Source organism: Panthera tigris, chromosome B4 (assembly GCF_018350195.1).
Source record: "Panthera tigris isolate Pti1 chromosome B4, P.tigris_Pti1_mat1.1, whole genome shotgun sequence".
Classification (NCBI taxonomy): Eukaryota; Metazoa; Chordata; class Mammalia; order Carnivora; family Felidae; genus Panthera; species Panthera tigris.
The window spans coordinates 42008100-42296457 of record NC_056666.1 but is presented as its reverse complement, the minus strand read 5'-3'; the positions used below and the strand labels follow the sequence as shown (position 1 = coordinate 42296457).

Sequence of the window (288358 nt, the reverse complement as noted above, 5' to 3'; positions counted from 1 at the left end):
AACTGCAACAAACGCTTTCGGTTATACATACATACATACATAAATTCATTCATTCATTCATTCATTCATTCATTCAACTTGAATTTCATCGAAGCACAGGTAGGCTTTGGGAGGTGTGGAAATGGTAGATTCAGCCAAGGATCGCTTCGGACGGCCAGCCATCTAACAGTTGTGCCGCTTACCGATTTATTGCTCCACAGCTCCAAATTCATCCTTCAGTACCTGTTGGTAAGGGATAGAATTCCTTGAAATCATTTCTTCTTGAGAGCGTTAAGCACAGTGAAGTTTTCTCAGTAGATGGTGCTGCGGATTCCGGTGGCCGCACCACAGGTGACAGGACATTTGGTGGCACCCTGCCCCAGCCATACACCCAGAATGCAGGCTTCTTCAGTCACCTCACAGCCTCCGCCTCTGTCTGGCAATCACTTTCCACAAGGCCCAAAGCGCCGCCTTTCCCCGCCCTGCCCCGCCCCCCCAACCATGTTGGTGTCCCGACTGACTCCCTGGGTACCCTCGATTGTCCCGCCACTAGCTGTGGCTCACCTGCAGTTGTTCCCTGCTTCCCTGGCCACACTGGCTCTGGCCTGTGCAACCCAGCACATTTCTCTGCTATCCAGTAGACTGCAACCGTGCCTTTTCCAGTAAGATCTGAACCTCAGCTTTGGGGAGATGCCCTCTCTTCCAAGTCTCTCTTTGGATACTCTCCCTCAGCTCTAGGATATCATATTGACCCGTCCTATCTATTATCTTTTACTTACTCTTATTATACCTTGGTATCTTTTTCCCCCCCAGCCTCATGATCAAGAGTCGCATGCTGTACTGACTGAAACAGCCAGGCCTCCCTTGATATTCTTTATATTACATTTTCCCTGCTTAAATACTTGTGCGGTTTCTTCGGTGTATTTGTTTAAAAAAATTAAAAATTATTTGTCCTCCCCCCACCCCAATCAATCAACCAATCACTGTGTGGTTTCTGTTTTCTGATTCGAACCAGACTGATAACACTTAAACATGTTAGCTGTTCAACAGTGTGCACGTATGAGTGAGACAGACCAGGTCCTTGCTTTTATGGGGCTTATATTCTAGAGGTTGTTTACTAAGACCTAACTCACAAGGTAGATTGAGCCGCACAAAATGTCGAGGCCGAGGGGCGCCTGGGTGGCTCAGTCGGTTAAACGGCCGACTTCAGCTCAGGTCATGATCTCGCGGTCCGTGAGTTCGAGCCCCGCGTCAGGCTCTGGGCTGATGGCTCAGAGCCTGGAGCCTGCGTCAGATTCTGCGTCTTCCTCTCTCTCTGACCCTCCCCTGTTCATGCTCTGTCTCTCTCGGTCTCAAAAATAAATGAAGGTTAAAAAAAAAAAAAAAAAAAAAATGTCTAGGCCGAATATTCTAAGTACAAGGGGCCAAGTGTAAAGAACCCACTGATAATGAACTTGATGTCTTTGAAAACTAGAAGGCCCAGTGTGGCTAGCCTGTGAGCAGAGTGTCAAGAGATGAAGTTGAAGAAGCAGACCTTTTCCCCGAACACATTTTGAGGGCAGTTTTGAAAATGAATGAAAGCAGTATGCTGGAAGTTACACCAGGGCGATCGCAGTAAACTGGGATGTGTGGTCCCTGAATTAACAGGCCACAGGAAAGGAGCCTGCAAGCTAGTTTGTGACAAGATGTAATTGGAAGTCTTTAAGATCAGTCTGGTTGCTGGAGAATGAATTACAAGGAAGCAAAAATAGAAAAAGGGAGCTGCGATCCCCACAATCGTGGAGAATATGGTGCTCTCCCAGGGCTCTTTCAGGTCAGGGTTTCACCCTCATTACCTCTCACAGAGTACCTACCAGTGGAGGGATTATGTTGCCAGTAAGGAAGGCTTTATGGAGCTCACGCCTGGACTAAATAGAGATAAGTAGCTGTTCACGTGTCTTTAGGAAGTGATTGGAAATGTAGGGGAGTGTTAAAGTAATAAATGAAGGCATGAAAGGGTTAATGAGAGGGGTGCCTGAGTGGCTCAGTCTGCAGCTCAGGTCATGATCTGGCGGTCCATGCGTGTGAGCCCCAGGTCGGGCTCTGTGCTGACAGCTCAGAGCCTGGAGCCTGCTTCAGATTCTGTGTCTCTCCCTCAAAAATAATAAACATTAAAAAAAAAAAAAAAGTGTTAATGAGTGATGAAGTGGGTGTGGGTGTTTTCCTGTATAAATAGGAGCTACAATATGGTAAATCAAACCTTGCCCTGGGTGGGTGGGGGAGTGATCCGTAGGGGGCTTAAGTTTTGTTTTTTGTTTTTTCTGTAGTTGACTGGAAGCTACTGAAGGATTTTGAGTAGGATGGCGATATAAATACAGTATGGACGTCTTAATCAGTGTAGGATGAATTTCAGAGAGCAAAGACTAGAGGGGAAAGGAAGGAAGAAAGCACAAGAGAGAAAAGCAGAATTCTCATTCAGGAAAGGAAGCAACGGTAATTTATTGAGTGTGCAAAGCAACGCTCTAAGGCTTTTCACTTCATCTGTGTGATAAACATGTATCGCTATTTTTATGTGTACTAGACTCTCATAAAGAAACTTACTCAAGACAGCGACAGGCACTGTGTGGCCAAACCAGGACTTAAAGCTGATTTTGTGTTCCAGGAAGGACAAAAACACAGCAAAGCATAAATGAAAAAAGACAAGCCTGTGATGTCATATGTACATTCAGAATTTTTATTTCAAAACAAAGAACCACAGTAACATTAGTAATAGAAAATCCATTTGGAAATATTCACAATCCGGTCGCTGCGAAATGGGAAGACTTCCACCTGCTAACTGCCAACCCACTGTTTTTGAGGAGCCAGAAGTAGAAGGGCGGTTAGAGGAAGTCACCTGTTCAAAGCCCCATTCCAAAAGCTCTGTGAGTTTTGTTTTGTTTTTCTTTCCAGCGGCTCAACGACCAGAGGGGACAGTGAGAACTGGGAAGTAAAATACTGTCATAGGCAAGGGTTTGGCTAAAGGGCCTGAACTGTGTAAGCACCAAGGAGAGAGAGGGTGATCAAGCAACATATGAAAGAGGGAAGACAGAGTAAATGTCATGGGGTCCAATCTCCATTTATTCAAATACTGGGAAACTAGAGATTTGTGGAGGTGTCTGTGAGCTGGGGCGAACAGAAACCCCTCCATCTCATCTAATTCTCCGAAATGCTCCAGAGTTAGAAGTCTTCAGTTTGTTTCTTTGTCCTCTTAAAAGAAAGGCCTCCCACTACCCCATGACTCCCCTCCAACGACCTCCAGAGGCCACATGTCCTGATCTCACACTTCTTTCCTACTCCCACTGTCTGGGTCTAGGGTGAGATGGAATCTACCACCAGCAGTCTCCTTAAGGAATTCTCCCCCATCTCTCCAACAGGGAAAGGTAGCCAGATGAGACTGAACTGTATAAAGTCTGGAAGAAAACCATAGATGCAAATTCCACCCAGAAGAGGCAGTGTTCTCTGTATATAGAGAGATGAGTTTTAACACATTCTGTTTGAAAGGGGGGGCTGTAGAACACCAAGGAAACAAGTTACCAATAAACTACCTTACCCAGAGCAAAGTGTCAGTGCACATACATTCATACTCTCTCAAGTGTGGGTTACACTGCACACTTACTCATAACTGTCTCAAATGTACGGCCCCGAAGGGCACTTGACGTAACACTATGGAAATATGGCAACAGATGAACACACATGCAATGACCTTAAAGCGACAACATATAGTTCAACTGGATAATAATCGTTCAGGAAAAGACCCACCCCCAGAGCTGAGGTTACAAATTCAAGGTAGTTACCAACATTCTCCTCTGAATTCTTTTAAAGCTATGGCTTAAAACAAAATAAAAATCAACAACTAAAATCTCCTAAAGAATAGCATTTAGAAATACTGAACCTCTACCAAGAACCAATATTTTGGGATGCTCATTGGGAAGGCTCTCCCACCAGGCAGGTGGTAGGAGCTCATTAAAAAAACAAAATACAAAAAAGTGAGTCCACTACAAGGGGAGGGAGTTGTTTGGTCCAGCGAGGGGAGACAGGATTGCTAGAAACCGCCTTCCCTTCTTCGGACTCCAACCAAAATTAGAACCCGTTAACCACCATTAACTACAATGCCCATCTCAATAATAACCCGAGATTTCAAGTAACACTACATAAAATCTTAAACAAAGAAAAAAGTTCCAAAGGTAACCAGTAGCTTAATACAGGCACATGACTTCTCTGAGAAATTTAACTTGAGAGTTTCCACCTGAAGGACAGAAATCGCTGAGAGGCAACGCGCAACATTCACGCACCCCATCGTACCCCCTCCGATAACACATTACTTTTCTCTGCAAATCTTCCCTTATTGCACCTTGACCTCGCCAGTATCGAATCTTCTACCCTATAAACCTCTCTTTAAGCGCCTCCCTCTAACCTCAATTTCCTTACGTTTCCATTATTTGGTAAAATTACTTCACACTTAAAAAAATAAATATTTATGCAATAAAACCAGAAGGTAAAAATAAATAAAACTCAAGTTAATCTGCTCTGCAGAGAGCTGTATGGAAGCGAGGAAGGTGCTCGTATTTAATCCCTCTCTGCCCTCCACACTCCTGTAGATCTGCTTCCTGGTAAGTCTGGGGTCAGGGAAACTGTACCTCACTCTTACTCCCCTGTAGGCCCTTGTGGGGCCACAGTAGAAGCCAAGGGAGGAAGAGCTGGCAATGTTGTCATAAGCCAAGTGGCCAGTCCCTCCGGAGATGAAGCTAGGTTCACTTGGTCTCTTCTACACGGAAGAGAAACGTCCAAGAACTGAAATGTTTCGAAAGCCATTGAAGATACGACTAAGTCCAGCATTGGGCTCCTCTGAGTGCTCATGGTGTGTGAGGGAAGAGAAAGGAATCAAGTAGCAGCATTCGGAAACAGTCCTGGGTTACAACCTGATGAGGTCTCTCCCTCCTCTGGGGAGAGGTTGCTTTTCCGTGTTGGGAGGGAGGCGGGGAGGAGGCACGGCTTAGACGCTGGTGGCGGTCTCCTTCTCGGGCTGGATGCTGTTCATCTCCACGATGGGGCCTTTCTCACCTCTGACAGCCTCCCTCGCCTGCCCTTCGAAGGCTCGTGTGATTTCCTCAAAAGTCCTGCCACGGGTCTCAGGGACTTTGAAGAAGGTGAAGATCAGGAAGATGACAAGGAAGCCGGTAAAGATGATAAAAACATAGGCTCCTAAATAGAACTAGTGAAAAGATATTAAAAAAAAAAAAAAAAGGAGCATCAGGGTCAAATCTGGTCGTGGCCAAACTCGTTTCCGTGCCGTCCATTTCTAGTAGGCTCCAAGACATAACCTCTCCACATTTAACAAGAACATCAAGGCTTCCTCAGAGATTTCCGATGCCCTTGCTAACTTACTAGATTTCTCTGCAATTTTGAGCCGTTCTTTTTCCTCTTCACTAAAGTTCCCTGCTTCTAAATACCTACGGAGTAGTTTAGGACTGTTGAAGATGATTTTTAAAATCCGGGTTTCTGGGGCGCCTGCACGGCTCAGGTGGTTCGACGTCCGACTTTTGATTTTGGTTCAGGTCCTGGTCCCAGAGTCATGGGACTGAGCCCCACATCAGGCTCTGTACTTAGGAGAGAGTCTGCTCAAGATTCTTGCTCTTTCCCTCTGTCCCTCCCCTGTGTGTGCTCTCTCTCTGTCACTCTCTGTTAAGTACAATTTAAATAAAACAAAATCAGATCAAATCTGGGTTTCTGAAAGACTCACAGAAATAGGAACTGCTTTCCAGAAGTCCACTGCAAGTTCCTTTATTTAAGGAACCAACTCCAGGTCATTTTATTTATTTATTTTTTTTATTTTTTTAATTTTTATTTATTTTTTTAATTTTTTAACGTTTATTTATTTTTGAGACAGAGAGAGACAGAGCATGAATGGGGAAGAGTGAGAAAGAGGGAGACACAGAATCTGAAACAGGCTCCAGGCTCTGAGCTGTCAGCACACAGCCCGATGCGGGGCTCAAACTCACGGACCGCGAGATCATGACCTGAGCCGAAGTCGGCCGCTCAACCGACTAAGCCACCCAGGCGCCCCTCCAGGTCATTTTAGAATAGGAGCTGTCTCATCCATTCATTGACATCCCTTTGTGTAGTGAGCCTTTAAGGTCACGAAGTCATGAATGCGAATTCAAATTATGGATTTAAGTGTTGGTTTGGAATCCTTGGAGGCTTAAAACTATCATTGTTTCTAGGCAGAACTATGCCTGTAATCACCTCGGACTAGTGGTCTTTTAATAAAAGTTCCCAGTTTTAGGGTGCCTGGGTGGCTCAGTTGGTTAAGTGTCTGATTCTTGATCTCAGCTCAGGTCATGATCTCATCATTTGTGGACTTGAGCCCCGCATCGGGCTCTGTGCTGACAGCACGAAGCCTGCTTGGGATTCTCTCTCTCTCAGCACCCCCTCACCCATGCACGTGTTCTCTCTCTGGGGGGCGGGGAGGGGTGGGTTCCCAGTCTTACCCTCCTGCTTCAATCCTTTTTTGCCATCATTCCTTCTTTTTCTATATGCCATTGAAAATGAGAAAGAAAATCTGTTTTAAAACACTTGATATCTAATCCTCTGTGGTGTCAGGAAACAGATTTTAAACCTGTTGGCTTAAGTGAGCTGGTTTTGAGACTGGCTAGGTGAATTTCGTTTTCTTTCTTTCTTTTTTGAGAGAGAGGGAGAGGGAGAGGGCACAAGTGAGTGAGGGGCAGACAGCGAACCCCTACAAGGGGCAGAGAAAGAGGGAGAGAGAAGCGGGGCTCACCCAAAGTGGGGCTCGAGCTGAGCTCACCTGAGCTCAGAATGGAACTCATGAACCATGAGATCATGACCCGATGCTTAAACGACGGAGCCACCCAGGCGCCGCTAGGGGAGTTTCGTTGTAATTTACTTACTGCAGCGGAAGGGAAGAGTAGCCCCACCAGAAAGTTGGAGGTCCAGTTCGAACAACCAGCCACTGCCATGGCAGCTGGGCGGGGTCCCTGGCTGAAGAGTTCGGCCACAATAAACCAGGGAATGGGGCCTGGGCCAATTTCAAAGAAGGCCACGAAGACCAAGATAGCAGCAATACAGACAAAACTCATCCAATTATAGTTATCCTATATGAGAAAGGAACAAAGGCAAGTGAGTACTAAAAGACAGCACAACCTGGCTAGGATCTAGCCTCCCAGAGATGAGGACCTACTGAGCACGAAAAGCTCCCTGTGCTGGGGTCCAATGGGGTTACTGGACTATCTAGCCAAAAGCCCTGGGTTTTTGAATCCTAACCTTGTGCTCACCTCACACACAGGTCATTTTCACATTGAGATCATTTCACTGTCCATAAAATGGGAGTCATTATTACTTCAAGATTACTTTAAGAATTAAATTACATAGGGTATTTTACAAGCCACATGTTATCCGGATACAAGAATTGTAACAGTTTAACTACCTATCGCTGATGATCCACTTTTCTTAAAACTCTGGGCATGTGACCTTACGGATCTTCCCACCTGTGTCACCTGTAACCTCTTCTACCCGCCTCCCCCCGCCCCCCTTCTTTTCCTCCAAGAACACTCACCTTTAGTAACAAGGAGATGGTCATGAGGATGGAACAAAAAGCCATCCCTCCAAGGCCAATCATATGCAGGGTCCTCCTCCCTGCCCTTTCCACCAGAAACAGCTATAAGGAGAATAACAGAACATGAAATTTCTGCTTTCCCTTTCGTGAAAACGCTGCATGAGTTACCCGAATCTGCCTTCCCAATGGCGGGATACTTGTTATGGTCACCCTGCCCATTTTAGTTCCAAGCTGAAAGCATACTCTGTAGTCCCCGCACACCTCCCTCCTTCTCATGCACTTCCTGTTTGCTTGGAGGGAGCGAAGTCTGCTTACACCCATCACTCCATAGCTTTTCTTTCCCCGAAGAACAGGCCAACAAGGTTTAGGTGATGGTGGGGAGGTGGAAGGCCGTGAAACCCATCTTTGAACATGTGTAGTAAGAACTGCCCCCCGCCGGCCCGGCCCTGCAAACTACCAAAGCACCCAACTTACAGAAACGACAGTGAAGATGGTATTAACCACACCCGCGCCAATGGTGGCGTAGATTGGCTCCTCGACGCCCGCATCTTTGAAGATGCCTGTTGAGTAATAGAACACCTAGTGGGAAACAAAAGATGCAGCTCTGAAACCGCAAACAGGGAACCCTCAAAAAGTAGACTCGACCGTCCCAGGAGGTTAAGGGGGTCCTTTCTGGGGTTTTCTTGTTCAATCACGGTATCTTTTCTGCAAATGGATTATCTTCTGAATCTTACCCCTATTCTCTTCTTAGTTCTTGTCAATTCTAGCTGCTTGTCTCCATTTTTTCTTGTACGCTTACTCCTTCTGCTCCATTTAAGTCTCTTCCTTAACATCTTTTTTACCAACTTAGATTTAAAGGTTTAAGTCATATTAATTTTTTCAACTGAGCCTTGTGTGTTTTAAAGTTTTTTTTTTTTTTTTTTGGTAAGATCTACACGCAGTGTGGGCCTTGAACTTGTGACCCCAAGATCAAGAGTCAAATGCCTTTCCAACTGAGCCAACCAGCAGCAAGCCCCTTAAGTAAGCTTCTTCAATAGATAACTACCCTAGCCCTGAAAACAGTGATAGGTACACTGATATTCTAATTTGATGGTGAAGCAATTGAGGAGTAACCTCAAGCCTGTACATGTAATTGGAAGCAGAACTCGGGCTAGAATTCCTAGCTCTGGGTCCATCCTAAGTGTTTCAGGAAGTAATACCTCCTATCATTTTAACTTTATACTATTCAATAAGCTGCTATTTAACGTGTACGGTTATGTATGGCTGCTACAACTACCACGGTTAAAGAGATGTCAAAATATTGGACTCAGACTTCAAGGTAATAAGGGAACAGTGCCTGGCAGTGTCTAGATCATCTAGGCTCAGTCCCTCAGGTTTGAGTCACGAGTTTATGATTTCATCCAGAGTGTTTGTCTCTACAGCAAAATTCGTCAGACTTTTTCATGAATATATGCATCTATACTGGGATTTACCTTTCAAGAAACAACTCTTACCACCTCAGATAGAAACCACGTATATTTGTATTTTCTAAAATAAGACTAAGGCTGTGCTTTTCAAATTTTTTATTTTTTTTAAGTGTATTTATTCTTGAGAGATAGAGATAGAGCGCAAGCAGGGGAGGGGGAGAGAGAGAGGGAGACACAGAATCCGAAGCAGGCTCCAGGCTCTGAGTTGTCAGCACAGAGCCTGACGCGGGGCTCGAACTCGTGACCTGGGAGATCATGACCTGAGCTAAAGCCGGATGCTTAACCGACTGAGCACACCCAAGGCTGTGCTCTTAATAAATTTTTTTTCTTAAAGTTTATTTATTTTGAGAGTGCATGTGGGGGAGGGGCAGAGAGGGAGGGACAAAGAATCCCTACCAGACTCTGTGCTGTCAGCATGGAGACCAGTGTGGGGCTCGAACCCACAAACCATGAGATCATGAGCTAAAATCAAGAGCAAGATGTTCAACCGACTAAGCCAGACAGGTGCCACAAGGCTGTGCTTTTGGAAGCAGATCTGCGGGCTCTTGGTTTAGTCGGTAGAACATGCAACTCTTGATCTCAGGCTTAGAGTTCAAGACCCACGTTGGGTGTAGTTTACTTTAAAAAAAAAAAAAAAGAAACTAGGGCGACTAGCTGGCTCAGTCAGTAGAGAATGCAGATCTTGATCTCGGGGTTCTGAGTTCAAGTCCCATTTTGGGTGTAGAGATTAGTTAAAAATAAAATCTTCAAACAAGGCAGGCAGGCAGGCAGGAAGGAAGGAAGGGAGGGAGGAAGGAAAAAAGATTTGTAGTATCATCCCAATCAAAAATTGCTGCTCTAGAAGAGAAGGGGGAGCTAAGACTGTTAAAAAAAATTCCAATAATACTTAATATTATAAAGCTTGTGAGAAAAGACATTTGAACAATTAAACCTAGCAATGAATAGTTATGGCAATACTCTCTCTTATCTAAAAGCCTATACAACAAAAACCTAATGCATACGTACACATCTCAAGGAAAGTTCTTACACTCAAATTACTTTGCTATTTGCTGCTATCAAGTGGGATTCAAGCTAACTCGTACATCATCTCACCCTCAAGCAGTTTTACTCTGCTAGGTAAACACTACCCAACCTCTGACCCTCTGCCTTTTCTAAGGAAATTAGAAAACACCGTTTACTCAAATGTGGGTTGAAAAAGTGTTTTCACACATCATTTCCTGAAGTGGGAGGAGTCTGTACTGCAGAGTGCTAATTCATCATTCGTAATTTTCCAAGAGTGGGCTTTTTCTGATCCTGCTTCACAGGGCCCGCATTGGAGTCTAAATTATGCATGCTGGGTGCGAGTGAGGTGCACAATTTAAGGAGGCGCTCATGTTTAGGACCACTGGCTTGCACCTCGATGCCTCACTCTAGTCCCAGCCCTGCTGCTCTGGAAAGTCTTCAGAGTGTATTTTACTACAGTGATTTTTTTTTTTAATTAAAAAAAAAAAAAAATATATATATATATGTGTGTACATACATACAAATATACATATATATACACAAATATACATATATATATTTTTTAATTTTTTTTTTATTTACATTTATTTATTTTTGAGACAGAGAGAGACAGAGCATGAACGGGGGAGGGTCAGAGAGAGGGAGACACAGAATCTGAAACAGGCTCCAGGCTCTGAGCCGTCAGCACAGAGCCTGACGTGGGGCTCGAACTCACGGACCGCGAGATCATGACCTGAGCCGAAGTCAGCCGCTTAACCGACTGAGCCACCCAGGCGCCCCTATATATATTTTTTTAAGTAACCTCTATAACCAGCGTGGGGCTTGAACTTACAACCCCAAGATCAAGAGTTGCATGTTAGGGGCGCCTGGGTGGCGCAGTCGGTTAAGCGTCCGACTTCAGCCAGGTCACGATCTCGCGGTCCGTGAGTTCGAGCCCCGCGTCAGGCTCTGGGCTGATGGCTCGGAGCCTGGAGCCTGTTTCCGATTCTGTGTCTCCCTCTCTCTCTGCCCCTCCCCCGTTCATGCTCTGTCTCTCTCTGTCCCAAAAATAAATAAAAAACGTTGAAAAAAAAAAATTTAAAAAAAAAAAAAAAAAAAAAAAAAAAAAAAGAGTTGCATGTTATACAACTGAGCCAGCCAGGTGCCCCTGCAGTGATTTTTAAAGCGACAAAATTTGAGAACGAGATTCATTGAACTATCTTTCCTCCCAATTTCTGATATTACATCCTCCAACCCTGCATGAGAAGCACTGCTATTTCAGATACAAGCAACCTTCTTGGCGTGTTGCGGAGAAAAGGCCAAAGGCCAACTTGCTACAAAATGATCTAATCATATTGATCAGAGAGTGATGAGAGGGGCACCCGGGCGGGGCGGGGGGGGGGGGGCCTCAGTTGATTGAGCGTCTGACTTTGGCTCAGGTCGTGATCATAGTTTGTAAGTTCGAGCCCAGCGCAGGGCCCTCTGCTGTCAGCGTGGAGCCTGCTTCGGCTCTAAGTAACCCCCCCCACCCCCACCGCCCCTCCCTAGCTCTCTCTCTCAAAAATAAATACACATTAAAAAAAAGAAAGAAAGAAAAGACTGGTCAGAAGCTCTCAAGGCATTCATCTGAAATTTAAAGAGGCAGAACAGCAGTATGTCTCAATTACAAATATTTTATCTGCAAATGGATAGAAGGTAGGGGAATACCCTCTCTTACCACATCGAAGACTCAAATGCTGAAAGGTGATTATATGCATAGAATATAAGTTACCTGCCAACTGTCACCTTCCATTTTGTTCCCCACTTTAAACGATCAGTCACTATTCTAGTTGTAAATATACATATAGAATAGTATATGTATACCTCATGAATGGATTGCCTCATTATTCCCCTGGGCTTTACCATACTTTCTAGACTGTAAAGTCCTGGGAAAAAAAGCCACAGCAGTAAATTCTTGGATCTACTTTAGTTGTATGGCTTACATTATCTTTGATGACACGAGATAAGATTGAGCAGAGTTAGGGGCACCTGGGTGGCACAGCTAGTTAAGTGTCTGACTCTTGATTTCAGCTTGGGTCATGATCTCATGGTTTGTGGGTTCGAGCCCTGCATCGGGCTCTGCGCTGACCTCGCAGAGCCTGCTTGGGATTCTGTCTCCTTCTTCTTTGCCCTTCATGCACTCTCTCTCTCTCTCTCTCTCTCTCAAAATAAATAAAAATTTAAAAAAAGATTGACCAAAGTTAAAGACAACCGGCAATAAAAAATGAGTGGGTCAGAAAGAGGATTAATGAAAAGTAGATAAATTTGTAATGTCTTATATATTGAAAAAAATTGGGAAGAGGACAAATGTGAACCACAAGTTCCAAGACTAAAGGTGATGAATTTTTTGTTTTAATTTATCTTATTTTTCCACATGGAAAACATGTGCTGCAGACAGAATCTTAAAGCAATAAAACAGGGGCACCTGGCTGGCTCAGTCAGGGGAGCGTTTGGACTCTTGATCTCAGAGTTGTGAGTTCGAGCCCCACATCGGGTGTAGAGATTACTTAAATCAATGAACTCTAGTAATAAGGAAATAAAAACCAACACTAAGTCAGAGCCTGGATAATCAACATTTTGGAGTGGCCGCCATGTGGCGAGCATCGTGGGGTGACCACGCCAGCACCTGGCACCGCGGTCAGGGGAGTTAAGTGCAACGTGGGCCTGCCCCCTCAGACGTGGAGCAGATACTCACCGCGTTGATTCCAGAGAGCTGCTGGGAGAGCTGGAGCATGATGGAAATGATAATGGGCTGCTGGTAGCTGGGCGATCTGAAGAGCTCCAGCACCGTGGGTTGCTTTTCTTGTGCCATCCTAGCACTCTCATCTTTCATCTCCTGGATGTCCTGAGTCACATCCGGGGTGCCCCACAATCGCTGGAGGACTGGTAAAACAAGCAAACCAAGGATAAGGTTAAGGTGCTGACCCAAGGTCATTTTCCCTGTAACAGCTGGGAAGAGGCCACGCGAGACGAGCCTGGGCTAGCATCTGTGCCTTAATCGGCTTCTCTCTTAATTTTTTTTAAAGTGTTTATTTATTTTTGAGGGGGCGGTGGGGCAGAGAGAGGGGGGACAGAGGCTCTGCACTGACAGGCTGACAGCAGCGAGCCGATGTGGGGCTTGAACTCACAAACCACGAGATCATGACATGAAGTCGGACACTCAGCCCTCCCCCTTTTTAATTCTCACATAATTCTTTAGGGGTCGAATTGAGGGGTGCCTGGGTGGCTCAGCCAGCTGAGCGTCCGACTTAGGCTCAGGCCATACATGAACTCACAGCTCATGAATTTGAGCCCGGCGTCGGGTTCTGTGCTGACAGCCTGCTTCGGATTCTGTGTCTCCCTCTCCCTCTGCCCCTCCCCTGATTGTGCGTGCGCTCTCTCTTAAAAATAAACATTAAAAAGAATTTAAAAAACAAAAAAAGAAAGAAGGAAGAAAGAAAGTTTCTGACATGAGAGCCATCAGGAAACCCTTCACTCGGGTTCTGAGGGGCAAGGGAAAGGAGAGGACAGACCCAACACCCTCGTCTTGAAACAAACCACAGCCCTAAAATTCCTACAGTGAGGGTGTGAGGGATACTCACTGTCCTTGGCGTTCTCCTCTTCCTTTCTGTTAATGAGCAAGAATCGAGGACTCTCCGGGCAGAAGGGAAGGGCTGCGCTTTGTAGGATCGCGGGAATGATGGTGAAGCCCAACAGCAGGGGCCAAAGCTCTTCTGTCCCCAGGATGACTTTCAGGCCAAAGATCTGGAAGCCAGGGAAGGAGGCTACCATAAATCTCATCCTTTCCAAGCCACGGTGGATTAAAAACGAAATTCGGAAAACCCTCCGTGCTTTTACCACAGGAAAAGAAAAACTCTGTTTCTTCCCCTTTCTCCCGAAGCTGTCTGTGAGTTGTAGTAATGATACCTGAAACTTACGTAGTTGAATACATGCCAGAGGTTCAGGACTACTTTATGTTAACTAATTTAGGGAGCCATGAAACTGACGTTCAGGAAGTACCTGAGCCACGAGAATCCCGACGACGATGCCCAGCTGGTTGAGAGTGCCAAAGGCCCCCCGCAGGGCGGTAGGCGAGATCTCGCCAATGTACATGGGCACAAAACCTGTGCAGAGGCCGCAGAAGAGGCCGATAATCAATCGGCCCAGGATCAGCATTTCAACCGACTTGGCTATTTTGCAGAACCCCATAAGGCAGCCACCAGCGACAGCCAACAGGTTGACGATGAGCATCGAATTGCGCCTGAAAGGTTAAATGAAAACACAAGAGAAATTAGCAAAATAGGCCCAGTCTCTCTCCTTCTTTCCTTGTCTTTTCACCCTTCTCCAGCCTTATTATGTACCTTCTCTTTTTGGTCTAACTTTTCCTTTTTCTGTTATCAGAACATTTCTAGCTGGGATAACCAGGATCAGCGCCTCTGTGTGCATAAAATCACCTAGAGAACTTGTTTAAGATTCTCCTAAGCCCCAGCTGTAGCCAGAATCGCAGTAACCACAAAGGCCAGTAGTTCCCAAAGTTGGCCACAGACTAACAGCATCAGCTAGAGATCTGCAACAAATTAAAATTGTCCCATCCACCCAATTTATTGCATCATTAGGGTGGAGCCCAGCAATCTGATCCCCAAAGCAGTCCAGGTGATTTCATTCAAAGAGAAGGTTTGAGAACCACCGCCCTGGGCAATTCTGCTACAGCTGGTCCAACACATTCTAGAGAAATTTTTGGACCAGTACTGATCTCTGTATGCTTCTTACGGAGTCTTGTTATAACGTAACTGCTTAGATGTCACCAACAAGTAACAAAGATAGAGTTCAGACACATGTTTTTCTATTTGTAAAAAGCAGACCGCCTTGCAGCTCGCCTTCTCTAAGGCTAACCTGTGGGGAGGTCGTCGACAATTAGTATTGAGAGCCAGAATAAAATAATAAATGGCCGCATTTGTGTGTTAGATGTGGGAGGCAAAGCCACTGGAACAGCTAAAGGATGACAAGGTAAGAGGTTAACACTGAAAAATTACTGCAGATGTTGGGAAGAACCAAATCTAGATTCTCCCCTTGGAAGGCCCACTGGAATTACCCAGGGGAGCTTTGAAATCCTGGGGAGATCTTAAAGGTACATCCCAAACCATCCCTCATTCTCTCTTTTGCCTTTCTCTGCATTCCTTTCCCTGGGTCCCCACCTCTCTCTAGGAGAGAGGTTCTTTCTCTCAAGAAAAGAACAACTGGAAGAAAGTCACGTGAATTGGGAGGTCCACATTAAAATTTCAGTGACTTTAGTTGACACAAGGTGCCCTCAACAATGCAAGCCAAACAATGATCAAATGAAACAGATTGCTTTAATTTTTTAAAAAGTTGAATTCCATTTGTGTTTCCAGGACATTTCATTAGCAGACAAAATGGTTCCTTCACCAGAATACTGGAAGTATTCTGCTAAGACATTCTAATCAAGTTAGCACAGAATGAGGAGATTCAATTTTCTTTTGGGGGAGGGGGGAATGTCAGTTCAGTTATTTGGCCATTGTCCACACGTGCCACAGACCAAGGATTAGAAAACGTTTCCTCCCGATCCGGCTTTGTAAAATAATGCAAACATCTGCACGAGACCGCAAAGTTTTTAAGAAAAGCAAACAACTTCTGACCTTGTGAATATAAACAGGTTTCTGGGAAATTCCACAGTGTACTTTATTAGGGAATCCTGAATTAGCTTATGCTGGACTGCCAAAGGCTAATCTCTTGACGGGCAACACGGCTTCAAGCAAGGGCAGTCCTATTCAGTGCCTGTTGGACTAAGCTTGCCTTGATCAGATTGGGGAACGCTCTCATTCAAATACATCCTCACCTCCTCCCCCTCCTTTTTTTTTAAGTTTTTATTTACTTATTAGAGAGAGAGAGAGAGAGAGAGAGAGAACGAGAGGGGGAAGGGCAGAGAGAGAAGGACAGAGGGTCCTCCCAAAGCAGGCACTGTGCTGACAGCAGCAGGAAGCCCGGACGTGGGGCTCAAACTCAGGAACCATGAGATCTTAACCTGAGACGGATGCTTAATGGGCCACCCAGGCGCCCCACAGCCTCTCCATCCTGATTCTCAATACCTGTTCTCAATGCAACCAGCATAGCCTCCTTCTTTGCCCAGTTTCTAGTCAATACCTGCCAAAGCGGTTGACAAAGAGTCCAACGGAGAAGGAGCCAATCATACCACCGACGGAGAAGATGGCCACAGCCAAAGACCAGAGGGAAGTGAGTAACACCTCATCGCGAGGGTTGTTGTGTGTGTTATTCAAAGTGTTGTTGAGAAAGTCCTTTATGATCTGCAAATTAAAATGGTTGGTGGGCAGACAGACTGTTACACTTGAATGAGAGAAGGGACAAATATGGGCGATCTTCTCCTCCCTAAGAAAACAGCATTACGATTACTTTATAGGTAGAGAATCCAGTGAGTGAACAGATGGGATTGGAAGAGACCCAGAACATACTGGAGTTAATGGCAGCTCCGAAAAGAACAAGCTTGATTTGTCCTGAAAATCCCAGTAGGTAGTAGCACCGTTATTCAGTGACTACCCCAGTCCTCCCAAGAACCCCCCACCTCCCCATTTTCCTACCATCACGACAGGGTGAGAGGAGAACGGGTCCAGTCACGGGTTTAAGGAGCAACTGAGTTTTCTGCTTTAATGATTCAGCTATAGACTTCCCCACCGTTATTCTGCCTCTTCAGCCTTAGCCGAGCTAGGCACCAAGTTTGACTGAAATTCTTCACTCTTGAAACCCTACTTCAAGGAATAATTTCCCTATTCCAAATTCTAACCCTTAACTCTAGTTTCCGGCACTCACCATCTCGGGAGCATTGATGACTCCCGTGTTGTAGCCAAACTGGAAAGAGCCTATCGTAGCGATGGAGATGGCAAAGATCAGCGGCGCCGTGACCTCGGGTGGGGAGGGAGAGAAGGGAAAAAAAAACAGTCCTTAAAACTCTCGATTGAGTACTAGGAGCACTTGGCTATGAGCAGTATGCAAAGAACAAAACCTTAATGAAATTTAGGTAATGAATGGGGAACACAAAACAACAGGTTGTACTGAAGAACTTATCCAGAGATGTGCAGACCATTACGTAAACCTGGGAGAAGTGGCAAGATACTATGGGAAGAAAGTTAAGGGGACCTGGGTTAATTGGTTTTAGAGTATTAAAAAAAAATTGCCCCAGATAAAAGCAAGCATAGACCTGGGGCTTCCTGGAAGTGGATTATTTTGGAAACAGTGTCTCTCCTGTACCCCAGCTCCCACTGAAGCCCAGAGTTGTGGTGGTGGTGTCCTCATCACTGGGCTGTTCTTATCTCTCGAGATAATGTAATCTACAGCATCTACCCACAGGTATCCAGGTCCGATTTGAAATTTTTCCTGTTTACTTGATAACGTACCGCTGCCCCCACCCAGCAGGGGGCGTGCACTAGCTCCCTTCCATCCTAAACACTGGGGAGACAAGGTGGGGAGGAGGGAGTCGTCTTTCACCTTGCTGGAGTAATTCAAGTGTTATCTGAAATTTCCAGCTCGAGGGAAGCCTAATTGTTAAGCCTGAAGACATCTTCTGCAGCGCTCTCCCAGTCCTTCCTTTCCTTGAACCCCCTCCCTGTCCGATTAGACCAAGTGGCTGGCTAGGAGTTTCCGTTCTCCAAGCTGACCTTGTACCCTAGGCAACTAGGCCTAAGTACCCGAGTGCCCCCGCCCGCCCCGTACACAGCTCTTTCTGCTTAATCCTTTTCCCATCAGTAAGCACCTCTTCTTTTCTGCCTCACCTCATCATTTACTATCCTGAGGGCCTTTTCCTCCCCGCCCCACCCCCCATCTTCATCCCTTCTCTTATTTTCATTTATTTTCAAATAAGTTTACCTTGGTGATGATGCTTTTCTCCTTGCAAATATTGCATACACAACACACGATGACCTATTAATGTATCGTGCACTCACAATCGCAATCACAATAAGGGCCACGGGAATTCTATCTCCTTAGTATCCAGGAACTCCTATAGGTTACAGAGCAGATGGCTGAACACTGACCCAGGCCCCCAAACCAATCCCAGGTCTTTTCAAGGTCTAATGCTTCCAGAGGAATCTTTGCGCTCGCTCAGAGACCCACGCTTGTCATCAACACAGCCAGGCAGCCTTAACACTCAACCATCTCACCCTCGCATCCTCAGTGCATGTGATTATGTAACAAAACAAAAACACACACAAAAAACCCCCTGAGAAACACACACAACTTCTCCCGGTGTCTCTCCCTACGACGGAAAGGTGAGCGGGACGGGGATGAATCCTTGATAGGCTCTAACATCCAGAGTAGTGGCCAAATTGTGGCACTGCAGGCTGGAGAAGCGAAAAGGCCTGAAGATGGCTAGATGACTTAGAATAAAACCCAGCACAGTCATCACCACTGAGTTCGGCCTTTCTGAGTGTGCCCCGCAGGCGCAAAAATAATTGATAATCATATCATCTCTTACCTTATGTGTCCCCATGGCCCTAATTTAATTCTTTTCCAGTCTTCAATAAAGATCTAGGAGTGGGATCCCAGAGCCACCTCTTGCAGTCAGCAAAACCTCCAAAATGTCCTTCTGGGCAGCAAGTTTTTCTCCAGGTCCCCAGGACCGCTCCACATGTCCCCCTCACTCTCACCGTTAGAGCTCGCCGGCTTACTTATTTATAATCTCTGCAAAGGGTGGAGCCTGCAAGGGAGACAAGCCCCCCCGCCCCCCCAGCCCCACCCCACACCCGCCTCTAGTGATCCCGTGACCTCTCGGAATTTTGTGACCTCAAATTCTACCCCCTCCCTAGACGACAACTCCCTCCCTCCCCTTGTTTCAAAACCACATCCTTCACCCTCCCCACTCCGTTTTTTAAGCTCGTCCTCCTTCCCTCTTCTAATAGCCGCTATATAGCCTCTTAGTTTCACAGACAAAATGCTACCAGAAAAGGCTGGAGGGAGGGCAAATACACTTTAATTTTTGCTCTCGCATCTGCTGGGAATTAAATTAATCTATAAAGAGAGAATAAACGCTATTTATATAAGGCAAAGTTGACTGAGTGCTACTATCTGAGAGTTAAGGTTGCTTGAAGGAGTGCAAGCAGAGAGATTCATAATGCTATGAATTTATCATCTGCTTTTTGATTACAGGCTAGGTCTACAATCTTGAAGGGGAAGGAAGGGCAGTTTGAGAGAAGAAACGCAAACAAGGGAAGAATTGGACCAGGTTTTGGCTCTCCTTGTCCTCGGATTAGTACAATCTCTCCCAGGAGGAAGAAAACCTGAGTATCTGGGAGCCAGACCAACTTCCCTGGGGTGCAGGAAGGAAAAAATCAACTGCCTATGGGATAGGATCCAAACTCCTTAATACGGCATTCACCATACCACCCATTCTGAATCCTACCCATTCTACAATGTTTTGCCTCTACAGATGGAACAATTACCAAATTCAGTTAAACACGTATTTGCTGCACACGCACTACACGTCAGATGCTCTCCAAGAAGTTGGGGACTCATCAGTATGTAGGGCAAAAAACTTCCTGGCTTTTAAGGAATTTATAGCATTTCCCTTCTTCCACTTACCATGTTTGTTAAAAAGGGACAAGCCCAACTGATTCTTACACACTGGAGAGAATGACCAATAGCCTATTAATTACGGACTGTGAATTTCTTGAAAGAAAAGACTGAGATAAGTATCCGATTTCTAAGCCATAGGAGACAATTGACCAAGATGAGTAGGAAAAACAGATAAGAAAAATGTGAACAGAGGAAGATGGAAGGATAATAAGAGGAGAGAGAGAGAAGAGGCTCCAGGGTGAGAGTAAACAAAGAAGACAATTTAGTTCTGATTAAAGAGTTGGGTGAGAGATAGTATGGAGGCTTTGTTGGTAGTGTGTGTGTTGGGGGGTGGATAACACTGGTCAAATTCCTAATGCCCATTAATTTGTAGCCTAGCAACCCCTTCACTGTGGGGGAAGAGGGTGCCGCAGTGATAGAGCAGTAAATGGACATAATGTTTCTAGTTGGTAAACCAGGGAAAGTGCATCTCTCTTTGGGGTTTTGGTTGAGGGCCTAGAATTCAAACTGATGCTACTGGACCTGAAACAAACCAGATTATGATGTCTCTCTCTTTTTTACAGCGAGGTTATTTTCTAAATCCGACTGTTAGCTGAGAGAACCGAGTATGAGTGAAACGTGACATCCAAGAAAACCTTCCCTGAGGTCACACCTCCCTTCCCCCGACTCACTCCGGGTCCTTCCAGGAAACACTGAGCCTAGAGGCCCCTTTAGTTACCACAGCAACTGAATCGAGCAGCCAAAGGACAAAGAATATCCTGTATGGCAGCGAGGTCCAATGGAAATAGAGTCCAAGCACTTATGTAATATAAAATTTGCCAGTAGCCACATTAAAAATTTTTAGAGAAACGAGAGGGATTAATTTAAAAATAATTATTTTATTTGACCCACTATAGCCAAAATAATATCATTTCAGTATGACGTCCATCTAACAATTATTACTAAGGTAGTTTACTTTTTTTTCCCCTAAGAAGTCTTTGAAATTCAGTGTATATTTCACATTTAGCATACATCTCCATTTTAGGCTCTAAATGTTCTATAGTTAAAGTAATATGGTGTCTATCAAAACAACAAAGTTGTGTTTGATTGGAAAATATTTTAAATGAATAAAAATGAACAATTCAGCTCTTCAGGTGCATGAGCTACACGTAAATACTCAACAGCTACATGAGGCTCATGGCTGGACCTTGCAACTTAGAGTTAAGAGGACCATGATGCCCTGTTTTCCTCTGGTCTTTTCTGCGTTCTTTCTTCCTTCCTTCCTTCCTTCCTTCCTTCCTTCCTTCCTTCCTTTCCTTTCTTTCTTTCTTTCTTTCTTTCTTTCTTTCTTTCTTTCTTTCTTTCTTTCTTTCTTTCGTTCTTTCTTTCGTTCTTTCTTTCTTTCTTTTGTTCTTTCTTTCTTAAATTTATTCATTTAAATTCAAGTTAGTTAACATACAGTGTAGTATTGGTTTCAGGAGTAGAACCCAGTAATTCATCACTTATGTACAACACCCAGTGCTCATCCAAACAAGTGCCCTCCTCAATGTCCATCACCCATTTTCCCTACCCCCCAACCCCCCCCCCCATGAGCCCTCAGTTTGTTCTCTGCATTTAAGAGTCTCTTATGGTTTTGCCTCCCTCTGCGTTTTTATGTTATTATTATTATTATTATTATTGGTTTTGAAAAATTACGTTGCTGCTTCTTCTTTTTTTAAAATTTATTTATTTTTAAATTTACATCCAAGTTAGTTAGCATATAGTGCAACAACGATTTCAGGATAGATTCCTCAATGCCCCTTACCCATTTACCCCATCCCCCCTCCCACAACCCCTCCAGCAACCCTCTGTTTGTTTTCCATATTTAAGACTCTCTTATGTTTTATCCCCCTCCTTGTTTTTATATTATTTTTGCTTTCCTTCCCTTATGTGCATCTTAACGTCCTCATATGAGTGAAGTCATATGATATTTGTCTTTCTCTGACTAATTTTGCTTAGCGTAATACCCTCTAGTTCCATCCACGTAGTTGCAAACAGCAAGATTTCATTCTTTTTGATGGCTGAGTAATAACTCCATTGTATATATATACCACATCTTTTTTTTTATGTTTTCATTTATTTTTGAGACAGAGAGAGACAGAGCATGAGCAGGGGAGGGGCAGAGAGAGAGAGAGTGAGACACAGAATCCAAAGCAGGCTCCAGGCTCTGAGCTGTCAGCACAGAGCCTGACACGGGGCTAGAACTCAACGGACTGTGAGATCATGACCTGAGCCGAAGTCAGATGCTCAACCGACTGAGCCACCCAGGCGCCCCTAATACCCTCTAGTTCTATCCATGTAGTTGCGAATGGCAAGATTTCATTCTTTTTGATTGCCGAGTAATACTCCATTGTATATATATACCACATCTATCCATTCATCCATCGATGGACACTTGGGCTCTTTCCATACTTTGGCTATTGTTGATAGTGCTGCTATAAACACGGGGGTGCCCGTGCCCCTTCGAAACAGCACACCTTAGATAAATACCTAGTAGTGTAATTGCGGGGTCGTAGGGTAGTTCTATTTTTACTTTTTTGAAGAACCTCTATACTGGTCTCCAGAATGGCTGCAGCAGTTTGCATTCCCATTTATCTTATTTCTTATCTTTGCTTTTATTTATTATTTGTCTCACAGTGTCACTCTTGGCTCTAAATCACTTTATCTTTTCTTTCTCCTTCTCCTTAGGCTTAGCATGATTATTCTTCGATGTTTTGCAAGGGCAAATGGCACAAATAAAAGTAAAAGGTAGGTCCGTATTACCCCCTTCATTTACTCAGAGCAGGCTCCGGCATAATTTCAGAACACAGTTTTTGCCCCAGTAATTATTTGCCCAATGGTTAATGAAATAAATGTAATCGTGAAGGCGCAGGATTTATGTGTCCCAAATAAACGTGTGTAAAACAGCTATGGAGAAAGATAAGACTGCAGGTTAAGTTTTGGAAATAATTTTGTAGAATATTTCCTTCTTGGGGAAAAAGGAGGGCGAACGGGAGAGAGATGTGAAACATATTTTGTCTGGCTAACTCAGTCTGAGAAAATTACCTTAAAAAAAGTTAAGCCACAGGAACAGAGAGCATTCTACTTCTGGCAATATATGTACTTTTTTTTTTTTAAAGGTTACAACTGGAATTCAACTGAATCTCAAGAATGTAAAAGTGTGCTGACATATTGAGACACATGCTTCTTGGGGACGAGGGACCTAATAAACTCCTGACCCGAAACCAGTCAGTGCTGGGCTTGTCCCCCAGAGTAACAGACATCCATTAGGTAATCCACACCCTGGGCAATAGATAACAGTTGCTCAATACATCTCTGCGTTGGTATGTTTTGGGGAGATTGGTTGGTTGATTGGGGTCTTCGATGCACTTTGAGAGTAGGTCCCACTAGATTCCCAACTCTAGTTAGGAGTTACAAGCTCTGGTGATTAATTTGGTGATTAAGCTAGGGAAGGCCACCAAGGTAAATAAAACATGTATCCTGTATCATTCGATTGCTGTGGGACGTTCTTCCACCTTTACTGAAAACAAAAGAGGAAATGTGGTGGATACATGTGAAAATGGAATAGACTGGGGAGAAATGTTACTAAATTCCCACCTCATAGTTTAATGTAGGTCTGCTAAGAAGAAAGTAATGAACGAAATAATGGCCTGAAGTCTCCTAAATCCAAATACAGCTATCTGCAGACCACAAATCTCAGTCTTAGCTTCTTGCTAGTCTGTGGGAGGCTGTTTGCTACTGCGATAACTCAGTGGGAAAACAAACCAAAAAATCCTGAAATCGAGAAATACGGGTTTGAAACACGTAGAGTTAAAGACAGAGAAAAAACTGCTTCTTTCACAGGCCAGTGTAAATGGCATTTCAAGGCTCACCAAATAGCTAAAGGCTAAAGATTGCCAGAGTTAATTCTACTCTTTGCTTTGTATTTGTAATTTTCCTCATAAAGAACAACTTTTGTTGCAACATGTTATTTTCTAATCTTCCTCTACCACTTTAAGTGCAGTCAGAATTCATTTGGAATCCAAAAGCACCAAAGAAAACACAGGGTAAAGAAAGAAAAAATTTGAGAAATGTTGATTTTCTTGTCTAAACTGGGTTGCAACCATTCATCACTCTAGCTGATCCTGAAGCACCTAATCCCAGCTCTCAGACCCTTACCACTCTCCCCTCCTCAGATTTCCTTTAAAAATCACTCCATCCCACACCAGTGCTGAGATGAATTACACTAAATCGAAATCTTAAGCGGATCATTCTCCTACTCAAATATCTTCAATGCTTATTGAATAAAGTCTAGATCACTGCTGTCCAAGAGAAACATGTGAGCCACATATGAAATTTAAAAATTTCCAGTAGTCACGTTTACAAAAAGTGAAAAGAAATGAGTTAATTTCAATACTATATTTTATTTAACCTAATATATACATATGCCAAATACTACCATTGCAACCTGTAATTAATATAAAAGTTATTAATGAGGTACTTTCTCTCTCTTTTTTTGGTACTAGATCTTTGTTTATTTTTTATCTTTTAATGTTTATTTATTTTTGAGAGAGACAGAGCATGAGCTGGGGAGGGCAGAGACAGAGGGAGACACAGAATCGGAAGCAGGTTCCAGGCCCTGAGCTGTCAGCACAGAGCCAGACGCGGGGCTTGAACCCATGAGCCTTCGAGCTGTGAGATCATGACCTGAGCCAAAGTCGGCCGCCTAACTGACTGAGCCACCCAGGCGCCCCTGGTACTAGATCTTTAAAATGCAATCTGTATTTTGCATTTACAGCATATCTTAATTGGGACACTAAATTTTCAACGACTGAGGCGAAATGATGAAGTTGCGTTTAACAAAAACATTTTGTAGTACTTCTAATATTTTTACACTGCTCCACTTTTTTAAAATTGCTTCTTTCTTTCTTTCTTTCTTCCTTTTTTCTTCCTTTTTTCTTTCTTTCTTTCTTTCTTTCTTTCTTTCTTTCTTTCTTTCTTTCTTTCTTTCTTTCTCCCTTCCTTCCTTCCTTCCTTCCTTCCTTCCTTCCTTCCTTCCTTCCTTCCTTTCCTTTCTTTCTTAATGTAATCTCTATGCCCAACATAAGACTTGAAATCAACACCCCAAGATCACAAGTTGCATGCTTTACTGACTGAGCCAGCCAGGTGCCCAACACTTCTTCAGATTTTAAATACAAACTTAAATGAATTAAAATGGGATGAAATTAATAATTAAACTCCTCAGTCACACTAGCCACACGGTAAGTATATCTCCTCCTTGCCCAGGCCAACCTGAGCCAACTGTCAGGGTTTGAACAGGCCCCGTGTACCTTTTCATCGGTATGCTTTATTATATCCTTTATAATAAACTGGTAAATGTGACTAAATGTTTCTTTGAGGTCTGTGAGCTGCTCTAGCAAATTAATCAAATCCAAGGAGGGGGCTGTTGGAACCTCTAATCTACGGCAGTAGACCTGGGCTTGCCACTGTGGAGGGAGAGGGAGGCTGAGCCTTTAATCTGTGACATCTGCTGCTATCTCGGCTGAATTGTATCAGAGCTAAGTTGAATTGGGAAGGGCATTCTGTTATCCTCAGCTGAGAATTGAGGAGTTGCTTGGTGGTGTGAAAATACACACATCAAAGGCTGCCGTAACTATTCACCACAGACTGGATGGCTTGAGCAACAGAAATTTATTTTTACACTTCTGGAGGCTGGGTGTCCAACGTCAAGGGGTTGACAGGTTGCGTTTCTCCTATGGACTCTCTCCTTGACTTGTAGATGGCCCTTTTCTCTGTGTGTATACATTCCTGGTGGCTCCTGAATGCCCACATTTCCTGTTCTTATAAGGACATCAGTAGGATTAGATTAGGCCTGACCCTAAAGGCCTCATTTTAACTTCCTCACTTCTTTCTTTTTTTTTTTTTTTTTTAAATTTTTTTTTTTAACGTTTATTTATTTTTGAGACAGAGAGAGACAGAGCATGAACAGGGGAGGGTCAGAGAGAGAGGGAGACACAGAATCTGAAACGGGCTCCGGGCTCTGAGCTGTCAGCACAGAGCCCGATGCAGGGCTCGAACTCACAGACCGTTCCTCACTTCTTTCAAGGCCCTGTCTCCTAATACGATCGCACTCTGAGGTACTGGGGGTTCGGACTTCCGTATGAATTTTGGGGGAACACAATTCGGCCCATAATACTATGTTATCAGAGACTCATTCTTCTGTACTCTTTCATCTTGAATATCCTTCCCAACTGGCTAACTAGTGGTCATGCATACAATAACCAGTATCTCTTCCCCCTTGTGAAACCTTCACAGACAAACCAAAGAAGATAAGGTTTCCTTCGGGTCACAATCTATCTCAAACATACCTATATTATAGTACTTACTAAAATCCCATAGCAATTAGTTGTTTACGTATTTGCTTACCCTTCTAATTTGTGAGCACTCTGAGGGCAGAGATTTTATTTACCTTTATGTCCACAATGCCTATCAAATAGGTGAACAAAGAATGTTTTTTATTTTTTTAGTATTTTTTTCTGTTTGTTTTTAGTTTTGAGAGAGAGAAAGAGAGAGAGACAGAGCACAAGCGGGGGAGGGGCAGACAGAGAGGGAGACATAGAATCCGAAGCAGGCTCCAGGCTCTGAGCTGTCAGCACAGAGTCCAGTGTGGGGCTTAAACTCACAAACCGTGAGATCATGACCTGAGCTGAAGTCAGATGCTTAGCGGACAAAACCACTCAGGCGCCCTTATTTATTTCTAAGTAATCTCTATGCTCAATGTGGGGCTCAAACTCACAACCCTGAGATCAATAGTTGTATGCTCCACCAGATGCAGCCAGGCAGGTACCGCCTTAATTAGTAAATTCTACAACATGATTATAGAAGCGCTTTGTTAATAAAGGTAGTGATTCATAGATGTCTCAAAAACTATCCCTAGAAAAGAAACTTCTTTTACGGATATACATGGATGTGGCTTGATTAACTTGATTAAGGTAATACAGTTTCCTTTATTTCCCAAGAATCATTCCTTAATGTATTCAAAGTTCACAAGTATACTAGCATTCCTGAAGCTTTATTTTTTATTGGTAAAGCATAAAGCCAATTGAAGAAATATACAATCAATCTTGTGTCTGTTTCACTGGCACCACCCATCTCTGAAGCTCCATCTAATCAGTCAACCAAACCCTCTGACATTAAAACAAAACAAAATAAAACAAAAACACCTGTAGTAATAGCCTAGGCTATTACCACTTAATTTGTAAGCACATACTTTTGAGGACTTGTTATCCATACTCTTTAATGCTATCGGCTATACTCCTAAGTAAGTGTCTTGAAATGTGTGTTTTTGGTAAATATCTGTTAGGACTTCTAATTTTATGTTTAAGTCTGTCGCCAGTTTCAAAGTGGACACTTTCTAAGTGTATTTAGCATAGACAAATCTATCATCATCCCATATTATTGTGTATATTACTTTAAAAACGATTTGCTATTATTGGTTTACAAATTTATCTCCCCAAATACATCGTGAGCTTCCTGAAAACCGTGAGTACACCTTATTTGGCTCAATATTCTGATTATATGATACATTGTAAATGATAAATAAATGTTTGTTGAGAGAACTGCATAAATGAGTGCTGATCAGGCAGTAATTGCTAAGGATTCAAATAGAACTGAACAGTTTCTTGGTTTTGTTTTTGTTTGTTTGTTTTTAAGATTTTATTTTGGGGGCACCTGGGTGGCTCAGTTGGTTAAGCAGTGGGCTCTTGATTTCCCCTCAGGTCGTGATCTCACAGTCATGAAAGTGAGCCCGGCATCAGGCTCTACACTCTGCTTAGGATTCTCTCTCCCTCCCTCTCTCTCTGCCCCTTCCTCGCTAGTGTGTGAGAGTGTTCTCTCTCTCAAATGAACAGATAAACAGAAAGAAAGAAAGAAAGAAAGAAAGAAAGAAAGAAAGAAAGAAAGAAAGAAAAAGTAATCTTTACACCCAATGTGGGGCTTGAATTCACAACCTTGAGATCAAGAGTCATATGCTCCATCAACAGAGCCAGCCAGGTGTCCCTGAACATAGTTTTAATTGTATTTATATCTTGGCTGTCTCTAAAAAGAATGTGTTAACAAACAAAAGAATAGTGGTCTGTATTTCGAAAACAAAAATACTCATTTGATGGTTAAAATTTGATATCATCTACCATTAAGATGACTAATTCCCTTTTAACTCATTCTGTAAGTACAGCATTATACCCTTATACCAAAACCAGACAAAGATATTACAAAAAAGACAACTATAGACCAACATCTCTCATAAATATAGATACAAAAATGCTTAAGGATATATTAGTAAATTTAATACAAACATTAATAAAAAGAATTTTTATCTACCATGACCAATTAGGATTTATTACAGATATGCAAGGAGTGTTAATAATAATTATATTTTTATAATAATAATAATAATTAATTGAAAATCAATTAATTTAATCCATCATACCAACAGGTTAGAAATGAAAACTCCCATGGTCATGTCAATAAATGCAAAAAAATCATTTGACCAAATCCAACAGTTTTTCATGATTTAAAAACTTTCAGTAAACTAGGAATACAGAAGAACTTCCTTAACTTGATAAAAAATGTCTACCAAAAAACCCACGACTAACAACATACTGAAATGTCGAAAAACCCAAAGCTTTCCCACTAAGATCAGAAACAAGGTAGAAATGTTCCCTCTCACTACTCCTTTGCAATATTAGCTAGAAATACTAGCTAATGTAACAAGACAAGAAAAGAAAGGAAAGACCTAAAATTCTGTTTGAACATGACAGGATTGTCTATAAAGAATAAAATACTGGGCTGCCTGGGTGGCTCAGTTGGTTAAGTGTTCGACTTCGGCTCAGGTCATGATCTCGTGGTTCACTAGTTTGAGCCCCGCGTCGGCTCTGTGCTGACAGCTCAGAGCCTGGAGCCTGCTTCAGATTCTGTGTTTCCCTCTCTCTCTGCCTTTCCCCTACTTGTACTCTGTGTCTCTCTCTCAAAAATAAAAAAAAATAAAAAAAAATGAAAAAACATTAAAAAAAAAAGAACTTAATAAAACAAACAAACACAAAGAATAAAATCCTGAGATGCCTGGATAGCTCAGTTGGTTAAGCGTTTGACGCTTGACTTTGGCTCAGGTCATGATTTCACAGGTTCATGAGATGGAGTCACACACTGGGCTCTGAGCTGACAGCTCAGAGTCTGCTTGGGATTTTCTTTCTCCCTCTCTTTCTGCCCCTCTCCCACTCTTTCTCTTTCACTCTCTCAATAAGTAAATAAATAAATAGATAGATAGATAGATAGATAGATAGATAGATAAATAAATGAATAAATGAATAAATAAATAAATAAACTTTAGAATCAGTTTTTTTGATTTCCATCAAATAACTTACTGGGACACTGAATGGGATTGCACTGGATCCATAGTTCAAGTTAGGAAGACCCGACATCTTGAAAATGTTGAGTCAGCTGAGCCACCCAGACACCCCATGATTCTCAATTTTATATGAAGTGGCCTAAGACCCAGAATAGCCAAAACAATATTGAAGGAGAACAAAGTTGTGTAACCGATGTTACCTACTTGACTTCAAGACTTACTATAAAGCCACAGTAATCAAGACATTGTGGTATTGGTGAAAACAATAGACAAACAGATCAATGGAACAAAAATAGGGAGCCCAGAAAGACCCACATGAATACAGCTGACTGATTTTTTACAAAGAAACAAAGGCAACGTAGTGGAGCAGAGATAGTCTCCTTCTCAACACATCACACTGGAACAATGGTACATCGACAGGCAAAAAAAAAAAAACCCACAACAATCTAGTAACAGACAGATCTTACACTTTTCACAAAATTAGCTCAAAATGGATCACAAATCCAAATGTAAAACACAAAGTTAATAAACTCCCAGAAGATAACATGGGGAAAAAAACCTAGATGACCTTGGCTATGGCAATGACTTTTTAGACACAACACTAAAGGCACAATTCACGGAAACAATATTTGGTAAGTTGGACTGTGTTAAAATGGAAACTTCTGCTCTGCAAAAGACACTTTTTCAAAATGGTTATTTATTTACTTTTGAGAGAGTGAGTGTGAGTAGGCCAAGGGCAGAGAGAGAGGGAGACAGAGAATCCCAAGCAGGCTCCATGCTGTCAAGCACAGAGCCTTACATGGGGCTCAAACTCATGAACCAACCATGAGATCATGATCAGAGCCAAAACCAAGAGCTGGACACTTAACTGACTGAGTCACCCAGGGGCCGCAGACACTTTCAAGAGAATAAGAAGACAAACCACACACTGGAAGAAAACATTTGCAAAAGACACATCTGATAAAGGACCAATATCCAAAATATGCAAAGAACAGTTAAAATTCAACAACAACAACAACAAAAACAAGCTGATTAAAAAATAGGCCAAAGACCTCAGCAGAAAGAAGATATACAGATGGCACATAAGCATATGAAAAGATGCTGCACATTATATGTCATAAGAGAAATGCAAAATAAAACAACGAGATACCAGTACCACCTATTAGAAGGGCCAAAATCTGGAACACTGACAATACCAAATGCTGACGAGAATGTGGTGCAATCAGAAATCTCATACATTGCTGCTGCGATTGCAAAATGGTACAGCCACTTGGGAAGACGGGTGCTTTCTTACAAAACTAAACATACATCTACCATACAATCCGGCGATCCTGCTCCTTGGTAAATATTTACTCAGAGGAGTTGAAAATTTATGTCCACACAAAAACATGCATACGCATGTTTACAGAAGGTTTATTCATAATTGCCCAAACTTGGAAGTAACCAAGATATCCTTGAATAGGTGAATGTATAAACAAACTGTGGTACATGCCAAACAATGGAATATTATTCAGTACTAAAAAGAAATGAGCTCTTGAGCTATGAAAAGACATGGAAGTCTCTTAAATGCATATTACCAAGTGAAAGAAATCTACTCCAATTTTAAAAACAGTGGCTATGTCCATTTCATTTCCGTGTCTCTTCCTCCAACATCATTTCCATCACCCTCTCCACACTTGGTATGATACATTATTTAGAGGAGACACTAGATAAGTATTCGGGGGGATTAAATAGTTTCGTTTTGGAGACTGTGCTCTGTGGGAGTGAATGTATTGACTGGACATGAACTCTTCATTCCACTGGTAAACCAGAATGCCACTTAAAATTTTATGATCTGTTTCTTTGCAATTTCACTAGCACAACTTGCCCTTTAAGCCCTGCCTAATCAGTCCACTAGGCTTGTTCCTTGCCACCTCTTTAATGAAATCAAATGATTAATTTCAATTGAACAATCATTTGGTAAGAACGTCTCATGAAAAGAACAGTGAACACCATACCCCTAAATTTCTTTGAATATATACCCTTATTTGGTGCTCATGTTCTTAAAAACTTCATTTCATGCTTTTAAGTCTGCTTGTCAATACCAAGTAGTTATTTTTTTTGATCAAGTATTTTTTTTAATACTTAGCAGAGATTAAAGTGATTTTACCATGCCATAACATCATTTATATTATACTTATTGTTAATAATCAATAATAATATTGTCAGGGGCACCTGGGTGGCTCAGCCGGGTAAGTGTCCAACTCTTGATTTCAGCTCAGGTTTGTGAGATCGAGCCCTGTGTCAGGCTCTGCACTGACAGTGATGGAGCCTGCTTGGGATTCTCTGTCTCTGTCTCTCTGTCCCCCGTTCATACACATTCTCAATCTCTCTCTCAAAATGAAGAAATAAACATAACAAATAATATTGTCAGAATATTCTTGACACAATATCTAGACAGATAAATAGGTCATCATAGTAGACAAAGGAAGATCTGAAGAAAAAGGAAGAACCAGGTTACTGGTTCAGGAAGGAAAGGAAGTGAGTGTCTATGTCACAATTCGAACTAAAAAATACCACTGCCTTATACAATAGCTGCCCACAAGCAGCCCCATACTAACCCCTCCCATATGCCAACCTAATTCTGAAAGATAAGCAGCATGCAAAAAAAATATCGGGGTTTAGATTTATAGAGACTCTCTAGTGTTTTCTTAACTGGTCTTTCGGGGTTAGAGAGCAAGTGACACTCTCTCCTTGCAGAGCATCTCAGTGCTTCCCTGAAATGATCACTTACCACTAAAGCAGAAGTTCCTCCTCTGACACCTCCCTTCACTGATTACAGCTGCCTTGAGTGGGGCATAAATATCCTCCTCACTCATTAAACACCCTTTTTATTTATTTATTTATTTATTTATTTATTTATTTATTATTTAAAAAAAATAATGTTTATTTTTGAGAGAGACAGAGAGAGAATGCAAGTGGGTTAGGGGCAGAGAGAGAGGGAGACACAGAATGTGAAGCAGGCTCCAGGCTCTGGGCTGTCAGCACAGAGCCCGACGCAGGGCTCGAACTCATGAGCTGTGAGATCATGACCTGAGCCGAAGTCGGATGCTCAACCGACTGAGCCACCCAGGCGCCCCTTAAACACCCTTTTTAACACCTAGCAGAGACTTGGCATTATTATGTTATCCACTGTCCTTATTATCAACACTAGGAAGAATAGGTAGGAGAGACAGAATAATCACAGCTTACTATAATTGACCAAGCAGAGGACTGGGGGTCAAAAGAGCAGAATCTGAGTCCCAGCTCTGAAACATGAACTAGAGTTTAGACATTTGAATAGGTCACGTAACTTCTCTGTCTCAACCTCAGTATTTTAGTTGAAGGCCATAATACTCAGCTCATGGGATTATTGAGAGAAATGAGATAATGTGAAAGAAAAGAAAGAAAGAAAGAAAGAAAGAAAGAAAGAAAGAAAGAAAGAAAGAAAGAAAGAAAGAGGGAGGGAGGGGGAGGGAGAGAGAGAGAGAAAGAGAAAGAAAGAAAGAAAGAAAGAAAGAAAGAAAGAAAGAAAGAAAGAAAGAAAAAAGAAAAGAAAAAAGAAAAGAAAAGAAAAAACCCCTCAAACTCTAAAGCTCTGGCAAATGTATACATTCATTCATTCAGTCAATCATTTATGCAGTTTCCCTCAACTGTTCATTGCCTACTACACGCTAGGCACAGTTCTAGGTGCAGGTAATACAAATGTCACTAAGACAAGTCCCTACCCTCAAAGTCCATACCCTAACCTTAAATTTTAATATGGAAGGCATATGTGATGGTTAATTTTTTAAAACGACTTTATTTATATATTTATTTTAGTGTATTTTTGAGACAGAGCATGCACATGTACACGCATCGGTTGGGGAGAAGCAGAGAGAGAGAGGGAGAGAGAGAGAATCCCAAGCGGGCTCCACATTGATGGTGTGCCCCTTTAAGATTTTATTTTTAACTAATCTCTACACCCAACATGGGGCTCGAACTTACAACCCTGAGATCAAGAGCTGCATGCTCGAGGCGCCTGGGTGGCTCAGTTGGTTAAGCATCCAGCTCTTGATCTTGGCTTAGTTCATGATCTCACAGTTCATGAGTTCAAGCCCCATGTGGGGCTCTGCACTGTCAGTGCTCGGGAATCTCTCTCTCCCCCTCTTCCCTCTCTCTCTCTGCCCCTTCTGCAAAAAAAAAAAAAAAAAAAAAAAAAGAGTTGCATGCTCTACTGACTGAACCACCCAGGTACCCCTGTGATGGTTAATTTTATATGTCAACTTGCCTGGGCCACAGTGCCTAGAAATTTGGTCAAATATTATTCTAGATGTTTCTCTGGGGGAGTTTTCAAGTGAGATTTACATTTAAATTGGGGGACTTTGAATGAAGCAGATTGCCCTCCATAATGTTGGTGGACTTCATCCAATCAGTTGAAGGCTTGAAGAGAACAAAGACTAATATCCCCTGCTCCGCCTCCAAGCAAGAAAGAATTCTGCAGGCGATGGCCTTTAGAGAGTCTCCAACCTGCCAGCCCACCCTGCTTGGACTTGCCAGCCTCCATAAGTAAATTCCTTAAAACAAAAATCTTTTTCTATATATACACATCCTATTGGTTCTGTTTCTCTGCAGGGCCCTGACAAATTTTGTTACCAAGAAATCGAATGCTGCTATAGCAGATACCTAAAAACCTAGAAGTGGCTTTGGAGCTGAGTAATGGGTAGAGGCTGGAAGCATTTGGAGGTACATGCTAGTAAAAGCCGAGATAGTCTTGAAGAAATTATTGCTAGGAATACGAATGGGAAAGGTGATTCTGGTGAGGTCTCAGACGAAAATGAGGAACATGTTATCGGAAAACTGGAAGAAAGTTGGTCCTTGTTGTAAAGTGGCAAAGAACTTGGAGGAATTGTGTTCTAGTGTTTTGTGGAAAGGAGAACTTGTTTGTAATGAAATAGGATATCTAGTTGAGGAGATTTCTAAGTACCGTGTAAAAAGTATGACTTGGTTTCTCGTTGCTGCCGATAGTAACACAGCAGAAGAGAGAGATACATTGAAGGAGGAACCGTCAAGCAAAAAGGAACCAGAAGATGAAGATTTGGAAAATTCTTAGCCTATCCATATTACAAAACAAGAATGCTTGCTCTGGAGAGGACACCAAGGGTATGGCTGAAAGTTCACTTGATAGAGAGATCATGAGCACAACGCATGGCTTTAATCTGCCACCTTAGCAGAATCTAGGAATGGAAATGGTGTTATGTCAGTAGACACACAGCCAGCTTGGACTATGGGCACAGAGAGAAGATAAAATGAAGGAAGGTGAAGCCTGCTAGGATTCTACAGGACGGGACAACAGAACTATCGTCATGTGCTGTCTTTCAATAAGAGGTAAGAATGACACTGAAGTTGATTCAGAGATCAGCAGGGTTGCCTCTCCTACCACAGGCCAGAGCACAAGGGCCCTCAAGGAAAGGCTGTCACCTCAGGGGGCCCCGAGGGCAGAGTACTCAGCCAAGGAGGGTTATCTTGAGACTTAAATCTAATGAAACAGATTTCTTGGCTAGGACACCAAAAGCATAGGCAACAAAAGTAAAAAAAAAAAAAAAAAAAGGCAAATGTGTCTCCATCAACCTTAAAAACCTTTGTTCATCAAAGGATACAATGAACAAGGTGAAAAGGCAACCTATGGAACCAAAGAAAATTTTGCAAATCATATATCAGATAAGGGGTTAATATTCAGAATATATGAACAGCTTAACAACAAAATAATTCAAATAACCTGATCAAAAATGGGCAAAGGATTTGAATAGACATTTTCCCAAACATGATAGACCGGTGACCAACAGGCACGTGACAAGATGCTCAACATCGATAATCATCAGAGAAATGCAAATCAAGACAACAATGAGAAATCTCTTCATGCCCATTACAATGGCCATTATCAAAAACGACAAGGACAGAAAATAACAAGTGTTGGTGAGGGTATGAAGAAATTGATACTCCTGGGCACTGTTGGTTGAATTGTAGAGTAGTACCATTGTCATGGAGAACAGCATAGTGGTTCCTCAAAAAAATTAAAAATAGAACTACCCTATGATCCAGCAAGCTCCCTTCTAGGTATATGTCCAAAAGAATGGAAAGCAAAGTCTTAAACAGAAATATCTGCACATTCATGTAGCACACCCAGGACTATTCACTATTGCCAAAGGTGGAAGCAATCCAAGTGTCCATCAAGAGATGAACAGATAAATATCCAAGGAATATATATATATCCAAGGGAATATTACTCATCCTCAAAAAGGAAGGAAATCCTATCACATCTTACAACATGAACTGACCTTGAGGCCATAATGCTAAGTGAAATAAACCAGTCATAAAGAGATAAACACTGTAGGATTCTACTTATAGGAGGTATCTAAAGTAATCACGGTCAGGGGCGCCCGGGTGCCTCAGTTGGTTGAGTGTCCATCTGACTCTTGATTTCGGCTCAGGTCATGATCCCAAGGTTGTGGGATCGGGTCCCGTGTTGGGCTCTGCGCTGACCGTGCTGAGCTTGCTTGGGATTCTCTCTCTCCCTCTCTCTCTGCCCCTCCCCCGACTCTCTCTCTCAAAATAAATAAACGTTAAAAAAAATAAAAACCTTAACAATCTCTTTAAAGGCCCTGTCTCCAACTACAGTTACATTCTAAGGTATTAGAGGCTGAGCATTGAGCCCGACTGAGATTCTCTCTCGCTCTGTGTCTCTGCCCCTTTCCCCCAATCGCACGCGCTCTCTCTAAAACAATAAACAAATAAATAAACAAAGTAGTCACACTCATGGAAACAGACAGTAGAATGGTTACCTGCAGCTGGAGGGAAAGAGAAAAGGGGAGTTGTCCTTTAATGAGTATAAAGTGTTTGCAAGATGAAAAGTTCTGGATATCTGTTTCGTAACAATGTGAATACACTTAACACGTCTGATGTACACTTATGGATGGTTAAGATGGTAAAAAACCTTTTTAATGTTTATTTTTGAGAGAGAGAGCACATGTGCATGTGCAAGCGTGAGCAGGAGAGGGGCAGAGAGAGGGGAAAAGAAGATCTGAAGCAGGCTTCAGAGAGCCGGATGCGGCCTCGAACTCACGAACTGTGAGATCATGACCTGAGCCAAAGTCAAACGCTTAACCAACTGAGCCATCCAGGTGCTCTAAGATGGTAAATTTTATGTTATGTGCTTTTAACCGCAATAAGAAAGAAAGAAAGAAAGAAAGAAAGAAAGAAAGAAAGAAAGAAAGAAAGAAAGGAAGGAAGGAAGGAAGGAAGGGAGGGAAGAAGGAAGGAAGGAAGGAAAGGAAGGAAGGAAGGAAAGGAAGGAAGGAAGGAAGGAAGGAAGGAAGGAAAGAAGAAAGAAGGAAAGAAAGAAAGAAAGAAAGAAAGAAAGAAAGAAAGAAAGAAAGAAACTAATGGAGTTTACCTTGCTAGATTTTAGATTTGTTTGGTAACTCGTCAGCCCTTTTTTCTTTCCAGTTTCTCCCTTTTGGAAACAGAGTGTCTGTCTTACGCCTGTCCCACTACTGTATTTTGGAGGCACGTAACTTGTTTGCTTTCACAGGTTCATAGCTGGAGAGAAATGTTCCCTTAGGATGAATCATACCTCCAGTCTCACCCATATCTGATCCAGATGATACTCAGGTGAGACTCTGGATGTAGACCAGATGCTAGAATGGGATAAGAAAGACTTTTGAGGCTCCTGGGATGGAAATGAATGTATTTTGCATGTGAGAAGGACATAAATCTGGGGGTGGGTGTTATGGATTGAACTGTGCCTTCCTAAAATATGTATGTTGAAGCCCTAACCTATAATACCTTAGAGTGTAAGTATAGCTGGAGACAGTGCCTTTAAAGAGGTTATTAATTATTTTTAATGTTTATTTATTTTGAGAGAGAGAGGGAGAGAGAGAGAGAGAGTGGGGGAGGGGCAGAAAGGGTTAGAGAGGATCCCAAGCAGGCTCAGCACTGTCAGTGCAGAGCCTGATGCGGGGCTCGATCTCCCAAACTACGAGATCATGACCTGAGTGGAGATCAAGAGTCGACGCATAACTGGGTGAGCCATGCAGAAGCCCTGAAGTTATTAAGTTAAAAAAATTTTTCTTTAATGTTTAATTTGGAGAGAGAGAGAGAGAGAGAGGAGCAGCAGAGAGAGAGGGAGGTGCAGAATCCTAAGCAGGCTCCAAGCTCTGAGCTGTCCACACAGAGCCCAACGTGGGGCTCGAACTCACAAGCTGCGAGATCGTGACCTGAGCCAAAGCCGGATGCCCAACCGACTGAGCCACCCAGGCGCCCCAGAAGTTATTAAGTTTAAACAAGGTCATAAAGTTTAAATGAGGTCATAAGAATGGGGCCCTAATCCCAAATGACTGGTGTCCTTGTAGAAAGTGAAAGAGACGCTGGGGATGTACGCACGGAGAAAAGGCTATGTGAGAACACCATGAGACGGCAGTTTACCGCAAGGAAAGAGGTCTTAGGAGAAACCAACCCTGCCGGCACCCTGCCCTTGGACTTGCAGCCCCCAGAACTGTGAGAAAGCAAATTTCTGTTATTTAATACAACCCAGTCTGTGGCATTTTGTTATAGCAGCAGGCTAATGCGGCAGATAACAAGCAAACAAGTAAATATATAATGTCAGGGAATGATAAGGGAGCACTTTGAAGAACAGTGGAGCAAGGTAAGGTAACAAAGAATTGGGGGGTATATACAATGGGGGAGTTAGGATTGATCTTAGCAGAGATGGCATCTGAACAGAAATCGGAGTGTCAGGAGGGAGCAAGTCTAGGGAGCATTTTCGAGAACAGCATTTCAAACAGAAGGCAATTGAAGTACAAAGACGCCAAGAGGAGGGGAAGATGTGTGCTTGGCATGGGGCCAAAAGCCTGCTCTGCAGGAGTGTTGTGAACCAGGAGCAAAGAGGGAGGAGAAATGATGTTGGAGGGTTAAGCAGGATTCTGATCATCTAGGCCATTGTAAGCCGTGGCAAGGGTTCTGGATTCTATTTTATTTTTATTTTATTTATTTATTTATTTATTTATTTATTTATTTAAAAAAATTTTTTTTTCAACGTTTTTTATTTATTTTTGGGACAGAGAGAGACAGAGCATGAACGGGGGAGGGGCAGAGAGAGAGGGAGACACAGAATTGGAAACAGGCTCCAGGCTCCGAGCCATCAGCCCAGAGCCTGACGCGGGGCTCGAACTCACGGACCGCGAGATCGTGACCTGGCTGAAGTCGGACGCTTAACCGACTGCGCCACCCAGGCGCCCCTGGATTCTATTTTAGAGGTGACAGAAAGCCAGGAAGCTACCGGGCCATTTTAGGTTTTAAGGCAAACCAGTGACATTAGTTGATTTATGTTTTCCAAAAGGTCTTTGCTGTCCAGTGGAGAAGATGCTGGAGGAGAGCAAGTGTGGAAACACAGAGACCAATTAGGAAGCTGCTGGTCCAGGTAAGAAATGATGGCGACTTGACCTGAATGAGAGTAGTAGTAGTGGGAGCAGTAAGTGGTTGGATTCGAAAAGATATTTTCAATATAGAACCTATAGGGTTAACCGAGAGTCTAGATGGTGGGTGCGAGCGAAGAAAAGAAGGAGTAGAAAATGATCCTCAGGGTTTTGGTCTGAGCAGCTGCAGGCCTTGGGTTGCTATTTACTTCAATTAGGAAAGCAGAGAGAGGAGCAGGTTTGAGGGGTCAAATCAAGAATTTTGTTGTGGGGGCACCCAGGTGACTCGGCCGGTTAATTGTCAGACTCGGTTTGGGCTCAGGTCATGATCTCACGGTTTCGTGAGTTCGAGCCCCGTGTGGGGCACGTGCTGACAGTGAAGAGCCTGCTTGGGATTCTCGCTCTCTGCCCCTCCCTACCAACACTGTCTCTGTCTCTCTCCAAATAAATAAACTTACAAAATTGAAAAAAAAAAAGAGTTTTGTTTTAGACATGTGAATACTTTAGGATCTGTGCTAACAATAGGACACTCTCCTCCTCTTCCATCCTTAGATTCTGTGATTCTAAAGATGCAAAGGATTTAGTTTCTGTCTTCAAGGTCTCATGGAAGGGGATGAAGAGAAACATATAAACCAGTGTTCGGGGGTTTTATTATTCTTATTATTAGTACTTTATTTTAGGGAGAGCAAATTTAAATTTGCAGATAAACAGAGCAGAAGGTACAGAGAGTTCCCATATACCATCCCGACTTTCCTATTATTAACATCTTACATTAGTGGGGTATATTTGTACAACTGATGAACCTACCTTGACACATCAGAGTCACCCAAAGTCCACACTTTACACGGGGGTTCGCTCTGGGTCTTGTGCGTTTTGTGGGCTTGGACAAACATGTAATGACATGTATCCGTCGTTACAGTATCATAGTGAATAGTTTCGCTGCCCTAAAACACCTGTGTTCTGCCTATTCATCCCTCCTCCCCTCAACACCCCATCCCCTGGCAACCAGGGTTTTGACTGCTTCCATAGTAGTGCCTTTTGTAGAATGTCATACATAGGTATTCCTCGGTGAGGTTGCAGGTTCGGTTCCAGACCACTGCAATAAAGCAAATATCATAATAAATCAAGTCAAATGATTTTTTTTTTTTTTTTTTTTGGTTTCCCAGGGCACAAAAAGTTATATGCACACTATACTACAGTCTATCGAATGTGCAATAACACTGTGTCTGATAAAAAAAAAAAATGTACATACATTAATTTAAAGTATTTTATTGCTTGGGCACCTGGGTGGCTCAGTCAGTTGAGCAATCGACTTTGGCTCATGTCATGGTCTTGCAGTTCATGAGTTCAGGCCCCGCGTCGGGCTCTGTGCTGACAGAGCACATAATAAAAGCATTAAAAAATTATCTTATTGCTTAAAAATGCTGACCATCATGTGAGCTTTCAGCAAGTGGCAATCTTTTTGTTGATGGAGAGTGTTGCCTTGATGTTGACTGATGACTGATCAGGGTGGTGGTTGCTAAGGAATGGAGTGATAGTGGCAACTTCTTCTTCTTCTTCTTCTTCTTCTTCTTCTTCTTCTTCTTCTTCTTCTTCTTCTTCCTTCTCCTCCTTCTTCTTCCTTCTCCTTCTCCTTCCTTCTTCTCCTTCTCCTTCTCCTTCTCCTTCTCCTTCCTTCTCCTTCTCCTTCCTTCTCCTTCTCCTTCTCCTTCTTTCTCCTTCTCCTTCTCCTTCCCCTTCCCCTTCCCCTTCCCCTTCCCCTTCCCCTTCCCCTTCCCCTTCTCCTTCCCCTTCTTCTCTTAAGTAAGTTGTAGGCCCAACGTGGGCCTTGAGCTTGAAAACCCCAGATCAAGAGTTTCATGCTCTAGCAACCGTGCCAGCTGGGCACCCGTGGCAATTTCTTAAATTTTTTTTTTTAAGGTTTATCTATTATTGAGAGACAGAGAGACACAGAGAGTGAGCAGGGGAGGGGTAGAGAGGGGGGGAAACACAGAATCCGAAGCAGGCTCCGGGCTCTGAGCTGTCAGCACAGAGCCCCACGCGGGGCTTGAACTCATAAACTGCGAGATCATCACCTGAGCCGAAGTCGGTTGCTTAATCAACTGAGCCACCCAGGCGCCCCCCATGACCCATGGCAATTTCTTAAAATAAGAAAACAGTGAAGTTGGCCCCATTGATTGATTCCTTTCACAAATGATTGCTCTGTAGCATGCGATGCCATTTGATAACATTTCACCCACAGTACAACTTCTTTCAACGTTTTTTTTTTTTAACGCTTTTTTTTTTTTTTTTAATTTATTTTTGGGACAGAGAGAGACAGAGCATGAACGGGGGAGGGGCAGAGAGAGAGGGAGACACAGAATTGGAAACAGGCTCCAGGCTCCGAGCCATCAGCCCAGAGCCTGACGCGGGGCTCGAACTCACGGACCGCGAGATCGTGACCTGGCTGAAGTCGGACGCTTAACCGACTGAGCCACCCAGGCGCCCCTTACTTCTTTCAAAATTGGAACCAGTCCTCTCACACCCTGCTGCTGCTCTATCAGCTCAGATATATGTAATGTTCGAAATCGGTTGTGGTCATTTCGACAGGCTTCACAGCGTCTTCAACAGGAGTAGATGCCATCTCGAGAAACCACTTTCTTTGCTCATCCGCGAGAGGCAACTCCTCATCTGTTCAAGGTTTATCTTGAGATTCCAGCAACTCGGTCGCAGCTTCAGGCTCCACTTCCGATGTAGTTCTCTTGCTGTTTCTACCACACCTGCAGGTCCTTCTCCACCGAGGACTTGAACTTCTCAAAGTCATCAAAGAGATTTGGAATCACCATCTTCCAAACTCCTGTTCACGTTGATACTTCAACCCTTTCCCACGAATCACAGATGTTCTTTAATGGCATCTAAAATGGTAAATCCCTTCCAGAAGGTTTTCAATTTACTTTGCCAAGATCCATCGGAGGAATCACTGTCTCTGCTAGCTAAAGCCTCACAAAATGTATTTCTTTTTTCTTTTTTTCTTTTACTTTTTTTAATGTTTATTCATTTTTGAAAGACAGAGAGAGACAGAGCACAGGCAGGGGTGGGCGGAGAGAGAGGGGGACACAGAATCTGAAGCAGGCTCCAGGCTCTGAGCTGCCAGCACAGAGCCTGACGCGGGGCTCAAACCCAAAAGCCATGAGATCATGACCTGAGCCAAAGTCGGACGCTTAACCGACTGAGCCACCAGGTGCCCCACAAAATGCATTTCTTAAATAAGACTTGAAGTGGACTTATTCTTTGATATGCACCCTGCAGAATGGCTGTTGTGCTAGCAGGCGTGAAAACAGCAGGAATCTCATCGGACATCTCCATCGGAGCTCCTGGGTGACCAGGTGCGTTGTCAATGAGCAGTCGTGTTTGGAAAGAAGTCTTTTCTTCTGAGGAGTAGGTCTCAGCGGTGGGTAAGATATTCAGTAAACCATGTTGTAAACAGATGTGCTGTCTTCCAGGCTTTGCTCTTCCAGTTACAGAGCACAGGCAGAGTCGAGTTAGCAGAATTCTTGGGGCCCTGGGACTTCCAGAATGTGCACGAGCACTGGCTTCAGCTTAGTCACCAGCCGCATTACCCCTTGCAAGAGAGTCAGCCTGTCCTCTGAAACTTCGAGGCCAGGCACCGACTTCTCCTCTGTAGCTATGAAAGTCCTAGGTGGCATCTTCTCTCCGTAGAAGGCCGTCTGTCTACACTGAAGTTCGGTTGGCTGTTTAGCGTGGCCGCCTTCATTAACTATCCGAGCTAGGTCTTCTGGACAAGTTGCTGCAGCTTCTACGTTAGCACTTGCTGCCTCACCGTGCACTTTTATGTTATAGAGATGACTTCTTCCCTCAAACCCCCTGAACCAACCTCTGTTAGCTTCAGACTTTTCTCCTGAGGCTTCCTCGCCTCTCTCAGCCTTCATCGGATTTTTATTTTATTTTTAAAATAAAGTTTATTTATTTATTTTGAGGGAAAGGGGAAGAGAGAGTGGGAGAGGGGTAGACAGAGGGAGAGAGGGAGAATCCCAAGCAGGCCGGCACAGCCTGACACGGGGCTCAAACCCACAAACCGTGAGATCGTGACCTGAGGCAAAACCAAGAGTCGGAGGCTTAACCAACTGAGCCACCCAGGTGCCCCTCAGCTTCATAGAATTGAAAAGACTTAGAGCCTTGCTCAGGGTTAGACTTTGGCTCAAGGAATGTTGTGGCTGGTTTGATCATCTATCCAGACCACTGAAAAGTTTTCCATATAAGTAATTAGGCTGTTTCATTTTCTTATCATTTCTGTGTTCACTGGCATAGTGCTTTCATTTCCTTCATAAGTTTTCCTTTGCACTCGTAACTTGACTAACTGGTACAAGAGACCCGGCTTTCACGCTCGCTTGGTTTTTGACATGCCTTCCTCACTAACCATAATCATTTCTAGCTTTTTTCTTCGTAATTTTTTTTAATGTACATTTATTTTTGAGACAGAAACAGAGTGTGAGTGGGGAAGGGGCAGAGAGAGAGGGAGACACAGAATCGGAAGCAGGCTCCAGGCTCTGAGCTGTCAGCTCAGAGCCCGATGCAAGGCTTGAACCCACGAACCATGAGATCACACCCTGAGCCGAAGTCAGATGTTTAACCGACTGAGCCACCCAGTCACCCCATGATAGCTCATTTTTATGAGCTATCTCTTTATCTTTATCTCTTTACCTCTTCTTCTATAGGTCATATCTTTTTTACCCTGTATAATATTCCATTGGATGTACCACAGCTTGTTATCTGTTTACCTACTGAAGGGCATCTTGGTTGCTTCCAAGTTTTGGCAATTATAAACAAAGCTGCTATAAATATTCATGCACAAGTTTGTGTGTGGACGTAGATTTTATTTCCAAATTTGAATTTAAATTCTAGTTAGTTAACACAGAGTATAATACTGGTTTCCGTTGCAGAATTTAGTGATTCATCACTTACATACAACACCCAGGGCTCATCACAACAAGTGCCCTCCTTCATGCCCATCCCCACTTAGCCCATCCCCCCCTCTACCTCCCCTCCAACAACCCTCAGTTCTCTATCAAGTGGATGTAGATTTTCAATTCATTTGGGTAAATACCAAGGAGTGTGACTGATGGATCACAAACAAGTATTTTAAATGTCAACTTCTGTACAATCGCTAATAGAAAACATAGACTTCTGCTTGCAAGAAGCACAGAGCTTTGTTTAAGTTCCTTAAGTTTACTCCGGCAATGCTCTAAAACCATAAATGTCTTTTGTTCTCTTTGTGGCTATTAGTGTGACACTATCACCAGGATACCCCTGCCTGGATCATTTACAGGAAGACAGCTACTTAACACTGATAAGTGAAGTGTTCACACTGACTCATATCCACCCTTTCAAAAAACCATAACCAAGGGCCAATCTGTGGATGGCGTAAGGAGCAATGCCACTACAGTTCGATGCAGTGTTTCATAATTAAGTTTCTGCCTTCTTTCAGCAGGACACTTACTTCCCCAACTTTGGTGACCCTCCTGCCCAGCACAGGCCAGGTCCTCAGGAAAAAAAAAAAAAAATCCATCAAGTTCTCTAGGAAGAAAAAGGCTGTTTGAAGCTCTGGGGTGGCATTTATTAATATGGGGTTCTGAGATGGACACAATCCCCCTGAAAGTCAATGCAAAAGTTGCATTTCAGTGTACTTTTCTAACCATAAGCTTTTATGACAGTCTCAAAAAGGGAGTACAAGACCCAGAAAACAGCCGAAGGAGCTGCCAAGCATTGGCTATGGTAGGAAGGGTGAGGGGAGGAATCTGGGGGTTTCTGGGTCATCGGTGGAATTGCAGTGTGGAAACCGCAGGCATTGTCTGCTTTCAAGTTAGTTCCCCTCCCACTCCGAGATGGTCTGAGCTCCAGGTGGGATCACAAAGAACAAGATCTTTTTCAAGCCAGAGGCTCTAATTCCCTCCTAGCAGGGGGTAGGTTAAGAGAAAGCAGTCACAGCGCCATTTATTATTAGGGTACTTGAGCGAGAAGTATGACCAACCCTCCTAACAGGACAGACATAGTGGGAAGAGACTAAAAAACCTCCACCTTCACTCCTCCAAACAGCCACATATTTTAGCTTTGGCCTTCAGCAACTCATCATGGAAGAGATGTGTGAGGCACTGGGGGCTTGAGCTGAACTGAGAACCGTGGATTCTCCTTATCAGAACTGTCCATACTACATGCACTCAACAAATTTCATCCAGTGTTTATGATGTGCCAGGCAGTGTTCTAGCCACTGTACTTATAATAATTTTATGTCTCCCATACGTGCTTCATTTACAAGTGCCATGCAATCTTTCTAGGCAGTGAAAAATCAGCTTCCCTAATTTACACATCTTCTTTTCAAATAGCTGAGGCCACCAGCCTTCTTGTTTTCAGCCCCGAATTGAAGCAGAAGTCACTGGAATATTTGGATGAGGCGGGCCCAGAAACCCAAGAATCTCTTCTCAGCTGTGCTACCCTGTAGGTTTAGCCCCGCCTGCTTGCGTTTTGAGGCTACGTAAGCTGGTGCAGACGTGCTTTGCAGACCGTCTGCCAAATCTCCTAAGCGACCAGTTCCATCACTCAAGGGTGACCAAAGGTTCCTGTCGTTTTTTTTTTACTCTTCTGCTTCTCCCCGCCTCCCACGGAATGTATTTTCGTGCTGATGCTACCAGGGATGTAGGCAATATCTTTATCTCCCTTTTTTGGCTGTTTTTCATCCTTTCTGGTTCTTCCCTATTTGACACGAATCTGTACAATCTCCTGGGTGTGTAAAACCCGAGTTCTTCTTGAATGGTTGGATGTGAACTTATTGCATGATTATGTACCTATTTAAAAAATGTGTGGAAAAAAATGTGACTTTGATAGCCTGTCCCTACGATCCTGTAACCGTATGAATGTTCAAATGTGGGAGAGTTACTCTGATTAAAATCACAATCTCAATTCTTTAAATATTAGGTTCCAGGTGGGCTTTTTAAATCCAGTTTAATTCCGGTTACATATAAATGGGTATTTTCAGATAATTGGAAATAAACAAGTTTACACGTTTTTGCAAAATTAAAGGAAAAAGGTAGTCCATTAAATTCATGGACCCTTGTTCAGTGGTCCTTTAAGGGTTCGGGGCCTTCTATTGATATTCTTTGGCTTTCTCCCTCTTAATACTATTAGAGGGAAGAGGTATCAATTAGTTAACTAATTAATACTATACTAAGAATAAGGAAGAAAGACAAATGGCCTGGAAAATCCATGATGGGATATAGGTCAGGGCTAATTCATCTATTCGTTCATACGGATCTGTAGGTTGCCAGGCCCAGTTTTAGATACTAAGGGTATTGTGGTCAAGGTGGTAGGAGAACTCCATTCTCTGCTTGCATGGAGCTTAAATGTGTATTGGGGTTATGCACACATTTTTACTTTTTTTTTTTTTATTTGGTTGACAAATTAGCTTTAATATGATTTAGTACATTTTTACTTTTTATTTCTGCTTTAAAAATTTCTTTCTTTTCTTTCTTTAGGCTTTTAATGCTTATTTTTTGAGAGACAGAGAGAGCGTGAGTGGGGAGGGCCAGAGAGAGGGACAGAGAGAACCCCAAGCAAGCTCCACACTGTCAGCACAGAGCCCTACGTGGGGCTGGAACCCACGAACCGTGAGATCATGACCTGAGCTGAAGTCAGACACCCAACCGACTGAGCCAGCCAGATGCCCCTAAAAAATTATTTTAAAACAACAGTAGCTAAGACCATGGATTCTGGGGCCAGACATCTTGGGTTTGAACTCTAGCTCTGCTACTTATATGGTGTGATCTTGGGAAAGTCAGTTAGCTCCACTGTGCTTCTATTTCCTCATATGTAAAATGAAGGCAATAATAGTCTACTTCTCAAGATTGGTTATGAGGATTAGATTAAATCAGTCACACACAACAGTGCCCAGTATATACTGTCATGTAAGCATCCACAAAGAAAAGAAAAAAGAAACAGACATATCTACTTAAGAGTCGAACATATATATGCTCAGAGATAAAGAAATTACTGCAAATCACAAACGAAAGTCTCGATCTTCATTACTTTTAAGAACCTAAACAGTTTCAGGGCGCCTTGGGTGACTCAGTCAGTTAAGCATCCGACTTCGGCTCAGGTCATGATCTCGCAGCTCGTGAGTTCGAGCCCCGCGTCAGGCTCTGTGCTTACAGCTCAGAGCCTGGAGCCTGCTTCCGATTCTGGGTCTCCCTCTCTTTCTGCCCCTCCCTTGCTTGCACTCTCTCTCCCTCTCTCTCTCTCTCTCTCTCAGGGATAAATAAACATTAAAAAAAAATACAGGTATGCATATTAAAAAAAAAAAAAGAACCTAAACACTTTCCAAAGATTCTCTAATTACATGTGAGAAGCTCACAAATTTTCTTCTCCGTAGTAATTGAAGCTGTATTTATTGAGTGCCAGGTTCTTACCATGTTACTTCGTTTACAATTCACAACAATAGTTTAAATTTAGTATTACCATCCTGATTTCCCGTGAGAAATCTAGAAGTAATTTGCTTAAGGACCACAGTTCAGGGCAAAGCTAATTGCCTGACTGTACTTCTACACTATATTGCTGTATATTACAAGAAAGATACAGTCCATGTAGGTTTACAGCAAAGTATCTGGGATAGCCAGTGTTTCCCCATCCCCACCCCCATCTCTTTCCTCCTAGAAATAGAGCTTGTTCTTGATCCCTTCTTAAGCCGCTGGTCATAAACAGGAAGCATGGCTGGGGTGCAATAAATCTGGAGGCTGACGATATGTGGTTATTCAAGAGTTGTGGGAAAAGGGAGTCATCCCCCCCTTAGTGGTGCAGTAAGGGTCTTTATTCTCAGGCTATAGCAAGAAGATCCTCATAGATGGAGAGGAGATGAGGAGAGCAGGAAAGGAGGCAACGTGAGGGACAGAAAGCTCCTGTTCCTCATCAGCGTTGGCTCTGACAACAAAAAATACCAAAGGGCAAAAAGGCAGCATCTCCTTCAGGAGTAATGGATTTGGGGAGCCGGTTCTTGTACCACCTATAAAGCAAGAATACTTTTGACATTTTTCCATGGTTGGAAAAAATTAAAAAGAATAATGTTTTGTGACTTGTAAAAATCACATGAAATTCAGGGGCATTTGGCTGGCTCAGTTGGTGGAGCCTGTGACTCTTGATCTCGGGGTCATGAGTCCGCGCCCCATGTTGGCCATAGAGATCACTGTAAAAAATTATATGAAATTCAAATTCCAGCATCCATAAGTAAAGTTTTGCGGGTACACAGTCACCCTCATTCATTTACATATTGTCAGTGGCTGCTTTTGCACTACAATGTCAGAGGTGAATAGTTATGACACGGACCACGGGGCCCCAGCAAGCCTAAAATATTTAGGATCTGACCCTTTAGGTCAAATTTGCCAGCTCCTGAGTTAGACAATGGAGGAATCAAGTGAAATAGTTCCTAAATCGGGAGAACCCAGGGTTACGTAGGTCCAGGTCAGGGGAAGGAGTGCAAAGGACAGTACAGCTGGATTAGAGTAAGGGGAGAATAGAATACACCCGGGTGGGATACAGACAGCTTGAGTAGCAAAAACCCCCTGGGGATTTCTTGTTAGGGAATGCAAACAAAGTGGGCCTACCAAGTTGGAGATGCAAAAGGAAATAGGAATTCATTCTCCACCTTTCTCTCATGCTTTCTAACAGGGCATGGGAGGAACATTACCAGTGTTGAAAGTGCCTTCTCAAACGGGTTCCCTTGCTTCACGGGGGGGCTGATAGGTTCACCTGGTTCTTTTTATTTATTTAGAAACACAGTGTATACCATAATGCCTAAATCCCTAGTGGCCATTTTGGTTTTTTGTTTTTGTTTTTTGCTTTTTTTTTTTTTACATTTAATATTTCTTTTTTTCTTTCTTTTTTTTAATATATGAAATTTATTGTCAAATTGGTTTCCATACAACACCCAGTGCTCATCCCAAAAGATGCCCTCTTCAATGCCTTCACCTCCCCTCCCCTCCCTCCCACCCCTTATCAACCCTCAGTTTATTCTCAGTTTTTAAGAGTCTCTTATGCTTTGGCTCTCTCCCACTCTAACCTCTTTTTTTTTTTTTTTCTTTCCCCTCCCCCATGGGTTTCTGTTAAGTTTCTCAGGATCCACATAAGAGTGAACACATATGGTATCTGTCTTTCTCTGTATGGCTTATTTCACTTAGCATCACACTCTCCAGTTCCATCCACGTTGCTACAAAGGGCCCTATTTCATTCTTTCTCGTTGCCACGTAGTACTCCATTGTGTATATAAACCACAATTTCTTTATCCATTCATCAGTTGATGGACATTTAGGCTCTTTCCACAATTTGGCTATTGTTGAGAGTGCTGCTATAAACACTGGGGTACAAGTGCCCCTGTGCATTAGCACTCCTGTATCCCTTGGGCAAATTCCTAGCAGTGCTACTGCTGGGTCATAGGGTAGGTCTAGTTTTAATTTTTTGAGGAACCTCCACACTGATTTCCAGAGCCTAGTGGCCATTTTGAACATAGCGACCTCCGAATTATTAGGGAGAGGAAAACTAAGGTCTGGATTAGAGAAAGCAGCTAATGAAAGATGGGTTGGTGGCTAATCTTCAAGTCCTGTGTCCCTGTCCTTCTTAGCTGCATGGTCACTTCACACCACCCAAAAAGGGGAGCAGACACATTGAGTTTTACACAACCACTGAAGATGGGGCAGGCGAGAAGGATGGAAGGATGGCTGGAGTGTACAGTAATGTACTGAGCGCTAAACTGTTGCCAGAGGTTTCCCCAGCTTCTAATACCCCTTATTCCAGTGAAGTGCAAGTTGCAAAAGTTGGGGATGGAAACCAGAGCCAAAATGTTACCACCGCCGTTGCCCGTTTATTCAATGAAGTGATGGGTGAGAAATGGGATGTGAATAGCAGAGGAATAAGGACCTTAGGGGAATTAGGTCTCTGAGTAAATCATTATAAAAAGAACACGTTATTAAATACATATCATTAATCTGTCGATCCTATACTTACTGGTTTCTGTCACTGCTAGATGCTGAGTCATATTTTTTTAAACAGTTAAAAAAATTTTTTTTAATGTTTATTTATTTTTGAGAGAGAGACAGAGCGCGAGCAGGGGAGGGGCAGAGAGAGGGAGACACAGAATCTGAAGCAGGCTCCAGGCTCCGAGCTGTCACAACAGAGCCCGACACGGGGCTTGAACTCAAGAGCTGCGAGATCATGACCTGAGCCGAAGTCAGCCGCCCAACCGACTGAGCCGCCCAGGAGACCCCTGAGTCATATTTTTAAATATACTATGGGAGCTTGTTATAAAGAAAAAGTAAAACTCTAATAATTTTTTGAAGCCCTGCATAATTCTGTAATACAAATGACTATTCTAATTCATTTCTATGCAAATTCAGATTTTAATGTGGCACAATCGATGCGTCTCCGGTGGAACGGAATTGGATTTTCTTTTTTCTTTTCAAGTTTATTTATTTTGAGAGACAGAGAGAACACAAGCAGGTGAGGGGGGGAGAGGAGGAGACAGAATGCCAAGCAGGCTCTGTGCCATCAGGGCCATCTGTGCCCGATGTGGGGCTTGAACTCACATACTCCAAGATCATGACCTGAGCCAAGATCAAGAGTCCGATGCTTAACCGACTGAGGCACCCGGCACCCCCAGAACTGAATTTGCTAATGACTGAATTTCTACGATACGATAGATACTGTTTTGTTTTTTCTCTCTTTTTTAAATTTTTTTTTAACGTTTATTCATTTTTGAGACAGAGAGAGACAGAGCATGAGTGGGGGAAGGTCAGAGAGAGAGGGAGACACAGAATCTGAAACAGGCTCCAGGCTCTGAGCTGTCAGCACAGAGCCCGACGCGGGGCTCGAACTCATGGACCGCGAGATCATGACCTGAGCCGAAGTCGGACGCTTAACCGACTGAGCCACCCAGGCGCCCCCGATAGATACTGTTTTGAAGACACATAGAGGCTGTATGTGTCTACCCATAGTCATAAAAAGTTTACATCAAGTGGCATGAAAGGATACTACCAAGTGCATAACTAAAATATAGTTCACAAATAGAATGTCATGATACGTAAATCACTTCGTTTTTATTTATTTATTCTAATTTTTAATTTTTTTTCAGAGCCCAACGTGGGGCTCAGTCCCACGACCATGAGATCATGACCTGACCCGAAATCAAGCGTCTGACACTTAACCAACTGAGCCAATCACCTCGTTTTGAAAACATGGTGCTTGTTTTTCTCCATAGTACATGAAGGGAAAGAAAGATAAACACAGAGGAACTTACACCTCAAGAGTAAGGCAACTGAGGCAGGAAAAGGGGAGACCTTGATTTCGATTTCTTTCCTTTTCCTGGTTTCTACTTGCTCTCCTCTCAGGCAACTTCTAGGTCCAGAGCAAGCAGCATGCAAAACAACTCCTATTTGCCTGTGAAGGGAAGGAAATGCTTCCTTTACCCTTCAAGGTCTTCCAGCTGGACTAAGAGTTAAATTTACAGGAGACAGATTAACCAGAGGGAAAAAAACTCCAAAGTTTTCTTAGGTGCACACAGAGGCCCCATGATGAAACTGAGACCTCAAACAATAACAAAGGTAGGCAGTTTTTACACTGTTTAGACAAAGAGACAAAAAATCTGAGGAATTGACAGGGCAAACTGGGAGCTTCAATTAGTAAGGAATTTTAAACAGAATTGGGGTGGGGGGAGGGGGGTAGTAAATTAGTACAAAGTAACAAAGGTTGTTTATACAGTCTTCTGGGCTCTAAATTTCCTACCTCTGGCGATAAGGATGTCTCCTTACCTCCTGGTACAGGGAAGCTACCTTTGACATGGGAGATTTATTTTCTGCTTTCAGGGAGACAGAGGAATGTCTGAGTGACCTTCTTGCATAGGCTTTCTTAAGTAAGGTTTCGTTTTTTTTTCCCTTAAGTCACTTTTATTTAAAATAATCAATATGTTGAAGTGACACGTTTGGGGGCAACCTGCCCTTGGCCCTTATACCTGCAACTTGCGTTTCCTCCATTTCCTTATAAAAGTTTATTCTCTTCTTTGATGCTCTCCACTCCCAATCATGCCACACCTTCCCAGCATCTACCCCCCCCCCCGCCCTTTTTAAAGTTTATTTATTTATTTGCAAAGAGAGAGAGCATGAGCAGGGGAGAGGCAGAGAGAGAGAATCCCAACCAGGCTGTGCACTGTCAGCCCTGAGCCAGACGCTGGCTGCCCCCTCGAACTCACAAACCCTGAGATCATGACCTGACCTAAGATCCAGTCAGACGCTTAACCGACTGAGCCACCCAGGCGACCCCACGACTCAGCATCTTCATCAGTTCAAAATCATTGCTCTCCTCGGACGGACTCTTCTCATGGCAACTCAGTCCCCCTCCTCCCCTAACTGCTCTTTCTCCCTCCTTCTCACACACATTGGGCTGCCCGGTTTCCAGGTCGCCTCTTGCCCCAGCCTTGCACTCTGCTCAGTCTTTTTTCTCCTGAGCTCTCCCTGCCCCTTTCCACTTTCATTCTTTTCATTGCATTCCCTCCTTGACCAAAACTGGCCCAAGAGCAGACACCGAGGAAAGCCCTGTGTACGGGGGATTCTGGGGCCGGGCCCCTCCGCCGGGATTCCCAGGTCTTGGGCGGGGACAGGATGAGCCGCGCCGAGAGCGCGCCGCGGGCGCCGTGCCACCCCGCACGTCCCCTGCAGTGACGAGAAGGTGACGCTGAGCTCCGAGCCCGCCACCCGCCGCGCCCGCCCTTCCGCTCCGCCGCGCAGCTGCGCGAAGCCCCGAGGGGCACGCAGGCCTGCCCACCCCACTGGCCAAAGTTGCAATTTCCAGGAACTCGAGGCATCTCTAGAGAGATGCAAAAGGTTAGACAAGAGTTCTGCCTCCAGGGCAGGTGTTTCTGTTCTGCACAACTAATCCCCAAACATCCCTTTCAGCATCACTGAGCAGGGTCAGTCTGCAAGCCCCCATTCCTCCGTTTTGCCCCGACAACCATGTCTGTTTAGCCCCATGTCTGGTTTGGTCTTTTCATTTTTTCTGCTCTTTTCTCACCTCTGATCCCCTCTTCTCTATGTAGGTTCCACATTTCACACTTCTCCTGATCTCGCATCTTTACAGATTCTTAATGCCCCTGCAGCATTTTGATTCTATGTTTAAAAGTCAGTTTTACGTATAAAATACATACAATTCATACACTTTAGGTGCACAGATCATGACTTCTGACAGATATACACACCCATGCAAACACTGATCCACAGATTTGTATCTCAGAAAGTTCCCTTAGCATCCTGATTCTGGGTGTGGTTACTGTGTCATTTTTCAGACGCACCTTATATTTCTCCCCATGCATTACATTTATTAAGTAACTTCTATGAAACAGACACTGATGTTACAGAAAAAAAAAGAAAGAAACTAGAGCAACACAGTTTAAAAGGGAAAGGACATATCATACAACTCATGGTTTCTGTTATCTCTCCACTCATATATTTCTGATAATCTCTCCTTTTTAGACCCGCAGACAACTTGGTCACCTGATTAATCCTCTGAGAAATAGATTTCTTTTTTTTGAAAGTTTTCTTTTTACCTAAGCTAGGCTGAGGGTGAATAAAACACAGCAGAATCGTTGCTGAGGAAAGGAGGGCGGGAGAGGACTATGCAAGGGAGATTTCCCCAGAAGTGGGAATGCCACAGGCACATTTCAAAAACAAGTCAAGTCTGGGAATACAGCTGTAAAAGCTACTGGAAGTCTCCTTGGCAAGGGGCACCGGATGTGAGTCCCTGGAATAGACTCTTAAAAGGAAGCGTCAGCATGGACCATTCAGTTTAATGAGACACATGAGAAAAGATGCCAAAGTAGGCTACTGATGGGACAGACACAAAGAAAAAGTGAAGACCACTCCTCCCCTCCCCCTGCAGCACACATGAGGGGTGTGCTGGGGGCCGGGGGGGGGGGGGCGGGTAGGGGAAAAGCCAATCTAAGAAAAGTAGGCCTACCGGCACCAAGATGAAAAATAAGAAAAGGAACAATAAAAACAAAGATTTGTTGCAATGTTGATGTAAACCTGGCCCTCTTCCTGACCAAGTGACAAAGGGTTTCCACTTCCCTTTACTGTCATATATTACTCAAGTCTAGAAAGCAAGATATCTGAACAAGGAGATGACCTCTAAATCCACATATTAGGTGTTCAAGTCACAAAGCCAAGCCTGATAATGTTGGGGCTGTTAGAAAAATTTCAAGAACAAGAATGTGTTTTCTAGTGGGGTCAGAACTGAGGGTGAGTTCTTTCTTTATGCCTTCTTTTTTTCTTTTTTACATATAATAAAGCAGGTAAAAATGCACTAATGTTAAGTACATTACACCCAGTACAGCTGGGTGAATATTTACGTCCATATTCACCTGTATAACCGCTGTCCAGATCGAGATCTAGATTCTAGACCACTTCTAGCTCCCCATGTTTCCTTGCATCTCTTCCAGTCTATAGTCTCCCTTTCCGGAGGTAACCACTATACTTACTTCTACCATCATCAATTCATTTTGTTGTTCTTTTTTTAATTTATTAAAAAAATTTTTTTAATGTTTATTTTTGAAAGAGAAAGAGAGAGAGAGAGTGGAGGAGGGGCAGAGAGAGAGGGAGACACAGAATCCAAAGCAGGCTCCGGGCTCTGAGCTGTCAGCACTGAGCCCAACACAGGGCTCAAACCCACGGACTGTGAGATCATGACCTGAGCTGAAGTCAGACACTTAACCGACTGAGCCACCCAGGCGCCCGGAAATAGGGAAAATTTAAACATCCAATTTAAAGTCATAAAATTAATACATTGTAAATTAGGACTAGAAACCACATTTTCTTAGTCAAATTCATTTTTCTTTTTATAGTCCTCTTATTTCACTAGCCTCGTGTAAACAGAGAGATCACCCCAATGTCCACTCTGCCCTGGACTGTCCCAGTTTTGGCACTGAAAGGCCGTGAGCAAACGGGGATTGTCCGTCACTCTACAGAGCAAAGAAAGCTGTCAAATGGGTATCACAGCTTGCAAATAAATGGGCAGGAAAAAACAAAACCTGAGTTAGCTCATCTGTGCTTTTCCATTCCCCAAGAAAAAGATACTTTTAATCCAAGAGTAAGGCGATATCCACACGTTTATGTACTCTGTATGTCAACTGTATTCTTTGACTTTGGAATCCATCTACACCAGTGCTACTCACAGGTGATCAAGGGATGGGCTACATCGTCTCCAGGGAGCCTGTTAGAAATACAACTTCATACCCCTTCCACCATCCCTCCCTCCAGCCCCAGGACAACACCATCCCAGTCTCTAAGGGTGGGGCTCAAAAATTTGTCACCACAGGTGTCACTTTTATCTTTTAACAAGCTCTCCAGGTTAAGGTCAAGGGAAGCAAGTGGGAAAAAGGAGCTTAAAGTTTGAGATACACCGATCTAGCCAATTTCCTTTACAGATACACAGATAACTACTCGGTTTTAAAGATCACTGGAAAGAAGGACTCCATTACTTCACTTTCCTTATGGAAAACAAATCCTGTGGTTTGTGAAACCTTCTTTCTTACTTAATAAACCTCTTGTCTAACATTCTGGTCCTACACGAGAGTGCACAGTATCATTAAATAGATTTTTCTGTCCTTTTCTAAAGCCACTCCAAGTGTTCTTTATTATCACTTAACGATCACTTAATGTCCAGAAGGAATCCTTGTCAAAAGCTGTAGGACCTCAAAAGAACCACCTTGCAGTTCCAACGTGAATACTCGTGAATCTTTAAGAAAATCACTAGTCAAGTTATAACGTATCAGACACTATAACTGTATAAGAATTATGAAGCCTAGAAACAGAGAAAGAAAGAATAGTTCATCTGGATCACAGGAGAAGGAAAAACAGATGACAGCTTGGCATAAATAGGAGGAATCTGCTGAATGAATATGCTAACAGGGGCTGGGGTCAGGCCCCCCAATTTGTGTTCCCTTAAGGTTTTGTGTGACTTGGCTGCAATCCATCTACATGGTTTGTTTCTATTCTGTTCCAGGACAGAAGGTTGCCCTCAACTCCAATCCAGCTTCTCATTGTCCATTTATTCTAGGCTCTCTCTTACTTCCCTTTCCCCTCATTCTTCCCCAGGGAGAGGTTGCCATGGAGATGAAATCATAGTAAGCCAGTTGGTAAGAAAGGCAGTGACAGAAGCGGAATGGGAGAGAGTGCATAGAGAAAAATAAAAGATTAAGGCAAAAGGAAAAGACATAGGCACAGATAAGACCTGATACCGTCCAAGGAGGAACTGCACAGGTGATAAGATGCCATAAACAACTTACTTATGGAAATGGGTGGAGACATACTGCCCAGTAAAAGGCACACAGTGGAGGTTCTAAGGCAACAGACATAAGCAAACCCAGGGACCTGAAATATACATAGACACACAGGAGGGGAGGAGACACACAGTCAGGGGTTGAACCAGATCATACAGGATTCTGGTGAAAACAGCTTCGCACAGAACTTTGCCGTGAACAGCAACAATTCCAAGAAAACGTTTATTTATCCTTATATGTAACCTCTTTGAGTCATTCCTATTTCCAACGAAGGGACCAGTGGGAGGTTATACAGAGGACACCCTTACTTCTATGTTGTTTTTCACTTCCTTTTCTTGCCTGCACACAGAAAGGACCTCCCAAAGACAACCAAAGGCTGGGCTCTTTCTCTTAGACATAACCCTTTTAGTCTCTTGACTATTCTTCCTCCCATCTTTTCAATATTTGGATCTCAAATATTTGGACCTCAAATTTTCTACAATTCCTTCTCTTTCTTGCTCTCTTTTCTTTTCTTTGCATTTATCCCAGGTTATAAGCCATCTTCTTAATGCTCCTTTTGTCTAGCCCACCCTCTTTTCCAATATCTCCCTTCACCTAAAGTCAGACTTGTCCCCACACCCTAGCCAGAAACTTGGCCTCTTCCAATTTCACTCTACTTTTTCGCCCATTAGCTGCATTCTTACTTGGACCTCTCCATCTTTGGATAAGACAACATCTAATAAAAACAGTAAGAAACAATGGTTTTCTAAATACAGAAAAATTTCAATGAGTTTTTTTTTTAAATGCAATGTTGAGAAAAATGAAGATATACACATAAACATGTATTGAGAGAGCCTACAAAATGCACGGCTGAGTAATGCAGAAGACCCAAAGTGCCCCCCTTCCCCCCACAAGTTGATTACGATCTGGCCACGGAGGGGACAAGATAAAAAAAGTTCTGAAGGAAGCCAAAGGATTCTGTTTGTGCGGGAAGAATCGAGAAAGTCTTCATGGAGTCAGAATTTGGAGTAGATCTTGAAAGACGAGTAAGGTAAGAGACAGGTAGACATGAGAGAAGGGCGTTTTGGGAAAATGGAATGGCCTTGGCAGAGGTATGGTGGTAGGAAGCTGGTGTGGAAGGTTGGGTAATAGTGCTTCGACCAGTTGAGCTGAAGAGCAGGATGCCTATAGGAGTCTAGTGAGAGAGAATGCTGGAAAAGCAAGTTCAGGCTACGCTGCTGGAGTCTTTGAATACCAGACATGCTATTTTGACTGTAAGCCCTTGGGTGTGGAATGAAGGAAAATCTTATTGCATTTTTTCCTTTTTTTTTTTTTTTTTTTTTTTTACAACACTACCTGTACTCCGGAGATACCAGACTTATCACCTTTTTTTTTTATTTATTTAAAAAAAAATTTTTTTTCAATGTTTATTTTTGAGACAGAGAGAGACAGAGCATGAACGGGGGAGGGTTAGAGAAAGGGAGACACAGAATCCGAAGCAGACTCCACGGTCTAAGCTGTCAGCACAAAGCCCGACGCGGGATGAATTCACGGACGGGGAGATCATGACCCGAGCCGAAGTCGGACGCTTCACCGACTGAGCCACCCAGGCGCCCCACTTGTCACTTTTATCTTATATGCTTTGTCCCAACTAAAATATGGTCTCCTCATTCTGTTGCTTTTTCTAATCTCTTCTTTCCATTGCTTCTCTCAACCCCACCCCTGAACTCCAAATTCCGTTGTTTCATTTCACTTTCCTGTCCATTGTTGCAATCAGAAGGCTTTCTGGATAGAAACCAACCTGGGGTGGTTTTGCATTTTCTGTAAACAATCTTCTCTCAGTGCTATTTTCAGAGCAAAGACAAGGTTGAACATTAGAAAATCCAGGTAGTAGTTCAGTCTATGGTAGTGACCTGCTGTGCTCCCACCATCTAGGAATTAATAAAGTCATTCAACCTGTGTCTTGGGCCTCTCATTCTAAAAGATGGTCCAAGCTGTTTTATTCTCTGCAATCTCAAGAGTTCCACAAATAGACACCCTATACAAATATTTAGTGGCTTATTACCATGGAAGAAAGGTGGTAAGTTATAGGACTATTTTGACTATTAATGGGGTATTCACTTATCATTCCTCTTTCAAATATACACTTGAAATTTCCATATTTTTAGAAGCTTCCTTGGTTCATTAAGGTACCTGGTACATATAGACACATTCAATAAATATCTGAATGAATGAATGAATGAATGAACTTCCAGCTCTAAACACAAAGATACTGGGGAAGGATGACTTTTGCCACTAGATTCTGAGTGGTAACACAGGTGTAATTTGAAAATTTAGAAGCATCCAAAAAGAACTACCTGGCTGTTGTCTTAGGGTATGGCTGAGGAAAGAATTTATTTCTTCCCTTTGACTTAAAAAAATTGTTTTTAAATGTTTATTTCTGAGAGAGAGACAGAGAGAGAGAGACAGAGACAGAGTGTGAGCGGGGAAGGGGCAGAGAGAGAGAGACACAGAATCTGAGGCAGGCTCCAGCCTCCGAGCTGTCAGCACAGAGCCCGACATAGAGTTGGAACTCACAGACCGTGAGATCACGACCTGAGCTGAAGTCAGACGCTTAATCGACTGAGCCACCCAGGCATCCCTTCCCTTTGACTTTTTAGTTTCGATTCAGCCCTGCTCCTTTCAGGTACTCAGAGAATGAAGAATTTACTCTTGTCTCATTATTCCCCCTTTGATCTTGACACCTGCAGTCAATACCAAGAAACAAAACAGCCCCAGGAAGACTGGCATGTTCCCACAGCGGAGGACATGCACCCAACTGCATTCTTCTGTCTCCCACACCTCTACCTCTAAGTACAACCAGTGACAGGACACTGACTTCTGCCGCCGTCTGACTCCCTGGTAACAAACTAGTGAGTAGTAAGTAGTAAAGCCACATCCCAAAATAGCTGCATGCCTCACTGGGGCACCCGAAAGATAAGGAGAACAAAGCCTCTAGTTCAAGTTGTATTCTATTTATCTAATATTAAGAGATGACAGAAGAAAAGCAGGGTGATTCCTCTTCTCAAGAAACACGACCTTTCTCCCGGAAAAAATGAACAAAGTATGGACCAGAGAAAGTAAAGGCCAGAAAGGGCAAGGAGAAAAGTGAGAGTGTAATTTTGCCTTAAATAAATGCACATAGAAATGCCCAGATTTGATCACTGACCACCTGTTAATATTCTAACAATTGCGGAGACTGAGAGAGGTGCCAAAAAAAATTGGAGGGGCGCCTGGCTGGCACAGTGGGAAGAGCACGTGACTCTTGATCTCGGGGTCGTGAGTTCGAGCCCCACGTTGGGAGTAGAGATTACTAAAAAAAATGAAAAAGTGAACTTAAAAAACAAAAGAAATTGGAGTTATGAATTTTTTTTCAGTGAAAAAGGGTGGGGCTTCATTATTTTCCCCTTCAATTCTAGAAAGATTACTAACAGATAGTTGCATGCAACAAAAGGAAGGAGTACTAATTAATTGGATGCAGAATTAATTTAAGTTTAAGTACATCGTGTCAGTTTTTTTACCGAAGGTTTTCCTAACCGTTTTTCCAATAAGGTTATTTAAAAAAATTCAGAGAAATACCACAGACCAGCATTTCTAAATCTAGGTACTATTCTGGGCTTTGTCTTTGGGGCAGTTCTGTGCATTGTATGATGTTTACTAGAATCCTTGGTTTCTGCCCACTAGATACCGGTAACATTCTCTTTGCCACAGTAACAGCAACCAAATATGTCTGCAGAAAATACCAAATGTCCCTGGGGAGCAAAGTCGCTGATGAGTGAGAACCATTCCCTTGGAAAATATCTAATGAGATCCTTGGGTGAAAGACCTCACCTATCTGGAACTCAATTATTTGGAATACTAACTTATTTTATTTTATTATTACTTTTTAATGTTTCTTTTTCGAGAGAGAGACAGAGCACAAGCAGGGGTGGGGCAGAAAGAGAAGGAGGCACAGAATCGGAAGCAGGCTCCAGGCTCTGAGCTATCAGCACAGAGCCCAATGCAGGGCTCAAACTCACGAACCATGAGATCATGACCCAAGCTGAAGAAGTCGGATGCTTAACCTTAAGCCTGTGCCACCCAGGCACCCCTCTCTCTTTTTAGATTACTAGAAAACATTGCAAACATACAATGCAAAATGTTAATATCTGATACAGAGCATAAGTTTTTTTACCTGATGTCCAAAGCGGCAACATATTAGAAGAAAATTAGAAGAGATGTCTTATGCCACAGGAGGGGACCCTAACACACTAATGACAGCAAGAAAAGAAAGAGACAAATTATAAAAAGTGACCAAACATATTTAAAAATTTTTTTAATGTTTATTTTTTGAGAGTGTAAGTGGGGAGGGGCAGACAGAAAGGTGGACAGAGGAACCGAAGTGGGTTCTGTGTTAACAGCGGCGAGCTTAGTGTGGGGCTCAAACTCACGAACCGTGAGATCACGACCTGAGCCGAAGTTGGATGATCAACCAATGGAGCCACCCAGGTGCCCCATAAACGTATTTTTAAAAAGATTTTATTTGGGGGGCGCCTGGGTGGCTCAGTCGGTTGAGCGTCCTACTTCAGCTCAGGTCATGATCTCACAGTTTGGGAGTTCGAGCCCCACGTCGGGCTCTGTGCTGGCAGCTCAGAGCCTGGAGCCTGCTTCGGATTCTGTGTCTCCCTCTCTCTCTGCCCATCCCCTGCTCATGCTCTGTCTCTCTCAGTCTCAAAACTAAATAAAAACATTTTTTTTTTAATTAAAAAAAAAAAAAGATTTTATTTTTAAGTAATCTCTCTACCCAACATGGGGCTTGAATTCACAACCCGTAGATCAAGAGTTGAGGGCCCTTCCAACTGAGCTAGCCAGGGGCCCCAAATGTAGTTTTGAAAGAATAACAAGTCAGAAAGCTATTGGTCCTATGTTTGGGATATGTTATCCAGGTCACTTTAAGTCCCTTGGCATCCTACTTCACAAAAGGTGTGACCAGGATGATGAAGTATTTGGAAACAAGGTAATGAAGAGAAGCTGAGGGAAACTAGGGTTATTTAGCTTAGAGATGAAGACGATGGGTAGAACATGAACGTCGTCTCCAAATATTTGGTGTGCTTCCCCAAATATGTACTTTTCAGTATCCCGAGAGAAGTAGGCATCACGTTTATATTACAAATATCATAGAAATAACTTTCTAGTAATTAGAGCTATTGAAAATATAATGAGCTGCTTTGTAACTGTAAGGCAGTAAGTTTCTCATTACTGACTTGCCTCCTGATTTCCAAAGTCATGAATCTATTGCCTGTCTTCTCTCTCTTACCTGAGAGAGCAACTTGAGCTAAGCGTAGCCAAAATAGGAATACTGATTCCTCTTCCAAATCTCCAAATGTTTTCCTTCCTTAGCCTTCTCCATCTTAGTAAACATGATCACCATTGCCCTATGGCAAAAGCCAAATTGCTAGGGGCTATTCAGGATTTCCCTCCTTCTCACACCTTCCACCTTTCATACAATGGCAAGTATTGTCAGCTTTACCTCCCAAATATCCCAGATTTCTTCTACTCTCCCATCTCCACTGCACCACCCTTGTGAAAACCATCATAATTTGTCACTTGCTCTATTGCAATAAGTCCTTCTCCTTTTTTAAAGATTTTATTTAGGGGCGCCTGGGTGGCTTGGTCGGTTAAGCGTCTGACTTCAGCTCAGGTCATGATCTCATGGTCCGTGAGTTCGAGCCCCGCGTCGGGCTCTGTGCTGACAGCTCAGAGCCTGGAGCCTGTTTCAGATTCTGTGTCTCCCTCTCTCTGACCCTCCCCCGTTCATGCTCTGTCTCTCTCTGTCTCAAAAATAAATAAACGTTAAAAAAAATTAAAAAAAAATAAATAAAGATTTTATTTACTTTTTAAAAGTAATCTCTACACCTAATGTGGGGCTCAAACTTATGGTCCATGATCCAGGACACTGTTCCATCCATTATTCCCCTTTCTGCCTTAAATTTCTCACCTTCTGCATGTCCTTTCCTACTACCAATGAAAGTCTAAAAATTCTTTTATTTTAACATTTATTTATTATTGAGAGACAGAGAGAGTCAGAGCATGAGCATGGGAGGAGCAAAGAGAGAGGGAGAGGCAGAATCCGAAGCAGTCTCCAGGCTCCGAGCTGCCAGCACAGAACCCGACGCGGGGTTCGAACTCCCAAACCGCGAGATCATGACCTGAGCTGAAGTCGGACACCCAACCGACTAAGCCACCCAGGTGCCCCATTACCAATGAAATTCTAAAGTACCCGCTCCTGAAATACTCTCATCCTTCCTATACCTCATCTTCTCTAGCGGACTCTGTCAAGGTACTCTCCATTGTCAAATTCCTCCAAAGAGGACTCTATACTTCCTGTTTCTATTTCTTTCTCTCCTATTCAGCATCAACATATATCAGAATAGCTAGTGGTCCGCATAGAAGTTCGGACCTCTGTATGAAATTACACACCTGCTACTTAGCGATATCTTTGGTATGACTGAAACTTATTTATTTTATGGAAATAGGCTATGGCCTGTGCCTATGGCGACATACTTGTGAGAAGGTATGGTTTCCTTCAAAGAAGTAGACGTTCTTTTATCTGGAGAAAAGAGGTTAAGTCCAGAAAAAGGAAGCCAGAGCTCTTACACATATGTACGAGGAAACTGGACCTCGTTCCCTGAGACTTTGAGTTTGATGTGTTTGAGGACCCTCCCAAGAGGTACAAGGGACAGTTGGCCTCTGATAAATGGAACGAGGCCAAGAGCTTCTCAGGAAGATAAGTCTTCAGTGAACCACTTCACTGAAAGAGAAGTATGTATTAAAAAAATTTTTTTAAGGTTTATTTTTTGAGAGAGAGAGAGAGACAGATCGTGAGTGGGGGAGGGGCAGAGAGAGAGGGAGACCCCGAATCGGAAGCAGGCTCCAGGCTCTGAACTGTCAGCACAGAGCCCGATGCAGGGCTCGAACTCACTAGTCAAGAGAACATGACCTGAGCCCAAGTCAGCCGCTTAACTGACTGAGCCACCCAGGCACCCCGAGAGAAATATCTATTAATCGTAAGTTGCAATCTTCTTTTTTTCTTTTTTTTGTTCCTAGTCTTTGGAAAGTCTTGCTTTCCAAGGCTTATCTGAGCTGTTTTAAGTTTTGGAGTATAGGGACAGGATTAGAGCAAAAGAAAAGCACTCTGCCCTCCTTGTGGTAGGTACAGTCTTTAGCAATAATTTCCAAAGGAAAAAACTTTTTTTGCTTGAAGGTTCAAGCACTCTTCCCCACATTCCACTGCAACCTCTCTGTTGAAGCTTCAGGTGCAAAAGACACGAATAACCTAATGTAAAACCAGTGGCCTTCTTAGCTATCGTCCAATGCATACTCTTTTCATCATTAAAAAAAAAAAGATTATTTATTTAATTTTATTTTTAGGTTTATTTATTTAGAGAGAGGACAGGAGGGGCAGAGAGAGAGAGAGAGAAGAGAGAGAGAGAGAGAGAGAGAGAGAGAGAAGAAATCCCAAGCAGGCTCCACACTGTCAGCGCAGAGCCTCATGTGGGGCTTGAACTCACGAATCGTGAGATCATGACCCGAGCAGAAACCAAGAGTCAGACGTTTAACTGACTGAGCCACCCAGGCGCCCCTAATGTCTATTTATTTTTGAGAGAGAGAGAGTGCACAAGCTGGGGAGGGGCAGAGAGAGAGGGAGACAGAGGATATGAAGCAGGCTCTACATTGTCAGTTCAGAGCCCAACACGGGGCTCAAACTCACAAACCGTGAGATCATGACCTGAGCCAAAGTCCGATGCTCCACTGACTGAGCCACCCAGGTGCCTCCTTCTTTTCATCATTTAAACTGTTAATGAGCCCCCCCCTCCCCAACCTCAATCTCTCTCAGCTCCCACACCATTTTCTAGGTAGTCTTCAACTTTTCTAATTTCCACTTTTTTTCTTTCTCCATTGGGCTCTTCTTCAATGACTCTTAAACATCAGGTTCATCTTTGAACCGATTCTCAAGTGGTCTCAACCTCACTCACAGAAGGGACTTCAAAATTTGGCTTTTACTCCAAACATTCTTTTGATTTCCATAGCAAATTTATAATTGCCTGCTGTGAATCTCCACCTGGATACCCTATAAGTACCTCAAGTTCAGTATGCTCAAAACAGATCTTCCAAATCTGCTTCTGCTTTTCCTCCCCTAATTGATTTCTCCACTTTGATTAATGAAGTTACCATTAATGGTTAATGAAGTTAATTTTAGTTCTTAAACTAAAATTTCTGACGTTTCTGTCTCCTTCACTTTCCAACTGTCAAGTACTTTTAAGTCTGCTTTAAAAAAATGTCCCTAGGGGCTCCTGGGTGGCTCAGTTTGTTAAACACCTAATTTCCACTCAAGTCATGATCTTGCGGTTCATGAGTTCGAGCCCCACGTCAGGCTCTGTGCTGACAGCTCAGAGCCTGGAGCCTGCTTCGGATTCTGTGTCCCCCTCTCTCTCTACCCTTCCCCTGCTCATGTTCTGTTTCTCTCTCTCTTGGCAATATTAAAAAAAAAAAAAAAAAGAAAGAAAAAGTTTAAAAAAATGTCCCTCAATACTGGCCTAGTTATTGATAAGAGCAAAGTTTATTTTGAAAATGGTGCCGTTACAACTGGATATCCATGAACATAAAAATGAAGTTGAATCCCTTCCTCACTTAAAAATTAATTCAGAATGGTTCACAAATCTAAATATAAACACTTTTGACTTGGGTTAGACAAAGCTTTTTGTGTTATAATATCAGAAGTACAAGTAAGGAAAGAAAAATTTGATAAAGTGAACTGCATCAACATAAAACTTTTGTGTTTCAAAGAATACCATCAAAAACAAAACACCAAAGAATACCATCAAGAAAGTGAAAGAACAACCTATACAATGAGAAAATATAATTCATATATCTGATAAAGAACATAAACGGAATATACAAGAGATTACAACTCGGGGCACCTGGCAGGCTCAGTCAGTAGACCATGCGACTTGTGATCTCTTGGGGTTGTGACTTCAAGTCCCACATTGGGCACAGAGCTCACCAAAAAGAAAAAAAAGAAAAAGAAAAAAAAGAATTTACAACTCAACAAAAGATAATCCAGTTAAAAATGTGCAAAGGACTTGAACAGACATGCCTTCAAAGAAGATGCACCAATGGCCAATAAGCAAGAAACATCTTTAGTCTTTGAGGGAATGCAAATTAAAATCATATTGAGATGCCAATTTATATGCACTAGAACAGCTATAATAAAAATGACAAAATAACAATTGTTCCAAGGATATGGAGAAATGAGGATCCTTGCATATGGCTGGTGTATATGTAAAATGGTGCAGTGCTTTGGAAAATAATTAAATGCAGAATTACTGTATGACCTAGCAATTTCATTCCAATGTAAATACCCAAGTGAAGTGAAAACTTATATCCACATAAAAACTTGCACAAGAATGTTCATAACGGGCGTCTGAATGGCTCAGTTGGTTAAGTGTTTGGATCTCAGCTCAGCCATGATCTCATGGTTTGTGAGATTGAGACCCGCTGCAGGCTCTGTGCTGACAGCCCAGAGCCTGCTTGGGATTCTCCCTCTCCCCCTCTGCCCCGTTCCCTGCTTGCCATATACTCTCTCTCTCTCTCTCTCAAAATAAAAAAATATATAATAATGTTCATAACAGTATCATTCATAAGAGTCAAAAATGGAAAAAAAAAACCCAAGTGTTCATTAAGCGATCAATGGATAAACACATGCAGGATTATCATCGTATAATTAAATATTATTTGTCCACAGAAAGGAAAGAAGTACATGTTACAACATGGATGAGCCTTGAAATATGCTAAGTCAAAGAGGCCAGTCCCAAAAGGTCTTGTACTTTATGGTTCCATTCATGAAATGTCCAGTATGGGCAAATCTAGAGAGACAGAAAGTACCTTAGTGGTTGCCAAGGGCTGGGAGAGGTTAAGGAGGAATGCAGAAAGACTGCTAATGGTTGTGGGGCCCCTTTGGGGGTGATGAAATGTTCTCAGATTGATTAATGGTTGTGAATCTCTGGGAACATACTAAAAACCCTTGAATTGTAACACTTTTTTTTTAAGTAGGTGAATTATATGCTATGAACTGTATCTCAATCAAGCTGTTATATTTAAAAAAAAAAAAAGTCCCTCAAATCTGTCTTCTATTCCCCATGCTCATAGTCAGTCACTGCTTCAATTTGCAGTGAATACCAACTGGTCCCATTTTCTTCAATTTCCCCAGGTATAATCATATACTTCATTATCACTATAATCGCCTTTTTAAAATACAGATCTGTTCTCAGCAAAACCTGTAACATGCAAGTTATAAAGAGTAAACCTTATAAACATGACCACAGAAAATGAAAACTTTCCATTTTTTTTAAGTTTATTGATTTATTTTGGGAGGGGGTGAAAGCTGGAGAGTAGCAGACAGATAGAAAGAGAGACAATCCCAAGCGGGCTCCGCACTGCCAGCAGGTAGTCCGGTGTGGGGCCTGAGCCCAAGAACCGTGAGATCATAACCTGAGCCAAAATCAAGAGTTGGGTGCTCAACCACCTGAGCCACCCAGGTGCCCCTAAAATTAAAACTCTCTATGTGATAAAACATGATCAAATTAAAAAAAAAAACAAAAAAACAAAACTGGGGCACCTGGGTGGCTCAGTTAGTTAAGCATCCGACTTGTCTCAGATCATGACCTCATGGCTGGCGGCTTTGAGCCTTGCATCAGCCTGCATAGGGTCAGTGCACACCCTGTTTGGGATTCTCTCTCCCCTCTCTCTGCCCCTCCCTGACTTGCTCTTTCTCTCTCTCTCAAAATAAATAAATAAATTAATTAAAATAAATTAAGGGGCCCCTGGATGGCTCAGTCGGTTAAGCGTCCGACTTCGGCTCAGGTCATGATCTCACCGTTCAGGAGTTCGAGCCCCCGTATCGAGCTCTGTGCTGACAGCTCAGAGCCTGGAGCCTGCTTCTGATTCTGTGTCTCCCTCTCTCTCTCTCTCTCTCTCTGCCCCTCCCCTGCTCGCACTCTATCTCTCTCTCTCAAAAATGAATAAACATAAAAAAATTAAAACTAAATAAATAAATAAATAAAATTTTAAAAAATTGGCAAAGAAGTGTGCAACTCATATGACAAAGGCTTAATTTTCATAATATACAAAGAGCTCTTTCATAGCAATAAAAGAAAGTGAACAATGAAAGACAATAACAGGCCAAGCACAGGAACAAGCACGTGTACAGGAAGATTCAGTAATGGCCAAAACAAAAAGACATCCAAACTTAGGAACAAAACAAATGAAAAGAAAAAGGGTTTTGTTTTTGCTTTTGTTCTCCCTACCGAGATTGTTAAAAACTATGATGACTGACAATCCCCAGGCCTGGCTAAGGTTTTGGAGAATAGACACTTGCAGGGTGCCTGTCTGTGCTGACAGCATGAAGCCTGCTTGGGATTCTGTCTCCCTCTCTCTGCCCCTCCCCTACCCGTGCTCTCTCTCTCTCTCAAAAAACAATAAACATTTAAAAAATTAAAAAAAAAAAAAAAGAAAATAGACACTTGCAATACATGTAAAGTTTGTAAACATTCATTTTATTATTTTTTTCTAAGTGTTTATTTATTATTTCGAGAAAGAGAAGGAGAACGTGCGTGGGAGCCGGGGAGGGGAGGAGAGAGAGGGAGACAGAAGATCTGAAGCGGCCTCTGCACTGTTAGTGCAAATCCCGATGGGGGGCTTGAACTCATGAACTGTAAGATCATGACCTGAGCCAAAGTCGGACGCTTTACCAACTAAACCACCGAAGCGCCCCTGTATACGTTATTTATTTTTGAGAGAGAGAGACAGAGTGTGAGTAGGGGAGAGGCAGGGAGAGAGGGAGACACAGAATCTGAAGCAGGCTCCAGGCTCTGAGCTGTCAGCACAGTAGAGCACACAACTCTTAATCTCAGGGTCCTGAGTTCAAGCCCTACATTGGGCGTGGAGCCACCTTAAAAAAAAAAATGTTACCTATAATCTCACCTTGCACTATATATTCTCCCTAACATACCAGTCACAACTACATCGATATTATTTTCAATTCCCCAGGAAACACCAAGCTCTCTTGCACCTTAGGGCTGTCTATATATGTTCCCTCTGCCAAGAATGCTTTTTTCTCCCATGGCTAGCATATTTTTTTTAGGTCCCAGCTTCCATGTCACTACTGAGAAAGGACTTCCCTACTCACTCTTCCTAAAGAAGACTCTTCTCTGTTAATCTGTTTTAAGTGCTTGTTGTTTCCTTCAATGCCCGGCTTGGTATCTGCCGTAGAGTAGGCTCTCAATAACTGCAGAAGGAATAAATAGTATAGGTATCAATAAAATACTATGTCCTTATTAAAAAGAATAAAATATAAGTATATATATGGACTTGAAAACATGTCTAGGTAGGGGCGCCTGGGTGGCTCAGTTGGTTAAGCATCCAGCTTCAGCCCAGGTCATGATCTAGTGGTTCATGAGTTCGAGCCCAGAGTGCAGCTCTGTGCTGACAGCTTGGAGCTGGGAACCTGCTTGGGATTCTGTGTCTTCCTCTCCCTCTGCCCCTCTCCTGCTTGCACTCTGTCTCTCTCTCTCGAAAATAAACATTAAAAAAAAATGGTTTTAAAAAAAGAAAAAAGGAAACATGTCTAGGTATATGCTTCTTCCCTGTATATATATATTTTAATGTTTTATTTATTTATTTTGAGAGAGAGCATGCACATACTCGTGCACCGGAGCACAAGTGGGGGAGGGGCAGAGAGACAGAATCCCAAGCAGGTTCCACGCTGTCAGCATAGAGCCCATCGCAGGACTCCGACCTGCAAACCGTGAGATCATCACGTAAGCCAAAATCAAGAGTCGGACGCTTAACCAACTAAGCCACCCAGGCGCCTCTCTCCACTGTATATTTTACCTTTTTTTCTTTTTTTTCCAGGTAAGCTCTATGCCCAACACAGGGCTCAAATTCACAGCTCTGAGATCAAGATCACATGCTCTACTGACTGAGCCAGCCAGGTGCCCTTCTTCACTGTGTATTTTTAAAATAACGTATGTTCATTTTTGTAAATGTATTTTTTTACTTAAAAATATGAAAAGTAAAAAGTGAAAGACTCACTGCATTCCTGTTCAATTTCAAGATTAACAAGGGTTAAACTTTGGGGGTGTAATACACAGCACATATACATACAGACGTTATAGACATTAACAAGGGTTCAACTTTGGGGGTGTAATACACAACACATGAGCACACATACACATACACACGTTATAGACGAATGCATACCCATGCTTTCTGCTTGTCTAGATGTACGATTTTTAGAACGGTTTCTATAAATACATATACCATCTTACCACTCGGATATTTTTTCTTTTAACAACATATCAAAAACATTCTTTTTGTATCAGTACATTTCGATATGCTACACAGTAGCCCATAATATGGTAGGGGACACCACAATTTATCGTTCCTTTAGGATGCACTTCTATCGCAAATAAGTCTGCAATAAACATCTTTGTGCATTTATACTACGAACGTCTCTCAGAGAATCTTATAGGAAAAGTTTACAGATACGACATTGTTATTTCAAAGGTAGATACAGATTTTTTAAAAAGTTTTGAAGCATATTTATTTTGAGAGAGAGGTAGAGCACGCACATATGCTTGGGAGTGGGAGAGGAGCAGAGAGAAAGGGTGACAGAGAAGATGCCAAGCAGGGATCTGCGCTGTTAGCACAGAGCCCGGTGGAGGGCTTGAGCCCACAAACCGCCAGATCATGACCTGAGCCGGAATCAAGAGTCAGATGCTTAACTGACTGAGCCACCCAGGTGTCCCTCAAAGGTAGATATACTTTAAATTCTGAATAGAATTGCTAGGTTTCCCTTTCCTAAAGTCCTGATTCTTATTCCCACCACATCCATAAAGAGTGTCTTGTTATATCCCTGCCAAAACTAAATATTGATCATTCTTTTAAATTTGTCTCGTCTCATAGGTAAAAATAGGGTATCATTTCTATGTTGAATGTTATTAGTGAAGTAGGATATAGTTACATATGCTCACGTTTTTGTTGCAGTTGATCATGTTTGTGTGATCTGCCTCCTCATAGAAGATACTTATTACCTCCAAAAAGGCAGTGGCCAAAAGCATGGTTGGAATGATCTCCTTTCTGGGGTGCCTGGGTGGCTCAGTCAGTGGAGCATCGGGATTCTTGATCGTGGCTCAGATTATGATCTCAAGGTTTGTGAGACTGAGCCCTGCATCAACCTCTGCGTTGACAGCACAGAGCCTGCTTGGGATTCTCTCACTCCCTCTCTTCTGCCCATACCCTGTTCGTGTGTGCAGGTGCTCTCTCTCTTTCAAAATAAATAAACATAGGGGCGCCTGGGTGGCTCAGTCGGTTAGGTGGCCGACTTCAGCTCAGGTCACAAACTCGAGGTCCTTGAGTTCGAGCCCGGTGTCGGGCTCCGTGCTGACAGCTCAGAGCCTGGAGCCTGTTTCAGATTCTGTGTCTCCCTCTGTCTCTCTGACCCTCCCCCGTTCATGCTCTATCTCTCTCTGTCTCAAAAATAAATAAACGTTCAAAAAATAAATAAATAAATAAATAAACATAAAAGACGAGAATGATCTCATTCTTAGGAATGAATAAGTTATACATAAACACATGCACATGTGCACAGGAAAAACATGGAGCATTATACGAAATGGTTAACTCTAGTGAGTGGGATTATAGAGGCCATTTGCTTTATCTGATGTATATTTTTGTGGAACAAATGAAGAGAGAAAAAAAGAATAGGTGTGCTTTGTTTGGTAGTAAAAAATAATAGTGAAAAATATTTTTAAACAGAACTAATTATATCACTGGTTGTACTCAAACTTCTTCAATGACTGCTGCCTACAATATAAAATTCATATTGATTAATGAAGCACTCAAAACCCTCCACCACTGACTTTATTTCCAGCCTCCTCATTCACTCCTATCTAATCGGGTCACACAGACTACCTTTATACTCTTTGTGTTATATTTTCTCTGTCTGAAACATGGTTATTTACTGTATCTGCCAGTGGCCATCCCTTCAAGGCCCAGCTCAAATGTCCCTCCACTTGTGCTCTTTCCAATGCCCAGAAACAATAATCTCTCTGGAGTACTTACACAGAACTTTTTTTTTTTTTTTTTTTTGACATTTACAGTTCCATTATGGGACTATCCACAACCTTGTTATGTTTTAAAATTGAATATACACATTAATTTCTTTAGTTTCCCTTCGTTTTCTCCCAGCACTCAGTACAGGGCCTAGAATTGTAAAGGAGCCCTCGTGTGGGGCAGAATGGCAATAGGCCGTGTGTACTGAATTATCAGACTTATGAGAGATGGAAACACGGGAGACTTAAAAGACTCATCAACTCCCATGATGACCCCACATGACTGTGCAGATCGTGTCTGCACACCCCATGTCACCATGCACGACAGAGTTATGTGAATAACCCCCCCCCCCCTCAGCAGTGCATGACTTCCGGTCTTGCATGGGGGACTTGGGGAAGAGATACAAAATTCAGGCAGAAGGAAGGGTGTGGTAGTGACCAGGAAGGTTTCCTCTTTGAGAAGATAAGTTGAGAAAGACCTGAAGGCCTGACAATTTAGGAGGGAGAGAGATAGGAAAAAATAGTGTTCTAGGTTGAGGGTACTGTGTGAGAAAGAGCTCGAAGGATAGAGTATGGTATGTTTGTGAACCTGCCAAAATGTCTGCATGGCTGAAGTGTAGAGGGCCAAGGGATGAGAAGAGGCCGGGAAGTTAAGTAGGGATCATATCACAAAAGGCTTAATATGCTAGGTGAAGGAGTTTGGACTTTATTCTGAGTACCAGAGACAGCTAGCAGGTTCAGCACTCTAATAACATGAGCACAAATTTTAGAAAGATTACTAAGATTACTAAGACTAGTTAGGGGCTTTCATACTAACAGAGGGTGATGACTGGAAGGTGGGCTCAGAATATCAGGTAAAGATTGGGGGCCTGGCTGGCTTGGTCAAAGGAGCACACGACTCTTGATCTCGGGGTTGTGGTTCAAGCCCCACACTCGATGTAGAGATTACTTAAATAAATCTTACATGGGCGCCTGGGTGGCTCAGTCAGTCAAGCGTCCAACTTCAGCTCAGGTCATGATCAGGTTAGTGAATTCAAGCCCTGAGTCGGGCTCTGTGCTGACAGCTCAGAGCCTAGAGCCTGCTTCAGATTCTGTGTCTCCCTCTCTCTCTGCTCCTCCCCCACCCATGCTCTGTCTCTCTCTCAGTCTCTCAAAAATGAATAAACATTAAAAAAAAATTTTTTTTAGGGGCACCTGGGTGGCTCAGTCGGTTAAGCATCCGACTTCGGCTCAGGTCATGATCTCACAGTTCGTGAGTTCGAGCCCCGCGTCGGGCTCTGTGCTGACAGCTCAGAGCCTGGAGCCTGCTTCACGTTCTGTGTCTCCCTCTCTCTCTGCCCCTTCCCTGCTCATGCTGTGTCTCTCTCTGTCTCAAAAATAAATAAACATTAAAAAAAATTTTTTTAATATATTTTTTTAAATAAATGAAATCTAAAAAAAAAAAAGAATATCAGGCATGAAAGGACTTAATACGTACATCTGATGTAAACCTCTATTTTCAAGTAAATTTCCCTGAGAGGCAGATGGTATGATTACTTGTTTGATTTTGTTTTTCCTAAACTACAGACAACAAAAATAATCCATAGAAATAGTTGTGACAAAGCAGGAAAAATAATACAGAACCTGACCTGGGGGTGTTTATTCAATAAACATTTACTGATCAACTATTATATATTGAGTCTTTGGCACTAATCTCTGTATACCCATAGAGATGTATTATGGATTAAAGCCACTGTAAGCTTCTAGACATGTCCTATCTGATCATGGAGAAAACCCTTTCTGAGAGCTGGTGACCCTCCTTGTAGAAGAAAGTCTTTTAGAAAATATTTCAGCTAATCTCAGTTCGTTTCTCCACAACAAAGGCAAGGTTACATATTCATTAGAGATCAGGTGCTGACTAACTTGACATTTACTGTCCTTTAGCATTCACGGCCTTGAATCCTATTGGTTTTGGAAGAATAACCTCACGTTTAGCCACTACAAGGAGCCTGTGCAGACTGACCTTCCCCTGTCTCTCTCTCCCTCACTGGGAAGAACTAGACTTCTTCAGGCCTGTCACAGTTTCACCAAGGGGATTGTCTCATGTCTGGGGCATGTTTATTTTCATCTCTGATTGTTCCATATCACTTTCCTCCTCCTTTATCACTGCCACTTTGGAGCCATAGATAACATATTACAACCTAAGAACAAAAAACATTTGGAATGTTTGGTACTCAGACAGGGAGAGGTGTCTGGGAGGGAGCACAGGCAAGAAAAGGGGAAAGGTAAGGTGTGCTGACACTCCCTGGCAGTAGGCATGGGAAACCCCACCTGCAAAGTCCTGGAGACAATGGCTCTTGCTTAAGAATCAGAGTCAGGGGCGCGTGGGTGGCTCAGCCGGTTAAATGTCTGACACTGGATTTGGCTCGGGCCATGATCTCATGGTTCCTGAGTTTGAACCCCATGTCAGGCTCCGTACTGACAGCACTGGGCCTGCTTGGGATCCCCTCTCCCTCTCTCTCTGCCCCTCTGCCACTTGTGCTTGCTCTCACTCTCTCCCAAAATACATAAATAAACTTAACAAAATAAAAATAAATAAATAAAGAGAGAGTCGGAGCCCGGTTCTGGAAACTGCAAAAATTACACAATCTGTAAAGTCTCTTCCAATTTAAAAAATTTACAATTCTCATAGTAAGATTTCACCAACATGTCTATTCGTCAGGTTGATCGGTAAAGAGAAATAAATCATTCTCCACTGAAGTTAGGACTGTGGACTCGAGCCTCAGAAAAATCTTGGAATAGTAGAAGGTAAATTTCTGGGATTTCCTACAGTTCTCGCAGTAGAGTCCTGTAAAAGTTATCTAAAGCATTAACAACCCTCCGCCTCTAACTTTTGGCTCCTCTGCCAATATAATCGTCAGTAGGACAAAATTACAGGCATACCTTTTTTTTTTTTTTTAATTGCATTTTGTTTTATTGTGCTTTGAAGATACTGTGTTTTTTATAAACTGACGGTTTGTGGCAACAGTGCGTTGAACAAGTCTATTGGCACCATTTTTCCAACAGCATTTGCTCACTTTGTATCTGTCACATTTGGTAATTCTCACAATATTTCAAAATTTGTCGTTATTATCATACTTCTTTTGGTGACCTGTGATCGGTGATCTTTGATATTACTACTGTAATTGTTCTGGGGTGCCCCAAACCGTGCCATAAAAGATGGTGAACTTAATGTATAAATGTGTGCGTCCTGACTTGCTCCACCGACTGACCATTCCCCCAACTCTCTCCTTCTCCTAGGGCCTCTCTATTCCCCAAGACACAAATTCCCCAAGACATGACAATATTGAAATTAGGCCACTTAATAACCCTACAATAGTCTCTAACTGTTCAAGTGAAAGGAAGAGTTGCACATCTCTCACTTTAAATCAAAAGTTAGCAATGACGAAGCTTAGTGAGGAAGGCATGTTCAAAGTTCAGACAGGCTTCTTGCATCAAAGGGTTATAAATGCAGAGGAAAAATTCTCGGAAATGAAAAGGAAATGAAAAGTGCTACTCCAGTGAACGCAGAAATGATAAGGAAATGAAACAGCCTTATTGCTGATAATGGAAAAAGTTTTAGAGGTCTGGATAGAGGATCAAACCAGCCATCACATTTCCTTAAGCCGAAGCCTAATCCAGAGCAAGGCCTTAAGTCTCTTCAATCCGATGAAGGCTGAGAGAGACGAGGAAGCCGCAGAAGAAAAGTCTGAAGCTAACAGAGGTTGGTTCAGGGGGTTTGAGGGAAGAAGTCATCTCTATAACATAAAAGTGCACGGTGAGGCAGCAAGTGCTAACGTAGAAGCTGCAGCAACTTGTCCAGAAGACCTAGCTCGGATAGTTAATGAAGGCGGCCACGCTAAACAGCCAACCGAACTTCAGTGTAGACAGACGGCCTTCTACGGAGAGAAGATGCCACCTAGGACTTTCATAGCTACAGAGGAGAAGTCGGTGCCTGGCCTCGAAGTTTCAGAGGACAGGCTGACTCTCTTGCAAGGGGTAATGCGGCTGGTGACTAAGCTGAAGCCAGTGCTCGTGCACATTCTGGAAGTCCCAGGGCCCCAAGAATTCTGCTAACTCGACTCTGCCTGTGCTCTGTAACTGGAAGAGCAAAGCCTGGAAGACAGCACATCTGTTTACAACATGGTTTACTGAATATCTTACCCACCGCTGAGACCTACTCCTCAGAAGAAAAGACTTCTTTCCAAACACGACTGCTCATTGACAACGCACCTGGTCACCCAGGAGCTCCGATGGAGATGTCCGATGAGATTCCTGCTGTTTTCACGCCTGCTAGCACAACAGCCATTCTGCAGGGTGCATATCAAAGAATAAGTCCACTTCAAGTCTTATTTAAGAAATGCATTTTGTGGGGCACCTGGTGGCTCAGTCGGTTAAGCGTCCGACTTTGGCTCAGGTCATGATCTCATGGCTTTTGGGTTTGAGCCCCGCGTCAGGCTCTGTGCTGGCAGCTCAGAGCCTGGAGCCTGCTTCAGATTCTGTGTCCCCCTCTCTCTCCGCCCACCCCTGCCTGTGCTCTGTCTCTCTCTGTCTTTCAAAAATGAATAAACATTAAAAAAAGTAAAAGAAAAAAAGAAAAAAGAAATACATTTTGTGAGGCTTTAGCTAGCAGAGACAGTGATTCCTCCGATGGATCTTGGCAAAGTAAATTGAAAACCTTCTGGAAGGGATTTACCATTTTAGATGCCATTAAAGAACATCTGTGATTCGTGGGAAAGGGTTGAAGTATCAACGTGAACAGGAGTTTGGAAGATGGTGATTCCAAATCTCTTTGATGACTTTGAGAAGTTCAAGCCCTCGGTGGAGAAGGACCTGCAGGTGTGGTAGAAACAGCAAGAGAACTACATCGGAAGTGGAGCCTGAAGCTGCGACCGAGTTGCTGGAATCTCAAGATAAACCTTGAACAGATGAGGAGTTGCCTCTCGCGGATGAGCAAAGAAAGTGGTTTCTCAAGATGGCATCTACTCCTGTTGAAGACGCTGTGAAGCCTGTCGAAATGACCACAACCGATTTCGAACATTACATATATCTGAGCTGATAGAGCAGCAGCAGGGTGTGAGAGGACTGGTTCCAATTTTGAAAGAAGTAAGGGGCGCCTGGGTGGCTCAGTCGGTTAAGCGTCCGACTTCAGCCAGGTCACGATCTCGCGGTCCGTGAGTTCGAGCCCCGCGTCAGGCTCTGGGCTGATGGCTCGGAGCCTGGAGCCTGTTTCCAATTCTGTGTCTCCCTCTCTCTCTGCCCCTCCCCCGTTCATGCTCTGTCTCTCTCTGTCCCAAAAATAAATTAAAAAAAAAAAAAAAAAGCGTTAAAAAAAAAAAAACGTTGAAAGAAGTTGTACTGTGGGTGAAATGTTATCAAATGGCATCGCATGCTACAGAGCAATCATTTGTGAAAGGAGCCAATCAATGGGGCCAACTTCACTGTTTTCTTATTTTAAGAAAATGCCACGGGTGCCCATCTGGCAGTTGGTAGACTATGCAACTCTTTTTTTCCCCAAGTTTATTTTTAGAGAGAGAAAGAGAGAGAGAGAGAGAGAGAGATCTAGAAGGGGAGGGGCAGAGAGAGTCGGAGAGGGCGAGAATCCCAAGCAGGCTCCATGCTGTCAGCACAAGGCTTGATGTGGGGCTTGATCTCACAAACACTGAGATATGAGCTAAGCTGAAGTCAAGAGTCAGACGTTTAACCAACTGAGCCACCAGGCACCCTGAGCATGAAACTCTTGATCTAGGATTCTTAAGTTCAAGCCCCACATTGGGCCTACAACTTATTGAAAGAAAGAAAGAAAGAAAGAAAGAAAGAAAGAAAGAAAGAAAGAAAGAAAGAAAGAAACTGCCATAACTACCCCATTCTTTAGCAACCACCACCCTGATCAGTCATCAACATCAAGGCAACACCCTCCACCAGCAAAAAGTTCAGAGGATGGTTAGCATTTCTAAGCCATAAAGTACTTTTTTTTCTTTTTTTAATAATTTTTTTAAACGTTTATTCATTATTGAGAGATAGAGAGAGACAGAGCATGAGCAGGGGAGGAGCAGAGAGAGGGGGAGACACAGAATCCGAAGCAGGCTCCAGGCTCCGAGCTGTCAGCACAGAGCCCGACGCGGGGCTTGAACTCACAACCCGTGAGATCATGACCTGAACCGAAGTCAGACACCCAACCGACTGAGCCACCCAGGTACCCCTAAAGAACTTTTTTTCTTAAAATTTATTTTAGCGGGGTGGAGAGGAGCAGAAGGAAGAGAGAGAATCTCAAGCAGGCTCCACACTCAGTGAAGAACCCAATGCAGGGCTCGATCCCATGACCCCGGTATCATGACCTGAGCCAATATCACAATTCGGACACTTAACCAACTGAGCCACCCAGGTGCCCCTATGGTATTAAAAAAAAAAAAAAAAAATGTTTATTTAGTTTTGAGAGAAAGAGCAAGCAAGCAAGAGTGCATGAGCCGGGGAGGGGCAGAGAAAGGGAGACAGAGAATCCCAAGCAGGCTCTGCCTGTCAGCCCCACGTGGGACTGGAACTCATGAACTGTGAGATCATGACCGGAACTGAAAGAGTTGGATGCTTGACAACTGAGCCACCCACGAGCCCCCTGAAGTATTTTTCTAATTAAGGAATGTACATTGTGTTTTTCAGCCATGAAGCTAGCGCACACTTAATAGACTATAGTATCGTGTACGTATAACTTTTATATGCACCGGGAAACCATAAAATTCATCCGACTTAGCTGATTGTGATATGCGCTTTACTGTGCTGGCTGGAACTGCACCTGCAGTATCTCTGAGATAGGCCTTTATTAGGTAGGCAATTCGTTGAAGGAGTGTAATGTGTTGCAAAGTGGGTTTTTTTTGCAATGTGTTTTTTGAAGAAAAGTAATTCATTCTAAGCATGAGGGATAACAGAAACAGGAAGAGTTGCCAGATTTAGCAAAAACCAAACAAACAGAATGCTGTTACGTTTGAATTTCAAATGAATAATGAATACTTTTTATAGTGTTAATGTGCCCATGCAATGTTTGAGACATACCTACACGGAAAAACTATTTTCTCTGGCAACAACCGTAACCAGGGAGCTGAAGTTCTATTCCATCTCATACATTGTCAAGAGGATTAAATCGGAAAAAGTGGCAAAGTACCTAATGCAATTATCAGTAAATAAAAGCTCTCCGTGCCTTCTTAGGCTGAGGAATATGATGCTCTTAATTTTCAATTATCTGTGTTGATTACACGTGTACATTATCCCAGTCACCCACCATACTTCTGGGTCATTCCCCGCCCCCGTCCATCTCTCTCAGCTACAGCAATGAAAAATAGGAAAAAATACTTGGTAGTGAATTAAACATAATTATAAAAGAAAATCTGCTAGTGGATATCGAAAAAGTCATAAATTGTTATGTTTTAAGCATACAATAGCTTCCATTATGACAAAGAATTTGTTTTATACTTTGCAGCTTCAGATGTTTGAAAGAATTTATTGTATAAAGTGAAAGGGCCTATTATAAACCTGTATACCTTGGCTGATTTGTGCTTTATGGATTAGTTCTGTAGCATCAGAGCTAGGCATGGAGTTATTGAGAGGATTAAATAACCTACATTAAAGTGCTTTGGAAATCGTAAAGTTCTGAGCTGTTGGTGCCGAGGGCCACAAAGCCCCGGAAGTGAAGGTTACTTGCCAGAGGTCAGTAGACAGTTCATCCCACAGGTGGACTTTCCCTCAGAGGCCTTTCTCTTTGTTTGTAGTGTTGGAAATCGAAGAGTGTCATTTGCTCAGTAAAATGACTTCATCACTTCCTTGGGTAACCCCTTACCTCCCACTCTGGACATTAGGCAACCCAACATGAGTTACACCCTTTTAAGATAGTTATGTCAATTGCAGTGCTTATTTATTTTCTGATGACAGGGCTTTTGGTTTGTTTTTTTTAATTTTCTTTTTTAATGTTTATTTATTTCTGAGAGAGAGAGAGAGGCAGAGCGCGAGTGGGGGAGGGACACAGAGCGAAGGAGACACAGGATACAAAACAGGGTTCAGGAAGCAGGTTTCAGTTGTTAGCGCAGTGTCTGATGAGGGGCTGAATCCATGAACCATGAGATCGTGACCTGAGCTGAAGTCCGAGGCTTAACCGACTGAGCCACCCAGGCGCCCCTATTGTTTTTTGGTTTGTTTGTTTCAAGATCCATTACCAACATCCCTCCCCAGAATGTTATATTTGTTACAGTTGATGAACCTATAGTGGCACATCATTATCAGTCAACGTCCACAGTTTACATTAGGGTTTACTCTTGGTGTTTGGATAAATGTATAATGACTTGTATCTCCCCTCTGTATCATACAGCATGGTTTCACTGCCTCCAAAATCCCCTACGCAGGACCTACTCACCCCTTCCTTCCCTTCCAACCCATTTTTTTTCCCAATATATGAAATGTATTGTCAAATTGGTTTCCATGCAACACCCAGTGCTCATCCCAAAAGATGCCCTCTTCAATACCCATCACCCACCTTCCCCTCCCTCCCACCTCCCATCAACCCTCAGTTTGTTCTCAGTTTTTAAGAGTCTCTTATGCTTTGGCTCTCTCCCACTCTAACCTCTTTTTTTCCCTTCCCCTCCCCCATGGGTTTCTGTTAAATTTCTCAGGATCCACATAAGAGTGAAAACATATGGTATCTGTCTTTCTCTGTATGGCTTATTTCACTTAGCCCTTCCAACCCATTTTTAATGAAATAATTTTCCTGATCTCCAACTTTCATGTGTTTTCTTTCGTAAGACTGCTTTTCTTAAGAATGTGTGCCTAGTTTGGTGCACCTGGGTGGCTCAGCCTGTTAAGCATCTGACTTTGGCTCGGGTCATGAGCTCATGGTTCATGGGTTCGAGCCTCGAGTTGGGCTCTATGCTGACAGCATGGAGCCTGCTTTGTATTCTGTCTCTCCCTCTCTTTATGCCCCTCCCCTGCTCACACACAGGCTCTCTCTGTCTCTCTCTCTCAAAATAAATACATAAACTTAAAAAAAAAAAAGGTTTGCTCTTTTTTCTTTCCCACTTGTCACTACTTTCACCTACTCGGCAAGAGAAAAGCTAATCTCTAACCTATCTTAAATTTTTACAGTGGTGCAACAGGCAAAATCTGAGAGCACATCGCTCCTCAGGGACAGCACTGTGACAGTCATTATGGCATTGACGGGAAATATTAAAGCAGCCAATGCCTTATTTCATCCAGTGTTATTCAAAGTGTGATCATCCATGGAGGGACCACGTGGGCATCTCCTGGGAGCTTGGTAGACAAGCAAATGTCCAGCTCCTCCCTAGACCTGCCGAGTCTCAGAATGCCAGTAGGGTGGGACCACGAAATTTGTATTAACAAGTGACTCTTCCAAGTGAGTCTTAAGTGTGCTGACGTTTTAGAAGCAGCAACTGGCAAAGAAACCCGAAGCAAAGTTCCACAGCATCTGTTTGTCTTAGAACTAAGTATGATGGTTGACACAGGGATATAAATTAGCATTTTTATTTGAAATGAAACAACTTAAGACTTTTTCTGACAGAACATAAGTGTGAATGGGCTTCCTGGCTTTTCCATTTAGTCTGTATTTCTGCAAAGGTTTTTATACGCCAAAAAAATCTACAAGGCCGTGTGGATGGCTGTGTGGTTGAGCGGCAGGTGGAGGGTGAAACCCAGTTGTGCAGTTTCCTGGGGTAAGTAGAGGCTGAAATATAGTTTGCATCCCACTGGCCAGGCCCTACTCCTTGGCCAACAGGGGATGCGCCTTTTTTCTTTGCACAGGGCCCCATCCCTAGAAAATCTGCCCATTCTTTTTTTTTTCCCCAGGGAATTCATTTCCAAATTTGCACAAAGGCACTGGAAAGTCCAGCATTGGCCCTGAAAGCACGTATTTCATATACTAGACAGCAGAAAAATTAATCCCCGGAAGCTATTTAAACATCGAAAATTTTTCTTAGCTGTTAACTTAAAAATGTGTAAGAAGGGTATGTAGTTTTTCAAAACTTCTCCAAATTGTGAGTAAATAAGTAAAAAAAAAAAAAAAAAAAAAATTTGGAGGAGGAGGAGACCACTGCTTCTGTCTTTCAGTATTGCTCTGGTACCCACTTCCCGCCCTGTTACCACAGGTCTGCAAGTCTCTTCCCTTCTCTGTGCTTCCTTCTTTGGGACTGTACTTCTTTTTTTTTTTTTTTTTTTTTTTTAAGTAGAGTTGACACACAGTGTTACACTAGTTTCAGGTATACAACAAAGTGATTCCACAAGTCTGAATGACAAGCTACACTCACCACAGGAAGTGAAGTTCATCTGTCACCATATGACACTGTTATCATACCGTTGACTCTATTCCCCAAGCTGTGCCTTTCATCCCCATGATGGATTCATTCCATCACTGGAAGCCTGTCCCTGCCACTCTCCTTCACCCGTTTTGCCCATCCTCGTGCTCTCCTCCCTTCTGGAAACCGGAAGTGTGTTCTCTGTCGCTGTGTGTCCACTTTCGCTTTGTTTGTTCATTTGTGTTTTAGGTTCCACGTAGAAGTGAAATCATATGGTATTTGTTTGTCTCTGTCTGACTTATTTCACTTAACATAATACCCACTAGGTCCATCCGTGTTTTCACAAATGGCAAGATCTTTCTTTTCTCATGGCAGAGTACTATTTCATTGTATATAGACACCACATCTCCATTTGCAAACATCCTCTCCCAGTCAGTAGGTTGCCTTCTCGTTTTGTTGGTGATTTTCTTCTCTGTGGAAATCTTTTTGTTTTGGTGTAGTCCCGAGAGTTTATTTTTGCTTTGGTTCCCCTTGCCGGAGGAGACGGATCTAGGAAAATGTTGCTAAGGCTGACTGATGTCAAAGACATGACTGCTTATGCTCTCCTCTAGAAGTTTTTATGGCTTCAGTTTCCACATTCAGGTCTTTCATTCACTGAGTTTATTTTTGTGTATGGTATAAGAAAGTGCGGCCTTTACTTCTGACACATCATACCTTTGTCTTGAGACAGCTTCCTTTCATCTTCTTCCTGATCTTTTGCCTAAATGTTCTCAAGTTTATTCTCTTGACGGCTTTGCCCCTTTAATGCTAAGACCATGACAACACTTTGAAGCCTTACTAAATACACCAATCCACACATCACTTGCCTCCCCTCAGCAGTGCTGGGGCTAGATTTTCATTTCCAGCCTTCACAAAAACCCACAGTCCCAAGGAGGGCTGTACATCCTCAAGGATATGCACTGCCACCTAGTGGCCTACTGACACCCTACCGCAGTTAACAACACGGCAACAGGCCCGCAGGCAGAAACACCAGTCATGGGCGGCACAGTCCGTGTTAACTCCCTCTTCTTTCGTAATAATATTTTCTCTGGCTGGCGATATCTTTCCAAAGCGATTTCTCTCAAAATTCATTTCACCTTTCAAAGTCCCCCGTAAATGCCATTTTTTCCATGAGCCCCTTTCTGAACGTTCGAGTCAGAGTTTCTCACTCCCGTCAAAGTACTACGGCCCGGGTTAGCATTTCATTTGTAATTCTTAACGAAGCTCCACAGTGTCACTTCCAAACAACTTCTCATCGTCTAGTTTCTCAAGACTCGGATCCTTTGAGGTACATGCCATCAGGATACTGTAATCATCTGCTGATCTCCTGGCTTACTTCCCCTCATTCCCTGGACATTTTAAAACCTGATTCACTCTCTTGGTTACACCCCTCCTACCATCATCATTCCTAGGCACTCTGTCATCCCTGGAAACAATGTGCTGGGCTCTCAGTTCCTTGTCTACTCATTTCCAGTCATTTTATTTTCCAACCCACCTCAGTCACTTAATCCCATGGTGACACCCCAGGCCTGGCCATTAATGATAGACGTATTCCTTCCAAAACCTCTTTCTTGCATCTCACACTGTCCATCACCTCCTCTGCATTCTTTTTTTTTTTTTAATTTTATTTATTTTTGAGACAGAGGGAGACAGTGAGAGCAGGGGAGGAACAGAGAGAGAGAGACACAGAATCCAAAGCAGGCTCCAGGCTCCATGCTGTCAGCACAGAGCCCGGCGCAGGGCTCGAACCCACAAACCGTGAGATCATGACCTGAGCTGAAGTCGGATGCTCAACCGACTCAGCCATCCAGGCGCCCCATAAATAAATTTTTTAATGTTTTTTTTTTTAATTTATTTTTGAGACAGAGAGAGACAGAGCATGAGCAGGGGAGGGGCAGAGAGAGAGGGAGACACAGAATCTGAAGATGGTTCCAGGGTCTGAGCTGTCAGCAAAGAGCCTGACGCGGGGCTCAAACTCACGGAGTGTGAGATCATGACCTGAGCTGAAGTTGGATGCTTAACCGACTGAGCCACCTAGGCGCCCCTAACAATTCATAATACAAGTAGGATCTCTAAGCCATCGACCCCATCAACTTTTCACTGATGAGCACTTTTCGGTTTTTATTTCCGACATCACCCAGCTTGAATCATTTCATTCGTCCCTCTACAGGCTCCTTTGCACAACCTGAGACTCTGGCACTCCTTCCCCTCCCGTTGTATTCCTTGGTAAGATCCCAGCCCTTGGTTAATTCCAACTCTACTTACTCTGCTTGCTTGCACTCACTAACTAAACAAATGGCTGGGGAAAAATCCACAACCCTGCTTAGGGGATTAATTTAGATTAGGTGATGATCTTAAGTGGGCTCTCAACACTGCTCTGCAAAGCTTTCTTTTTTCTTTCTTTTTTTAAGCTTATTTATTTTGAGAGAGAGAGAACACGAGCAGGGGAGGGGCAGAGAGACAGAGAGAATCCCCAGCAGGCTCCGTGCTGCCAGAGCAGAGCCAGACTCCGGCCTGAAACTCACAGACCATGAGATCATGACCTGAGCCAAAATCCAGTCCGGACGCTTAACCAACTGAGCCACCCAGGCGCCCCACAAAGCTTTGTTGTCTGAAATCAGTTCACTCCCTACTCTGTAAGAAAACAAGTTCACACCTTTTCCTCACTCTTCAAGTGATAATCTCCTTTCTAATTTCACTGAAAACCGGAGACGAGAAATTCCTCATCTTTCTACTTCACTACGAAGTCTACTAACTTGACCGTGTCTGAATCCAAACACTCAGCCTCCCCCCCACCGCTGTTGAAATGCTTGTGTCTCCTGCTCCCATCTGGTGAGGCCAGCCTCTCAGCTAGAGACCTGGATCCCTTTCCCTCTTACCTGAACTCAAGAATTCTGACCGGAAAGTATTTCCCTTATATCATCAAATTTTCCCTTTCTACTATATCCATACCATCATATCTCTTAAGAAGACTTTCACTTAGACAGACAAAAATTCAGAAACATGGAGACGTCTAGCATGGTAAGAAGCTAGAGGAGACTCTTACATTACCTATAAGGTTCTATTTCACAAGCAGGGAGATGGTTCTCAAGATGTTCATTTTAAAAAATTCTTGCCTTTTGGGGGCACCTGGGTGGCTCAGTCAGTTAAGCATCCAGCTCTTGATTTCAGCTCAGGTCATGATCTCAAGGTTGTGAGACTGACCCCTGTATTGGGCTCCATGCTCAGCCTGGAGCCTGCTTGGGATTTTCTCTCTCACTCTCTCTCTGCCCCTTCTCCACTCATGCTCTCTGTCTCTCTCCAAATAAATAAATAAACATTGAAAAAAAAAATTCTTGCTGGGGCACCTAGGTGGCTCAGTTAGCTAAGTGTCCAACTTTGGCTCAGGTCATGATTTCACAGTTCGTAAGTTTGAGCCCCGCATCGGGCTCTGTGCTGACAGCTCAGAGCCTGGAGCCCGCTTCGGATTCTGTGTCCTCCCCGGCCCCCCCCCCGCCCCTCCCCCACTCACTCTCAGTCTCTCTTTCTCAAAAATAAATAAACATTTAAAAAATTAAAAAAAAAGATTTATAAAGACGAAGTTTCATTATAACACAAACTTGCCGTTTATATAATGTCTCTGGCTGCTTTAACATATGACAGCAGAGTTGAATAGTTGTAACAGAGACAAAGGGCCTCCGAAGCCTAAAATATTTGCTATCTGGCTCTTTACAAAAACTTTATGGACCCCCTGCTCTAATCTGCTAAGCCTTTTTACTCCAGGACCTTTACATCTAGTCTTCCCTCTATCTGAAACGCTTTCTTCAGATCTTCTCATGGTTCGCTCCTTATTGTCCTTCTGGTTTCTGCTTGAATTCATGCTGGACAGCCCTTCCCTGACCACAGTATTTAGAATATGCAACCCTACCCTCCTATTCCAACATCTATGTCTTTACCTTGCTTTCTTTTAATTTGTTTTAAAATTTTGAATGTGTATTTATTTTTGAGAGAGAGAGAGAAGAGAGAGAGAGACAGAGCATGAGCAGGGGAGGGGCAGAGAGAGAGGGAGACACAGAATCAGAAGTAGGCTCCAGGCTCTGAGCTGTCAGCACAGAGCCCCACTTGGGGCTCGAACTCACGAACCGCTGGAGCTGAAGTCCAACACGTAACCGACTGAGCCACCCGGGTGCCCTTGCTCATTTTCCCTCACAGAATGTATCACTTCCAGGGTGCCTGGGTGGCTCAGTCGGTTAAGTGTCTGACGATTGAGCCTGCATCGGGTTCTGTGCTGACAGTGTGGAGCCTGCCTTGGATTCTCCCTCTCCCTCTGCCCCTCCCCTGCTTGCATTCTCTCTCTCGTAAAATAAATAAACATGAAAAAAAAAAAACTATATATCTCATTCCCATCATAGTTTGTATAAGTGATGTTTATGTACCTCCATACCTTCATGGCATTTCCTAACATAACAAGCTGAAGAGTTACATAGGGCTAGAGGGCAAGGATGTTTGACAGTCTTTAGATTTAGGTTTTGTTTTGTTTTTTAAGTTTATTTATTTATTTTGGAGAGAGTGCGAGCGAGCACAAGCGGGGGAGGAACAGAGAGAAAGGGACCCAGAGAGAATCCCAAGCAGGCTCCTCACTGTCAGCGCGGAGCCCAACACAGGGCTCGAACTCACAAACCCATGAGATCATGACCTGAGCTGAAATCAGGAGTCGGTTACTCAACCGCCTGAGCCACCCAGGCGCCCCTAGGTTTAGTTTTCTAACTCCATATTCCTTCTCGATCTCCTCTTGAGCCTAAACTAAAACCCAGTGGGTGAATAATAATGTAGGTTATCTTTTTAACACTGTGATTGGTTTCTCCTAATTGCTTTTGAATTCTGAACCTCTTGATCTGTCTACTAGAACAATGTAAAACAAAAGGAAAGAAAGAGGGTTATGGTATAAAGACACCGAACATAGGCCAGCTGTAGTTGTCTAGTTGTGTGACCTAGAAAACTTATCTCTAGATAATAACATCTGCCCCACAAATCAATGTATTTCAATAACGGCAAGTTCCCAATTATTTAATATTTCCTATATGCCCAGTCCCTGGCACAGAGTTCCTAAAACCTTTGTGATTTCCCAGGTGATAAGAACATTACGAGCACCTATTGTTCTAATATTTGTCTTTGACCCTGTCCCTGACACGGAGATCTTAAAACCCTTATAAATTCCTGAGTGGTGAGAGCACTCGGAACATCCTTTGTTCTAAAGAGGTGACTCTTCAGGTTAATGAGTGGATTCCGGATGGGGGCTGGTCACCAGAAAGACCAAGCCATGGTTAAAAGCTTAGAATTTTCACCCCTACCCCCTCACCCTCCAGAGCAGGGCGAGGGGCTAGAAATGGAGTTAATAATTGATCACACCTACGTGAGGAAGCTCCACACAATCCCCATAGTAGGGGGTTCAGAGAGCTTTCGGGCTGGTGAATACATGTCCACTGGGAGGGTGACTCACCCCAATTCCAGGGGGATAGAAACTCCTACGCTCAGGAACCCCCCAGACCTGCCCTATGTATCTTTTCATCTGACTGTTCATCTGTATCCTTTATCATATTCTTTAATAAACTGGTAAACACAAGCGTTTCCCTGACTTCTGTGAGCTGCTCCAGAAAATTAGTCAAACCCAAAGAGGGGGACATTGGAATTCTGATCTACAGTCAACTGGCCAGAAGTACAGGTATAGGGGCGCCTGGGTGGCTCAGCTGGTTGAGTTGGACTTCAGCTCAGGTCATGATTTCATGGTTCGTGAGTTCGAGTGCCACGTCGGGCTCTGTGCTGACAGCCCAGAGCCTGGAGCCTGCTTTGGATTCTGTGTCTCCCTCTCTCTCTGCTCCTCCCCTGCTCGCACTCTTGTCTCTCTCTCTCTCTCTCTCTCAAAAATAAATAAACATTAAAAAAAAAAAGTACAGGTATAACCAGGGCTTGACTGGTTTCTGAAGTGTGTGTGTGTGTGTGTGTGTGTGTGTGTGTGTGTGATGGGGAGGTCTAATGGGACTGAGTCGCTAACCTGTAGAATCTGACACTATCTCCAGGTATAGTGTCCTCATTGAATTAAACTGTAGGACAACCAAGTGGTGTCACAGAAAATTGCTTGGTGTGAGGAAAAACCTCTACACATGTGACCAGAACTGAAGTGTTTTATGTGAGTAGTAATGAGACCCACAGGAGACAATCATAGTAGGGAAGAACTGGATGTTTCCCTCCATAGCCCAATGCCTTGCCGAGAGCTTAGAACATATGATCTAATTTAACTGTCACAATAATTGGCAAAGAGAGATGTCATGCAAAGAGCTAACTGTAGTGTAGCTAATAGATATGAAATAGGACAAACTTTCAGAGCCATTTATATCTGGCTATGTCAAAATGACCATGTCAAAAGAAAAGTCACTGTTTTTAATGCCAGTAACAACACAAACAACCATCTAAACCTTTGCTTATCCTTATTTACCACCAAAACTTAAGAGACTTTGTCCTTTGATTTCCGTATTGTTGCGAGGTTTTGTGGGCATGTACTTCTTTTAAATTAAAACAACAACCATGATATATGGTATCTTTTTTAATTTTTTTTTAACGTTTATTTATTATTGAGAGACAGAGCACGAGCAGGCGAGGGGCAGTGAGAGGGGGAGACACAGAATCGGAAGCAGGCTCCAGGCTCTGAACTGTCAGCACAGAGCCCGACACGGGGCTTGAGCCCATGAACCGTGAGATCAGGACCTGAGCCAAAGTCGGACGCTAACCAACTGAGCCACCCAGGCGTTCCCGTGATATATGGTATGTTAATAATGACAAGGTCAGCATAAATAGAAGCCCACAATTAACAGAGGTAGACAGTCCTGTGATTTTTGAAATGGAAAACAAAGTAAGGAGTCAAATCTAATTATTAAATTAAATAAATACGTGGCAGGGGGAGCTGGGTAGGGGTCTGGGATGGCAGGGGCACACTGGCTTTGCTCTTGATAGGTATAGAGGTTTTTTAAAAATAATTTTAAAAAAATAATCATTCTAATTTCTGTGTTTCATATCTTGCTCTTACAGAGCTTCCTCTAATGTCTTTCTAAAATAGTCCTAACAGGGACCTCTGGGTGGCTCAGTCGGTTAAGGGTCCAGCTCGACTTTGGCTCAGGTCATGATCTCTCAGTTCGTGGGTTCAAGCCCCCCACTGGGCTCTGTGCTGGTAGCACAGAGCCTGTTTGGGATTCTGTCTCCCTCTCTCTCTGTCCTCTCCCACTTGCTCTCTCTCTCTCTCTCTCTCAAAATAAATAAAAATAAACTTAAAAAGATAGTCTTAATAATTGTCATATAAATGCATCATCTTTTAAAATGGGTTGACTGGGGTGCCTGGGTGGCTTAGTCGGTTGAGCGTCTGACTTCGGCTCAGGTCATGATCTCGCGGTCTGTGGGTTCGAGCCCCATGTCGGGCTCTGTGCTGACAGCTCAGAGCCTGGAGCCTGCTTTGGATTCTGTGTCTCCCTCTCTCTCTGCTCCTCCCCCGCTCATGCTCTGTCTCTCTCTTTGTCAAAAATAAATCAACATTAAAAAATAAAATTAAAAAAATAAATAAAATGGGTTGACTTTAAAAATTTTCCAAAATGTTCATCTTTTGGAAAGTATGCTAAGGAAGAGCCATTGCTTCCCCGGGTTTTCTTCCCTCAGCGAGACTATTAAAAAGTTCAGGAGAAAATCTGGCAGGTTGAAATGCCAGCCATGCAAGGTACCAAAGAATTCCCAGAAGCGACCTTATTTAGTCTTTCTAGATGTGATCACATGCGGTAAACCACTCACTTCAGGCAGTATGTAATTTTAGCCACCAAATGATGTCTACCCTACCCCCATCTCATTCCAAAGGGTCAAACGTGACTTAGTACCTTTTTGGGGATTTTTACTGCAATGCTTTGTAACTGACAGGCTTCAGTTACACTCTAGAGCCTGCTCTATAAGAAGAGTTCCTATTATTGTACGTTCATATATCGTATCAGTCTTCACATCTACACAGCCACAGCTCTTTGCAAGGACATTCCTCTAAGACCGCTTGCGTATAATTTTACCAAGGCCTATTTGCCATTACAGTGCTGAAACGGATATTTTGTCCTTCTAATTGTTCTCGGTGACATCAAAGCACAAAACACCCCAAGTGGCAAATGCTCATTGATTGTTGAGTAGAGAGAATGTGGGAACGGACCAAGTCTATGGGCTGCAATCGTCTCTCCCACCACCACTCGGGTATGTCATACATGATCAAGACAACAAAAGTTTAGGGAGATGATCGGTATTAACATAACCACGACAAAACAGTTGGACACCAATCTGAAATACATTCTCAATACTCACATCCTGTTTGCTGCTCTCCATCTCTCTGCTATACTAAGAATTGACTCTCCCTCCACTTCCTCTTCAAGGTACTGCTTCCTGTAAATTGCAATTGGCTAGTTATTTATTCGCTCTATCGACTTAAAACTCCTTGAGAGCTAAAAGTATGACTTAGCCCGCTGGCCATCGGGCATACCAATAAATAGTTGTGGAAGAAAGTGAAACCTCATGTGATTCTAACGATGTGTTAGATGAACTCCACTCTGGGGTCTTCAAACAAAGCTCTTTCCACTCGTTCGGCAGCCAGTGGGAAGAATTTTATCAAGTTAAGGGTTCCAGGGGAGAGAAAAGGGACAGAGGTGGATGTGGTAAAAATGGAACCTCTACATTTTGAGTCATTGCTCTGTCACCAACCAGCAGTTCCTCCATCAGCAAAATAAGCGGGGGTTAGGTAATCTTGCTGTTACAAAATTCCTTGATTTAACGTGGCTTATTTTGCCATTTAATGTAAAATATTTGAAATGAGCCACCTCTGGCCTAAACTGCTCCAGTGAGCTGCGGTGGAGTCATGTCTGAGTCTGTTCCTTCCTCTCCTGTGGCAGGTGTATACTTGTGGGGATTGGCTGGGATGTTGGAGCACCAGTATTTCCTGAGCTTAGGAGGCAGAGAATTAGGACAGATCATTCCCTTGACTCTCCCACAGCCTTCTTGTGACTTCTCCTTCCCATTTTGCTCTTCAGACTTCTTACCCCAGCCTCTTCTCTCTCCCTTCCCTTTGCTACTTATCTCTTTTGGGGAATGGGGCGCAGGGGAGGAAGTGGGAACAAAACCAGAAACAGAGGAACGCGAACAAAATTCATTCAGGTGATCTCTTCCGGAAAACAAATGGAAGTTCTAAATTTAGTCTATGCATTCCACTGGAACAAAATTATTAAGAGTGTATTGCCAAGGCACCAGGCCTTACTCTCCTTCTCTCACACTTAAGGAATAAAGCACTAAATGAATGGATGACCCATAATTTTCTAAGAAAATTCCAGATTTCACCTACAAAGCTAATCTCATCTGCATAGCAGTTAAACTCCTGGTAGACACCGTTCAAGGTCAACACAGTCCCCTCGGCCTGAATCATTCTTGGAGGCTTCCTCACTTCTTTCTGGTCTCTGGTCAAAAGACACTTCCTTGGAAAAGACTTCCCAGACCCACCCCATCACCTTCCTCTGACTTGACATGCGACCCCTTCTCCCTCGCCCAGGTTAATACACCAGTCCCCTCCCCATTCCTCACTGTGCATTTTCTTCATAAGATTTATCATCGTCTCTCTGTGTTTTCGTGTCTGTCCCTTCATTAGAATATAAGCTCCAGGAGGCCAGGGCCATTGTTCCTACCTGGTTCCCGGTAGGCTTCCTAGCACTTAGAGCAGGGACTGGGACATAATAGGCGCTCAGGAAATAATCAGTATTCTTTCCAATGCTCTGAGACGACTTGCCAGTTTCTGCAGAGCCGCAGGACCCCTTCTCCTTCAGCCCACCCCAACTCTGGGTCACCACCCACCTTCACCTGGTCCCAGCTCGCGGGCCGGTCCTCCCACCTGCGGGCCACGGGGGCAGGGCCACTGGGACAGCGCAGCGCGCCCACCACCCGGACCCGGCAACTGCAGTTGGGCCCTGCGGCTCGGCTCAACCGCCCATCTTCAGGGCCTGCCACGCTTTCCCGCTGGTCCCAGGCCGCCGCGCCCGGGAGTGGCAGCGACGGCGACGGCGCCACCGCGCTTCCGCCGCGCTCGCTGAGCGGCCGTTAGGAGGCCCGCGCTGCTACCAAATGCTAAGGATTCTTTTTGGACGGATCCGTTGATGTGGTAGTAAAACGTGACTCGTTTATCCGGCTCCCTCCGGAAGGAAGACGCATGCTCCCCCCCCCGCAGGCGGCGCAGGGGCCCCGCTCCCGAGCCCCAGCCTGGCCCGCCCCAGCCCTGCTTCTCACCTCCGCATCAAACTGACCAGCCCGGGCCTCCGCCGCAAGCCCCATCCCGCGTCTTAGGACGGAGGCAGCAGGGGCGACCCTTTACGGGGAAACGGCGCTGGGCCCCGCCATCCTCAATGTCGCCCTTAAGAGGGTGTTAACATTTCTGCTTTAAGAGATACCCGTTCCCCCTCACCGCCCCCTCGCCCCGGAGATGATGCCCCCAGATATCCCTGCGGGGCGGGCCTGAGTGCTTGCCGAGAAGGCGGGGTTGGGGGGGGGGCGGCAATTCCTGGTAGTTCTTTTGGCCCCATTAGCTGTCTTCTGATGGGAAGTCCAACTGTCTACCTTGCCGCCTCCCAGAAAGGACTCTTCAGAGTTTGGGGCTTAGGAGTAATAAAGGTCGTCCCCTGCTGCCTTTTTCTGGGTGCTCCCCAGGGGAGGGGAGGGGCCAAGAGACAGATACACAAAAGTTTTAGAGACATTATTCTTACCCGAACCTAACCTGGAGTTATTTGGAGCCTCCCCATGGTGGTTTGGCCTTTAGTAAAGAGGCGAGGCAACAGTGACAAGGTGGTTTTTTTGGCTTTGGGTTTTGTTTTTTTTTTTTTTACAGATCTATACTGCCCTTCTCAAAAGAGACCGTCCTAATGAACAATAAACGCGTGAAAAGTGTGCAGCTGAGTTGGTCCTCAGGGGACCCCAGATTAAAACTGCTTGAGAGACCACTGCACACCCACCAGAAGGGTTAAAATGAAGGTGGAGGAAAAGAGAACAAAGAGGGAATGTCAGTCGTGGGAGGGAGGATGAGGAATCAGGAACTCATACACTGTCCAGGGGAGTATACATTGATCAGTTGGGTGCAATCACTTGGGGAAACTATTTAGCAGTATTTATTAAAACAGAACCTAGGCCTAGCCTATGACCCAACAGTTTCATTGCAAGGTATTTTGACATAAATGCATATACATGTTCACCAAAAAAAACACCAGGTACCAAAGTGTTCATCTCAGCAGTGTCCCTAATAGCTTCAAAACTGGGAATAATCCAAACGTCATTGAGAGAAGAATGGATAAGTACATGGTGGTATAGTCACTCAATGAGAGTGTAATAAAGCCCTGAGAGCAAATGTCCTACAGTGGCACGCAGCCATATGGATGAGTCTCGCAAAGTTAAGTAAAAGAAATCGGGGTGCAAAGAATGTAGTCAACGGTTGTGTGTATATAAAGGTCAAAAACAGCAAAACTCATCTCTGGTGTCATAAATCTAGATCGTGGTTACCCTTTGGGGGATTTGGACTGGAAGGGCTTTTGGAGTATGTTCTGTCACTTGGTCTGAGTGCAGTTAACTTTATAAAAACAACCATCCAATGAAAAATGTTTCCTTACCTGCTTCACTTGTAGAAGTTTTCAAAGGAGAACAACAACAAAAAAAAAGCCTGGGGCGCTTGGGTGGCTCAGTGGGTTGAGCCTCCTGACTTCCAGCTCAGGTCACGATCTCTTGGCTCCTGAATTCGAGACCCACATCGGGCTCGCTGCTGTCAGCACAGAGCTCCCTTTCAATCCTCTGTCCCCTTCTCTCTGCCCCTCCCCCGTTTGCGTGCACACCCCCCCCCAAAATAAAACATTAAAAAAAAATGGCTGCTGCTAAAACACAAGGAACAAAAAAGCCTGACAAATTACTTTGTCCAACTTCTCTGTTCAATTCAACATGCATCCCTTTTATTGTCACTATCTAAAGGCACTAGTAGGCACTGTGGAGTCCAGGAAGGATGTCTGTGCCTTCCAGGAGTTTATAATCTAGGTGGTGCTACAGACATAAAAGTCATTGCTTAGGAATAGTCTTTGATACTATGCTAATTGTTAAGGAAATCCCAAATAATTACTCTGGAAGAAAGTTGGGGGAAAGAATATGCATCTAGGCAGAGTGTCTGAGTTGGAAGGGGTCTTAAGAGCCTTATAATTTCTTGTGGACAGGGGCTAGGGTGATCAAGTGTCCCAGTTATCCCAGGATAGTCCTGGGCAACCTGGGATGGGTGGTCACCCCAACAGGGGCTAGGCCTGATTCATTGTTAAACTTGAAGCTTCTAACACAGTCTGGTGCGTGGAAGATGCACAGTAAGCTCAATGAGTATTAGTTGAAATAAAATGAGGGAAAATAGTAGCAAAAGCACCTAGTCAGGGGATACCAGCTCTTCTCTGAAAGGGAATTATGGATCAGGTAGGGATTAGGATCAGGTTGAGGAAGGCCTTGAATGCCAAGCTGAATAGTTTGGATTATGTTTTATTGACAGTTGAACAAAAAGAATGACATGGAAAAAAAAATCTGTGCTTTTCTTTATTAAATCTAGGTCACTGAAGGGGATGAGTTGGCCTTAGTAGAGTCTACAAGCTGAAGTCCAGGGAGAGGGTAATTAGGAGTCCAGAAAAAAGTTGAATAATGGACTTTTAGAACTGTAAGGGAACTAAGGGTTCCATTAGTCTAATGCCTTTTTAATTTTTTAATTAACAATTTTTTCCTAGAATATGTTCCTTTTAGAAACTGCTCCTTCCACATCTTTTCTAAGTCTTTTTTTTTTTAACTTAAAAAAAAAAAAGGTTTATTTATTTTGAGGGGGAAGGGGCAGAGCGAGGGAGAGAGAGAGAATCCCAAGCAGGCTCTGTGCTGACAGCACAGAGCCCAGCTCCAGACTCCTCATGAAATGTGAGATCATGACCTGAGCCAAAATCAAGAGTTGGAGGCTTAACTAACTGAGCCACCCAGACGCCCTAAGGTTGTTCGGTAAGTCTTGGAACAGACTGGACGAGAAGCTAAGTTTCTTCTCTGCACTGGCAGTGACCTTATACTACTTCAGTGGCTTCGCAGCTCTGTCATACTGAAACAAGATGTTTCTTGAGAAAGGAAGGAACGAGGTAGTATTTCTTTTTTGGGGGAAGTGAAATTTATCCAGTTCTTAAATTCTGAGAGTATAGCCTTCCCGTCTTTTTTGTATTAAAAATGTAAATTCTCAGGGGCCTGGCTGGCTCAGTTGGTTAGGCGACTGATTTCAGCTCAGGGCATGATTTTCGAGGCTCATGAGTTCGAGCCCTGCGTCAGGCTCTGTGCTGACAGCTCAGAGCCGGGAGCCTACTTAGGACTCTGTGTCTCCCTCTGTTTCTGACCCTCCCCCACTCACATTCTGTCTCTCTTTCATTTCATAAAAAAAAAAAAAAAAAAAAAAAAAAAAAAAAAAAATTAAAGATGTTAATTCTCTTGTGAAATGATGGTTATGGTAGAAGATAGTTGGTAATGTTTTTTTAATTTTTTTATTTTTTTATTTTTGGGAGAGACAGAGAGACAGAGAGAGAGAGAGAGAGAGAGAGAGAAAGCAAGGGAGGAGCAGAGAGAGAGGGAGACACAGAATCCAAAGCAGGCTCCAGGCTCTAAGCTGCCAGCACAGAGCCCGACATGGGTCTCGAACCCACGAACCGTGAGATCATGACCTGAGCCAAAGTCGGACGCTCAACGGACTGAGCCACCCAGGCACCCTGGTAATGTCTTTATGTCACTATATCCAAAGTTCTCTGTTCCCCATTATATCCCGATTGGTTTATAAAATAAAAAAGTGTGAAACATACTTTGCTTCCTTCTTTTGCTGGTTCTGGCTCAGAGTCCTTTCATTCTACTTATTTATTACCAAGCATGTTCTTTTTTTTTTTTCCTTCACAGTTTTTTATTTGAGTAATCTCTACACCCAATGTAAGGCTCAAACTCACGACACCGAGACCAAGAATGGCATGCTCCCCTGACTGAGCCAGCTAGGTGCCCATTACCAAGAACATTTTTAAAATGTAAAGGGGTGCCTGGGTGGCTCATTTGTTTGAGTGTCGGACTCTTGAGATTGGCTCAGGTTAATGATCCCAGGGTTGGAGGATGAAGCGGAGTGGAGCCCTGCATGAAGCCCGACCAGGGAGGAGCCCCTCCTGGAGCCTGCTGAAGATTCTCTCTTTCTCCCTCTGCCCCCTCCCTATCTCATGCTCTCTCTCTCTCTCTCTTTTTATTGTTAAGTTTATTCTTGAGAAAGAGAGAGAGGGAGAGAATGGGGGAGGGGCAGAGAAAGAGGGAGACAGAGAGTCTGAAGCAGGCTCCCCAAGCCCAATGTGGGGCTCGAACCCACGGAATTGTGAGTTCGTGACCTGAACCGGAGTCAGGCGCTCCGCTGACTGAGCCACCCAGGCGCCCCTTGTGCTCTAAAATTTAAAAAAAAAAATTTTTTTTAATGCAGGTACATATATACTTGTGATAGGTATGGCTGACACCCATTCTCTCTCTTTATATCTTTCCCTGTACCTACAGAGGCTGGAAAACCAAAACCTCAATTTCCTAGATTTCCTTGCAGCTAGGGTTCTAGTTGTTAAGTTTTGATCTATCAATAACTGGCACATCCAAGAGACTTGAAAAGTGGAAGTGAGGCAGGGGCCATCTTCTGGCTGCTTTGGTTGTTGCTACTGGCCAGTATGGTCATGGGATGTAGGGTTTTTCTGCAGCAGTGTTCCAGTATCCACTTACAAGCTTCATGGTCCCTAAAGGCTGCTGAGGCAGTGTGAGCAACAGTAGCTTCCTGACTGCTGGATCATAACCAAGGCACTATGTTCTTGAACTCAATAGTTTCAGCAACGGTCTTGATTCCTCCCCTTTCTGAAGGTTCCCTGCTGAGTGAATTTAGTAGTCTTGTTTTTGTTTTGGCTTTTAAGTTTATTTACTTTGAAGGGAGGGGGTGGGAGGAGCAGAGAGAGAGAGAATCCTGGTGTGGGGCTCCAACCCACTAACCGTGAGATCACGACCTGAGCCAAAATCAAGAGTCAGACACTTAACCCACTGAGCCACCCAGGCGCCCCAGTAGTCTTGTTTTTGAAGCCATTTCTGGGATGCGGCAGAGGCCCTGCTCCTTTTAGGTCCTTCCAACAATTTTGTAAGTACCCACGTTCCTGTATTAAGACCTTTTCTGCCTAAAATAAAGTGGTTTCTGTTTATTGTAGCCAACCCTGACAGATAGAACATCTAAGCAATAGTAAGTGCTTTGTCCCACCTACACCTCTGCCTTCCCTTTTCCTCTTCTTTCCATAAATTCCAAGTGCAGCATAACCTGGTGCTTGCTTTCTTGGTCTTTTGGAGCTTTGTAGCCATTCCTTGGACCTCCATGGAAAGAAACAAGATTACTGTGTTTCTCAAGGCAGGTGGTTGGAGAGGTGGGCGCAGTTAGGCTCCAGAAGGTTAAAGATTTTCCTAGGGCCTAAGATTCTATCTGACTCAGTGTCTTATATTCTCACCAATCAAGATGTCACTGGTTTATCTTTACGTGCTAGAGGGCTTGGATCTTTGATCAGGAACAATGCAAGTTTCTTTCTTTTTCTTTCTTTTCTTTCTTTCTTTCTTTCTTTCTTTCTTTCTTTCTTTCTTTCTTTCTTTATCTTTCCTTAGACTTGATGCTAGGCTCTATTTTCCCTCAGAGACAATTTCTGCTTTGATTTATTGCACATCATCAAAAGGAAAGTGACAGACAGTGCTTAACTGTATGAATTATTAACCCCAAAGTAATTTTGTATGTTTCCACATAATTCATGTAACATTACTAGGGGAAAAAATGCACTTCTATCTCATAAATATAATTCTTTTAAAAAAATTTTTTTAACGTTTATTTATTTTGACAGAGAGAGAGAGAGAGAAAGAGATAGAGCATGAGCAGGGGAGGGGCAGAGAGAGAGGGAGACACAGAATCCGAAGCAGGCTCCAGGCTCTGAGCTGTCAGCACAGAGCCCCACGCGGGGCCGGAACTCACAGACTGAGAGATCATGACCTGAGCGGAAGTCGGATGCTCAACCGACTGAGCCACCCAGAGCACAGTTTTTAGATCATGTTAAAGCATTGATGAAATCTTGCTATTAACTTGCTGGAAAGCAAGCAATTCCATAATCTCTAGTATAGATGTTTATCTCTCAACACTCTCAAAGAGTTAAGTTCTTGCTACCCTCGATTTTTTCAGATTTTTCCATTCATTGGATGTAGAAGACATCTTTTTACTAATTCCATCTATCTTTTCAATTTTTCTAGAAATGCAGGTTAAGGGGAAATCTGCTTGCAAAATTTAAAGTCCTCAGGGTATTAAGGGGAAAATGGTAGTGTTTTCACAGGTAGGTAGCTTCCCAGGTAGGTCTAGGAAGCAGATCTAGCTTTCATTTTATGGCTGGATTAACCAAGGTGGTAGGTGTGAAACATTTCTTCAGGATCATAAAATTGACATAAATACTTAGTCTTATTCTTGTTTGGTTTAGATCACCTGCCAGTACCTGACGCTACTAGGCATCAGAGACAGAATGATGAATACCCAAGCTTTCTTTTTTGATTAATGCTTTTCCTTCAGACAAATCGTTTCAGTTCTCTTCACCTCTGCCCACTCTCTTCAATTATTTTATGAATGCTTTCTTTAGGAACCCACCTGCTTGGATACTGTGGTCCAGGGTCCGTCCTTAGCTTTCTCTATTAAAGCCTCAGTTTCCCTAGCCTTCCCTTCAGGCAAGGTTAAACCCCATGCTTTTCCTTTCCTCTGTCTCATTCTTGTAGGTAATGTAAGTAAATGGGAAGCCTGGGACCAAAGGCTCCTAAGAATGTAATTATCATGTGTATTCCAGAAAGCCAGGGTACGCGCTGACTTCTTCGAGTAAACAGGAAATTATCGATCCTATGCAGGAAATGACCTTGTTTGAGGGCAACGAAGGTGCCGCGGATTTCCCTCTTTCCTTCAGTTCCCTTCTAAACTCATTTCCGGGTTTCAATCAATTTGGTCCTTCAGTACCATAACAGAGTCCAGCTCGCTCTTCTCAGTCCCACCCCAGACATCGTCCCTGAGAGGATGGCCAACAAGCCCTTCACTGTAGTGGACATTTGTATGCCTTGTTTTTACCTCACTGCAAATCTCCACCAATCAGTAGTTGCGGTAGGCTGTACCAAAATAATCTTCACTTCCTCCCCCAATAGCCACCCCCTCGCTTGCGTCATCCTGATGGATTACTTCTGCAGCCAATCAACAAGCAAGCTTGGGCCCAGCCTACCTTAAACTCAATCAATTAAAACGAAGACGAGGAATTGGGGCGGAGAATGGAAAACTTGCCCCCTCTTTTGGAAATGGCTTGGAGGGGCGCGTCCGGATTTCGTGAATTTACAATTTTCCACTAACAATCACCGCATACTGTATACCTCACACGCCTCAGTTCTGTTGTCTTCGACCCCACCCCAAGATGAGCCCCACCCCTCACATATTCCTCCCCCACCCCCGCCGATTTCAGCCGGACACGCCCCCATCCTGAAGCCTCCGGAAAAGAACCAAACCCAATGGCCGGTGCTTTACACGTTCCTCCCGTGCGCCTAGAGTAGGGGAAGGAGAGACCCTGCGGCCTCGGGCGCCAATCTTTCCATTCAGTGCGTCTTTCCTCCCTTCCCCACGTTCCCGGGTCGGAGCTGACACGGGAGTGGGAGGAGCTGAGTGCCCGCTTGGCTGGGGGAGAGGCCAAAGCTTCTTAAGGTGGAACAGAGCTGTTGGGAGGCTGGGCCTCAAAACCACTGGGATGTGACGTCCTCCTGCCTTCCAACCTCGCTTCCTACAGTTTTTCATCCCGTAACCGTAGTTCTACCCTTGGTTTTAGGGAGAATAAACAGGTTAATAGACGTCATAAAGTTAGCATAGGAAACTTAAGATAATAAACAGTTATGTATGTGAAGGAAACATAACATGGAGAGAATTTAATCCCCTCTGCTGTGTTCTATTCTGTGCTCCCGACATTACCCTTTCAAGTAGCAGCTAGAATTTTTCTGATGTGCCAACGTGAGCGCAAATTTCGTCTGTAAATATTTCTAAATTAATCGTTTGTATGTTCCTGTATTCCCTACCCACTAGATCTGACTTCAGCCATGAAAGGAAGCAAGAATCCTGTGCTTAGTGGCTTGTGGGTTACTTCCTACACCTTTTACCAGCAGGTCCCCTGGAAAACTGGAAGAGTGTAGGCGGTGTATGACACAGCCTTGCAGTCTGGCTCTGGTTCACTCTTCTCGGTTGTAAAATAGGGATAATAATAAAAAACATAGTGTAAATGAAAACGTTGTAATCTGAAAAGTGTAAGCAAACATTAGATAATACAGTATTATAAATACAAAGCATATAATTATAGGACATATTTACATAATCCTTGCTATCTTGCATTTTTTAAACAGTATTTAAAAAAAAATTTTTTTTAAGTAAACTCTCCCCCCAATATGGGGCTGGAACTCAGTACCCCAAGATCAAGAGTCCCATGCTCCAGGGACTGAGCCAGCCAGGCTCCTCTTAAAAAATTTTTCGGGAAGTGGCACTTGGGTGGCTCAATCCCTTAAGCATTTAGCATCAGACTCTTGTTTTCTGCTCAGGTCATGATCTCCTGGTTTCTTGAGTTGGAGTCCTGCATCCAGCTCTGCTCTGACAGGGTGGAGACTGCTTGGGATTCTCTCTCTCCCTCTTTCTCTGCCCCTCCCCCACTGGCACTGTTTGTGTCTCTCTCAAAATAAATAAACTTAATCTTTTGGAAAATTTCAAACACATACAAATGTACAAAGGATAGTATTTATTTGTTTATTATTTATTTAATATTTTATTTTTAAGTATCTCTAGACCCAACATGGATTTGGAAGTCACAACTCTGATTTCAAGATTCCCCCAGCCAGGTGCCTTGAGAATAGTATTATTTATTTTTTTTAAAACCATATTGGAGTGGTCTGGCTGGCTGAGTTGGTGGAGCATGTGACTCTTGATCTAGGGTTGTGGGCTTGAGCCCTATGTTTGGTGTGGAAATTATTTAAAATACAATTAAAAAAAATAAATAATTTAAAAAACCTGTTGTAATAAGCAACGCTTGGTCAATCTTTTATCATTTGTACCTCTCTCACCTGATTATTTTGAAGGAAATTTCAGGCATTTCATGATTAAATACTGCAGTATGCATTTTTAAAAGATAAAAATCCTTGGGGCGCCTGGGTGGCTCAGTCGGTTAAGCTTCCGACTTTGGCTCAGGTCATGATCTCATGGTCCATGAGTTTGAGCCCCGCATCGGGCTCTGTGCTGACAGCTCAGAGCCTGGAGCCTGCTTCAGATTCTGTGTCTCCCTCTCTCTCTGACCCTCCCCCGTTCATGCTCTGTCTCTCTCTGTCTCAAAAATAAATAAAACATTAAAACAAAAAAACTGAAAAGATAAAAATCCTTAAATAAAAACACAGTATCATTAACACATCTAATACAACAATAACTCTTTGATATCATCAGAGTCAAGATTGAAATTTTACCAGTTACTTCATAATATTTTTTCCAGTTGCTTTGTTCAAATCAGGATCCCCCCAAATGCCCATATATTGTATTTGGTGGATATGTCTCTTTATCCGTATACATTGCATTTAGTTGTTATGATTTTTAAGTCTCTTTCAATCTTCAGGTTCTTCTTCCCTCATGCACTTAACTAAGTCATAGTTTTTCCACAACACTGTGAAATAGGTATGAATATTATCCCCATTTTACTGATGAGGAAACCGAACAGTTAAGTGATTTAAGTTCTCACAGTTATTGAGAACCAAAGCTGGGATTTGGATACACAAATCTTATTATCCACTCTGTTTCATATAATACTTAGATATTTAATAAATGCTTCCAAAACAGTATTGTGACATATTAGTCACCAGTATGATGAAATGTTTTGCTCAAGGTAGACTAACATTCATGCATTATGTAGCATGTGCTATTTTAGAAAAGGGTGGATCCTTATATTCTGGTTTCTTGCATGTTTTAGTGGCTATATATATATATATATATGTAATTTTTGTTTTTTAGTGAGCTCTACACCCAATGTGGGGCTCAAACCCACCACCTCAAGATCAAGAGTCACATGCTCTACTGCCTGAGCCCGCCAAGTGCCCCTCAGTGACTATATTTTTATTTGCTCCATATCACCCTCCTTAATGCAAAGTATACAAAGAATGAATGCAAGTGCTTCCTCTGTCTTAGGGTAAAATCAAAACAAACACAAGGTTATTTATCAGTTTCTTTTTCTTTTAATTTAAAAATTACATAAGCAAAAACCATACAAACGCTAATTATAGATATAGTAGAAAATGATGTAAACGAAATAATCTTCAAGCTCACATCTTTGGTGTATATCCACCTGAATGTGCACGTGGGCGTGTGCATACTCAAATATACGCATACACATAAGTATATGTTTTAAAGAGCAATTATATAACTGTATTATACAAACTTTCTAAACATGATTTTCTCACTGGATTATATTCAGATCTATGAAAATAATTTGTTCTTTAGGGGCGCCTGGGTGGCTCAGTCGGTTAAGCGTCCGACTTCTGCTCAGGTCATGATCTCGCGGTCCGTGAGTTTGAGCCCCGCGTCGGGCTCTGGGCTGATGGCTCAGAGCCTGGAGCCTGCTTCCGATTCTGTGTCTCCCTCTCTCTCTGCCCCTCTCTCGTTCATGCTCTGTCTCTCTCTGTCCCAAAAATAAATAAACGTTAAAAAAAATTAAAAAAATTGGTTCTTTAAAATAATACACACCTATTGCAAAATATCTAAATGGTAAAGAAGAAATAAAAAGAAAATCAACTCCTCGCTAATCCTGCCTTCCAGAGTTAAACGTAATTACTCTTTTAAAAGGTAAATAGTATTCTATTATACAGATGCACCATTATTTATTTAACAGTTACCCTATTATGGTTATTTAAGCAAATTTTCTCATTTTATACAGTTGCAAATAATGCTGCAGCAAATATCTTGTATATATCAAATAATTTCTTGAGCTTTTTTCTAAATTTCCAGGAAAAGAGTCTAATCCTTCCCTGGCTTTCCCATTTTTTAGTACTTCTACCTTTCTGCCCCTGCCCCCCAAATTCCACACACATAGAAAATGTTGTGGAATACATAGAAATGGTTGATAAATAAAACATAACAAAACATCCAAAATATAGCAAGAAGCATTTGGTGCCAAATTATCTGTGTGTGGGAGAATGAGTTAATGTTTCAAAGAGGGGGAAAATACAGCTTTAAATCTGGATAGTGGAAGGGTGGGGAGAAAGAAAAGGCTCAACTGGACTCCACTTCCTTTAAGTTTAAGGATTTTTTTTCTTTGTAAAATATATGCATTTGGTGAAAAATATATGTATGTGTGTTCACACACACACACACACACACACACACACACACACAAATATATGCAGAAAGGAATCCCAACCTTTCTGCTTTCTATTTACACAGAGGAAATGCCACTATTTTCTGTTTTATTTGAGTGTAGTTGACACACAATGTTAACATTAGTTTCAGGTGTACAACACAGTGATTGGACAAGTTTATCCATTGATCCATTGTAATGAACAATGCTATGTTCATTACAAGCGTACCTACCATCTGTCCTCATACATTGCTGTTTCGATAAGTTTAAGGACGGTTTTTAATTCTGACAGTTCAAAGCAATGAAACAGAAGTTAAGAGTTGGGTCTTGGGAGTGCCTGAGTGGGTCAGTTGGTTAGGCTTGATTTCCGCTCAGGTGATGATCTTATGGTTTGTGAGATCAAGTCCCATGTTGGGCTCTGTACTGGCAGCACGGAGCCTGCTAGGGATTCTCTCTCTCCCTCCCTCTCTACCCCTCCTCTGCTCACGCTCTAAGTAAAAAATAAACTTAAAAAAAAAAAAAGAGTCGGGTCTTTGGAATCACTTGGATTGTTAGTCTAAGTCTCACTTTGCTAGTTACTAATCATGTAAACTTAGACATCGTCAATATCGCTAAGTCATAGTTTTCTCATCTACAAAATAGGTATTGTAATAGTAGTACCTTGTGGGATTGTTAGAAGAATGAAACGTGACAACACATGCAGAGTGCTTAGCTCAGTGCCTGGCACATAGTAAATACAACGTAATTTTATATAGGTATAATTTAGATAAAGTCTGATACATTTAGCCAGACGATAAGACTTTATTATGTAAAGGCAAAATGATGTCATCAAGCTACAATCTTGAATATGCAGTCTTTTTCTGAGCAATTCAAATATTTCATGGAGGGGCGCCTGGGTGGCTCAGTCGGTTAAGCGGCCGACTTCGGCTCAGGTCGTGATCTCGCGGTCAGTGAGTTCAAGCCCCGCATCGGGCTCTGTGCTGACAGCTCGGAGCCTGGAGCCTGTTTGAGATTCTGTGTCTCCCTCTCTCTGACCCTCCCCCATTCATGCTCTGTCTCTCTCTGTCTCAAAAATAAATAAATGTTTAAAAAAAAAACAAACAAATATTTCATGGAAAATATTTTTTTGCATTCATATTGTTTTATATGATAGAAAGTAGGACAGTTTGAGAAAAGTGTAACAGGCCAGAGGATGAAACATGTAAGAATTCCCAGAGGAATAACGCGACTGGAAGAGGAAAGAAAAGCGGAGGTGGGCTCCCTGGTGGCATTTTCTGCCTCTGGGAGGCGGTTATTCTGGAAGGGGCAGAGAATACCATCCTATATTGTCTGACACTCAGGATAAGGTATAAGATCGTCAAGCGAGCTGAGCGATAATCCTATTTTGCCTCCTTTGTATACTGTACCGTTTAAAAAGCATTTTCACACACCCTATCTCCTGTGATCCTTGCAACAGCCTTAGTGGGTAGGCAGGGCTGGTATCAAGGTCCCCTCCCCTCTGACTAAGATTCCATAGAAAAGGGGCCTTGCACAAGTTTACGCAGAGTTTAGTCTAGAGTGTTCTCCGTAACATGCCCCTTTATCCCTTGACACCTTCACTCCTTCGGCAAGCATTTCCTGAACTCCAGGATGAGGTCAGGCTAACACGTTAAACCCGTCCCAACGCCATACGCTGCATGCACTAGCTCAGGGGACCGACAAGCCCACCGGAGACATGCCGGAGACAACGTCTCGGGTCCGCCGGGTACCGAACACGACAGCGTGCGCGCCTTAAAGCGCAGCTGACAGCGTCGGGCGCCTACGAGGGACCGTCCCGCTGGAGAGAGCAGGGGGCCGCCGTCCCGCGCCGGGGCCCGGCGGCCGGGCGGCCGGAGGTGAGCGAGCGGCGGCGCGGCCCCCGGGGCGGCGGGCCGCGCGCCGCTCTCCCCTGCGCGGCGCACCCCGGCGGCGCTGCCCGCGGCTCGGCGCCGCCCGCTCCTCCTTAACCCGCGCCGGGAGGCGGCGGCGGCGGCGGCCGGGCGGGCGGGGGAGGGGGAGGGGCGCGGAGCGCGGCGCGGAGGCCGGGGAGGAGCCGGGGCCTGCAGCGGAGCCGAGCCGAGCCCGAGCCCGAGCCGAGCCCTGACACTGTCCGTCCGCCTTCAGGCTCCCCGGGAGCCCGGACTGGCCGCAGCCCGAGAGGTGGCAGCGCCGGGGGCCTCACGCGCCGGAGGGAGCGGACCGGACGGGACGGGACTAGAGGAGGCGCTGCCGCCACAGTGGCCGGGGACCGGCGACGGGAGCCGCGGCCTCCCGGACCCTGCTGCCCAGGCCAGCTCAGGGAGAGCGGGGAGTAGGAAAACCCCACCCTCGGGGGCACCCCCGGAGCGGAGGCGGGAGCGGGGACGGGGAGCAGCCTCTCTCCCGGCCGGAGGGAAGACCCTCACCACTCGGGCGAGGCAAGGGAGAGACCCCTGGAGGGGAGACTCTCTCCTTCGTAGGGGCGAGGAAAACCCCCATCCTGGCCCGGGGATAGACCTCCAGAAGTAGAAAGGGGTGATCTTACTAAAGGAAGCAGACCGAGTGAGACCGCCCCAGCGTGCCTCCACCCCTCCAAACGCACACTCTCAGCAGTTCAGGACTTTTCGAGGCGAAGAGAAAAGGGGGAAATGCCTGTGGAGTAGGCGCCCTGCATCCTATCCAGTACTCACGGGGGAGAGGAGTCCTTGCATTCAGAAGCGGGGGACCCTCCAGGGACAGAAGAGGAGTCGGCTTTCAGCCTTTCAGGAGAGGGGAAGAACTGTCCCCTCAACTTCCTTGTACCTAGACAGTGGAACAGGGCAGAGCCCCTCCGCTCAGATCTCCAGCAGACACAAGGAGCCCTCCACTCCCGAAGGATCCACTTTGGGGGGGAGGGGGACTCCCCCAAGGGGGAGGAGACAACTCCTGGTTGGGAGAGGCTCCTCCCCTCCTCCCCAGGGGAACAGGCAGGGTGTGGGGGGTGTGCCACCTTCCCCAGGTAGGACCTCCTTCTCCCCCTCCCCCTCCCCCTCCTCCCTCCGCTCCTCACCTTCAGGGGACCCGGTTCCCCTCCCCAGCTTGGGATGCTCAGCCAAGTACCGGAAGAGCCACCGAGGATGACACGCTTCATCTGCCTTTGAAGAGGGGAGTCCCTCCAACCCCAAACTCCAGTACCAGGTGGTTCCCTCCCTTTGCTGGGGGAACCTTGGAGACAGGTTAGTGCTCTCTTTCACCTTCTCTGTCCTCTTTAGGTACTAGTGGGTGTAGGGGCTGAGCTGGTGGCTCGTGGGTTTCACTGCTGGGGAAGGTAGAGTAATAACTCCGAGAATCCTCAGGGCAATGTGTTCTGAGGAAGCTCTCGGATTCAAACTGACATCTTGCCGCCCAGGCTCTGGGAAATGGGCTTCTTTAGCGTTTGAGGACTAGACGGATGGGAGTCATTTGAGGTCCCTGGGGAAATGTACGTTTTCATGCTGACGGCAGAGGAAGATCAGCAAACACCTGCATTTTCACAACGCCATCCATACGGTGTAATAATGATGGACACATCCCAACCGGACTCCTATACCCTCCTCCGTTTGGGGGCTTTTTTCACCCCAGAGTGGGCCCGCCCCAAAGTCATCGTGGCATCCCAGAGCCTGAACCTGACTAGCCTCCATTGGCATTGCATTTTCTTACCTTGGAACCCTGCCTCAGCTTAATGTCCAGCAGAGTGTTTTCTCCCACCCCTGTGGTTACCGTCTCCTGGACAAGATGATCAGCCTGTCCCCACTCACCCTTCCTAGACACCAGGAGGCCTTCTCTTGTGACATTCCCATTCCTGGATGGAATAAAATCTTCTGGCAATAAACTCCAAAGGGAAAAGGGACAGCCCGCATGTCCCAAGGCAAGAAGAAAGGGTGTAGGGAAGTCTAACTCCTGGGTTGAAGTTCCTCCCTGGGGCTGGCCCCGTACCACTGCCCCTGTGCCCTCCGCAGCTCCTGCCCTACACTGACAGGTCCTCAGGAAAAGGTAGATCCCGGATAGGAAGAGAGGGGTGCTGCTGCCTAGCCTCCTTCCACTCTTCCATCCGAATCAGTTGACCACCAGGGAGATTTGACCTCTGATGAGTTTTCTTTCAGAAGAGCACCTAACAGCTTCATCTTGTCCCTTCCTGTTTCTTGTTCGGTTCCGTGTCTCTGGAAGCTTATATTGTTTTCTCTCACGAGACATGAGCAGGAATCATCAAAGCTCAGACTCTTCAGAAAAGGCAGGAGAACTGTGCCAGGAAATCCCAATAGCAGAACCGGAGGGGGGCGCTGCGATCAGCAGTATGTCTTTCAGCCCGGGGTCGCTAGCTTTCCTGTTGTGCCATTTGTATCTACCTCATCATCTGCAGGCACCTCACAGCCAAACCAAGTGGGAGGCTTCATCCTACGTGATTTTGGTGTTTTCTTCTTCTTTCTCTGTCTGAGCCGTGGGGGGCTGCCTGAGTCCCTAAATGCACGTACTTGGTCCTGGAAGCTACCGGCTAGTCGTGTATGAGGCAGGGTTACGATCCGGCTTTCTACGGCTGTGCTATAGAAGGGTGTGCACGTGTTTCTTAATTCAGGTGAATGTGGCTCCTCTGTGTTTCGAGTGGTTACGTGTGTGTGGAGACAGTTACGCATGTACTTTTCACACGAAACCTCCAATCACCCAGAATCCTATGTTTCTGGTAGGCCTCTAGAAGCAGGTGCTCCTGTGCAAGGACCTAGAGAAGGTGCTGGTCAGGATGCTCTGCTTGGAGAAAAGGCTCGGCCTGCCCTGGCCGGTGGGAACCCTCATGAATGGCTGCATGAAAGTCATCTCCTGCGGCAGGGCAGCTCAGGGTCAGCCTGGGGGCCACTTCTTCTAGAACTAGCAGGAGAGTTTAATTCCTTTTTTTTTTTTAATGTTTATTTATTTTTGACAGAGAGAGACAGAGCATGAGCGGGGGAGGGGCAGAGAGCGAGAGGGAGACACAGAATCGGAAGCAGGCTCCAGGCTCCGTGCTGTCAGCACAGAGCCCGATGCGGGGCTCGAACTCATGGACGGTGAACTCATGACCTGAGCCGAAGTCGGACGCTCAACCGACTGAGCCACCCAGGCGCCCCGAGTTTAATTTCTGATGTCTCTGGTCTCAAAAGCATGAGGATCCTTGGCTCTCAACTCTAGGACTCCCTCCCCCACCTCTTGAAAAGAGCCGACTGTGGTGTAATAGCAGCTTATTTCTTTACAAAGTGCTTTCCCAGACGCTGGAATGCAACCTGTCGAATGGCTCAGGGCAAACCACGTCCCAGAACTACCAGGTGTCCCACCACCGCACCGTGTAACGGCCCAGCCGGGACTGGGTTTCCCTAATTCTCCCTGCCTCTGTGGAATCCGTTAGAAGCAGATGGCTGTGGGCCTGGATTTAGCTACGATTCGGAAAGGGCTGTTTTCCAGATCGTGTCTTTTACGACGAGACCTGGTTCTTGCTGAAAAACAAGAGATGATACGCCCTCATTCCTTCATCTTCGGAGTTTACTTCGTCCTGGCCTCGGTCAGCACTGGGGTGACACGATCCCCCAAGGAAAAGTTTGGGGTTCTGACATCCCGAAAGCTACTGCAAGCTCAGCGCAGGTTTTGTAAACCGTGGCGGGCTTTGCTGCTTCCAGTCTTACCTCTCTGGTCTGTTTTCTAGTTTCTAATTTCTAATATTCTCTCCCCTCCTGCCCCATTAAAAAAAAAAAATAGCTATACTTACATAACACATGCTAAATACTTTGAAAATATCAACTCGAGGCTATCGTCACAACAACCCTATGTAGGTGCAGTTATCATCTCTATTTTATAGAAGAAGAAACTGCAACACAGAGAGGTTAAGTAACTTGCCTGCGCTGGCACAGCCAGTGGGTTGTGGAGCCAGGCTTGAAACCCAGGCGGCCTGGCTGGTAATTGGTAATGTGGTAAACTTAACCACTGCTCTGTTAGTTTTGGCATTCTGTACGTGGCAGGGAGTTATCGCTCCTTAATGCCTGACCTGGCACCATACAGGGAACAATTATTGGCCTTTCAGATAAAGCGGGAAGAAAACCGTGCCTCTTATTTGGGATCTTACATGTCTCATCCAGGATCAGTCTTCCGCTCCAACAGAGTGTCTTTCGGTTTTTCTCAGCCTTTCCCCCAGTACTGTAGTCTTCCTTAGAGGTCCTGTGGATCTGATGGAGCCTGCCCTCTGGCTGCCTTTCCCAGTTTCTATGGGTATTTCCTTTCAGTCTTCCAGCACGCAGAGAAGAATGTAGCCTGACTCAGGTTCTGCCCAAGCCCAGTGGCACGAGGCCCACCTGGAGAGAGAGGTCTGGGTAACTAGGTTGGTCGGACTGAGACATGGAAGTACCTCTTGTTTGCTTTTCTAATAATAGCCTTGAACATTAGCCTCGTGCCATTATTTTGGGGAGCATGGAATGCGTGGCAGCCACGAGCTCGTTAAGCTTCATTCACTTCCCTCCAGGGAGGAAGCTTTGGCAGTGTTTATGACTCCATCCCTTTTATTGAAGGGGGAAACCGAGGCATCAGGACTTCAGGGAGCAAGGGGTGGTTCGGGACATTTAGTGTTGGTGAGTCAGTGTCAAGGTGGGGAATAGAACCGAGGAACCTCAGTCTCTGAGATCCTATGCATTAGGCTGCCCTTCAAGAATGGGGAAGTGGCGAGGGCAAGGAAGTCAGATGGGTAAAGGGAGAATGGTGCGAAAAGATCAGAAGGACCTTTTGCTGCAAGCGTCTTGTAACTGGTAAGGTTAAGATATATTTTGAGCGCTGGGTGGTATCTGGAGGGCTGACCGGGAGGCTGCTGCCGAGAGGTTAAATTTAACCTCTCCTAACCTGCTTGCCGGGTTGTGGAGAGGGCAGGGCACAGAACAACTAGCAAAAGGCTGAGAGTGCTTCCCCTTCTGGAATTCACGGTGATCGGCATGTGCCACACGGGTTCTGTAAACCACTTGAAATTTAGTCTGTAGATTGTCCCTGTCCAACGTGGGGAGACTTTCAGATGAAGCATCCTGGAAGTCTTCTGTGTTCTTAAGATGAGGTTTCCTAGGGATCTTGAGCAAGAGATAATGGGGGATTCTTTACAGGCCTCCCCCCACCCCCAGCCTTTCTGGGGAGGATCCAGGGGAACTCTGGTCCTTGAGAACCTGCTGATTGTCATGTTACTGTTCAGCTGGGAAAACCCAGCTGTAGGACCGATTATTGCCCCAGGTGCCCTGCTTTATCCCAGATGTTACTGAGTTTTGACTTACTAATGTGCTAGGAGGTCTGACCCTTCCTGGAATGATTAGATGTCCCTATCAGTTCCCAAGTTTCCATGATTTTTTTTTTTTTAATGTTTATTTATTTATTTTGAGAGAGAGAGGGAGGGGGAGAGAGAGAGAGAATCCCAAGCAGGCTGTACACTGTCCATGCCAAGCTCCATGCGGGGCTCCATCTCATGAATCATGAGATCATGACCTGAGCTGAAATCAAGAGTTAGATGCTCAACCGGCTGAGCCGCCGAGGTTTCCATGATTTTAAGGCCAGATGGTAGCGGTGGGCTGAAAAGGAGGATGGTGGGGAGAGAAGCTGAGGGTGAAGGGGAAGCCCCTTCATGATGCTATTTATAAACATAGCCTTTTTTTTTTTTTCCTTCCTCCTGTCAACAGTTCTTGGGTTTCAACTGGGTCTCTTGGTGCTCAGTCCCCTGAGGCACTAAGGTGTTTCCCTCAGCGTTGTGGAGTGGGTGTGTCGCTGGTGAGGCCCACAGCACGGGGGACATGTGTGTACATGCAAAGATCGTGTGGGCGGGGACCTGGGGGGTGGGGTGGGGAAGAGGGACACGAGTGAGAACTCTGACCCTGAGGAGAAAGGGTGAATCTCAAGGGGAAAGGTCACCGGTCAAAGAGTGAGCTGACGGCCTGAAGGGTGTGTTGGGAGTCCGGAGAGAGGGTTCGGCGGTCGTATCTGGGGTTGAGCTTTTTTACCTGCAAAGTGTGTGGATTTGTGTGTGCCATGCTTGTGCATATTATCCGGGTGCGGATTTAGAGATCACATACGCGATGTGTTTCTGCCCAGGATTCTGAATGCTGAGGCGTGCCAGCCCCGGCTCCTCTCGACAGATGCCCTGGTGGGACTGTCAGCAGGGGCACGAGAAAGAAACAGCGGTGCAGGCACAAACCCGTCAGGCAGCAAGTGCTCCAGGGGCTTGCCGGCATGGGCCGTAGGGGAGCGCCAAATGGCTACCAAGCGCTTCCTGCCAGCCTTTCTAGACCCTGCAGTACAGGCAGCACCCTGCGTTCTTCACCTTCCCCCGCGGAGACGTCACTCTAGCTACACCTCTCCGCCAGCAGGAGCGCCCAGGCGGTGTGGGTGGCAGCAGGGTGTGCAAACATCAGGCGTGGGCGGTCTGGCAGCGCCAGGAGTTTGCACGGAGGTGCAGCGAGCGTGTGTGTGTGCCTGGCTGGGAAGGAAGGAGAGAGGAGGAGGGCGGGAGAAGGGGAGCCAGCTCTTGGCCCTGGAGTGGCTATTTTTAGCCGGGCTATCTGATTGTTACCGGTGTGCACGCAGCCGGGTGTCTCCCGGGCTCCTTGAAGCCCGGCGGGCTGAGAGGTGGGAGGTCCTTGCTGATGCCTTCTTCCTGGTGTTGGTTTGGTGTCTGTGGGCGGGAGCTCGCCAGGGGTAGCCTTAAAGGTGCGAGGGCAGCCCTACTCAGGATCTGTTGCCTCTGTGTGTGACTTTGTGCTCTGCTGGTGATGTACGTTGTGTAGCCGATTGCGATCTCTGGGGACGTGGGCCACCGTTTGCGTGTGTGTTTCGCGTCCAATCTGTCCTTTGCTGGTTGTCATATGCAATTTATGCTTGGGATATATCTCATGTGCCTCAGGTGCGCATGTGTGGGAATCAACAGGGTGCGTGCTCAAATAGAGCTGACACAAAACATCATTAGCAGTGTCGGTGTGTGCTTCGTTAGTGTGCATTTGTGTTTACTCAGACTGTTTTTCTTTACATGTTCACTTGTGCTATCTATCGGGGATGTTGTATGTAATCAAACAAGCGTCACATGATCGCAGAGTAGACTTTGGCTGATTTTACCTGGTATATGAAGTTTTTGTTTTTTGTTTTCTTAATTACATAGTTTAAAATGTTATGTTGCAGGGTTTCAAGTAAGGAGGATGGAGGGAATAGCTCAATTCCGTGGGTGGTTTGATATCTCTCTTAGTCCTGAAGGAAGGGAGGGAGTCCTATTGGCTTGTCCTACGTTAAGATGTAAGGTAAGTACCAATCTGTCATCCGATGGACGATTGGTGATACGTTGTTCGGGGGCTTTGGGAACACTTGGTTGAGGGCCTTCCCATGACAGTCTCCTGTGGGAATTATAGTGCGAAGAAACTCTACTTCCCTGAAAGCGCAAAGATTTGAATATTATTTGCCGCTAGTAAGCAGAGGTTACACTCCCCTATTCTATTTTCCTCTCCCCTTTGTTCTCTTCTGTGCAGAACCCAGAAGTACCATGGCTTCTGACCTAGAGAGTAGCCTCACCTCCATAGACTGGCTCCCCCAGCTGACCCTTCGAGCTACCATTGAGAAGCTTGGGAGTGCCTCCCAGGCCGGGCCTCCAGGTGGCGGCCGCAAGTGCCCGCCGGGCTCACCCACAGATCCTAATGCCACCCTGAGCAAAGACGAGGCAGCTGTCCACCAGGATGGCAAACCACGGTACAGCTATGCCACCCTCATCACCTATGCCATCAACTCCTCTCCTGCCAAGAAGATGACCCTCAGCGAGATTTACCGCTGGATCTGTGACAACTTCCCCTATTACAAGAACGCTGGCATCGGTTGGAAGGTGGGATGGCTTCTGTAGCCTGCGCTTATTTTCAGCCCTTGACAACCTTTTCCTCGACTTTTGTTTCTTCCTATAACCTGGTCCGGTTCGCTCTGACCTGTTTCAGAGATGTGCGAACTTAAAAATCTTATCATTTCCCATCCCCTACTCTTTTTCAGAGTTGAACAACTTTCATAAGGTATATCAGGGGAACTCCAAGGGATACCGAGCTACTGAGTGTAGTTATGAGGACGGCAGGATGCTTGTTGCTCGTCATACCCTCTTATCTTCTGAGTCCTCAAAAAGGAGATTCATTCATTTCACAAATGCTTATTGCCACGCTGCTATGTTCAAGTCACTGTGCAAGGCATGGCATTGCTCCTTCCTACCTAGAGGTAGGAGCCTCATCAGATTTCCAAAGCTTCATTGCACATAATCCTCATCTTTTGAAGAATCGTATGCCAATAATAATAATAATAATAATAATAATCATGTCCTTCACCAACACGTCATCCACCAAGCAAGTCCTAAGAGGATAAGTTGTTTGGCTGGAGCTAAAGGAGGAAGGAAACTCCTCTTCCAGGCAGAGAAGGAAGACTGATGTCCTCAGTCTTTTAGAAGCGCAACTCATCTGCCAATTGTTGAGTAGGACTGGGACTCTAACGCAGTTCTTTCGCTCTGCAAATCACCAGTTAATGTACAAACCAGATGATGAGCTGGAGACTATTAAAGGCGTTCAGGTTTTCCTTTATGGATATGCCCCCGCCACAGACCACAACCCCCAACCTCACCCAGCACACATAGGCAACGTGGCTTCTTTCCTCCAAATGTGAGCATTCCGTGGGCGGTTGAGAAAACAAAAGGTGGACCTGTGCCGTTGTTTTGCTCCTAATTTATGTTTTGTTTTTATTTACATAAACCATTTTCAAGTGTTATTCTTTGACCACGGATAGAATGAATTAAGAAACTGGACAGACGTGATTTCAAAAAGCATTTTTTTTTAATGTTTATTTATTTTTGAGAGAGACAGAGACCGCATGTGAGTGGGTTAGGGGCAGAGAGAGAGGGAGACACAGAATCCGAAGCAGGCTCCAGGCTCCGAGCTGTCTGTACAGAGCCCGACGCGGGGCTCAAACCCGCGAACTGGGAGATCATGACCTGAGCTGAAGTCGGACATTCAACCGACTGAGCCACACAGGCCCCCCTGGACAGATGTGATTTTGAGGCGTTTATAAACCTATTTTCAGTTGGGTGGAAAGATTGAAAAACTATATAATCAGATTATATACTTCTTTTATATACTGGAAGCACCTGGTGGTCAAGTTTGTAGCCATTACCTCCCATCAGTTTGACTTCTGCATTTTCGTGTCTCATTGCTCTTGCTGTCTAGTAGGTAAGTTCCTCCATCAGTAAAGAGGTGCTCAGTTTGCTTGGTACTTGAACTTTATTGTGTGTTATGTCCTTTGGTGTCCCTCTGTGTCCTATTGGAAAATTTTCTGCTTTACACAATGCTCAAAGCTAACTTGCTTCTCTGTTTCCCTAGAATTCAATTCGGCACAACCTTTCTCTCAACAAGTGTTTCCGGAAGGTGCCCAGACCTCGGGATGACCCTGGGAAGGTGAGACACTCCTGTAAGCATTGAAAGAAGGGGCAGGAAGGAGAGAGGAGTAGTTGACAGCCCAGAGTCCTGTGGCTGTTTTAATTATCCAGAAGAGGAAATCATGTTAATTAGAGAAGCAGCTTTATTTTTTCTCAAAAGAACAGCGTGGCTATCAAGCTTGTGGGCCTCCACTGGCACGAGTGACTAAGAAAGATGCTGAAAGGGGTGCCTGGGTGGCTCAGTCGGTTGAGCGTCCAACTTCGGCTCAGATCATGATCTCACGGTTCATGAGTTTGAGCCCCACGTCGGGCTCTGTGCGGACAGCTGGGAGCCTGGAGCCTGCTTCGGATTCTGTGTCTCCCTCTCTTTCTCTGCCCCTCCCCAGCTTGCGCTCTGTCTCTCCCTCTCTCAAAAATAAATAAACATTAACAAAAAAAAAAAAAAAATTAAAAAAAAAAGAAAGATGGTGAAATCTTATTTTTCAATAGACTTATTTATGGTAAAGTTGATTTTAATGCTGTCTTTTTTAATGTGTGGTACTCTTTCTAGATGTAAAAGGTGGACTTCAGAACCTTTGTAGGAACTTTTCTGTACCAAAATCCCATGACTTCTATCTTTAAAGGGGAAAAGAAGGGGAAAAGAGATAGACCAGTTTCTTCATTGGATCGATGTGGACACTAGAGTTCAGGAGAGCCTTGCCTCAGATCACCCAGAAGGGAAGGGTTGTGTCTGGACATTTCCAGCTCTTTGAACTAGATACCAATGTTTTGGCCCTCCAGAACAATCCAGGCCTATGTTTGGACCACTGGGCATACCTCTGACATACTCGTTGGGCTTTTAGGACATATTTACTCCTCAAAAATAGCCAGTTCCCTCAGGATTCTGTGTGATTCTTCAGCACAGAGCCCGACGCGGAGCTCGAACTCACGAACTGCGAGATTGTGACCTGAGCTGAAGTCGGACGCTCAACCGACTGAGCCACCCAGGTGCCCCTCCTTTTTCTTTTCTTTTTTTTTCAAGTTTATTTAATTATTTTGAGACAGAGCGTGAGAGGGAGAGAGAGAATCCCAAGCAGGCTCCACACTGTGAGCGCAGAGCCCAATGCAGGGCTTGAACTCAAAACCCTGAGATCATGACCTGAGGCGAAACCAAGAGTCAGACGCTTAACTGACTGAGCCACCCAGATACCCCTCTCCAGTTATTTTTCTTAATATGACTAATTGTTGGTGAAAATTCTCCCAAGTATCTACTTTACCAAAGGTGGGAATTTCCGTGTGTAATGATTTTGTTTTCTGTGGGGATGGGTTCTCCTTCCAGGGCTCTTACTGGACGATCGACACCTGCCCTGACATCTCCCGGAAGAGAAGACACCCTCCAGATGATGATGTAAGTCCCCACCTCGTGGGGAGGGGCTGCTTCTGCTCCACCTGCTCCTTCCGCATCCTTTCCTGTATCTTCAGTCCTTTTCTATGTTTGGGGCAAAGGAGGAATGCCTGCAGAGGTGAAACCATGGGTCTTGGGAGGATGTTTAGTTTCTACGTATAGATTTTGTTCTTTCACAATCCTTAGCTATCTCAAGACTCGCCAGAACAGGAGGCAAGCAAGAGCCCACGGGGAGGCATTCCAGGGAGTGGAGAAGCCTCACTGCCTTCCGAGGGGAATCCTCAGATGTCACTTCAGAGCCCCACATCTATCACCAGCTACAGCCAGGTAAGAAGTAGAGGCGTCAGGTGCATAGGGATGGGTGGATGGGGGTGGGGGACAGTTGAATGGTTTCATATATCTGCCAGCTCAAAACTATGTATTGGGTATTTGTGATGCAGTAGGAGATAAATTGGGAAGGAAGGGGAAAGCACAAGAGGGAAGCTGAGAGGTAGACGTAACAGAACTTGGAGAATGATCAGGGGGAATAAAGTGGTAAGAAGAGAAGAAGGGGAGCCAGAAGGTTAGGAGAAGGGAAGATGGATGGAACATAAGAAAAGGGTTAGAGGTAATCGTGGTAGGAATAAATGAGACAGAAGGAGAAAGTGATGTTCATTCACTGAAAAGTCAGGAGAGGATGACGACAAGCCAGAGAGCTTGGTGACCATTCAAGGGCTGTTTTGGTCCTTATTTAGGACATGCATCAAGTCTTTCTTACTCCTTTTTGCAGGGCACAGGATCTGTGGATGGCGGAGCAGTGGCAGCCGGGGCTCCAGGCCGAGAAAGTGCTGAGGGTCCCCCTCCCCTGTATAATACCAACCATGACTTCAAGTTCTCCTACTCAGAGATCAATTTTCAGGATCTAAGTTGGTCCTTTCGCAACCTCTACAAATCCATGCTGGAGAAATCTTCCTCCTCTCAGCATGGTGAGTCTGCACTTGGGATGAGAGCATGAACGTCTTCTGCTTATACTTGTACTTCTGAATGGGTGGTGACGTTCTCTTCTCTCCCATCTGTCTTATTTTTTTTTAATGTTTCTTTATTTTTGAGAAAGAGACAGAACATGAGTGGGGGAGGGGCAGAGGGAGAGGGAGACGCAGAATCCGAACCACGCTCCGGGCTCTGAGCTGTCAGCACAGCTGACACTGTTTATGCGGGGCTTGAACCCACGGACTGTGAGATCATGACCTGAGCTAAAATTGGACGTTTAACTGACTGACCTACCCAGGCACCCCTTTTTAGTTTTTTTTTTTTTTTTTTTTTAATTTTTTTTTTTTTCGACGTTTTTAATTTATTTTTGGGACAGAGAGAGACAGAGCATGATCGGGGGAGGGGCAGAGAGAGAGGGAGACACAGAATCGGAAACAGGCTCCAGGCTCCGAGCCATCAGCCCAGAGCCTGACGCGGGGCTCGAACTCACGGACCGCGAGATCGTGACCTGGCTGAAGTCGGACGCTTAACCGACTGCGCCACCCAGGCGCCCCCCCTTTTTAGTTTTTTAAAAAATGTTTATTTTTGAGAGAGAGAGAGCATGCAAGTTGGGAAGGAGCAGAGAGACAGGGAGACAGAAGATCTGAAGCGGGCTCTGTGCTGACAGCAGAGAGCCCCGGGTGGGGCTTGAACTCACCTGAGCTGAAGTCTGATGCTTAACCAACTGAGGCACCCTGGTGTCCCTTTTTCAACTTTTTAATGTCTATTTATTTATTCTGAGAGAGAGAGAGAGAGAGAGCGCGCAAGCACGAGAAGCAGGAGGGACAGAGAGAGAGGGAAAAAGAGAATCTCAAGCAGGCTCTGTGCTGGCAGCACAGAGCCCCACATGGGGCTCAATTTCACGAACTGGGAGATCGTGACCTGAGCCGAAATGAAGAGTTGGACGCTTAATCCGCTGGGCCACCCAGTCGCCCTGGCCTTTTATCTTATTTTTAATACAAGGGGAGGGTGGTCACTGGTCAGGGGAAGCATCTCATAAAATAAAATTATTTGGAGCCCAGCTCTTCTGGCTTAGTTCTGAAGGACAGCCGTTTCAAGAGGCAGGCTAGGTTATTAGCTTCAGAAAGTGAGTTGGAGGGATTCCCCTTTCCAGACGAAGGGCAGTGCAGTGACTTTATGGCTGAACGCAGGTCATTTAGAGGATGGCCACGAGGGGGCAGCAGTGGTATCCTTACCCTCAGAACTCGTTATATTGTGAGACAATTTTTTAGCATTTTTATATTTATGTTGATTTTTAGTAGGAAAAATTTCAAACATCTGCAAAACTAGAGAAAACTGTATAATAAACCCTTACGTTTCCAACTTTAGCACAGACCAGTTTTAACAGCTACCAATGTATGTTTTTAGTTAATTAATTTATTAAAGCATTTTTTTTTAAAGTTTCTTTATTCATTTGAGAGAGAGAGGGGGCACAAGCAGGGGAGGGGCAGAGAGGACAGACAGCATCTGAAGCAGGCTCTGTGCCATCAGCGCAGAACTGTGAGTTCACAGCTGAGATCAAGAGTTGAATGCTTAACCAGCTGAGCCACCCAGGCACCCCTGTTTATTTTTGAGAGCGAGAGAGTGCGCGTGTGTGAGCAAGAGAGAGGCAGAGAGAGAGGGAGGGAGAGAATCCCAAACAGGCTCCATGCTGTCAGCAAGGCTCAAAACCACAAACCATGAGATCATGACCTGAGCCGAAACTAAGAGTCAGACTCTTCACTGACTGAGCACCTAGGCGCCCCTAACAGCTACCAGTATTTTGTTCAGCTTGTTTCATTTACCACCCAGCTTTTTTTTTTTTAATTGGAGTAATTTAATGAACTTCTCAGACATATCATCCCGCCTATAGATACGATATCAGTATGCATCCTTAATGATGAAGACTTGGTTATTGGGGGAGGGGCAGGAGAGAGGGAGACACAGAATCGGAAGCAGGCTCCAGGCTCTGAGCTGTCAGCACAGAGCCCGACGCGGGGCTTGAACTCACGAACCATGGGATCGTGGCCTGAGCCGAAGTCGGACGCTCAACCTACTGAGCCACCCAGGTGGCCCACTGTTAACACAATTAATAATACTTCCTTAATATCAGTCCATACTCAATTTTCCCACATTACCACAGGAGAGTAATGTAAAGTTTTTACTGGAAGGCTCCTTGAGAGATCATCTGGTCCAGCCCTCTGTGATTCCTGTATGTTTCTGTTTTTTAAAGAAATTAGAGGTGGGGGCCAAGGCTTCAGCTCCAAGATTCTATCCCCCCTTTACCCGAGGGATGAGTCCAAGGCAGATGATTGGTTGATCAGAAGTGGGGAGCAGGGAGGGGCTCTCTGAAATAAAGCGAACAGTGAGATTGAGTAAGGACTACAGTGTTCACTCAAGTTTAATTGTGGCTGAAAACCCTTAGCCTCAGTGTCTACTTCTTTCCTGCCCAGTGTGTGTGAGAAGTTAATCCAGCCTTACTCGACGCCTCACCCAACCCCATTTGTTGATAGTGAACCTGAGATGGTGGTAACAGCAGAAGAGTGTAGACATAGTAAGGAAGAGGAGAGAATAGATGCCCAGTGGCTTTATATTTATTTATTAAAAAAAATTTTTTTTAATGTTTGTTTATGCGAGTGGGGAGAGGCAGAGAGAGAAGGAGACACAGAATCGGAAGCAGGCTTCAGGCTTGGAGCTGTCAGCACAGAGCCCGACGTAGGGCCTGACCTCATGAACTGTGAGATCGTGACCTGAGCTGAAGTCAGACACTCAACCGACTGAGCCACCGCACCCCAATGGCTTTATTTATGATTTACTATTTTTGGTTAATGCTTATTTATTTTGAGAGAGAGAGAGAGTGGGGCAAGGGCAGAGAGAGAGAGAGGGAGAGAGAGAATCCCAAGCCGGCTCTGCACTGTTAGCGAAGAGCCCGATGCAGGGCCTGAACCCGCGAACCGTGAGATCATGACCTGAGCCAGGATCAGGCGTCAGGCGCTTAACCGACTGAGCCACACAGGTGCCCTATAATTTACTTTTTTTTTTTTTTTTAAATGTTTATTTTTGAGACAGAGACAGAGCATGAACGGGGGAGGGTCAGAGAGAGGGAGACACAGAATCCGAAACAGGCTCCAGACTCTGAGCTGTCAGCACAGAGCCCGAGGTGGGGCTGGAACTCACGGACGGAGAGATCATGACCTGAGCTGAAGTCGGACGCTCAACCGACTGAGCCACCCAGGCGCCCCTATAATTTACTTTTTAAACTCCACCTGATTTCTGACTTCTTTTGAGACCATGGTTCCGGGCCTCCTGCCAGGTCTCCGAAGAATAGCGCAAAGAGGCACATGCTGATCTTTTTGCTGAAATTTCAGCAGTTGCCACGCTGTCGAGGCCCTCCCTCTGTCTGTGAAACCTGCAGAGGTGGGGGAGCGGTGGGAGGCAGACGGAGCCCAGGGGACCCTTGCTGTCCCAGAACGCCCTTACCCTTTGAAGCCTGGGGTTTCTGGCCTCCCACCTCCAGCCCGTGGAAATCCCTCTTGGCCGAAAAATGCGTTGCCCCATTGGCTCTCCTGCTTGCTCCCGCCCCGCAGGCTTTTCGTCTCTCCTGGGGGACATGCCGCCCTCCAACAACTACTACATGTACCAGCAGCAGCCGCCGCCACCTCAGCAGCAGCAGCAGCCGCCGCCACAGCCGCCACCCCAACAGTCCCAGCCGCAGCAGCAGCAGCAGGCAACGGCCCAGGGCCCCTCGACTGTCGGGGGCGCGCCCCCGCTGCACACCCCGAGCCCGGATGCTTGTACCCCCCCAGGGGGGAAGCAAGCTGGGGCTGAGGGCTACGGGCCTCCCTCCGTGATGGCCATGCACCCACCCCCACTGCAGCACGGAGGCTACCGCCCGCACCAGCACCACCCGCACGCCCATCCTGCCCAGCCACCGCCTCCGCCGCCACAGCAGGCACCAGGCCAGGCTCCTGTCAATAGTACTGGCTTCGGTGAGTAAGGCCGTGCCGGGAGGCCCCGCGGAGGGCCGACTGACCCTCCTCTCCCCCCGGTTCGGACTGTCGCCTGGAGATGCGGTCGGTTCGGAAGTTACGGTTCGCTCCTCTGAGTGAGCCGAAGTTGCCACCTGGGGCTCTGTCTTCTGGAATTCTCGGACCAGCCTCGATTGCTGGACGTAGTCTCCGGCCTGCCCTCGAGGCTGCCCATCCCTAGAGCGCCGGTAGCTCTACCAGTCCTCAGTCTCCAGGGAGGGAGATTGCGAGATGGTGTTTGTGATGTGATTGAGGACCTGGCATGCGGGCGGCCCACCGTCGGCTGGCTGCCGGCTTACCCTTCCCTCCGTTTCTTACCCACTTGCCTGTTCTCTCTCCAGCCTTTCCTCCTGACTGGTGCTGCAATATCGACTCCTTAAAGGAAAGCTTTAAGATGGTGAATCGGCTCAACTGGTCCAGCGTTGAACAGTCACAACTCTCAGGTTAGTGGTGAAAAGGTGGTGACCGGAGGGCAGGGGAAGACAGTGTTAGCAGAAAACCCAGTAGGAACCAGAACCAGAAGGGGAAGTTTGAGGGTGAAGAACTCCACTGCTTCCCCTCCATATTTCACAGGGTGGACGATGCCGATGTTCTTTTCAAAGTAATTTTAATTAATTTTGCCTTAACGCACTCAAAGTATGGCGGTGTTTTTATCCTAGCCACTTCTGTCCCCGGAGAGGGAAGGCTGTCAGGAATTCAGAAACCTGGACCACCATTTTGCAGTTTTTTTGTTTGTTTGTTTATTTTACATTTATTTATTTTTGAGACACAGAGTGAGTCACAAGCACAAGTGAGACACAGAGCACAAGTGGGGGAGGGGCAGAGAGAGAAGGAGACACAGAATCTGAAGCAGGCTCCAGGCTCCGAGCAAGCGTCCAGCACAGAGCCCGATGTGGGGCTCGAACCCACGAACCGTGAGATCATGATCTGAGCCGACGGCGGTCACTTAACCGACTGAGCCACCCAGGCGCCCCGCCATTTTGTAGTTTTATCACCGCTTACTACCGGTGTGACTACGGCTAATTCACTCACTCACTTGGAAATTTTCTTTTCTTTACCAGTACGATGGAAGTTATAAGAAGAATTTAGTAAGGAACAACTAGAAGAAGAGTTTGAAAACGTAGAGCCCCAAGAGATGTCAATTACTGCTGGCAATGAGTATAGTCAGTGGTGTTGACTTATGATGTGGCTGGAACAGTGACGGGGGTAGATCCGGTAGGGGCTTGGGGACCTCTGCAGAGGGTAGCAAGAGGTAGAAGTTCTTGCTTCTCTGTTTGCAGAACTGATGGAGTGTCTGCGACAGGCAGAGCAGAAGAACTGGAGCCTCGACCAGCATCACATTGCCAATCTGTGTGACTCGCTCAACCACTTCCTTACTCAGACTGGTCACGTGCCCCCCCAGGGGGGCTCCCACCGGCCACCAGCCCCTGCCCGTATCGCTGACTCCTGTGCCCTTACCAGCGGCAAGCAAGAGCCAGCCATGAACCCAGGTAGTGAACAAAGCAAGTTGCCAAGGGGGTGGAGCTTGTAATGAGAAGTGGGGGGAGGCAGAGGGCAGAGGGGAATTGAGAAAAACCGTCTGATGGGCGGTGACCCACACTGGGCGGTGGGACTAGTTTGGCTGCTATGCTGACTGACTGAACAGCTCTCGTGTCAGTAAAGTCCTATACGGAAAACCTGTGTGATTCCTTCGTACACCTTAATTTGGGAGACTAGAATTACTTAAGGAAAGGGAAGGGAAAGGGGCCATTCCAAATTTGTGTGTCAGCAACCCCTACCCAAATCATATCAGGTGGAGTTGAGATTCGCTAGTTACGTGAGCTTCAAACCAGTGAAATGAGGGATTCAATGATCACGTTTCTATATTGGGTCATGCTTCTAATAGCTATGATATTTCACAGTTTTAGGGACAATTGGGGTGCCTTTTCACACGGAGTGGGGAAGACTGATAGCTCCTGCAGAAAGCCTTTACGCCTGCTGGAGCTACAGAACAGAGTAGGGAAGGGAGAAGACATTCAGAGGAGGAAGCATTACTCCCTTTCCTTTCTCTATTGGGCCCTCCTTCATTGAGTATAGTGAAGCATATTCAAGTAACTCAAATAATTCTTGTCTTGCTTTGGCAGTGAACTCTTATGTGCACCCACAAGCCCCCCACCTCTACCCTGGCCCGTCACCAATGTACCCGATCCCCACCCAGGACTCAGCAGGATACAATCGCCCAGGTAAGAGCCAGGAAGCTTTTTTCTCCAACAACCCAACGCTGTCTACCTTGACGAGTCGTCTTGTTTTCCTCTGGCACTGAGCCTGCCTTCTCTTTCCTTTTTACCTGCCCCTGCTGGGAGTGGGTGAGCCTTCATGATTTCCAAGGCCAGAGGGCAGGCCCCTTGCTAGGGAGGTACAGGTCCTGGAAGCCTAAGGAAGACTGACTGACTTTATTTATTTATTTCTTAAAGTCTTTTTAAAAATGCTTATTTATTTTTGAGAGAGAGAGACTGAGTGTGAGTGGGGAGAGAGGGAGACACAGAATCCAAAGCAGGCTCCAGGCTCCGAGCTGTCAGCATAGAGCCCGACGCGGGGCTTGAACTCATGAACCATGGGATCGTGACCTGAGCCGAAGTCGGACGCCCAACCGACTGAGCCACCCAGGTGCCTCAAGACTGATTTGCTTTAAACGTAACTTGTGCCTGCAATAACAAAAGGAAGTAAAAGCATCCATATAAACAAAAGATGGAGAACATTTATGTCTAGCTTTGGAATCTAGATGGGAGATATGCTCAGGCAGTTAAAATGAACATGTTATACAGATGTACCTGCTTTGTGCCCATGTCTGCATTCCTGTCACCCGGCTTCTAGTATCAGGGGCCTGGGACTGAACTATCTCTGTTGTGGGTGGGGGCGGGGTGGGGGGGGGGAGTTGAAGGAAGATCATAACTTGCCATAAATAGTATAAAATTAACTGGTTGTTCACTTTAAATCACTATTATTTTCCCGCCTAACCCCAAGTGTTTTCAGTGTTTCGGGTGACGTCTGACACTTTCTTCATGTGTTCCTTATCCGTGTAGTACATATACAAATTTCTGTTCTGTGATTTCATATAACAGTACATTCTGTGCATTTTTTTTTCATTGCTACGTGGTCTTCATAAGTATAATTCTTAGTGCCTGCCTACTATGACATTGCCATGCAACCCTGTTTACTCTGGTTTATTTCCTGAGACCCAGCCGGAGTGGTGGCTAAGCAACGAAAATAACTCTGGGCTGATAAGGACAATAGTTTCTCCAGCCCTTCGTGGAATTATTTGGGGCGGAGCACTGCCTGTCTAGGTTGCGAGAATAGCTTCCCGTCCGCTCTCCTTTTAATTTCTTCCTGTCTTTCCGACAGCACACCATATGGTCCCTCGGCCACCGGTTCCACCTCCTGGTGCCAATGAGGAGATCCCTGATGACTTCGACTGGGACTTGATCACTTAGGGCATCACGGAGTGTGGCCACGAGCCCAAGGCTGGGTGGTGAAGTCTGGCAGTGGGGCAAGAGCAGTCCCAGCCCATCCCTTCCTCCTTGCCTGTATATAGTTATATATTCTCTTTTTTTCTTGCTCTGTCAGAGAAGCCACCGCAAGATGCTGCCGAAGATAACCCCCCCCTTTCCTGCCTCCTTCTTCCTCTTTCTTCTTGTTTTTTTCCCCTAATTCTTTTATTATTATTCTTATTATGGTATTATTATTATTATTATTGTTATTATTATTATTGGTTATATGCTGTTCCCAGTCTCCTGTCCCTACTCCACGGACCATGTCCACCCCTTGCTAATTTAAAATCATCTGGCTGGAAGGGGAGTCCCCGATGGCTGCAGAGAAGGGTTTCCAACTTTGATTTACCTTTGTCTTTGAGAAACTCGATGCTAATCCCACCTTTTGGCCCTAAATCGTTTTCTGTTCCTGTCAGTTCAGTCCAGTCCTAGAGAAGCCACCTTATCGAGTAAAAGGGATCTGAAACACTGCTTGGCAGCCGCGAATTTGCAGGTTTTACTCAATGGTGCTAATTTTGTCCTCCGAGCTCTTCCTTGTCCCTTTATATCTCCAATCCTTCCTTCTGCCGAGCCTCACTCCCCATCAAGGGCAAGAGCGATGGAGGGTGACGATAAAATCCTAGTGGAATAAGAGGTCTGGGGTGGGTCGAGTCAAGTACTGTAGAGGGGCGATAGAATATAAAACAGTCAGAAATTGGGTATATGCTACTAGAAACTTCCATTGGCTCATTCCTAGCCCTCTGTCTATTGGGGATAGATTTGGTCTTGGCCGGAACTCTGCTTCTATGATAGGGACGAGGACAACCATTCAGTCTAGGTTGGGCTTTTAGGAGATGGCTTCAGTTCAACCCTTCTGAGTTTTCAAACATAATTTCCTCTGGAAATCCACTGTGGCTCTTATTTGCATTTACAAATGATCCTTCAATCCCTTTTGCCCATTCGGCAAATTTTATTTTGTCCTCCTCCAGCTGTTTGCTCAGTTCCTTCCCTTTTATTTTCTTCCCCCATTTTCTGGAACTCTCAAGAAAGAAAAGTGAGCCATTCTCGCCCTCTTAGTCTCATCCTATGCTAGGACAACATGGGAATCTCTTTCCCGCTGATCATAGCAGAACCGAACCTTTAGTGGTAGTGGTGGGAGGGTGGGGGAAGGAAATAGGAGTCAGCATACACATGGGTAGGGAACATTGCAGTTATTTAACTATGTGGGCAAATAACTTCTCTCCGAATCCAGATCTCTGGGGCTGAAGCTTTTGCGATTAGGCTTTTGAGGGCTGAAGGAGATAGGTTGTGGGGAGTACGTAATCTAGAGGGGAGAGTTTATGAGGATCAAAGGAGACTCCCAGAATAAGGTACGGGGACAACTTCTCTCCAACGAGGAGCGGCCATGAGTTACTGTTGCAAAGTACTTAGTGTGTACTTAATGTTAATTGTTGAATATTAGTTATGAGAGGGAAAAACAATTTTACTTCTGTTTTCATTTCCCTGAATGTTCGCTTTCTGGAAGCTACAGGACAAAATGTAAGGAATGGACAAAGCCACTCTCTCTGTGATTTCTGCTTTTCGTTCACATTCTTTTATTTACCGATGATTTCCAGGAGATCTAGCTTTCCGCTCCTCGGCTTTTCCCCCTCACCCACCCCTCCCTCTCTTTGTAAGGGGGTTATACACGAGAGCTTGTTGAAGAAGGCTGAAGCAAAGGGGCAAGAAAGGGCGGTTAACTAAAGAGCACTTTATTTCTGTGAAGTTCTTTGTAAGAAATGGGGGTATGAGTGGCTTGAATCCCCTGTTGTGTTGGAGGGCAGTCAGTGGGGTTGAAGTATGACATAATATTTCCCATTGGGGAAAGGAGAATTTCTCTTAGAGGGTGGCAAAATGCCTTTGCCCCGTGTTCCTATTCTAGGCATCTGTTCCTTATTCCTTCCAGTCAAGGTGCCTCCTACATACACCCTGCCATCTGTTCTCCCCAAGATTCCCCCTTTACAAGTGATGAGTGATGATCACTTCTCTTTTCTAAGCCCCTTTTCTACTCAGATCCACACAGGATCTGCGAGGGTAGACTAAATTGTACATGTAAATGTTCCTTGTTTATAATTCATCTGTGTCTTCTGAAAACTAGTCTCATTAAGGCTCTGGCGGGCAGCTGGAGTAACTGAAATTTGGGACTAGGGCTGAAGATCGGCTCTCAGACCTCCTGAGATTTTTAGCTCCCTTCTATTAAACTCAGCCTTGCTAAATGGCACAGGACAAAGCTGACCCTCTTTGGGCCTCAGTTTCCCCTCCCCTCCATGAAATGGAAAGAATACTACTTTTTTTTGGAGAGTCCGGCATTGCTGGGCTCGAAGTATAGTTGTTGTTGTATTGGGTGATGTGTGCAAAACCGCAGGAGCTCACTGCCTACAAGAGGAAATAGGGGAGAAATTTGGAGGAGAGGGACAGAAGGAGCAGTTGCTTGATATAGGTCCACCCATCCTTGCTTTCCTCTCTTCAACCCCCATGTTTCTGGTTTGGTGAGTCCTTCATACCACCCATAATGCTTTGCATTGGTGCAGGCTGGCAAGGGGGTGTTTGGTCTCACAAGTTGTTGTTGTTTTTTGCATGCTTTCTTAATAAAAAAAAAAAAAAAAAAAAAAAGGAAGACGAATGTTGACGCTTTTATCTTACTGGTGCCGGTCTCAAATGTCTTTTGGCCAGGGTAGGAAGGGAGAAAAGCAAAAACATTTGTTTTCAGCTGGCCATGTAGCCCTCCCCGCCCTCCCACCACTGGGTTTGATTGGTTGATTTTGAAATTTTTTGGTAAGATTCAGGGGAAAGAAGAATCAAAAAACATGCTTTTATTTTTTTTTTTTATTATTACTTTTTTTAATGTTTTTTAAATTTATTTTTGAGACAGAGAGAGAGCACGAGCAGGGGAGGGGCAGAGAGAGAGGGAGACACAGAATCGGAAGCAGGCTCCAGGCTCTGAGCTGTCAGCACAGAGCCTGACGCGGGGCTCAAACTCCCGGACCGTGAGATTGTGACCTGAGCCGAAGTCAGTCACTTAACCGACCGAGCCACCCAGGCGCCCCACAAAAAACATGCTTTTAATACTGCTTTTTAAAAATGCTATTAAATATAGTAAAATCTTGTTGGGAGAGGCAGTCACCCCTTGTAGCTTGGTGTGTGAACTAAGCCACCTTGCCTGTGTTCTGGGACATTTCAAAGATTAGAGGGAGGAGCTGGCTCTCCATGTGAGACTTCCTGTCAGTACTTACAGGTACTTACCGGGTTTTTCATAAGAAACGAGGGAATTCCAGTTGTAGGATTTTTTTTTTCAGACTACATTTCCAAGGATTGGAACTCTCAAAAGGAACCCAGAAATAGCAACTATTGAATATAACTGTGCCGTTCCACCCTAATATCCTATATACTAAATGCAGGAGTTTGGGAATTCTACCCGCGGTCTCGTGAAATATGTTGGGACTTCCTGAAGCCTAGCTAATTGCTGTTAGAGCAAGCCTATAGCAACCCACTGAGATTTATTTGTTGTTTATTTAGAGATTATGATATATATAGGTATATATCATATATAAAATATAAAAATATATATTTAAATTTTAATATATTTATAATTATTTTATCAAATATATTTATTTAATATATATTTTTTAAATTTATAAATATATATTTAAATATATATTAATACATTTATATATATTTTAGAGAGCATGCATGTGTGCACAGGAGGGGAGGGGCAGAGGGAGAGAGAGAGAATCTTTTTTTTCTTTTTACTTTTTTTTATGTCTATTTTTGAAAGAGAGGGAGAGACACATTGCAAGCAGGCGAGGGGCAGAGAAAGACAGCGAGACACAGAATCCGAAGCAGGCTCCAGGCTCTGAGCTGTCAACACCGAGCCCGACACGGGATTTGAACTCACAAAACGGTGAGATCATGACCGAAGCCGAAGTCAGACCCTTAACTGACTGAGCCACCCAGGTGCCTTGAGATTATGATATATTCTGAGTGTCAGACAATTAAGAGGATCCACAAATCACAGCCTTGCAAGGAACCACAAGAAAGAAAGCATTTATTCATATCAATTAGGTAAACAGATTACATTGGAAGGTGCCATTGCAAATCTTACATCATGTTAGACATTGTTACCTCACAATTGGAAGAATTCCCAGTGATTTGCAATTTTTCTGCAGAGTATTTTATAACCTATTTGTAGTCTCGATCCTTACCTCAACCATTGAACAAATAACAGTATCTTGCAAGCCTAAAACATCTCATTTTCTCTTTTTTTTAGATTAAATAATTATATTCCACTTAGATGAGGCTATGTTGTAGTACAAAGAAACCTGGAATTTTAGAGTTTGAACACATACAAGTTTATATACCCAGAAAAATGAGAAGGTGATAGAGTTAAATAACTTTTTTTTTTTCTAACAATGAAACAAGGATGGAAGGAAAGCCATATATATGGTTGGAATGGATCCACAGAGGAGAAGAAAATGTGTGGTCATGAGCAAATTAACGTATGATGGTTAATGAATGTTAGGATGATGGATACACAAAAATGAGGAATGTGGTTAAAATTCTTCATCTTCCAAAACGAGAAGTCACTTTATCATGTATAAAAAACTAGCTGCATAAGCACATGACTTAACATGGTAAACATCAGAAGAAACATCTAAAATTGCTACAAGTGTTATTTCTGGGAGATGGGTGTAGGAGGAGGGATTGGTTCCGCGGAGTGGGGCAGGAAACTTCTTACATTTCAGTATAAGCTGGGAATGCTGTTTAAACTATGTGCATGTATTACTTTGGAAAAGATAAAGAATAATTTTAAAAAGCCCCAAGATACACATCCGGTGAATGATCTACACCTGTAGCCATGCTTTCCAAAGTGTGATGGTCTTCCCGGGGGGGTACTCAGTCATCAGGCAATGAATTCAAGGATTGCTGCTCTGTCCTCTACCCTCTTTCCCTTTTCACTTGAAACGACTTTGGGGGGGCGGGGGGTGGGTGTTGAGGGTATTAGTTTCAAGCATTAGTTTCAAGCAAGTTTCAAGTTTGACTCTTATGAAATTAGAGGTTACTAGATGCACAAAGTCTAATATGGAAGACGATTTAGAGGCCAGGGTAGGGTGGGATTAAGGGAATAGAGTTTAAGAAAACTCTAATGGAAGAGAGATGGTTCTCTCAGTAGGCAGACTGAGTAAACAAATAGAAAACTCCACAAACCACAGCTCACGTGCCATTTCGTGAGGAAGTTTTCAGATGCCTTAGCAGCCTGTCCTTACACAGTAAATGCCTATTTAATTGGAATAATGGAAATTTGGAATTCCCATTGGAATTCCCATGTCCTATATCCAGAAGTATTGCACATAGCAAGCATCTGACATTGTACTCTGCTTCCAGACTCAGTCTCATAACTGCTTGTTTTCATAGACTTTTTCTTTCTTTTTGTAACTTCTTTTCATTTAAAAATGTCACCACCACCACAACAGAGCCATAAATAAATGATCATCTTTCACTCAGGTAAGACTAGATGGAATGGTTTTAAATTGAATCTGGTGGGGAGGGATTCAGACAATACTAAAAAAAATTTGGGGCGCCTGGGTGGCTCAGTCAATTGAGTATCCAACTTCGGCTCAGGTCATGATCTCACGGTTCATGAGTTCGAGCCCCACATCAGGCTCTGTGCTGACAGCTCAGAGCCTGGAGCCTGCTTCAGATACTGTGTTTCCCTCTCTCTCTGCTTCTCCCCTGCTCATGCTCTCTCTCTCTCCCTCTCTCTCAAAAATAAATAACGATAAAAAAAAATTTCATGATGGAAAAATTATTTTGAAACAGACTAGTTTCTCGTTGGTTTCATTTAGCTTCGGTTGGGATAGAAATAGACTAATTTTTACAATTCTCAAATTTAGCATTCATTAGAAACAAGAGAGCTTGTTAAAACACTTTCTGGAGCCCCACCCTCAGACATTCTGGTTCAGCAAGGTTCTTGGAGATTCTAGCAAGTTTCCAGGTGATGAGGATGCCCCTAGCCTGGGCTCATACTTTGAGAACCTCTGGATTGATTCTTTGATGGTTTCTGAAATCCCCTACTCACAATATCCCTTATTGTTTTAGAAAATGGCACACTGGGTGAATACCTAAGAACCTCTGCTGGGGTCAACCGCTCCATATTTTCACACAGATGTACTGATACTATTTCTTTCCGTAAAAACTTTGCTTTGGGGACAGCTGGTAGAGTGTGTGAGGTCTTCACTGAAAGCTGCCTCCAGAATGCCCTTCATCGACTGCCTTGCTTTCTTCCTAAAATCTTTTCCTAGGAGGGCATAGAGGAAGGGATTAAAGCAACTATTGGCCGACGCGAGAGCGATGCACACGTGGTCCCAAGACAGCAGAGCTTCTCCAAGGGGAGTTTCTGGGTCAAAAAACAATGATAGGACCCCAACAATGTGGTATGGAGCCCAGCAGATGCAGAAGACAATCACCACAGCCATGGCCACTTTCAAGGTTTTGATCCGAGTCTTGGTGAAGCGGCCCCGTCGCATGCGGAAGATAATGAGGCTGTAACAGGCCACCATGACAAAAGAGGGCAGAAGGAAACCTACCACTAGTCTGGTGATGGTTACTGCCCCCCGGGGGGTTAGTACTTGATTGTTATATGAAAACTGGCCTAAATAATCACCCTGGAAATCTTGGAATAGCTCATACAAGTCTGAGGAATTGCTGGAAGAGTCAGAGTAAAGCTCTAAATCGAGTGGGTTAGCTCTGTGATCTTCAATGGGAAACCCACTGGGGACTATAGGTGAGACTTCATTCGCAGGCTTAAATAAGTTATCATATGGACGTTGACTAGATAAATTAGCTGGATCTATAGGGAGTGACTGTCGAGAAGGTCTTTGAAATGTTTGAGAATGGAAGATAGTGGTGGCTGTCCAAGGCAGATCACTGGTTCGTTCAGAGAAAGACTGCAGCCTTGCATCCATTTCTCCAGGCAGCTGAACAATGGAGTTGTCAAGAGATCCATTTTCCAGTAGATCAATGGTGAAGTCTGAATAATCTAATGAGCCGTAGAAGCCAAGATCATAGCCACACATATCATGGTTGCCTACAGTGAATGTTTCCCGGTACATGAACACAGGTATGCACATTACAAAAGCCATCACCCATATACATCCACAGATAGTGAAGGCTGTCCCCACATTGCGGTGATTCTGGCACCAGATTGGCTTGAGTACCAAAAGGCAACGATCCAGGCTAATGACAGTCAGCAGGAAGACACTGGCAAACATGTTGAGGACAATGATGGAGGGGATGAGCTTACAGAGGAGCCAGCCATAGGGCCAGTGTCCTTGGAGAGCCAAGTGAGCCAGGGAGAAGGGCAAGGAGAGGCAACAGAGGAAGTCCGCCAGCGTGAGATGGAGAAACCAAACTGTGTTCACTGTCCGCTGCATCTTTAGGCCAGCCACCCACAGCACCAGCCCGTTGCCTGGCAATCCCAGTAAGAAGGTGAGGCTGAGAATGACCATGGAGAGAATTATTTGGGGTTCATACCAGGGCTGTGAGGGTAGGTCAGTTGAATTGGTCTCAGCAGAGAAAGACTCCATTGCTGAACTTCTAGAAAAATATAAACAAAAATATTAAAACTACTGTTTTAAAAAAGCATATGCTTGGGGCGCCTGGGTGGCTCAGTCGGTTAAGCGTCCGGCTTCGGCCCAGGTCACGATCTCGCGGTCTGTGAGTTCGAGCCCCGAGTCGGGCTCTGTGCTGACAGCTCAGAGCCTGGAACCTGTTTCAGTCTGTGTCTCCCTCTCTTTCTGACCCTCCCCCGTTCATGCTCTGTCTCTCCCTGTCTCAAAAATAAATAAAATGTTAAAAAAGCATATGCTTGGGATTATAACATTCCCCCATTATGAACTACAAAAGTCCTCACACTGTTTTAGTTTGTGTTCTTTCTTAATTTTTTTTTTTTTTTTTTTTTTTTGAGAGAGAGAGAGAGAGAGCATGCATACGAGGGTCAGGGGGGCAGGGGAGAGCGAGAGAATCTTAAGTGGGCTTCATGCTCTGAGTGGAGCCCAACATGGGGCTTGATCCCATGACCCTGGGATCATGACCTGACCGAAATCAAGAATTGGATGCTCAGCCTACCGAGCCACCCAGACCCCCCTAGTTTGTATTCCTTGACTTCACACTGGACCACACAAAAACATCTGTGACAATTAGAATCTACTGTATCAATTTAATTTTTTTTTTTAACGTTTATTTTTGAGACAGAGAGAGACAGAGCATGAACGGGGGAGGGTCAGAGAGAGGGAGACACAGAATCCGAAACAGGCTCCAAGCTGTCAGCACAGAGCTCGACGCAGAACTTGAACCTACAAACCATGAGATCGTGACCCGAGCCGAAGTCAGACGCTCTACTGACTGAGCCACCAGGCGCCCCAACAAACAATAACTTCTAGACCAGAGGTTCCCAGCTTTATATCCATGAAAGGGCTTTGTGAAGCTCCATCACCACGTCAAATGTGAAGCTCCATCACCACGTTAAGATTTTAACTTAGCATATTCTCATTTCTTTGAGGGTTGAAGTTCCATCCATTCCCTCTACCAGATCTTTGAAGGACTCACCGCCACAAAAAAGGTGCAGTGGATTCAGTTATGTCTTTAGATACCTCATCTTTCCCTTTTTGCTTTCAAATTTCTCAAGAGTTGTTTACACTCTCTGCATTGATTTCCTCCTCACCCATCATTTCTGTCTTGTTTGTTAGTTTTTTTAATGTATAATCATAAATATGCATACATATATACACATATATATTTTTGAGAAGAAAATTTTTAATATGCACAGAATGATCTAATTTTGTCAAATTTTGATTAACAAAAAATATGCACACATATATACACATATGTATATGTATATGTGTATATATGTAGGCATTTTTTTCTCAAAAAAATTTTTTAATGTTTATTTTTGAGAGAGAGAGAGAGAGAGGCAGAGTGTGAGTGGGGGGGCAGGGAGCGGAGAGAGAGGGAGACACAGAATCAGAAGCAGGCTCCAGGCTCTAAGCTGTCAGCACAGAGCCGGACGTGGGTCTCAAACCCAAGAACTGTGAAATCGTGACCTGAGCTGAAGTCGGAAGCTTGACTGACTGAGCCACCCAAGGCGCCCCCCCCCCAGTTTTTAAAATTGTGTTAAAATACTCATAATGCAAAATCTACCATTGTAACCACTTTTTTAAAGATTAACTTTTTTTTTAAGTTTATTTATTTGCAGAGAGAGAGAGAGAGAGAGAGAGAGAGAGTGTGGGGGAGGGGTAGAGAGAGAGAAAGAGAGAAAATCCGAAGCAGGCTCCATGCTGTGAGTGCCGAGCCCGACTTAGGCTCATCCCTATGAACGTGAGATCATGGCCCAAGCTGAAATCAAGAGTTAGACACGCAATCAACTGAGCCATCTAGGTGCCCCTGTTTAACCATTTTTTAAAAAATTTTTTTTTTTTAACGTTTATTTATTTTTGAGACAGAGAGAGACAGAGCATGAATGGGGGAGGGGCAGAGAGAGAGAGGGAGACACAGAACCGGAAGCAGGCTCCAAGCTCTGAGCCATCAGCCCAGAGCCCGACGTGGGGCTCGAACTCACGGACCGAGAGATCGTGACCTGAGCTGAAGTCGGAGGCTTAACCGACTGAGCCACCCAGGCGCCCCAACCATTTTTAAGTATAAAGTTCAGCAGCGTGGAGTATATTCACATTATTGTGCAATCACTCTCTAGAACTTTTTCATCTAGTAAAACTGAAACTCTACACCCATTAGACAACAATTCCCCACTTCCCTCTTCCCCCAGCCCCTGGCAAAACACCCTTCTACTTTCTGTTACTATGTATTTGACTACTGGGCATTTGTCTTTTGGTGTCTGGTTTATTTCACTCAGCATAATGTTCTCAAGGCTGATTCATGTTGTAGCATGTGTCAGAATTTCTTTCCTTTTCAAGGCTAAATAATATTCCATTTTATGTAAACACCACATTTTATTTATCCATTCATCTCTTGATGTGAAGTGCTCTCACCTTTTCGCTGTTGTGAATAATGTTGCTATCAACTGGCATGCATATTGTTTTATAAACTGCTTTCTTTTTTTTCAGCTAGTCTCCATATCATACAGTAAGACTGTACCTTAAGGAATGTTCAGTCTTTAGCCAGTGTTTTTCCAATCATTCCCAAAATATCTTCGATAGCTGATTTGTCCACAGTTATGGCCAATCTAGGATCACACTTTGCATTAGGACGAGAGGTTTGAATTGAGAGAGAGAGAGTACATGCGTGTGCACGCGAGCGGGGGAGGGGCAGGGAGAGTGGGAGAAGGTGAGAGAGAACTGTCAGCACAGAACTCGATGTGGGGCTCGAACTCACGAACCGTGAGATCATGACCTGAGCCAAAAACAAGAGCTGGTTAACTGACTGAGCCACCCCGGTGTCCCAGGATGTTATGTTTCACAAGTCTCTTTTTTTTAGCAGTTTCTCTTTTTCAAGGAGACTAGCTTGTTTCAGGGTCTGTTGTTCCCACCATTCATTTTTTACCTTTTCTAATTTGTCTTCTGCCCCATCGCTATGCTAAAATTACATATAAATAACAAATCCAGGGGGGCCTGGGTGGCTCAGTCGGTTGAGCATCCAATTCTTGATTTCGACTCAGATCATGATCCCAGGGTTGTGGGATTGAGCTCTGCGTCGGGCTCCGAGCTGAGTGTGGAACCTGCTTAAAGTTCCCTCTTTCTCTCACTCTGCCCCTCCCTCCACATAAAGAATGAAAGAAAGAAAGAAAGAAAGAAAGAAAGAAAGAAAGAAAGAAAGAAAGAAAGAAAGAAAGAAAGGAGAAAGAAAGAACAAATCGCAACATCTTATTCTGTTTTCATCCACCAGTCCATTCTCTTGACCTCTGTGACATTACTCTCCCTTAATTCTGAAGACTCATAAATGTACCCTATCTTACGGCTTTCCTGAACAACTCACTATGCTGGCTCATGTTGTTTACTTCTGTCTGGAATTATACCCTTAACCTTAACCTCCTCCGTCTTGCATCCTTAATCTCTATCTGTTGAAATCCTAGGCATTCTTCAAAAACAAGCTCAAATATTATTCTTCCTTGAAACCTTCTCTTACAGTCTCAAACAGAAATTAGTTCTTCAGCCTCTTAAATTTGTGCGTGTATGCGTGTATGCTGAATCTCCTTTCATATTATCTGTGCAATGATACATTTTGTCTTGTATTATAATTATTATCGTGGCTGTCTTATCTATTATGCTGGCCTTAAATCTCATGATGGTAAAGATGAACCCTCTTCCTAAGTACTCGTTCTACAGAATTTAGCACAATGCCTTATATGATGACCTAAAGGTCAAAAATTACTTCAGTGGATGGATGTTCATTTGGGGGTTTACTTTTTTTTTTTTTCCAACTAAATTTAAAATTCTTATTCCTATCCATTAACCCATTAAAGACGCTGTCTCTTCTAACTTCCCTTTGGTTTTCCAGTTCCCGGTTCTTACTGGCTGCAATAGCATTTTATGTTTCCTTTCATAGAGTCCCAAAATAATTTTGTGGCTTCGGAGTCATTCTGCTGACTTAACCAGATGTTTTCATAGGGCCTTCCATGATTAGCAGAAGTTAAAATAACTGAGTCAACAAAATAATAAAAAAGAAGAAGTGATTCTCATTCCCCTCTCTGTAGCCTTACCCACACAATATTCAAGTCCCATCAGGAGCCCTTCCTTCCCTGCTGTGCACGGCATGTACCCTGGTCCGGGGTCCTACTCCAACACACATATTAATGCGGAGATCCATAAAATATTGAGAGAAGGGTAGAATCAGAGAAAGCTAGGGCTCAAGGGAAACTTAGTAATCATCTTTCCTTGTCTCTAGTTTTATTTTGCAGTTTTTGACGCTGACACTCAGCAAATTAGCTGACTTTCACACATTCACAACTAGGAGGGTTCTGAGATTTTAGGACCAATGCCTTTCACACCAATACTCCTTCTACTAGAGAGAATCACAGAACTAAAAAGTCTTTGGTATTGCTAATAAAGGGAAAGGTATGGAGAACTGCACCAACTGAAATAATAAAGACTGAAAAGAGGGGCGGCTGGGTGGCTCAGCCGGTGAAATGTCCGACTTTGGCTCGGGTCGTGATCTCATGGTTCGTGGATTCCAGTCCCGCATCGGGCTCTGTGCTGACAGCTTGGAGCCTGGAGCCTGCTTCGGATTCTGTGACTCCCTCTCTCTCTGCCCCTCCCCTGCTCTTTTTCTCTCTCTGTCTCTCAGAAATGAATAAACATAAAAAAAAAAAAAGTATTTCAGAACAAGATAACTTTTTACATTTCTCCAAGTGCTTTGACTGAAAAATACCTCTGCATTTAAGATTGGTAGAGCTCCTTTCTTTCTTTCCTTTCTTCTTTTTAATTTTCAATACTGAATTGGCTGAAAGTATTTAAAAAGATAAAGGAAAATCCTGAAACTAAAAGTCAATTATGATAGGGAGAGAAAGCAGATTCCAGAATCAAATACTAGTGATAGGATGACAGTCGGTAACAATAAGGAATAAGCCAAAGAATAGAAGAAAAAAAAGAGAAAGTGGAATGAAAAAAAAAAAATATATATATATATATACGTAAAGAAAAAATAGGTCACCGATTTGAGAAACAAAACCATTGATTTGGAAAGCTGGAATCATAGTTCAAAAAGAGAAAGATAGCCAATTTAAGAGAGAGAAAAATGGTATGAAAATTCACTATTAGTTCTAGAATGAAACTATTAAGAAGAAAAATAAATAGAATGTGGGATATTTAGAGAAAGAGAGGTGGATGTGGGGATAAAACAAAAGCAATACAAGCTGGGGAAGGAATGGGGGGGGGGAGGGAGAGGATAACGACCCTCAAACCATTATCCGTAACAAGGAAAACAAGCACCAGGGACCAGGTGGATGTAAGCTTTTCTTACCAAAAACCTGAGATGGTAGCTGAAGGTTTCAGCACCAGCCTGGAGGTCCCCACACGTCCAGTCTGGTCTTCACTCTTACCCACAATCAAGTTATGAAGTATATTTAGGAAACTTGCTGAACCATTCCTCTTTCCCCTCTCTCTTCGTTTTTGATGACGATAGACGGAATTCCTCACTTTTGACTCCTATTTGACTTTGGAGGATGAGTTTCAAAGTGAGTCATGTATGAATGTCTCAGATAAGGAGAGTAAAAGAACGGAAGTGGGAGGGCATACTTCTCAGATGATTTCTGTGGGACAGAATACGGCTAAAGAGGGAAGTACTTCTGTAATCAGCTTCTTGCTTTGTAGGTTTGGGCTTGTGCTTTAGAAACGCACTAAAATGGCCCTGCCATCTGTGAGGGTGGAGGCAGGCATCCCTTAACGCTCTCAAACAGCATCCCTTAAATGCTTAACATGTGGAAAGAAGCAAGCCATACCGAAGTCAGATTGAGCTATGCCCTAATCTTGAGAGATTCACAATCTGGTAGGAATACGCACCCATACACTACAAAACTGTAATACAACCCAGACTATAACGGCAGAGATACCAGTAGAAGTAGAATAGTAGAAAATAACAGGGAAGGGTATATTTAGTCTGGGGCAATCCTGGAAAGTCTTAAGGTAGAAGTAAGAGCTGGGCAGGTCCTTAAAGACTTCTATAGACACCAGAAGCGGGCATGCTGTTTAGAGTGTGTAAATGGAGCAAAAGGAGAGAGGCAGGGGGGCGTGGGAGAGTGCTTCCGGTATTGGGAATGGGCAGAAGAGTCCGTCAATTGGATCGTTTCATCAGGAAGGAGTGCAGAAGATTGAAGCGGGACCTCGCGCAATGATTCCTGCTTGAAGTATACACTGGAAAGAATTCTCGCTCACGTTATTCCTTTACGCATATGCATGTGAAATAAAGTTCATTTGGGTCAAATGTATTTGAACACTCTTGCCTATGGTAAAGGCTTCAGTCCATATTAATCAACTTATTGTCCAAACCGTATCTGCTCCTCCTCCTGTTTGCTGAGAAATCACCATGGAATTTAATTAATTAATTAAATAAGTAATTAATGTATTTATGTATATTTGAGAGAGAGCACGCACGAGCGGGGCAGAAGAGCGGAAGCAGAAGGAAAGAGAGAACCTCAAGCAGGCTCCACGCTCAGCACGGAACCCAACTCCGGCTTGGTCCCACAACCCTGGGATTGTGAGCTAAACCGAAGTCAAGAGTCAGACGCTTAACTGACTGAGCCACCTAGGTGCCCCATAACACGTATCTTTTAAATGGTGGTTTCAGGGATGCCTGGCTGGCTCAGTGGATAGAGCATACAACTCTTGATCTTGGGGTTGTGAATTCAAGCCCCATGTTGGGTATAGAGATTACTTAAAAATCAAATCTTTAAGAAATAAAAATAAAAAGGTAGTTTCATTTTTTTTTAATTATTTTTTTTTTTTTTATTTTTGAGACAGAGAGAGACAGAGCATGAACGGGGGAGGGGCAGAGAGAGAGGGAGACACAGAATCGGAAGCAGGCTCCAGGCTCTGAGCCATCAGCCCCGAGCCCGACGTGGGGGTCGAACTCACCAACCGCGAGATTGTGACCTGAGCTGAAGTCGGACGCTCAACCGACTGAGCCACCCAGGCGCCCCTAAAAAGGTAGTTTCAAACAAAGATGGGATCATAATTTCCATGTGATTTTATGACCTGCTTTTTTGCTTAACAATATAGCAGAACATATTTCCATGTTAGTGCATGTAATTCTATTAATTATATTCTGTTTTTTGATCTAGTATTTGGAAACGTTGAATAATGAAGGTATTCAGAAAGCACAAATACTAAGCATACAACAGATAGTATTATCACAAGTGTATGTATGTATATATACATATATATATGTGTGTATGTGTATATACACACACACATATATACTTAAGATAATTCATTCCCATGGCAAAAAAACAAAAAACAAAACAAAAAAAACCCTCTAAATATAGAAGGATTAAAATGGAAACCAAAATTTCCAGAACATCCAGTTATCCTATATTCACTCCCTAGTGGTAATCTCTTTCATTTATATAAGTGCAATTTCATTACACATGTGTCTTATTCTGCTTTTTCTATTTATCTTTTCGTATCAGGACATAGTAATCCACATCATGCTTTTTAATTTGCTCCATATTATCCCAGTTAATCAATTATTCCTCTGTTGATGGATATTCTGTTTTTATGAAATTTTATTTTATTATTGTTTTAAAGGAGTATTTTAATTTTTTTTAACGTTTATTTATTTTTGAGACAGAGAGAGACAGAGCATGAATGGGGGAGGGTCAGAGAGAGAGGGAGACACAGAATCTGAAACAGGCTCCAGGCTCTGAGCTGTCAGCACACAGTCCGATGCGGGGCTCGAACTCACGGAGTGTGAGATCATGACCTGAGCCGAAGTCGGACGCTTAACCGACTGAGCTACCCAGGCGCCCCATGAAATTTTAAAGCGGTTATAAACAATGCTCCAACGAATACTCTTTTATTTTACACATCTATGAATATTTCTGTAGAATAGGTTACCAGAGTTATAATTGTTAAAGCTGAGTTTGTGCATTTACATTTTTGAAAGATATATAATTTCCCATTAAAGAGATTCCATCAATTTACACTCCCACCAACAGTGGTGAGAGTTTTTTTTCCATTTGCAAAAGGTGAGGTCTTTATCATTAAGTTCAGTATCAAACACTACCCTGTTCCTACTATAGACACTATGCTTTTGCACTAGGTGATACAGAAGCAATGAGACAGTTATGGAATTATTACATACTAAGGGCTGCTAGGAGATTCCCAATTTGCCCTGTAAACATGGAAGAGAGAAAGGCTAATTCTTCTTGAAGCAAAGAGAAAGATGATGCCCTGAAAAAGGTAGCACTTGAGCTGAACTTTAAAGATGGGTAGAAATGTTATAGGTGCCAGTAGTGTAGAAAAAAAATAATTTGTCTGTCTTACTTCCCTACTAGACCATGACTTTGTTTCTATCTCCAGTACCTGCTACGTGCTTGGTATAACATATGTTTGGGGCACCAGTGAATGAAGGAAGGAATGGTTGAAAAGGATGTTGACTTTTAATTTTTTAAATATTTATTTGTTATCTTTGAAAGAGAGCGAGAGTTCGTGTGTACACACGCGAGCAGGGGAAGGGCAGAGAGAGAATCCCAAGCAGGCTCCACACTGTCAGTGCAGAACCTGATGTGGGGCTCAAACCTGCGAACTGTGAGATCACGACCTGAGCAGAAATCAAGAGTCGGATGCTTAACCGACTGAGCCATCTAGGTGCCCCTTGACTCCTGCCTTTCTAAAGATTATAAAGCAATTAAAACCAATTAGAGAACTTCGAGTTGTATTCCTTAGATTTTCGGATCAGGAAGAAAATTACTGAAAACATCTTGTAAATAGTACTCCTGTTTTTGGATGATGTCTGTCCCTTCTTATAACATGTCTGTCCCTTACCACATGGTTCTTGTGGTATAATGTGGAAAATTTGGGGAGATTTATGCGGTGATCTTCTGTTTTGTTTCTTTTACATATCTGATTATAAACATGTAAGCAGAGATTAGATGCATTCTTTAGAAAGAATGAAGTTTTGAATGTATATTTCAAAGTCAGTCGTATTAAAACCTTCTATGAGCTGCTGATAATTCTACGTCTTCGGTGATGGCAACCTCTACTCACCTGGCCAAATTGAACGTTTTGGAGTCATAGAATCTCTAGCCTGTTTTGTCTGAGAGAATTAAAAATCAAAATACAGCAAAGTTTCTGTCCTTAAGGACTTTGATGAAAACAGTTTGAATCCCACCTCTGCCACTTAATTATGTGACTGTACAGAAGTGATTTAAACTCTGTGATTTCATTTCCTCACCTGCAAAACAGAGATTGTGTCAGGTTTTATCTATCGAGACTTAAGCCCATTCCCATCCTTCCTTATGATCTCTCTGTTGGAAGCCTGGGAACCACATTCTGTAGACCTTCTCTCGGGTGGAGTTCTGGATAGGCTCTGCCGGAGGGGCATGCTCGTGTGCTAATGGACGGTGAAAAGTGAAGGGAATCAGATTTAATTCTGGAACTTAGTTTGTTCGCAATGACTGCGAGTCTATTTTATTATTTATTTATTTACGTATTTATTTATTAAGTAATCTCTAAGCCCGATGTGGGCCTTGAACTCATGACGCAGAGGTCAAGAGCTGCGTGCCCCACGAGCTAAGGCAACCAGGCGCCCAATATTGCAAAGGACAAAAATTGCACAATAGAATACATACTAAAACTATATATATATATATATATATATATATATATATATATATATGTAACATACACACACAGAAAGAGATTAGAAGTGGAATCATTTAGATTGTGGCCGCCCTAGCAGGAGACAACTCTGGTGATTCCGGCAATGGAGATGAGAGGTGGGAGGCTGGCTGTGGCAGCTGCTGGCAGCCGTGGGCTCTAGCGGGATTATTGGTTCTTGCAGCAGTCTCAGGCCTGTCAGTTCCTACATTCCTGCTAAGCAGCACCAAGAGCCCTCAGCCTCAAAGACAAGTGCACACTTGCCCATTCTTGTAACACCCTTCTCCGTGTTTCTCTTCCAATTCTAGGGAATTTCGTCTCCTGCGGTTACATCATTTCCTCCCTTTTGATTCCTCTACTCCTTCCGACACTTTTGTAACCAAGTCCTTATATCAAATACCCTGTTTGAAGTACCTACAACGGTCTGTACTTTACTGGCTGCGCAATGACCCATTGGGGGAATATTCCCTGTACTCTGTAGGATTGTTAGGAATAAATTAATACACGCACATAAGCTCTCAATAAATGTTAGCGATTATTATGCCAAAAAAAAATCACATGGCTTCTAATTGTCTATTATATCACAGCCATTCTCCCATCTTGGACGTGTAACAAATAATTTACAGAATGTTCTTTTCTGATTGTTAAGTCATGTCCTTTCTGCCAAATCAAACCCTAACCTTTGGCCCTTAAGGATGTAGATTAGATGTACTCTCTTCTTCCTCTAGTATAACTGACAAATTATGCACATAGTTATAATAAAACCAAGTAGGAATACAATTTGAAGAACAAAGTCACCCAGAAATGAAAACAATTCAGTTGACAAGTAAACAAAACAAAACAAAAAACCAGTTTATCGCATCGATATAACAAATATTTGATGCACATAGTCATGGATCTTGAAAGAAGTCAGCCAGATTTGACATGGTAAGTCATTCAAATCTGAGTGACTTAAAGAAAATTAAATATTTTATTGATTTACCGGTTATTAATTTTCTTTTTTTTTAAGTTTTATTTACTTAAGTAATCTCTACACCCAACATGAGGTTCAAACTCACCACCCCAAGATCAAGAGTCTCATGTTTTTCTTACTGAGCCAGCCAGGCAGCCCTATTGGTTATTAATTTTCTATTATAGTATGTACCGAGGAGAGCCAAGGAAGGGAGATTGAAAGGGAAGTAAACTGAGTGCAGCTGCATTTTTCACGAACACCCTCTGTGACTTTAATTCCATGAACTGAAAGTGGACATGGGGGCAAGCCTTTCCGTTTGTGCTTATCTAATCTGATGAGAAACCATAGGGACTTTTTCTGGTGGGGACAGGACTCAGGACCCTTGTGGGGTACACAGGTCTCTACACAATTTTGTGAGTAAATTTTGGTGGATTTTGTGGGTTAGTTATCCTATTTGTGCATTACTTAGAAAATGTCTTCTCCATTTCCTTTCTTCTTTCTCTTTTCTTCCCCATTTCGTTTTCACTAGGATGCAGGGGACAGAAGGTGGCGCTACTGAGTTGGGAAACCACCCAGCGTTCCCCTCCGTAGAGGGAAAAAACCCAATTCTCCATCTTTTGCGTGTCTCCTTTATTTTCATACAGCCGACATTTCACTTCTGACACGTCTGGCCACCACACTTGTGGGTTTTATTTTTCTTCCCACAACCAAAACATTCTGTGAGGCCAGCCGGTGTCAGTTTAACTCCAGCTGTCTACCTGGATAGTATCGCATCCCGCAGATCAAGGACTGAGTCCCGCAAGACTGCGCTTCGCTTCGGGTGCCAATCCCAAGTAGTAGGTCCCCAGGTTACCCACAACTTCTGTCTCTCTTGGTTACGAGTCGGATGTTCCCATGACCTTCTCCCCCTTGGATTCCATTACTTACTAGAGCCCTCCCAGTGTGGATGTGTTCACCACCCTGGTAACTCTTTGAACCTCATACTTTGCGGATTTTTATGGAGTCTTCCTCACCTAGGCAAGATCAATTATTAATGCCTTCTCCCACTCTTTTACCTTCTCGAGAAAATGGGGGATGGGGCTGAACATTTCAAGCTTCTAACCATGGCTCAGTCTTTCCGGAGCCCTCATCCAGGAGCTATCCGGGAGCCCACCCAGAGCTGCCTCATAAGAACCCAAGACACCTCTATCACCCAAGAGATTACAAGAATTTCAGGACCCCTGTTCAGGAATCAGGTTCAAAGACCAAACATACAGAACAAATGCCCTTTTTTTTTTTTTTTTTTTTTAATATAGTTTATTTATTTTTGAGAGCTAGAGACAGAGTGTGAGCAGGGGAGGGGCAGAGAGAGAGAGGGAGACACAGAATCCGAAGCAGGCTCCAGGCTCCGTGCTGTCAGCACAGAGCCCGATGCAGGGCTCGAACCCACGAGCTCCGAAATCATGCCCTGAGCTGAAGTCGGAGGCTTAACTGCCTGAGCCACCCAAGCACTCCTAGAACAAACGCTCCCAATGCTCTTCCCACTTAGGAATTTACAAGGGTTTTAGCAGCTCTGTGTAAGGAACTGGGGGCAGAGATCAGGATATATATTTCTTATTATAAATCACAGTATCACACATAGCCATTTCAGATACAGTGCTCCTTATGTACTCACCACTTTTGCCCGCTATTAAGGAAAAAATAATGTCAGAATGGTAACTCCCCTTTAGTTATTATGTTCTCTGCTGTGAAGCAGCAGAACTACTGATCTACTGAAAATAAATGCGTCAATGCTTATCTTTACCTAAACAAACATGAGAATTCTTATCTCAAACGTAGATCGGTATCGATAATAGTAAGACCTTACACACTGAGAACACATCTACCAACACTGTGCTAAGCACCAGCACTCCCCAGTGATGCGAAAGATCCTAATACTAGTATCTCACTGTCAAAAAGGACACTGAGTTGCAAAGAGGCTGAGGAGTTACCCACGTTCACACTACTGTGTAAATGGCAGAACTAGAACCAGACAGCTGGTCTCCAGACCCCCTCCTCTTGGCCACCATGTTCCCTCGTGAATGCCCTATTCTTTTGGTATTAGTGGTAATTTATGCTGTATTGAGTGGCCAAGAACACTGAATTAGCAGACAGAACGATTGCTGCTTGGGGAAATGCATGCAGATTTACATTCTGTCATCTGGTCACAGTATTTTGGTCAACAGATCCCTATACAGTTGATCGTTGAATAGCATGGAGGTTAGGGGTGCCGACCCCTCACACAGTCAGAAATCCATATATAACTTTTGACTCTCTCTAGACTTACCTACTAATAGTCTACCATTGACCAGAAGCCTTGCGAATTAGCAGTAGACTAACACACATTTTGTATAGGTATTATATGGTGTATTCTTACAATGAAGTAAGCAAGAGAAAATAACACGTTTTTTTTTTTTTAATTTTTTTTTTAACGTTTATTTATTTTTGAGACAGGGAGAGACAGAGCATGAACAGGGGAGGGTCAGAGAGAGGGAGACACAGAATCTGAAACAGGCTCCAGGCTCTGAGCTGTCAGCACAGAGCCGGACGCGGGGCTCGAACTCACGGGCCGCGAGATCGTGACCTGAGCTGAAGTCGGCCGTTTAACCGACTGAGCCACCCAGGCGCCCCAGAAAATAACACGTTATTAAGATAATCATACGAGGGGCGCCTGGGTGGCTCAGTCGGTTAAGCGTCCGACTTCAGCTTAGGTCATGATCTCGCGGTCCGTGAGTTCGAGCCCCACGTCGGGCTCTGGGCTGACGGCTCAGAGCCTGGAGCCTGCTTCCGATTCTGTGTCTCCCTCTCTCTCTGCCCCTCCCCCGTTCATGCTCTCTGTCTCAAAAATAAATAAACGTTAAAAAAAATTAAAAAAAAAGATAATCATACGAAAGAGAAAATAAATTTATAGTACTGTCCTGTATTTATTATTATTTTTTTTAAAAGCCATGTACAAGTAGAACTGCCCAGTTCAAACCTGTGTTGTTCAAGGGCCAACTGCATAAACTTGTTTTATATGTGTTTCTGTTGAAAGACATCTTATTCGGCGTACATCGTGTTTTTAAAAAAATTTTTTTAAATGTGTATTTATTTATTTTGAGAGAGAGAGAGAGAGCAAGAGAGAGAGAGGGAGAGAGAAAAATCCCACGCAGGCTCTGTGCTGTCAATGCATGTAAAATCATGACATAAGCTGAAATCAAGAGTCCGATGCTTAACTGACTGAGCCACCCATGAGCCTCAGTGTATGTTCTTTGTTTATTAACACTGACTTCTCTACCGGTAGCATTATAACTCATGCTTGAATGAAATTTACCTAACACATGTATTTTCTTTGTAAGACACATCACGGGCTTCTTGCACTTAGAAACATAGCACAGCTTCTGCACTATGCCTGGGGGGGGCTATTTTAAACAGGAAAACTTCCAAGAAAAAGCATGAAACATGCAAAAGTCTTAGCACTACATAGACTGCGAGGGGCATTTGTGTGCAATATGAAAAGCGAAACAGGAAGGCATGGCACTATCTTGTTCAATCTCAGCTGTATATGTGCATTTCAGGTGAGTCTTTTTTTTTTTTTTTAGTGTTTATTTATTTTTGAGAGAGAGAGACAGAGTGCAAGTGGGGTAGGGGCAGAGAGAGAGAGGGAGACACAGAATCCTAAGCAGGCTCCAGGCTCTGAGCCATCGGCACAGAGTCTGACACGGGGCTCGAACTCATGGACCTTGGATCCATGACTTGAGCCAAAGTCGGAGGCCCAACCGACTAAGCCACCCAGGCAGGCGCCCCTCTGGTGAGTCTTTTGCCACTCTGGGTCTGTCTGAGAGTGACTGTGGGAAGTTTGGTGAATATTAATCTTGGGGTTACAAATAAATTTAAGCAAATAGGCAAATTCACAAACATGGAATTCGTGAATAATGAGGATCTACCATAACTGCTAAAAGTCTTGCATATTCAGCCCACCAACTGAATGGGGAGGTTGGAGGGAGAAGAAAAAATTACGGAGGCAGAGTTGCATGCTGGTTAAGCACCTGCACTTGAGGGCACCTGGGTGACTCAATCAGATGAGTGTCCGACTCTTGATTTTGGCTCAGGTCATGATCCCAACGTCTTGAGATCAAGTCCCATGTCAGGCGTGGAGACGGCTTAAGACTCTGACTCTCTCTCTCTCTCTCTCTCTCTCTCTCTCCCTCTGCCCTTTTCCCCTGCTCACTCTCTCCCTGAAATAATTTTAAAAAATTAATTAATTAAAAAAAAAAAGAATTAAACCTTTAAAAAAAAAAAAAAAAAGGACCCGAGCTAGGAGACATTTAGATCTGTTTGCCAGTTGTGACTGTGGACAAGTTACTTAATCACATTGTACCAGTTTCTTCACCTATAAAACAGGCAGGATAATCATAGTACCTGTCTGTTGCGAGGAATAATGATAGAAAGCACATAAGCACGCAGAATAGTACTCAGTACTCAATAAATGTCACTCATTACTATAATTCAACCAGAGACACAGTATTACTAATAATACATGTAAACATATAAATTATAGGCAACTGTTGCGTTGGTATCAGAAATTTAAGGTTTTCTTTTCCTGACACTTAACTATTAAATGAGCAACTCAATAGGTCTTTCTGTATCTCAGCATATTTAAAATAACAATTTTTTAAATGCTTATTTATTTTTGAGAGAGACAGAGACAGAGTGTGAGAAGGAGAGGGGCAGAGAGAGAGAGAAAGAGAGAGAGACAGAATCCAAACCAGGTTCCAGGCTCTGAGCTGTCAGCATGGAGCCCCATGCCGGGCTTGAACTCAGGAACTGTGAAATCATGACCTGAGCCTAAGTCGGACGCTTAACCGACTGAGCCATGTAGACGCCCCTATCTCAGCATATTTTTGATGAAAATTGGGTTAATACTATCTAGCAGCCAACACTGTTGTGAGAAATAAATGAAATAGTGTATGTGAAAGCATTTTGTAATTTTAAAGGTGCTATATAAATGCCAGGTAATATTATTGTTTTTTTTTTTTTTAATTTTGTTTATTTATTGATTTATTTGGAGAGAGTGGGGGAGGGGCAGAGAGAGAAAGACTCCCGAGTAGGTTCCTCCCTAATAGCACAGAGCCCGATGCTGGGGCTTGAGCCCACGAACTCAGAAATCACGACCTGAGCTGAAACCAAGAGTCAGATGATCAATATCATTATTCTTTTTATTTTTTTTAATTTTTTTAATGTTTTTATTTATTTTTGAGACAGAGACAGAGCATGAGCAGGGGAGGGGCAGAGAGAGGGGGAGACACAGAACCAGAAGCAGGCTCCAGGCTCCGAGCTGCCAGCACAGAGCCCGACGTGGGGCTCGAACTCATGGAGTGTGAGATCATGACCTGAGCCGAAGTCGGACGCTCAACTGACTGAGCCACCCAGGCGCCCCTCAATATCATTATTCTTGTTCTACTGATTATTTGTTGTTGAAATCAATAACTGACCACTTGCTTGCTTCCTATATCACTGTTTAAATGTTACCGGGAGGTATATAACCCATTTGAAAGAGTCTGTAATGAACATGTACGTTTTAAACAATAATGACATGACTACTATGAGCTTATCATCCAGTTTTAAAAGCAGAATGCTGGCCAGTATCACTCAAGCAGCCTCTGTGTACATCCTGATCGTCCTCCTCCCTTCCTCCTCCCCACTATCCACAGTTGGGAGTTTCGTATTCAGCATTTCCCTTCATTTTGAAAATGGCTTTGCCGCCTAAACGTATTTGCCAAAACCATACGATTTTAGGTTTGTTTGTTTTTGAATATTGTCCAAATGGACAATCTTGTTGTTTCTTTTGTTAACTCACTTTTCTCCCCAGTCAACATTATGTTTTTGTGATCTATCCCTTTTGGTGCACGTGGTGAGCAGTTCACTCATGGTCACTGTTTAACGTTACCCTATTGTAGGAATATACCCCAGTTGATTTGTTCCAGTGATGGACATTTATTTCCAATGCCTTGCTGTCACAAATGGTAAACAATGCCGCGATAATATTTTGTGCAATTTTCCTAACAACCTCCAGCCCCTGGTTGTATGTTTGCACGTGGGGGACATATGCAGGGCTTGTTCTGCTTCAGTGGAGAACTCCTGGTAGGAGCACGTTCAACTTTACTAGATATCGCCAAACTCCCACCAGTTCCATTGCCCCATATCCTTGCCAACATTGGATGTGGACCGATTTTAAAAATGTTTGACTCTCTGGGTTGTGAGAAATGTCACCCCAAACTCTTCATTAAATAAGGAGAGTTCTCTGGAGATCAACTGTTTCCTTAGAAAATGGCGCCTGGGTGGCTCAGTTGGTTGAGCGTCTGACTTCTGCTCAGGTCATGATCTCACAGTTCGTGAGTTCAAGCCCTGCACCGGGCTCTCTGCTGCCAGCACAGACCCGCTTCAGATCCTCTGCCCACCCCCCTTTGCCTCTCCCCTGTTCATGCTTTCTCTCTCTCTCTCTCTCTCAAAAATAAATGTTAAAAAAAAAAAAAAAAGCATCTACAGACTCTAGTAGCTATAGGAGGGACTAGAAATTGCTTCTGTTGGACTTGCATTTGGTAGTGCAGTATAAGATAACAGAGTTGGGAGGAAAATCAGACATCTTGAGCTGTTGTGTCGGGTCCTTCTCCTAATTCCATCCCACACCTGCCACATGCCTCATGTCCTTGAGATGGAATGAAGATTCTCAAAGGATGAGTTATTGCTACAAACCTCCGTAGAGCCAAATCATTTTCCACCTTCTGCAGCCGTTAAGGCTTGGACACCTAGGAAGAAACAGGCATTTTTCTTAAGTCAGAAAAAAGAATCCTAACTCAAGAGTTCTCATCTGGAACTTCAAGTGAGACATAGCCTTTATTTTTCACGGTTGTAGGACCTGGTAGAGCTTTCTCTACAAATGCTAGGGTGGCTTGGATCTTAAACTCTGTAGTTCTAGGACTTGCTCAGTCTTCTTCCCCCCCTTAAGCCTCTAGGTCACTCCCATTCTAACTGTAGATGTTGATGGAACACACCGTGTGCCAGGCATGTCTTCTGTGTGGGGGATACGGAGTAAATCAATTGGACAAAGTTAGAATTCGTTACCTTTCAGATTTAGAGACTGTCAAATTCACAAACTGGGCCCGTTTAACTTGACCCAGTAGCTACTGCACCACATTGGGAAGCAAGGAGTAGGAGGAGGTAGATTTAGGTGAATGACTGGTTTTATTTACTATTTAACTAAAACATCACGAGATCATTGTAAAACCAGTACAGTGTTTCTAACTTTTAACAATGCTCATTTTTGAATTATGCAACTAATATGTGCTCATTGCAAAAAATCGAATGCAGACATGTTGAAAGTGAAAGTGAAAATTCTTTCTCTACATTCTCCACTTCCCAAGTCCATTTCCCAAGAAGTTATTGCTATTAAATATACCCTTTTTCAGGGGCGCCCGGGTGGCTCATCCGGCTAAACATCCGACTCTTGATTTCAGCTCAGGTCATGGTTTCACAGTGTGTGAGTTCAAGCCCCACATCGGGCTTTGTGCTGACAGCACAGAACCTGCTTTGGATTCTTTCCCTCCCTCTCTCTCTCTGCCCATACTCCGCTAGCACTCTCTCTCTCTCTGTCTTTCTCAAAATAAATAAACTTTAAATATACCCTTTTCAAAGTTTTTCTACATACCTGGAAGTGTATGTGAAGTATATGTGTATGTGTGTTTGAATATTTCACATACTCACTTTAAATTATACATATAATTCAACAGCTCACTTATAGCACTCAGTAATTTACCACGTCATTTCTTCATTACTTAATTAAAAATTTTTTAACTCTTGGACTCCCATTCTCTATTTTATTATAATCACATATTTAAAACAGATGTATAAGGACATAAAAAATAGGATCAGTATCAGCTTTATCAAGTTGTGACTATGCAGCTTTATTAAGGTTTTAATATTTATTTCAGATATATATATATTTTTATTATTAAAAAATGTTTATTTACTTTTATTTATTTTGAGAGAGAGAGAGAGAAGGAGCATGAGCAAGGGAGGACAGAGAGAGAGAGAGAGAGAGAGAGAGAATCCCAGGCAGACTTCACATTTAACACAGAGCCTGATGAGGGGCTCAATTTCATGACCTGTGAGATTATGACCTGAGCTGAAATCAAGGGTCAGATGCCCAACTGATTGAGTCACCTAGGTGCCCCTACTTCAGATATTTTTAAAAGATACATACTCCTTCCCCAAATCTTTTATCTCTCTCTTTTCCCAGAGATAACCACTTCCCCCCAATTTGCTTTTATACTTTTATTACATATACATGACTTCATCAGCAATATGTAGCTTTATTTTCATGCTTTGAAATTTTATATGAATAGTTCTTGACTTACTATTACAAGTTAGTTATTACAAGAGTAACATAAGGAAGGGAGTAAAATGAGGGGCCCCTGGGTGGCTCAGCTGGTTAAGCATCCGACTTCAGCTCAGGTCACCATCTCATAGTTTGTGGGTTTGAGCCTCACATTGGGCTCTGTGCTGACAGCTCAGAGCCTGGAGCCTGCTTTGGATTCTGTCTCCTTCTCTCTCTGTTCCTCCTCTGCTCTCACTGTTTCTCTCTCTCTCTCAAAAATAAATAAATATTTAGGGGCACCTGGGTGGCTCAGTCGGTTAAGCGCCTGACTTCAGCTCAGGTCAGGATCTCGCGGTCCATGAGTTCAAGCCCCGCATCGGGCTCTGGGCTGATGGCTCAGAGCCTGGAGCCTGCTTCCGATCTGTGTCTCCCTCTCTCTCTGCCCCTCCCCCGTTCATGCTCTGTCTCTCTCTGTCTCAAAAAATAAATAAACGTTAAAAAAAAATAAACATTAAAAAAATTTTTTAAATAAAATAAATTAAAAAAGGAAGAATATAAAATGGAAAAGAGTTTCCCTTTCTTTACTTTCCATTTACCAGATATAATAGCCTGTATTAAGTGTCTTGGCTGTAGTTCCATAAATATTTTGTGCCTAGCAAGTCTAAATATTTTATAGTTCTTTACTTATTTATTTTATTATCATTTTTTTAAGGAAGTGCTAGACCCAATGTAGGGCTTGAACTTAGGACCCCAAGGTCGAGAGTCAAGAGTCGTATGCTCTACTAACTGAGCCAGCCAGGCATCCCTTATATTTAGTTTTTTATACAAATGACCTAATATTACACTTTTTTTTATACATGCAGTTTTCCACTTATTTAGTTCACCTTTTCATATCTGAGCATATAGGTCAACCTCAATTTTTAATAGGTGCATATACTTTATCGATAGATGTACCGTAATTTATTTATTTATGGAATTGATCAATTCTAAATGGATGGGTGTTTAGATTATTTCCATTTTCTAATCACAAAAATTTTGCAATACATATCCCATGTATTTTATGTACTTGCGAACTTATCTTTATGGTTTATATCAAATGAAAAGAATAGATGTGCATACAAAACTACATGAGTGTACTATTTTTGAACCAATATCTTTTTTTTTCCTTGAACCAGTATCTTAAGTGCTTCCTGTATTAAATAGTATGGTGTGGTGAAGAGAATGTTGATTTGTAAATCAGGAGGCATGAGTTTTCAATTCTGACTGCATCACCAAATGTGTCTGGACAAATGACTTAACAAGTCTGGGATTCAAGTCTGTCGTATGTAAAGTGCAAGATTTCAACTACAAGGTCACGAAGGTCCATTCTAAGTTAGGAAGATTTGTAAACTATGATTGAATGCTCATTACAATTGTTATCAGTGCATTTGTAGCAATCCTAGGATTTGGGAAAGTTATACTTTAACAAGTACCATTTCATGATAGATAACAGTACCCTGAGCAAAGGTAAAACGGAATTGAAAATCCTGTGATAAACTGCTTTTTGTATGCGCACAAAGAATAAAGAGCTGAGAAATATGTTACTGGTGGAAAAGAGTCAAGAAACTCTGACTTTTATTTTCATGTTTAAAATATGTCTAAAAGTAATCAAAATTTGAGTTGGATGAAGCCTCTGTCATTTCTAACAAAAGTGCTTTTGTTGAACTTGGTTAAATCACATACACTTGGAAAAATCACACATACGAGAAAATTAGCTTGATTTCTAGGACAGTCTCCAGTCCAGAACTTTTAAATTGTGTAGCTGCTACCCCCTACTGGTAGGCAAAGGTGAATTGCAGCCGAGCCATTTAAAATTTTCTTGATCAGGGCAAGGACAAATTGTCCCAGTAAAGATGGATAGAAATGATCATTCATTTAACAACAATGAAAAAATATGGCGTTCTTGCTACATTCTGAAAGCTGTGGTAGATATTGGGTAAATACAAATGGGTTTCTTGCCTTTGTAAAATAGATGTACCTATAAACAGCTGAATGCAATGTGGTAAGAATTAAAACTAAGTATAAGTAAGTCCAAGTATAGATAAGTATAAATAAGTGGGAGCATGGAGCAGGGAGTTACTACTTTTATTTAGGGAAGCTAAATAAAAGAGAGAAAAACTGCTCAGATAAATTGATATTTAAATTACATCTGAAGGCATTTTACCAAGGAATGAATGGGAAGGGCATTTCGGTCTATGCAAATATGTGTAACACGAACAAAGACGTGTTTGGAAAATTACAAAATTAGCAATGCGATTAGGTTAGAGGGGACACTGGGAGTGAGAGGAAGACAGTATGAGAAAAGAGGCTCTCTGTGAGCCTGAAAAGCAAGGTTGGGGCAAGATTATGAAGAATCAACTAGCTACGAAAATTCGACTTTATTGTACAGCTGGTGGAGAGTTTATAAGACAACTCTTTAAAAGGCAGAGTATAATGTACATAATAATCTTAGTATATGATCTAATTATCAGAATTATTCTTGGTCTTTTTCCATTACTTTTTTTTTTAACCTGTAAAATGATGAGCAGAGTTAGATCCCTTTTTATTTATTTATTTTTTTACTGTGAGTCAAGATGTACTACTCGGTATTAAAATCAGTTATGTGGGTTGAGAACAAAAATATAAAATAGAACAGAGCAAAATAAAAAAATTATAAACTGCCATCATGTTTAATAAGGTTATCATTTTGGGAAACCTTTGTTTCAAGTATACATGTGTGCATTGGGTTCTAATATAAAATGTGTTCGTACTGTGGGTCATAGTAAAAAAAAAAAAAAGTACAGAAAAGGCTATTTAAAAATATCTAACGGTCTCTCCTAATTCAAATTTCCTATGCTTCTACTACCTCCTATTGGCTGATTCTTTGGAAGTAAATATTATTAATTTAATTTCAGGTAGTTTGAAAAGATTCTATACTGTATAGATAAATGGAACTTTATATGTAGATAAATGGAACTATATAGATAAATAAGCTTTTAATGGAATGCATAAAATGCTAAAAAGTTTGAGGTCTATCCATATATACTGACACAAAAAGGTGTTTTGATGTATATTGTTAAGTAAAAAGCAAAATGTGGACAAATATGTATAGCATAACTCCATTTGTGTAAATTCATACACTCATACACGCACATACACACACATACACTTATATATACACACATATATACACATACACTTATAAATGGGTAATGCACATAAAATACCAGAAAAAATTAACAGTAGTTAATTCAATGAAGAATGAAAGAAGAATAGATCTTGAAGAGCACAGAGGTAGATTTTAATTTTTTTAAATAAATTTTATTTAGTTCTAATTTACATACGATAAAATGCATGCATTAAAAATACACTTTCTTGAGTCTTGATTAATATATATGTTTTGTGTAACCAACAAATCTTCTGGAATTTCATATAAATGAAGTCATATGGGGGGCCCTGGGTGGCTCAGTCAGTTAAGCGTCTGACTTTGGCTCAGGTCATGATTTCACGGTTTGTGAGTTTGAGCCCCGCGTCAGGCTCTGTGCTGACAGCTCAGAGCCTGGAGCCTGCTTCGGATTCTGTGTCTCCCTCTCTCTCTGCCCCTAACCCACTTGCATTCTGTCTGTCTCTCTCAAAAATAAATAAATGTAAAAAAAAAAGAAGAAGTCATATGGTATGTATGGGGCTGACTTTTTTGTTTGGTATAATATTTTTGAGATCGATCTATGTCATTATGGGTATTAGTACTTCAAATCTTTTTATTGCTATTACTGAGTTTAGTTTGAGGCTATTTATTGCTATCTTTCTTAATACTGTTGAATATCCATATGACAGTATTTCATTATATGGATACACCACAATTTGTTTATCCATTCTCCTATTGATGGACATTTGGTATTTTTTTTCAGTTTTTGGCTATTTTAAACAAAGCTGCTATGAACATTTTCCTTTCTGGGGATCTATGCTTTGTTTTTAGTTTTTAAAAAAATTTTTTTTTCTTTTTTTTACATTTATTCATTTTTGAGAGACAGAGAGACAGAGTGTGAATAGGGGAGGGGCACTGAGAGACACACACACAGAATCTGAAGCAGGCTCCAGGCTCTGAGGTGTCAGCACAGAGACTGATGTGGGGCTGGAACACACAGACTGTGAGATCATGACCTGAGCTGAAGTCAGACACCCCACCCACTGAGCCACCCAGGCACCCCGACTGTGGATCTATGTTTTAATTTCTCTGGGGTAAATATTTTGGAGTGGAATGATGGGTTATGTGATAAATGTATGTTTAACTTAAAAAAAATTTTTTAAATGTTTATTTATTTTGAGAGGGACAGAGTGCGTGCACGCGAGGGAGTGCATGAGCAGGGAAGGGGCAGAGAGGGAGACACAGAATCCCAAGCAGGCTCTGTACTGTCAGCACAGGGCCCGATGCAGGGCTCTATCCCATCAACTGGGCACTTAACCAACTGAGCCATCCAGGTACCCCCCTCCCCATCCCCACCCCCATCCCCGAGTCAAAGCGGTTTTCTTTCTTTCTTTCCAATGTGTATACTTGTATTTCTTTTTCTTACCCTATTGTAATGACGAGGACCTTTAGGATGATAATTAACAGAAGTGGTGAGGGCATAAACTTGCCTCATTCTTCACTCGTTCTTGATCTTAGCAGAAAAGCATTCAATATTTCATCAGTAAGCATGATGTTAGTTGTAAGGTTTTTATAGATGTCCTTTATCACACTGAGGAATTCCCTTTCTATTCCTAGTTTGGTAAGAGTTTTTGAGTACTGAAGTTTTTCATATTCTTTTTTCTGCTTCTGTTGAGTTGACTATGTGCTTTTTCTCTATAACAGAACCTTAAATTCTTTGGAGTAAATCCCAGTTGGTCATGATGCATTCTCTTTTTTTACACATGGTTGGATTTGATTTATTAGTATTTTGGTAAGAATTATTGCTTATGAGGAAATATTGGTCTACAGTTTTCTTATAATATCTTTGGTTTCAGCATCAAGGCAAATGATTGTCTCATAAAAATTAGTTGGGAAATATTTTTACTACTTATTTTTTTATTTTTGAGAGAGAGACAGAGCATGAGCAGGGGAGGGACAGAGAGAGAGAGGGATACACAGAATCTGAAGCAGGCTCCAGGCTCTGAGCTGTCAGCACAGAGCCTGAGGAGAGGCTTGAACTCAACGAGCCTTGAGATCATGACCTGAGCTGAAGTCAGATGCTTAACTGACTGAGCCACCCAGGTGCCCCTTCCTCTTCTATTTCTCAGAAAGCTTGCATAAGATTTATATTATTCCTTCCTAAAATGTTTGATCAATAATGAAGCCATCTGGGCCTGGAGTTTTCTTTGTGGGAAGGTTTTCAGGTATGAAGTCAATTTCTTTAATAGTTATAGGACTATTCAGATTTTCTATGCTTTCTTGAATAATATTAGGTAAGTTTTTGCACATTAATGACCATTTCATTTAAGTTATCGAATTTTTTGGCATAAAGTTGTTTATAATACAGAGATGTGGACTTTTACTTTTCATTTTATCCCCTTCTACACTCTGAATATTTTTTTTTTTTTTTTTTTTCTTAACGTTGTATTTATTTTTGAGACAGGGAGAGCCAGAGCATGAACAGGGGAGGGTCAGAGAGAGGGAGACACAGAATCCGAAACAGGCTCCAGGCTCTGAGCTGTCAGCACAGAGCCCGACGCGGGGCTCAAACTCACGGACCACGAGATCATGACCTGAGCCGAAGTCGGCTCGTTAACTCACTGAGCCACCCAGGCGCCCCAACACTCTGAATATTTTGAAAACTATATGAAGGCGCCTGAAGTTGAAAAATGTTGGGAAGTGGCGAAAGTAATAAGTTAAATGATTATAGTTAAATGCAAATCTTCTGTTATTTAATAATAAGTATTGCCTACTATGTGAACGACATTGTGCTGGGTGCTGAAAAAGCAAAGTTTTTGCCTTTATGGAGCTTGTGGTATAGTGGGAGATATTTGAAGTATTATGTATAACATAATATACACCCATTATGTATAACAAAAAGGTATAACAGAAACAAGTGGAAGCATCAGAGAAAATTCATTTGAAGTAAGTACCTGGTGAAAGTCAGAGAAAGACAAAGACCATTTGATTTCACTCTTAGGTGGAATTTAAGAAACAAAACTAACAAAGGAAAAAAAAAGAGACAACCCAAAAAACGGACTTTTTTTTTTTAAGATTTTAAGTAATCTCTACACCTAACGTGGGGCTCGAACTTACAACCCCGAAAATGAGAGTCACATGCTCTACTGACTCAGTCAGCTAGGCGCCCCCCAAAACTGGACTCTTTAACTGCAGAGAACACATAGGTGGTTACCGGAGGCAAGGTGGGTGGAGGGGTGGCTGCATTGGGTGAAAGGGATTAAGGGTACACTTATCTTGATGAGCAGTGAGTAATATATGGAACCGTTGGCTCACTATATTGTACCCTTGAAACTAATACGACACTGCATGTTAACTACACTGGAATTAGAATAAAAAAAATATGATACCTGGTGAAGTCACAAAGGAGGTAATATTTGAGCAGATAGGTGAATGTATCAGTTTGCGAAATTGACAGGCCGGGGGGGAAAGTGTTCCAGATAGTAGGTTTAAGCACAAGTAAAGGTTTGAAGAATATGAAGAACAGAATTCCGGAATGAGAAATAGTTGAGGATTACTGAAATTTTAAGTGAGAGTTTGCTGTTTTTCTTTTTGTCTGTCTGGTTTTTTATCTTAAATATTTTCCTATGGTTCTAATATCAAGATATATTTAAAAAAATTTTTATGTTATATGTTTTAATATGTATATTATTTCTATTGATAGACGTTCATGTTGTTTCGTAGTTTTCACTATTACAAACAATGCTGTAATAAACATTGTCCCTACTTTTCTGCACATGTAAGAATGTCTCTAAAATAAGTATTAGTGGATTTACTAAATTGAATGTTATTTACAGTATTTTGATCAATTCTGCTAAATTTCACTTCATTCTTGGTACCAGTATTTGACAGTAGCTGATTTCCCACATCCTTGACAGGGATACATCATAAGGCTTTTTGAATTTTAAGATTATCCCTTAGCTACGTAGACAATTAAGGACCCATTTCAACCAGTCAATATAACGAAGTGGTTAAGACCACTCTTGTATTGTAGTCACAGTTGAGTTCGTATCTTGGTTTTGACATTTGCCATCCACGTTAAACAGTTTCTAAGCGATAGTGTTGAGGCAAGTTTACCTGTGGAGTGTACAAGAAACATACTTATGGAAAGAATTCAGTTGGATTTATCATTATAGGACTGGGAGCAAACTGCGGGCATTAAATAACAGTTCATCATTCTTCGCGAATTTGTCAGGAATTGAGGGTCCCATTTAAGAGTTTAAGAGGTTCACATTTTCCAGAAAGATAACCAGAATGCACATCGGAAGTGCGGCAAACTATTTCAACAAGCGCTTTTAATCCGAGATTAAAAGGTGCTATCAGGCAACTCATCAGGCTGGGCATTTTAAACGTTGAGACGCTGGAGGATTAAAATCCACCACGTCTACGACTGGGTCATACATTTACCATAGGTACCCAGTTTGAGATTACCGACGGGCAGATACCCCTTTTTTGCCAGGAAACTACGGCTAAATAGTGACTTCTGTCAGAAAAAAATCCTCCAGATTCCAGGACAGTCCGCCTCCTTCCTAAGCACTGCGGGTACCTGCCAGCCGCAAGATGGCGATTACCCCAACCACCTTTCCGAAACGGAGATTTCCATAACGCGAATCGCCGCGCCCTGGAAAGGAAGTTTTGCCATTACCCAAGATGGCGAACTGCGCAGCTTCACGGTTTCCAGTTTTCAATATGGCTTCCCCAACCCGCACCACCGGAGGTTAATCTCAGGAACCGAACTAAACTCGCGCGGAAGTAGCGTAAGCGGAAGTTGCGCCTGGCCCAACTTCCCACCCCCTCCTACGCCCGCCCCCGTTCCTACGCCCCGCCCCCGGTGGCGCGGAGTGCAGAGCCAAGATGGCGGCGGAGTTGGAGTACGAGTCTGTTCTGTGTGTGAAGCCCGACGTTAGCGTCTACCGGATCCCTCCCCGGGCCTCCAACCGCGGTTACAGGTACTAGCCCCGAGGCTCTGCAGTACACGCATCCCGGGTCGGGGATGACAGTGTCTTCCTCAGGTGGCACGCTGCGAGTCCCCGCCACTGCCACCTCTGAGTTGTCACTTTGCTAGCCTCCCACCAGGGTTGTTCTCGCCCCGTCCTCCTGTTCTTTTCCCACTGTGGCATGCCAGCCTGGTTTCCGCCGCTTAAAAAAATTTACCATCTGCGTCTTCCCACCTCTCCTCCCTTGGGCCCCTCTGGGTTACCCATCTGCTCCCCATCATACCCATCCAGTCGTGCCTGCTCCATCGCCTGTCACCTTTGGTTCGTTCTTTCTTGCGTCCTTCGGTTTCTCCTCCTCGTCGTACCCCCTCCTGACCTCCCTGCCTCTCATAAACATTTCCAGTACCCCGTGCATAATGGTGGGTAATCATTGTGTCGGCCGCTCTCTAGGTGATACGATTTAATCTTTTGTGCCAGTCTTGCCACCAAGCATGATCCGCCGTTTGGTTTTCCTTTCACTTCTTTTGCTAGTGGCAAAGGTTATGATGGTAGGTTTTCCAGTGGTTGTCCATTCTGTTTGTTTTTTTCCAGTACATTTTCTTGATGATTACATGGTATTTTCTATTTTCCTTTCCTCCCTTCTTAATCTCTCTCATAGCCTTTCTCTCCAAAGTTAATGCAGCATTTTCTCTGTAGGGCTAACCAACCACCTTTGTGATCGCGTGTCGGTGAGGTTCTGAGGATGCTGTAGGCAGTTATGAAGTCATGTAGTGGAAGGAGTTAACACGTTAACAGGGTTAACATATTCAAAAATACGGGTATGAACCCTGACAGTTTAACAGCTGTGTGATTTGGGACAAATCTCTTAATCTCTGCAAGCCTCAGTTTTCTCATCTGTAAAATAGAAAAAAAAAAAAGTGATCAGAAAACCTGCTCTGGTTCTGTACCTCAGAGAAGTTTTTGGAGGGTTACGTGAAATAATATAAGAAATGTGAAAAAATTTAGGAAACAGTAAAGCAGCATATTAAATACAAGGCACTGTTCTTACCCCTCTCTCGTCCACCTCACCATCATGATTTTCCTCTTGGCATTTATCATTGCTTTGGCTCTTGTCCTCCTCCTGTGGCCATTAGCTTGCCTCCTTACTGGGGTTTCATTCGTCATGAATCACTCTCTTCGTGCTTGCTGACCTGTGCCCTAGACACTGTGGGTTGCACATTTTGGCGGAGGTGGTCCTAATTCCAGTTTTTCAGTCAGGCCCCAAATCGACCACGAATAGGAATCTACGTGCTTTTCGATGGTAGTTACTGGTAGTGGTGTGTGAGTCAGCAGGGACATCTGCTGCTTTGGGCTTCCCAAAGAAGTGACCCTGCCATTCTGGCTTAGGTACGCTCTGTGCGGGCCTCCGTAGCACCACTGCTGATCTCTGTCCTAGCGCTCTTCCTTCTGTATTGTAATCGATTGTTCCGTCTGCTGTTTCTCCAGACTAGCTGTGAACAACTTGAGGTCTTTCCTAAGTTTATAGTACCAGGGTCTAGTACAGTGTCCTGCACATAGCAGGCACTCTGTAAATGTGGGAGAAATGAATAGATTACACTTCATCACATAAATTAGCACTGATTGAACTGTTCAGTAGTTAAGACTTCCGAAAGGGTATGATACATCATACAGTGGGGTTCTCTTCTCTTTCTTCTACTTTAAGCTTTTTCAACGACCTTCCTCCTCTCACCCACCTGCATTCTCGACTTTCACTTCCTAGTTTATCCACAGCCTTTTATCTGTATGTCAGTTAACTGCACTGAGCCATCAAAACAATTTCTTAATTTTCCTCTGTTTCTTGTTGTCTGTGTTGTCTATGCGTATTATTGACATTTCTTATCCTCAAGAGGCATTTTATCATTAGCCACTCTTAGTATAGTGAGTGAAGAGAGCTGAACTAAGTGTGCATCAAGATTCCCATTTATTTGCTGGGTTACTCTTGGCAAGACACCTCTTTTTAATTTTTTTTTATTTTTTAATTTTTTTAATGTTTATTTATTTTTGAGAGAGACAGAGATGGAATGTGAGTGGGTTAGGGGCAGAGAGAGAGGGAGACACAGAATCCGAAGCAGGCTCCAGGCTCTGAGCTGTCAGCGCAGAGCCTGACGCGGGGCTCGAACTCACAAACCATGAGATCATGACCTGAGCCGAAGTCGGACGCTCAACTGACTGAGCCACCCAGGCGCCCCACACCTCTCTTGAACTGTAGTTTCCTCATTTGTAAAAATGGATATACTACTACTTACCTTGCAGTATCCTTTCACTTAATTTTCATAGGAAGAGGCATAATGCTTGGCACATAATAGGTACTTGATAAATGTTACTTTTATGCCTTTTGTCTGCCTAATCTTGTTTACAGAACCCATTTTACATTATGAGCATGACTTATTCTTTAGGCTGCCTTTAAAGGAAAAATTGGGATTTTTAGGAAGCAGGAGGAATACTTTGAGTGATTAGTAAGATTGAGGGAATGAATGACTTTGATTCACGTAGCGTAAGCTGTTGCTTCCCAGACTTTCTCTGACAATTTAGATCGATGAGAATGTTACAAATGATTAGAAAATGGTTTCCCAACCTATGAAACTGTTGTTATATTCATCACTGCCCTTCCCTCAGCTAAATCATTAGTAAACTCAGTAGTCTGTTTTAATGTGATGAGAAGAATGCTGGACTTCGAAGTTAGGCATTACTTCCTGTGTTACTATTCTTCATTAAGACGGACAGAGATGGTAGGCTTTCCATGCCTATTCCAGATGGTTGCTGTAAGGGTTTATTACTAACGTCAATGAAAATTTGTGAAGTCAGTTCAGAAGTCCAGCGAAACCAAGAGTTCCTCAGGCTAGGTCTTGGGAATGGGAAAGCAACTAAGGCTCAGGGCTGAGGGAAATTGCTTCTGGGGATATCCATTCACTTACTGAGGATTTGTTAAATATTGGCTACTAGCCACGCAAGATAAATAAGTCAAGGAACCTGTCCCAGGAAACACATCTAGTAGGCTTGTTCCTGATATATTCAGTACACAGTGTTTAGCTCGTGGTGTGATGGTAGAATAAGTAATGACTCCTTAAAAAAAATGAAAACTCAGGGACCTTTAGAGCATTATAGTGTGGATCAGATTCAAGTACTTGAGGCACTGCATTAAGAGATGAGGGCATGACAAGGATTTATAAATCCTGTTCAAAACCTGTGCTAATTTTCATTTTTTTGTCCTTTCCACCTTTGCTTCTTGTTTAGATATATTTTATTGTTACCTTTCTGCCTTGCAAGTATTAGTCTTCAGGTTTCTAAGGGATGAGGTTTTTTATTTAAAGATTTTATTTTATTTACTTTTTAATTATTATTTTTTTAAGTTTATTTATTTTTGAGACAGAGAGAGACAGAGCATGAACGGGGGAGGGTCAGAGACAGAGGGAGACACAGAATTGGAAGCAGGCTCCAGGCTCTGAGCCGTCAGCCCAGAGCCCGACACAGGGCTCGAACTCACGGACCTCGAGATCGTGACCTGAGCCGAAGTCGGATGCTTAGCCAACTGAGCCACCCAGGCGCCCCAAAGATTTTGTTTTTTTAAAATTTTTATTCTTTTTGAGAGACGAAAAGAGAGAGAGCATGGGATAGAGGCAGAGGGAGAGAGAGAATCCCAAGCAGGCTCTGCCCTCAGTGTGGAGCCCCATGCGGGGTTTGATCTCGTGACTGCGAGATCACGAATGCAGCTGAAATTTAGAGCCTGGTGCTCAACTGACTGAGCCACCAAGGTGCTATGAGATTTTATTTTTATGTAGTCTCTGTACCCAACAGGGGGCTTGAACGCACAACCTCGAGATCAAAAGTCACATGCTCTAGTGATTGAGCCAGCCAGGTGCCCCATGATGAGTTACTTAATAACTTTTACTTTGCCCTCTCTTTTCCACACGCTGACAAAAACAAACTCACAAATTCAGAGCTTTGTAAAATTGGTCATATTTAAATAATGTCTTAGATTTCCTTCAAATTCATGTATCACACAGATTATAAGTATTGAGTGTTTTGTAATGTTTCCACGGACATCTGTATCTCTAGCCCACATGTTTTTCCTGAACTCCTGACTCATATTCAAATGCCTTCTCTGTATCTTCACTTGAGAAATCAATTTGACGTCTCCAACTCAACATATTCAAAACTGAACTCCTGAGCTTTCTTCTCAGACATGCTCTACCTATAGCCTTTCTGTCTCAGTTATTGGCAGTTCCTTTGCTCAGGCGAAAAACTTCAGAGTCATCCTTGACTCCTCCTACCTCACATTCAGTCCTTTAGAAAACCCCGTTTCTTTGCTTTAAATGTGTCTAGAATCTAGCCGCTTCTGCTCCTGTCCCTTCCTAGTCACCGTCATGACTCCTGGATTGCGGTGGTAGTCTCTTAACTATAATCCCCCTGCTTCAGTATTTACATTGCTTCTATGTACAACAGACAAGGTAATCCTTTTAAAGTCAAAGGAAGATCATGTTTCACCTCTGCTTAAAACTGGTACTGGCTCCTTCTTCACTCAGTAAAAGCTAAAGTTCGTACGAGGCCTATAAAATTTGCCCCTCTGTTACCTCACCCCCACCTCATCTCTTATTTTATTCCAGCTGCAGTGGCTTTCTTTTTGAGGGCAAGCTTTCCAGGTACACTCGCACCTTAGCACCTTTGCACTAATTGTTTCAAACCTGGAGCTCCTCCCCCCCTCCCCCCAATATCTGCATGAGTAACTCTCTTGCTTCCTTCACATTTTTGCCCACATTTCACCTTGTTTAAAAAAAAATTTTTTTTTTTAATGTTTATTTATTTTGGAGAGAGACAGAGACAGAATGCGCGTGGGTTTGGGGCAGAGAGAGAGGGAGACACAGAATCTGAAGCAGCTCCAGGCTCTGAGGTGTCAGCACAGAGCCCGACACGGGGCTCGAACTCAGGAGCTGTGAGATCATGACCTGAACTGAAGTCAGACACTCAACCAACTGAGCCACCCAGGTGCCCCTCATTTCACCTTGTTAATAAGGCCTCCCCTGACTACCCTCTTGAATGCTGCAACCTGTTTACCCTCCCACTACCCTCCCGATTTCCCTTTTCTGCTTCTTCATTTTCTTTCTGCTTTAGTACTTACTATTTTCTGAGATCAGTAAAATACTGATATTTTACTTATTGTGTTTATTTTTTATTGTCTATTTTCTATTAGAATATAAACCTCATGAGGGTAGGAGTCTTTGTTTGTTCATTCACCTAGAACAGTGCCTGTGACTTATGCATTCTGTAAGTATTGGTTGAATTCAGTGAAAGATGATAATACATTTAGGGATTTGGGAAGCCTTCTGTTACCCAGTATAGTTCATTCAGTAGACTCTGTTATTACTTGATCAGTAAAACACTATCATATAAAATGTCATCTGCAGTGTGGCAGTATAGTACCATTATGAGAGTTCGTTTTAATTGCTTGTATTTGTACTTTTACATGTTTTTATTGATCCTTATTAGACTCCAGGATTCTTAAGAAGTAACACTGTCTTTTGTTTGCTTTGGATTATATGTCATATGAGGCATCTGGGCAGCAGGGATCATGAGTTATTCTTGTTAATTATTTAATAGGTAGAATAAGCAAGAAGGGAAATAGAAATACGGCAAATGATTCTGTGTAGGTTTTTCGTAATAAAAGCCATAGACTTGAGGCTTCCTATTTTCCTGTCCTAGGGCATCTGACTGGAAATTAGACCAGCCTGATTGGACTGGTCGCCTCCGAATCACTTCAAAAGGGAAGATTGCTTATATCAAGCTTGAGGATAAAGTTTCAGGTAATCTGTGCTGGTGACCCTCTAAGATATTAAGGGTATTAGTTTGGTGTGCCTTTTCTTTTCCTTTTTCTTTTCTTCTTTTTTTTTTTTTTTTAATGTTTATTTATGTATTTTGAGAGTGAGAGAGTGAGCAGGGGGAGGGTCACAGAGAGAGGAGAGAGAGAGAATCTCAAGCAGGCTCTGAGTTTTCAGCGTAGAGCCCAACACGTGGCTTGAACCCATACACCATGAGATCATGACCTGAGTCGAAATCAAGAGTCAGATGCTTAACCGACTCAGCCACCCAGGCACCCCGTTTTTGGTGAACTTTTATAAATACATTTAAGTTGGAGACTGGAATGGAAATATTTGTTAGAGTTTTAGATGTTTGCTTCTTTAGCTCAAGGAAGTCCTTTTCTTACCTGTTAGGGGAGCTCTTTGCTCAGGCACCAGTAGAACAATATCCTGGTATTGCTGTGGAGACGGTGACAGATTCCAGCCGCTACTTTGTAATCCGGATCCAGGATGGTACTGGTAAGGGATCTGGGATTTTGAATGGGTGAGGTTAGGAAAATAGATGATGCCTTTCAATAAAGTGCGTCACAGTTGCATTTATCTTAACTTCAGTTTACTAAATTTTTCCACCCCTTGCTCCACAGTTAACTATGGTTGCTGAAGGACAAGGATTAACATGTTGTTTGTAATAAATAAAAACAAGCTCAAGATATGATAATTAATAGGTGGATGTAAATAAATGTCTATCCAACCAAAGAATTCATACATATTGCCCACTCATTCATTGTTTGTGGTGGGTTTTGGTGGGACTGTCTTAAATCATCTATGTCTAGGGCATTTTCTATCTTTTCTCCATAGTCTATATCAGAGGTGGGCAAACTTTCTGGAAAGACAGATGGTGAATATTTTAGATTGCAGGCCAAATGGTCTCTATTGTAGCTACTCAGTTCTGCTGATGTGGTATGAAAGCAGCTATAGATAATATGTAAACAAATGGGAATAGCTGTGTTCCAGTAAAATATTATTTAAAAAAAATTTTTTTTTTTTTTTTTAACGTTTATTTATTTTTGAGACAGAGAGAGAGCGAGCATGAACGGGGGAGGGTCAGAGAGAGAGGGAGACACAGAATCCCAAACAGGCTCCAGGCTCTGAGCGGTCAGCACAGAGCCCGACGCGGGGCTCGAACTCACAGACCGCGAGATCATGACCCGAGCCGAAGTCGGCCGCCCAACTGACTGAGCCACCCAGGCGCCCCATTATTGACAAAAACAAGTATGGCAGCATTTGTCTCTTGGGCAATATGTAGGGTGTGGACCCCTGGGCTGTGAGAAATGTTTCACATTCACAGACTTTATCTAGTTAAGGTAACTGTTAATTTTCATTGGGTGGAATTTTCCCTAAGGGACACTTCCTGTTCTGAGTATTCCTGTCTTTTTCACAGGGCGTAGTGCTTTCATTGGCATTGGCTTCACAGATCGGGGTGATGCCTTTGACTTTAATGTCTCCTTGCAAGATCATTTCAAGTGAGTGATTCTTGTCCTTAACCGAGTTAAACCTTGGCTAAGTTAACCCTTAACCAAGCTAAAGGGTTTTGGAAATGCTCCTCCTCAGTTGAATGGATACTACCTCTTTTATCTGCTGGTTTCTGTATTTGATAAACTAGTTTGTTACGAATTTGAATCTTCCCATTCACTGTTTCCTTACATCATCTTTGTGTCTCTTCTGTCCTTTCCTTATAGCCCAGGATATGTTTTTGGTCCTTTGTATGGTGTTTTGAGATGATGCTTTTGCTTATGCCTCTGGAGGAATTGACATTTGCTCTCTAAAGTGGCCGAGGGAGGCATATAGTAAGAGCAGGACTGTATGTGAGAGAGGAGGAGTTACATGCCAGTTTTGTTGCTTTGTGTAGCTGACGTGTTGTATGTCTCCTGCAACGACATTGCTTCAGTTTTGCCACAGCTGTGGTGGACAGCGCCATGCACGGTCAGCTTCCTACTTCAAGGGCAGGCATAAGTCTGCTTTTCTGCCTCAGAACTCTGAAATTGTGGAAGTGCACTCAGTTGGCACAGGGATGCAGCCCGGAAGGACGGAGGAATTAACGTCCCCTCAGGGGCAGCCCTCACCCATGGTGGGTGGAAATTGGCAGCTAAATGCCCTCCTTTGGAGGGACAAGTTAAATATGCATTCTGAATGGCTCCTCGGTGATACTGAACCCTGTTGCCCTGTTTTGGCTTTTCTTCTTTTCCTTCCTCACTTTTCATGTTCCTTCACTCTGCTTTCTGGAGTCCTGTTTCACATAAGCCAGTTACACTCAAATTTGTGTGTCAGCTCTGCTTTCAGGTAGTCCCAAATTGAGATAATTTACTCTTTTACTGAAGGTGGGTAAAGCAGGAATCTGAGATTTCCAGAGAATCTCAGGAAATGGACACTCGTCCCAAGTTGGATCTGGGCTTCAAGGAAGGACAGACCATCAAGTTGAGTATTGGGGTGAGTATGGTTTCTTTCCTCCCGCTCCCTGAATTTCCATAATAAGCTTGTGACTTTTTCTTTCTCTTTCTTCTCTGTTTTCTTTTTTATAGAACATTACAACTAAGAAAGGTGGTGCTTCCAAGCCCAAGGCTGCAGGAACTGGGGGCCTGAGCTTGCTCCCGCCCCCACCTGGAGGCAAAGTCACTATCCCCCCACCATCCTCCTCAGTTGCCATCAGCAATCATGTCACTCCACCACCCATTCCAAAATCTAACCATGGAGGTAGTGATGCAGGTAAATCTCTCTGTTACTTTGAACTCAAGACCCTGAGAACAAGAGTTGCACATTGCACCCTCTGAGCCAGCCGGGCGCTCCATCTCTGTTACTTTTAACTTTGAGAAATCATCTTATCTTCTCTTTCTTTTTTTTTTTTTTAATTTTTAAATTTTACTTAAATCCAAGTTTAACATGTGGTGTAATAATGATTTCAGGGGTAGAATTTAGTGATTCATCACTTACACATCAATCTTAATCATCATATCTTAAGTTTCAGTTGGGTACCGTACCCCTGTTTGCCAAGGAGAGTATTGATGTTTTTGCTATTAATGACACTTGGTACTGAAAGGTGATTCTGACAGCCTTTAGCAAGGGATTTAAGGTTTTCTATTGAACCGAGAGTCATGGTATTTGGTAGGTTCTTTGTCAGAAAATGAGTGGATATTGGGGCACCTGGGTGGCTCTGTTGATTAAGCATCTGACTCTTGATTTCAGCTCAGCTCTTGATCTCACAGTTGTGAGATTGAGCCCTGCATCAGGCTTCAAGCTGGGTGTGGAACCTGCTTGAGATTCTCCCACCCGCCCCAAAAAAGAAAATGAGTGGTTATTAAGAAAAAGACTGTTTCCTTCATTGTACCTTGGTTAGATGCTAGTAGGCCTGAGAGTCAGATGCACTCAGATTTTGGTGAGAGCTCTGCTTTTTTTTTTTTTTTTAATTTTTTTTTAACGTTTATTCATTTTTTGAAAGAGACAGAGCCTGCGTGGGGGAGGGGCAGAGAGAGAGGGAGGCATAGAATCCAAAGCAGGCTCCAGGCTCTGGACTGACACAGAGCTCGACGCGGGGCTCGAACCCACGGACCGTGAGATCATGACCTGAGCTGAAGTTGGATGCTCAACCGACTGAGCCACCCAGGCGCCCTGAGCTCTGCTATTTTATATCTGAGTGTACTTGGTAATATTATTTACATTTTCTGTCTTAATATCCTTATCTACATAATGGAGACTTAAAACTACACCCAGATTGTGAAGGTGGGGTGGCCTGACGCCACCTAGCACTGTCCGTGGCGCAGAGCAGCCACTCAGTAAACGTGATGTTTTCATTTTTCCTGTTTCTTCGCTAGGGCAGCTGGGAGACCGTTAGACAGCATCTGGGTTCGTGAATACATTTTCACTTTTCTGTACCATCTAATGGCAAAAAAGAATAGATCTAGTTCTTTCCATTTCAAGAATGAGAATATTAGAGGTGCCTGGGTTTGACATCGGCTCAGGTTGTGATCTCATAGTTCGTGTGTTTGAGCCCTGTGTCAGGCTCTTTGCTGTCAGTGCAGAGCCTGCCTTGATCCTCTGTAGCCCTCTCTGTCTGCTCCTTCCCCTCTCTCACATGCGTATGTATGTGTGTGCTCTCTCAAAAAATAAACATTAAAAAAAATGAAAGCGTGAGAACATTAGAACGTGAAAAGGAATTTTCCTGAGATTATTCATATAATTGACGACTAAGAGTAAACTTTTTCTTTCTGGAATTTTGAGATAAAAATGGTTGTAACCTACTTTTTTTCATAAGTGTCTCCAGAAGGCACTGGGGGGATAATGTCTAAGATTTATTTTTAATTTTTTTGAATGAAGCTTTTTATTTTAAGATGATTGTAGGTTCACACGCAGTTGTAAAAAATAACAGAAAGAAATCCTGGGTCCTCTTTACCCATTTTCCCTAAATGGTAACTGTTTGCAAAACCGAAGTGGAACAGCTTAATCAGGAAATTGACATTGATACCGTCTACTGATCTTATGTAGATTTCACCAGCTACACGTGTTCTCATTCGTGTGTATATGTGTGTTTAGTTCTCTGCACTGTGATCGTGTTAGGTTCCTGGATCTGTTACCACGGTCAGGATACAGAACAGCTCCCTCAGTGCAAGGATCCCTCACATCATCCTTTTATACCCACACCTCCCCCCGAGTCCTGCCCCACGCCTCCTCTAACCCTTGGCGATCACTAGTCTGTTTGCCATCTTTATAATTTTGTCACTTCGTGAATGTTATATAAGTGGAAACATACAGTACATAACCTTTGGGGATTGGCTTTTTCCACTCAGCATAATTCCCTTGAGATTCATCCAAGTTGTGTACATCAGCAGTTTGTTTCTCTTTCTTGCTGGGTAGTATTCCATGGTATGGATGTACCATAGCGCGTTTAACCGTCGTCACCCACGGGGAAACATCAGGCTCATATCCAGTTTTTGGCTATTGCAGATAAAGCTGCAAGGAACATTTGTGTATAGATTTTGGTGTAAGCGTAGGTTTTTATTTCTAAGATTTTTATTATGCTTCCCCTTTTCTTTTTCTTCCGTCTGCCCTGTATTCAGATATCCTTTTAGATTTGGATGCTCCTGCTCCTGTCCCGGCACCAGCACCAGCTCCAGTGTCTGCAAGCAATGACTTGTGGGGAGACTTCAGCACTGCTTCCAGGTATGAGCATAGTGAAACCAGCATACTGTCAAGCAGGGTACAGGGAATGTCACCGTCCAATGAAATCTTGATGTGGGAAGGCAGGGCATTTCCAGATCATAGAGTCTTAGGCAGGAAGTTTAGGTAAGGAAGTAGAGTTAGTGCTGGGGATGGTGGGAGAAGAAAGCTGTAGGGTGAAGTTTGGCTGGGATGTTTCAAGCCTTGATAAGTAGAATTTCTGTGAGGTATAGTTTCAGAAAATCTGGGCATTGATTTCTTGGAAACTATTAAGTGAAGAATGGAGTAGCTGTCCTAATTCCTTTGGCTTTCTCTCTGTTCTCCTGTCTTGCAGCTCTGTTCCAAACCAGGCACCACAGCCATCCAACTGGGTCCAGTTCTGAATAGCATTAAGGACAGACTTGAAGAAAAAAAAAAATGACCTTGAGGGCACCAATCTGTGAGGGAAGTTAGGAACCCCTTCTCTTCCCAGAACCAAAATTACTGGACAATCTTTTTCATAGCTCCTCCATTGCGTTCAAGCTGGATCACGTCACCCCCCTATGTTGTTACTTGCGTACAGCCGAGGAAGAATCTCTCATCTCCTGTTCACTGTTAAGGCAGGGGAGTGGTGGGTCTTCTCATACTTGTGGCTGACTATGCAGGGCCCCAAAGGCCAGATCTCTTTGAGGGAGAAGTGAATTCTAACATCTGTAAAATTGTTCTTTTCAATTCTTCAACTTATTTCAGAATCATCTCATGACCCTGTGTGCCTCTTTGTGAAGCCCTATTGAGCAATTTCAGGGGAGACAAAAACCTTGAAATTTCCTTTCCCACTAGCCTACGACCCTCCAAATGGACTGACCAACCTCAGTGTTTACAGATTCAGAGTTTTGACAGGGATAGGTGTGAAGAAAGACCTGTTTCCTGGGTCTCTGAGATAGACCCTCCTGCAGGCTTATCCTGTCCAGTGAACATCCAGGGCGGGGGGCAGCTCCATCGCCCTCGTGTGTTTACATTGTTTCCTCCTGTGCTCAGAGGGTTTGTTGGTGGCACCTCCACTGTTCTTTTATTTGTTGAATAGTGCAACATCTTTGATCAGTGGGTGTCTCTTAGATGAAGGAGGTTCGAGGGGCTGTGTTTTCCAAGTCCTATTGTAGAGAAGCGTTGACTTTCTTGCAGCTCCATCTGGTGGCTGCATTTGAAGCGCGGCATTACTTTGTATTTGCCCCATTATTTGACCTGGAGTTGAAGGGTTTAGAGTTTTTCACCTAATCTGTAGAGCAGACGGGTTGAAAAGCACGTAACTCTTTTTCAGTACCCACATTGCCTTGCTGCCTGGGTATCTGGCCCCTTGCGTGAACATTTAGTTTTCAGTGCATCTAGCCCTTTCATAGAAAGCTGCTATTACATACATTGTCACTTATGAAGGAAGCTGGAGAGTCCACGGCACTAGCCGTCCTAGGTTCTGCCCGAGTGACCGCTTCGCTAAACCATCACAGAGGGTGTCTCGAAAGCAAGTTGCTCTCCCACCACTTTCCCTTCCCTCTACCCCACCATTCCTTTTACAGTGCTGTGAAGACAGTTCCCTTTCTCAAATGAATGGGCACTATCAATTGTGTTTGTTAATGAGCAATTTTGAGGGTGAAATGGGAAGATCTCGTTTCTTCCCTCAGCACTTCTTTGGATGTGTACACTTTGGGAGGCTTGTGTTTAGTTTCAAAATATAGTCTCTCTCCTGGATTTCCTTCTTGACTCTTTTTAACTTTGGGTCCATTTTTTTCTCATTGCCTCCTGTTCCAGGCAGCTCTATTCTTACAGAGCCATGGCAGGGCTTTTTAAAATTCCAATAGAAAACACTAAGTGGAAAGTCTACAGAATCACTAGTGACTGACTACTGGGAAACTATTTTCTCAATCTTCCTCCATGTTGTGTTCTTTGTATTCTCAAGATGATAATATATTATGTATTTGAATTGCTGAAAAACTGAAAATGAAATTTAAGATATATGTATATAAAGCGTATGCTGTTATTGGTGCAATAATGGTAATTAAAAATATGGAAAAAGGTAGTGTCTCCTTTATCTTTAATTTGCCTATTTCAGTGCCTTTTTAATTCAACTGACCCAATATAAACGGGCCAGTAGGTAATAAATGGACATTTTATATCTATTACTCTTTTTCAAGAAATAGGGTTTCATTCAGCAGTTCAGGCTAGACTTCGGTACTCACGGTTCTAAACCCACAGAGCACTCCACTCCTTATAGAGATCGTATATATTAATTATTCATTTGCTGGTACAGTTCATTTCTTTTGCTTCAGATTATCTTCACGATCGAGGCCACCACTCACGTCCCAGAACTATAATTAGCATCAATGAGGGGAATCTGTGAGACATGGAACTAAAGACAGAGTTATAGACTTTGGAAGCCAGAAGGATCTTGGAGTTCTCATTCAGTGCTTTTCACAGAAGGTGAATCAGAATGATACGTGTGCTTGCTTTTTTAAATAAAGTAACACACTGCTCTCTGTAGAGATTCTCATGTACCTCCTAGAGTAGGGCCTAGATGTCTTTCCCACCCATGGCCTTTCTTATCATTACTGAGGTTGTGAGGCACTGTCACTGACAGAAGTGTATCATAAGCCTCAGGTTTTGTTTGGGGAAGAAAGTGGACAGTCTTTTTGGTTTTTTTGTTTTGTTTTGTTTTTAGCTCAACCCCCTCAGTTATACATTAGAATCTGCCTTCACAGTTGTAGTGTGAACTGGTATTACTCCACTTCATCCTGATAACCTTCTAGGCAGTTGGCCTGCCTCTAGCTTTCTTTTCTTTTCCTCTAGCTCCAATTCACCTTCCCTGTTGCCACCGGAATCACCTTCCTAAATCAAGCCCTGCCCACGCCCTTTCTTCCCTGACTCATTGTCTTTAATGATTTTCCTTTGCTTAGATCATAAAGGCCAAAGTACCATTTCATCCTCAGCCTTGTTTTCCCTTTCACTCAAAATATGCTCCAGAAACCAGGATACTAGTCATTCTTCAAATGCCATTAGCACCCTGAATATTGACTGCTTGCTAAAATTCCCTCTGCCTACAATACCTTCCTGCCTATTGAAATCCTTCCCGTTTCATAAAGCTGGCGTGAATAATACTTCATGAAATGTCACCTATTCTTTCAGTCTGAAAAATGATCTCCTTTGTTTTGTTTAGGTTGCTGTTGAAATTCTCTAATAACATTACTTTGTAATATTAATTATGCTAATTAATATTAGTTTGTAATATTAGTTAGAATTTAGTTTTTAAGCTCTTTGAACATAAGGACCATGTCTTCATTTTTATCTACAAACCATACTTCCCTATACTTTTGTGTTATAGTAGATGCTCATTAAATACTTGTCGAATTAACAGTGATTTCAGTGAAGATGGATTAGAAATCAGTAAGTTGGGTATTTTCCTTCTTTTACTCATTCTCGGGGTTGTTCCTAGCTACATGATGTAAGTGTTCTTTGTATGCTTTGTCATAGTTGCAGAAAATCTCATTTATGTGCTCCAAAATCCATCACTATGAGGGAATCAAAAAGGCAGTGATGAAGAAAAATTTTACTTTGGTACATAAACCCTGTGACCTGGGAAAAGGAAAATGGTATTGTAAATAAAGCACAGCTGCGGTTACGCTTGGTAATTTACGGTCTCATTTTGATGACCATCACTGTCTTAAGATGACATTGCACTTTGGTTATGTTTTAGTTATCTTGTAGCTTAAAAAAACACACCATTTCTGTTATTGCCTCTTAACTGTGCATGACACACACATACGGTATGTGACTATAGAACTCCCACTTGGGGCAATGGGGTGGCTCAGTTGGTTAAACGTCTGACTCTTGATTTCATCTCAGGGTTTTGAGTTCAAGCCCCATGTTGATGCTAGGTGTGAGGCCTACTTAAAAGAAGAAAAAAAACAAACAACAGCTCCTACTCAAGAGCTCCCCATCAATCACACACATATTCTCTTGAGAAAGAAAGGAAAAATGAGAGTTATCTTGATTTTCAGGTCCCTTAACCCTGGGGGACTTACATATAGGCTTGTGATTGTTTTGGGCATTTATTTCAGATTTTGCCATTATTGTCATTTTCAGTCCCGTTTTGAAAGATATCAAAGTAGAGCGGTAGTTCGTTTTTTTGAAAAAGCTCTGGTATAGTTGAATTGGCTACATCTGAGCCAGGAGTAACGTAATTGTCCACAGTGCCCTCCTGTTCTGCCTTATCGGTCTACTCAGTCTAAGCACAGTGTCATCAGCTCAATTAAAACACAGTAACGCGGGGGGTGCCTGGGGGGCTCAGTCGGTTGAGTGTCCAACTCTTGATTTTGGCTCAGGTCATGGTCTCACAGTTGGTGAGATCGAGCTCCGTGTCCTGCGTGGGATTCTCTCTCTCCCTCTCTCTCTGCCCCTCCTCATGCTCTCTCTCTCTCTCTTTCTCTCTCACTCAAAGTAAATACACATTAAAAAACCCACAATAATGCGTTAAGACCCATTGTGGATTACTTGCTTTTTAATATTTTCTTTTCCCTTACATGTGTTCTGCCACTGAACCTATACTAGGAAAGAATGTCATTGAAACCCTTTCTGTGAATGCTACCTCTGGCTGCATATCAGCATGGGGCCACTAGAGGGCAAGCTCCCTCTAGCAACTCCAGCAACTGTAGGAAATACTGCTCATACATCCTGGTGACGGAAGGTGTTTAAAAAGAAAGACGTACATGAAGACTGTCAAGGGACATATCTATGGAGTCTAACCATGCATTTGATGCATTTGTTGAGAATGTAGAAAGGTAGCTCTTTAGGTAGGTAGAAAATGAAGTACAGAATAATACTTTCTTCAGACTTTAATAAATAAATATTTGAATGAGGAATGTACTTATTAATTTTAATGACCCTTCCCCTGATCCTATCAGAATAGATGACTAATGGGTAGTAAAGTGTAGTTGTGGTTATGACCATGGATTTGGGAGGGAACAAATTGCCACAGTGCAAAATTTTGCTGTGCCACTTACTTTTTTTTTTTTTTTTAATGTTTATTTATTTTTGAGAGAGACAGAGCATGAGCAGGGGGAGGGACAGAAAGAGAAGGACACAGAATCCAAAGTGGGCTCCAGGCTTTGAGCTGTCAGCACAGAGCCCAACGTGGGGCTCGAACCCACAAACCATGAAATCATGACCTGAGCCGAAATCAAGAATCAGACACTTAAACGACTGAGCCACCCAGGCGCCCCATTGGTTTTTTAGCTTTGGACAAGTTACTTAACATTTGTTTGCCTTGGTTTATTCCTATGTGATATGAATATAATAGTTCCTAGTTTTCTAGAGTTATTGTCACAATAATATTTTTTATTTTTATTTTTTTACTGAAAAATTTTTTAGTGTTTTTTTTTTTTTTAATACAATTTATTGTCAAGTAATGGCTAACATACAGTGTATACAGTGTGCTCTTGGTTTTGGGGGTAGAGTCCCATGATTCATCGCTCACATGCCACACCCAGGGCTCATCTCAACAAGTGCCTTTCTCAATGCCATCACCCATTTTCCCCTCTCCCCCGCACCCCCCTCCCATCAGCCCTCAGTTTGTTTTCTGTATTTAAGAGTCTCTTATGGTTTGCCTCCTTCTCTGTTTGAAACTATTTTTTCCCCTTCCCTTCCCCCATGGTCTTCTGTTAAGTTTCTCAAGTTCCACATACGAGTGAAAACATGGTATCTGTCTTTCTCTGACTGACTTATTTCACTTAGCATATTGCCCTCTGGTTCCTTCCACGTTGTTATAAATGGCAAGATTTCATTCTTTCTCATTGCCAAGTAGTATTCCATTGTATATATAAATCACATCTTCTCTATCCATTCATCAGTTGATGAACATCTGGACTCTTTCCATAATTTGGCTATTGTTGATAGCACTGCTATAAACCCTGGGTTACATATGCCCCTATGAATCAGCACTCCTGTATCCTTTGGATACCTTCTTAGTAGTGCTATTGCTGGGTCATAGGATAGTTCTATTTTTAATTTTTTGCGGAACCTCCACACTTTTCCAGAGCGGCTGCACCAGTTTGCCTTCCCACCAACAGTGCAAGAGGGTTCCTGTTTCTCCACATCCTCGCCAACATCTGTTGTTTCCTGAGTTGATTTTAGCCACTCTGACTGGTGTGAGGTGGTATCTCAGTGTGGTTTTGATTTGTATTTCCTTGATGATGTGTGATGTTGAGCATGTTTTCATGTGTCTGTTGGTCATCTGGATGTCTTCTTTGGAAAAATGTCTGTTCACATCGTTGCCCATTTCTTCACTGGAGTACTTGTTTTTTGGGTGTCAAGTTTGGTGAGTTCTTTATAGATTTTGGATACTAACCCTTTATCCGATATGCCATTTGCAGATGTCTTCTCCCATTCCGTCGGTTGCCTTTTAGTTTTGTTGATTGTTTCCTTTGCAGTGCAGAAGCTTTTTATCTTGATGAGGTCCCAATAGTTCATTTTTGCTTTCATTTACCTTGCCTTGAGAGATGGTGACAATAACATTTTAAAGTGCTCAGGATGGCCTGGCACATGGGACTACTACTGCTGCTTAATGGCTATTCTAATTCTGGCTATCAGGATGTGCAATAAAATGGTAAGTGTAAGGACATAATGATGGGAGTTCTTTTCTTTTTTAAAAAATAAATTTTTATCGAGATATAATTGACATATGTAACATGACATTAGGCATGTGCCACATATTGATTTGATACATTTATATATTGTAATATGGTTACTACCATTGTGTTAGGTAGCACTTCTATTACATCACAGAATTATTATTTCTTTTTTCTGGTGAGAACAGTTAAGATCTAGTCTCTTACCCCTTTGAAGATTATAATACAGTATTGCCTATAATCACTATGCCATGCATTAGATGTCCGGGACTTATCTACTGGTGGCAAGTTTGTACCCTTAAACCGCATCTCCCCAACTCTCCTACGCCCTAGCCCTTGGTAACCACCAATCTACTCTTTGTTTCTGTGAGTTTGGGTTTTTTCAATTTCACAGAGAAATGATAACATATATTTGTCTTTGTCCGTCTGACTTGTCTCATTTGGCATTGTCCCTCAAGGTCCATCTATGTGGTTGCAAATGGCAGGTTTTACTTCTTTCTTATGGCTGAATATGTACACACATATATACACCACATCATAAATGGACACAGGGTGTTTCCATATCTTGATCTTTCTGAGTAATGTCGCACGAAACATCGGAGTGCTTCCATCTCTCCAGTATCCTATTTTCATTACTTTTGGATGTATATCTAGAAGTGGAATTGCTGGATCATATCGTAGTTTTGTTTTTAATGGTTTGAAAGACCTCCATACTGTTTTCTGTAGTGCTGTACCAATTTGCCTTTCCATCAACCGTGTACAAGGGTTTCCTTTTCTCCACATCCTTGCCAACTTTTGTTAACTCTTGTCATCTTGATGACAAGGTGTGAGGTGATATTTGATTGTGGTTTTGATTTGCATTTCCCTGATGTTTACTGATGCTGACCATCTTTCTTGTGAATGGGCCCCAAGCATCACTCCTGCCAGGCTGGGCCCTAGGGCTTGGAAGGGAGTAAAGTAGAAATAGTATCTTTGTGGTCTTGAGTCACATTGAGACAGTCAACTACTTGTGACTAAATAAACCTTTTGTAAATGAAAGAAAAAAAGAGCTGTTGACCATTTTGTCTTCTTTGGAAAAATGTCTATTTGGTTCCTCTGCCCATTTTTAATTGGATTGTTTTTTTGTTACCAAGTTGTAGGAGTTCCTTAAATATTTTGAGTATTAACTCCTTGTCACATATATGGTTTGTGAATATTTTTCCCCATTCCATAGGTTGTCTTCATTTTTTTTTTAATGTTTCTCTTGTGCAAAAGATATTTAGTTTGATACAGTTCCACTCGTTGATTTTTGCTTTTGTTGCTTGTGCTCTTTGTATCATATCTAAAAAATCATTGCCAAGACTAATGTCAGGGAACTTCCTCCCTATGTTTTCTTATAGAAGTTTACCATATCAGGTCTTAAATTTAAATCTTTAACCTATTTTGAGTTAATTTTTAGGAGTGTTGTAAAAAAAAATGTGGACATTTTAACAATATTAACTCTTTCAATCCATGAACACAAGATGACTTTTCATGTTTTGTTTTCAGTTTTTTTTTCATCAAAGTTGCAGTGTTTGGGGTATAGAAATTTCACCTTCTTGGTTGAATTTATTCCAGTTTTGTTGTTTTTGGTGCTATTGTGAATGGGGTTGTTTTCTTTATTTCTTTTTCATGAAATGAATTTGGGAGTGTTTTTCCCTCTTGAGTTTTTGGTAGAATTCTCCTTTAAAATCATCTGGTTATGGACTTTTCTTTGTTGGCAGGTTTTGGATTTCTGATTAAAAATCCTTACTTGTTACTGGTCTGTTCATATTTTCTGTTATTTACTGATTTAGTCTTGGTAGGCTGTATGTTTCTAGGAATGTTTTCATTTTTCTAGGTTATCCAGTTTCTTGGCATGTAATTGTTTATAGTAGTCTCTTACTATCCTTTGTATTTCTGTAGTACCAGTTGTAATGTCTCCTCTTTCATTTTGTAGTGGACTTATTTGAGTCTCCTTTTTCTCTCTGTCTTGCTAAAGGCAAGGCAATTTTATCTTTTCAAAACACCAGCAGAGTTTTGTTGATCTTTTCTATTGTTTTTCTGGTCTCTGTTTCATTTATTTTCATTTTGACTATTGTTATTTCATTCTTTGCACTAACTCTGGGCTTAGTTTGTTTTTCTTTTTCTAATTTCTTGAGGTGTAGTGAGGTTCTTTATTTGAGATGTTTCTTTTTTCTTAATGTAAGAATGTACCGCCAGAAACTTATCTTTTAGAATTACTTTTGTAGCCTCGCATAGGTTTTGGTATGTTATGTTTTTACTTTTGTTTCAAGCTATTTTTTGATTTCCTGCTTGATTGCTTTGATGTATTGGTTATTCAGGGTTGTGTTAATTTTCATATATTTATGAATTTTCTAGGTTTTCTTCTATTACTGATTTCTAGTTTCATACTATTGTGGTTGGAGAACATTTCAGTCTTTTTTTAAATTTCCTGAGACTTTTTTTTGATCTAACATACGATCTGTTCTGGAGAATGTTATGTTTGCACTTGAGAAGAATGTGTATTCTACTGGTGTTGGATGGAACGTTCTGTATATGTCTGTTAAGTCCCTTAGTCTGAAGAATGGCTGCAGTCCAACATTTTCTTGTTGATTTTTCTATCTGGGTGATCCATCCGTTGTTGAAGGTGGTATACTGAAGTCTCTTGCTATTACTGTACCATCTATTTCTCCCTTCAAATCTGTTAGTATTTACTTAATATATTTAGGTGCTCTGCTGTTGGGTGCATATATATTTGGGGTTGTTATATCTTCTTGACATTATTTAATGACTTTATTTTTTTGTTACCATTTTTGGCTTCAAGTCTGTTTTGTGGTATATGGATCGCCATCCCATTCTCTTTTGGTTTCTACTTGTGTGGAATATCTTATCCCATCCATTCACTCTTCACTTATGTGTATCGTTAAAACTGAAGTGGGTGTCTTGTAGGTTATATATAGTTGAGTCTTGGTTTTTTTATCCATCTAGTCACTTTATGTCTTCTCATTGGGGAATTCAATCCATTTACATTTAGAGTAATTGACAGGTAAGGATTTACTAATGCCATTTTTAAAATTGTTTTTTTTGTTTTGTAGTTCCCTTGTTCCTTTCTTCTTCTCTTGCTGCCTTCTTTTGTGAATTGATGATTTTCTGTAGTGGTATGTTTTGATGCCCCTCTCTTAATGTTTTTGACTCTACTGTAGGCTTGGAAACTTCCATAAAGCACCATATATATGTATGTATGTGTGTGTATACACATATATGAAATAGTCTTTTATGCTGATAACAATTTAACTTTGCATACAAAAACTCTACCCTTTTATTCCCCCTTTTATGTTTTTGATGTCACTATTTACCTCTTGTTATATTGTATATCTATTTAATTATTCTAGCTATAGCTGTTTTTAATGCCTTTGTGTTTAACATTTATGCTAGAATTAAGTGAATATAGCTATAGGCTTATCTTTACCAGTGTGTTGAATACTTTCATATTACTAACTAGCAATTTTTCATTTTAGCTTGAAGAATTCCTTTCAGCATTTATTATAAAGCAAGTCTAGTAGTGATGAGCACCCTCAACTTATGTTTCTTAGGGAAAGTCTTTCTCTCACCTTCATTTTTAAACTTTAAAAAAAAATTTATTTTAGAGAAAGGGAGAGTGTGTGGTGGGGCAGAGGAAGAGGGAGAGAGAGAGAGAGAGAGAGAGAGAGAGAGAGAGGAACAGGGGGAGAGAGAGAAAGAGAGAGAGAGAGAGAGAGAGAGAACGAGAGAGAGAGAATCCCAAGCTGAGCATGGATCCTGATGCAGGGCTTGATCCCATGACCCTGGGATCATGACCTGAGCCAAAATCAAGAGTCAGACACTCAACTGACTGAGCCACCCAGGCACTCCTCACCTTCATTTCTGAATGATAATTTTCGTGGGTAAAATATTCTTGGTTGACTGTTTCTTTCTTTCAGCACTTTGAACACGAATATATCATCCCATTCTCTTCTGGCTTGCAAGGATTCTACTGGCAAATCTGCTTATGGCTTTGTGTGAGAGAGACATTTTTTCTCTTGCTGCTTTTTAAATCTTCTCTTTGTTTTTGATTTTAGACAGTTTTACCATAATGTGTCCTGGAGAAGATAATTTATTTTATTAATTGAAGTATTAACACACAGTGTTTTATTAGTTTCAGGTATACCACGTAATGATGCAATAGTTGTACATATTACTCAGTGCACGAGAAGTATAGTCACTATGTGTCTCCAAACCACGTTATTATAATGTTATTGACTGTATTCCTTGTGTTGTACTTTTCATCTCTGTGACTTATTTTTTTTTTTTTTTTTTGTAGCTGGAAGTTCATACTTTTTAATCCCCTTTATCTATTTTGCTTATCCCCCCACCGACCTCCCCTCTGGCTACCACCAGTTTATTCTCTGTATTTGAGTCTTTTTATTTTTTATTTTTTGTCTCTTTGTTTGTTTGTTTTTCTTAAATTCCACATGCGAATGAAATCATATGGTATTTGCCTTTGTCTGTTTGACTTACTTCACTTAGCATTATACGCTCTAGGGCTATCCATATTACAAATAGCAAGATCTCTTTCTTCCTTACAGCTGTGGGATATTCCATTACACACACACACACACACACACACACACACACACACCCCACATCTTCTTTATCCATTTATCTATTGGTAGACACTTGGGTTGCTTCCATTTTTTGGCTACTGTAAACAATGCTGCAGTAAACATAAGGGGTGCCTCTTAAGGGGTGAGTTAGTGTTCTTGTTTTCCCAGTGGTGGAATTACTGGATCATACACTATTTCTAATTTTAATTTTTTTGAGCAGCCTCCGTACTGTTTTCCACGGTTGCTGTACCAATTTGCATTCCCACCAATGGTGCGTGAGGCTTCCTTTTTCTCCCCATGTTATTTCTTGTCTTTTTGATTCTAGCCATTCTGACAGGTATGAGGTGATATTTCATTGTGGTGTTGATTTGCATTTCTCTGATGAAGACATACATATGTCTTCTTTAGAAAATATTCAGGTCCTCTGCCCATTTTTAATAGGATTATTTTTTGGGGGGCGGGTATTGAGTTGTAGTTCTTTATATATTTTGGATTTTAACCCCTTATTGAATATATCATTTGCAGATTTCTTCTCCTGGTCAGTGGGTGGCCTTTTCATTTTGTTGATTTGTTTCCTTCATTGTGCAGAAGTTTTTTATTTTGGTGTGGTCCCAATAGTTTATTTTTGCTTTTGTTTTCCTTGCCTCAGGAGACATATCTTGAAAACCGTTTCTATAACCGATGTAGAAATTATTGCCTATGTTTATTTTTTTTTGTGGGGAATTTTATGGTTTCCTGTCTCATATTTAGGTTTTTATTTATTTAAATTAAAACAATTTTTTTTAATGTTTATTTATTTTTGAGAGAGAGCGAGAGAGAGAATAGGGGAGAAAGAGAGAGGAAGACACAGAATCTGAAGCAGGCTCCAGGCTCTGAGCTGTCAGCACAGAGCCTGATGCAGGGCTTGAACCCACAAACCATGAGACATGATCTGAGCTGAAGTCAGATGCTTAACCAATTGAGCCACCCAGGCATCCCTATTTATTTTTTATTTTTACTTTTTAAAAATTGAAAAAAAATGTTTATTTTTGAGAGACAGACAGAGACAGAGAGCGATCAGGGGAGGGGCAGAGAGAGAGGGAGACACAGAATCCAAAGCAGGATTCTCTGAGCTATCAGCACAGATCCTGACGTGGGGCTCGAACCCATGAACCATGAGATCATGACCTGAGCCAAAGTCAGATGCTTAACTGACTGAGCCACCCAGGTGCCCCCCTTTTATTTTTACTTGTAAAGAGAAAAAGCACAAACTGGGGAGAGGGGCAGAGGGAGAAAGAGAGAGAATCTCAAACAGGCTCCCTGCTCAGCACAGAGCCTGACATGGGGGCTCAATCCCAGGGCCCTGGGGTCATGACCTGAGTGGACATCAAGAGCTTGACACTCACCCAGCTGAGCCCCCTGCACCCCACACTTAGATTTTTAACCTGAGTTTATTTTTGTGTATGGTGTAAGAGTGTTCCAGTTTCATTCTTTTACATGTAGTTGTCCAGTTTTCCTAGCACTATTTGTTGAAGAGATGGTCTTTTACCCACTGTATATCCATGGCTTTCTTTGTCATAAAGTAATTGACCATATAAGTTTGAGTTTATTTCTGGGCGCTCTATTCCATTTCATTGATCTACATGTCTGTTTTGTGCCAGTACCGTACTGTTTCTTTCTTTCTTTTTTTTTTTAAGTGCCACAGAGAAGACTGCATATTTCTTCTCTGTGCTTTTCTTTTTCTTTTTTTTAATTTTTAAGTTGTTTATTATTTACTTTTTTTGGAGAGAGAGAGACAGAGCATGAGCAGGGGAGGGGCAGAGAGGGAGGGAGACACAGAATCCAAAACAGGCTCCAGGTTCTGAGCTGTCAGCACAGAGCTGGATGTGGGGCTCGAACTCTTGAACTGTGAGATCATGACCTGAGCCAAAGTCGGACGCTTAACTGACTGAGCCATCCAGGCACCCGAGTACCCTACTGTTTTGATGACTACAGCTTTGTAGTACATCTTGAAATCTGGAATTGTGATACCTCTACCTTTGTTCTTCTTTGCAGAAGATCATTTTGAATTGCATTTTTGTGGTGATGTCTTCGTGAATTTGAATGTCCAAATCTCTCTCTAGGTTTGGGATATGTTTAGCCATTATTTCTTTTCTTTTTTTTTTTTTTTTTAATGTTTATTTCTGAGACAGAGAGAGAGACAGAGCATGAGTGGGGGAGGGGCAGAGAGAGAGGGAGACACAGAATCAGAAGCAGGCTCCAGGCTCTGAGCTGTCAGCACAGAGCCTGATGCGGGGCTTGAACTCACAAACCATGAGATCATGACCTGAGCCGAAGTTGGTCACTCAACCGACCGAGCCACCCAGGCGCCCCTAGCCATTATTTCTTTAAAGAGCTTTCTTTATTTCTTTAAAGAGCCATTATTTCTTTAAAGAGCATTATTTCTTTAAAGAGCTTTTTATTTCCTGGGACTCCAATGATGTGTGTTTGTTTTAATGGTTTCCGATAAGTCTTGTAGACTTTATTCCTCTCTTTTCATCTTTTTTCTTTTTGCTCGCTAGATTTCGTTTGATCTATCTTCTAGATCAAAATTCTTTGTTCTGCTTGGTTAAGGCTGCTGTTGAAGCTTTCTGTTGAATTCTTCAGTGATAATTCTTCAGCTACAAAATTTCTGATATTTTCTTATGATCTCTGTTGGACTTCTTTTTTCTTGTATTTTTTTCTAATATGAAATTGTTTCTCTCAGTTCTCTGAGCATCTTTAGAACAATTATTTTGAATTCTTTGTCAGGTAATTCCTAGATCGCCATTTCTTTGGGGCTAGTTACTAGAGGTTTATTGTATCCCCCTGCATATTTCCCTGATTCTTCATTATCCTTGTAGGCTAGTATAGTTGTCTGAATATTTGAAGAAACAGCCCCTCTTCTAGACCTATGGCCTAACTTGCTTAAGGGAAGGCATTTGTCTGTGGGTGGGCCTATGCTAGAGCATGCTGTGACCCCAGTTCTAGTGGTGCAGGGTGCCAACTGCTGGGGTGTGTAGTTGTGCCATAGATGGGGTGGGGCACGATGTGTCTTTGGCTCAGACCATTGGGGTCCACGGCATTGACGCTCGTTTTTGACACTTGTTTTGGAGTCCCCAGCAGTTTGGGCCAGGGCAGGCAGTGGTGGTGGCTGGGGCTTGTGGTATGCACACACTTGGGTGTGGGGACCAGCTGCGAGAGCCAGTTAAGCGGTGAGGACCAGTTGCAGCCACATGGAGTAGTGGGGGCCAGGGCAGGCCGCAAGGGTGGGAGCCAGCTTTGGGCTCACCGGCAACAGCCTGGGCCGTTGGTGCATTCTCCTCTAGTTGCATGGTCTCCCCCTCTGGGTGTGTGCACGGTAGTGGTGGCCAGTGATAGGCATCAGGCTGGTGGTGTGCAAGTGTATAGCTGGAGAAGCTACACTTAAGTGCACACATGACGTTTGGGGTAATCCTCTGGGGTCCATGCTAGCATCTTGTATTGGAACAGCTGCAGAGGCCATGGTTGACTGCTGGTGTGGTTCAGGGGCTCTGGCGGGGGGGTGGGGGTGGTGTGCACGGAGAGGTGGTGGAACGGGGAGGGACTCGGATGTCTGATGTCAGCAAATGTGAGTATCTGTGAGGCAAACGCTGGTGAAATCTACAGGGAGTCTGCCGCGGTCGTTAGTTTCTGCAGTGGCACAATCTGGGTTTTCTGCGGATCATGTCGCCGAGCTGTGAAATGTGACCTGTGACCATGCGTGGCTGCTGTTGGTAGCTTCTGCTTTTCTTCCTTGTTCCTAGCTGATGCTATGCAACTCGACTCTGCCAGTCTGGGTGGGTTGAAACTGAAGTGAGACCTTCTTGAAGCGCTCTGAAAGGCTAGGGAGGCTGATCATTCACCCCATTTTTCCCTTTCCTGGTAAGGAGAACTCTTTCCAGCTGGGAAGAACCCTCTTGGTGCTGAGCAGTGTTGCCTTGGGTGGTCCGGGGTGGGAGGGTGGGAAAGTGCAGGCAAAATGAAGCTGTTTGTTCTCTTCCTGTGTGGTTATTCTCAGGTTTTTTGTTCCACCGTGTTGCTAAAGTTTCTGAAGTAGACTTCACAGCTCTCCTAGAGCAGTTTTTGTTCATGGATAGCTGTTGATCTTTGCGGGGGGACTGAGGCTGGGAATCTCAACGGGTCACCCGTTTTGGTGATGTGAAAAATAATTATTCAGTTCCTTTATATCTGATGGAACAAGATATTCCAGATTCCTCTTGTTCTTAACTACTGGTTTTTCTTTTTTGATCTAAAGCCCCGGGAGAGAGGTATTACTGATGGGTGGTCTGTGCTTTGCTGTGTTGAAGCTTTTTAGTTTGCTGCAGCCCCACTTGTTTATTTTTGCTTTTGTTGCCTTTGCTTGTGTGTCAAATAACATTATTGTGTTATATACTTGGCAGTTGTTAAGAGTGTAGACCAGTCACGTGAAGGGATGGATGTGTTAACTAACCCTATGGTAGTATTCATTTTCCAATATATATGTGTATCAAATCATTACTGTATACATCTTAAACTTACATTTTTTATATTTCAATAGTATCTCCACAAAGCTGGAAAAAATGACAGATACTGTATGATCTCATTTATATGTGGAATCTAAAGAAACTGAACTCAGAGTGAATCATGGTTGCCAGGGACCGGGAGCCAAGGGAAATAGAGAGATGCTGGTCACAGGGTGCACACTTCCAGCTCTAAGATTAACAAGTTCTGGAGATCTACTGTATAGCATTGTGAGTATAGTCTAATATTGTCAAATACTGTGTTATATAATTGAAATTTGCTAAGAGAATGGATTTTAAATGTTTTCACTACAAAAAAAGAAAGGGCAATTATATGAAGTTATGGAGGTATTTACTAACTCTGTTGTAATAATTTCACAATATATTCATATATCAAATTATCACATTGTACACCTTAAACTTACACAAAGTTCTATGTCCATTTTTATCTCAATAAAGCCTGAAGAAAAGTACAAATAAAGGTGACTTATTACATTAATCTATGCTCAGGAGCTTAGACATAGCTTGGTGATGTTAATCAGATGTGTCTTTGCTGTTTATATATTTATTTTTGTGAGAGAGAGAGAGAGAGAGCGAGTGCTCGCATGTGCACAAGCAGGGGAGGGACAGAGAGAGAGGGAGATAGAGAATCTGAAGCAGGCTCCAGGCTCTGAGCTGTCAGCACAGAGCCTGATATGGGACTTGAACCCACAGACTGTGAGATCATGACCTGAGCCAAAGTCGGATGCTTAACCGACTGAGCCACCTAGGTGCCCTAAAAAGTTTTTTTTAATGTTTATGTATTTTTGAGAGAGAGAAGGAGAGAGAGTGTGATCAGGGGAGGGACAGAGAGAGGATCCCAAACAGGTTCCACACTGTCAGCAAGGAGCTCGACGTGGGGCTCCATCCTATGAATGGTGAGATCGTGACCTGAGCTGAAATCAAGAGTCGGATGCTTAACCCACTGAGCCACCCAGGTGCCCCAAGTTAGCTGCTTTTTGCCAAGAGTATGCTTCACATTTGGTGGTTGAAGGTCAGACTGGACTTATTCAGGGGGAAACTCTAAAGGGCTGATTCTGAGATATTTTCTTGGCAGGAGGAGTATCTTTGAGTCATTGGCAGGTTGCCACAACCTATATTTAGTTGCATGGGACTTCTGCAAAAATAATATTCAGCAATAGGGGGACTGGAGACACACAGTTTTTCCATTTCTCACCAGCCACCACATAAACTCCATCTTTTTAAAATCCAAATCCTTAATATTTTTATATGTTCCAAGGAATCAAAATTTTTGATTCGAAAGAGATTTAATGACAGTTTTGTAGAAAACATCCATAACATCTTTGAAAGATAGTTATCCAATATCTGCTTCAGTAGCTCACTCTTTGAAAGATAACCTTTTATGTATGTATGTATGTATGTACATAGGTTGTACATATGTATTTGCAAGAAGTAGCAGTTTATGTTTATATATGTATTTATTTTTTAAAATACAATTTCTTGTCAAGTTAGCTAACATACAGTGTATACAGTGTGCTCTTGACTTTGGGAGTAGATTCCCATGATTCCTTGCTTACATACAACACCCAGTGCTCATCCCAACAAGTGCCCTCCTCAATGCCCATCACCCATTTTCCCCTCTCCCCCGCACCTCCCCCCCCATCAGCCCTCAGTTTGTTCTCTGTATTTAAGAGTCTCTTATGGTTTGTTTGCCTCCCCTCTCTGTTTGAAACTATTTTTTTCCCTTTACCTTCCCTCATGGTCCTCTGTTAAGTCTCAAATTCCACATATGAGTGAAAACATATGATATCTGTCTTTCTCTGACTTATTTCACTTAGCATAATGCCCTCCAGTTCCATCTGCGTTGTTGCAAATGGCAAGATTTCATTTTTTCTCATTGCCAAGTAGTATTCCATTATATATATAAACCACATTTTCATTATCCATTCATCAGTTGATGGACATTTGGGCTCTTTCCATAATTTGGCTATCGTTGATAGCACTGCTGTAAACATTGGGGTACATGTGCCCCTATGAATCAGCACTCCTGTATCCTTTGGATAATTTCCTAGTAGTGCTATTGCTGGGTCGTAGGGTAGTTCTATTTTTAATTTTTTGCAGAGCCTCCACACTTTTCTGGCTGCACCAGTTTGCATTCCCACCAACAGTGCAAGAGGGTTCCCTTTTCTCCACATCCTCGCCAGCATCTGTTGTTTCCTGAGCTGTTAATTTTAGCCGCTCTGACTGGTAGGAGGTGATATCTCAATGTGGTTTTGACTTGTATTTCCCTGATGGTGAGTGATGTTGAGCGTCTTTTCATGTGTCTATTTGCCATCTGGATATCTCCTTTGGATAAGTGTCTATTCATGTCTTCCGCCCATTTCTTCACTGGATTACTTGTTTTTTGGGTGTTGAGTTTGGTAAGTTCTGTATAGATTTTGAATACTAACCCTTTATCTGATATGCCATTTGCAAATATCTTCTCTCATTCCTTCAGTTGCTCTTTAGTTTTGTTGATTGTTTCCTTTGCAGTGCAGAAGCTTTTTATCTTGATGAGGTCCCAATAATTTATTTTTGCTTTTTTTTTCCTTTGCCTTCAGAGATGTGTGGAGTAAGAAGTTGCTGTGGCTGAGGTAAAAGAGGTTGTTGCCTGTTTTCTCCTCTAGAGTTTTGATGGTTTCCTGTCTCACATTTAGGTCTTTTATCCATTTTGAGTTTATTTTTGTGTATGGTGTAAGAAAATGGTCCAGTTTCATTCTTTTGCATGTTGCTGTCCAGTTCTCCCAGCACCATTTGCTAAAGAGACTGTCTTTTTTCTGTTAGATACTCTTTCCTGCTCTGTCAAAGATTAGTTGGCCTTACATTCGTGGGTACAATTCTGGGTTCTCTATTCTATTCTGTTGGTCTATGTCTGTTTTTGTGCCAATACCATACTGTCTTGATGATTGTAACTTTGTAGTAGAGGCTAAAGTCCGGGATTGTGATGCCTCCTGCTTTGGTTTTCTTTTTCAACATTGCTTTGGCTCTTCAGGGTCTTTTGTGGTTCCATACAAATTTTAGGATTGTTTGTTCTAGCTCTGAGAAGAATGCTGGGGCAATTTTGATTGGGATTGCATTGAATGTGTAGATTGCTTTGGGTAGTATTGACATTTTAACAATATTTGTTCTTCCAATCTATGAGCATGGAATGTTTTTCCATTTCTTTGTGTCTTCCTCAGTTTCTTTTGTAACTTTTCTATAGTTTTCAGCATACAGATCTTTTACATCTTTGGTTAGGTTTATTCCTAGGCATTTTATGGTTCTGGTGCATTTGTAAATGGGACCAACTTCTTGATTTCTCTTTCTGTTGCTTTGTTATTGGTGTATAGAAATGCAACTGATTTCTGTACATTGATTTTGCATCCTGTGACTTTGCTGAATTCATGTATCAGTTCTAGCAGTTTTTTGGTGGAGTCTTTTGGGTTTTCCATGTAAAGTGTCATGCCATCTGTGAAAAGGGAAAGTTTGACTTCTTTTTTGCCAATTTGGATGCCATTTTGTTTTCTGATTGTTGAGGCTAGGACTTCCAACACTATGTTAAACAACAATGGTGAGAGTGGACATCCCTGTCGTGTTCCTGATCTTAGGGGGAAAGCTCTCAGTTTTTCCCCATTGGGGATGATATTAGTGGTAGGCTTTTCATATATGGCTTTTCTGATGTTAAGGTATGTTCCTTCTATCCTGACTTTCTTGAGGGTTTTTATTAAGAAAGGATGCGTTTTGTCAAATGCTTTTTCTGCATCTATTGACAGGATCATATGGTTCTTATCCTTTTTTCTACTAATGTGATGTATTGATTGAAAGTGTTGAACCAGCCCTGCAGCCCAAGAATGAATTCCACCTGATCATTGTGAATAATTCTTTTAATATACTGTTGAATTCGATTTGCTAGTATCTTGTTGAGAATTTTTGGTTCCATGTTCATCAGGAATATTGGCCTGTAATTCTCCTTTTTAGTGGGTTCTCTCTTTGGTTTGGGAATCAAGGTAATGCTGGTTTCATAGAATGAGTCCGGAAGCTTTCCTTCTATTTCTGTTTTTTGGAATGGCTTGAGAAGGATAGGTATTAACTCTGCTTTAAATGTCTGGTAGAATTCCCTTGGGAAGCCGTCTGGTCCAGGACTCATTTGTTGGGAGATTTTTGATAACTGATTCAATTTTCTTTGCTGGTTATGGGCCTGTTCAAATTTTCTATTTCTTCCCATTTGAGTTTTGGTAGTATGTGGGTATCTAGGAATTTGTTCATTTCTTACAGGTTGTCCAGTGTGTTGATATATCATTTTTCACAGTATTCTCTAATAATTGTTTGTATTTCTGTGGTGTTGGTTGTGATCTCTCCTCTTTCATTTGTGATTTTATCTATTTGGGTTCTCTCCCTTCTCTTTTTGAGAAGTCTGGCTAGGGGTTTATCAGTTTTGTTTATTCTTTCAAAAAACCAGCTCTGGGATTCATTGATCTGTTCTGCCGTTTTTTGTATTCTACATTATTTATTTCTGCTCTAATCTTATTATTTCTCTTCTGCTGCTGGCTTTGGGGTTTCTTTGCTTTCTGCTTCTAGCTCCTTTAGATGTGAGATTAGGTTTTGTATTTGGGGGTTTTTTCTTGTGTCTTGAGGTAGGCCTGGATTGCAATGTATTTTCCTCTTATGACTGCCTTTGCTGCATTTGAAAGTTTGGATTGTCATGTTTTCATTTGCTTCCATATATTTTTAAATTTCTTCTTTAATTGCCTGGATGACCCATTCATTCTTTAGTATGATGTTCTTTAACATCCATGCATTTGGAGGCTTTCCAAATTTTTTCTTGTGGTTGATTTCGTTTCACAGTGTTGTGATCTGAAAATATGCATGGTTTGATCTGAATTCTTTTGTATTTATTGAAGGCTGTTTTGTGACCCAGTATGTGATCTATCTTGGAGAATGGTCCATGTGCACTTGAGAAGAATGTGTATTCTACTTTTGTATGAAAAGTTCTGAATATATCTGTCAAGTCCATCTGGTCCAGTGTATCACTCAAGGTCATTGTTTCTTTATTGATTTTTGCCTACATGATCTGTCCATTGTTGTAAGTGGAGTATTAAAGCCCCCTGCAGTTACCGTATTCTTATCGATAAGATTGCTTATGTTTGTGATTAACTGATTTATATATTTGGGTTATCTCCAGTTGGGGGCATAAACATTTACAATTGTTAGCTCTTCTTGATGGATAGAACCTGTGATTACGATATAATGCCCTTCTTCATCTCTTTAGTTTAAAGTCTAGTTTGTCTGATATAAGTATGACTACTCCAGCTTTCTTTTAATTTCCAATAGCATGAAAGATTGTTCTCTGTCCCCTTACTTTCAATCTGAAGGTGTCCTCAGATCTAAAGTGAATCTCTTGTACACAGCATATAGATGGATCTTTTTTTTTTTTTTTTTTTTAATCCATTCTGATACCCTATGTCTTTTGATTGGGTCCATTTACATTCAGAGTTATTATTGAAGGATATCGATTTAGTGTCATTGTGTTATCTGTAAATTTCATGCTTGTGGTGATGTCTCTGGTCCTTTGTAGTCTTGGCAGCATTCCATTCACAGAGTCCCCTTTAGGATCACTTTCAGGGCTGGTTTAGTGGTCATGAACTCCAGTTTTTATTTGTTTGGGAAAGCTTTTATCTCTCCTTCTATTCTGAATGACAGGATAACCTTGCAGTTAACCTTGCAGGATAAAGGATTCTTGACTGCATATTTTTCCTATTCAGCACATTGAATATTTCCTGCCACTCCCTTCTGACCTGCCAAGTTTCAGTGGACAGGTCTGCTACTACCCATATGTGTATACCCTTGTAAGTTAAGGCTGGTTTGTCCATAGCTGCTTTCAGAATTCTCTATCTTTGAATTTTGCTAGTTTCACTGTGATATGCTGTGGAGAAAACCTATTCTTGTTAAATCTTAAGGGAGTTCTCTGAGCCTCCTGGATGTCTACTTCCTTCCCCAAATTAGGGAAGTTCTCAGCTATAATTTGTTCAAGTAAACCTTCTGCCCCTTTCTGTCTCTCCTTCTTGAACTCCTGTGTATGGATATTATTGTTTCATTCAGTCACTTAGTTCTCTAATTCTCTCCTTGTGATCTAGTTTTTTCTTATCTGTCTTTTTCTTGGCTTCATCATTTTCCTTAATTTTATCTTCTATTTCACTTAGTCTCCCTTCTGCTTCTCCATCCTTGCTGTCACTGCGTCTAGTTTATTTTGTACATCATTTACACCATTTCTTAATTTGTCATGATTATTTCTTAGTTCCTTGATCTCTGCAGCAATAGATTCTCTTCTGTCTTCTATGCTTTATTCAAGCCCAGTGATGAATCTTATGACCATTTTTGTAAATTCTTGCTCAATTATATTGTTTATATTTGTTTTAAGTAATTCTCTAGCTGTCATTTCTTCCTGGAATTTCTCTTGAGGAGAATTCTTCCATTTCATCATTTTGGCTAGTTTTCCATCTTTTACATGTTTTAATAGCTTGTTATGTGTCCTGCAGCTGTGAGCACTGATATATTAAAAAGGGATCATACACTGTATAGGGCCTGGCTCTTCAGGAGGTGTTTTCAGAGTGTGTTGTCCGTTGTCCGTTGTTGTGACTTTGGTTGCTTTATTTCCCAACTTGTAGTGGTGGTTTGGACCCTCCACCAGGTATGCTTTGATTTGTTCATTGAAGTAACCGTGGAAAAAATTTTAAAAGAGCCGTGCTGGAAGAAGCCTTATCCCATACAAAGAGAAATGACAAGGGCGGGGAAGAAGAAAAGAAAAAAAAGACCAGGCAGAGAATCAGAGAAACTATATAGCTTAATACAGAGAGAGAGAGAGAGAGAGAGAGGAAAACAAATAAAGGAGATACAGAAGAGGTGTAAAAAGAATATATTAAAAATGTCTGCTTCAACAAACCAACAACCAGAATAGAGAAGGGAAGAAATAAGAGGAAGAAAAGGAAGAAAAAAACATATATATATATAATATATTTTATATATATATATAAAATATATTATATATAATATATATATAATATATATATTATATATATATTATATATAATATATATTATTACATATTTTTATTATGTATAAATATACAGTATGTATTAGTATATATAGGTATATAGATAGATATAGACCAAGAATCAAGTCAGAAAATGCAAAATCGTTGGACTGATGTCTGATGGTGCCTTGGAACCAGTGGTCTGGAGGAGGGGCTGTCTGGTTTGATCAGTGTCAGTCTTGCTCCATAGATACGCAGTTACCAGGCAGGGAGGGGTGTGGTTTGGTGTAGGCAGGTCCCGCCTCCACTGTGGGCCCACTGTCCTGTTCCCTGAAACCCCACCTTGTTGGTGATAGGGAGAAAAATGGCGACACCCCAGTCTCTCCTCCATGGACCGGGTGTCCCAGACCACTCTGTTCAGGCCATCCTCACAGTTCTGCATGGGAGTGAGTGGGACAGGTTTGTCCTGCTCTAAGTCTCCCGTGCCTCTCTGGCGGTCAGCTGGGATTCAAACCCCGATGTCTTAAAGGATCTCGCTCTGTGTGCCCGGGGTTCTGGGGTAGAGCCGGAGCCACTCTGCCCAGCCAGCTGACAAAAGGCCTCCGGCTGGTGGGTGCTGCGGCGTTTTGCGCCCTTAGAGTGGCTATGTACCTTCTTCCGCACTCAAGGGAGGGGACTGCTCTCTGACTGCGCCTCTGAGCACACTACCCAGCCCAGGGCTGGCTCTCCTCCCTGCCAGGTGCAAGTGCAGGGCAGCCTGCCCCAGTCGGGAGAAAGACCCACAATCCTGGATCCTGTTAGAAATTGGTGCTTTCTCCATTTTTTCTGTTCTCCAGTCCATAGTGTTTCTCTTGTCCACATACAATCCTACACTTCTACAGCCTCTCTTTCTCTTCCTTTTCTCTCTCCACAGAAGGGGATCTCTCCCCTCTGTGTCTTCGCCACCCGTTGTATCTCTCCCAGGTTGCAATTGAGCGCCGATGGCCCACCAAGTTGTCCCCGTGGGCCCCTAGAGATGTTTCTGTGCTGTTTGAGGGACAAGGGAACTTTGGTGCCCCCTACTCCTCCACCATGTTGAAGCCACTCCGAAAGATAACCTTTTAGAATACAAATTTGGGAATTAGGCCTGGATTCAAATTAATTAAAAGTCTAATTTTGTTGGCTCTGTGGCCAGTTTAATAACTTGTCAAACTCTCAGTTTTCTCATTGGTCAAATGGGGAGTAACAATGCATATTTTTCAGGATTATTTTGAATATTGAAATGAGAAAAGCAATATATTCATCGCAGCACAGGGCATGGTAAGCTCAAATGCCTTAACCATTATTGGCATTCTTTTTCAGTGCTGATGACTAATAGCAGGACTGGTCGCTTTTAAGGAGAGGAAACCCAGGTTGAGTCATAACAACAAATAACTAAATAAGCAATAACCTTGCCAGGAAGGGCAAGCGTGAAGATGGTCTTTAGAGTGATTGGTGCTACGAACTTCTTTATAGGTTCGCACCAGTGCAAGGATTGCTTTCATTTGGCTGTGGTGTCCTATGAATTCTATTTAGGGGCCTTAGGACTCTTGATTGTCACTCTTTGTGTAGCTTCGATGGAAGTATCATAAATCTGCAATGGAAAACCAACAGGTTTATTTTTCCCAAAACTGATATTAACTTATCCCTCTTTTTATTTATTTATTTATTTATTTATTTATTTATTTAATTTTTTATTAAAAAAAATTTTTTTTTAACGTTTATTTATTTTTGAGACACAGAGAGACAGAGCATGAACGGGGGAGGGGCAGAGAGAGAGAGGGAGACACAGAATCGGAAGCAGGCTCCAGGCTCTGAGCCATCAGCCCAGAGCCCGACGCGGGGCTCGAACTCACGGACCGCGAGATCGTGACCTGAGTTGAAGTCGGACGCTTAACCGACTGAGCCACCCAGGCACCCCTTATCCCTCTTTTTAAAGGTAGGGTCAGAAGAAGAAAAATATGGCAGTCCAGGCTTTCTTAGTTCTTTTCAGTGCACATCAGTGCTTTCCAGTCATCGATTATCTGATCTTGTAATTAAAATGTCACTTTGAGGGCCTATCAGTTGCTAGTCATATGTAAAACTATTGACGCGTGTTTGTTTTCCTGCCATACTTTGTGGGCTTCCATTTTTAAAAAGTGGTTGGTGTATTAATTGTCTGCTTTTCGTGTGTGTTGTCCTTCCCCAGCTCCAGGTTATGATGGCCCCTCAGACAGGGACCTCTAGTCTGCATTCATTGATCACATCCCACGCCTTTTTGGTATATTTCTTTGTATTTAAATGAGGCGTCTCACAGTCAGCCTTCTTTTTGACACCCCTTTTGATCATTAGTGTCCTTAGTACCATGTGTCAGGAGTATTTCTGAGTCTGTTTCTTTGCTGTCCTGGAACAAAGGATGGTTTATATTTCAGGATCTATCACTATCATTGTCTCAACCAGAGCACTTATGTGAGCATCAAACCAGGAGAAATCCCAAGGAGAATTGGTACCGCATCTTGTGATCCAGATTTATTTACCTCTCTGAACGAGACTGAATGTAGCAGTGACTCTAATTTGTCCACACCTTCTTATAGTTTTTGTCTTGTAGCATTTGCACTGGCTCTGGGCTTGATGGTGCAATGCTTTGGCCAAGGAAAGACTACGTGATGTGAGGCAAGCAGGGATTATGTGCATTGGACTTGCTCTCTTGCTGCTCTTGGAACCCTGCTTAGTCGGCTGGAGGATGAGAGACCACACAGAGCAGATATAAGCTGTCTCAGTCGGGGCCATCCTAGATAAGTGCCTATCAATCTGGTATCTGACCAGAGATACGTGAATAGACTGAGCTGAGATGTGAATAGACTGAGCTGAGATCGGCCACCCTTGACTCAAACCAGAACTACGCAGCTGAGCCCAGCCCAATTTGCCCAAATCAGGAATTTGAGCTGAATTAATGGTTGTTGTGTTAAACTACTAAGATGGTTGGTTATACAGATAACTGATGGTCTCCCGAGCAAGTTTATTATGTATATTATAATAAAAATGAAAGTTAAAAAGGATGTGGTAAAGGCAAAGTAAATAATATTTTCAAATGATTTTAAATTTAGTGTTACTTGTTATGAGAGCAAAGTATCTGATTAGTTATAAGTTTGGTTTATTTCAGCTCTTGCTTTTAGTAACTATCAACTGTGAAACATACCTCATAACGATACATGGCTCAAAAGGGATGTGTATTATTAGCTGTACTTAACAAGTTGTGATTCTTGTTTTTCAATTCTCTTTATAAATCTTTCTGTTAAAACCAGCTGGTAAATATCTTTTTTCCTGTTATTAATCCAGTTGTTCTTGCAGACTAATGAGAGTGTTCATTTTAAATTCATTGATAAATGAGTTCAAAACCCACTGAAACCAGATTTTGAAGATTTCAAAAAGGAAGATGTATAAACCACATCCTTATATAATTTTTGGCAAAAGGAAAAACATCACAACATGGTGGAACTAATTTTTTTCTAATTATCAATTTTCTATCTGCTCTCTCCATAACACAGTTCCTTTTTTGAGGTAGTCGTCTTCTCACTGTTGAAACATCACCTTTACCTTGAAAGCACAGGTTAATTGTGTGTGTGTGTGTGTGTGCACGCATGTACGTGTGTGCTCATATGCTTTGATATCTGCTAATTAGCATACCACCGGAAGCTATTACATAGCACTGAAAAAGTCAGCAAAATTGGAACACGTCTTTTTTTTTTTTTAAGCATAGCAATATTAAGTAAGTTTCCCAATTCTTTTAAGTCATTTGCCAAAGTGAACAAGATGGTCACTTCCCATCTTGTTAAAAAAAAAAAATCACAAATATTCTAATATCTTGTTTTATGAAACTAATCATATTGTGGTATTGTAATGATTTATGATACCAACTGCCTGGAGTTAGGCCAGATTTCACAGATTAAGGGCCTAGTCCTGTGTAAGACTGCTCTCATTTCAGACACCAGTCACAAATTTGGGGGTTTCTCTGGCTTCCCTTATTTCTTATCAACCTCCTACAAATTTGGGGATTCCCATGACTCCCTCAGGTTTGATAATTTGCTAGAATAAGTCACCGGACTCAGAAGACTGCCAGCTATACTTACAGTTTTATTATAGCAAAAGGATACACATCAGAGTTATCCAAAGGGAGACACGCGTAGGGTGAGATCTGGGGGGGTCCCAGGTGTGAAGCTTTCATTGTCCCTGTGGATATGTCACCTTCCTGGCACATTAATATGTGACAGTACACACAGTATTGGCAGACAGAGGAGCTCACCTGAGCTTTGGTGCTCAGAGTTTTATCGGCATTTGTTACATAGGCATGCTTGGTTGTGTCATTTGCCATGAGGCTGAGCTCAGTCTCCGTCTCTTCCCTGGCTGGACTGGTATCTCATGGCTCAAAGCCTCAACCCTCTAGTCCCATGGCTTTTTTCTGACTTGGTCAGTCCCTATCTTGTTAGCGTCATCTTGTTAGCACAAACTAGGGGCTCACAAAGAGTGACTTCATTACCATAAAGTGTCAGGGCTCATCATGAATAACAAAGACATTCATATTACTCAGGAAATTCTAAGGATTTAGAAGTTACCTTCCAGGAACTGGGTACAAAGGTCAGCCAACTTCTTAACTATACAGATATTTAAACTGTAATATGATGCAGCATGCAGAGAATGAATGAACACGTATAGGTACAACATCAACTTCTTAAGAGTTGTGGAACCTTGGGGCACCTGGGTGGCTCAGTCGGTTCGGCTCAGGTCATGATCTCACGGTTCGTGAGTTCAAGCCCTGTGTCAGGCTCTGTGCTGACAGCTCAGAGCCAGGAGCCTGCTTCGGATTCTGTGTCTCCCTGTCTGCTCCTCGCCTGCTCACATGCTCTCTCTCTCTCTCAAAAATAAATAAACATTAGAAAAAAAATAAAAAAAGAAAGTTGTGGATCCTCCACTCTTTCCTCATGATAGATCCTGTACCAACATGACATGCAACAAACACTAAACTCATATGATAGTCATAAAACTTATTTTACTTAACATTTTAAATATCTAAAAATAGATGTTCTAGTATTTTATTTCTGTGCCCTAGAGGATCCTTTTTAAAAGTTTTTTTAAATGTTTTTGTTTTATTTTTGAAAGAAAGAGACAGAGTGTAAGCAGGTTAGGGTCAGAGAGAGAGAAGGAGACACAGAATCCAAAGCAGTCTCCGGGCTCTGGAGCTGTCAGCACAGAGCCTGATGCGGGGCTCGAACTCACAAACTGCGAGATCATGACCTGAGCCTAAGTCGGACGCTTAACTGACTGAGCCACCCAGGCGCCCCTAGAGGATCCTTTTTTAATACCAGCGGGGGTATTGTGCCCCATTTTGGAGATCACTGCTCTAGAGATCCCTTGGCTAAATTATTTAAAGTGTGCTAGGGGTACCTGGGTGGCTCAGTTGGTTAAACGTCTGACTTTGGCTCAGGTCATGATCTCATGGTTCATGAGTTCGAGCCCTATGTGGGCTCTGCTGTCAGCACAGATCCTCTACCCCTCTCTCTGCCCCTCCCCTGCTCCTCTAGTTCTCTCTCAAAAATAAACATTAAAAAAATTAAAAAAAGTAAAGAGTGCTATAGCCTGAATGTGTCCCCCCTCAAAATTCATACGTTGAATCCTAATTCCTGATGTGATGGTATTAGGAGATGGGGCATTTTGGAGGCGATAAGGTCATGAGGGTAGAACTCTCATGAATGGTATTAGTGTCTTTATAAAAGAGACCCCAAGGAGCTCCCTCACCTCTTCTGCCATGGGAGGACATAGTGAGAAGATGGCCATCTTTGAACTAGGAAGTGGGATCCTCACCGGATATCCGATCTTCTGGCACCTTGATCTTAGACTTCCCAGCCTCCAGAACTGTGAGAAATAGATTGTTATTTAAGCCACTTAGTCTGTGGGAATTTTGCTGCCCTTGACATGTCTCCCCATAGGTAGGGTGTATTTTCCTCTTCATATCAAGGCCAGGTGACTTCCACTGGCCAAAGGAATCATAGCGGATGTAATGTGTCCCTTATCTGAATAGAGGATTTGAGTGTTACTGTATGTTTCAACTTATAAGGAGCTGCTCTATGATCCTAGGTTCCAGAATGAGAAAATACTAAGAGAAGAGCCAAGCACAGTTACAGTCAACCTTATGCAGACCATAAGCCTACCCGCGATGTGAGTGAGACATAAATGTCATTGTAAGCCATTCAGGTTTTGGGATTATTTGTGATATAGTATAATCCAGTTATAATGTGATTTGTCCCAGGGAAACAGAGATACCTTTGGGAACATATTTATTTATGTATGTACGTATGTATGTATGTATGTATGTATGTATGTATGTATTTTTCTTTACAAACTTACGTTGTTGAGGCTCTGATCATCAGTGATTATTCTCGGGAGGAGGGTGTATGCACACACACAGGCAAGTGTGCAAGTACTTGTAGAGTCTAGTAATTTGCTAGAAAATTTGCAAGAACTAGCTCTTCCCTCTCTTGCCTCTTTTCAAAACCCTTTCCTTTTCCTTACGAAACAATTCAGTCCTAAATGAAACATTAGGTAGAGCAGAACAAGGTAGGTGTCTGTTGTAGGGTGGGGTGGGAGAGCAACAGTGGTCTGGTGCAGGTTGTCAGAGCTCAGGCAGGGTGAGAAGGGTGACTTTGCAGGGGGGTTGGCTTGATGGTGGTGCTGGAGCCTGAAAGAGTGAGGAGAACATCCCTGCAGGGATTGAAAAGTGTTTTGGGCATCAGACCCTATGCATCCCGAGGAGAATGTCCACACGTGGCAACGGCCTGGTGTAGGATGTCAGAAGCAGCCTGGTCTGGAGTGCCAGGGCCTGAAAGGTGAAGAAGACATCTATGTGGTGGGGAGGCCAGGTGCAGGGAGCTCAAGCAGGATGGTCCTTGCTGGGAGGTGGGGGATCCGGCACGGGTCAGGAAAGTGGCAGACCCGGTGTGGGTTTCAGAAGCCGAACGGGATGAGGAAGCCGTCCACATGGTAGCGTAGCCCTGCGTGGGGACTCAGTGCCCAGGGAGGGCGAGGAGAGCTTCCACACATCAGGGTGATCTCATGTCGGGTTTTAGAACCTGAGTAGGGTAAGGATGGGTTCCAGGTGGGTGTTAGGGAGCCGGCATCAGAAGTCAGAGTCTAGGCAGAGTGAGGAGGGATTTCCTATGGAGGATGGCCCAGCGTGGGGTCAGACCTGAGCAAGTTGAGGATGAGGTCCATAGGGGTTGGCTGGCTCTGTGCAAGAACACCCAAGCAGGTTAAAGGCCCCAGTAGTAATGTTGGCCTGGATTGGCAAGTCAGAGCCCCGTCAGGAAGAGAAGAGCATTTTAGAGGAGGGAATGGCAAAGATAGAAAATTGACTAAACGTGTTTATTACTCAAATAACAAAATAAATAAGTAAGTAAGTAAGTAAAAGACAATGGAAGCCGGTTTCTTACTGTAACAGAAGGGAGAAATGTGGAAGGGAGAAAACTAGAATGAACTCCTTAGCGTTGGATTGGAATTAGAGGTTATTAGTGTGAATGCACGGTTTTCAATGTACCTTGATATGGAAAGATAGAGGTAAGTGTGTGTGTGTGTGTGTGTGTGTGTGTGTGTGTGTGTTATGCAGGAGATGGAGGAGTTTGGTGCAGGAGATTAAAAGAAGGAGGATCCTTTGGGGAGAGCTGAATCTAGGGAGTGAGCTTTCAAGAGCACATCTCGGAAGATTCTGAACTGAAGGATTCTTTTTTTGGAATGCTTTCCTCTTGTCCTTTGGAAAAAGTCACATTTGTCACTGACTTTATCTCCTAATTTGTGACTCTATTAAATTAATCTTAACTTGTTAAAAAACAGTCACATTGGCCTGTAGAGTCTTTTTGTTGTGGTGGTGTAAGGGATTAAAGGGATGGAGAAGGGTGGTGTGCAGGCTGGCCTATTCCACTAACATCCAGCAAAGAGAGCTGCTTTCAGGAGCTTCTGGAAGCGACTATATCAAAATGAATGGAGATCCATGAAAGAGTCAGTTAAGAACAGGGAAAAGCAGAGAGCGCTGGGGAGCAGCTTCAGAACATGTATGATGTAAGCTTTGACTTCCCTCCTACATACACTCTTGAAAGTGGGGAGGCTGACACATGAGTTTTTTGTCAATGATCCTCTTAGAATGTGGTCACCAAAAGTTGCCGGATCAGCCACATGTGACGAGAATACAACATGAATGAATCTATGCCCAGATTGGTCTATAAATAATTATGTTTGCATACAGATGTACACAAATACATGAAGTTCATTCTTGGCTGGTGAGCTCAGATAATACAGGTCTCAGAAAAGCGTTCTCTAACTGCTTAGTTTCTCTATGTCTTTCCTTCCTATATATATTTTTAAATCTACCCTTTGAGTTCCTACTTTACATTTCCTTATTACATTTATAAATTTATGAGAAGTTCCTTATTACATTTGCTGACGTATGTTCAAATGCTATGATTCTCATTGTGCTGATCCTGGAGATTTGGCCTCTGAGGTTGCTAATTTTCACGAGATTCCTCTCAGAGTTATTTGCCTATATGGGGCCCCTGTTCTTGATAGGAAGTATGACAAATTGCCACCATGTTTGGGTTTTATTTTAAGATGTTTTAAGGAAGAGATGTAAAGGATTTTTTGAAGAGAAGATTTCTTCTCGATATGACTTCAGAGACCACTTATGCTGAATTGAGTTTCAAAAATGAATCCAAGTCCTCAGGCACCAAAGAAAGGCCTCCTGCAGGTAAGCACATTTTCTGGTGGTCAGAGTTAGTGATGAGAAGAAGGATGAAGAGAGAGTATTGTAAATGAAGCATGATAGTGTTAGTTGCTGGTTCTCTGGCCACAGGTGGGGCACCTAGGATTCTCAGAAGATTGAGTTATCTGAAGATAAGCATTAAGGGATTGTGTAGTTATACGCTAACCAAACTGAGGTGTGACAAGTCCACTAAGGTCCTGAGCTAAGGAGAATGCTAATTATGCTGAGGTTATTCTCCTGTGCCTTCTGAGGCTGAGTGAGACTGCAATCAAGAGATTGGGTACAGGAGTGCCTGGGTGGCTCAAGTCACTTGAACGTCTGATTCTTCATTTCAGCTCAGGTTATGATCCCAGAGTCGTGGGATCGAGCCCCATGTTGGACTCTGAGCTGAGCATGGAGCCTGCTGAAGATTTTCTTTCTCTCTCCCTTTGCCCCACTTGCACGCACTCTCTCACTCTATCCAAAAAAAAAAAAAAGAGAGAGATTGGGTACAGGTCTTGAAACCGTCAACCCAGATACAGGGGATGTTGATGAGTCAGTGGACTCAGGCTCGGTTAGAGGGGAAGAGCTTGGGTGGAGAGCTTTGTGGGCGTCTTTGTTACCGTGGGACCAAAGTGTAACCCAAGACCGTTGCAGATGAAGGACTAGAAAGTTGCAAAGGGAGTCTTCCTTGAATTCAGGAAATCCATTGCATCCTGCCTCCCCAGGATGGATTTAACTGAATTTGGGAGTAGATAAAAGGTAATATGGTTATCATTTATGATATATCAGATATAGAGCAAAAGAGAAAAAAAGCATGTGTATTATAAGAAGCTGTGAGTGGGAGGTCATGATTGCGCATGCTTTCCAAAACACTTCCGTGGAGATAGGGAGAACGCTCAGGGAAACTGTTTTTTCCCCTTAAAAAGCTTTTTTTTTTCTTGCATATTTTATTTTATTTTATTTCTTTTTCTTTTTTTCTTATTATTTTTTATTTTTTTATTTTTTTAATATGAAATTTATTGTCAAATTGGTTTCCATACAACACCCAGTGCTCATCCCAACAGGTGCCCTCCTCAATGCCCATCACACACCCTCCCCTCCCTCCCACCCCCATCAACCCTCAGTTTATTCTCAGTTTTTAAGAGTCTCTTATGGTTTGGCTGCCTTCATCTCTAACTTATTTTTTTTTCCTTCCCCTCCCCCATGGTCTTCTGTTAAGTTTCTCAGGATCCACACAAGACTGAAAACATATGGTATCTGTCTTTCTCTCTATGACTTATTTCACTTAGCATAACACTCTCCAGTTCCATCCACGTTGCTACAAAGGGCCATATTTCGTTCTTTCTCATTGCCATGTAGTACTCCATTGTATATATAAACCACAGCTTCTTTATCCATTCGTCAGTTGATGGACATTTAGGCTCTTTCCATAATTTGGCTATTGTTGAGAGTGCTGCTATAAACACTGGGGTACAAGTGGCCCTATGCATCAGCACTCCTGTATCCCTTGGGTAAATTCCTAGCAGTGCTATTGCTGGGTCATTCCCCTTAAAATTTTTTACAAAACTTCCTTATTATATGTTGAAAGGCTCATTAAAGAAAAAATTAAAAACTGGAGGCATACACGAATTTATATTTATTTTACCATCTAGAGATCACTATAATTTACATTTCAGTGTAGATCTTTCCAGATATAAATACTATATCTAACTGTATTTTTTCTAAAGCCGAGATTATGTTATACATTATTGAGGATTTCGTCCCCCTGCTTGTCAATACCTCATAACTTTGGGAAAACTATTCTTTATTTTTTTGTGGAGGTACGATTGACATAAAACATTCTGCAATAGTCCCCTCTTATCTGGGGGGATATGGTCCAAGATCCCCAGTGAATGCCTGAATAGTGGATAGTACCAAACCCTATATATTGTGTTTTTTTTTCCTGTACATATGTATCTATGATAAAAGTTTAATTTATAAATTAGGTACAGTAAGAGATTAACAACAATAACTAATAATAAAACAGACCAATTGTATTAATATACCATAATAAAAGTTATGTGAATATGGTCTCTCTATCTCAAAATATTGAACTGTATTCACCTTGCTTGTGATGATGTGAGATGATAAAATTCTTATGTGATGAGATGAAGTTAGGTGAATGACCTAGGCATTGTGACCTAGCCTTAGGCTACTATTTACCTTCTGAGGATACATCAGAAGGAGGATCATCTGCCTTCAGACCACAGTTGGCCATAGGTAACAAATTGTGGAAAGCAAAACTGCGGGGATGGGGGCGGGGAGGGGGACTACCGTGTTAGTTTCAGGTATACAATGTAGTGATTTGATTTTTGTATATATTGGTGAAATGATCACCACAATGAGTCTAGTTAACATTTATCACCATAGTCACTCCAATTTTTTTCTTGTGATGAGGCCTTTTGAGATTTAATCTCTTAGCAACTTTCAAATATGTAATAATATTTAATAGTTGATAATACTATAATAATCTATAATATTAACTATAGTCGATATGCTGTACATTTCATCTCCATGACTTCTTTTTTTTTCTTTCGAGTTTTTATTTAAATTCAAGTTAATTAACATATAGTGTAGTATTGGTGGCAGGAGTAGAATTTAGTGCTTCATTGCTTATATATAATACCCAATACTCATCCCAACAAGTGCCCTCCTTAATGCCCATCACCATTTAGCCACCCCCCCCCCCAACAACAACCCCTGCAGCAACCCTCAGTTCTCTATAGTTAAGAGTTTCTTATGGTTTGACTCCCTCTCTGTTGTTATCTTACTTTATTTTCCATGACTTCTTTATTTTATAACTGGAAGTTTGCACCTCTTAATCCCCTTCACCCATTCCCCACCACTCCTTACCCCACCTCTGGCAACCGCCAATCTGTTCTCTGTATCTGTGAGTTTCGTTTTGTTTTTTGAATTCCACAGATAAGTGAGATCATATGGTATTTGTTTTCTGTCTGACTTATTTCACTTAGCATAATGCCCTCAAGTCCCATCCAAGTTGTCACAAATGACAAGAGTTCCTTCTTTTTTTTTTTTTATGGTTGAATAATAATCCATTGTATATAAATATCACACTTGGTATATCCATTCATGGATGGATGGACGCTTAGGTTGCTTTTCCTAGCTACTGTAAATTATGCTGCAATAAACATAGGGGTGCATATACCTTTTTGATTTAGTTCATTAAATGTCTTTGTTTTCTTTGGGGAGATACCCCGTACTGGAGTTAATAGATCATATGATATTTCCATTTTTAATTTTTTAAAAGTTTATTTTTTAGAGAGAGTGAGGGGGGGAGGGGCAGAGAGAGAAGGAGAGAACCCTAAGTAAGCTCTGCACTGTCAGCACAAAGCCCGATGCAGGGCTTGAACTCACAAACTGTGAGATCATGACCTGATCTGAAATCAGAAGTCGATGCTTACCCGACTGGGCCACCTGGGTGCCCCTCTATTTTTAAATTTTTGAGGAACCTCCATACTGTTTTCCATAGTGGCTGCACCAATTTACATCCCAACCAACAGTGCACAAGGGTTGCCTTTTCCCCACATGGTCACCAACACTTGTTATTTCTTGTCTTTTTTTTTTAAGTTTTTATTTAAATTCTAGTTAGTTAATATATAGTGTAATATTGGCTTCAGGTGTAGAATTTAGTGATTCATCGCTTACATATAACACTCCGTGTTCATCACAAGTACCCTCCTTAAACTTTTTTCCTTTTTGATACTAGCCATTGAGAAAAGAATTCTTTTTATTTATTTTTTAATGTTTATCCATTTTTGATAGAAACAGTGTGGGGGGGGGGCAGAGACCGGGAGAGACACAGAATCTGAAGAAGGCTCCAAGCTTTGAGCTCTCAGTGCAGAGCCCTACACGGGGCTCGAACACACAAACCATGAGATCGTGACCAGAGCCAAAGTCAGAAGCTTAACCCACTGAGCCAGCCAGGCACCCTGAGAAAATAATTCTTAACCATGAAATAGTAACTAGAAAGGTCTGACCTTATTTTAAGAATGTGATGAGAGATGACCATAATAACGATTTATCTGCTATGGCATTATTTATAGTAGTTGAAATTGGAAACAATCTGGAAGATTATTTAAATACATAATGAAATTCTATACAACCACAATAGACAGCGTTAAAGAAAAAATATGGTTGTATGAAGAATGTTCATGGTCTAGTGTATAACAATATAGTAGGTCTGAAGCTAGTGTCTGTGGTATGTCAATCATGTGGGAAAATGTGTACTTATGTATATACACTTTGAAAATTACTGGAAGGATATATATCAAAACATTAGCAACAGTTCCCCCAGTGGTAAGAGGTTGTGTTTTTATGTAGTTTCCAACGTTTCTATAGTGAACATTTTTTTTTCCTATTTTCCTATTATTTCAGATGTCATATTCTTGGTAATAGTATATCATCCTAGAAAAGGGAGAAGAGGAAGGGGAGGAGAAGGAAAGTAAAAATCAGAATTTGTTACTGATGAAACTCCTTTGATTTCTCGTTCAGCTCCCAAAGAGAAGACCAGCCTGAACAAAAGTAATCCCAGTTTTCCCAAGCTACTTTTTGCCTCATTGCTGGTGCTTCTGCTGCTATTGGCAATCTCATTTTTTATCGCTTTTATCAGTAAGTATCCAACTGAAGCTATATGGAATGTCTGCCTTCCATGAAGAGATGGCATCCATTAGATACTGACATTTAATAACGGGTCTATCCAGAAATCTGGAAAAGAAGTCTTCTTTGGGAGGGAGAGACACAATTAATGGGAATCTGTTAGAAATTTTGTTACTTATTTGAGTTTAGTTACTTCCTTATAAAAATAATGGTATCCACCCTATAAAGAAATTGAATATGTGTGTGTGTGTGTGTCTTGTAGAGGGACCTATATTAGGTACCATTTCTACGCTAGACAGTTGTGTAAGTGAGGACAAATCTGTGTTTGCCTATTAGTGTTTATAAGGCCAGGTTTTTTTGACTGCACAGACATAGATTTTGAGATGAGCAGGTGGACAAAAGGCGATGGGAAGAGATATTCCAGGAAGAGTTTCCATTGAAATTTCACCTTAATCATGTCTTTCCTGCCCAAGACTATGTAAGATCTAAAGCCAATTTGGCAACTAGGTGGATTTCTTCGTATCTCTGGCTTTAAGAGCATATCAAAATTTTAAAAGGCATAAGAAGTAGTGAAGCCAGCATGTAGTGGGGCAGGGAGCAAATGGGAGGTAAGGAGGAAAAAAAGAGAAAATTCACTTTCTGGAGGAAGAGGTAAGTTATTTTTAAGTTGTGACATATTTGAGTATATTGGTGTGCTGAAAAAAAAAAGCCAGTTGAGAGTGGATAGAGTAAAGGAAGAAGGAGGAGGAAAATAATGCCTATATCTCCTGATCAATGTTGGCTTAAAAAAAAAAAATCTCACTTTACAGGTAACCCAGAACTCAGAATTAGCTCAGTCTGCAACGGCCCCCACCCTCCTCCGCCACAACAGACCTATGCTGTGTACATCCTCAGACAGAACTGTTTGCTTTCACTCCATTCTCCCACCTTCAGGGCTCACCTTCTGCATTTAGTATTGAAGGAAAATATGGATAAATCCCTTTGCACTCATTATAATGGAGCCATCATGCCTCCCTTCAACTACTGATCTTTTGGCTATTCCTGGAGAAATCTATGGTTTCAAAATCAGTGGGATTAGGATTACATTGAATGTGGGGTGATGAGAAATCTTTTCCATTGTCAGGAGCCTTCCATTCAAGCAACTGGACGTTTGTAGATTTTGTTCCTATAAAACAGAATGTGAGAAAGTAACAATAGAGAGCAAAGTCACAACACCAGAAAATGAATGGCCTTTTTTTTTTTCAGTTTTCTTCCAAAAATATTCTCAGCTGCTTAAAGAAAAAAAGACTGCAAAAGAGCTCCCTCACACGGAATTGGAATGCCTGAAAGAGAATGTGACCATGGAAGGTAAAAATGAATGTGCCTATAATTCAGTGGCTGACTACACTATGTAAGGATACCAAGTTAATATTTCCAGTAAGATTCACAGGCAGATCATAGTAAGAAGTTGAGTCTCATGATCATTTCAAGCTTCAGGTGTACAAAGAAATAAGACCTAAAATTCTTATATGCGTATCTTTATGTGTACAAAGAAATAGTCTTCATTGTGGAGATGGCTGTTTAAATCCATGGGTAATCTCTTTACGGAATGTTTGTCCAGCCACATCCTTGGAGTTCTTTCCAGAACACCCTTTCTCACTTTTTACAGTCTGGCTAAGAATTTTGTGGGTCTTCAGATTCTGGTTCCTTTTTGCTTCACACTTCCTTCAATTTATCTCTTTCCTTTTGCATTTTACGATAAGCAGTAAGGAGAAATCAGGCCACAGCTTTTTTTTTTTTTTTTCAATATATGAAGTTTATTGTCAAATTGGTTTCCATACAACACCTGGTGCTCATCCCAAAAGGTGCCCTCCTCAATACCCATCACCCACCCTCCCCTCCCTCCCACCCCCCATCAACCCTGTTTGTTCTCAGTTTTTAACAGTCTCTTATGCTTTGGCTCTCTCCCACTCTAACCTCTTTTTTTTTTCCTTCCCCTCCCCCATGGGTTTCTGTTAAGTTTCTCAGGATCCACTTAAGAGTGAACACATATGGTATCTGTCTTTCTCTATATGGCTTATTTCACTTAGCATCACACTCTCCAGTTCCAGCCATGTTGCTACAAAGGGCCATATTTCATTCTTTCTCATTGCCACATAGTACTCCATTGCAGGCCACAGCTTTAATACTTGGCTTAGAAATCTCCTCTACTAAATATCCAAGGCTGTCACTTACAAGTTCTACCTTTCACAAAACATTAGAATACAATTCAGCAAGTTCCTTGCTATTTTATAATAAGAATTGCCTTTCTTCCTGTTTCCAATAATGTGTTTCTCATTTCTGAGACCTTACCAGAAGCATCTTTAATGTTCAAATTTCTACCAACATTCTGTTCATTATGGTGTATGTATATTCTTTAAGACGATAGGATGTTTCTCTACAGCTCTCTTTTACTGATTCCTCACCAGAATTATCTTTAATATCTATATTTCTACCAGCAGCCCTTTCTTTTCTTTAAAAAAAATTTTTTTTTTATGTTTATTTTTGAGAGAGAGAGCGAGCTTGTGAGTGGAGAAGGGGCAGAGAGAGAGGGAGACACAGAATCTGAAGCAGGCTCCAGGCTCCAAGCTGTTAGCACAGAGCCCGATGTGGGGCTTGAACTCATGAACCTGAGCCAAACCTGAGATCGTGACCTGAGCCGAAGTCAGAGGCTTAACTGATTGAGCCACCCAGGGGCCCCTACCAGCAGCCCTTTCAAGGCAATCTAGGCTTCTTCTAGCATGCACCTCAAAATTCTTCCAGCCTCTACCCATCACCCAGTTCTAAAGCCATTTCATGTTTTTAGGTGTTTGTTACAATAGCACCCCACTTTGGAGCCAAAATCTGTATTAGCCTGCTTGAGTGTCATAACGAAATATCACAGACTGGGAGGCGTAGACAACAGAAATTTATTTTCTCATAGTTATGGAGGCCGGAAGTCCCAGGTGCCATAAGAGTCGGTTTCTGGTGAGGCCTTTCTTCCTGGCTTGTAGACAGCTACCTTCTTGCTGTGTCCTTACATAACCAATTCTCTGTGTGAATGGGGAGGGAGAGAGAGTTTTCTAGTGTCTCTTCCTCTTAGAAGGACACAAGTCCTATTTTAAGGCCCTGCTTTTATGATTCATTTACCCTTTATTACCTCCTTAAAGTCTACCACTGTAGTCACATTGAGGGTTATAACTTCAGCACATGACTGTTGGGGGAACACAGTTCAGTGCAAAACAAGTTTCTATGTAGTTTACTAGAAATTCTTGTGCATTTGATATTTGTTCTATCCTATTTATTAATTTATTCAGTCATGTATTTATATCTCTATATACTCATGGATATTTATCTTACACTTTGGGTTATAATCCAATACTGTATTTATTTTGTTGCTCAAATTGTTCTGCTTGTGCCCCTGGGAGTCTTTCAGTTGGCTCCCATGGCCCTTTGACATGCCCCCATCACTTTGTTGCTTTACTTGGTTTTTGAGCACTTCCTTACTTTTGGGGATTGTAATATTCTCTGGGCTTATATTGTATATTTCTTGCCTTAGTCTTAGAATCAGCTATTTCTCTGTGGAGTCCTGGCTCCTGTTATTGAAGAATGGCATTAGAAACCAAGATTTGAATACTAGGTATGCTCACTGCTGCTGAGGTGTTCTTTTAGCCCTCCCAGTTCACAGAACAAGGAAATCTCTATGTGTGTACTAACCTGTGCGTGTACATATATTGACAAATATTTCTATAGGCAACTATGTATATCTATAATAAGGTATACATCAGTTTTTACTGATGTCTGAAATGTTCCTCCATTAACACATTGCATCATTCTAGCCTACTTCCCTTGATATCTTTAGTGACTACTCCAACAGAGAGAAATCTGGTCCCATTAACTTGCTCAGTACATTTCCTTAATTATTCAATTCCAATTAACACATATAGCAGTATCGGAATTGTAAACTCATACCACCATGGGAAACAACTTTATCAACTAGAATACAGTGCTGGCGTGCGGTGTCTTTTGTCTTTATTCTTGTAGACTCCATTTCCAAAGTCACTTAGGTCATCATCCTCTTCCCACCCCCTTCAGTGTGTTGTGTCTGACATTTGTAATACAGTTAGATTATCTTGTCACAGTCTTCATTCTTTCATGAATTCTCTGACTTCCTAAATGGATTTTTAAAGCTTTATACAACAAATATGTAAAGTTCTGTGGATTTTGACGAATGCATAATGTTCTGTATCTATTATTAAACAATATCATACAGAATAACTTCACCGCCCAAAAAGTCCCCTGTGCTCCATTCTCCTTTCCAAACTTTTGGTAACCACTGAAATTTTACTGCCTACTTTGTCTTTTCCTATCATTGGAATTACAGTTGGTAGGTAGTCTTTTCACTGGAATTACAGTTGGTAGTTGTTTTTACTTAGCTTATTTTATTTTATTATTTTATCATTTAAATATTTTTGTTGAAGTATAATTAACATACACTGTTATATTAGTTTCAGGTGTATAACATATTGATTCGACAATTCTATATATTGATGCTCACCTTGATAAGTATAGTCACCATCTGTCACCGTACAATGTTATTACAATGTTATTGGCTGTATTCCCTATGCTGTACTTTTCATCTCCAGGACTTATTTATTTTATAATTGGAAGTTTGTACCTCTTAATCCCCTTTACCTATTTCATCCGTTCCTCCGGTAACCTCCATCTGGCTACCACCAGTTTGTTCTCTGCATTTAAGAGTCCGTTTATTTTTTGGTTTTGGTTGGTTTGTTGTTCATTTGTTTTGTTTTTTAGGTTCTACAAAGTGAAATTTTATGGTATTTGTCTTTTTCTGTCTGCCTTGTTTCACATAGTGTAATACTCTCTAGGTCCATCTGTAACAAACAGTAGGATTTCCCTCTTTCTCATGATGGAATAATATTACATTGTATATAAATATTGCAGCTCCTTTATCCACTCATCTATCAATGGACACTAAGGTTGCTTCTGTTTCTTGGCTACTGTAAAAAATACTGCAGTAAACATAGAGGTACATATATGTTTTCGATTTTGTGTTTTTGGTTTTTTGGGGGGGTATATAGTAGTGGAATTATTGGATTATGTGATTATTTTTAATTTTTTGAGGAGCCTCCATACTGTTTTCCACAGTGGCTATACCAACTTACATTCCTACCAACTATGCATGAGGATTCCCTTGTTTCCACCTCCTAGCCAACACTTGTTTGATTCCATGTCTCTGATTCTAGCCATTCTGACTGGTGTGAGGTAATATTTGATTGTGGTTTTGATTTGCATTTCCCTGATAATTAATGGTATTGAACATCTTTTCATGTGTCTCTTGGTCATCTGTATGTCTTCTTTGGAAAAACATTCAGGTCCTCTGCCCATTTTTAATAGGATTATTTGGTTTCTTGGGTGTTGAGTTGCTTAAGTTCTTTATATATTTTGGATGTCAATCCCTTATTGGATATATCATTTGCAAATATCTTCTCCCATTCACTAGGTTGCCTTTTTTTTTTTAATGGTTTCCTTTTCTGTGAAAAGCTTTTTATTTCAATATAGTCCCAATAGTTCATTTTTGCTTTTGTTTTCATTCTCCGAGGAGGTATATCATAAATATGTTGCTAAAGCCGATGTCCAAGAGATTACTGCTTATGTTTTCTTTTAGGAGTTTTATGGTTTTAAGTCTCAGATTTAGGTCTTTATCCATTTTGACTTTATTTTTGTGTATGGTGAGAAAGTGGTCTAGTTTCATTCTTTTGCATGTAGCTGTCCGGTATTCCCTACCGGAATTCCCTACCGGTCAAATTTATTGACCATTTATTGAAAAGACTGTCTTTTTTCCATTTTATATTCTTGCCTCCCTTGTCATAGATTAATTGACCATGTAACTTTGGGTTTATTTCTGGGCTTTCTATACTGTTCCCTTGACTGATGGGTCTATTTTTGTGCCAGTACCATACTGTTTTTATTACAAAAGGTTTGTAGTATATCTGGAAATCTGAAATTGTGATACCTCCAGCTTTGTTCTTTCTCAGGATTGGTTTGGTTATTCCAAGTCTTTGTGGCTCCATACAAATCTTAGGATTATTTGTTATAGTTTTGTGAAAAATGCTGTTGTTATTTTGATAGGAATTGCATTGAATCTGTAGATTCTTTTGGGTAGTATGGACATTTTAATGATATTAATTCTTCTGATTCATGAACATAGTATATCTTTCCATGTGTGTCATCTTCATTTCTTTCATCGACATCTTATAGTTTTCAGAGTATAGGTTTTTTACCCCTCTGGTTAAATTTATTCCTAGGTAATTTATTGTCTTTGGTGCAACTATAAATGGGACTATTGTCTTATTTTTCTTTCAGTTACTTTGTTATTAGTGGGTAGAAATACAACAGTATGTATAATATAATATATTAATTTGTATCCTTTAACTTTAATGAATTTATCAGTTCTGATTTTTTTGGTGGAGTCGTTAGGACTTTCTATATATAGTATCGTATAAGCTGCAAATAGTGAGAGTTTTACTTCTTTTCTTACCAATCTGGATGCCTTTTATTTCTTTTCCTGTCTGATTGTTACAGCTAGGACTTCCAGGCTATATTGAATAAAAGTGGTGAGAGTGAACATCCTTGTCTTGTTCCTGATCTTATAAGAAAAACTGTCAGTTTTTCATCATTGATTATGTTGTTAGCTGTGGGTTTGTCATATGATCTTCATTATTATTATTGTTATTTCTAAATATAATTTATTGACAAATTGGTCTCCATACAACACCCAGTGCTCATCCCAACAAGTGCCCTCCTCCATGCCCATCACCCACTTTCCCCTCTCCTCCACCCCCCATCAACCCTCAGTTTGTTCTCAGTATCCAAGAGTCTCTTATGGTTTGCCTCCCTTCCTCTCTGTAATTTAACCCCCCCTTCCCCTCCCCCATGGTCTTCTGTTAAGTTCTCAAGATCCACCTATGAGTGAAAACATACGGTATCTGTCTTTCTCTGAGGTTCCTCAAAAAATTAAAAATTGATCTTTGTTATTTTGAGATATGTTCCCTGTAAACCCCTTTTGTTAAGAGTTTTTGTTATGAACAAATGTTATATTTTGTCAAATACTTTTTCTGCATCTATTGAGATGATCATATGGTTTTTCATCCTTCTTATTAATGTCATGTATCACATTGATTGACTTGCTAATATTGAACCACCCTTGCTTCCCTGGGATAAATCCCACTTGATTGTGGTGAATGAACCTTTTAATTTAATGTTGAAATCAGTTTTCTAATATTCTGTTGAGGTTTTGCATCTGTGTTCATCCAAGATATTGGCCAATAGTGTTTTTTTTTTAATTTTTTTAAGGTAGTATCTTTATCTGGTTTTGATATCAGAGTAATGCTGGCCTTGTAGTGTGAATTTGGAAGTTTTCCTTTCTCTTCTAAGTTTTGGAATAGTTTGAAAGAATACACATTAACTTTTCTTTAAGTGTTTGTGGGAATTTACCTATAAAGCCATCTGATCCTGGACTTTTTTTTCTTCAGACTTTTTGGTTGCCAGTTCAATTTTGTTATTAATAATTGGTCTGTTCAAATTTTCTATTTCTTCCTTGTTCAGTTTTGAAAGATGGTATGTTTCTAGGAATTCATCCATTTCTAGGTTGTCCAGTTTGTTGGTCTACATTTTTTTATACATTCTCTTATAATTCTTTGTATTTCTGTGATTTTGATTATTTCTCATCCTTTATTTCTTTAAAGAAAAAAAATTTTTTCAATGTTTATTTATTTTTGAGAGAGAGACACACACATACAATGTGAGCAGGGAAGGGCAGAGAGAGGGAGACACAGAATCTGAAGCAGAGTCCAGGTTCCAAGCTGTCAGCACAGAGCCCGATGTCGGGTTTGAACCGCAAGATCATGACCTGAGCCGAAGTTGGATGCTTAACCAACTTAGACACCCAGGTGCCCCTCTCATCCTTTATTTCTGATTTTATTTATTTGAATCCTCTCTCTTTTTTTTGCGAAGGCTGGCTGAAGGTTTATCAGTTGTGTTCATCTTTTCAAATAACCAGTTCTTGGTTTCATTGATCTTTTCTATTTCTTTAGTTTCTATTTCCTTCCTTCTACCAGCATTGGGCTTTATTTGTTCTTCTTTTATTTGTTCGTTTAGGTGAAAAGTTAGGTTATTTGAGATTTTTCTTGTTTTTTTGAAGTAGGTCAATATCACTATAAACTTCCCTCTTAGAACTGCTTTTGCTGCATCCCAAAGATTTTGGACTGTTGTGTTTTTATTTTCATTTGTCTTCTTGCATTTTTAAATTTCCTCTTTGATTTCTTGGTTGGCCCATTCATTATGTAGTAGCATGTTGTTTAGCTTTCACATGTTTGTGCTTTTTCTAGTTTTTTGTTCTTGTAATTTCTTGTAATCTTTAGTTTTATACTGTTGTGGTTGGAAAAGATGCTTTAGTCTTCTGAAATATATTGAGTTTTGTCCTGTGATCTATCCTGGAGAATGCTTCATGTGCACTTGGAAAGAATGTGTGTTCTGCTGTTTTTGGATGAATATTCTGTATATATCTACTAGATCCATCTCGTCTAATGTCATTTAAAACCAGTGTCTTATCCTCTCACTTCTCCATGCTTGTGATGTCCCTACCATTTGTGGCTAGTTGTGCCAGGGGTTGGTTCCCAACTGTGTCTCTGCCCCTCCTACCCTTTTTGATGTGGCCCTCTCTCTATGACTAGTTGTGGAAGATCTATTCTGTCAGTCTTCAGAGTTGGTTGTATAGAGATAGTTGTTACCTTGGTGTGTCGATGGACAAAGTGAGCTCAGGATGCTCCTACTCGTCCATCTTACTATTTTCCATTTTTCTGTTACTGATTTCTAGTTTAATAAGCCTTGTTGTCTGAGAGCAGACATTGTATGATTTCTATTCTTTTCAATTTGTTAAGGTATATTTATGGCCAGTATGTGGTCTGTCTTGATGAATGTTCTATGTGAACCTAGAAAGAATGTGTATTCTGTTGTTGTCAGATAGAGTAGTCAGTAGATGTCAGTCATATATGGTTTATTGATATTGTTGTTGAGTTCAACTATATTCTTACTGATTTTGTGCATCTGGATCTGACCACTTCTGATAGAGGAGTGCTTAAGTCTCTAACTGTGGTAATGGATATGTATTGAAGTTCTATTTTGTTTCACTTTTTGATGCTGTGTTGTTAGGTGCATACACATTAAAAAATGTTATGACTTCTTGAAGAATTGACCCCTTTATCATTATGCAATGACCATCTTTATATCTGGTAACTTTACTTGCTGTGCACCCCGCACTGTCTGCAATTAATATAGCTACTCCTGGGGCGCCTGGGTGGCTCAGTTGGTTAAGCGGCCCACTTCGCCTCAGGTCATGATCTCGCGGTCCGTGAGTTTGAGCCCCACGTCAGGCTCTGTGCTGACAGCTCAGAGCCTGGAGCCTGTTTCAGATTCTGTGTCTCCCTCTCTCTGACCCTCCCCTGTTCATGCTCTGTCTCTCTCTGTCTCAAAAATAAATAAACGTTAAAAAATTAAAAAAAAGATATAGCTACTCCTGCTTTCTTTTGTTCAGTATACCTTTCACTACCCATTTACTTAAAACAATTTTTTTTTAAATTTATATTTATTTATTTTTGAGAGACAGAGAGAGACAGAGCACAGGTGGGGGAGGGGCAGAGAGAGAAGGAGACACAGAATCCGAAGCAGGCTCCAGGCTCCCAGGTGACAGCACAGAGCCCGATGCGGGGCTCGAACTCATGAACAGTGAGATCATGATGTGAGCCGAAGTCAGACACTCAACCGGATGAGCCACCCAGGTGCCCCACTACCCATTTACTTTTAATATACACATGTCTTTATATTCTCCTCCTAAAGTTTTAATGTGGGTTTCTTGTAGACAACATATAGTTGAGTCTGGTTTTTTTTTGATCCACTCTGATAATCTTTGTGTTTTAATTCGTGAATTTAGACCACTGACATCCCAAGTGATTATTAATATGGTTGTATCAATATTTATCATATTTCTTTTGTTTTATATATCTTGCCCTTGTTCTTTGTTCCTTTTTTGTCTTTCACTCTTCTGTGGTTTTGAGAATTTGATATGATTCCATTTTCATTGCATTCTTAGCATATCAATTATACTTCTTTTATACTGGTTGCTCTAAAGTGTGCAATATACTTATCAACTAATCCAAGTCCACTTTCAAATAACTATACAGCTCCATACATAGTGAGAGTATCTTAAAATAGCAAAATGATCCTAATTCCTCCCTCCTGTCTCTTGTATTAATACTCTCACTTATTTCACTTACATCTTTGTATACATAATCTAATACATTGTTGACATTATTATTTTGAACAAATGAAGATCAATTATGAATATAGATCAGGGGTGCCCGGGTGGCTCAGTCATTTGAGTGTCCGACTCTTAATTGTGCTTTAGGTTATGATCCAGGGGTGTGGGATTGACCTCTACATTGGTCTCCATGCTGAGCGTGGAGCCTGCTTGAGATTCTCTCTCTCTGCCCCCTCTCCCCTGCTTGCACACATGCTCTCTCTCTCTCTCTCAAAAAAAAAAAGAATATAGATCAATTAAGAATATAAGAAATATGTTTTTATTTTACCTTCACTTATTCTTTTTTTGATGCTCTTACTTTATATAGGTCCAGGTTTCTGACCTATAATATTTTTCTTCCCCCTAAAGAACTTCTTTTAACATTGCAAGTTCTACTGGCAACAATTTCCCTCAATTTTTATTTGTCCAAAAAGTCCCTATTTCATCTTCACCTTTGATGGTTAATTTTGCAGGATAAGAATTAGGGTGATAGTTTTTTGTCTCTGAACACTTTAAATATTTCACTACATTCTCTTCTTGTATCCGTGGTTTTGGAGAAGTCTGATGTAATTTCTATTTTGCTTCTCTGTAGATGTGTTTACCCCTTCTAGCTTTTTAAAGGATTTTTCTTTATCTTTGATATTCTGTAGTTTGAATATGATATATCTTAGATGTAGTTTTCTTTGGCATTTATCCTGCTTGGTGTGCTCTGAGCTTTTTTGAATCTGTAGTTTGGTATCTGTCATTAATTTGGGAGAAATTCTCAAATGTTATTGCTTCAATATTTCTTCTGTTCTTTTCTCTTTTTATTGTTCTGCTATTCCCATCATGCACGTATTAACACTTTTTGTAGCTGTCCCACATTTCTTGGATATTCTGTTTGTTTCCCCCCCCCCCCCCCCCAGTTCTTTTCCTTTTTTTAGTTTTGGAGACTTCTATTGAGACACCCTCATGCTCAGACTTTTTTCTGCAGCTGTGTCCAGTCTAATAATGAGCTCACTAAAGACAGTCTGCCTTCCTTTTTTTTTTTTTTTAATTTTTTAAAATGTTTATTTTTGAGAGAGAGAGAGCGCGTGCGTGCGTGTGCACGAGTGGGGGAGGGGCAGAGAGAGAGAGGGAGACATGGAATTCAAAGCAGGCTCCAGGCTCTGAGCTGTCATCACAGAGCCCGATGTGGGGCTTAAACTCACGAACCACGAGATCATGACCTGAGCCAAAGTCAGAGGCTTAACTGACTGCGCCACCAAGGCATCCCATTTCTTTTTTTTTTTTTTAAGTGTATTTATTTATTTTGATAGAGCAAGCGGGGAGTGGGGGAGGGGCAGAGAGAGAGAGAGAGAGAGAGAGAGAGAGAGAGAGAATCCCAAGCAGGCTCTGTGCTGCCAGTGCAGAGCTGAGGCTTGGTCTCATAATCTGGGAAGTCATGAGCTGAGCAGAAATCAAGAGTCGGACGCTTAACGGACTGAGCCACCCAGGCGTCCTAGACATTCTTTGTTTCTGTTACAGCATCTATCATGTTTCCTTTTGTTTCTTAGAATTTCCATCTGTCTGATTACATAGTTCATCTCTTCTTGTATGCTGTCTACTTTGTTCATGAGAGCCCTTAACATATTAATCATTGTTGTTTTAAATTTCTGTTCTGATAATTCCAATATCCTGCTACATCCGAGTCTGGCTCTGATGCTTGCTTTGTCTCTTCAAACTGGGGCACTTCAAATTGCTATGCTTCTAGCAATTCCCCATTTACACCTCAGGTTTCCCTACCCTGCAGCTGGTTCCCACAGAAATTTTGGCTCCTGGGTTTCTGCTTCAGTAAGTTGTGATCCTCTGTATTTGCCTGCCTGCATAATTTTAAGAGCAACGGCTTTGCTCGTGAGGAGTTGTTGATTTGTGGTTTGTTCGGCTTTTTGCTTCTTAGGTTGGTATGGTAACTTCCAAGATTCTTGCATGCCAGCCTGGAAATGGGAAGTCTATTTATTTATTTACTTTTGTCTGTTTTGGCTCTGTTATTTGCTTGAGTAATTTCTATATTTCAATTCTGCCTTTCAATTCCCTGATTTTTCTGTCTCCTCTGCTTTTGAGCCCAGCCACTGAACTTTTTATTTTGGTTATTATATTTGTTAGTTATAAAAATTTGTTTGTTCTCCTTTATATCTCTAATTTGTTGGCTGAGATTTTCTTTCTTTCTTTTTGGAGAGAGAGAGAGAGCATTGGGGGCAGGTCAGAAGAGGGGGAGAGAGAGAGAGAGAGAGAGCGAGAGAGAGAGAGAGAGAGAGAGAGAGAGAGAGAGAATCTTAAGCAGGCTCCACGCTCAGTGCCGAGCCCGATGCATGGCTCAGTCCTACGACCATGAGATCATGACCTGAGCTGACATCCAGAATCAGACCCTGAACCAACTGAGCCACCCAGGTGCCCCTGTTGGCTGAGATTTTCTATTTCTTTTCTGAGGCATTGTTTTGTTTTGTTTTTTTTTTTTTTTTCATTTGGTCCAAACATGTTTGTACTTTCCTGTTGAGGCATCTTTGTCATGGTTTCTTTAAAATCTCTGTCAGATAATTCTAGTATTTCTGTTCTCTTGATATTGGCATGTATTTATTTTCTTTTTAAAAATTAACTTTGAGGGGCGCCTGGGTGGCTCAGTCGGTTGAGCGTCCGACTTCGGCTCAGGTCATGATCTCGCGGTCCATGAGTTTGAGCCCCGTGTCGGGCTCTGTGCTGACTGCTCAGAGCCTGGAGTCTGTTTCACATTCTGTGACTCCCACTCTCTCTGCCCCTCCCCCGTTCATGCTCTGTCTCTCTCTGTCTCAAAAATAAGTAAACATTAAAAAAAAAAACTAACTTTGAGAACTTGTAATTCATGGTATGATGGGTGATTTTCCACTGAAACCTGGACATTTGGTATAGTAGTCTGGATCTTATTTAAGACCTCTGTTTTAGCTGCCTTTTCCAGACACCACTCTGGCAAGGGAAGGGGGGCCCTGCCTTGTTACTGCCTGGTACAGGTAGACTTGATCCCCTTGATACCTGGTGGGTGGCTCCTTTTCACCTCTGGATGAAGATGCAAGTTCCAGTTTCCATGGGGTCTTCCTTGGTCCTTCATTTTAATAATACACACACTTAAAATTTTTCTTTTATATTGGACATCTATGGCCTTTCTGTCAATACAGGGAAAGATTGGAGCTGCTGCCCAAAGGATTGGAAGCCATTTAGTTCCAACTGCTACTTTATTTCTAATACAATAAGAAATTGGATGGAGAGTGAGAAGAACTGCTCAGCAATGAAGGCTCACCTGCTGGTGATCAAAACCAAGGACGAGCAGGTGCTTTCTAATAGATGGTGGAACCAGGAGTCCCATCTGGTTGTTGTTTACCTCTCTTGTCTCAGGAGGAGGTTTTCACTGTTTTGGGATATTGGTGGTGTGGCAGAAGGCTTTTAGTATAATTGATAAGAAAGACTACCTAAGCCATTACGTGCTACACCTTCTTCCTGTTTCCATAAAACGAATCTCTCCCAAAATAAATTGGGGCATTTAAAATATAATATGTGGGCTTGGAGTGGAAGAATGAAAATGTCTTAGCCTGAAATACTAGTTTATTATTTCAACCTGTAAATATTTTAGAAAGTAGTAACTATTTCATGGAGAAGGGGTATTATATCAAATAGAGAAACAGAGTTCGGTCATGAAGAGTCACGGTCAACAATCAGAAATGAATGAAGTTGAAGAAGTTATGAAAGGAGAATGATTTAATCTGCAAAAATTTTCTAATGCATGATTTTGAAGAACACTACTTAAGTGGAGAAGGGAAGTGAATCTGAGATGAGAATTCATTATGGTCGTGGATAGAAATGGCTTCCATTTATATTGAACATCACTATGTTCTAAATGTTTATATCCCCACCAAACTTCATATGGTGAAGTCTTAACCCCCTGAGATGGTGGTATTTGGAGGTAGGGTCTTTGAGAGGGTTTAGGTAATGAGGGTGGAACCCTCATGAATGGAATTCATGTTCTTATAAAATAGTTCCCTTGCCCCTTCTGTCGTGTGGATACACAGTGAGAAAAAGCTGTCTATGGATGAGGAGGAGGGCCTCTACCTGACCTTGCTAGTACCCTCATCTGCGGTTTCCAACGTCCAGAATTGTGAGAAGGAAATTTCTGTGGTTTATAAGCTACCCAATCTGGGGTATGTTGTTATAGCAGCCTGAGCAGACCAAGACAAACATCATGGTCACAAGTGTTATCTTTGATCTTGTACTGCTCAGCCAGAGAAGACTGCGGCTCCTGGGCAGGGTCCCCATGTGGCTCTTCCTGGATCCTTTCTTTTTCTTGTCTTCTCTCTAAGGCTACTGTAAAGAACTTAGTTCTACCTGAATACTTTAAAGGCTATAACTCCTTTCTTTTCTTCCCTTAGGATTTTATCATCCAGAACGTGGATATGTCTTCTGCTTATTATATAGGGCTGTCAGACCCAAAGGGAAAAAGAGGTTGGCAATGGGTTGATCAGACACCCTACAATGAAAGTGTCACGTGAGTACAGAATTCGATACAGGAATCCGGGCCCTGGATCATGCACAGATTTTAGAATGTTCCAACTATTAGCTATGAAAATAAAATAGCTCACTCTTAACTCTTGGGCACTAGGTTTAAATAATTTTATTTATTATCTCATATATAATCATCACAAGAACTCTGTGAGGCACACGTTATTATTTTTCCCACTGTAGATTTGAGAAAATTGAGTTTAGAGAGTTTAGACAGCTCAACAAAGGTTATCCAACAGTGGCGACAGTGATCCTCAAATCCAGCTCTATTTGACATCAAAGTCTGTACTTTTAACTACTACATTATATCTCTAAATATAACAAAAATTTATGTCAGTTAAGGTCATGGCCAGTAATTGACTTAATATTTCTCATAAAGCAAATAAGCTAAATTGTGATACTTATAATATCTCATATTCATGTAGGTCTTTTAAAACTCTTAAATCCTTTAGTGCATTTTAGGGTAATACTACCTTTGATCCTCATATCATAAAGGAATATGACTCTAGCCTCTATTTTTTAGATATGGAAATCAGGAAAATGAAATTATATGTCCAAGATAACAGGGATGTTAGCAGATTTAGGGATCTTAACTAGTTCTTCAGACACCAAAAGCAATATATATTTAAAAAAAGGAAACACACTACAGTGATATTTGGGACTGGGATGAAATCTTTTTTTTTTTTTTTTTCCCTTCATCATTTAAGGGAGCTTATGGACTGGTAGTCCCCTGGGAACAGGACATAATGATGGACAAATAGAAGGGCTATCTGCTAGGAGAACGTTTAATGCAATGAAATGACACAATATCGGGTGATGCACACACCGTTTCTGAGGGAAATGCCAGAGTTTCAGGCGGAGGAGAACCTGCATGAGAAATGGAGAAGGAATGATTTGGGCATATCCACCCTTGACATCCACACAGTTCAACCTCAGCCCCCTTCCTCACTGTCCCTAACCCTTTTCAAAGCCCTGTGTGGAGAAACAACCTCATCCATTTTTTTCCCTTTCAGATTTTGGCACTCAAGTGAACCCAGTAATCTTAATGAGCGTTGTGTTATATTACATTTTCGTCATCTACCGAGAGAATGGGGCTGGAATGATGTTCTTTGTAATGAAGATCACAAGTCACTTTGCAAGATGACGAAGATCTACTTATGAATGGGACATTCTGCATGAACATGTGGTTGAATTGGAACCCGCCATTTATAGAGATAGCTAATTTGCTCTTTTTATTCATGTGTAAATCTTGTGGAAGGAAGCTCCATAGAAGTTTTCCATTGGCTGTCACCTTTTCCATTTATGAGAGAATCAGTATACGCATTCATTCATTTCTTCCTTCTCCATGTGCAGAGATCATATTTCTGCAGACACATGGAGGAAGCATGAGCCTCCTTTCCTAATTTTAAGGAGTTAGGCATTGACGTAATTGTATATGATATTGGTATGATTATGTGATGGGGTTCCTCTCTCTGTCTGGATTTTTTTTTTTTTTTCCACGAGAGTGATCAAAAGCAGAATAATCCCAACTATTACTTTCCATTTCTCTCAGACATTTATCAGCTTTAACTGAAGCATGTTATGTGCCAGTTGGAATATGATACACATCAATAGAACTTAGTTTCTGGCTTTGGCCCAGTAGACCATTTGGGATTCTTAGCATTCTCTGCTCATTCTTGGACTGTCATTTAACATCAGGGTGCACTCAGAGGGAAATCCAAAACAACATTAGAGATTTAGAAGTTATTATTAGTGAGTTGACATAGATGTATAATCATTAGGTAGTCTGATAGTTTTTTTTTTTTTTTTCCCTTAAGTTTTATAGTTTCTGTGTGTAGATTGCCACTCAAAATGGCTGCTGGTTTATTTGTATTCCCCTTTGCACTGAATTCTTACAGATCATTTTATTTCAACTACAACATAAAATAGATTTATAATGAAGCCTGTTATTCATTGCTTTCATATGCTAATTATAATTGATCATAGTAAAGCTGATTCTAGCCATGGCTATCCAAGTATGACTTCTTGAGATTATGCCCCGATTATCTTGATACAACTGAGTAATTACATTTGCCACTCATTTCCTGACTGTATCTAAAAAGGAGTTGTTTTTATACAGGTCTGATCTTATCCATAGTATGTAGAACTTACCAGTTTACTCCTCAGAGAGCAACTTACAATCATGGAAGAATTCCAGGGAAGCTTTATTGACAAAGAGTTTTCCTATTATTTCAATAATAAGGGGTTGGAATGAAGAGCAAAAAGAACCACTTTACGAAATGCTTTTGATTTTCAGAATAGAGGGTGTGCTTGAACTGGAGTGCAAGGAGAGTGGTGACATTAGTCATTGCTGGAACTTTCTCTGATCTCCACCTTATATCTTATGAATGTGGTTCAGATCCTATTTTCTTTAATTTTCCATAAAGCACCACTAAATCAAGATTGTGGGTAACAGAGTTTATGTAAGATTTGTGTTTAAAGAGTGATATTAAAGTGAAGAGGCATCCAGCTGACTTCAAATCAGTGGACAGAATTTTGAAAAATAAAGTTGCTTTAAGCCACTAAAGTTTTGGGGTGGTTTATTATTTAGCAATGTATACCTGAAACACCTGTGAATTACATTGCGGATTTGAACCAGATTCTGCAAAATAATGAAACATATTCAATCACATTGGTGTCTCTGAAAAGATTGACAGTTTTTGGGTTTTTCTTGTGGGTTTTTTGGGGGAGAATATCTCGAGAACTGGTGGGCACTGCCTTTTTTGCTGTGACTCTCAGCCATTCTGTGCTTCTAGTAACCCACCCTCAAACTCGAGCCATTTGTGAAAGCAATTTTTAAAAAATTTTTTAAATGATTATTTATTTTTGAGAGAGAGAGAGACAGAGTGTGAGCAGGGGAGGGTCAGAGAGAGGGAAACACAGAATCTGGAACAGGCTCCAGGCTTTGAGCTGTCAGCACAGAGTCTGACACGGGGCTCAAACCCACCAACTGGAAGATCATTACCTGAGCTGAAGCCTGACGTTTAACTGACTGAGCCACCCAGGTGCCCCGAAAGATTGACAGTTTTAAAGTGAGAGTAGGTTAATTTTATCATTAAGTGAATAAAATGCAAAATTAAAGTGTTTGTTTTTTATGCAATTTAATTCTTACTCTTGTGTTGTGGGCATATTATATTACACCAGAGGTATGTGGTTCTTAAAGTTCAGTATATTAAGTGTGCATATATAATTTTTTTCAAATATTAAGTATGAGCAAACAAAAATTGTTTTCAGACCACTATTCTAGAAGATGGATTTGAAAATGATTGATTGAAGTTTAGGTAATTGTTCCATCTGAGGTAAAAGAAAAAGAAAAATACAAGCTACAAACAAAACTATTTGAAGAAAGTTGTGTTTATGTTGGTTTATTAAGAAGATACATTTAAACCTATGGATGAAATATACTTAGAATTTTAGTATCTATATTCATTTTTATGTTGCTATTAAAAACAAACATATAAATAAATACATCTACCAACACCTAAAGCCCTTTTAGTCAACCTGCCACTTAGTAAATGGAAAAGGAAGCAGAAGCTGTGGAATATTCAGTACTGGGGAAAATACTTTTGCTCAGTGGAGTTAAAATGATCAGCCTGGATGATTTTTCTGAAGCTGGGCATCTGCTGACATATGACAAACCCTTCTGAGCCTGTTAATATTCATTTTGTCTTGATGATAATACTGAAACATGAATTAATAATAGTTTTGTCTTTGCCAATATGGAAATCATCAATGGTACCCACCTTGTCAGAGATGAATTCAGTGACTCAGGCGGGGAAAAAATAATGTCACAATTCAAATGTATTAAGCCATATGTTCAGTATGTGTTTAATTAAATCAACCACATTTTCTCTACACAATGGAATGCTCTGCATTAGTTAAAATTGTTGCAAATGGAAGCACATAATAAAGAACCAGTAGTTAGGACTGTGGTGCATATTGTTGGTCTATACGTTTTCCTTAGAAGCAAAACTTTGATTTTCTTTACAGAGAGTCATTTTCTTTCATGCAGCCCACGTGACCTCACTTTCAGCTCTGTGAATGGATACTGATTAACTCAAGGCAATCAAAATAATCACCCTAGTGGCTGGTTTAGGAATAGCACACATTGCAAGGTAATCCAGTGAATCCCCTCCCCTTGTTCTCCAATGAATCCGGGAGCTAAGCTCCCTCTCCCAAAGAATGTGAACAGAGAAGTATGTAGCCTGCCTGCTACTAATAGTCATTCTATCACCATGTGGGGAACTAGCTTTAGAACTGCAGAAACACCATGGGGTAGGACAATGGAAAGAATCTGGTTTCTTAAGGGTATTGTTGAGCCACTGAATCAACTATTCCTGAAGCATATTCTACTCTGAATTTTTAATCAAAACTAGTAAGTTTTCTCATTTAAGTCTGACTGAGTCATGACCGATATAAAATAGTATATTTTTAATTGACCTAACCTTATTGGGATTCAGTCGTCTAAGGAAAGAAGCTAACGTTTTTAGAGCACAGTTCCGTGAGTTTTGTTTGTTTTAGATTCCATTTATGAGTAGAATCACATGGTATTTGCCTTTCTCACTCTGACTTATTTCACCTAGCATAATACCTTCTAGGTCCATCCATGTGGTCTCAAATGGTATGATCTCATTTTTTTAATGGCTGCATAATATTCCAGCGTGTGTGTATGCCACATTGTCCCTATCCATTCATCTATCAATGGGCAGTTGGGCTGCTTCCATAATGTGGCTATTGTAAACAATGCTGCAGTAAGCATAGGGGTGCGTATATCCCTTCAAATTAGTGTTTTTGTTTTCTTTGGCTAAATACTTTGTGGTGGAATTACTGGATCATATGATATTTCTGAGTTTAAAATTATTGAGGAACTGGCATACTTTTTTCCACAGTGGCTGTAGGAATTTACATTTCCACCAACAGTGCATGAGTGTTCCTTTTTCTCCACATTCTCATCAACGCTTGTTATTTCTTGTCTCGTCGAGTCCAGCCATTCTGAGAGGTGTAAGGTGGTATCTCATTGTGGTGTTGATTTGCATTTCCCTGATGATGAGTAATGTTGAACATCTTTTGATGTGTCTGTTGGCCAAGGGAAATTAATTTTCAATAAAAAGATGCAATTTTGGGGGTGCCTGGGTAGCTCAGTTGGTTAAGCGTCTGACTATTTCGGCTCAAAAATTAAAAAAAAAATTTTTTTAAGTATATAATTTGAGGCGCCTGAATGGCTTGGTTGGTTGAGCATCCTACTTTGGCTTGGGTCATGATCCCGCAGTTTGAGAGTTCAAGCCCCACATCCAGCTTACTGCTTGCTGTCAGCTCTGAGCCCAATTCGGATCCTCTGTTCCTCTTTGTCTCTGCCCCCCTCCCTTGCTTGCACTCTCTCAAAAATAAGTAAACCTTTAAAAAAATAAAAAGTATGCAATTTTTGTTACTGCATTTATGAAAAAATTCATTTTTTAATTTTTTAAAGTTTATTTATTTTGAGAGAGAGAGAGAGAGAAAGCACGCATGTGAGTAGGGGAGAGGCAGAGAGAGAGGGAAAGAGAGGGAGACAGAGAATCCCCAGCAACTGACAATGCAGAGACTGCAGGGCTTGAACTCATGAACAGTGAGATCATCACTTGAACTGAGAACAGTGAGATCATCACCTGAGCTGAAACCAAGAGTCGATGCTTAATTGGCTGAGCCACCCAGGCGCCCCTATGAAAAAATTCTTTAAGTGGATCTGAAGTTTTCATCAGAACTTCAAATGGGTTAGTGGCCCAGAAGAGTTTCATCATTGTTTATCTGGTTGATTTCAACTTCCCAACATCTTATCTTCACGACTACAGTCCTCTGATAAGGGCTAAAGAAAAACAAAATCATTGAAGGTTACACAAATAAACTGTTCTCCTTCTGGTAATGGGGAACTATTTTGTTGTAGACCAACCCTTGTAACAACAACACCAATAACAACACTAGCAAGAGGAAGTTGGTTTCAAAGCATTGGGGAGCTATCATGGCACTGAAGATTTGAGGCACATGAAGGTAACAACATAACCATGAACATGATGGATCCATGTTCATGGATCCATGAACAGTGATCAGCCATTCTTCTTCTAATTTCTTGGAATTAGGTAATCCCTAGAATCTTGAGGTAATCCCAAAGGATCATCTGAAGAATGACTTATATGAAATTTCTTATCATCCAGTGGTATTATAGGAAACAACAATAATAATCTCTTAAGTTGAAAATAATGAGATGCTCTATATTTTGTATTGTGAGTCTGTAGATCAAAAATATCTTAAACACATTTGTGTGGGAAAATATCGGAGTCTAAATATCTCTTAGAAGGTAGTGCTTGCCTCCACCTATTGATTAAGTTGTCTTTATCTAAATTCTTAAACAGGAGAATCAAACTGGGTCTGCTTAGTTCAATCATGGACAGTAATTTCAAAAGGGCAACACAGTGCTGTTTTCTTAAAAGCATTTGTTTCAAATTGCTGATTCACTCCTGATGTCCCCTTCAAAAGAGTTCAAGTCAAAAGGACAATATGCATTTTGACTCTAATAGTATGTGATTTTATTTTCAATCCATACAAGTTATCTTTTCCATTGCTAGTTTTTGCATGACTCCCTTATTAGACTCAAATATCCCATATTTGTCTGTACATCTGACCTGAACCTACAAGTCTCCTTTTGATCTAATCTCCCATTCTCCCTATTAATTTTTCATTTTGTTTTTTGTTTTGATCCTGTTTGCCTTTGCTCATATCATCTCAGCACTCTATTCAAAGTCTTGCTACTGTAATCTAGAAATGTATAAGGAATGAAAAGAACAAAAGAAAATGGAGCACAGGGTTGCCAGTGGTCAAGAGCAGAAAGTGACTTAGGGAGCACATACTGGAGATGGGCAATGAGCAAATAGGTCTTTAAATTGATTTTCCTATATATAAAGTTTACAAATTTTCTTTGGACCATCTCATACCTTGGGTTTGAGTTTCTTTATCTCTGAGGGGAACTGGAGGCAGAAGCATATGTTTTATAACCACTTCTTTCCCTCTTACGACTTGTTGTATCTCTCTAACCAACCCCAGGGAGAATTTTCTGGGCTTTTACTACTGTTCTCAATATCTATTTTATCATTCACTGTAACTATGCCATCACTTTAAAAGCTTGTTGAGTACAGTATGCACCTATTCATATTAGGATTTTTTTTTTTTTGTATTCAAGACTGCTCACTTGAGAATGTGGAGATATTTGTGATATTAATAAAGAGAAAGGTCTACATTCTAGAGACTGTATGTTTTGAAGGATCCCCAAGCTCCTGAGTAATTAGAAGAAATTAATGAAGACTGTCTTTGATGTTATACCACTTCAAGCTCCCCCTTACCTACTCAGGGAGATAATAAAAGATGACTAACCTATGCCCAATATTGGTCTTGATGCAATAAGAATGTTTCATCGCTTTGCAGATAGATTCCAGAATCTTCCATTTTGCAATCATATTCCTGAGCAATGTCTATAGATCTTTATGTAATTTCTATATTAACCCTTATTATTGAAGCCATATCTAGTCAATCAGACTTTTGCTTACTTCTAAGACCCTCTTCAATACATGGATTAAAATTTACATAAAATCAAATTTGGCTTGGGAGCACTTAAATTAAGGCCTACAAATAAATTTCTTTTAGGGCATATGAAATTTTCTATTTTGCACACCAGAATAGGAATCAGAAATCTTATGTCAGGAATTGACACATAATCTGAAATTCATGTCAAAGTTCCAATGAGCAGTTTGGGATATGTTTCTCAATTTCCTCTTATTTCTCCTAGTATTTTTAAAATAACTTGAAACTTATCCAAACCACAACTTCTTCTTCAAGATACAGTTTTTACCAGAAGTCCCTTAGCCTCAAAAGAGTGTTTAGCAGTTTGTCTCTGAGCTCTGACCTCTTTGACTGAAGCAGAGCTCTGGTGACATCTTCAGAGCAAGTGGTGAAAAAGAGCCTCCTGAATCTTCTGAATACAGAAGATAATGGTACGAGAAGGGCAACCTCAAGATAGAGGTGAGCATTCCTTTTCTCAGTTCCAGAGAGGAAGGCAGAAGTATATGATGAGATGATAAAGGTCATTTGGAAACAAGGGGTAGACCACAGATTGATGGGACCAAGATTGGGCCACCGTAGTAAGAGTGATGGGAAGTTGAAAGAAAGAATAATTCCTCAGAGCCAGAAGCACTTCAAAAAGTAAGAAACCAAATATTAATACAGTGGTATGGGAAGAGGGAGGTAAAGTGATGTTTTCAGCAAGACCGAGACTCAATGGATTAGCATAATATTTAAGAAGAAAGAATAAGGAAATGGGAATTATGGTTGGCTGAGGGTGAGTTTTGCCCAGATTGTTTAGGACTACAGAGCCACTATTTGCTTATTTATTCTGAAAGAGTCCTTCCTGCCTCCCCGCCCTTAATTTTTAGAGAGAGCATGAGTGGGGGGAGAGGGAAAGAGGGAGAGAGGGAGAGACAGAGAGAGAGAGAGAGACAGAGAGAGAGAGAGAGAGAGAGAGAATCCCAATGCAGGGCTCAATCCCATGACCCTGGAATCATGACCTGATCCAAAGTCAAGAGTCCAACACTCAACCGACCGAGCCACCCAGGAACCCCTATTCTGAGGGAGTTTCTAAGCTCTCTCTTGTTTTAGGTTTTTAATTACTCTGAGATTCTTCATCTGGTTTCTTCATTGCTCTAAGCTTCCTAAAAATTTTCACTTCCTGGCTTCTTGATAACTGCTTTTGTCTTGCTGGTCTGACAGAGAAAGCAGTATGGCGGTCCCAAGTAAGATTCTGGTCTGTTGCTGTGATTTCCATAGCACTCCTCAGTGCTTGTTTCATTGTGAGCTGTGTGGGTAAGTTCTTCACTCAGGTGCCACTTCCCTTGATTCCTTTTCCTATCGTGTTCTATAAAGATTTCCTAGGGTATGTTTTTTGTTTTTGTTTTTGTTTTTTTTTAATCTCATTAATATGTTAGCTCTTACTTGGAATACCATATTTGATTTCTCCTCCTCCTCCTTCTTTCCCTCCTCTTTTTCCATCTTTTGATAATTGACTCTGCTTCCGGATCTACTTTACCTGGTTTTATTAACATGTTCCCCACTATGGCCTCACATATGAATGTGTGTTAGTTGTAGACATCCTTTAAGACACATCATCCACTACCGGGTTCCCTAGTGATCACTGTTCTCTGGGCAAAAAGTCCTCTATTTTGAGACTTCAACTATAATTACTTTTATAATCATAGCATAGATTAGGCTCTTTGATTTTCATATGGGAGTCTTTCCCAGTATGAGACGAAAAAGTTTTCAAATGCAATCTTGAAGATATAAGGGAATGAAGTTTTGTTTTCCTTGTTCAATTTACTTCCAAGTAAATATTTCAAGTTCATTTTGTGAGAAGTTTCAAAGATCTTTTTGCTCCTTAAGCTACAATTTGGTCCTCTTTTCATTGATAACGTAATTAAAAATAATATTGAATAGTCTGGGAGGCAGTGAAAGTGACTACCTATGTCAAATGGGCCATGTTTGAAGTTCCTTCTGAGATGTAAACCAATCTCACAGCCTTTGTTAAAACACGGTTATCACCTAAGTTAAAATCTGCTTTACTTTTCATGGTCAAGTGCAAAAGAGAAGGAGGTTTAAGAATAGTTATTTCATTAAAGGAAGCAGATATTCAGGACCCAAGGTAGAAAGTCTTGACTGTATTGAGCTTCAGTAGTAGAAGGGCAAGAAAAAGTAAGTGAAGAGTCATGGCAGAACCTGAGAGAGAACAGATCTTATGCTTAAGGCACACACCCTTGAGCATAAAAGTGAATGTTTATCCGAGACATTTAAAATGTCTAAATGTTTAAAAGTTCCCCTTGGTTGTTATTTACCCCATATGTTTATCTGTAGCTACCAACAGTCAGAAATTTTAGAAAATATTAAAATAACCTGCAAGCTTGCTTCAGGATTATTAACATTACGGAGAAACAGACAGCCAGTGAGTCAGAAAATATCTATTGATTACTCTGTGACCATCACTATTCCAGGTGTTTGCGATCGATTGATGTGGAAAACAGATCAAATCTCTGCCCAAGAATATAGAACTTAAATTCCAGTGGGGAAAGAACCAAAAAATAAATGGGCAGGCATATAAACAAACAAAATTAATGAATACAAACAAGTCGTAATTCAGCATAGTGTTTATGAGCTTGCCTAGAGAGAAGAGATTGGTGGGGGTTGGAAGCAAGCCAGCTTGGCAAGAGATACAGAGCATAACTCTCTATAATAAAAACAAATGATGAATACTAATCCTTCTGCTTCCTTCACAGTGACTTACCATCTTACATATGGCAAAACTGGCCAAAGGCTGTCTGAACTACACACACACCACTCAGGTTTAACCTGCTTCAGTGAAGGGACAAGCATGAGAGGTAAGGTGTTGCAATGCCTAACCAGACTTTCTCTTTTCTCAGAGAGAGGTCAAGGTCAAGTTCAACATTGGTTTATTCCATTTTTTTTTTTTTAAATAAAGTCTCTGCTTTAAGATATCTCTAAATTTACATGTTCATATCAGGCTGTAGATTCATCCTCAAAACAATTTTTCCTCCAGACTGCTTGATCTCAATAAATGCTACCAACACATACCATGTACTTTGCTCAAGCTAACACTGGAAGTTATTCATAACAGTTCTCATTTCACATTAATCTCATCCTTATCAAATGGATAAAATCTTCTTTTTTATCTAAAGTTCTCAGTAATAGCCATCTGCATGCCAAGCATCAGCTTTATTACTGGTCAGTGTGAATCCTGGAACATGGCTCAGGATGAGATTGCCCTCACTGTAAAATATAGTCCTGGTAACTTCCTAGGTGAAGAGCTGGGGCAGTTGAATTCAGAATCATAATTTGCCCCACACTATATCTAGTGAAGAAAGTCAAAAAAAGGTAAAGTACATGTTTGTAGTAGTCTTTATGGCCTTACTCTTTCCAAGAAAAAAAAAAATCCAAGTAGATTTCAGACTCTTGCTACTTCAAGAACTAAATAATCCAATCCTCTGCGGCCATGCGGAAACCTATGAGGCATAAAAAGAGGGCAGATGTTTCTTTGTATTTCTGTGAGATGTTGGAATTTTCCCTTTTATGTTATTTGGCAACAATATGGTACATGGGGTGGTTAGGGAGGATTTTCTTTACTCTCCCTGACTTCTGGTTCTCTTGTCACCTTGGGGTTCTTTTGTCAAACAATTGTGGAGCTGGCCCTTCTGAGGAGGAAGACAATTCTATCAGGAGGTAGGCACTCCAACAACTGGAGTTTTAAAGAATGCCTTCTTGGAAGCAGCCATGGGTGCTTTACCCTTTGCCTTCAGAATGTTCTGAAATGAACGAGACAGAGATGGATATTAATGAAATGAACCCTACATTTGCAGAAGAGACTGCGAATTTACTCCTTAAAAATACCCAACCTGGTATTATTTATGGCCAACTAAGCTCATCAATACAACTAATTCAAGTTACACGATTCGAGCTTACATGATAAAATTATTTTACTTAATACCATATCAGCAAATAAAAGGGCTCCAATGTTAACAATATCTCTTCAAATTCTTATTACAATGAAGAGTAAAAGTCTAAACACAAAATTTTCATTTCAATTACAGTTAAGAAATAATTGATAGTCTCAGTGTGTCTTCTCCAATTTGTTTCCCCCTGAGTCCCAGTCAGAGTGTTGAGATGTTCAGGTGCCCGGATAAAGTTTCTTCAGTAGGGCTGAGCTCTACCTAGACCTGTAGTTTTCAAATTCAGGTCCCAACAAGGATTTTGAAAAACTACATACCCTCTTATACAATTTATTTTGACATTAAATTTTTTTTTTTTACCAAGCTGTAGAAATGAAGGGTTTAAGTTCTAAGATATAAGTATTGGGGCGCCTGGGTGGCTCAGTGGGTTGAGCATCCAACTATGGCTCAAGTCATGATCTCGTGGTTTGGGAGTTCGAGCCCCGCGTTAGGCTCTGTGCTGACAGCTCAGAGCCTGGAGCCTGCTCCGGATTCTGTCTCCCTTTCTCTCTGCCCCTCTCCTGCTCACACTCTGTCTCTGTCTCTCTCAAAAAGAAATAAACATTAAAAAAAATAAAAATAAAATATTGTAAGTGTTGACATTTAAAACACAAAACTCTTGCAACTCCTTTCAAAATCTCTCTGCTGGTGTTGAAATACTACCATCATTCATTAAAAAAAAAAGTATGTATTCGTTAACAGTTGGATGTTTTACATTATTCTTTTTCCCTCTTCAACTAATGTTTACATCACACTTCCTTGATTTTCTAAAATATGTACTATATGTCTGATATTTTCATTTCCTGAGGGCCATTAGGCTTTACATGTTATAAAATTTCTTCCAGATTGACTTATCATTACTTATCATTGACTTATCCACATTATGAGGATACAATATTCAACACATCACATTTGTTACAAATTTTGACAAATTATTACCAATAAAATAAAACTATTAGAAACTCACCTCTCTCTCTTTTTTAATTTAGCTTAGAGAGGGAGAAAGAGCACGAGCTGGGGAGAGGGGCAGGGGAAGAGAGAGAGAATTGCAAGCGAGCCCCGAGATGGGGCTTGATATCACAACCCTGGGATCATGACCTGAGCTGAAATCAAGAGTCAGATACTTAACCAACTGAGTCACCCAGGTGCCCCAGCTCATCTCAATCTCTCTCTCTCTCTCTCTCTCTCGTTTTTTTTTTGTTTGTTTGTTTGTTTTTTGTTTTTAGAGAGAGGGCGCAATTGAGCAAGGGGCAGGGAGAGAGAGTGAATCTCATGAAGGGCAGAAAGAGACAGAGAGAGAGAGATGGGCTTACCCAGAGTGGGGCTCGAGCTTACCCGAAGCACCACAACTCATCTCTTAATGAGTTCAAAAAAAATCTTTTAACGACTTAAAAAAAAATACAATCACTCGGGTGCCTGGATGGCTTAGTTGGTTGCATGTCTGACTTTAGCTCAGGTCATGATCTAGCAGTTTGTGAGTTCGAGCCTGGCACCTGGCTCACTGCTGTCAGTGCAGAGCCAGCTTTAAATCCTCTGTTCCCCTCTCTCTCTGCCCCTCCATCCATCTCTCTCTCTCTCTCTCTCTCTCATAAATAAACATTAAAAAAATTTAAAAAAACAATCAGTTGTATCCTAATATTACTAGAATGAGATAGAATTCAACATCAGTTCTGTTCCTATTTTTCAATTTAGTGACACATACCAATAATCTTACTCATATAAATAAGTAGATAGGAATAGAAGGTGATTTGTTAGAATATCACCAGTTTTTAAACTTTTTAAAAGTTATTTGCCAAAAATCATCCAGTTTTCTGTTATCAAAAATTATTTTAATGGTGTGTTAACTGAGAATTGATTAGATTATTCTTCAGTGTTTTGAGAGTAAAGAATAATAAATGGGATAATTTGCAAAAGGTTTGTTATTTCTTAGTAGTCATTTGCTTTCTCAATTTCAAGGTAGTACACTAGAAAAGGTTTTAGTAACTCTTGTCAAATGACTTCTAAATTACACCTACTTTTTAATAGGTACCTTAATAGGTACTGTTTTTCAGTCAAAGTACTTGATCAGTCCATTTTTCTCAGAGCAATTGGGAACACAAAATATTATTAATGTTAGTGTACCTTTTTGACAAGTGCTTCTATTCATCAATATTCTTGTCAACCCCAGAGCTAGAGATTCAGCACATTCATCATATGCAAAATGTTTGCCGTATATAATTTAGTTGACCAAGACGGTACCGACCATCAAAACAGTCAGCCAAATCAGACTTTTTAAATTGAAATAATAACGTTAATACATGCTTTGAGGAGTGCTGTGAAAAGCAGTCTTTAATAATGAACAGAACACAGGGGCGCCTGGGTGGCTCAGTTGGTTAAGCATCTGACTCTTGATTTCGGTCGTGATCCCACAGTTTATGGGTTCGAGCCCCAAGTGGAGTTCTGTGCTGACAGTGTGGAGCCTGCTTGGGATTATCTCTCTCTCCCTCTCTCTCTGTCCCTCCCCTGCTCGCTCTCTGTCTCTCAAAATAAATAAATAAACTTTAAAAAAACTAATGAACAGAATACATAATGAGACAGATTTCTACAAGTGGCTAATATTAAAATGATAGAGACATGGCCTATTTCATTCAACTTATAGTATTATAAAAGATAAAAAAGCCTGTACATTGTTTGTCGTCACTTAATGATGTAGTAACATACAAAATAAATAAAATAGACCTATATGCAACACAGATGAATCTTAGCAATGTGGATCAAAAAATTAAGCCCGAGAAGACCAGATATATTAAAATAGCTTTCAAAACACTCAAACCTCAACAAATCTAAATGACTTGTTATTTATTTATATATATGTATATATATACACACATATATATGTATCTTATATATGTATGTATACCTATCTGCTCAAATTATTCACCTGTGCGGGTCATTTGAAATCCCGAGAGACCTTGATGTTTCTAATGTATATAGGATTTGAAGGACAGGGAAAAACAATGATAATAGCTTTTTTTTTTTTTTTTTTTTTTTGGCAAGAAATCCAGAGCAATTATGCAGGTAAACTTTAGGGCTTAAATATTGTGGGCTTAATGCTAAACAATGTTTATTTAAAAGCAGATCTATGGCTCCAAGCTATATAATTCAGGGAAACAGTAAATACGTGAAATAAGAAACCGATCTCTAGAAAAGAAATGCAGATTCTTGGAATTTTATGTGTATGAAACATACCTCTTTAATCTTATTTGTGCCGTCTCGCGCTCATTCTTCTCTTTCATGCAACACAGGGAATGTCTGGGCATGTTGCCCATGTGCTTGGAAGTCATTTGGTTCCAGCTGCTACTTCATTTCTACTGAGCAGAATTTTTGGTCAAAGAGTGAACAGAACTGTGTTGCAATGGGTGCTCACTTGGTGGTGATCAACACAGAAGCAGAGCAGGTACTTGTGTTTATTTTTCATTAAATTGTTTTTAATTGTGGAAGAAAATACGGATGTTACCATCTGAACTGGTTTTAAATGTAGAGTTCAGTAGTGTTACCCATATTCATATTGTTGCAAAAAGATCTATCTCTACAACGTTTTCATCGTGCAAAAGTGAAACTCTATACCCTTTTAACCGCAACTTCCATTGCCCCCCACCTCCAGTCCCCGGTAACCCCCTTTCTATCGAACTTCAAGTTTGACTCCTTCAGACACCTCGTATAAGTTGAACCACACAGTGTTTGGTTTTTTGTGACTGCCTTATTTCATGTAACATAATGTCCTCAAAGTTCATTCATGTTGTAGCAGTAACAGAACTCTCTTCCTTTTTAAGGCTGACTAATATTCCATTGTGCATATACCACGTATCATTTATCCATTCAAGTGTTGATGGACATCTGGGATGCTTTTACCTCTTGGCTATTGTGACTAATGCTGCAGTGAACGTGGGTGTGCAAATGTTTCCATGAGTCTTGCTTTCAGTAACTTTGGATATATACCCAGAAGTTGGATTTATGGATCATATAGTAATTCTAATTTTAACTTATTTGAAGAAACTGCACTGTTTTACATTGTGTCTGTACTATTTTACACTCCCACAAAGAATGCACAAGGATCCCAATTTCTCCACATTCTTGATAGCACCTGCTATTTTCTTCTCTTTTTTATTAAAAAGAATTTTTTTAAAATGTTGATTTATTTTTGAGAGACAGAGACATAGAGCACAAGTCGGGAAGGGGCAGAGAGAGAGAGAGCAAGAAGGAGACACAGAATCCAAAGCAGGCTCCAGGCTTTGAGCTGTCAGCACAGAGCCCAATGGGGGGCTCGAACTCACCAACCATGAGATCATGAGCTGAGCTGAAGTTGGCTGCCTAACTGACTGAGCCACCCAGGTGCCCCTCTTCTCTTTTTTATTTTGATAGCGGCCGTCCTAATGGGTGTGAGATTATATATTCCATTATGGTTTTGATTTTCACTTCTCTAATGGTTAGCAATAGTAAGACTCTGTCATGTACCCTCGTGCACTGTTGGTGGTAATGCAAACTGATGCAGCCTCTGGGGAAAACAGTATGGAGGTTCCTCAAAAATTAAAAATAGAATCACCATATGATCCAGCAATTGCACTATTGGATATTTACGTGAAGAATATGAAAATGCTCATTTGAAAGGATATATGCGCCCCTATGTTTACTGCAGCATTATTTACAATAACCAAGATATAGAAACAGCCCAAATGTCCATAGATAGATGAATGGATAAAGAAGACGTGGTATAGATATGTGTGTGTGTGTGTGTGTGTGTGTGTGTGTGTGTGTGTGTGTGTATCTCAATACATACATACATACATATGTATACATACGCCATGGAATATTCAGCCATAAAAAAGAATGAAATCTTGCCATTTGCAACAACATGGATGGGGCTAGATAGAGTATTATAATGCTAAGTGAAATAAGTCCATCAGAGAAAGACAAATTTCACTCATGTGGACTTTAAGAAAAGCAAAACAAATGAACATTGGGGAAGGGAAAGAAAAGGAGAGAGGCAAGCAAACCATGAGAGACTTTTAACTCTAGAGAACAAACTGAGGGTTGGTGGAGGGAGGAGGGTGGAAAATAGGTTAAATGGGTGGTGGGTATTAGGGAGGGCGCTTGTGATGAGTACTGAGTGTTGTATGTCAGTGATGAATCACTAAATTCTACACCTGAAACCAGTTTTACCGTATGTATCAACTAATTAGAATTTAAATAAAAACTTGGAATTAAAAAAAAATTGTGTCTCCTTTGATTTCTTTAAAAATGTTGTGTAATTTTCAAATTATAAGATTTCCACTTTCTTTGCTAAGTTTATTCCTAAGTATTTTGTTCTTTCGATGCTACCGTAAGTGAGGTGGCTTTCTTAATTTGCTTTTTATATTGCTTATTGTTATTGCATAGACACGCAACTGGTTTTTGTATGCATAGTCTGCATCCTCCAACTTTCCTGAGTTTGTGTATTAGTTCCAACGGCGGTTTTCCAGCTTTAAAGAGATATAATTGTCATATAAAATTGTATGAGCTTAAGGTGTGCAATGTGAGGACGATGTATGTATGTGTTGCACAATGATTCCCTCAAAAGGTTAGTTAACACATCCATCAATTTACGTAATTACCATTTGTTTTTGTGGTTGGAATATTTAAGTCCTATTCTCTTCTCAGCTTTGCAGGATCCAGCACAGTATTGTTAACTATAGTCACCGTGCTGAACATTACAGTTCCAGAACTTGGATTCATCTTGTAACTAGAAGCTGGAACTTTATGATTACCATCTTCCCATTTCCCCCGCACTCCAGCACCTGAAGCACTGTTATGCTCTATTTCTCCCATCCAAGTACTAACCAGGCCCAACCCTGCTTAGCTTCCGAGATCAGACGAGATCGGGCGCGTTCAGGGTAGTATGGCCGTAGACTGTTATAGTCTATTTCTATACGTGGCTTTTTAATTGAAATGAAATAAATGTAATTTAATTAATTTACTTTTTCTTTGAGTACAGTTGACACGCACCGTCACATTGGTTTCGGGTGTCAACAAACATAGTGATTTGACAAGTTTATATGTCATGCTATGTCGGCACAAGGGTAGCTACCGTCTTTCACCCGACAATAGTGTTGCGATACCTGTGACTATATTCCTTATGCTGAGCCTTTTATCCCTGTGATTTATTCATTCTGTAAGTTTGGCTTTTTTTAGAATTCACGCGTGAGTAAGATCATACTGTACTTGTTTCTTCCTCACTTATTTCGCTTAGCTTAGTGCCCTTAACATCCATCCATGTTGTCACAAAGGCAGTATCTCCTTCATTTTTATGGCTGAGTCATGTTACGCTGTATATTTCCCACACTTTCTTTATTCATTCATCCATTTATAGACTCTTAGGTTGTTTTCATGTCCGGGTTTGGTAATTAACGCCGCAATAAAGATGGGGTTGCAGCTATGTCTTGAAAATAGTGGTTTCATTTCCTCTGGAAATCCCCAGAAGAGGGATTGCCGGATCATATGGAAGTTTTATTTTCAATCTTTTGAGGAACTTCCTTATTGCTTTCCCTATTGGCTGTGCCAGTTTACATTCTCATCAACAGGGCACATAGGTGCCCTTTTCTCCACATTCTTGATGGCATTTATTATCTTTCGATATTAACATTTATTTTCTTTCGTATCTTTTGAGATTAGTCATCCTAACAGGTATAAGGTGATATCTCCTTGTGGTTTTGATTTACATTTTCTTAACAATTAGTGATATTGAACATCTTTCCATACCTAGTGGCCAGTTGTATGTCTTCTTTGAAAAAATATCTATTCGGGGCGCTGGGGTGGCTCAGTCGGTTAAGCCTCCGACTTGGCTCAGGTCGTGATCTCACAGGTTTCTAAGTTGAAGCCCTGCGTTGGGCTCTGTGCTGACAGCTCGGAGCCTGGAGCCTGCTTCAGATTCTGTGTCTCTCTGCCCTCCCCTGCTCATGCTCTGTCTGCCTGTCTGTCTCTCTCTCTCTCAAAAATAAGTGAACATTAAGAAAAAAATTGGAAAAAAAGAAAAAATGTCTATTCAGGCCCTTTGCCCATTTTTAATTGGATTTAAATTATTTAATTTAATTTTGTTGTTGAGTTGTGTAAGTTCTTTATATAGTTTGGATATTAACCTTATCTGTAGCTGGTTTGCCAAAATTTTTTCCCATTCCATAGGTTGCCTTTTCATTTTGTTGATCGTTTTTTTTGTTTTGTTTTGTTTTGTTTTGTTTTTTTACTGTGCAGAACTTCTAAATTTGGTGTAGTCCCACTTCAATTTTGTCTATGCTTCTGGTGTCATATCCAAAAATTCATTGTCAAGACCAATGTCAAGGAGGTTTTCCTCTACGTTTCTTTTTCTAGAAGTTTGTTTCAGGTCTTGCATATGTTTTCAGTCCATTTTGAGTTGATTTTTGTAAGTGGAATAACATAATGGTCCAATTTTATTCTTTTGCAAGTAATTATCCAGTTTTTCCAATACCATTTATTGAAGAGACTATCTTTTGAGTATTTTTGGCTCCCTTGTCATATATTAGTTTATTGTATGTGCATAGGTTTATTTTTGGACTCTATTCTGTTCCACTGGTCTATGTTCCTGTTTTTATGCCAATACGATAATATTGTGATTACTATAGATTTGTAATATAGTTCAAAATTAGGATGTGTGATGATTCCACCTTTATTCTTTCTCAAGATTTCTTTAAAGTATTTGGGGTGTTTTATGGTTCTATATCAATTTTAGGATTGTTTTTTCTGTTTCGGTGAAAAATGCTATAGGTATTTAATAGGTAGAGATTAATTACATTAAATCTACAGATGGCTTTGGGTAATCTGGGCATATTAACAATATTAGGTCTTCCAATCCATGAACATGGGATATGTTTCCATTTATTTGTGTCTTTCCCAATTTCTTTCATCAATGTATTATAGTTTTCAGTGTACAGATTTTTAATCTCCTTGGATAAATTTATTCTTAAGTATTTTATTATTAGTATTATGTATAGTATTTATTATGCTATTGTAATGGGATTGCTTTTTAATTTCCTTTCCAGGTAGTTCATTGTTAAAAACACAACTGATTTTTGTATTCTACAACTTACTGAATTTGTTTATTAATTCTAATAATTTCTTGGTGGAATTGTAAGATTTTCTATATATAAGATTATATATAAGATTATATATATATTATATATATATATATATAAGATTATATATAAGCATCTGCAAATAGAATTTCACTTCTTCCTTTATAATTTGGATGTCTTTTATTTCCCTTTCCTTTCTTCCTCCCTCCCTCCCTTCCTTCCTTTCTTCCTTTCTTCTTTCTCTCTCTCTTTTCTTTCTTTCTTTCTTTCTTTCTTTCTTTCTTTCTTTCTTTCTTTCTTTCTTTCTTTCTTTCTTTCTTTCTTTCTTTCTTTCTTCATAATTAACTCTGGCTGGGACTCCCAGCACTATGTTGAATAGAAGGGGTGAGAGTGGGCATCCTTGTTTTCTTCCTGATCTTAGATAAAAAGTCTCAACCTTCCACCACTGACTATGATGTTAGTTGTGGGCTTGTTGTATATATGGCCTTTATTATATTGAGGAACATTCTTTCTATACCCAATTTGTTATGAGTTTTGTTTGTTTGTTTTTTGTTTTTGTTTGTTTGTTTGTTTTATGGCAGGATGTTGAATTTTGTAAAATGATTCTTGGCATCTAGTGAGATGATCATATAATTTTTATCTTTCATTCTATTAATATGGTGTGTCACATTTATTCATTTGAATATGTTGAACCATCCTTGCATCCCAGAGGTAGAGCCCACTCAATCATGGTGTCTAATCCTTTTATGTATGTATGTATGTATGTATGTATGTATTTATGTATATGTATTTATATACTTATGTATTTATTTATTTACAGTGAGTGGGGGAGGGGGCAGAGGGAGAGAGAGAGAGAGAGAGAGAGAGAGAGAGAGAGAGAGAGAATCTTAAGCAGGCTCCATGGTCAGTGTGGAGCCTGACACAAAGCTTGATCTCATGATCCTAGGATCATGACCTGAGCTGAAATCAAGAGTCAGACACTGAACTGACTGAGCCACCCAGGTGCCCATCCTTTTAAAGTGCTGTTGTATTTGGTTTGCTAGTATTTTGTTGAGAATTTTTGTATCTATATTCATTAGGGACATTGGCCTGTTATTTTCTTTTCTTGTGGAATCCTTGTCCGGCTTTGTATCAGGATAATGCTGACCTCATAAAACGAATTTTGGAGTATTTCCTTCTCTTCAATTTTTTGGAAAGGGTTCAAGAAGGATTGGTATTCATTCTTCTGTCAAGGTCTGTTAAAATTCACCAGTAAAACTATCTGGTCCTGGGCTTTTCTGTGTTTTTTTTTTTTTATTTTATTTTTATTTTTTTATTTTTTAATATATGAAATTTACTGTCAAATTGGTTTCCATACAACACCCAGTGCTCATCCCAAAAGGTGCCCTCCTCAATACCCATCACCCACCCTGCCCTCCCTCCCACCCCCCATCAACCCTCAGTTTGTTCTCAGTTTTTAACAGTCTCTAATGCTTTGGCTCTCTCCCACTCTAACCTCTTTTTTTTTTTTTTTTTTTTTTTTTCTCCCTTCCCCTCCCCCATGGGTTTCTGTTATGTTTCTCAGGATCCACATAAGAGTGAAACCATATGGTATCTGTCTTTCTCTGTATGGCTTATTTCACTTAGCATCACACTCTCCAGTTCCATCCATGTTGCTACAAAAGGCCATATTTCATTTTTTCTCATTGCCACGTAGTATTCCATTGTGTATATAAACCACAATTTCTTTATCCATTCATCAGTTGATGGACATTTAGGCTCTTTCCATAATTTGGCTATTGTTGAGAGTGCCGCTATAAACATTGGGGTACAGGTTGGGCTTTTCTGTGTTCTGAGGTTTTTAATTATTTTTCAGTCTCCTTACTCATTATTCGTATTTTAAGATTTTCTATTTTTTCATGATTCAGTCTTTGTAGGTTATATATATTTAGGAATCTTTTTGTTTATTCTAGATAATCTAATTTTTGGCATATAGTCATTCATAGTATTCTCATGATCCTTTGTATTTCTGTGGTATCAATTGTAATGTCCCCTCTTTCATTCTTGATTTTATTTATTTGAATCCTCTCACTTTTTTTAGTCTATCCAAAGGTTTGTCCATTTTATCTTTAAAAAAAAAAAACCCAGCTCTTGATTTCATTTGTATTTTATGGTCTCTATTTCAGTTATTTCTGCTTTGATCTTCATTATTTCCTTCCTTCTAAGCTCAAATGAGCTTAGTTTTTTTCTCTTTTTCTAAGTATTTGAGGTGTAAAGTTAGGTTGTTGTTTTGTTTTGTTTTTTAGTGATCTTTCTTTTTTTTTTTAGTGTAGATATGTTCCTAAAGTTTCTAAGTGGTATAATAGCAATTTTAGACGAGTAATATCTTTTTTAGAGGGTGAGGAAGGAAAATAAAGAAAATAAGAGAAAGAAAGCAATTTGAATGCAATTTCTCTTTTCTTTTAGGGCTTTCTGAACATCTTAAGAACAATTATTTTGAATTCTTTGTTAGGTAATTCCTGGTCTCCACTTCCCTGGAACTATACTAGGGGCTTACTCTATCCCTTTGGTGGAAACTTTTTCCACAAATTTGTGATTCCTGTACTTTGCCTAGGTGTCTGCACATTTAAATAAGCAAAAATCTCTTATCCAGACTTTATGGGTTGATGTAACTTAGGGAAGACTTTCACCTCTGGGTAGAGACACACTGGAGTGTGATGTGACCTAGGTCTAGTGGGGCAGGGCACCAAGGATGGGGGCTTGTGAAAGCACAGGGTCTGGGGGTAAGGAAGTTTCTTTGGCCCAGATCACTAGGCTACACAGCAGACAGCTCTGTGGTCCTTAGAGAGCACTGTGGGAGGTCCACAGAGGGTACAAGGACTCATGGTGTCTCAGTGGTAGTTTCAAGTCCAGTGGGGATTAGGGCAAACAGAGGTAGTGACTGGAGCTGATTGTATGCACAAACTTTGCTGTGAGGGCCAGCTGCATTTGCCTATGTTGTGGCAGGGACTAGTTGTAACACACATAGTGGTGGGAGCCAAGGCAGGAAGTCAGTCCCAGTACTCCCACTCAAGCAAGGCAAAAACTAGTCCCTCCAGCACCCCCCTTGAAAAGCCAGAGCATTGGGCGTATTTCCTTCCCATGAGAGAAGCTGCGGGCTGGCTGTTTTCTCCTGATTGCTTTGTAGTCTGCCCATGAAGTGGTGGGTAAATTCAACAAACTTTCATACCCACTTTGATGCAGCTCTGCTTGGCTTCGCACTTGCCTTGGGCCCTGCAATGTCTTGACTGGTTTCTTGAGTTCTCATAAAGGCAAGTTGGTCTGTATATTGTTAACTTTGGTGTCTACCTGGGGGAATGAAGACCTGGGGTTTCCTATTCCACCGTCTTGCTAATGTCAGTGGAGCAGGTACATTTTTCAAAAGACATTTTTCATTTTGTAAAAGTAAATATTTATTTATTTTACATAGTAAACTATCAATCTTTCTTTATTTTCAACATTCACAATAGAATGATGAAATCTGTATGGTCCTTCCATTTTCTTTCTGCTGAATGAATGAATGAATGAATGGAACATGTGTAATGAAATCTGGTTCCACATAATTCTCTGTATTAGGACTTTCCCAAGCAAATAATTAACAATTTCTGTTTCAAAATTCTGTTTTTCCCCATACTCAGATTCTCAAAGGAGTGTCAACATTTAATCATACAATCAACAAGCATTTTGATTTGTTTGGTGAAATGGCAATCATCTGGAAGGTCAATATTTTTAAGGGCGAATCATCTCTAAAACAAAAAAATAGCAAATTATCAGATCTGATTGATAAATAGAAACATGCTAAATGTAATATAATAAGTAATAAGTATTATATGTTCCAGGAAAGTTTTGTAAAAATGTTTATAAAGCTCACCTTAATATTCAGAATTTCACTTGCTTTTCTACCAGACATATATATAGTTCTCAGCTGACAAAATGAAAAATTTCAATGTAGTAAGACTCAATCTAACTTTTACTTTAAATATGCATGCATGTTAATTGTAAGGCATTGGCTAGTAGATATAAACATCTCAAAAGCATCCTCTATATTTGAGGAATGTCTGTTTTGACAATGTTAATTTATATTATAGTGAAACAAAAGTAAATGTCCACATAGAATATTGCAAGCAGCATTCTCAGTATTTAATAAAGCTCAGGAGAAAATATTGCCAAATTTATTTTAATATTTTTCAGAATCTATTATAAAGCACTCTGTTTTCTATAAAGTTCCATAGCATATTTTTGTACACAAAACAAAGGAATATTTCTTTGTATGTATAGCAAAATTCAGAGCCCTTAAAGAAAAGAGAAATTGCATTCAAATTGCTTTCTTTTTCTTATTTTCTCTTTGTTCCTTCCTCACTCTCTGAAAAAGATATTATTCATCTAAAATTGCTATTATACTATTTAGAAACTTCAGGAACACATAAATTACGCTTCGAAAAGTATTGAGTTCAGGGGTGCCTGGGTGACTCAGTCAGTTAAGTGGCCAAGAAGAGCTCAGGTCATGATCTCACGATTCATGAGTTTGAGCCCCGCATTGGGCTCTGTGCTGACAGCTTGGAGCTGGGAGCCTGCCTCAGATTCTGTTTCCCTCTCTCTCTGCCCCTCCCCTGCTCATGTTCTGTCTGTCTCTCTCAAAAATAAATAAACAGTAAAAAATAAATAAATAAAAGTATTGAGTTTATTTGAAAGCATCACATTCAGTTTGGCTCTCAGTAAACGAAACTGTGTCTTCATTAGATACTAATTTTGACAGAGCACGGACTTGCATACATTGGATGTTGTGATAAAGTAAGTTCAAGTAAGAGGTGTTTGCTTTCAATAATAAAGTGATATGGAATTAAAGTACAATATGTATATCTTCTGGATAAGTGATTTAGACCATTATGGGTTTTTTTTTTTTTGTCTTTTTAGAAGTCTTTAGAATTAATATTTTAAAAATTACTCCTTTTATCTGGTACTTAGTCTATTCACTGGAATAGAGGCATAGAAAACATTCTGCTAAGATTAATACATTCATACAATATATGGCTAAGCTGAAACGAAAAGTTCGAATATCTGCGAGATAGTGGCATTTGCAATCGTGAGTTGTTTTCAATGGAGGAAACTGCTAAGGTTGTTTTAGCAAAAACCCAAGGAAAACCAGTCTTGGGCAACGAGTGCCAACCTATTTTATAACAGTTAACAATCCTAGCTCTTTGCAAAAGGATGCCATTTTATTTTATTATTTGTTATTTAAAAAAAATTTTTTTTTTAAACGTTTTATTTATTTTTGAGACAGACAGAGACAGAGCATGAATGGCAGAGGGGCAGAGAGAGAGGGAGACACAGAATCGGAAGCAGGCTGCAGGCTCCAGGCTCTGAGCCATCAGCCCAGAGCCCGACGCGGGGCTTGAACTCACCTACCGCGAGATCATGACCTGAGCTGAAGTCAGACGCTTAACCGACTGAGCCACCCAGGCGCCCCTTTTATTATTTTTTAAAGTTTATTTGTTTATTTTGAGAGGGAGAGTGTCAGAGCCAGCAGGTGAGGGGCAGAGAGAGAGAGACAATCCCAAGAGAAACCTAATGGGGATTCTCGCTCTTCCTCTTTTTGCCCCTCTTCCACTCGCATGCACTCTCTCTGTTAAAATCACGACTGTTAAAACCCAGTCAGCACTCCTTTATGTTTAACTTTTACAGATAATTTCCCACTTCCTAGAGAAGTACTTCTTAGGAGAATAGGGAAATGTAAATTTTGATAACCCAAATGTGATTTCACTGGTAAACAATCAGAAATGAGATGAAACACCTCTGAACTTATAAAATTAAAAAATGATTAAAAGTACAAAAACTGACATGTAATTTTAAAAGAATTCTGTCTCTTGGTTAAAAAAAAAAAAAAAAGAATAAATTCTGCCTGAGATGGGTGGGTTAGGAGTCGTCCCCTCCTGTGATCTTGTTGGTGTTTTGGCTTGTTTTCTTGGCCAATGTGCTGTCGTGTGACTGTTCATCATGCCTCACATTTTCTTTTCGCTTTAGAGTTATAGGAAATTGCAGTCTATGACTCCTTCTTTTCTTCATGCAGAATTTCCTTGTCCAGCAACTGAATGAATCATTGTCTTATTTTCTGGGACTCTCAGATACACAAGGGAATGACAATTGGCAATGGATTGATCAGACACCTTACAAGGAAAATGTCAGGTGAGCGCCGAATTGGATTAATGACCCATAGGGCCTTGTTTAGGTAGAAAAGTTAGGGGAATTCTGTTCGTAGCGATAACTAGTGCTAATATTTACAATTGTAACAATGATAACAGATTCTAACAGTAAGCTCTTACTAAGTACATGTATTATATCACTTAAACTTCGTGAAAGCTTATTTTTTAGAACTCATCTTATGGGTTAAAAAATTGAATAACTTGCTCAATGTCAATGAACTAGTAAGATGAAAAACTAGGTCTCAATTTCATGTCGACCTAACTCCAAAGATAGTGACGCTCTCAGCCATTACATTTTACTGCCTCTAAACACATGTAGACACTTCAATCAAATTTTTCTCCAGTTAATACGATTTAAAATATCCAGGGAAGAACTATGTTCAGTTCTGATGGGATAATAATATAATAATACTATTTATTTGTGGCTTAAAAATCCATTTAATTGTACGTTGTCTCATTTGATTTTCACACAATCTCGTGATCCATTTGGAGACCTTATTGTGATTCCTATTTTTTTTTTAATTTTGAAGTTTATTTATTTATTTTCAGAGAGAGAGAGAAAGAACAAATAGGGGAGGGTCAGAGACAGAGAGGAGAGAGTGAGAATCCCAAGCAGGCTCTGTGCTGCCAGCTTAGAGCCCGATGTGGGCTCAATCCCACAAACCATGAGATCATGACCTAAGCCAAAGTTGAACGCTCAACTGACTGAGTCACCACGTTGCCCTTGATTCCTATTTTTAATAGATGAAGAATCTAATACCTGGGAGAGTAAGTTACTTCTCTAAGATCAAAGTAAGCCAGCAATAAAATCCAGTTTCTTCATTCCAAAAATAAGGTCCTACCCACACCCTCACCTCCTACCAGACTGCAGTCCTTGGAAGCAGGGTAACTTCTTATATTCAGACTCATTCTCCCTGACACTTGTTTAGTGTTGATCCATGAGAATAGAGAAACTAACTTAGGAACGTGATTAAGAGTACACAAACTTTAGGAGTACACAAATGATAAGGCAGCCCCTTTATTACAGGCCACTAAGAGAGGAACTTTTTTAATAACTTAGGTTGGGATAAGGGCTCTGAATAGATGAGAAAAGTGAAGATCAGAATCTGGGGGGGGAAGGTCCAAGGACACTCTATTGCATACAAATGTTGCCAGGGGAGTGACAGAGGAACAAGAGTAAAGGTATGTATCCACACTTGAGGTTTTTGAGGAGGGCAATATGAGAAGAGGAGAGCAATCATTGGGATGTTCTGTCCCTCTGAACCTCATTGTTCAACCCTGACCCTACATACTTTCTAATCAATCGCAATGCATTCATTGAAGAAGACTTTTGCCTTTTTGTTTCTCTTTAGATTATGGCACCAGAATGAGCCCAATTTTTCTGCAGAGGAATGTGCTTCAATAGTTTTCTGGGAAAACAGAGGATGGGGCTGGAATGATGTTTTCTGTGATACTAAGAGAAACTCAATATGTGAGATGAAGAAGATTTATCTCTGAATGGAACTTTATTCACTGACACCTTTAAAGTTAAGACCTATCATAAAATGATAATTTCCTCTTACGCTTATGTATAATCTTTGTCACAGAGGTTCGTGGAAGTATTCAGATACCCTTCTGCCTTCAATCATCCCTCTTCTAGTTTCCTCTTTTTCACTAATGATAAGATGAACTCTTCCTTCATTTTCTCTTTAATTGGTACTTCATTCTTTCCTTTCTTCATATTTCTTTTTGCAAACACTCCTTGTGCCAGAGACTGTACTATTTTGTCTGTTAGAAGACTCATAAGGAAGTAACTTTTGAAAATTATAAATTTCTTTCACCAAAATGTCACTTAAAAGCCCTTTTGGCCAAGATGGTGACTGGGACTGCAGTCATTGGAATCCCTGGCAAGAGCTGAAGGATTTGCTTCCTAGAAAGTTCACTCACATGGCAATTTCATATTAGCTATTGGTAGAAAGCCTCAGTGCCTCACTACAGGGATCTCTCCTTGGGGTTATTTGAGTGTCCTCACAATATGTTGGCTGGCTTCCACCAGAGCAAGTAATCCAAGAGAGCAACTGAGAGCAGCAATGTCTTTTGTGATCTAGCTTCAAAAGCCAAACACCACAATTCCATTGATCACACAGACCAAACCTGATATAATAAAGAAGAGGGCTGGGGCACGTGGGTGGCTCAGTCGGGTGAGTGTCCAACCGGCTCAGATCATGATCTCACGGGTCGTGAGTTCAGGCCCCACCTTGGGCTCTGTGCTGATAGCTTGGAGCCTGGCGCCTGCTTCAGATTCTGTGTCTCCCCCTCTCTCTGTCCCTCCCCTACTCATGCTCTGTCTCTCTCTCTCTCTCCAAAATAAATAAACATTAAAAAAAATTTTTTTAAATAAATAAGAGGACTATCCAAAGGTATGAACACCAGAAGGTGAGAATCATTGAGGACAATCTTGGAGTCTGGCTGCCAGAGTGGAATTTCCTTATAAAGATACAAAATGTGTATTCCAAGAAGCAAAATAATTAAAAATTCTTCTACAATAAAAATATGAAACTCATGTTCATCAAAACACTATAAAGAAAAATTTTAAAAGTTGAACTGCAAGAAGATATTTTATTTTATTTTTTTAAAGATTTAATTTTTTTAAGTAATCTCCACACCCAATGGGAGCTCGAACTCAACCCTGAGATCAAGAGTTGCATGCTCTACCAACTGACCCAGTCAGGTGCCCTGAAGATATTTTAAATACTTGTAACTAATATAGTATTAATACTGCATAAGAACATATAAACAACTGTCACAAATCAATTAGAAAAGACAGAATTTGGGCAAAATATTTAAACATTTTACAGGGGCGCCTGGGTGGCTCAGTCGGTTGAGCGTCCGACTTCGGCTCAGGTCGTGATCTCACAGTTCGTGAGTTCAGCCCTGCATCAGTCCTGCGCTGACAGCTCAGAGCCTGTAGCCTGCTTTGGATTCTGTGTCTCCCTCTCTCTCTGCACCCCCCCCCCCCACTTGTGCTCTGTCTCTCAAAAATAAATAAATTGTTAAAAAAATAAAAAAAAACATTTTACAGAAGAGGAAATACAGAATCCAATAAATGTGTTTTTATAGAGATGCTCGGCTCTACTAATAATTTGAAAACTGTCAATCCAGACCACAATAATATACTATTTCATATCCATTTTAATGGCTAACGTTAAGAAACATAACACCAAGAGTTGGAAGAGATGTAGGTAAATGGTGAGCTTATACTGTTACCACCATATTGGAAAATAAATAAATCTACATTTTTCCTATGAAACATCACCTAACAAATGCTGTGTGGAGCGAGATCTAAGTCTATGAAATGTGGGTACTGGGATGAAGAGTTATGCTATGGGGATAACTTTAACTAGGGAAACCATCTGCATTGTATGCTTATGTTATTTAGGCACGTATCTGGTAAAAGTGAAAACAAAACAAGGGTTAGATAAACATAACTCTCAATGTAATGGTTACAATTGGATGGTAGGCCGGGATTGGGAGGAACACATAGGCACATAATAGAGTTCCAGGTTTTGTATTGGGCAGTGGTGTTTATATAATAAACATCAAACAGGGGCACCTGGGTGGCTGGATTGGGTAAGTGTCCAACTCTTGGTTTCTGCTCAGGCCACGATCTCATGGTTCGTGAGTTCAAGCCTCACATTGGGCTCTGTGCTGACAGTGCAAAGACTGCTTGGGATTCTCTCCCCCTCTCTCTGCCCCTCCCCTGCTCTCTCTCTCTCTCTCTCTCTCTCTCTCTCAAAATAAATAAATAAACTTAAAAAAATTAAGAAAAAAACACGCAAAAAAACACAACAAAATAAAGCAAGAATATCAAGAAGGTAGTGTATTATGAATCTCCAATTATGATTAAAACATTTTTGTGGACCCAAAGTCCAAATATAAAAATAATGAAAGTCTAGATTAATGAAAGTTGGGAGTTCTTGACTGATACCTTTGAATTCAGGATCACTTTGAAGCAGCAGTGGTCCCAGATTCCAGAAGCTCTTGCTGCCATGCCACTGTCACCACAATTGTCTCTCCACCCACAAGAAGCCAGACACTGGAATCCTCGATCTGCCCCTACCAATCACATCTGGAAACGCATCACTTATGACCTTGATTATCGGCAGAAACATCCGCAGGAAAATCTCTCCTGCTTTATGTTTACTTCCAAGTCTCACACTGTTTCATCTAATTGGTGGTGAAAAATTTTCGTGAAGACAATAGTTGGAAGGGAATCTGAATAATGTAGTTCATAGCTTTGGGTAAGTTTACCTGTACTGTAGTGTTTAAGTCTGTTTGGGCTGCCAGAGACTGGGTAGCTTATAAACGGTGGAGGTTTATTTCCCACTGTTCTGGAGGCTGGGCAGTCCAAGGTAAGGCACCAGCATGATCACATTTTGGTGAGAGCCCTCCTCCTAGTTCATAGCCTGCACCTTATCACTGTCTTCACGTGGTGGAAGACATGTGAAGTCTCTCGAGAGCCTCTTTTATAAAGCATTCATCCCATGCAAGAGGACTCCATTCTCAATACCTAAGCACTTCCCAAAAGTCTCATCTTCTAATACCGTATGTATTTCAACCTATACATTTTGTGGGGACACAAACATTCAGACCGTAGCAGGTAGGTAAATGTTTCTTAGATGTTTGGTGTAGGTTTATCCATAAAGTTCTCCGGGCTTGCTGCCTATTTAAGACTGTTTATTTGGACTACATTTTCCCCCTACGATTTTTAGGCTTGATCAATTTAATTTCTATTTTCTAGAAAATCATTTATCTCACCTTAATTTTTTTTTTTTTTTTTTTTTTTTTAGCAGAGAACATGCTTTATTGAGGAATAGATAGGGAACGGCGCTGTCTACCACATGTGGGGAAGGGTTAGCTTCGGTAAAGTTCCTTTACCCTTAAGAAAACCCCCAGTTGGGGCGCCTGGGTGGCTCAGTCCGTTAAGCGTCCGACTTCAGCTCAGGTCACGATCTCGTGGTCCGTGAGTTTGAGCCCTGCGTCAGGCTCTGGGCTGATGGCTCAGAGCCTGGAGCCTGCTTCCGAATCTGTGTCTCCCTCTCTCTCTGCCCCTCCCCCGTTCATGCTCTGTCTCTCTCTGTCTCCAAAATAAACGTTAAAAAAAAAAAATTAAAAAAAAAAAAAAGAAAACCCCCAGTGAAGTTGCTTTTAGACAAACTTTAACAGTGACACTGAAACTGGTTAAATATGCTTAAAATTAGCTCCCCCCAGACTGCAGTGGGTGTGAGTAGTGACAGAGATGACGAGAGAAAGGCACAAATGACCCGAGTCAGGAATGTGAGGGTTCCACATGCAGTGGAGTATTGTAGGACACCAGGTTGGGATGGGTGTCATGTCATATATCAAAAGCTACCCATCAAAAAGTTGGAAGGGCCCCCATGTTTATAATAGCACTACCAACAATAGCCAAAGTATGGAAAGAGCCCAAATGTCCATCGATGGATGAATGGATAAAGAAAATGTGGTACTTATATACAATGGAGTATTAGTCGGCCATCAACAAGAATGCAATCTTGCCATTTGCAACTATGTGGATGGAACTGGAGGGTATTACGGTAAGTGAAATTAGTCAGTCAGAGAAAGACAAAAATCATATGGCTTCACTCATATGAGGGCTTTAAGAGACAAAACATATGAACACAAGGGAAGGGAAACAAAAATAATATAAAACAGGGAGGGGGACAAAACAAAAGAGACTCATAATTATGGAGAACAAACTGAGGGTTGCTGGAGGCGTTGTGGGAGGGGGGATGGGCTAAATGGGTAAGGGCCATTAAGGAATCTACTGAAATCATTGCTTCACTATACACTAACTAATTTGGATGTAAATTTTAAAAAATAAAAAAGAAAGTTAAAAAAAAAGAAAAGAAAATGGAAGCCATCAAAAAAAAAAAAGTTGTAAGGGGCTGGACAGAAGTTAAAGGCAGCATCTCTTGCTTTGCTTGAACACCAAAAATAGGAAACCAGGGGATAGGTGGGAACGGTGGCAAACCCCAAAAAAGGAAATGGGGGAGGAGTTCTTGGAAGGGCATGGGCACTTTAGTTCAAGAAGGAGGGTGAGGCACTGTTAAAGAGAAGCAAATCTTGGCGGGGGTGGCCTGCTGAGTCTTGGGCAGAGATCTGGAAATCATTCGCGGTCATGTCCTACCTACCTCGCCAAGGATGTTCAGACAAAAATCGGTGCAACTGAGGTGTGCTACATCAGACTGGTACTGGGGAGAAGGTTTCTGCAGTCTAATGAACCTGTTCGCCCGCAGCATGAAGGAGGACTGAACGTTATTTTGGCACCTGCAAACGTAAAAGGGGCCAGGGAGTTAAGAGAGAAGAAAGCAGTTATGACTGGGTACTTTCTGGCGAGGCAAAAAGAAGTATTTGCTGCCTTCTGCCAAGACACTGCCCACAGGTGAACTCGGAGTACTGAATCGCCGCCTCTTAATTGCCCTCTCCATCTCGTTCCGATAGATTATATACGCTGTTAGCAAGACTCGTCCTTGGAAGAGTCTTAAGAGAATATTGCTCTCTGGCCAGCTTGATACTGATTATAAGCAAGGCTGTCAATAAAAGTGGAGGAAAGAAATCAAAGTGAGGTAAAATCCAAAGGGAACGGACCCCTCCCAGTGTGCACACACTCACAAGTGTTACCTCTTCCCTGCTGTTCCCAAAAAAAAGTAAACACATGTAAGGAGTGATTGGAAAGGTTCTTGTGGCAGCAGCCATTATTTGGAAGTCTGGTGACCAGGCAGGAAGAAGCATTATTTCAAAGTGTAGAAGATGCAACACAAACAAGCTCATGGGGCTACCGGGCAAGAGGGGACCCGGTGACTGGACAGGTACGGTGCCAAACAGAACACCATGGATCAGTGCTGTGAGGTGTCTGCCTTCAGGGCTACTAGAGATCCCATCCAGGCAACCTCACTGAGGCCGAAATCACAGTTCCTCAGAACTAACGTCTGCAACATACACCAGGGTCGGAGCCGGGACAGTCCTGAGGAGGTTGGTCTTCCCCCCAAATACTGTATTTACCAACCACAAGAGCCCCAGAGATGACAGACGGATCCCTAGGGTAGAGATTCCTGCTGCCGGGGTTCGCAGGCTCAGAGTAACAGGTCACTTTAAGTGGGAGGGGCACACTGTAAAAAGCTTGGGTCCATGGTTTTTTTTTTTTTTTTTAGAGGGGATCTTTGACCTCTTTGGCTCTCCACTCATCTATCAGGTCCCGTGTCTTTAAAACTAAGTGTTTTCCTTTCCAATAGTTGAACATCTGAGGGTCTGTAGAGGGCTGACAATGTCCACAGGATTCACAGCTGTCTCCTGGCTAATTTCTTTGGTAGAAATCTCTTTCCCTTGGAGATAACGCAGGTAGCCGAGAAGCATTTCTTTCCAGTAACTGCAGTAGCTTGTGAGCCTCTGATTGGAGAGTGGACGTTCTGAGGAACCAACTTTTTCTTCCGTTTTGGAAAGCAAATAACTGAGATCAATGAGCACCTTGCCATAGTCCTGTCTCCTGTACTGAGGCATGCTAAGGATACTACACTGCAGTTGAGGAATGAATTCTTTTCCTTGGAAAAATATCCAATCAGGTGACAGCCGGTGTTGTCCACTTCTGTCATAACATGGAACATAAAGGGTTCCACATCATAATGTAATATCTTGTGGTCCAGAAAAAGCTTGGCCAACAGCTGTTGGCTGATGATATATCTCATCACCGGGTGGCTGTTTCCATACACATTTTTAGCCGTGTGTTAGCTGAGTATCATTTGGCCTTTCATGTATTTTAATCAGAATTCACATATGTAGAGATGTCCCAGTCATGCATATTCTTTGGGATAGGAAGAATGGTACCAGGTAATGAGCTCATAACCACCAAAAGCAATTGTTTTAATCATGTTGCTCTCCTCTGTGCTTTGGTCTTGCGGCCTTAACTTGTCCAAATCCTCTGAAGCCTGGGCTCACGCTCTTCGGAAAAGATCTAAGTCATACTCACTATTCAGGTTTTCCAAGAGAGTTTCTCGAGCGTTCCCATAGGTCTGTCTGTGTTCCATGGCAGTGATTACGAATGTCCTTTCACAGGACAGCTATCTCATATTAATGTTTGTTAGTTAATGTTGGTTTGATTAATTTGCTAGAGCAGCTCACATAACTTGGGCAAACAGTTTATTTACTGATTACTTGTTTGTTACAAAGGATATTAAAGGAGGTGAGTGAACAGCCAGATGAAGCAATGTGTAGAATGATGTCCAGAGGGTCCTGAGCATGAAATGTGAGAGACTCCAACCTCTTGGCATATGGATGTGTTCTTGTTCACACACACAAAACAAGAATATCAAGGGGAAGCTCTCTAAACCCTGTCCTTTTGAGTTCTTGCAGAGGCTTCATTATGTAAGCATGATTGAGTAAATCATTGCCCAGTGGTAATTAATTAAACCTCCATCCCCTCTCCCCTCCCTGGAGGTGAAGGGGGGGGACTGAAGTTCCAACCTCTAATCACTGGCAACCAGCCTCTATCCTTAGCTTATCAAGGGGCTTTTCAAAAATCATCTCGTTAACATAAATTTAGATGTGGTTGAAAGGGGTTTGTTATGAACAACAGAAGTCGTGTAGTTAGAAAGCACTAGCTTTTAGCTATTTCTAAAGTTGAGCTGAAAATACCTTCCTGAAACACTCACACAGTTGAGTTCAAGTTGCTTGCCGAAGAAACATTTCACTATGTAAAACTCCCAACTAAATACTCCACTGCGCCTTGAGCTGATCTCGGTGTGAGATATTTTTTTCTAGTTTTCGTTATCTTTGCCTCTGACCTGAGTTTGAAAGCAAGTAGATTTGAGTCACGTAATGCCCCTCAGTTTGAATTTCTGAAGTTGAATCCTCCGAAAAATGGGGCAGTTAGATCACATCAGTGTCTTCTAATCCAAACTGTACTGCAAAGTAATTATCAATGACAATAGGTCAGAGGAAGTAGGAAGAGACAGCCAAGAAAGAAGTGAACGGAGATCTGGGTACAGGTGCTAACATTTGAACTTGGTGGGCCTTAGACCAGACGGAGGACCACTTCTAGTTCTAGAAGTTGGTGATTTTGTAAATTCTACCTTGAGCTCTTTTAAAACAGTTTTTGTGATTTATATGATCTTGAGATAGTGGTATTGAAAATAAACTTCTCAGTATCTCAGTGATACAAAAGACAGGTAAAGTTAAAGATTTGTTTGTCTTTAGAGGGGGCAAATGTTGAAATACACATCTCTACTTTGAGTTTTCTCTTTCCTTTTAGAAATGTCTATTACTTCCAAAGTAGTTTTTCAGGGCAATGATGAGTTTGTACCAAAAGCTGAGAAAATTATTCAACATTAGATAACTCATGTTAAAGAAATTCCCCTGAATGCAGTGACTGTTCATTATTAAATTACTGTATTCTTTTATAAAGTTTACATTTTCCTTTATAAAATTTTGTCTTAAGGAAATCAGTGTGGCAAAATTTCCTGTAAGTGCTCATTCCTTGCCTTGCATGATAGAATTCATGCTAAAGGATATTCTCAGCTCAAATATCTCTTTTGAAACTTCCTAAGTAGGACTGGTCATTGTGTTTTTTTATGTGCGTATAATATTCTGTTCCTAATTTTTTTTTATATGGCATGTGTGCTTGCATTAGGATTATTTGTTTGTCATTTCTACTAGACGACGTGGAAGAACAAAGACCTATTTACTTTTTCCGTCTTTGTGTCAGTTTTTTTTTTTTTTTAACGTTGTATTTAGTTAACATATCGTGTAATATTGGTTCCAGGAGTAGAATTTAGTGATTCATCATTTACATGTAACACCCAGTGCTCATCACAACAAGTAAAGCTTCTCTTATTGTTCTTTTTTTTTTAAATAATTAATTTATTTTGAGAGAGAGAGAGAGAGAGCATGCATATGTGAGTGGGGGAGGGGCAGAGAGAGTAGGAGAGAGAGAGAATCCCAAGCAGGCTCTACTCTGTCAGCACAGAGCCTGATGCAGGGCTCGATCCCACGATCCTGGGATCATGACCTGAGCCAAGATCAAGAGTCAGCCACTTAACTGAGCCACCCAAGCACCCCAATGTTCTTAATGCGCTCTAATCACTTGGGGAATTACAAGGATTGGGGGAGCTGTGAGTCAGGAATGAAGGATGTTGACCTTATGTCTTATTATAAATTACTATATCACAGCGCACAAAGGATTCCTGCATCATATATCACACTAATAAAACAAATTACTAATCTGTTGGTACTTATTGGTTGGAACATTTATATGTAAATGTTGCACAATAGGCATTATGTCATCCTTCTTTGTAATGAAACTGCTACAATGTCAGAAAAAAATCATCCATCTAAATTGAGCCTGGATGAATTAGACCTCAAGGTGTCTAGAAGAAGAAAGAAAGATTATAAACAGCTAAACAATTGGAGAAAGGACTGGAAAGTTAGTACATTTAGTCCTTTTCGTACATGGTACGTTTCGCCAGGGTTTATGAGCAACCTGAATTAGTTTTTGCTATGCTGCATGCAGATTCCAGCAAGTTTTCCCTTTGAATAGAAATTTTGGGTAAGAATTTTGTAGGATGCTTTAGTAAATATCTGGGTATTGGAACTGTATATAGGAAGAGATGCCTGTATATTGAAGTCAATACAAGTTAAAGTTATTATTTTATTTGGCAAATCAAACCTTTTATCTTTATGGCATCACTTTTTAAAAATGTTTATTTATTTATTTTGAGAGAGAGAAAGGGAGGAGCAGAGGGCCGAGAGAGAGAGAGAGAAAGAGAGAGAGAGAGAGAGAGAGAGAGAGAGAGAGAGAATCCCAAGCAGGCTCTATGCTGTCAGTGTGGAGCCCAGTGTGGGGCTCGATCCTATGAAACTGTGAGATCACGACCTGAGCTGAAATCAAGAGTCAGATGCTCAAATGACTGAGCCACCCAGGTGCTCCTAACTATGCATGTTTATGTGCCAGACATTTTATTTGAGAAATAATTGAAGCCCAGAATTGTCTTTAGCTTAAGATATGTGTAGAAAAAAATAGGCAGCTGGGAGAGATCAGGTCTTGTATATAGTACCTAGAAATAGTACCTACTTATTCATTTTGCTTCTCCTGTTTGTGAAAAACCGTTTAATATACAACCCCAAATCTCAGTAGCTTTTTGGACATAGGCAAATGCTCCATGGGGAAAAAAAAGCGGCCCCCAAATTCTGCATTTAGTCTCTGTACTTCTGGCAAATCTGACTTTGGCCGAGTAATTTCACACTTGGCGCAAGTATACCGCATTATACCAGTAACACTTAAATGTTGAAAAATAAAAAAAAAAAAAACTTTTGATAATTTTTTGTTGTGGTAAAATACACATAGCATAGAATTTATCATCTTAACTATTTTAAGCGTACAATTCAGTAATATTAGTACATTCACATTGTTATGCAACCACTGTCCAGAACTTTTTTTATGTTGCAAAACTAAAACTCTATTCACTACACAACTGTCCATTTTCCTCTCTTCTTAATCTCTGACAACCACCGTTCTATTTTCTGTCTCTGTTAATGCCTTCAACTACTCTAGATGCCTCATATAAATGCAGTCATATGGTGTTTGTCTGTAATGACTGGCTTATTTCACTTAGCATGATGTCCTCAAGGTGCCTCCATGTTGTAGCCTGGGTCAGGATTTCCCTCCTTTTTAAGACCTAGTAATATTCCATTGTGTGTATATACCACATGTTGTTTATCCATTTATCTGTTAGTGGACCCTTGAGTTACTTTTATGTTTTAGCTATTGTAAATAATGCTGCAATGTACATGGGTATACAAATACCTCTTACAGACCCTGATTGTAATTATTGGGGGTATATATACCCAGAAGTAGAATGTCCAAATCATATGGTAACTCCATTTTTTTAGTTTTTGAGGAACCACTCTACTGTTTTCTATAGGGGTCACACCATTTTGCATCCCTGCCATTCAGAGTCAAAGGTTCTAATTTCTCTACATCCTTGCCAACACAATTTCCTATCTACCTTCCTTCCTTTTTTCTTTCTTTCCATTTTCCATTTCCATTTTCCTAACGATTAGCGTTGAGCATCTTTTCACGTGCTTGTTAGCCATTGATTTTAAGTTTTTATTTAAACGCCAGTTAGTTAACATACAGTGTAACATTAGTTTCAGATGTACAATATTCAACACTTCTATACGACACCTGGTATTCATCATAACAAGTGCACTCTTTACTCCCCATCACCTATTTAACCTTTTCCTCCACCCACCTGCCTTTTGATAACCATCAATTTGTTCTCTATAGTTCAGGATCTGTTTCTTGGTTTGCCTCTCCCTCTCTCGTTTTTTCTCTTTGCTCATTTGTTTTGTTTCTTAAATTCCACATAGGAATGAAATCATATTGCATCTGTCTTTCTCTGACTGACTTATTTTGCTTAGCATAATACTCTCTAGCTTCTTCCATGTTGTTGCAAATGGCAAGGTTTCATTCTTTTTTATGACTAATATTCCATTGTATATATATATATATGTATATATATATATATATATATACCAATATATATATACCAAATATATTGGTATATATATATATATATATATACCAATATATATATACCAAATATATTGGTATATATTGGTCAGTGGACACTTTGGCTGTTTCCATAGTTTGGCTATTGTAGACAATGCTGCTATAAACATTGGGGTAGATGTATCCCTTTGAATTAGTATTTTTGTATTCTTTGGGTAAATACCTAATAGTGCAATTGCTGGATCATAGGGTAGTTCTATTTTTAACTTTGTTGAGGAACCATCATACTGTTTTCCACAGTGGCTGTATCAGTTTGCATTCCCACCAACAGTGCAAGAGAGGTCTCCTTTCTCTATTTCCTTGCCTACACCTGATGTTCCTTTCTTTCTTTTTCTTATTCTTCTTTGAGAGAGAGAGAAAGAGAGAGAGAGCGAGAGAGAGAGAGAGCGAGCCTGACTCGGGACTTAATCTCATGAACCGTGAGATCGTGACCAGAGCTGAAATCAAGAGGTGGACACTTAACTGACCGAGCCACTGAGGTGCACCCTCTTGTGTTTTTTTATTTTAGCCATTCTGACAGGTATGAGGTGATATCTCATTGTAGTTCTGACAATGAATGATATTGAGCATCTTTTCATGTGTCTGTTAGCCATCTGGGTGTCTTCTTTGGGAAAATGTCTATTCATGTCTTCTGCCCATTTTTAAATTGGATTATTTGTTTTTTGGGTGTTGCGTTTTCTAAGTTCTTTATGCATTTTGGATACTAATCCTTTGTAATTTGCAAAAATCTTCTCCCATATCATAGGTTGCCTTTTAGTTTTATTGAATGTTTCCTTTGCTGTGCAGAGGCTTTTTATCTTGCTGAAGTCCCAATAGTTTATTTTTGCTTTTGTTTCCCTTGCCTCCGGAGACATATCTAGAAAGAAGTTGCTGGGTGGATGTCAAAGAGGTTACTGCCTGTGTTCTCCCCTAGAATGTTTATGGGTTCCTATCTCACATTTAGGTCTTTATTCCATTTTGAATTTATTTTGTGTATGGTGTGAGATAGTGGTCCAGTTTCATTCTTTTGCATGTTACTGTCCAGTTTTCACTATACCATTTGTTGAAGAGGCTGTGTTTTTCCCATTGGATATTCTTTCCTCCTTTACATTAAAAAGAAAAGTGAAAGGACTCAAATAAATAAAATCATAATGAGGGGTGCCTGGCTGGCTCAGTCGGTTGAGCATCCGACTTTGGCTCAGGTCATGATCTCATGGTTCGTAAGTTCGAGTCCCACATCGGGCTCTGGTGCTGACAGCTCAGAGCCTGGAGCCTGCTTCAGATTCTGTGTCCCCCTTTCTCTATGCCCCACCCCTGCTTGTGCTCTGTCTCTCTGTGTCTTTCAAAAATGAATAAACATAAAAAAAATAAAAATCATAATGAGAGGAGAAATAACAACCAACACCACAGAAATACAAACAATTATAAGAGATTATTATGAAAAACTATAAGTCAACAAATTGGACAACATGGAAGAAATGGAGAAGTTCCTAGAAACAAAGAAACTATCAAAACTGAAACACGAAGAAATACACAATTTGAATAGGCTGGTAGGCTGCAAAGAAATGGAATCAGTAATCACAAACTCCCAACAAACAAAAGTCCAGAGCCAGATGGCTTCACAGCTGTATTCTACCAAACATTTAAAGAAGAGTTAATAACAATTCTTCTCAAGTGATTCACAAAAATAGAAAAGGAAGGAAAACTTCCAAACTCATTCTAAGAGTTCAGCATTACCCAGCTTAAGACTCCACTAAAAGGGATAACTACAGGCCAATATCCCTGATGAACACAGATGCAAAGTTCTCAATAAAATACTAGCAAAAAAAAAAAAAAAAATCCAACAATACATTAAAAAAGTCAGTCACCATGATCAAATGGGATTTATTCCTGGGTTGCAAGGGTGGTTCAGTGTTCACAAATCAATCAATGTGATACACCACATTAATGAAAGAAAGGATAAGAACCATATGATCCTTTTAATAGATGTAGAAAAAGCATTTGACAAAGTACAACATCCATTCATGAAAAAAGCCCTCAACAAAGTAGGTTTAGAGGGAACCTACCTCAACGTAATAAAGACCATATATGAAAAACCCACAGCTAGCATCAGACTCAAAGGTGAAAAACTGAGAGCTTTCCCCCTAAGATCAGGAACAAGACAGGGACATCCACTCTCACCACTGTTCTTTAATAGAATAGTGGAAGACCTGGCCTTAGCAATCAGACAAGAAGAAATAAAAGGCATCCAAATCAGCAAGGAAGAAGTCAAACTTTCACTCTTTGCAGATGACACGATACTTGATGTGGAAAACCCAAAAGACTCCACCAAAAAATTACTAGAACTGATACATGAATTCAGTAAAGTTGCAGGATACAAAATCCACATTCAGAAATCTGTTGCATTTCTACACACCAATAATGAAGCACCAGAAAGAGAAATTGAGGAATAAATCCCATTTACAATTGTGCCAAAACCAATAAGCTACCTAGGAATAAACCTAACAAAAAGGTGAAAGACCTGTACTCCGAAAACTATAAAACACTGATGAAAGAAATAGGAGACGATGTGAAGAAATTGAAAGACATTCCATGCTCATGGATTGGAACCACAAATATTTTTAAAATGTCTATACTACCCAAAGCAATCTACACAATTAATGCAATCCCTATCAAAATACCAATAGCATTTTTCACAGAGCTAGAACAAACAACCCTAAGATTTGTAGAGAACTACAAAAGACCCTGAACAGCCAAAGCAACCTTGAAAAAGCAAAAAGCAAAAAAAAAAAAAAAAAAAAAAAAAAAAAGCTATAGGCATCACAATTCAGAGTTAAAGTTACACTACAAAGCTGTAGTGATCAAAACAGTATGGTACTGGCACCAAAATAGACATAGATCAATGGAACATAATAGAAAACCCAGAAATGAACCCACGATGATATGGTCAATTAATCTTTGACAAATCCATTGATGTTTTAAGACATTAAAACTACATTGCATTTGGCTTTTAATAGTTGTCTTCCTCGAAAGGCTTGGTCTAATTTATCAACTCTGCAAATGACTGGATATGGAAGTCTAGATAGCTAATATTTTACTGGGGCAAGAAGGTATTTTGAACCTTTCTGTAGTGGGCTGAATAATGGACCCCCAAAGACGCTCACATCCTAAACCCAGGAACCTGTGAATATGTTACAATTCTATAGGGTAAGGGGTTTTGCAGACATTAATAAATTAAGGATTTTGAGACAGAGAGATTATCCTGGATTATCTGGGTAGGCCTAATGGACTCAAAGTGGTCCTTACAAGAGAAAAGTAGAGGGATCAGAGTCAGGGAAGAAGATGTGATGACAAATGCAGGGGTCAGAGTCAGAGAGAGAGAGAGAGATTTGAAACTACACTACACTACACTACTGGATTTGAAGATGGAGGTAGGGACCATGGATCAAGGAACGTAGGTGGTTTCCAGAAGCTGGAAAAGGCAAAGAAATGGATTCACTTCTAGGGCTCCCGAAGGAATACAGCACTGTCAACTCATTCTAAACTTCTGATCTTTAGAGCTATAACATAAAAATTTATGTTGTTTTAAGTCACAGAGTTTGTGATAATTTATTACAGCAGCATCAGGGAACTAATATACTTCCTTTGAATTTTGCCTTGAGTGTTGTTAAGGGCTCAGCAGAGCTGACGAGAGAACGAAGCTGCCAGGTGTTGGAAGAGCTGAGTAAAACAAGTCAAAATAAGCATACCAGCGAAGCATTAATCACTTGCTGTCCTGGTATAAACAAGAGACCGAATCAGAGTAAGTGCTGAATACCCCATGTCCCATTTTCCCTCATGTAACAGCACACTGGTTGAGGATCAGGTGTGTGAGCACAGATGTGGGAGGCATCCTACTGTTGAGAGAGCCTAGAAACAAAGGTTCCTATAGTTTTACAGACCCAGGGACCAAGGAGAGTTTGAGGGACAAAGGCTAGTAGTGGAAAATACTGGCGACTGAGTCAGGGTGGGGAAAAGTATCTTCAAAGTCTTCTCCTCCCCTGATCAGGATGTCCTGGCAGAGATGCCTGAGGAAGAACTGGGATGAAGACCCTTGCTATAGAGACCTAGAAATGAAGGTCGCCGGGCCAGGAAGGCAAATAAGCATAAGAGCGTGGCCAGCCTGAGGGGACTGAGTCCTTGACTGTGACTTCCCTGGATGTGCACCAAGTCTGCTGTGGCAAGAGCTGCTTTTCCTCATGAGACCTGCCAGGTAAAGTCTTTGTGATTGCTTATGGCCAGGCCTGAGAAAGTACACATAGGCTTTTTTGGCCAGGAAGCAGACTCTTCAGTTATGGTGGTTATCTTGAGTTATAGTGAGCTCTTACTTATGGACAAGTATTACTGATTAAAAAGTCCCATCTGGGGTGCCTGGGTGGCTCAGTCGGTTAAGCGTCCGACTTCAGCTCAGGTCACGATCTCGCGGTCCGTGAGTTCGAGCCCCGTGTTGGGCTCTGGGCTGATGGCTCAGAGCCTGGAGCCTGCTTCCGATTCTGTGTCTCCCTCTCTCTCTGCCCCTCCCCCGTTCATGCTCTGTCTCTCTCTGTATCAAAAATAAATAAACGTTAAAAAAAAATTTTTAAAAAGTCCCATTTGGGGGAGACTTGTTCTGACCTTCTTCGATATCTTGGCACTGACCCACTAGAGGAGACTTGATAGTCTTCTGCAGCAGAGAAGATCTCAACATAACCAAGGTCACATTTCTTCCAGTCCAGTCCAAAGCGATGTGGATAAACAGTAAAGGTAAATTGATTTAGACAGAATATTTAATATTTATTGTACAACCGCATATTTGGACAGCAATTTAAGCTTTCTGAGTATTTCTTAAGCTCTAACTTATGACACTAGAAGATTTTCTAGAGACAGTTAGTTCCAGACTTGTTACTGTCAATTCAAACTGCGGAGCAAGAAAATTTACTCTTTCCTCTAATTAGCAGGCACACATCTTTATTAAGGAATCCAGAGATGTTTTCTGAGAACAGAAGCTCTGGGTAATTTAATTTAGTGATTCATGGATTACCCTTGAGAACAGCAGAGGTGTAACTAGGAAAGAACTCTTACCCTTTTAAAGGAGGTCAAGTCACAAGGAACACTATTCACTGTTTGAACATTGTATACATTTTTCCCTTCATACTTGCCAGTCTACCGAGGATTTTCTCTCCTGTTCTTTTGTTTTTGTACTTGTGCCTGGTCAGAGTCAAAAGATCCTTTGCTGTCTCCATTTGTGGCCTGAGGCCACATCTAAATCTGCTCTTGCTTTATATTAATTTGGCACCCTGCCCATGTTTTTATGTTGTTATTTATTTTAGTTTTAAGTTTATTTATTTATTTATTTATTCATTCATTTATTTATTTATTTCAAGAGAGAGAGAAAGAGAGAGAGAGAGAGGAATAGGGGCAGAGAGGGGAGAGAGAATCCCAAGCAGGCTCCACACTGTCAGTGCAGAGCCCAGTGCAGGGCTCGAACTCACGAATCATGAGATCATGACCTGAGCCGAGATCAAGAGTTGGATGCTTAACCGACTGAGCTACCCAAGTGCTCCTGTTATTTATTTTAATTTATTTTCACTTTGGCATCTCCCCTGTTTTTAGTTTTTCTCCTCCCCTCAGTACCCAGAGGGCAAATCGATACCTGAAACTAATGTAACGTTGTATGTCAAATATACTCAAAAAATAAAAAATAAAAGAGCATGAAGAATAGGTAAGCAAGTTGCAAAATGGGACTGTTAGTTGGTCTATAACTTACATGACTTGGAGAGATGCCTTTGCTCTTTTGTTTGGACCTTAGATTAGTCTCGAGCCTTTGGTTTATTGCATCCTCCATTATCAAGGGGAACTGAAAACTGATGGTGACGTTGCAGAGTCTGCTCTTCCTTTTTCCTGTATTGCTGTTGACTTCACTGAACCCTTCGGGAATTTGTACTATTTCCAGGTTGTTTCTGAGTTTTCATTTTATCCGTAACTCTTCTTCCATTTGACAAGTCCCACTGAGAAAAAAAAAAAACAAACTCATCCTATTCAAGTTTCTGTATATTCGCTACTACTCCCCTGACAATGTGCTTCAATCAATGATTTGGGGTGAGAAAAAGGGCCCATAGGTTAGAGAGCCCCACCAAATCATTGATACTAAAGACAGGGAACCTGCCCCTGACATTCCAAAACTCTTGTGTCGCCCTTATTTGTTTTGGTAATTCTACTGGTCGTTAACCAAGGAAATCATGAAATATTTTTCCAACATGTGCTTCACCTTAACCTTGACTCATGAATGCTAATTAACAATCTTCTCAGGTTCTTGAAACTTTAAGAACTCTGTTTTTGCAAGAACATCCCACACTACAAAATATTCATGGATCCATGCTGTTTATTATTTCCTTCCTTAAACTCTAACTCACATCTGTGAAATTGAACTGTTGCTTATCTTTCTAGAATGAGATGACTTATGTTTCCTCCTAAAGCATTTACTTCATGGGCACAACTTCCGATGGAAATTTATCATGAAGAAAATGATAAGAATAGCAACAGACGTGAATGGTTGTTCATACATGGAAGATATATAAACGAATTACCTGTATGTCATATACATGCTTATCTTCTGCAAGATCCGACATGGTAATTGAATAGAGAAACTTAATGGGAAACACCAGGGAATGTGAACATATTTGGAGAAGTCCTTAACATTCTTTTATTTTTGAATGTTCTTATGCTTATATTTTTCTGAATATAAAGAAAATGCTTTTAAATTTTGGAAGCGGGGGGACTTTAGCCCTTACTTTATTTGTGGTGAATTTTATATCTGAAGTTCCCTTTAAGAGTAGGACGACAAAGGTCTAATTTTTCTGAACAAGTCCAGGGTTCCTGGATAAAAACGTCAGAGAAACAGACATAAGAGGTTCCTGGTATGCCTCACCAAGTGGGTGCATGCAGAGTATTTCTAGAAAAATAACCTCAGAGTGGAAGTGAGAACTTACTTTCTTTTTAGTTTCAGAGGAGGGTAGAAGTAAAACTAAGAATGGAGTATTAGGAAATGGTGTTGATTCTGAGAGTGATGTTCTATTAAGCGAGCAAACGAGTGAAAGAACTCTAAGGTTGGATAATTCTGGTACTGTAATGGAGCTCAGAGCATGACACTAGGTTACAAAAAGATGAAATTAGAGAAATAACTGAGCCTTCTGAGCAATTAGGAGGGTTAAAAAACTCATAATTCTGGGAGATTAAAAATTGGAGCAAGTATTATATTTGGGGAGAGTTAGGGCAGCAAAGGGAGACTGCCATTCAAGAAGAGAGAATAGGAAGATGGGCAGTAGGGACTTCTCAGTACCGCCTAAGTTTGTATTCGGCCATTTGTTCAGGTGTTTCTAGGATTCTCCCACCTTAAATTTTACCCATTATCATTAACCTTAGGTTGTTAATTATTTCTTTCCATGCTCCAGACTCCTAGGAAACTGGGTTCCTGAGCTCTTAGCTTGAGGGGATTGTTACTTTCTGCTTTATTTTGCAGATCTGACAGAAGGACGATCTGGTGGTCCCAGGAGAAACCTCTGAGTACCTCTATGGTTTCTTTTTTTAATTAATTACTTTTTTTTTTATTTTAGAAAGAGAGTGCAAGTGGGGCGATCACAGGGGTGGAGAAGATAGAATCCTCAGCAGGCTTCACTCCCAGTGTGGGGCCCGATGCGGGCCTCAATCTCATGACCGCGAGATCATGACCTGAGCCCAACTCCAGAGTTGGATACACCTAACTGACTGAGCCACTCAAGCACCCCTCTATGGTTTTCATTCCACCCTTCGGTCGTTGTTTCATTGTAGTCTATTGTATAAATTCTTACATGAAATGGAGATATCTCTTCATTACTTCCAATACAGCCTGTTGAACAAATGTCCCTCAAAATATTTTTCTCTTTCCGTCTTAATATGTCAATTTCTACTGTAACTTTCTCCTTTGTTTATCAAATAGAATTCAAAATATAATTTACAGATTTTATTTTCCTTCTTGACCTTACAACAGCTCTTAAAATACTAAAATATGCCTTTCATTTATTTAAAAAAATTTTTTTTAACATTTATTTATTTTTGAGAGACAGAGAGAGACAGAGAATGTGCAGGGGAGGAACAGAGAGAGAGGGACACACAGAACCGAAGCAGGCTCCAGGCTGTGAGCTGTCAGCACAGAGCCCAATGCGGGGCTCGAACCCACCAACCGTGAGATCATGACCTGAGCCAAAGTCAGTTGCTTAACCGACTGAGCCCCCCAGGGACCTAAAATATGCTTTTTAAAAATTCATTGACTATCACTTTCAATTACTTTGCCTGGTTCTAGCTATGTCCCCAGTTTGGATTCTTTTCTAAAAAAAAATTATTGAGAAATAATTGACAAGTATAATTGTATATATTTAAAGAATACAATGTGATGTATTGATATACATACACATTGTAGAATGATTACCAAGATCAAGGTAATTAACACATCCATCACCACACATAATGAACCCTTTTTAGTGTGGGTGGAAAGAATGCTTAAGATCTATTCTTAGCAACTTTCAAGTATATAATGCTGGATTATTAACTATAGTCACCAACCGTACATTAGACTTCAGAACTTATAACTGAAAATTTGTACCCTTTGAACTGTGTCACCCAAGTTGCCTTCCCTTCAGCCCCTGGCAACTACCATTCTATTCTCTGTTTCTATAAAATTTTTTTTTTAAATCCACATATAAGTGATAATAAGTGATACCAGACAGTGTTTATCTTTCTCTATCTGGTCTATTTCACTTCTTTCACTAATGCATTCCAGATTTATCCATCTGTCGCAAATGGTAGGATTTCCTTCTTTTCCATGGGTGAAGGAGATTTAATTGTATATATACCACAATTGTATGTTTTCTTTGTCCATTTATCCAATGAAGGACATATCTCGGCAATTACAAATAATGCTGCAATAAACATAAATGTGCAGATATCTCCTTGAGACTCTCATTTCAATTCTTACAAATATGTACTTAGGAGTGGGATTGCTAGATCATATAGTAGTTTAATACTTAATTTGTTGCCATACTATTTTCCATAAAAGCTATGCCAATTTGCATCCCCACCAACAGAGTACAACGATTCCCTTTTCTCCATATCCTTGCCAATGCTTGTTATTGTTTGTCTTTTTAATAATAGCCAACCTAACAGATATGAGATGATATCGTAGTTTTGATTTGCATTTACCTGATAATTAGTGATGTTGAACACCTTTCAGATACCTATTGGCCATTTGTATGTGTTTTTTGAAAAAAAATGTGTATTCAGATCCTTTGCCCATTTTTAAATTTGCTTTTTTGGTATTGAGTTGTATGAGTTCTTTATATATTTTGAATACTATTCCCTTATCAGATATATGTTTTGCAAATATTTTCTCTCATTCTGTAGGTTTCCTTTTCCCTTTCAATCCTTTGCTGTTCAAAGCTCTTTAGTTTGATGTAGTCCCACTTGTTTATTTTGGCTTTTGTTACCTGTGATTTTGGTGTCTTATCAAAAAAAACCCAATTATTGCGAAGGCCAATGCCAAGGATCTTTTTCCTTATGCTTTTTTTTTAGGGGCTATACGGTTTCAGGTCTTACATTTAAGTTTTTGACCTGTTTCAAGCTAATTTTGTGAGTGTGTAACGTAAGGGGCTGGTTTCACACTTGTGCGTGTGGATATTCAGTTTTCCTAAGGCCATTTATTGAAGAGACTATCCTTACCCCATTGTGTATATTAGTTAACCATATATACATGGGTTTATGTCTGGGCTCTCTATTCTGTGCCACTGGTCTATGTTCCTGTTTTTATGCCAGTACCATACTGTTTCTAGCTGTAGTTTTGTACTATAGCTAGAAATCAGGAAGTGTGATGCCTCTACATTTTTTCTCCTTTCTCAGGATTGCTTTAGCTGTTTGTTTTTTGTTTGTTTTCTCGTTTTTTTTTTTTTTTTTGGTAGCTTTATACAAATTTTGGAATAGTTTATTCTGTTCCTTTGAAAAATGCCATTGGAGTGTTGATAGAGAGTGGATTGAATCTGTAGATCATTTGGGGTAGTATAGGCTACAGACCATTTTGGGGTCACTACCAATATTAATTTTTCTGATCCAAGAACACAGTATATCTTTCCATTTATTTGTCTTTTTTTTTTTTTTTTTTCCACTTTCTATCATCGAAGTCTTACAGTTTTCAGGGTAGGTCTTTCACCACTTTGGTTAAATTTCTTCCTAAATCTTATTGGTTTTGATGTTATTGTATATAAGATTTCTGTCTTAATTTGTTTTAGATAGTTGGTTGTTATAGAAATGCAACTAATTTTTGTATGTTGATTTTGTATCCTGCAACTTTATAAACTTCATTTTTTAGTTCTAACATTTTTTTGGTGAAGTCTTCAGGGTTTTCTATATAGAGGATTATGTCATCTGTAAAGTGATATGATTTTACTTCTTCCTTTCTGGTTTGGTTACCTTTTATTTCATTTATTATTATTATTATTATTATTACTATTATTATTACTATTTTGCCTGGTTACTTTAGCTAAGAGTTTTAGTACTATGTTAAGTAGAAATGGTAGGAGTGGGCATTCTTGTATTGTTTCTGATCTTACAGATCTTACAGGAAAGGCCTTTAACCTCTCACTGTTAAATATGATGTTAGCTTTGGGCCGGTTATACATGGCCTTTATTATGTGGAGGAACATTTCTTCTATATTTAATTTCTTGAGAATTTTTATCAAGATACCATGTTGAATTTTGTCAAATGGTTTTTCTATATTGATTGAAATAATGATATGATTTTTTCCCTTTGTTCTGTAAATGTATTAGTTACATTTCTTTAAAAAAAATTTTTTTTAATGTTTATTCATTTTTGACAGACAGGGAGAGACAGAGTATGAGTGGGGAAGGGGCAGAGAGAGAGGGAGACACAGAATCCGAAGCAGGCTCCAGGCTCTGAGCTGTCAGCACAGAGCCCGACGCGGGGCTCGAACTCACGAACTGTGAGATCATGACCTGAGCCGAAGTCAGACGCTCAACCGACTGAGCCACACAGTTGCCCCTGTATTAGTTACATTTCTTGATTTGCATGTGTTCAAACATTCTTGCACCCCAGGGGTGAATCCCACTTGATCGTAGTGTATGACCCTTTTAATGTGCTCTTAAATTTGGTTTGATAGTATTTTGATGATATTTGTATCTATGTTGATCAGGGATATTAGCCCATAATTTTGTTTTCTTTCAGTGTTCTTATCTAGTTTTGGTATCAGGGTAATGCTGCCCTAATAACATGAGTTTGGAAGTGTCCTTTTGTCTTTAATTTTTTGGAAGAGTTTGAGAAGTGTTAGTATTAATTCTTCCAAGATTTGGTCGATTTCACCTGTGAAGCCATCTGGTTCTATGCTTTTATTTGTTGGGAGATTTTAATTTTTAAGTTTTTCAAAAAGTCTTATTTATTTAAGCAATCTCTATACCCAACGTGGGGCTTCAACTCATGACCTCAAGATCAAGAGTCACATGCTCTTCTGACTGAGCTAGCCAGGAGCCCCATGAGATTTTTTTAAAGAATTTTTTTAACATTTATTTATTTTTGAGAGAGAGAGAGAGAGACAGCGAGCACAAGCGGGGGAGGGGCAGAGAGAAGAGTGAGACACAGAATTGAAAGCAGGCTCCAGGCTCTGAGCTGTCAGCACAGAACCTGATGCGGGGCTTGAGCCCACGGACTGGGAGATCATGACCTGAGCCAAAGTCAGACACTTCACCAACTGAGCCACCCAGGCGCCCCCCATGAGATTTTAAATTAATGATATAATCTCCTTGCTTATTATTGGTCTGTTAAGATTTTCTATCATTTCATGATTAATTCTTATAAGTTGTGTGTTTTAGGAACTTATCAATTTCTTCTAAGTTATCTAATTTTTGATGTATAATTATTCTGGATAGTCTCATATGATCCTTTGTATTTCTGTGGTATCAGTTATAATGCATCTTCTTTCAATCATAATTAATTTTAGTCATCTGTCTCTTTTTGGTAATGTCAACTTTATCTTTTCAGAAAAACAACTCTTAGTTTCATTTTTCTATTGTTTTTCTAGTTTCTATTTAGTTTATTTCTGCTATAATCTTTATTATTTCCTTACTTCTGCTAACTTTGGATTAGTCTCTTTTTAGTTCCTTAGGTATAAAGTTAGGTTGTTATTTAAGATTTTTCTTTTTGGGGCACCTGAGTGGCTCAGTTGGTTAAGCGTCCAACTCTTAGTTTCAGCTCGGGTCATGATCTCATGGTTCATGAGTTCAAGCCCCACATCAGGCTCTGGGCTGACAGTGTGGAGTCTGCTTGGGATTCTCTCTTTCTCCCACTCTCTCTCTCTCGAAATAAATACATACACATTTTTAAAAAAGATCTTTCCTTTTTCCCTTAATGTAAGCATTTTTCATTATAAACTTTCCTCTTGAAACTACTTTTGCTGCATTCCATAAGTTTTGGTATACTGTGTTTCCATTTTTCTTTGTCTACAGATATTTTTTTGATTTCCCTTTTGATTTCTTCTTTGACCCATTGGTTGTTCCAAAGTGTGTTGATTAGTTTCCACGTATCTATACATCTTGTTTTCCTCCTGTCACTGATTTCTACTTTCACACCACTGTGGTTGAAAAAGATACTTGATATGATTTCAATCTTCTCAAATTTGTTACAGCTTGTTTTGTGACCTGGCATACGGTCTGTCCTGGAGAATGTGCCATGCGCACTTAATAAGAATGTGTAGTCTGATGCTGTTGAATGAAATGCTCTATACATGTCTTTAAGTCCATTTCATCTAAAGTGTAATTGTGATGTGATTTACAATAAGAAATATATAGTTGGCCTTTTTCTCCTGGAACTCTTGAATTTTCCTAAGTGATGAAAATGATATAGGTGTCTTTTGGTGTATTTAGAAGGTGATTTTTGGAAAGCACCTAAGGATGGACACTGCTTGCAAGGAAAACCAACCGTGTGATTAGAAGGCTGAAACTTTCAGTCTCCTCCCGACCCCCCATCCTTGAAGGAGGGGAGAGGGCCTGGAATTTGAACTAATCACTAATAACCAGTGATTTAATCAACTGTGTCTGCATAATGACATTTCCATAAAAACCCGAAAGGATTAGGCTCAGAGAGCTTCTGGGTTGGTGAAAACATGGAGATTTGGAGAGAGTGGTGTGCTTGGAGAAGAGCATGGAAGTTCTGTGTCCTTTCCCCATCCCTTGCCCTATGCACACATCTCTTCTGTCTGGCTTTTCTCGAGCTCTATCTTATTATAATAAACTGGTAGTCTCGTAAGCAAAATGTTTCTCTGAGTTCTGTGAGTCACTCTGGCAAATTAATCAAGCCCAAGGAGGGGCTCATGGGAACCTCAGATCTATAGCCAATCAGTCAGAAGCAAGGTGACAACTTGGACTAACACTTGCATTTGAAGTTTGGGGTTGGGGCAGGGAAGGGCAATGAGATCTGATGCTGTGTTCACTTAGACAGTATCAGACTTGAGTTTAGTTTTAGGACCCTCAAATGCTGTTGGAGAATTGCTTTTTGGTGTGGGACTCACCTCCCCATTTTGGAATTTCATGCAGAACTGAAACTGGTGATCAGAAGGGAAATCAGAATCTAAGTAGTTTAAGTTAATTATTTCCTTAGTGGGTTTTTGTCTGGATGATCTATTCAATGTTGAAAGTAAGGTATTCAGTTCTCTACAATTATTACACTGCTGTCTCTTTTTGCCTTCATTTTTTAAAAAGTTTTTATTTATTTCCTTTGAAGGGTGGGGGGAGAGAGAGAGAGAGAGCACAAGCAGAGTAGGGGCAGAGAAAGAGGGAGAGAGAGAATCCCAAGCAGGGTTCATGCTGTCAGCACAGACCCTGGTGTGGGGCTCAATCTCACAAACTGTGAAATCATGACCTGAGCCCAAATCAAGAGTTGGAGGCTTAACCAACTGAGCTACCCAGGTGCCCCTATTTTTGCCTTCAGATACACTTATAATTGTGTAATCTATTTGGGCACTCCGAAATTAGATGCATATAATTCACAATTGGTATATCCTTTTGATCAATTGATCCCTTAATCATATATAATGACTTTCTTTGTCTATTTTTACTGTTTTAAATTAATGGGTATTTTGTTTTATATCAAAGTATAGCTACCCTGCTCTCTTTGGGTTACCATTTTCATGGAGTATTTTTTTCCATCCCTTTACTTTCAGGCTATTAGTGTCCTTAAAGCTTAAATTAGTCTCTTGTAGGCGGCATATAGTTGGGCTTTGTTTGTTTGTTTGTTTAATGATTATTTATTTTGAGAGAGGGAGAGAGAGAGAGAGCGAGAGCAGGGGAGGGATAAAGAGAGAGGGGGACAGAGGATCCAAAGCAGGCTCTGTGCTGACAGCAGAGAGCCTGATGTGGGGGCCTGAACCCACGAACCATGAGATCATGACCTGAGCTGAAGTCAGATGCTTAATTGACTGAGCCACCCAGGCGCCCCTCTCTTTGCCATTTTTATTTTCATAAGGCATGTCTAGTGGTGATAAATTCCCTCAGGTTTTGCTTGTCCAGGAAAGTCTGTATCTCTTCTTCATCTGAAGGACAACTTTGCCAGGTCAAGTATGCTGGGCTGACAGGGTTCGTTCATTCATTTGTTTGTTTTTCCTAGCATTTGAGTATATATTATCCCAATCTTTCCTGGTTTTGCAAGATTTCTGCTAACAAATCTTCTAATAACATTATTGGGAATTCCCTAGTATGTGATGAGTCTTTGTTTTGCCTTGCTGCTCTCAAAATTCCCTTTCTTTGATTGTTGAGAGCTTTATTATGATGTGTCACAGCAAAGATCTCTGGGTTGAATCTGTTTGGATATCTTTGCACTTTTAGTACCTGAATGTCCATGTGACTCCCCGGACTTGGGTAGTTTAAACTCATTATTTCTTTAAATAAATTTTCTATTTTTCCTTATCTTTTCCTCCTGGGACTCCCATAATGTGAATATGATTTCTTTAGAAAAGAAACATAGGTTTCATTTTTCATTCTTTTTTTATTAAAAATTTTTAATGTTTATTTATTAAAATTTTTTTTTAATTTTAATTTTTTTTTTGAGAGAGAGAGACACACAGAGAGAGAGAGAGAGAGAGAGAGAGAGAAAGCAGGGGAGCAACAGAGGAGACACAGGATCCAAATCAGGCTCCAGGCTTTGAGCTGTCAGCACAGAGCCCATGTGGGGCTCGAACTCACGAACCGTGAATTCATGACCTGAGCCAAAGTCAGACGCTCAACCTACTGAACCACCCAGGTGCCCCTAATGTTTATTTATTTTTGAGAGAAAGAGAGAGAGAGAGCAAGTGAGGGAGGGGCAGAGAGAGACACACACAGAATCCGAAGCAGGCTCCAGCCTCTGAAATGTCAGCACAGAGCCCCTGTTGCAGGGCTTAGACTCATGAACCATGAGATCATGACCTGAGCTGAAGTTGGCTACTTAACTGACTGAGCCACCCAGGCGCCCCTGTTCTTTTTCATTCTAATTTCTTCTCCTCTGAGTGGATAATATTAAGAGACCTGTCTTCAGGTTCTCAGAGTTTTCCTTTTGCCTGATTGAGCCTGCTGCTGAAGCTCTCTGTTTCATTTCTGATTTTATTCATTTTATGGAGCTTCAGCTCCAGAATTTCTGTTATTTGATTTGATTTTTTAATTTTTAATGATTTTTATTTTTTGTTTACTTCTAGTTTGTGCAGCACAGTCTGGGCATGCTGGTCAAAGTCCAACTCTTTCCCCAGGGCAGTAACAGGACAGCAGCTGCACATCCCTTGTGGTGGCCTATTAGAGACATGTCAGAACCCAGGGGAGTCCCTGGGTCCCTGGGGACGGGTGGCAGAGAAGTGACAGCTGGCCCTGGCAATGACTGGTCAGAGCTGAGAACTGGAATCCCAGGGTGGAATCAGGACAGCGGCAGCTCACCATTATAGTGGCATTGGAGGCATGACCTGGTACCCAGTGGGTGGAGCCACAGCCGTTCTGCTCTGTATATAGCAAGGTGTTGTGGCATCCTGGTCCTGGAGAATGGGGCACAGCAGTGACTGGGGCCCCTGAGGACAGGTGTCATCACAGTGGACATCTCATCTTGGGAAGGAGATGTAGCAGCAAGGACTCTGGGCTGTTCCATCATCTGGGATCCCCGTTGGTGAAGGCTGTGGGGTTCCTCCGTAACAAAGGCTGCACATCTCTGTGGTGGGGAAGCCTGCTGGGTTTCTCCCATTCTCTTTTTCCCTGGGTAGGGGGTGATGGTGAAATTCCTCTGATGGGATCTTTTTTGGCACCAAGATTCTCTGGCCTGGGGGATGGAGTGATGCCTTCTTATCTGAATTGGGAACGTGTTAATTTGGGCAACCTAAAAATTTTCTCGAATGTTAGAAAAAAAAAAATCTCTGAGACTTTAGTATAATCCAAAGAAATAACATCATCACCTAAGGTAGCTCCATTTTAGTTTTTCAAGGTCAAGTGCTAGACAGAAAAATTTGTTTAAGGATAGGTATTTCATTAATCAATTTGAGTCTCCACAAGTGAAAAATAACAATAATAGATACAGGAAGCAAGAAAATGAAATGAGGAACTGAGACAGATCAGTGTATCTTTTTGCCAAAGAATAAAGAGAGAGTTTTTATTGTAAGACCTTTAAGATATCTCACAGCATTGACAATTTTCCTTCCTTGTTAGTTTATCCCTTATGTTTCTTTGTAGTTACTAGTTAACTAAAAACCTCAGAAACTCTCAAAGAGCCCACGAGTTTTTAAAAAAAAATTTTTTTTAATGTTTATTTATTTTTGAGACAGAGAAAGACAGAGCATGAACAGGGGAGGGGCAGAGAGAGAGGGAGACACAGAATGGGAAGCAGGCTCCAGGCTCTGAGCCATCAGCCCAGAGCCTGATGTGGGGCTTGAACTCGAGGACTGTGAGATCCTGACCTGAGTTGAAGTCGGACGCTTAACCGACTGAGCCACCCAGGCACCCCATAGGGCCCATGAATTTTCACAAGGAATAATAAAATACAGAGAAGTAGACAGCCTGTAAGCGAACACATTTTTATTGAATATTTACTATTTTTCTGGTGCTAGGGAAACAGTGGGGCACCTAAGAGTCCCTGATTTAAACCATAACTCTGGGGTGCCTGACTAGCTCAGTCTCTAGAGTGTACAGTTCTTGATCTTGAGGTCATGAATTCAAGCCCCATGTTGGGCAGAGAACTTACTTAAAAACAAAAAACAAAAAACTGTAACTCTTACCTGTTAATGAAATGGACATTGAAAACATACATAAGCCTATAAATAAATTAATTAAACAAAAATAAACAAGCTCTGAGATAGCAAAGTTTTCCTTCTTAAGGTTGATCACAGAGAAGACAATATATTTAGGGTTGAAGAGAGTTATTATTAAACGGTCAGAGTCATGCTGGCAGATTTGAATCTTAAAACACATGAGATGGAATAAATGCGGGAGAACAGGGGTAAGGTGATCTGTGAGAGGGTTGTGTTCTGGTGGTTTATAAAAACATGAAACTTTCTAGACTAACAAACGTATACTGAAGTGTAACAGAAATAAACCTCTTCCTCTTTTCCCATGATTCATCGAAGTTCTGCATAATGGAAATTTGACTTTTTCTTTTCTTTTAAAGTAGGCTCTAAGCCCAACATGGGCTCAGACTTGTGACCTTGACATCAAGAGTTCCATGCTTCACCAACTGAGCCAGCCAGACACCCTTGACAAGGGTATTTTTATGACTCACTTGTGAAGTGCAATCCTATTGAAAGATGTTGCTTTGTCGTGCGTAATCAGACTTCTTGTTCTAATGTATAATTTTCATTTAGTTTGATCTCCATACTGAGTTCCAAATAAGTAGGTCCTGCTGTTTCACTTAGAGATCTTAAATAAGAATTTAAAACTTAACAAGTTGAAATAAGGCCCTAGATTTTACCAAAAAACTGCCTCTTCTAGAGCTCCCCTCTTAAGTAGATGGATTCAACATAAACCCAGGTGCTCAAAATTATAAATCTAAGAATCAGTTTTCAATAATTTTCCTCTTTTTACCCTCTGTTTTGTGCTGGTCTCAGCCTATCAGTAGTGGTGCTATCAGCTAGACATGCCTGGGGAGTTCACAAGGACCCATGGCAAGTCCCCACAGACATCTATCTTCCCTTTTGGGATCAATGTTGTCCAGACCAGCCTTTGTGGTTCTTTTTGTGATTGCAAGATGCCCCCAGCAATAACCATCAGGAAACTTTAAAAAAAAAAAAAAGTGTTTATTAGTTCAAGTCCTGGCATGCCTGGGGCCACACATTGAGGTCAGGGGAAGAGACAAAGAGAGGCTGTATAAGCCTAGGGTTCTGCTTTTATTGGGGGTGAGGGTGGGGAGGTTTTAGGGTTTTGTGGTTTAATCTCTTTACTGATGAATTTAAAACTGAAGAGTGGTATTTGAAGTGTAGAAGGGGAAAAACAAGCAGCCAAATGGTCAGTTATCTAAGTCAACCACAGGTCTCTAAAGCAAAGGAAACGTGGTGGTGGTTGGTGAGGGGGGCTTGCAATATTGGAGGAGGTCATCAAGATGTGACCACTGATTGCCCTGGTAACTGGACCCAGGCAATTGGAAATCCCCAGTCCCTCTCCTGTCCTCGGAGTGTATGTTCTGCCTCTTATTCTGCATTTGGGGTCATTTAAGGATGTAGTTCGGAGTGAGTAATGTGTTTTTGAGACTATCTGGACTGAATCCGTGATTGAACCCCGCTAAGGACTCTATACAAACTTTCAAAATCTGGGGGGCAGATGTGACGATTTACTAGTAGCCAGCCTAGACAAGCCTCATTTGTAAGTTCTCTGGCTTCTTAAAACCGGCCCCTGCCAGTCTGGAGTGGTCTGCTTCTTTCTTCAGTCTCTCCTTGCCCTCTGTGTATGAGGGTCAATCTCAGATTTCATCCAGGGAACTCCTGAGATTGTGGCCAAAAGAAGGCCTGCCTCTTTAGTTACGTTGTTGGCAATGTGTTTGAGATAGCCATCTTTGAGGTGGATGGTTTTCAGTCAAAAGCTTAAGTCGGCCATTTGCATTACCATAAAAATAAAACCCAAACTGTCAGGTGCTTATACTACACCCTCTCGTCTATTATCAAATCCTATTTCTTAGAACTTTAAGATGATTATTAGTAACACCCCTCTACTCTCTGGGTTTTAGGGAAATTATGAAATAGACAAAGGAATCAGGAAGGAATCCGAATACCAGCTTTATTTCTGGTAAAGCTGTACTGGAAAATGTGGATGGGATTTGCAGCTAAAAAGTGTTTCCTATTACTGTCTCAGCGTCAGGTCTGAAATGGAAATCTGTTTGGGGAGAGGGGTGTAGGCTGGATGCAGAAAAAGTCCTCTTTTTCACCTTCCTGTAGAGAGCCCAGAGAGAAAAGGGACACTTAGATCCTGGTTTTTAATTAATTCTTCACAACGGAAATAATGAAAGCATCAAACCCCATCTCAAGAGTCTAGGATACTGTGAGAAATGAAGAGACCCAGAAATGTATTGGAAGTATTGGTGGACATTCTTCTTTAGGGATTGAGGACAAATACAGAGAAGAGAGAATGGTTTTTACCATGCTGTCTTCCTTGTTTTGTTTTGTTGTTGTTTTTTTTAAATAATGTTTTAAAATGTTTATTTATTTTTGAGAAAGAGACAGAGCATGAGTGGTGGAGGGGCAGAGAGAGAGGGAGACGCAGAATCTAAAGCAGGCTCCAGGCTCTGTGCTGACAGCTCAGAGCTTGATTGAGGGGCTCAAACTCATGAACCATGAGATCATGACCTGAGCCGAAGTTGGCAACTTAACTGACTGAGCCACCCAGGCACCTCTGCCTTCCTTGTTTGAATCAACTTTATTGAGGCATATTTTATATAATAAGATACACCTTAGTTCAGGCTGCTAAAACAAAGAACCAGGGACTGGTGGATTATAAACAACAGAACATATTTCCCTGCAATTCTGAAAGCTGGAAGTCTGAGATCAGGGTTCCAATGTTGCAGGCTGACTGCATCTGAGGACCCAGACGGGGTCCCACAGGATCAGTCAGGAGGGTCCTTGGCTTTGTGTGGAATAGAAATCAAATGTGAGCTGAGAGAAAGTGAGAGCAGAGTTTATTGAAGACATAGAGTGTAGACACGGAACATCCAGGACCTGGGAAAAGAAAAAAGTGAGTCTTACCTTAGTTTGGGGTCTGGAGTTTTTATGGAGGCTTGTGTTATGCTGCATGTGTCTTCTCAGGCATCCAGGAACAAAGACAAGTGTTTAGGTGTCCTTCAAAAGTCACTTATGCCCCAGAGCCAGGGTGTTGGAGAACTTCATGGCGACCCACCCAGTAACTTTTTAGATGTTACTTGTTGTGCCAGAAGACTCCAAAGAAATCATTATTAACTCCTTGATCTTTACAAGGAGGACATACATTATCTGTTTCATAAGGCTGTAGAAGATGGAAGTGTAGATTCTAGCAAGAATAGAAGCTGGAAAAGGAGCAACAAAGACCATTTTTCATGGTGTCCCTTTAGCTGTCCTGTCTAGCCAACATGGTCTGGTTCTGGTGAGAGCCCTCTTTCAGATGGCAGACTGCTGTCTTCTCACTGTATCCACTCCTGGGGTCTCTTATGAGGCCACTAATCCCATTCAAGAGGGCTCTTCTCTTATGGCCTAATCAACTCCCAAAAGTTCTGCCTCCTCATACCATCACATTGGTGTTAAGATTTCAACATATGGATGGGGGGGGGGAGGGACACCAATTTTAAATGTCCATTTCAATGACTTTTGACAAATTTTTACACCCTTATACATTCTAACAAAGTCATGATAAAACATTTGCATTACACCAAAATTCTCTTAAGCTGCTTCTTAGCCAATTCTACTCTCAACCCCAGCCTCAAGAGACCATGGATCTGTTGTGAATATAAATTAGATTTTTCTTTCCTGGACTGTCATGTAAACAAAATTATACAGTGTGTATTCTTTTGTCTATGGCTTCTTTCACTTAGCATACTGTTTTTGAGATTCATCCATATTATTGTGCCTATCAGTGTTTAATTCCTTTTTATTCATTTTATTTTTTTTCAATTTTATTTTTTAAATTTACATCCAAATTAGTTAGTATATAGTGCAATAATGATTTCAGGAGTAGATTCCTCCATACCCCTTACCCATTTAGCCTATCCCCCCTCCCACAGCCCCTCCCGTAACCCTCAGTTTGTTCTTCATATTTAAGAGTCTCTTATATTTTGTCCCCCTCCCTGTTTTTATATTATTTTTGCTTCTCTTCCCTTATGTTCATCTGTTCTGTGTCTTAAAGTCCTCATATGAGTGAAGTCATATGACTTTTGTCTTTCTCTGACTAATTTTGCTTAGCATAATACCCTCTAGTTCCATCCACATAGTTGCGAATGGCAAGATTTCATCCTTTTTGATTGCCGAGTAATACTCCATTGTATATATATATACCACATCTTCTTTATCCATTCATCCATCGATGGACACTTGGATTCTTTCCATACTTTGGCTATTGTTGATAGTGCTGCTATAAACATCGGGGTGCCTGTGCCCCTTCAAAGCAGCACCCCTGTATCCCTTAGATAAATGCCTAGTAGTGCAATTGCTGGGTCATAGGGTAGTTCTATTTTTAGTTTTTTGAGGAACCTCCATACTGTTTTCCAGAGTGGCTGCACTAGCTTGCATTCCCAACAGCAAGTTTAATTCCTTTTTATTGATGACTAGTATTCCACCGTACAAATGTAACACAAATTGTTTATCCATTTTCCTGTTGATGAACATTTTGGTTGTTTCAAGAATTTAGCTATTATGAATATATTTGCTATGAATATTTATGTGCAAGTCTTTTTGTGAGCACATGTTTTCATTTATCTTGAGTAAATTCTTAGAAGTGAAATTGAAGATGTCTATGTAAATCTTTTGAAACCTGCCAAATTTCTGATGAGAAGTCTGTGGTCTTTCTTTACTTTGTTCCTTTGTACATAATGTATTTTCTTTCTTTCTCTGCTTTTAAGATTTTCTTACTATTGCTTTTTTTTTTTTTAAGTAATTTGGTTACACTGTACCTTGAGTTTGTGTGTGTGTGTGTGTGTGTGTGTGTGTGTGTGTGTTTGTGTGTGTGTGTCCTGCTTGGGGCTCATTAAGTTTTTTGCATCTATGTATTTATAGTTTTCAGCTACTTTGGAAAATTTTTAATTATATTTTCACTCAAATAGTTTTCTTGATCCCTTTTGTGGGACTCCAAATATATGTATCAGACTACTTGATATTATGCCACAGGTCTGTGACATGTTCATTTTTTCAGTCTTTTTTTTCTCTGAAAAAATTGGATAAGTTCTATTGCTGTGTCTTCAAATTCACTTAACTATTCTTCTTCAGTGTCTAATTTAGTATTAATTCCATCCAATGAAAATTTTATTTCAGATATTTCATTTTTTTAATCTCTAGAATTTCCATGTTTTTAAAAAATGTCTTCCAATTCTCTCAGAATGATCATGTTTTCCTTAGGACACTTTTATCTGATATCTGTTAAATGTTTTCTACTTCACCCTTTCTCCTCTACTTAAGATTTATGTGTAGAAAATAAACACATTATTAGTCTGATAGAGTTTCCTTTGGATAACAACGGTATACCTTCCCTTTAATGAAAATGGGATTCCACCAGGTAGGTTTTTTTCCCCATGAGTCATGAGTCCTCCCTTCCTCTCAGGGCTGACACACCCAATGTTGTCTCTCCTGGTGCCCCATTAGCATAAATTATCCTTCTGTACATTTTTTTCCTTGGAGTTGTGGGTCTCAAACTTACCTTGCCCTTTGGAATCTCAGGAGATTTAAACAATTCTGAGGTCCGATACTCATTCCAGGCCAATTAAATCAGAACCTATGGGAGTGGCACCCAAACACAATATTGTTTTAAAGCTGCTCACTTATCTCCAATATGAAACCCATACTTATTCCCTCAGGACACGTGCAATGTCTCCATACCCTTGAAATATATATAGCCTTTGAAATTTCCCCTTGTAATTTTAGAAACATTCTATGCTTCTCTTTTCAACTTTGGTAGGGCATTTCCATATCTACCCATTCACATTTTTTATATGTATTTGCATTGATTTTAACATCTTTATTTGCCTAAGATTTTTTTCTATTTCATCTATTTAAAAAATATGTTAGCAAATAGTTACTCCAAAGAGATTTTGTTGTTTTGAAATCTCTAACTATAGTTATTTCTTCCTGTTTATTGTATTTTTAAAAAGTGTTTGTTTATTGAGAGAGAGAAAGAGAGAGAGAGAACATGTTAGCAGGGGAGGGCCAGAGAGAAGGAGAAAGAGAATCCCAAGCAGTCTTTGCACTGTCAGTGAAGAGCCTGACAGGGGGCTTAATCTCATGAACCATGAGATCATGACCTGAGCTGAAGTCAAGAGTCATTGTTTAGCTGACTCAGCCACCCAGCTGCCCCACGTTTAACCTATTTTTTATTTATTTAAAAATTAGTTTTATTTTATTTATTTTAGAGAGAGAGAGAGGGCACAAGCAGGAGCGAGGGGCAGAGGGAGAAAGAGAGAGAATCTTAAGCAGACTCCAGACTCAGCACAGAGCCTGACTCGGGGGTCAATCCCCCAACCCTGGGATTGTGACACGAGCCCAAATCAAGAGGCAGACGCTCAACCAACTGAGCCACCCAGGTGCTCCTATTCTATTTTTTAAATTTAATTTTTTATTTTCTTGATGAGTCTTGCTGAAATTTGGATATCTTTTTAGTCTTTTGGATAAGTAACCTTTTAGTTTTGTTAATTTCTCCATTTTTTATTTTCCATTTTATGGGCTTCTACCTTTATCTTTAGTATTTTTCTTTCCTCTTCCCTCCCTCCCCCTTATTTCCTTCCTTATTTCCTTTTTTCCCTCTTTCCCTCCTTCCTTCCTTTTTTCCAATTGCTAAAGAGAATGGTTTACTCCTTTGAGTTTCTTGATGAATATATTTAAAGCAAATTATCCAGTGTAAAGCTAATTAGAGTCAAAGCCGTCCAATTAGTGGCTGTTTAGTGCCAGATTTTTTCTTTACTTCATCTTAGCCAAAAGGCCGAGAAGTGATAGTGCCAGATTGTTTTCTTAATCATTATGTTTTTTTAAAGTTTATTTACTTATTTTGAGAGAGAGAGAGAGAGAGAGAGAGAGAGAGAGGGAATTCCAAGCAAGCTCCACACCATCAGCCTCAAAGCCTGATGTGGGACCCATACTCACAAACCACGAGATCATGACCTGAGCCAGAATCAAGAATTGGATGCTTACCCAACTGAGCCACCCATACACCCCAATCATTACGTTATGAATTTCTCTTAAACAGCACTTTAAGTACTTTAACAATTTTCCTGTACGTGCATTTTGGCTTTCTCTGATAAATTTTGAGATGTAATTTAGGTGTGTTTTTTTTTTTCCAAAAAAAAAAAACACCAAGTTTTAATTGTGGCAAAATACATATATAGAATTTAGTCACCTTAACAATTTTCAAGTGTACCATTCAGTCGTATTTAGTAAATTCATATTGTTTTGTTTTGTTTTACACTACCACTATCAATCTTCAGAACTCCTTTTATCATCCAAAATTATAAGTTTATTTATTTATTTATTTTTAAATTTTTTTTTTAACGTTTATTTATTTTTGAGACAGAGAGAGACAGAGCATGAATGGGGGAGGGTCAGAGAGAGAGGGAGACACAGAATCTGAAACAGGCTCCAGGCTCTGATCTATCAGCACAGAGCCCGACGCAGGGCTCGAACTCACGGACCGCGAGATCACGCCCTGAGCCGAAGTCGGACGCTTAACCGACTGAGCCACCCAGGCGCCCCCAAAATTATAAGTTTATACTCATTAAACCATAACTCCCCATTCCTCCCATTTCTCAACCTTTGGCAACCACTATTCTACTTTTTGTCTCTATAAATTTCACTACTCTAGGTCCCTCACATAAGTTGAATCAGACAGTATTTGTCCTTTTGTGCCTGGTTTATTTCGCTTAGGATAATGGTCTCAAGCTTCATCCGTGTTGTAGCATGAGTCAGAATTTTCTTTTTTGAGGCTCAATAATATTCCATTGTATGCATATCCTACAATTTATCCATTCATCCACTGATGAACATTTGGGTTGTTTTTACTTTTTGATTATTATGAACATGGGTTCATATGAATATGGGTATGCAAATGTCTCTTAGAGACCTAGTTTCAATTCTTTTGCGTATATGCTCACAAGGCATAATAGGTGCATAATATGGTAATTCAATTGTTGATTTTTTGAGGAACTGCCATATTTTCCATAGCAGCTGCAACAATCTACATTCCCACCAGTAGTGCCCAAAGTTTCCAATTTTTCTGCATCCTTGACAACACTTATTATTTTCCATTTTTGTGTGTGTGTGTGTGTGTGTGTGTGTTTTGTTTTGTTTTGTTTGTAGTAGCTGTCCTAATGGGTGTAAAGTGTCTCATTGTGGTATTCTTCTAATGGTTAGTGATGCTGAGTATCTTTCCATGTGCTTGTTGGCCATTTGTATATCTTTTTGGGAGAAATGTCTTCAAGTCCATTGCCATTAAAAAATTTTTTTTTTAATGTTTATTTTTTAGAGAGAGAGAGAGAGAGTGAGCAGGGGGAGGGGCAGAGAGAGAGGGAGACACAGAATCTGAATCAGGCTCCAGGCTCTGAGCTGTCAGCACAGAGCCTGACACGGGGCTTGAACTCACAAACAGTGAGATCACGTCCTGAGCTGAAGCTGGATGTTTGACTGACTGAGCCACCCAGGCACCCCAGCCGTTGCCCATTTTTAAATTGGGTTGTTTGTTTTTGTTATTCAGTTGTCGGAGTTATTTATATACAAATATATTAATCCACTTATCAGGTAAGTGATTTGCAAATATTTTCTCTCATTACATAGGTTGTCTTTTCACTGTGTTGATTATGTCCTTTGATGTACAATAGTCTTAAATGTATGTATTTTTACTTCTGTCGTTTGTGCTTTCAGTGTCATGTGCCCGAAATTGTTGTCAAATACAAGTCCTACAGCTTTTCCCCTTTTATTCTGAGTTTGATGGTTTTAGCTCTAATGTTTAGGTCTTTCACTCATTTTGAGTAACTTTTGTGTGTGGTGCAAGGGTCCAACCTCATTCTTTTTTTAATTTTTAAATTTTTTATCGTTTAGTTATTTTAGAGAGAGAGAGAGAGAGCAGGAGAGGGGCAGAGAGAGAGAGAGAGGGAGACAGAGGATCAAAAGCAGGCTCCATTCTGAGCCAAAATCAGACACTTAATTGACTGGGCCACCCAGTTGCCCCAACCTCATTCTTTTGCATGTGGATATCCAGTTTTCCAACATCAGTAGTTGAAAAAAAATTTTTTTTCCATTGAATGCTTTTGGCACCATTGTTGAAAATCATCTGACTATATATACAAGGACTTATTACTGGGTACTTTCAGAAATAGTTTGAAATTCTCTTACAAAGTTACACAGAATCCAGTAACTATATACTCCAAGCTATATGCTCCAATAAGTTGGAAACTTATGTGAAGAGAAAAACCTGCACATAACTGTCCATAGTAGTTTTGTTCATACTCACCCAGAACTAAAAGCAGCCAAGACAACCCCTCAGTATGCAATTGGATAAATGAACTATGGTACAGCCAGACAATGGAATATTATTTAGAGCTGAAAAGAAATGAGCTATCAAGTTATTAGAGGGCGTGGAGAAAACGTAAAGTCATATTACTAAGTCAAAGAAGCCAATCATAAAAGACAGTGTACCTAAAAGACAATGCACTGACTTTGTATAGTGATTCCAACTATATGACATTCTGCAAAAAGCAAAACTTTGAAGGGAGTAAATAGATCAGTGGTTGCCATGGTTTCAGAGGGGGCGGGAGGGATGAGTAAATGGAGCATTGAAGGGCAGTGAAACTATTATGTCTATTCTTGGTTGATACACATCATTATGCCTTTGTCAAAACATTACAGTGTAACACAAAGCGTGAACCCTAATATCAACTATGGACATTGATTGATAATAGTATGTCAATGTTGATTCATTGATTTTAATAAATGTACCACACTGGTGCGAAATGTTCATGGTGGGGAAGGCTGTGTGTATGTTTCCAGAGGGAATATGTGGTAACTGTATTTTCACTCAATGTAGCTGTGAAACTAAAACTATTTAAAAAATAATGTCTATTGAGTTATAAAAAAAAAAGGTTTAGAGAAGTAAAAAAAGAAGAGAATTCTTTGCGTGTGTGAATAAGAATGGCTTAACTGATTAATTGGATTGTTGAGATATTTGATCTCTCTGCTTATTTTTAGTGTGCTTAATGTGCCAGTTCAGAAAAATGTGCTAATACCTCCAGCTATAAATTTTGATTTACCCATTTCCCCCTCTACATCTGTCAGTTGTTCTTTCATATATTTTTAATCTCTCTCCACTATTATGATTAAATCTTCTTTTATCGTTCCTTTTAACAATATGTAATATTCTTCTTCTTCACTTATATTATTTTGCATTGAATTCTATTTTATTAGAACTTCAAATTGATACTCAAGCTTTCTTTTAGCTCATATTGCTTGAATCTTTTTTTTCTTTTATCTTTTCTTTGTTTCGTTTTTGATTTCATTTCATTGTTTCAAATTTTTTGATTTTTCTGCTTGTTTTCTGTATGTCTCTTGTAGACAACAGCCTTTGGTCCAGCTAGGTTTCTTTTTTTGTTTTGTTTTGTTTTGTTTTGTTTTTTGGTCTCTGTTTTTTTTTTTTTAATAGTAAGTTTAACCCATTCCTATTTATTGTGATTATTTTATACACATCATTGTCATCTTATTTCATATTTTCAGCGTACTCTGTTTCCATTTTATTTCTTTTTAACAATTGCTTCCTGCTTTTCATTAGATTAATCAAACTGTTTTCTTATTTTAAAAAGTTACGTTGTATTTTTGTCTTATGGTGGTGGGTACTCTTAATCTCAGATTCATACTTGTGATTATTGTGTTTACTAATTTGTTTTTATTTATTTATTTATTTATTTTTAACGTTTATTTATTTTTGAGACAGAGAGAGACAGAGCATGAACGGGGGAGGGACAGAGAGAGAGGGAGACACAGAATCGGAAGCAGGCTCAGGGCTCCGAGCCGTCAGCCCAGAGCCCCACGCGGGGCTCGAACTCACGGACCGCGAGATTGTGACCTGAGCTGAAGTCGGTCGCTTAACCGACTAAGCCACCCAGGCTCCCCTGTGTTTACTAATTTCTTAGACATTGTATTGGGATAGACTGTATTATACTGTGAAAAACAGTTATACCAAAACAAAACAAACATGTTTCTTTCTCATGCTGCATATCAATTTCTAGTTGGCTAGGCTCTATCTGACACATGGAGCAGCCACGACGTGGAAAAATGGCAATGACCCTGGAGGAAAGAGTG

At 41.6% G+C, this 288358-nt stretch overlaps 6 protein-coding genes and 1 pseudogene across 16 annotated transcripts; 4 read left to right on the top strand and 3 right to left on the bottom strand.

Annotated features, from left to right (window-relative positions):
* Positions 1–2671: 2671 nt before the first annotated feature.
* SLC2A3 (solute carrier family 2 member 3) lies at positions 2672–91767 on the bottom strand. Of its 7 annotated transcripts, none has more exons than XM_042991719.1 (12): positions 91689–91767; positions 89730–89807; positions 68106–68204; positions 16876–16968; positions 16195–16355; positions 14056–14296; positions 13638–13800; positions 12752–12939; positions 8045–8149; positions 7571–7672; positions 6906–7109; positions 2672–5209 (listed from the first exon to the last, which is right to left on the bottom strand). In XM_042991719.1, exons 2-12 carry the CDS (start codon positions 89748–89750, stop codon positions 4991–4993), a joined length of 1596 nt encoding a protein of 531 aa, XP_042847653.1. In that variant the 5' UTR covers positions 89751–89807; positions 91689–91767; the 3' UTR covers positions 2672–4990. The 7 variants fall into 7 exon arrangements, with proteins under 7 accessions (XP_042847653.1, XP_042847650.1, XP_042847651.1 ...); XM_042991716.1 differs by lacking the exon at positions 91689–91767 and adding an exon at positions 91260–91515; XM_042991717.1 differs by lacking the exon at positions 91689–91767 and adding an exon at positions 91266–91515.
* A 13194-nt stretch (positions 91768–104961) lies between these two features.
* Positions 104962–126865, top strand: FOXJ2 (forkhead box J2). The gene is made up of 11 exons (XM_042991715.1): positions 104962–106101; positions 112396–112742; positions 114265–114339; positions 115639–115707; positions 115891–116031; positions 116474–116669; positions 120279–120680; positions 121061–121162; positions 122000–122209; positions 122843–122941; positions 124101–126865. The coding sequence occupies exons 2-11, from the start codon at positions 112410–112412 to the stop codon at positions 124187–124189; spliced, it is 1716 nt and encodes a 571-aa protein (XP_042847649.1). The 5' UTR covers positions 104962–106101; positions 112396–112409; the 3' UTR covers positions 124190–126865.
* Positions 126866–130008: 3143 nt separating this feature from the next.
* Positions 130009–137418, bottom strand: C3AR1 (complement C3a receptor 1). Of its 2 annotated transcripts, none has more exons than XM_007089558.3 (2): positions 137231–137418; positions 130009–131857 (listed from the first exon to the last, which is right to left on the bottom strand). In XM_007089558.3, exon 2 carries the CDS (start codon positions 131845–131847, stop codon positions 130420–130422), a length of 1428 nt encoding a protein of 475 aa, XP_007089620.2. In that variant the 5' UTR covers positions 131848–131857; positions 137231–137418; the 3' UTR covers positions 130009–130419. The 2 variants fall into 2 exon arrangements, with proteins under 2 accessions (XP_007089620.2, XP_042849691.1); XM_042993757.1 differs by having other exon boundaries at positions 130009–131854.
* Positions 137419–158954: 21536 nt separating this feature from the next.
* Positions 158955–201651, top strand: NECAP1 (NECAP endocytosis associated 1). 3 transcript variants are annotated; one of them, XM_042991714.1, is made up of 8 exons: positions 158955–159062; positions 164787–164887; positions 165296–165400; positions 166323–166404; positions 167260–167368; positions 167461–167644; positions 169990–170092; positions 201576–201651. In XM_042991714.1, the coding sequence occupies exons 1-8, from the start codon at positions 158968–158970 to the stop codon at positions 201595–201597; spliced, it is 801 nt and encodes a 266-aa protein (XP_042847648.1). In that variant the 5' UTR covers positions 158955–158967; the 3' UTR covers positions 201598–201651. The 3 variants fall into 3 exon arrangements, with proteins under 3 accessions (XP_042847648.1, XP_042847647.1, XP_042847645.1); XM_042991713.1 differs by lacking the exon at positions 201576–201651 and adding an exon at positions 172390–173273; XM_042991711.1 differs by lacking the exon at positions 201576–201651 and adding an exon at positions 170424–172136.
* CLEC4A (C-type lectin domain family 4 member A) lies at positions 201629–222962 on the top strand. Its single transcript, XM_007089563.3, has 6 exons — positions 201629–201711; positions 206260–206376; positions 207610–207711; positions 219907–220058; positions 221152–221267; positions 222295–222962. Exons 1-6 carry the CDS (start codon positions 201630–201632, stop codon positions 222440–222442), a joined length of 717 nt encoding a protein of 238 aa, XP_007089625.2. The 5' UTR covers position 201629; the 3' UTR covers positions 222443–222962.
* A 4014-nt stretch (positions 222963–226976) lies between these two features.
* CLEC6A (C-type lectin domain containing 6A) lies at positions 226977–249427 on the top strand. Of its 2 annotated transcripts, XM_007089564.3 has the most exons (6): positions 226977–229366; positions 230111–230203; positions 231664–231765; positions 236175–236326; positions 247078–247193; positions 248563–249427. In XM_007089564.3, exons 1-6 carry the CDS (start codon positions 229336–229338, stop codon positions 248705–248707), a joined length of 639 nt encoding a protein of 212 aa, XP_007089626.1. In that variant the 5' UTR covers positions 226977–229335; the 3' UTR covers positions 248708–249427. The 2 variants fall into 2 exon arrangements, with proteins under 2 accessions (XP_007089626.1, XP_007089627.1); XM_007089565.3 differs by lacking the exon at positions 230111–230203.
* Positions 249428–254055: 4628 nt separating this feature from the next.
* On the bottom strand, positions 254056–255291 carry LOC102953033 (annotated as a pseudogene).
* Between the last annotated feature and the right edge of the window lie 33067 nt (positions 255292–288358).

What these genes read in the sequence shown, in the direction of transcription:
- C3AR1 (XM_007089558.3), bottom strand. Translation starts at nt 131,847, where the DNA reads ATGGAGTCTTTCTCTGCTGAGACCAATTCAACTGACCTACCCTCACAG.
- CLEC6A (XM_007089564.3), top strand. Translation starts at nt 229,336, where the DNA reads ATGGTACGAGAAGGGCAACCTCAAGATAGAG. An exon ending in AGGGCAACCTCAAGATAGAG is followed by an intron (nt 229,367 to 230,110) that starts GTGAGCATTCCT and finishes CTGGTCTGACAG; the next exon opens with AGAAAGCAGTATGGCGGTCC. An exon ending in TGAAGGGACAAGCATGAGAG is followed by an intron (nt 231,766 to 236,174) that starts GTAAGGTGTTGC and finishes CATGCAACACAG; the next exon opens with GGAATGTCTGGGCATGTTGC.
- CLEC4A (XM_007089563.3), top strand. Translation starts at nt 201,630, where the DNA reads ATGACTTCAGAGACCACTTATGCTGAATTGAGTTTCAAAAATGAATCC. An exon ending in CAAAGAAAGGCCTCCTGCAG is followed by an intron (nt 201,712 to 206,259) that starts GTAAGCACATTT and finishes TTTCTCGTTCAG; the next exon opens with CTCCCAAAGAGAAGACCAGC. An exon ending in ATTTTTTATCGCTTTTATCA is followed by an intron (nt 206,377 to 207,609) that starts GTAAGTATCCAA and finishes TTTTTTTTTCAG; the next exon opens with TTTTCTTCCAAAAATATTCT.
- NECAP1 (XM_042991713.1), top strand. Translation starts at nt 158,968, where the DNA reads ATGGCGGCGGAGTTGGAGTACGAGTCTGTTCTGTGTGTGAAGCCCGAC. An exon ending in CCATCAAGTTGAGTATTGGG is followed by an intron (nt 167,369 to 167,460) that starts GTGAGTATGGTT and finishes TCTTTTTTATAG; the next exon opens with AACATTACAACTAAGAAAGG. An exon ending in CCATGGAGGTAGTGATGCAG is followed by an intron (nt 167,645 to 169,989) that starts GTAAATCTCTCT and finishes CCCTGTATTCAG; the next exon opens with ATATCCTTTTAGATTTGGAT.
- FOXJ2 (XM_042991715.1), top strand. Translation starts at nt 112,410, where the DNA reads ATGGCTTCTGACCTAGAGAGTAGCCTCACCTCCATAGACTGGCTCCCC. An exon ending in TGAACAGTCACAACTCTCAG is followed by an intron (nt 121,163 to 121,999) that starts GTTAGTGGTGAA and finishes CTCTGTTTGCAG; the next exon opens with AACTGATGGAGTGTCTGCGA. An exon ending in AGAGCCAGCCATGAACCCAG is followed by an intron (nt 122,210 to 122,842) that starts GTAGTGAACAAA and finishes TTGCTTTGGCAG; the next exon opens with TGAACTCTTATGTGCACCCA.
- SLC2A3 (XM_042991719.1), bottom strand. Translation starts at nt 89,750, where the DNA reads ATGGAGAGCAGCAAACAGGAT. An exon ending in TTTGTCAACCGCTTTGGCAG is followed by an intron (nt 14,297 to 16,194) that starts GTATTGACTAGA and finishes TTAACCTTTCAG; the next exon opens with GCGCAATTCGATGCTCATCG. An exon ending in AGCTCTCTGGAATCAACGCG is followed by an intron (nt 8,150 to 12,751) that starts GTGAGTATCTGC and finishes GTTTCCCACTAG; the next exon opens with GTGTTCTATTACTCAACAGG.